This window comes from Bos indicus, chromosome X (genome assembly GCF_029378745.1).
Source record: "Bos indicus isolate NIAB-ARS_2022 breed Sahiwal x Tharparkar chromosome X, NIAB-ARS_B.indTharparkar_mat_pri_1.0, whole genome shotgun sequence".
Lineage (NCBI taxonomy): Eukaryota > Metazoa > Chordata > Mammalia > Artiodactyla > Bovidae > Bos > Bos indicus.
The window spans coordinates 1,954,599-2,242,956 of record NC_091789.1 but is presented as its reverse complement, the minus strand read 5'-3'; the positions used below and the strand labels follow the sequence as shown (position 1 = coordinate 2,242,956).

The 288,358-nt window shown below is 39.3% G+C and overlaps 2 protein-coding genes, 1 non-coding gene and 2 pseudogenes across 9 annotated transcripts; 2 read left to right on the top strand and 3 right to left on the bottom strand.

Moving 5' to 3' along the window:
- Positions 1-23,078: 23,078 nt before the first annotated feature.
- Positions 23,079-29,311, bottom strand: LOC139181211 (glycine cleavage system H protein, mitochondrial-like). Its single transcript, XM_070784116.1, has 4 exons — positions 29,298-29,311; positions 28,173-28,241; positions 27,153-27,276; positions 23,079-23,618 (listed from the first exon to the last, which is right to left on the bottom strand). Exons 1-4 carry the CDS (start codon positions 29,309-29,311, stop codon positions 23,079-23,081), a joined length of 747 nt encoding a protein of 248 aa, XP_070640217.1.
- Positions 29,312-47,344: 18,033 nt separating this feature from the next.
- On the top strand, positions 47,345-245,608 carry KLHL13 (kelch like family member 13). Of its 7 annotated transcripts, XM_070784346.1 has the most exons (9): positions 48,091-48,222; positions 129,315-129,388; positions 172,097-172,162; positions 204,870-205,011; positions 222,405-222,537; positions 223,082-223,278; positions 230,987-231,782; positions 241,428-241,541; positions 244,017-245,608. In XM_070784346.1, the coding sequence occupies exons 2-9, from the start codon at positions 129,339-129,341 to the stop codon at positions 244,502-244,504; spliced, it is 1,986 nt and encodes a 661-aa protein (XP_070640447.1). In that variant the 5' UTR covers positions 48,091-48,222; positions 129,315-129,338; the 3' UTR covers positions 244,505-245,608. The 7 variants fall into 7 exon arrangements, with proteins under 7 accessions (XP_070640452.1, XP_070640447.1, XP_070640451.1 ...); XM_070784351.1 differs by lacking the exons at positions 48,091-48,222; positions 172,097-172,162 and adding an exon at positions 47,345-47,363; XM_070784350.1 differs by lacking the exon at positions 172,097-172,162.
- Positions 108,477-109,342, bottom strand: LOC139181050 (uncharacterized protein NKAPD1 pseudogene; annotated as a pseudogene).
- Positions 245,609-262,869: 17,261 nt separating the features above from the next.
- LOC139181373 (coiled-coil domain-containing protein 86 pseudogene) lies at positions 262,870-263,887 on the top strand (annotated as a pseudogene).
- A 13,741-nt stretch (positions 263,888-277,628) lies between these two features.
- Positions 277,629-277,702, bottom strand: TRNAW-CCA (transfer RNA tryptophan (anticodon CCA)). Its single transcript has one exon. It is a non-coding gene; the product is annotated as a tRNA-Trp (tRNA).
- Positions 277,703-288,358: the final 10,656 nt, after the last annotated feature.

The window sequence follows — 288,358 nt, the reverse complement described above, 5'->3', positions numbered from 1 at the left end:
TGTGGCCAGACCACATCCAGAAATGCTGTTGTTCTCAGAGAAGATGGAATCGGAACCAAAGACTGGGCTTCATTCACATCTTTTCCATGCATGTTCTCTTGCCCTGCTGCCGAGACCCCGTGGTCTTCTTGACTTCTTGTTTAGATCCATACTAGCCACAGTAACCTTAAATCCAAACATATCCAAATCAGTAAGTGTAACTGTTCATGTTCTGTTCAGTGCTTTCCGCTTCTCTGCCTGCCAGTCTTGGGCTCGTGGGCTTAGATTTGGATTTGTTGATGGTCCCTTATTTGACTTCTGAAGTGCTGAAGAGTAATATTACTTCCGAATGGGGTGTGAGAAGGGGTGAGGCAGAGCTCTTTCTTGGACTTTGAGTTCTGGCTCCTGTCTGTTGAAAGTAAGACCGACGAGCAAGGTCCATTTGTTTAATGGGTTTCTCCCTGCCTACTCATTCACTCACTTCTAGTCCTTACATGTTGCTGGTGTTTGTTGACTATTGTAGAATATGTACATGCACTGAGTGGTTTGGCTGTGAATGTGGGTTTTATAGACTCATGAAATGTCAAAGACTAAGGAGCATTGGAGGGAATCTCATCCACCAAAGCTCTCATTTATAGGTAAGGAAACTGAGGCCCAGAGATGTGAAGTGGCACAGTGATTTCATAGCAGAGCTAGTAGAAGAGCTCAGAGCTCCTGTTATATATTTTTTCAATCTAAAGCTCTCCATCTTTATTATTTCCTAACATGTGCTGGCCACCTAGATCAGTTGTGAAGATCAACCATCTCCTCATTCATGACTCTGGTACTTTCCTTTCTAAGACTCTGATAAATATTATGAATTCAGCATGGGGACTTGCCTGGTGGTCCAGTGGTTAAGAATCAGCCTTCCAGTATAGGGGACACAGGTTCTGTCCCTGGTTGGGGAACTGAGATGCTGTGGAGCAACTAAGCCGGCAAGCCCCAGCTACTGAGCCCATGCTCTAGCACCCATGCTGTGCAACAAGAGAAGCCAGTGCACTGCACTGAGAAGCCCTTGTGCTGCAACTAGAAAAGCTCCCGAGCACCACAACTAGAGGAAAAAGCCTGTGCATTGCAATGATTGAGCTTCCCTGGTGGCTCAGCTCGTAAAGAATCTACCTGCAACACGGGAAACCTGGGTTTGATCCCTGGGTTGGGAAGATCCTCTGGAGAAGGGAGAGGCTACTCACTCCAGTATTCTAGCCTGGAGAATTCCATGGACTGTATAGTCCATGGGGTCGCAAAGAGTCGGACATGACTAAGCAACTTTCACTCACTCACTCACTGCAATGATGACCCAGTGCAACCAAAATCAATCAATCAATCAATCTAGCATGAATGATAGCTACTGTGGAAAATGTTGTGAGTGAAAATGATGCTTCCAAGTTACAAGATTATCATTATATCCAGTGGAGGCTCAGACTTACTAATAAGAGGAAACACTTAAAATGTACATATATTTTGCAACTATCACCATCTCTAATTACTATTATTACAGTTTTAGTTGCTTAGATACCTATACTCATGGTAACTGTTTTTAAAAAAAACCTCATGTTTAAAAAACTATGTTGTACTTTTTTCTTTTTAATCTCAGTATTGTGTATGGAGTAGATGCTTAATACATATGTATAGAATGAAATAAATGCTTCACCACAATTCTAGGTTTTGCTGTCCTATCCATTGGCCCAGGCCTCCCAGGGGAAGCTATTCTATCCATATGCTCTGAGCTGCAGGAAATCTGATGCTGTTTCCTAGTGCTGCAGGAAAAATAAAGGCTCTATGATGTATTTTCTAGTGGCAACTGTATATCATATAGAGACGGCTTAGAATGTTCTTCCTCATCAGCACAAAGTTCCAGGCCAATGTTAAAGTATTATTGTAAGGAGCCTACCTAGGTAAGTTTATGTTGTACTTTTTGGCCGTCTTGATGACACCTTTTATTTTCAGCTACTTCTTCCTGCCACCCGCATCTCTAGATATAGTGCTTCTCAAACAATTCTGTTTTTCTTAATGATGGAGAAAAGTAAATGTGGACCCTCTAGCAAGTCAACGAGTAGTTTAAAGTGGCTTCATGCAGATACCCAATTTTTGTTTAAGTTTGTGCTCAATTTTTTTAATTCATGAAAAGTTTTTATTCTGCTCCATCCATTGTTTCAATAGAATATCAGTATTTGCTCCCAAATTTGGGAGTAAAGTTTCTTCTCAGGAAAATGTGCCATGATTAGCTCATGTGGCATTCTTTGGGGACACTTGGGCCACATTGTCAGGGCCCAGATAGAAGATGATGGAACTAGAGAAGAACCTGATGTATCCATCCCCTGAAGCACCTCATCATTCTTAGCCTGAAGAGGTTATCTGCTTTCTTTAGATTTAGGGCAGTCATTTTCAGATAACTCTTAAAAACCCATTAAAGTAATGCTTTCTTCAAAAACAAGGCTGTTGAAAAACAAATATCATATATTGTTAATAACGCATGTATATGGAATCTAGAAAAATGGTACAGATGAACCCATTTAAAAAGCAGAAATAGACACACAGACATAGAGAACAAATTTATGGTCATTAAGAGGGGAAAGGAGAGGTGGGATGAACTGGAAGATTTAGATTGATATACATACCCTACTGTGTATAGAATAGGTAACTAACAAGAACCGACTGTATAGCTTAGGGAACTCTACTGAATGTTCTGTGGTGACCTAAATAGGAAATACAGAAAGAGGGGATATATGGACGCATTGAATATGTAAAGCTGATTCACTTTGCTGTACAGCAGGAACTAACACAACATTGTTAAGCAATTATACTCCAATTTTTAAAAAAGCAAAGCAAAACAAAACAAAAACAAGGCTGTCACAAAAGCTAATATGTAAGATTTGGGTTTGCTCTGGTTAAAGCGTGGGACTGAGGGCTCAGAGTTTTACTCTCTTGGGTCCCTTCCCTTCTCCTTGTAATGGGTCACTGGGGGCTCTGTATGTAGCTTGAAAATCATTAAACTAGGGTGAATCCATTCTTCATCCAGATCAGCTATTGTTCATTCATTAAATATCCATTCACTCAACAAGCATTTGTTGAATGACTACTATGTGCAGGCAGTGTTCTGACACTACTGATATAGTGCTGAATAAAACAGATCAAATTTCCTGCCCGCATGGAGCTAACATTCTAGTGATCAAACAACTAGCATGATAAATAATGTAGAATGCATGATTTCCTAGCTAATGACAATCCTAAGAAGAGCGTAAAACAGGGAAGGGAGACTGGAGATGTCAGGATATTTGTCTTGCAATTTTATCAAGTGTGACTGGGGAAGGTATTGAGAAAGAGATGAGAAAATGAATTTTGAGTAAAGACTTGAAGGAGATGGAGAAGGTAGTCCTGTAGAGATCTGGTGAAAAAACCTTCCAGGTGGAGGAAAGAGCAAGTGCAGAGCCCTGAGGTGAGTGTGTGCTTGGCAGCTTCAAGAAACAGTGAGGCTTTCACTGTGAGTGAAATAAGAAGTCCCTGGAGGGTTTTGCTGCTGCTAAGTCACTTCAGTCGTGTCCGACTCTGTGCGACCCCATAGACGGCAGTCCACCAGGCTCCCCCGTCCCTGGGATTCTCCAGGCAAGAACATTGGAGTGGGTTGCCATTTCCTTCTCCAATGCATGAAAGTGAAAAGTGAAAGTGAAGTTGCTCAGTCGTGTCAGACTCTTCGAGACCCCATGGACTGCAGCCTAACAGGCTCCTTCGTCCTTGGGATTTTCCAGGCAAGAGTACTGGAGTTTGGGAGGGTTTTGAGTTGATTCTAAGTTTCAACAATGTCACCTAGCTGCTGGGTGGAGACTAGACTGAACGTGGGGGAGGAGACAGTGGAGAAACCTAATAGCAGGCCATGTGATAATCCAGAAGAGAAAAGGGGGTGACCTGGGAAAGAATGGTGGCAATGGGATGGTGAACTTCTGCCCATGGGGCCAACAGGATTTACTCTGGGCCAGAGGTGGAATGTGAGAAAAAACAAAAGAGCTAAGAATGATCTGAGCAACTAGAAGATTGGGGTTCTGCAGGTTAGTGGGACTGTTAGGAGCTCATTTTGACTTGTGGAATTGAATACTTTTGTCATACACCTAGGTAAGAATGTCTGGTAGGCAGTTGGACGTGTGAATCTTGAATTTAGGACCAAGTTCAGGCTGGAGATTTCACATTTTCCCACACCACTGTAGTAAGGATGTGGTGTATCAGAAATACATTGGCAAATCATCTTTCTACAAATGGCACGCATCCAGAGACTTCATGGTTTCCAGTCCCAGTCACTTGAGGCGACATTCCAGTTGGCATGTGTACAGACAATCTTTTGCTCTCACCCTTAACCAAGTGGGTTAGATAGACATATCCACACTTTCTCTCAAGGACCCCTAGGGATGACTTGTGAAGCTCGGAACCACAGCTCCATGGAACTAGGGCTCATAATCTGCGATCCAGAGAGTTGCTTTTCAATGCCAATGGCCTCCTTAGGGGGCCACAAAAAACTTTGGAATAAAGCAAAGAAAACTTGTTTAGCTACCCAGGCTGCCTTCGTAGAACCTGGGGCAGATCACAAAGCTGGCTTTATCTCACGTCATGAATGACTTTATCAAGAGGAAATCCTCTTCAAAGTAACGTCAAGGGCAGGGTTGAGGGGAAAAGAAGTAAAACGTGCAACAGGCAGCCCTGAGAGGAGGGGTGGCAGATTGGTTCTGCCTAGATCACTGAAGGAGTGATTTTTGTGACTTGTGTGCACAGGAGCTTGCATTTCACTTAGTAACAAAGGGCCAGGCCTCCAGCCCAGTGTGGCTACATCCTGGAGGAACTGCTCAGTCCCGGGTCCAAAGCATGGGAACTGAAACAGGGCCATTGGTCACTCAGTACTGACAGAGGAAAGCCCTGCTGCCTGTGTTAGTGTGGAAGGCAGGGGAAGGCAAGGAGGTTGAGATGGGAGGAAAAGTAGATGGAGTACAGGAAAAAGTATCAGGAATTCTAGGAAGTGAGCTGAGGGTGGATCCAGGAAGCTTTGAGGAGTAGTTGGCATTTGAATGGTCAGCAGGATTTGGCCAAGTGGAAAGGGGAAAGGAACAACCTTAGCAAAGGAAATGAAACACACCGAGGAAGATGTCTTCAAGGAACAGTAAATTACGGTGGGCAGAGGGACTTCCCGGTGGTCCAGTGGTTAGCTCCCAGTGCAGATTCGATCCCTGGTCAGGGAACTAGATCCCACATGCTGCAACTAAGACCCAGCACAGCTAAATAGAGAAATAAACAAAGTGGGTAGAACTAGAGTAAGAGAAAGAGGCCATGGGAAGAGAAGTGATGCTATTGTGGTTTAGTAAGTAGTCTATGGAATCAGGCAGAGAGTGAATTGAAAGTTAGCCCTGCACTTTACTGTGTGACTTATTTGATCCTCTGTTTCCTGTGTGTTCAATGTAATGAATAACATTAATTGCCTAAGAGGGTGTTTGCGAGTATTAAATGAGATCATCTATTTAAGTGCTTGGCACAGGCCTGTATAACTATCCATCTTACTATGAAAGGTAAAAGAGCAAAAGAAATTATAATAAAACATTGTAGTAGTCAGCCTTGGATGGAGGGATGTGGGGTAATTTTTCTCCATTTTGTTCTTTCTGTATTTAGTGTGTTTTCTTCTACATGTATTCTAATACTAGTAATCTGGTGTACAGAGCATAACAAGTTTTCATTCTTCTTAAGACTGTGTGAAAAGCAGTAGGGGCCAAGTTCAGAAGAATAGAATGAAGCTAGATCACCAAGCATTTTTTTTATGGCAAGAGTTTCAACTTGTCTCATGAACTCAAAGATTCTATACACATGTTTTAAGAGTTCCATAGATATTTAATTTTCTACATTAAAATATTTGTTGAAATATATAATTTGAAACTATAATACATTACATGTTTAAATATATAATACACAAATATTAACATATCAGAAGCATTAAAATTACTTATATGTTACCACTTATTTTGGTGCAGACCTTAGAGGAAAGCTACTTTTGCATTCTTGTGCAAATAAGATCTGTTAGAAGATGAACTATTTAAGCTGTTAGCATTTGCCTCTACTTGACTGTGTATGGCTTCCCTGGTGATTCAGATGGTAAAGAATCCGCCTGCAATGCAGAAGACCCAGGTTCAGTCCCTGGGTCGGGAAGATCCCCTGAAGAAGGGAATGGCTACTCACTCCAGTATTCTTGCCAGGTGGTGTTAGTGGTAAAGAATCCGCCTGCCAATGCAGGAGGCTCAGGAGACCCAGGTTTGATCCCTGGGTCAGGAAGATCCCCTGGAGTAGGAAATGGCAACCCACTCCAGTATTCTTGCCTAGAAAATACCATGGACAGAGGAGCTCCTTAGGGTTGCAAAGAGTCAGATACGACTGAAGTGACTTAGCATGCATGCATGCATGACTGTGTATAAATTGTCTCAATACAGTAAAACCAAAATAAAAAATAAAATAAATGCAATGTTAGTATAAGAATGTAGTTACCTTACCCTTGATTTCAGACTTTTGTGTTTATCAGAAGAGCCTCATTTTTCCTCATTGGTTGATTTTGTGATACATAAATGTAATAATTTTTAACTTGGGAAATAAATTCATATTAATAAAATATCCTTTTTATTTGTTTTATGCATTGGAATCTGTATCAGATTTTTGTCTATGAAACCATTCATCTGACTTGAAAAATTGTAAAGGCTGGTTCTTAGAGAAAGATGCAGTCATTGCTGCCTCCAAGCCCTGGTTCACTAGACCAGGAAACCATGCTGCAGCCCTGGCTTTTAAAAACTCCCCTGGAACCAAAAGTGGAGACTCATCGAATTAGAATGATCTTAACCAGCCCCAACACAAAATCTTTGTAGAAGCTGTATGCTGACTTGATCAGAGGCATGAAGAAAAAGAACCTCAAAGTAAAAGGACCAGGTGGGATGCCTACTGAGACTCTAAGAACAACTACGAGGAAAAGTCTTTGTGGTGAGAGGTTCTAAGACTTGGGATCATTTTCAGATGAGGATCCACAAGTGACTTGTTGTCTTGCATAGCCATTCCGAGATTTTTAAGCTTCCGTCAGTATTGGGCCAGGAGTCAAGGTTGAAGTCACCATTGCAGATACTTAAATCAACCTTTTAAATAAATCGATAATCAGTGTTTTTTTTAAAGCCTGAAAGCAAATATTCAATAGGAATAAGGGAGCCTCTGAAAGCTTTAGGGTAGAAGAGTATAAATCGTAAATCTTTGCAGTCTATCTGGCAGCTCTGTGAGCGATGGATTGAAAGGGAAAGGCCGAAATCAGGGAGACCAGTTAGAAGATCACTTCAGGGGGACTTTCCTGGCGGTCCAGTGGTTAGGAGTCTGCCTGCCAACGCAGGGGACATGGGTTCCATCTGTGGTTTGGGAAGATACCACATGCCTCAGAGCACCTAAGCCTGTCTGCCACAACTACTGAGTCCATGTGCCCCAATTAAACACGGAAGCCCAAGCACTCTAGAGCCTGTGCTTTGCAACAAGAGAACCCAGCGCAGTGAGACGCCTGCGCACTGTAACTAGAGAGTAGCCCCTACTCGCAACAACTAGAGAAAGCACGTGCGCAACAAAGACCCAGCACGGCCTAAAATACAATCACTCAATAAAATTTTTTTTAAAAAGGTCACTTCAGAAGTATAGCTGAGAGTGAATAGGGTCTAAACTAGGGGATAAGACAGTAGACATGGGGTGGAGAAGATGGATGGGAGAAACGCTGAATGTGGGATTCACTTGATGGCTGATTAGGCCTGAGAGAGGAGAGTCAAAGATGAATGCTGAGGTTTCAAACAGAAGCCCCCAAGACAATGGTAGTCCTGTCCTCTAGATCTTAGACAAAGAGAGAGTGGCAGATTCGGGAGGTGATGAGTTCAGTTTGGGATACACTGATTTCAAGTGTGTGTGTGTACAAAAAGTGGGAGAGACATCCAATCAACAGCTGGATTATATGGGTCTAGAGCTCAGGAGATTGTTCTGGGCTGGACATGGAGCTAGAGATTTGGGATTGATCCACTGAGAATCCACAAAGCTCCAAAATTCCTACTGCAAACTGTAAATAGTAGTATAATTAGATTCTCTGCTCTCTGCTCAGTTGCTCAATCGTGTCTGATTCTGTGACTCCACAGACTATAGCCCGCCAGCTTTCTCTGTCCATGTAATTTTCCAGGCAATAATACTGGAGTGGGTTGCCATTTCCTTCTCCAGGGGATCCTCCCTACCCAGGGATTGAACCAGCATCTCATGTCTCCTGCATCGGCAGGCAGATTCTTTACCGCTAGAGCCACGTGCGAAGCCCCATAATTAAATTATGTGTCACTATTTTGGTCAATACAAGTCAAAAGGCATCAGATCAGATCAGATCAGTCACTCAGTCATGTCCAACTCTTTGCGACTCCATGAATCGCAGCATGCCAGGCCTCCCTGTCCGTCACCAACTCCCGGAGTTCACTCAGACTCACGTCCATCAAGTCAGTGATGCCATCCAGCCATCTCATCCTCTGTTGTCCCCTTCTCCTCTTGCCCCCAATCCTTCCCAGCATCAGAGTCTTTTCCAATGAGTCAACTCTTCACATGAGGTGGCCAAAGTACTGGAGTTTCAGCTTTAGCATCGTTCCTTCCAAAGAAATCTCAGGGCTGATTTTTTTTGTTTCATTTTAAATGAAAGTTTCTTGCGGTCTATTCCAAATAGTGATTTATTACTTGAAGTAGTGGTTTTCCAGCTTAAATTATAGAGTGATTATGGCAGAACCTAGGTAAGACCTTGCAAGACCCATGTCAGAGCCTTGACCTTGGAGAGCTGGGAAGCCCTAAGAGGATCATAGCTGAAGATAATACAACTATATCCCAAATCTGCCACTGACTACAAGAGGCTTATGTTTCAGTAGTAGGAATATTTATCTAGTGGCAGAATGATGTGAATTACAAGCATCAGACAAAAATCCCAGTGCTGCTAAAGAAAACTATTTTCTGAACAGAGTTGTTTCTGTGATATGCTCACAAGTTCAAATCTGATAAATAATGGAACTTTGGAACTCAAATGGCATGTTATTCCAGCTCAAGTTTCTAATTTAACAATTAGCCCAAAGTTATACTTGGTAGCAGAGCTCAGTATTCGGGTCAGTCCACTGTGCTTCCCAAGACATCGTGTTTGACCTAATTCCATTCCTTTATTTTGCAATGAAATGGCATCCCACTCCAATATTCTTGCCTGAAAAATTCCACGGACAGAGTAGCCTGGCGGGCTGCAGTCCATGGGGTCACCAAAGAGTCGGATGCGACTGAGTGAGCACCCACGCACACATGCACGGACAGTAGTCCTCTAAGTCAGTGATCCAGATAGCCGGCACTAGGGGCAATTAACCTTATCTGTAAAAGGGTGTATACATATCAAGCAGTGCTTGACCTGATGGGAGATGCAATCGTTCTATAGCCTTTTACCTTTGTGGATCAGCTTCTTTATTATTTCTTCTTGTATGCATTTGTATATAGTACAGTTGGAGAGTGTAGATTATACAAGTGATAGCTAAATCTACAAGGAAATTATCTCTGTTAAAATGTCAAAGTACTAAAAATTAAGGGGTCTATGATGGAACGGTGGTGGCCACACGAAATGTGTGGAAACTAAGCAGAGTAGCTCATCTCCCTCTTTTTTCCCCCTGACATTTACTGCTGCTGCTGCTGCTGCTAAGTTGCTTCAGTCGTATCTGACTCTGTGTGACCCCATAGATGGCAGCCCACCAGGCTCCCCTGTCCCTGGGATTCTCCAGGCAAGAACACTGGAGTGGGTTGCCATTTCCTTCTCCAATGCTTGAAAGTGAAAAGTGAAAGTGAAGTCGCTCAGTCGTGTCTGACTCTTAGCGACCCCATGGACTGCAGCCTACCAGGCTCCTCTGTCCATGGGATTTTCCAGGCAAGAGTACTGGAGTGGGGTGCCATCGCCTTCTCTGTGACATTAACTAAACCCCATTTATAACATCCTAGAAATGGTACTTACCTTAGAGGGGTGAAGGCAACTTAAGACAAACTTAAGTCAAGAGATGATCGATCTTTTTATTAAAGCAATGAGAACGCAATTTTGTCCAACTGAAAGAGATTGGCTTTTAATAAGAGTGGCACTAAGTTAGAAGCCATCAAATAATATACTTTCACAATTAAAATATTTTGAAAGATCACAGTTACTTTTTCGAATAGTGTGTCTCAATTTTTATCACGAGCCTCAACTGTGTAATACTGAGTCTTCGTAATCCAGAAGAGGTTAAAGTAACTTAAAACAGGTACTAGATTATGTAATACTTAATATTTCAAACTTTTTTTCAGATTTTAGAAAACAATATGTAATCATTGTAGAACATTTAAAAAAGGTTAGGAAAGGGACTTCCCTGGCAGTCCAATGGTTAAGACTCTGCACTTCCAATGCAGGGTGGGTGCGGGTTCCATCCCCGGTCTGGGAACCCAGATCCTACATGCTCGACCAAGGGAAAAGAAATGCAGGAAAGTGTGAGAAAGAAAACAAAACTCATTCCCTATCCCAGCCCCTTTTCTGGTGCCTGTTTTTAGTGAAATGCACATATCATTAGTTTAAAAAACATTAAACATTGAAGTTCACGAAGTAAAACTGTGGGACAGATTGATATCACTTGGCTTTTAGGAGTTCAAGTGTCATCTCTCCCAGACAGATAGGAAGGGAGCAGTGTGGCTCAGTGCTCCGCAGGAGTTGCTTATCAGCAGGGTGACCTGGAGGGCCTGCCAGCTGGTAGGACACATTGTCATTGTTGAGGTCATCATGGAAGCAGAGCAGGCTGGTTCTGGACCAGATCTCATCCTGCCTCTGTCCTCCCAGCTCACCTTTAAGTTAGTCAGTTGACATCTATTTATTAGGCTGAACTGAGCTAGGCATTCATAGAGAGGATAAGAGAAGCCATCAAAATAGGGCAGGTTCCATGGCTTAACGGAGATTAGAGACTACTGGGAGTGATAAGCATTACATAATTGTGCCAAGAAACAGAGCTGTGGCATTGGTGCACTTCCGTGGTTTCTGTTCTGAGCGTTCTCCTTTTTATGTAATTAAAATACTGAGAGATATATTTTGCCTACATAATGTCATATACAGGATATTCCTATGCACATAATACATTTATTCATATATATTGTTGTTTAGTTGCTAAGTTGTGTCTGACTCTTTGTGACCCTATGGACTATAGCCCACCAGGCTCCTCTGTCCATGGGATTCCCCAGGCAAGAAAGAATACTGGAGTGGGTTGCCATTTCCTCCTTCAGGGGATCTTCCCAACCCAGGGACAGGGTAGTATATGCAAACAACCCGTATGGCACTTTCTGGGAGATTTAAGTGGTTGATAATAGAAATTTTGATTCTACTCTTTTCACTTCATATGCTGATTTTAGACCTTCACCCCTGGGTGAGCTGATCTGTGATAAGGATCAGGAGGGAGGCCCACAAGGTGCTAAGAGATAACCCAAGAACTATTTAGATTGGGAAAGCAACAGACACTCACAGCTTCCACCCTTTCCCAGAGACCCTGTTTGGGTCAATATGAAGATCAAGAACAATTATAAAAAGAAATATAGCTCCCAGGCAGCAGTTCAACTTTGCTGAAAAAGAAGGTAGGAATGGAAAACTGAGGGGCTGTCTCAGGCAGTGGTTCTAGTTTAGAAATGCTCAAGCCCATCCTTCTCACAGAGTGGCCCTTTGTTTCATGTTTGATTTCTTCTACATGAACAATTCCCATTCTTGTGCTCAGATGCAACAATCCAGCATTCATTGTCATGATAAAAATAGAAAATGACAGGCATTGATTTTTCACAGTAATTCACCCTACGTCTGCTTTCTGATTTCTTGAGCATATACAGGCCAAACAGGCAGGACAGTAATATGGAAGAGAATGCCTCATGCATTTGACGCGAGGCAGTTTTTTTCACAGGAAGGTGTGATGAAGGACACTGTATTTGAGAGGGATTTTTTTTTTCTATTGCAAATTTAACCTTCCCTATTTAACAGGTAGTTCTTGTGTAGGAACTGCCTGCTAAGAGGATCCAATTTATATCATTAAAATAACAATGACTTTATCAGGTTTTCCTTAATATCTTCTGATACTTGCCAATGGAGGGACTGTTTCTCAACCCCATCTGTTTTGATTGTACTAAAAGGACCTGATAAGATCAATGAAGATAATGTATACAGCAGCATTTTGTGAACTGTAAACGTGTTTCAGGATGATAAGGTATTGTTAGTCTTCATTCAGTTCATAAATATTTATCGAGGGACTATCCTGTGACAGATTATACTGAAAGTGAAAGTGAAGTCGCTCAGTAATGTCTGACTCTTTGTGACTCCATGGACAGTAGCCCACCAGGCTCCTCCATCCATGGAATTTTCCAGGGAAGGATACTGGATCAGTCAGTCAGTTCAGTCACTCAGTCGTGTCCAACTCTTTGAGACCCCATGGACTGCAGGCTTCCCTGTCCATCACCAGCTCCGGGAGCTTATTCAGATTCATGTCCATCGAGTCAGTGATGCCATCCAACCATCTCATCCTCTGTGGTCCCCTTCTCCTCCCGCTTTCAATCTTTCCCAGCATTAGGGTCTTTTCTAGTGAGTCAGTTCTTTGCATCAGGTGGCCAGTTCTTCGCATCAGCTTCAGCATCAGTCCTTCCAATGAATATTCAGGACTGATTTCCTTCTCTCTTAGGAGAGACTGATTGGATCTCCTTTCAGTCCAAGGGACTCTCAAGAGTCTTCTCCAACACCACAGTCAAAAGCATCAATTCTTCAGCACTCAGCTTTCTTTATAGTCCAACTCTCACATCCATACCTGACCACTGGAAAACCTGGATAGCCTTGACTAGACGGACTTTTGTTGGCAAAGTAACGTCTCTGCTTTTTAATATGCTGTCTAGGTTGATCATAGTTTTCCTTCCAAGGAGGAAGCGTCTTTTAATTTCATGACTGTAATCACCATCTGCAGTGATTTTGGAGCCCCCCAAAATAAAAGTCTGCCACTGTTTCCACTGTTTCCCCATCTATTTGCCATAAAGTGATGGGACCAGATGCCATGATCTTAGTTTTCTGAATGTTGAGTTTTAAACCAACTTTTTTATTCTTTTACTTTCATCAAGAGGCTCTTTAGTCCTTCATCACTTTATGTCATAAGGGTGGTGTCACCTGCATATTGGAGGTTATTGATATTTCTCCCGGCAATCTTGATTCCAGCTTGTGCTTCCTCCAGCCCAGCATTTCTCATGATGTACTCTGCATAGAAGTTAAATAAGCACAGTGACAATATACAGCCTTGACGTACTCCTTTCCTGATTTGGAACCAGTCTGTTGTTCCATGTCCAGTTCTAACTGGTGCTTCTTGACCTGCATACAGATTTCTCAGGAGGCAGGTCAGGTAGTCTGGTATTCCCATCTCTTTCAGAATTTTCCACAGTTTATTGTGATCCACACAGTCAAAGGCTTTGGCATAGTCAGTAAAGCAGAAATAGATGTTTTTCTGGAACTCTCTTGCTTTTACCATGATCCAGCAGATGTTGGCAATTTGATCTCTGGTTCCTCTGCCTTTTTTAAAACCAGCTTTAGCATCTAGAAGTTCACAGTTCACATACTGTTGAAGCCTGGCTTGGAGAATTTTGAGCATTGCTTTGCTAGCATGTGAGATGAGTGCAATTGTGCAGTAGTTTGAGGATTCTTTGTCATTGCCTTTCTTAGGGATTGGAATGAAAATTGACCTTTTCCAGTCCTGTGGCCACTGCTGAGTTTCCAAATTTGCTGGCATATTGAATGCAGCACTTTCACAGCATCATCTTTCAGGATTTAAATAGCTCAACTGAAATTTCATCACCTCCACTGACTTTGTTCATAGTGATGTTTCCTAAGGCTCACTTAACTTCACATTCCAGGATGTCTGGCTCTAGGTGAGTGATCACACCATTGTGATTATCTGGGTCATGAAGATCTTTTTTGTAGAATTCTTCTGTGTATTTTTGCCACCTCTTCTTAATATCTGCTGCTTCTGTTAGGTCCATACCATTTTTGTACTTTATTGTACCCATGTTTGCATGAAATGTTCCCTTAGTATCTCTGATTTTCTTGGAGAGATTGCTAGTCTTTCCAATTCTATTGTTTTCCTCTATTTCTTTGCCTTGATCACTGAGAAAGGCTTTCTTATCTCTCCTTTCTATTCTTTGGAACTCTGTATTCAAATGGGTATTTCTTTCCTTTTCTCCTTTGCCTTTAGCTTCTCTTCTTTTCTCAGCTATTTGTAAGGCTTCCTCAGACAACCATTTTGCCTTTTTGCATTTCTTTTCCATGGGGATGATCTTGATCACTGCCTCCTGCACAATGTCACAAACGTCCATCCATAGTTCATCAGGCACTTTCTCTGTCAGATCTAATCCCTTGAATCTATTTGTCACTTCCACTTATAATTGTAGGGGATTTGATTTAGGTCATACCTGAATGGTCTAGTGGTTTTACTACTTTCTTCAATTTAAGTCTGAATTTAGCAATAAAGAGTTCATAATCTGAGCCACAGTCTGCTCCTGGTCTTGTTTTTGCTGATTGTATAGAGCTTCTCCATCTTTGACTGTAAATAATATAATCAATCTGATTTTGCTATTGACCATCTGGTGATGTCCATGGGTAGAGTCTTCTCTTGTGTTGTTGGAAGATGGTGTTTGCCATGACCAGTGCATTCTTTTGGCAAAAGTCTGTTAGCCTTTGCCCTGCTTCATTCTGTACTCCAAGGCCAAACTTGCCTGTTACTCCAGGTGTTTCTTGATTTCCTACTTTTGCATTCCAGTCCCGTATAATGAAAAGGACATCTTTTTTGAGTGTTAGTTCTAGAAGATCTTGTAGATCTTCATAGAACCGTTCAACTTCAGCTTCTTCGGCATTACTGGTCAGGGTATAGACTTCAGTATTCTTGCCTTGAGAACCCCATGAACAATATGAAAAGGCAAAAAGATAGGACACTAAAAGATGAATTCTCCAGGTCAGTAGGTGCCCAATATGCTACTGGAGATCAGTGGAGAAATAACTCCAGAAAGAATGAAGAGATGAAGCCAAAGCAAAAACAACACCCAGTTGTGGATGTGACTGGTGATGGAAGCAAATTCTGTTGCTGTAAAGAGCAATATTGCATAGGAATCTGGAATGTTACTTCCACGATTCAAGGCAAATTGGAAGTGGTCAAACAGGAGATGGCAAGAGTGAACATAGACGTTTTAGGAATCAGTGAACTAAAATGGACTCAAATGGGTGAATTTAACTCAGGTGACCATTATATCTACTACTGTGGGCAAGAGTCCCTTAGAAGCAATGGAGTAGCCATCATGGTCAACAAGAGAGTCTGAAATGCAGTACTTTTGGATGCAATCTCAAAAATGACAGAATGATCTCTGTTCGTTTCTAAGGCAAACTGTTCAATATCACAGTAAGGATACTGGAGTGGGTTGCCATTTCCTTCTGCAGGGGATCTTTCCAACCCAGGGATCAAACGCGGGTTTCCCACACTGCAGGCAGACTCTTTACCATCTGAGCCACCAAGTGCTAAGATATTAGGCAGGCACAAGTGCTGGCCCAGGCCCTCCTGCTGTGACGTGTGCACGTCTCTATCACCTCACTTGTCTCACCCTAGACTGATACATCCTGGTTTACCCATGTATCTCTTCTGTTATCTTATGAGCTCCTCAAAAACAGAGGACATTTCCTCTGGACAGAGGACATCACTGGTATCTATGATGCCTGCCTTGCACATACTATGTTACTTCATTAATGTTTATAGTCTATTATATATCTATTGAGCTCCCCTGGTGGCTCAGCTGGTAAAGACTTTGCCTGCAATGTGGGAGACCTGGGTTTATTCCCTGGGTTGGGAAGATCCCCTGGAGTACCCACTCCAGTATTCTGGCCTGGAGAATTCCATGAACTGTATAGTTCATGGAGTCTCAAAGAGTCGGACACGACTGAGTGACTTTCACTAATGGATCTATTAATAAATGGTGGTTACTGTTGGCCCTGAAACCATGGACTCTCAGTCCAGACACATAAAATATGCTGTGATATGTAAGACTGGGATAGTCTATCCCCTTTTTCCACGTGAGGAACTTGAGCCCCAATGATGTGCTATATGAATTTAGGCAAAGCAGGTTATTGTTCTGTGTCTCAGTATTTCCAACTGCAAAATGTAGATAAAAGACTTTTAGAACTGAAAGAAATTTCTCCTTGTCCAAAACTTCATTTAAGAAGTGAATAAAATGACACCCAGGAAGGTTGCCTGCATGCATGCTCAGTTGTGTGACTCTTTGCGACCCTGTAGACTAGCCCGCCAGGCTCCTCTGTTCATGGGGTTTTCCAGGTATGAATACTGGAGTGAGTTGCCATGTCCTCCTCCAGGGGATCTTTCCAACCCAAGGATCAAACCTGGGCCTCCTAAGTCTCCTGCATTGGCAGGCAGATTCTTTACTATTGTGCCACCTGGGAAGCCCTCCAAAGGTTAAGCAAATCATCTAAAAGGAAATTAGTAGAAGATTTGCTGATGTTTGTAATAATTCTCTTTTCACAATCTCCTTGCTCTTTCTTTCTGGGAGCCTTAGTAGTATCACGAAATTGCTGTGAGGTCACAGGGAAAGAATAGAGACGGATGCTGTGGTTGAAGCCCAAGTGCTACCACTTTGGAAAAACATTGCCATTGTCTACTAAAGAGGCACGTCCTCTGGGGGTTCCCTGTGGGCCAGTGGTCAGGACTCTGCTTCCACTGCAGGGACCATGCTAGACCCCCAGTCAGGGAACTAAGATCCTGCAAGCCAGGAGGTGTGGTCAAAAAAACCCCACCACATTACTTATGACCTAGCAGTTCAACTCTTAGTCATATACTCTACAATTCTTGCACATGTACATAAAGAGGCATGCACTGGACTATTCAGAGAAGCTTTGCCAATATAGTAAAAAAAAAAAGAGAGAGAGAGAGAAACAACCTCAATATCCATTGAAAAGATGGATCAAAAAAATATGGATCAATAAATTGCAACATTTGTATAAATTAGAGTATGCTACAGCAAAGAAAACAAATCCCATTAAGATAATGTTGAGCAAAAAAGCAAAAGGACTAATTAATATCATCTACTGAAAGTTTGTTTCTAAGCAAAGCTAAGCAATATATGGTTTTGTTGTTTAGTCGCTATGTCATGTCCAACTCTTTGCGACCCCATGGACTATAGCTCACCAGGCTCCTCTGTCCATGGGGTTCTCCAGGCAAGAATATGGAGTGGGTCGCCTTTTCCTTCTCCAAAGGATCTTCCCAACCCAGGGATCGACCTGCATCTCCTACATTATATTGTATTACAGGAGGTTTCTTTACCATTGAGCCAATATGTAGTGAAGCAATGAATAAAAATGAGATTGACAATTACAAAATGCTTAAGGGCTTAGTGTAATATCAATATTCAGCCCAAACCAAATATCACCATTTTAGAATGAACTTGTGAGATATAAGAACAAACCTGCAATTTCATTTTAAAAATTAATTCTTGCTATATGTCCATTAGTTATCATTTTAGAATTAAAAATATATTTTTACATCCAGAACCAGAACAATTTTTTTTAAACACTGTCATCTTCTGTGAACACTGAGCTGCACATTTGTGAAACTAAATAGATATCACTGTCCACCGAGGTCAGTGCAAAGGCAAGATATTTTTAAGGTGACTCAACTTTGTTTGGTATTTTCTTCTTTACTGTACTCTTTTCTGGCTTCCCAGGTGGCACTAGTGGTAAAGAACCCACCTGCCAATGGAGGAGATGCAAGAGATGCGAGTTCAATCCCTGGGTCAGGAAGATCACCTGGAGAAGGGCATGGCAACCCACTCCAGTATTCTTGCCTGGAAAATTCCATAGACAGAGGAACCTGGTGGGCTATATAGTCCAAGGGGTCACAAAGAGTCAGACATGACTGAGTGACTGAGCATATACTCTTCATATTCATTTTTACCTAGAGGATTGAAGATGCTTTGTCACAGATGATTTGGGAATTTTTTCTTATGAAATTTTGAGGTGATAATGTTGATATGCCATTGTTAATTCAAACTCAGAAAATGTAAAGCATTCTCAAACAGAACTTTTTCTTGAAAGGCTTATGGCCTGAATGGACTTAGAGACCTGAAAATAAAATTTAGTCCTTGAAGATTATTTTGTTTCATGTTAGAAATACAATTACACCAAACAATTCAAAAATATTAGAATGATATGATCTAACCTATACTACTTGACCTTGAATTATTTTATTTTTATAACATTCATTAGTTCAAAAAGTATATAATTTACTTCATAGACTAATTTAGTCAACATACTTTTTTAATATTCATATTCTTTATCTATCCCCCTGTTTAATTATTTGATGTTCATAATCATTGTACATAAACTTAGCAGCTCATTTGTATAACTATCATTTATAGTGCAGCATTTTGTTCTTACAATAGTAAGGGAATTTTCAGTGCATGTAACATTTAGAATGCCTACCTATATTTGAAACAATGTTTTGATACTCATAATACTTCCAAATACTGAGCCTTGGTCATGTGCAAGTACAGAAAAACAAAAATGGTGTTGATGTGAGCATTATCTATTCAGCCTTCCAAGGATCTAGATCAAAACCAAAACCTAATAACAGATTTTCCCCAAATACAGACTCCAAAACCAGACTTCCAGCATCTCTGCTAGAGAGTAGGTTCCCCAGTGTTGTGAGGATGCTTTCTAATTTACATCAACATTAAAGAGAATACTTTAAAGGTATGGAAGCAACAGTTAGAACTGGACATGGAACAACAGACTGGTTCCAAATAGGAAAAGGAGTACGTCAAGGCTGTATATTGTCACCCTGCTTATTTAACGTATATGCAGAGTACATCATGAGAAACGCTGGGCTGGAAGAAGCACAAGCTGGAATCAAGATTGCCGGGAGAAATATCAATAACCTCAGATATGCAGATGACACCACCCTTATGGCAGAAAGTGAAGAGGAACTAAAAAGCCTCTTGATGAAAGTGAAAGAGGAGAGTGAAAAAGTTGGCTTAAAGCTCAACATTCAGAAAACAAAGATCATGGCATCCAGTCCCATCACTTCATGGGAAATAGATGGGGAAACAGTGGAAACAGTGTCAGACTTTATTTTTCGGGCTCCAAAATCACTGCAGATGGTGACTGCAGCCATGAAATTAAAAGACGCTTACTCCTTGGAAGGAAAGTTATGACCAACCTAGATAGCATATTGAAAAGCAAAGACATTACTTTGCCAACAAAGGTCCGTCTAGTCAAGGCTATGATTTTTCCAGTGGTCATGTATGGATGTGAGAGTTGGACTGTGAAGAAGGCTGAGCACTGAAGAATTGATGCTTTTGAACTGTGGTATTGGAAAGACTCTTGAGAGTCCCTTGGACTGCAAGGAGATCCAACCAGTCCATTCTGAAGGAGATCAGCCCTGGGATTTCTTTGGAAGGAATGATGCTAAAGCTGAAACTCCAGTACTTTGGTCACCTCATGCAAAGAGTTGACTCATTGGAAAAAACTCTGATGCTGGGAGGGATTGGGGGCAGGAGGAGAAGGGGTTGACAGAGGATGAGATGGCTGGATGGCATCACTGACTCGATGGACGTGAGTCTGAGTGCACTCTGGGAGTTGGTGATGGACAGGGAGGCCTGGCATGCTGCGATTCATGGGGTCACAAAGAGTCGGACATGACTGAGTGACTGAACTAAAGTGAACTGATCCAATATTTAATAATTAAAAATTATAATGGATCTGAAAGCATTTTGAAAAAAAGAGTATCATATAAGGATAATTCAAGTTGTAATCCTTGCCTCCTTCTCCCTTTTCTTCATGTGTCTCAGCCAGTTTGTTTTTCAAGAGCCCCATCCACTATGACCTCTCGAATTCAGCACTTGAGTGCCCCATGACTGGATGTCTAGCCCTGGCAGCAGGTGCCCCACGTAGCAGCATTCACACTCAGGCTATGCTCCGGCAAAGGCTTCCCCAGTGTTTCTTTGGGTACCATATAAACCCTTGTCAGACATTCAAGTAGGCATGTGGATGTTAACAGACCCTCCCTCGGTACAAATTATTCCTGAGAAGATTTAATGAGCTAAGCGTGTTACCATTTAATAGCTTAAGCACCATTTACATTTACTGTGAACTCCCTGGAGGTAAAAGAATATTTATGCAGGAATTAGTTGATTGCCTTTAGGAAAAGTATTAATTTATACCTGCTCATGTTTATGGAGCCAGAGACAGTAAAAGTCAATTCTGTGAGGCAACCAAGGACATACCACATTATGATTCCCTCCTTCCTTTGTTTTTGTTTTGTAATTAGGGGGTTATGATAAGAGAAGCTCTCTTTTAGTGGGAGATCAATTATTTTGCAACTGATAAGTAGAAAGCGGACTTCGCTGTGGTCCAAAAATTTAGCTATAACCATTCAATAATAGGAAGGGGCTACCATGAATATTTTGTTGGTATTATTAGAGGTGATAGAAATAGAAATATTAATAGGTATTATTAGAACAATGGGGGAAAGGCAATTTGTTGGATTACAAAGATGCTAACATTTAGTGGCAGAAAAGCATGGGTGCTGAACTCGAGTGACACTGCTGTTCAGTCATGGTTCAGCCATGTAACCAACTGTGGGCACCAGGACAAGTTACATCGTGTCTCTGAGCCTCCATTTTTACTTCTATAACGTGAGGGTGAGAGTACGGCCTATTTCATAGTGTTGTTAAGAGGACCAAATGAGCTAAGGCCCATAAAGTGCTTAGCACATTGCCTGGCACAAATGTGCTCCATAAACATTATAAATAGCATTTTATTATTATAGACACTAAGTTATTATCGTTACCTGTAAGCTTTATTTATGGCTGCCTTATGATATTTATTACTATCTGTCTTATATCAGAGTTATTTACATTAAGGCTAAACTACTGAACAAAACTTCCTGGGGGAAAACTGCTTGTCTGATTCATACACCAAACACTATAGAGTCTAGCATGCTGAAGCAGCACTAAATCACAGTAGCTACCAAACATTTTTTATACATACAGACATGATTGAATCTAGAAAGTTTAACAAGACACACCTTACTATGTACAATGCACTCTGATATTTATTTTTCCGTTCTATTTCATCCCACTAAAAACTAGTCTCATCTTGACCTACTAAATTCACTGCTGGGTCTGTCCTATGACTTGAAAATCCCTGCGCTAGACCACGAAGCAGCCTTGAACCTTCCTCCCAAGGGTGGTGGTGTGGTTAGTGAGGAGTGAACAGAAAGGCTGGGCAAGGACCAAATGGCAGCTACTTTTAGGACACTAAATAGCAGAGATGAGGCAGATCAAGAGCACAAGGGATGGGGAGGAGAGGGCCTTGATTCAGAAATGCTGAGTTCTGAAGGTAATAGCATCAACTTCAGAGCTGGGTCATTCTAGCAGTCTTAATGAAAAACAAAGAAAGGGGAAAAATAGAAACAGGGATCAACTGCCTGGAAATGAGGCTGGCAGTACAGAAGGCCAGGTGGGCGTTGGTATCTCTCCTATTCCAGGAACTCTCCTTTTTTCCAGATTTTTCTTTTCCTATCAAAAATAACTTGGGTGTGTTTTTAAGTTTAAAGACTATGAAGTGTACACACATACACCCCCTAACTTTAAAAAATAATGTTTAATTGCCTTGTCTTGACTCAGTGGGTTCAAGAATTCTCCCCCTTCCTTCCTGCTTTTTCCATTAGCTTAAACTCCATATTTTTTTTTTTTCTGTCTTATTTTCCTTTAAACATGATTTTGGTCTAAGAACTTTTGCTTCCACAGCCTCATAACTGTTTCAAGGCCCAGACCATTTTACAATGTTATCTGCAGTCTTATGGTTTCAATTTATTTTTCCTTCCATTTGATCCTCTGCACAGCAAGTGAGATTTAGTCATTCTTTCATTCATTGAGTCTAGCAATTTGTTGAACATTTATTACGTGCCAGACACATACTACCTGCTGCTCAGGTAGCCGTGATGAAAAACAAGCTCCTTACTGTTACAGATGTCATAGTCAGGTAGGGGATGTAGACACTAATCCTGTAATCACACAAAGAAATAAAAACAGCCACTGTGATATATTCACTACAGGATAGGTACGTGACAATTTGAGAGTGTTCAGAAATGACCAGTCAAGGAAAAGTTCTTTGGGAAAGTAAGGTTTGAGCTGAGAACTGCAGAATGGGGAGCAGTTAGGAAAAAGGATCGGGAGCATCCAGGCAGGTAGAATATGGTCTTGGGGTGAGAGGGAGCAAGTTGAGTGAAGGGGACTAAGAGAAGGCCAGTGGGGTAGCAGGAAGTTTCTAGAAAGGCATAGTGGGAAACGGTTCTGGTTTCATGCTGCGGAAATTCATGCACTACTTTCTCTAGTCTGTGTTAGGGAGTTTTTTTTTTTTTTAAGAAGTTGAATATTTTATTATTAAATTGTTTATTCTTCTGCAAGTCTGTTGCTTCACTATATAAAAATAGCACCAGCAAACACAGCAAAATTAAGCAAACACAGCAAAATTAAGATAGTAATATTCTTCATTGGACACTATACAACTAACAAACTTTCCTCCACTGGCAGTTATTTCTAGTGGGAAGATAATTTTGACCCAAATCCAAGGATAGCTGTAAGCAAGTTACAATGTCATATAAGGTTTAAGATAACCATGTTATCCTTGAATTACATAATTTTTGTAATCAGTTTTACCAGAGATAATTCCAGGAATTCTGAATATTGTAACTGGAGCCTAGCCTAAAAATCACAGGATGCTGTGGAAAAGATGCACACTGTTTATCTGAAGTCAGTAGAAAGTTAAGGGGTATTTTCTTCAGGAAACATTGTTAGAAGTAGCTTCTTTTGCTAAAAGTTGCTTTTTAAATATCTATCCACCACTAATTTAAGACAACTATGATAGATTTAATTGTTTCAAAGTAGTTTATTTTGGGGTTCCATTTTCAGTCCTCAATAGACCTTATGTATTTCTCATATGCTTCTTTACTCATTAGTTCATCTAGTTCTGAAGGGTTACTGAATGTCATCTTGATCAGCCAACCATCTTCATAACAAGACTTGTTGACAAGTCCTGGATTTTCTGCTAGAGCTTTATTAATTTTAGTTACTTCTCCTGATAGAGGAGAATAGAGTGCACTAGCAGCTTTCACACTTTCCAAAGCACCGAACTCCTCTTGTTTGTTCAACTTTGTCCCAACTTCAGGCAGACTACAGTAAACAACATCTCTCAAAGCTTCCTGTGCAAAACTGCTGATTCCCACTGTTGCAACACCGTTTTCTGTTGTTACCCATTCGTGTTTTTTTGTGAATTTCCGCACCGACAGCAGAGTAGGGCCGGTGCGCAGCGCCCGGACGGCACCCACCCACAGTCCCCAGGGCGGCAGCGAGCAGGGCGCGCTAGGTGCCGAGATGGCGCGCAGGCTGCCAACCGCGCCGCGCACAGCGCCATGTTCGCACGGGTGCAGAGGGCCTCCGCGCAGCACCTAGAGCACCCCGGCCGGCCGGGGCTGTTAGGGAGTTTTGACGTTATCCTAAGGGCGATGGCAATCCATTAGACTGTTCTTTGGGTCCTTGTGTGTGGTGGTGGTGGGGAGGATGTGAGCATATTTATTTCAGAAAATGCCACTTTGGCTACAGCATGGAGAACGAATTGGTGTCTGGCTAAGTGTGACTATAGATAAAATTTAAAAGCTATCACTTTCTGTGTGTTAAGCACTGTTATAAAGGGTTTTTCTACACTTTGTCATTGAATCTTCACAACCCTATGTGAATGGAGTAGCTACAGTTATTATCCCCACTTAACCTGTGAAAAAAACTGAAGCTCAGAGAAGTGAAGAGACTTGCCCAAGATGGCATAGCTGGGATGTGGCAGAGCTGGGATTCTATCCCATAAGGCTATTAAGCTCACTCACCTGTTTCTTTCCTCCTCCCAGCCCCTCCCTTCTGGCAGCCACCACTTGTTCTCTGTATCTATGACTCTGTTTCTGTTTTGTTATGTTTGTTCACTTGTTTTTTGGATTCCACATTTAAGTGAAATCATATGGTATTTGTCTTTGTCTGACATTTCACTTAACACAATACCCTTTAGGTCCTTCCATGTTGTTGCAAATAGCAAGATTTCATTTCTATGGCTGAGTATGGCTTTTCCAGTGGTCATGTATGGATGAGACTTGGACTGTGAAGACACCTGAGCGCTGAAGAATTGCTGCTTTTGAACTGTGGTGTTGGAGAAGACTCTTGAGAGTCCCTTGGACTGCAAGGAGATCCAACCAGTCCACTCTGAAGGAGATCAGCCCTGGGATTTCTTTGGAAGGAATGATGCTAAAGCTGAAACTCCAGTACTTTGGCCACCTCACGTGAAGAGTTGACTCATTGGAAAAGACTCTGATGCTGAGAGGGATTGGGGGCAGGAGGAGAAGGGGATGACAGAGGATGAGATGGCTGGATGGCATCACCGACTCGATAGACACGAGTTTCAGTGAACTCCGGGAGTTGGTAATGGACAGGGAGGCCTGGCGTGCTGTGATTCATGGGGTCGAAAAGAGTCGGACATGACTGAGCGACTGAACTGAACTGACTATTCCATTGCATATATACCACATATTCTTTATCCATCCATCTATTGATGGGCACTTCCATATCTTGGCAATTGAAATAATGCAGCTATGAACATAGGGGTGCATGTATCTTTTCTAATTAGTGTTTTTTTGTTTTGTTTTCTTCAGGTAGAGCCGCCTGATAGTTTTGAATGAAACTGCCATCAGAAGTTTCCTATTTCATAAGCTTGTTGTTTTTCTTCCTCCACGTCAGGGGTTACTTGGCCTTCTACCTGCAGATTCAGTCCCACCTGATTCCCTGGACCAATCCTGATTTTAGACAAGAATAACCCAGGCCACTCCAGTATTCGTGCCTGGAGAATCCCATGGACAGGGGAGCCTGGTGGGCTGCAGTTCATGGGATTGCAAAGAGTCAGACAGAACTGAGCGATTGAACAAGCAGCCAGGCAGTTCCAGCCTAGCCATCAGGTTTTCAGTATTAAAATATCAATGTTGCCTTAACTTGCTTCCTATTTCTGAAATCTGGGCTTTTTGGCTTTCTGCCATGTATCTGAGTCCTTGTCTTGGCCAAGTGAAACAATGGCTATGAAAATGTTTTGGAAATGATAGTGCTTAATATACATACCTAGCATAGGGTGTGAGTACACAGTAGATTTTCAGTAAATAGTAGCTACTGCTACCTGGATCATGGCTTGGTTATTGCAAGTCAACCAAGCAAAGTCACAAGGAACAGAGTTCAACTGCAGTATCTTTTCAAGAAGTGACAAACCCTCTCCTCTAGAGAGCCTTCTTGTCCTGCTCTTGACAGGGTATTGCTCTCTCTGATTTTCCACTGACTAGTCTGTGCGTCTTCCCAACCTGGTTCATAAGGTGGAGGGTAGAATATTCAAAAAGAGCCTGGATTCTGGAATCAGTTCTGCATTTGAATTCTGACTGCATGACCTTAGGAAAGATGCTTAACCATTCTCCAATTTCATCATCTGTGAAATCATAAATACTTCATACCCCTTGGCAATCGAATTAAGCAAATTACATAAGGGCATTGGTATTCAGTAAGCATGAGCTTCTCTTTCTTTCTTTCCTTCCTTATTCCATGTACCTCTGCAAAACTGGTCCAATTTGGTCTTGGGCTGTCGGACTCTGAAGCAGCCCTTGTTTAACTGTTATTAATAAAAATGCCCCATAACCTTTGGTCTGGTTTATTCTTGTGCAAGCTAATATGACACATTCCGACCACCAGGGCTGTGTGTACCTAATTACTGCTTGACTAGCTCAGTTAATATTAACTGAGAATTTACTTTGTGAAAGGTACCATAGGAAATATTAATCCACCTCCTTCCTGACTCTTTACATTGGGCTGACTTACCTGCCCTTCTTTTCAGCACATCCCTGTGGGCCTCTCTGAAGCCACCCCCAGTAGTTAGCAGGCATTCTAATCAATTGATGTGCCTTCTCTTGACCCTAATTAGTCTTGATTTGATTTTACTTTATCTTGTTTTCCTGTTTCTTTCCTTGACTGTGTGCTTTGATTTTGATAATTCCCATCTTTGTTCCTTCCAGGACTTGATCTTTTCCCTGACTTTCTCTTTGGCATTTGGACTTTGGCAGACTGGCATCCTTTCTGGCTCAGCTCCTCATTTTGGGTCTGGGGTTTCCTGTTGCCTCTGGTGACAGAACTTCTTTCTTGATCCAGTTTTCCTGTCCAATGGGTTCCTAATGCTTGTTCAAATCTGAATTATGTCTAGATAAGTCAATCATGGTGGCCCAGGGTGAGGATAGGGTGAGAGCAGGGGAGTGCTAACCAATACAAATTACATGACTTGTCTTGCTGCCCACAGGAAACACACACACTGAGCAAGCAATGACTGGTAGGTATCTAGCATGTACTCATTATACACATAATACCAACCAACAAAGTCGATGCATCTGAAAACGAAAATCCCAACACCAGAGAATGGTGGATCTGGCAGTCTGGCCCATCGAGGCCAAGTTGGCCTGGGGCGGTAAAATTGTCTTCTGGTGTTTTTAAAAATATACATCAGTATATCTTTCAGAGGTGCCTGATTTACAGGCAAGGAAGACACTCTTAGAAGACCTGGTTTTGAAACAGGAGGAAAGGGAGCAGGGCACAACCTCTAAAAGAATGATATAGCCCTTGAGGATACAACATAGACATAAACTGTTTAGAACCAACTAGGACCAAAATGGCAGAAGATTCTACTTCCAGTTGTCCTTGAGCCTCATTAGAGCTCACTGTAATATATTAGCATCTAAATGATATACCTACAGGTGCCATGGTAGTCCTGAGGCTAACTATAGAAGGTCAAAAGTGGACAGTGGCCCAGTTCTTAGAAATTTCTGCCCCTTCCCCCAACTATTTAGAATAATCCTCCCACTCATTAGCCTATGAAATTAACCAGCCCATACAAACTAACCACCCCATATTTGGGCGCCTCTTACCTTCTGAGATGGCCCACATACTGTCTGTGGAGTGTTCCTCCCAAGGTCATTCTGTCTATGGAATGTGTATCTCTCTAAATAAATCCACTTCTTACTTGTGACTTTGTCTTTCACTGAATTCTTTCTGTAATGAGACATAAAAAACCCGAGCTTCATTAAGTCCTGAGACCAGATGTATGATCTCAATTAAAAGATAATGGGTTTGGACTTCCCTGGTGGTCCAGCGGTTAAGTCTCCATGCTCCCAATGCAAAGGGCACAGGTTTGATCCTTGGTCAGGGAACTAAGATCCCACATGCTGCATAGCACAGCCAAAAACAAAAAAAAAGATAGTGGGTTCAAGTTCCAGTTCACAGATTCAAGTCCCAGTCTGAGCTGTGTTTTCAGTTTAATATGCTTTACAGATATTTTAAAATAATTTCAAGATCAGTTTTTCTTATTTTAACCACTTAAAATATATTTCATTGCTCATTTTGCTATTAAGATCATAATTTTAGAATATGTGATTCTCATAAAAAGAAACTCTGTTTGCAGTAGGGCCAAAATAACTGAGACTTATAGCAGAAATATTGTAATTGGATTGTTGTTATAGTGTATACTTTTCATACTTTTGTTCTACAAGATGCAGCTGAAGCCACACTCAAATCTGATACATACAGTTCTATGAAAATATGATCGGAGAAGGCAATGGCACCCTACTCCAGTACTCTTGCCTGGAAAATCCCATGGATGCAGGAGCCTGGTGGGCTGCAGTCCATGGGGTCGCTAAGAGTCGGACACGACCGAGCGACTTCACGTTCACTTTTCACTTTCATGCATTGGAGAAGGAAATGGCAACCCACTCCAGTGTTCTTGCCTTGAGAATCCCAGGGACGGGGGAGCCTGGTGGGCTGCCGTCTATGCGGTCGCACAGAGTCGGACACGACTGAAGCAACTTAGCAGCAGCAGCAGCAGCAGCATGAAAATATGGTACTCAGGAATCTGATCTTGCAGAATGCATAGGAGTATCATTCACTTTTACTTTTCTTCCTTTTCATCTACTGCCATAAACTGTTCAAGCAGGCACAGGTTAGTGGGGAAGCAGTGGAACCTGAGAAGGACAAGACGAACTAGGAGAATTTAGCAGTCTGTATAATGGCTCCCAAGGATAAGGAAATTGAAACAGAATGAGTGCTAGTGGAGAAAGCATCCCAATAGTGTTGTGATACTGTGATTTCTGGGCTTCCCACATGGCTCAGTGGGTCAGGAATACACCTGCAATGCAGGAGACGCAGGCAGATGCGAGTGCAATCCCTGGGTCAGGAATATCCCCTGAAGGAGGGCATGGCAACCCACTCCAGTATTCTTGCCTGGAGAATCCCATGGATGGAGGAGCCTGGTGGGCTACAGTCCATGGGGTCGAAACGAGTCAGACACGACTGAAGGGATTTAACATGCATGCACTGTGATTTCTAAGGAGAAATATATGTTTGTTTTTCACTCTCAATTCTGGAACAGAGCTGCTAAAAACCTTGGAAGTTCCTGGGAGGAGAGCAATAAAGGTGTCTTGTTATGTCAATGAAGTGACTTTTGGACCCTGTTTGAGGATGGGGGTAGGTTGCCCGGAGAACCAACCAGGTGATTAAAGGGTTGTAACTTTCAGTCCCACCTCTTGGTGTCCAAGGAGAGGAGAGGACCTGGAGGTTGATTCAGGGGTCGTTGGCTAATGATTTGATCATTCATGCCCATGTAATGAGGAGAAGGCAATGGCACCCTACTCCAGTATTTTTGCCTGGAAAATCCCATGGACGGAGGAGCCTGGTAGGCTGCAGTCCATGGGGTCTCTAGAGTTGGACGACTGAGCGACTTCACTTTCACTTTTCACTTTCATGCATTGGAGGAGGAAATGGCAACCCACTCCAGTATTCTTGCCTGGAGAATCCCAGAGGACGGGGGAGCCTGGTGGGCTGCCGTCTATGGGGTTGCACAGAGTCAGACACGACTGAAGCGACTTAGCAGCAGCAGCAGCAGCAGCCCATGTAATGAAGCTTCCAGAGAAACCTAAAAGGCCAGAATTTAGAAAGCTGCTGGGTTGCTAAATTTGGGAAATTTGGGGACAGTGGCAGCCTGGAGAGAGCATAGGAAGCTCCTCATCCTTTCCCCATACCTTTCCATGTGCATCTCTTCCCTCTGGCTGTTTCTGAGTTCTATTCTTTTATCATAAGCTGCTAATCTAGTAAAATCTAGTAACAGTTTCCCTCAAATTCTGTGAGCCACTCTATTAAATTAACTGACCCCAAGGAGAAGCTTGTTGGAACCTACACTCTATAACTAGTTGCTCAGAAGCACTGGTGATAACCTGAAGTTGGGGGATGGGACAGTTTTGTGGGACTGAGCCCTGACCTTGTAGAATCCGATGCTATCTCTGGGTGGATAGGGTCAACATTGAGCTGAATTGTAAGGCAGCCAGCTGGTGTGTGGAGAGTTATTTGCTGCTTTGAGGGATAAGACCTGCCCCCTCCACCACACACACACACTGAAACACACATTGGAATCGGGTTCAGTACCCAGATTAAGTGTTCAAAGGGACACAGCAAGCTCCAGCACTGAAGACCATCCATGTGCTGATGTTTGGAATCAGACAAATAATTGCTCTTGGTATGTGGAAGCAGCCCCAGTTCATGGTGCACAGAGAGTGTTTGGGCTCTGGTCAAGTAAGTTGAAGTCAGGGCAGGCATTGAGGCTCATTGAGGAACTGGAGGACAAAGCAAGACTCCAAGGCAGGAGGTCACTTTTCTAGACTGAGCAACCCCACTGCGGATTAGCAGAAGAACTCATGTGAGCATGTTCAGGCTTCCCTTCAGGTCTGCCAGTTTAAGAAGATCAAGAGTTCTTTCTTTTTTTATTTTTATTTTTTAAATTTTATTTTTAAACTTTACATAATTGTATTAGTTTTGCCAAATATCAAAATGAATCCGCCACAAGAGTTCTTTCAAATATGAATCCTCTAGGTCTCAAGCCTTCATGGGCTGAACCTGACTATCTATTGGGTTATTATTTGCCTCTCTTTGCAGTGCCACAGGGACTAGCAGGACCAAACTCCAAGCTAAAAGTAGCATTAGTTTGAGAAGTCATGGGGCTTCTGTATACAAAAATCCATTTCATGTACCATTTCCCAGGATCATCTGTATTGCTCAAGAAGTATTTGTTGAGGGTTCATTGGTGTGATAGTCAGTTTTATGTCCCATCTTGGCTAGGCCTAGGTATCCAGATATTTATTCAAGTGTTATTCTAGATATTGCTCACAAGGTATTTTGAGGTGAGATTAACATTTAAATCAGTAGACTTTGAATAAAGCATGTTACTCTCAGTAACAGGCCCAGTGGGTCGGCCTCATCCAATCAGTTGAAGGCCTTAATAAGACAAATTTTGACCTCCTTCTAGGAAGAAGGACTTCTGCCAGGAGACTGGCCTGAACTTCAACATCAACTCTTCCTTGGCTCTCCAGCCTGTGGGTCTCCACAACTGTGAGAAACAATTCCTTAAATTAATCAACCAGTCTCTAGATATCTCTTATATATTAGGCTGGCAAAAAAGTTCCTTCAGGTTTTTCCATACTGGCTGATGGAAAAAGCTGAACAAACTTTTTAGCCAACCCAATATATATTAATATATAACCTTGTATATATGATACATATGGGTGCATGCTAAGTCACTTCAGCCATATCTGACTCTTTGCAACCCTGTGGAGTCTGCAGCCCAGCAGACTCCTCTGTCCATGGGATTCTCCAGGCAAGAATACAGGAGTGGGTTGCCATGCCCGCCTTCAGGGGATCTTCCTGACCCAGGGATTGAACCCAAGTTGCTTTGGCAGGCAGGTTCTTTACCACTAGTGCCACCTGGGAAGCCCATATAATATGTATATATAAACTTACATCTTGTATGTGTGTGTGTGTGTGTGTGTGTGTGTGTATATATATATATATATAATATTTATACCTTACTAGTTCTGTCTTACTAGTTGTCTTTCTGGACAATACTGACTAACATAGTTTTCATAATTTCCATTATGAAATTCCATAAATTTCACTCCATTGAAGAGCATCATTTGCTTATGTCATGTTTTCTTCCGAACTATTCTATTAATAGCATCTCTAGCCTTTTCCCTCACCTGGTTCTATGATAAGGGTAATAGAAAAAAAATTGCAGAGCTGAGAAACTTTATATATTAACACATTTTGAAACAATCTGCTTTCAAGACCTGTTCGTTTTCAACATCAAAACTGACTATCATCATAACGATGTGTGGAAAAGAAGTCACTTGAGAATAAAATGTTAAACACTGAAGGCTATTCAAGGATGTTGTGGACAGACTCGTTTGAACTGATTTCAGTTGCGCAAGTTCTTTCAAATACTGGGAGGGGGATACATAAAAATGCAAGTGGTGATCTCATGGTTGACCAAGCCTGCCTTCTGGCTTTCTATGCAGCAGAATGCTGTGTTGTTGCTTAGAGCTGTGACTTCTCACGGGATATACATTATTCAGTTTTTAGTTACTTTGTTATCTCAGTACAAGTTAATATTAAAGTTCGTGTGTGGTCTTTAAGATGCTTTTGAGTCCATCACATCACCAATATATTTATAAGCTTGAGAAAGATTAGTATGAGGTAACTTAAAATATGAGTGGTTCCCCTGTGAATTTAGGTCAGATACTTTCTTAGTAATGAAGTTGCTAAGTGTTGAAACTCCTTTTTCCCTGAAGGCATTTAAATTTTAGTTTTGGTTGGACATCTTCCTGGTGGTTGAAAGCTAGTAACTATGGACATTCCTAAAGCTGTTTTCTCAAGTTTCTTGTATTTTTCTTTTCTTTGGCTTCATGTTTGCTGTTTCCAGCTGTTTATGTTTTGATCAGTTGTTTTCTAAATATTCAATTTCCTTTAACACATTCAATAAAAAAAAAAAAACTGGATTTCTTGGTTAGAGACTACTACATTTATAAAAACTATTGTTTTATTGTGAAATTAGAGTCATCCATTAAAAGCTACTTTTGGTTTCACTAGAGTGTATTGATGATTTCTTATCTAGGCTACATACAGAGCCAGAACCTAGAATTGTGTTTGAGAGGGGACTCAACAAATACTTCCTTAATTAATTTAGTTGATAAAACCTGAGCAAAAATTGATGATAAAGAGAATGGCAACCATCCTGTGCAGAAAGAGTTCTCTTTTAACAAATACCATTATATCCTCCCCTTTTCTCCCATTCGCTACTTTAAAATACATACAAATATAGTTTTGCTATTTTAGTTCTTGAATAAAAAAATCATAAACCCTGGAAGAATATATAAGAAATGAATAACAATGGTTGTGTGGCACGGGGGTAGTATATGGATATGACAGAAATGGGAAGAACTTTTAACTGGATATCAGTTTATGACATTTTTGGTTTTGAACCTTGTGAAATTGTTATTCAAAACTTAAAGAAAGAAACTAAGAGGGAGGGGACATATGTATACCTATGGCTAATTCATGTTGATGTATGACAGAAATCAAACCAATATTGTAAAGCAATCATCAATTATTTAAAAATAAATAAATATAATTATAAAAAAGAAAACAAAGATAAATTGCATGGATAAAGTGGATAAGTCCCTTCCCCCAAAATAAAAATGTATCCTTTTGGAATGATATTTATATATAATAACTGTATTTGAATATCTGTACAGGAGTAACTGTAATATTAATAGGTTTGGGTGGTTTTTAAAATATGTATCATTGATATTTTGTGAATGTATCATTTAAACTGTTTTAAGTACCTTGAAACCAATTGAATCATTTTACAAAGTGTCACTTAAGAGTAGTTTAGATTGGGGACTTCCCTGGTGGTCCAGTGGTTAAGACTCCACACTTCCACTGCAGGAGGCCCAGGTTTGATCCCTGGTTGGGGAACTAAGATTCCACATGGAGTGCAGTGTGGCTGGGACAAAAAGAAGCACTAAAACAAAGTAGTTTAAATACAGTAATGCACAAATTTTTGGTTGCCTTGAAGCTTATGAAATGGGATTCTATTTATATAGCTGCCTCAATTACTCATTTCTGCACAACAGATTACCCCCAAATTTAGAGGCTTAAAATGTTTGATTTGCTCACTAGCCTGTGATCTGGCAGTCTTCCCCAGTGGTCTGTGGTAAAAAATTTGCCTCCAGTGCAGGAGACACAGAAGTTGAGGGTTAGATCCCTGGGTTGTGAAGATCCCTGGGAGGAGGACATGGCAACCCACTCCAGTACTCTTGCCTGAAGAATCCCATGGACAGAGGAGCCTGGTGGGCTACAGTCCATGGGACCACAAAGAGTTGGACACAAATGAGCACGCACGCATTGTGATCTGGGCTTGGTCTGGGTTGGCTTTATCTGGGTGGAGTGTTAGCAGGGTTTATGTCTGTGGTTGGGTTTATTCATTTGTCTGGTGGTGGTTGGCTGTCAGCTGGAGTGGTGGAAGAATCTAGGCCAAGTGTCACTCACACTCCAGCAGGCTACCCTGAACTTCTTCATATGGTTGATGGGTTCTACCAGTAGCAAAGGAGAGCAGGCTCCAATACGTACGTGCTTTGCAAGCCTCTGCTGGTGACATGCTTGCTTATGTCCCACTAGCCAAAGCAAGTCACAGAGACAATGTGAGAGGCCAAGCTCAGGGTTACTGTGTTAAAGGACTACAGGAAGACCATGTGTCCAGGGAGGTGTGATTCAATGGGGGACATTACTATAACAGTAATTGCTACCATTTCTAAAAAATTTCCATGATTTTATCAAAGCATTGATATTAAACAAACTCAACTCATGGTCTAGCAATTCTGTATACAACTGAGAACTAATGATAAGTTACAGCTGTTGTACTCTGATTTGGGCTTCCCTAGTAGCTCCGATGGTAAAGCATCTATCTGCAATGCAAGAGACCCAGGTTCAGTCTCTGGGTCAGGAATATCCCCTGCAGAAGGAAATGGCAACATACTCCAGTATTCTTGCCTGGAGAATTCCATGGACAGAGGAGCCTGGTGGGCTATAGTCCATGGGGTCACCAAAGAGTCAGACATGACTCATCAGCTAACACACACACATTGTACTCTGATTTAAGGCTTTAACACCACTTAATATTATTATGTAAAAAACTAAGACATCTTATCACTGCTTCTTATTACAGTTAGAATAATATTAAAATTCCTTGACACAGACCACAGGCTGTTAGCAGTTTTATTTTTATCCTCATTTTCACAGTATCATGCTCTATACCACTCAGCCCTTAACTTACCGTTCTTCAGCTATAATGGCTATTCTTCTATTACTTTAATCCATCCAATTCATCCCCACCTCAGGGCTTTTCACTTGTCATTTCCTCCCTGGAATGGCTTTCTCTCAGATCTTTGCTTGGGTGGCTTCTTCTCTTCATTCAGAGCTCAGTGCAAATTTTGCTTCTTAAGAGCATTATTTCCTGACCATTTCTTTAGAAATAGCTCCTCCCATCTCAAATCACTCGCTGTCGCATTTCTCTTGTTTTCAGGTTTTTTGTTTTGTTTTTAAAGAATTTTAAAATTTCATGTATTTATTTATTTATTTTTGGCTGCCCTGGCTTTTCATTGCTTTGCTCAGGCTTTCTCTAGTTGCAGTGAGTGGGGGCTACTCTTCGTTGTGGAGCACAAGCTCTAGGCTCATGAGCTTCAGTAGTTGCAGCACGGTACGCTCCGCTATTGTGGCTCACGGACTTAGTTGCTCTGTGGCAGGTGGAATCTTCCAAGGATCAAACTAGTGTCCCCTGCATTGGCAAGCAGATTCTTATCCAATGCGCCACCAGGGAAGTCCTCATTTCTTCAGTTTTTCTTCATGCACTTCTTATTGCCTGAAATTATCTTGCTTATTCAATTGTATTTGTTGTTGTTTAGTTGCTAAGTCTGAGCGACACCCGCGACCCCATGGATTGTATCCCACCCAGCTCCTCTGTCCATGAGATTTCTCAGGCAAGAATACTAGAGTGCGTTGCCATGCCCTCCTTCAGGGGGTCTTCACGACCTAGGGATCAAACTCGTGCCTCCTGTGTCTTCTGCATTGGCAGGCGGTTCTTTAACACTAGCGCCACCTGGGAAGCTGGTAGAACACATAGCAGATACTCAATACTCAATAAATGTTTGAAAAATTAATGAATAAATGAACTAAAGGACTAACATATTCAGTCTTGATGCAGGAATCCTTGCCTTTAAGATGAGGAGGTTGGGTCTTCTCTAAGATCCTTTCCAACTCAGAAATTTTAACTTCCCATTCATATAACTCAAGTTTTAGATGAATTTTGAGCAGAGGGGGAAAAGCTGTCTGTAACAAGGATCATGGTAATAAATATGTATTTATTAAATATATATACTATTTATTAACTGTTTCCTGTTGGAAAAAAATCTGTTGTAGTGATTTTCAAATATATAAAAAAGGTAGGTAGAATTTAGGAAGAGGAATGATAGTGTAACTTAAGTTGAAAAAAACTAATAGACATTCTTTTTACTATATCATTGCCAAAAGTATCTTAAAACATTTTTTTAGTTTTATTGAGATTTAATTGACATATGACATTATGTAAGTTTAAGGTGTATAAATGTGATGATCTGATATACACTCAAGTATCTTGAGTAAAAATTATATATAATAGCTTTTTCATTTTCCACTGAGAAGGCCAGAGCAAGGCAGAGGCACTAGAATACAAACATTTTCATCAAAATGATGTAGCCTAAATTCTGGAGCTGCTCTGCTCAGGATCAGTGTTCAGCTCTGCCTCTTAATACCTGTGAATCCTTATGGAAGTTATTTAACCTTCGGTGCTTCACATTGCACCTCTGTGAAATGAAGACACTCATGACACCTACCTCATAGGATTGCTGTGAGGATTAAATGAAATAATATTTCTAAAGGGCTTAGCACAGTACCTGGTCCACCATAGCACTCAACAAATATTAACTCTAGTCTTTGAGAGTAATAAGGGAAACAGTAGTGAGTGTCATATTGAAGAATGACAAGCAAAAATGTCCTAGAGTGAGATGGGAAACTTAGAAGAGTTTAGAACATTTGTAACATTCCTGAGGCTGCACAGCTAATTACTAGCAAAGTGTTAGAGTTGGGCAAGATGGGTGTGGCTATTTAATGGGGTAGCTCCTGGCTGTACATATTTCATGCTGTGGGGAAATAGTTGTTAAAAAATTAGTTTTTCCAGGAATGTCAGGAAAGTTAAAATTCAGGTGAAATACAGTTTCCCATATCATGAATGTTAAAGTAGAGTTTGGATATAAACACTACATATATATGGATATAAGGTGGGGTTTATATCCAAACTCTGTATTAGGTTGGAGAAGGAAAAGGCTACCCACTCCAGTATTCTGGTCTAGAGAATTCCATGGACTGTATAGTCCATGGGGTCACAAAGAGTGGGACACGACTAAGCGAGTTTCACTCACTTTGACCTGGCTTGAATTAAAGAGAGACAACCTTAAAATCATTTATGTCAGGTAGATAAATCACATTCTAAAACTTTAATCCCTGAGATGAAGTGGCTGGTGTGAAGTTCCAAGGATCATTTAATCATAATACAGGATAGCTTCATTAATATGCACTTCACTGATTGACAATATGCAGACCAAAACTGAGATTTTGCCCTCTTCATGGCAATGCAGGAGACCCCAGTTTGATTGCTGGGTTGGGAAGATCCCCTGGAGAAGGCAATGACTATCCACTCCAATATTCTTACCAGGAGAATTCCATGGACAGAGGAGCCTGGCAGGCTATAGTCTATGGAGTCACAAAGAGTCAGACATGACTGAGCGACTTTCACTTTTCATGGAAAAATAAAAACATTGCCAAGAACATCAGTATTATAAATATGACTATATTAGAAGAGTATAAAGTACTTAAAGGAATAAACACTGTTGATGCCTTCTTCTACGTGCAATTGGTATGCTAATACATTGGGTTGTCCAAAAAGTTGTCCAGGAAAATCCCGAATGAACTTTTTCGCTAACCCAACAGTTGTCCATAACAAAACATAATTATTAGGGGCTTGAGTTAATGACTTAACAATATTTGTGTGCTCCCAATGTGCCAGGCTTCATTTGAGACACTGGGGTTCACCAACAAACAAGACACACCTAGTTCATTCCTCCATGAGGCTTACATTCTAGCATGAAGGCAAATAATGGTTTACAGTAATGGGGTGATACTATTTGAGTACAAGGTGCTTTGGGAATATTACAGAACTATCCATTCTAGTCTAAGATATGAGAAAAGGTCATCTGGAGAAAAACATTAATCTGAGATCTGGAGATTAGCAGAAGTTGCTTGGGAGAAAAGGACTTGGGGCATGGCGTGCTTAGACAGAGGAAATAGCACATGGGAAGTATTAGATGCCCTTAGTTGGCTTACTGTCTTCCTGATTAATAGAGCGGGTCTATCTATCAAGGGTTTCTACCAACTCTTTGCCAGTCTAATTTACACTTCTCAATATACTTGAAAGTAATACAATTGTTTTTCTTTAAAAATATTCATGTGATTCCAAATCCTCAAAAATTCAGACAAAGCATTGCTTTTATTTTTTAAATGTCTTCTGTTCTAAACTTGATACACTCAGTGGGTAATTCCTGCTCCCTATTTCTCTTCTGACTGGTCAGAAATTTAACAGTTGGTCTTCCATATGCAATTAATCCTTTAGAATTTTCATATTTTTCTGTACTATCATGTTTGCCATTCTATCATATTACTACATAATGCCTTTGTAGTTTATTAGTAGTACTTAGGAAAACTTTTAATGTGTAGATAATAAAAGTTACATCTTCTATGTCATTTCTTACACTTGTAGGGTATTGTGCAAGGGGAGTGCTGCTGGAGACAATTCTCTGGTATATATAAGTATATAATTTTAGGTTATTTCAGGTCAGTAAACCAGATCTCTAAACTTACCATGTCCAATATGGTAGCCACTAGCCACATGTGACTATTGAGTAGTTAGTATATAGCCAGTCCAAGTTAAGATGTGTTGTAAGTATAAAATACACACTGGATTTCAAAGGCTTAGGACAAAAAAAAGAGTAATATAAAACGTCTCATTAATTCTTTTTTGTAATGATCACTTGTTGAAAATATTTTGGTTTCATTGACTTAGATAAAATGTTATTAAATTAATTTCACCTGTTTCCTTTTACTTATTAAAATATAGCTATTTGAAAATTTAAAATTGCATGTGTGGCTAATGTTTTTGGCTCACATTATATTTCTGTTGGCTGGTGCTACTTTAGACTTTTTTATTTTGTGGGTGTTAGCGGAGGCTGAAGCTAGTCTGAAGTTGTTCTGTGGCTATTAGTAGGCATGAGGCGTCATGACTGCTGGTTAGGGAAGGTTTGACTTTTGCATGGAATCAGTTACCGAAACTGATCAACAACTGCTGATGCAATGGAGACTTCGTTGGGCTGAAAGACTAGAGAAAGAAACTTGATCAGATGCTGTGCAGGTCTCACCTAATGATAAGAGGCAGAGACCCCCAACAATAGCATGTTTATGAAACTGGGACCATTGTTCCCAAGAAGCTCCTGCTACTTTGCCGTTGAAATCTTCTAATGTAATGTTACATTAGAAGAAAGCTAGGTGATGGACAGGGAGGCCTGGCGTGCTGTGATTCACGGGGTCACAAAGAGTTGGACATGACTGAGTGACTGAACTGAACTGAGCTGAACCTGAAAAAACTTGTTTATAGGCTATAAACAAGTTCCTATAGTCACATTTACTATCTTCAAGAATGAAGAAGGCTGCTGCTGCTGCTAAGTCACTTCAGTCATGTCCGACTCTGTGTGACCCCATAGACGGCAGCCCACCAGGCTCACCCATCCCTGGGATTCTCCAGGCAAGAACACTGGAGTGGGTTGCCATTTCCTTCTCCAATGAAGAAGGCAAACCCTGTTAAAAAATACTGTGCAGTTCTGTAGTGCTTTTCATCTTGAAGTACCTTGCTGCTGCTGCTGCTGCTAAGTCGCTTCAGTCGTGTCCGACTCTGTTGGACCCCATAGACGGCAGCCCACCAGGCTCCCCCGTCCCTGGGATTCTCCAGGCAAGAACACTGGAGTGGGTTGCCATTTCCTTCTCCAGTGCATGAAAGTGAAAAGTGAAAGTGAAGTCGCTCAGTTGTCTCCGACTCCTAGCGACCCCATGGACTGCAGCCTACCAGGCTCCTCCGTCCATGGGATTTTCCAGGCAAGAGTACTGGAGTGGGTTGCCATTGCTATTCATTACAGTTTGTGAAATGTTGAATAGTGTGTTACTATCCCATTTACATGCTGGAGAAGAGTTAGAAAATGTAAAAGACTTGCCCAAATGACATAGTATTTAAGGGAGCTCATTTGCTCACATGGAAGAAGTGATATGCAAGTCTTTTCAAAAGTAGTTTTGACATCATATTTCGCAGCTAATTATTTTATGTACCCCTTAACTGCTTATGGCTGTGCGTGTGTGCTAAGCAACTGCTTATAGTCTAGTAGGGGGAGGCAGGTATGTACAGAATACCCGAGAGTATTTCAGGTGCTCTGGTGAGAGGAATGGGTTTGAGATAATGACAGTATTTAAGACTTCTTTTATATTTTTTTTTAAAGATTTTTTCCTGTGGACCATTTTTAAAAAGTCTTTATTGAGTATGTTATAATATTGTTTCTGTCTTATGTATTTTTTTTTTTTTTGGCCATGAGGCATGTGGGATCCTAGCTCCTCAACCAGGGATCAAACCTGCACTCCCCATGTTGGAAGGTGAAGTCTTAACCACTGGACCACCAGGGAGGTCCCTATAGTTTCTAGGAATTCTGTAGCGCTTCCTGTGTACCAGGTATAGTTCTAAGTGCTTTCATGTATAGTAACTTATTTAACCTTCAGGAGAATCCAATAGATAAGGAATTATTAGGATCCCCGTGTTACAAAATACAGGTGGGCAAAAAGAGATTCAGGCATTTGCCCAAGGTCACAGTGAGTGGCAGAACTTGGATTCAAACCCAGACAAACTTAGCTCTTCACCACTGCACCGAGGTGTGTGCATTGTCTCCTGGGTGGACAGAAAATATTTCCTAGGGAAAGTGACATTAGCTCTGAGTCTGATAAAAGGAGAAACTGTTCGCTAGGATGTAGAGAGTGGGGCATCCTTATGATGATGATCGTAGGAGCAGAGTCCTGGCAAAATGAAGCAGTCCCCACAAAAGAGATAGGTTTAGGGAAAAGGAGAGGGGAAGGTGGAAAGAAGGGGCATAGGTTAGGCCCAAGCCGAGTTACAGGAAAAGGAAGATCGTGAAAGGAGGAACCTTAAAACTGTTGACAAAGTGAGATTAGTGCAATATCTAAGGATTCATTTACCAAGGCTCCTGCATTCCCCTTTAGCACAGACAGCTGAAAAATTGTGACTATATTTAAGTCACTGGTTGTATAACCCTGGGCAAATCAGTTTAATTCTCTGGGCCTCAATTTTCTCATCTGTGAAATTAAGGGCCAAGATGAAATGGTCTTTGCATTCCTTTCTAGCTCTGGTCTCCTGATTTCTATGAGTTCTAATGTGCAAAGAAGAAGCAATTTGACACTAAATGACATATTTAGATTTGCATTTGAGAAAGATGACACATTTTATACGGTAATATCATGGTACATTTTTTAAAAAAGGCATCTTCTGTTTAAAATTCTACACTTGCTTTGGACACTTCTACTTAAAGAGTGTCACTGTAAGTCCTACAGGCACTTACTCCTGTAAGAGTAAGTGCCTCTCACTCTCTTATGCTTAGCACACCTACATTTCTGTTCATTCTGATGTTTTCTTGTTTCTCACTTGGAAGTGACCTCTTTTTTTCCCCCATTGTTCTTTTGGTGTCTCCTCTAGTTAACTAAGGGCTTCCCAGGTGGCTCAGTGGGTTAAAAATCTGTTGCAATGCAGGAGATGCAGAGACGGTTCAATCCCTGGGTCAGGAAGATCTCCTGGAGAAGGGAATGGCTACCTACTCCAGTATTCTTGCCTGGAGAATCCCATGGACAGAGGAGCCTGGTGGGCTACAGTCTATGGGATTGCAAAGAGTCAGACACACCTGAGCACACACCAGTTGTAACTAAGTCTTAAGTGATAACTAAGTCTTTCGTGAGTCTAGGTTCCTCTGAGTTTTCTTAACTGTTTCCATTGTTTTAACTACCATCTCTCAAGAAACATATTCTAATTAAGTGCCCTAGTTGTGTATCTCTAGTAGATATAGTCTCATCTAGACATGACGTGCCTAGAGGGGTTTAGGGGGACAAAGTGGGTCAAAAGGTACAAAATTTCAGTTATAAAATAAATAAGTCACAGAGATATATGTACAGCATGGTGACTATAGTTAATAATACTGTATTGGACATTTGAAAGTTGCTAAGAGAGTAGATCTTAAAAGTCCTCATCACAAGAAAAAAATTTTTGTAACTATGTATGGTGATGGATGTTAACTAGATTTATTGTGGTCATTATTTCACAGTGTATGCAAATATCAAATCATTTGTTGCACACTCGAAACTAATGTAATATTATATGTCAAACCTCAGTAAAAAAATTCAAAAATGACTTGGCTAAAACATGACTCTGCATCAAAATTTCTCTAAAGCCTTTCCTATTTATTAGAAAAAAAAAGTCCCATTATTTCCTTCTTTTAGTCTCAATACAGAAAAATCAGAAAGTACATAAAAGTAAAAGAATATAATAACCCCCAGAAATTCCCTGGCAGTCTAGTGGTTAGGACTCTGGGCTTCCAGTGCTGAGGGCCCAGGTTAGATCCCTTGTGGGGGAACTAAGATTCCCACAAGCTGCATGGTGTGGCCAAAATAAATAAATAAATAAAAGTAAAATAAAATTGAAAAAAAGAATATAACCCACATAATCTCATGCCTGAAAGAATAATCAGTTAGTATCTTATTGTATAGTTTTCTTAACTATTTCTCTGTATGTGTATACGTGTGTGTGTGTGTGTGTATTTATTGTGGGAGGGGTATCGTAGTACCATTTTGTAATCTATCATGAATCTTTCCATTTCAATAGATAAAATCATGTATTGTTTTTGAAAGAGTGTGGAGTATTCAGTTATATATTCATATAATATATGTAACCAAATATCTGATGTTAGGATTTTATTTCCAATTTACTGATATGACAAAGTGTGATTGTATGAATTTCCATTGCTTGTGTCACACATATGACACATCACACGTGCTTGGTATAATGGTTACTTGAACTTTTACATATCTCCTCAAAATGATTTTATAAATTTTGAGACCAGATCTTATATTTCTTTGTGTCTCTCATAGAATTTAGCATTTGCCTTTCATATGGGAAATGTTCAATAAATAGTTATCGAATGAATGGACAAATGAGCTGCACATCCCCAGGCAATCATTTACCTGCTTTCTACCACTCCAGGTTTGTTTTCATTTTCTAGAGTTTTATATGAATTGAGTCGTATGGTATGCGCCCCTTTTTGTGTGGCATCTTTCACTTAGAATAATAATTTTGGGATCCATCCAGGTTGTTATGTATATCATGTTGTAGCACGCTGGGGAGACAGACAACACTTGAGCACCACTTTCTGTAGAAGCATGCCAATGAAGCCTCTCCATCACACAGAATTTATTCTGAGCCTTTGGTGCATACATCCCTGCCTGCTTGATTTCTCCTCTTGAGTATCTCAGTAACAAAGGTAACATGTCTCAAATGGACCTCCTATGCAATGCAGTCCCCTACTCCCCCCCCCAACTCCCCCCCCTCCAAAATCTGGTTGCTTCAGTCCTTCTCAGCATAGTGAATGACATCATCTTTCATCTAGTTGAATGGGTCTTCCTAGTTGCTGGGTCATCCTCTTAAATATATCTCTGCTGTCTCTGCCTTTTTTTTTTTAAGTCTCTTCTGCTACCACCCTATTCTAAGCTGCATCGTCACTTGTCTGCCTACTGCAGCTCTTCCTACCAGTCTCCCTGCATTTGCCTTTGCCCCTGTCTGACTCAGAGAAGTCATGCTGATTCTCAAACAGACATTGCTTCTTATTACTCTCACGCTTCAGAATGCTCAGTGGTATCCTTTGCACTCATCCTATAGTTCTATTTTTAGAACCCTTTGATTCCAAAGTGCCCAGAACAGTTTTTATTTCTGACCCTCCCAACTTGAGCTCTTGTAAGAATGAAATGCAAAGAAGCTGTGTTGAGAAGTCAGCTCTGAGAAGTTTTGACAGAAGAGGGCAGGGTTAGAGTCTTCCCAGAGTCCTGCATGCAAGATAGAGTTCATGTTGTTTATGGCTAATGTCATCCTTTGATGTTAGAAAATCTGTACAGCTTTAGATCCTTTCCTGGCTTTAAGCTCCATCTCGATCTCTCCTTGAAGCCCAGTTAAGAGCTCACTCCTTTAAGGGGATGAAACATATTTGTTTCACTTAGAAAGTCCATATTTATTTCTATATTTAAACACACACCCCACCCCACTAGGCTACTTGTCTACATTATTTTGTGAGCCACAGGGGAATAGAAACCTTCTTCCTTATTCTGCTTCTTATTTCACTCTTTGGAGTAAGTCAGGGGCTTAAGCAGGCCCCCTGTGGGCTCGCCTTAAATAACAGTTCCATTCAATAATGGACCAGAAGAGTGTTTTAAAGAAACGCAAATTGAGCGGAGAGGCTAAAAAAGGTGTCCTGATACTTTTCAGTTTGTTCTCTAATCAGAGTTAATGCACTCGAAAGCCCTAAGTTTCACATCTATTAGGCACACAGCAAGCTGGCAAATGCTTCCTGAGGGACTAGGCCTCAGCCGTGGCTGGGTGCTTTGTGGCGTGTGTGCGCCTGTGTATGTGTGTGTCCATGTCTGCCTGCATGGTCTCTGTCTTGTCGAATTTCTATAAATATATAATTAAATTGATCTTGTCAAACTGCTAGGGGACCTGGTGGCAGAATTCTAAGATAACTTCCAAGATTCTTCCCCCCAGGTTCATACACCCTGTATATTCCCTTCCCTGTATATGAGTGCTTGGTGACCACTCTGATAACTGTTGCTGTTTAGTTGATAAGTTGTGTCCAACTCAGTGACCCCATGGATTGTACTCCGCCAGGCTCCTCTGTCCATGGGATTCTCCAGGCAAGAATACTGGAGTGGGTTGCTGTGCCCTTCTCCAGGGGATCTTCCCAACCCAGGGATTGAATCCGTGTCTCCTGCGCCTCCTGCACTGGCAGGGCCACCAGGGAAGTCCCACTGTGATGATTAGGTTACTTTATATGAAAACAGTGAAGAGATTTTGAAGATGTAATTAAAGTCTCTTCTGGAGGAGAGAGAAGTTCTCCTGCTGAGCATGATGAAATGAACAGCCCTATTGTAAGCTGACTATGGAGAGGGGCAGTCTCTAGAGCCTGGAGATGCCCAGGGTGTCAGCCCTACCAGCCTGAGGAACTGAATCCAATCACCTGAATGAGCTGTAAAGAAGACTCTGAGCTCCACAAGTTAATGCAGCCTGGCTGACACCTTGATTTCAACTTTGTGAGACTGAGCATCACACCCAGCTCTGCTCTGCTTGGACTTCTGACCCCCAGGAACTGAGATAATACATGTGTGTAGTTTGAGACCAGTACCAGGTTTGTGGCAATTTGTTATGCAGCAATTAACAGTTAACTAATACAGAGGATATCAGTTGCCATTTCAATTTTGTACTGTTATATTGGGCTTTTATGTTATAGTAGACACAACAGAGTATCACAGACTGGATGGCTTAAACAGCAATAAGCAGAAATTTATTTTCTCACAGTTCTCATAGAGCCTGTGTGTCTGAGAATGAGGTGTCAACAGGTTTGGTTTCCTCTGAGGCTTCTTTCCTTGCCTTGCAGATGGCTGGCTTCCCACTATGTCCTTACATGGTCAGTGTGTGTGCCTGTGTGTGTCCTAATTTCCTCTCATAAGGACAACAGTCATGAGTGATTAGGGCCCACCCTAAAGATCTCATCTTAATTTGATTACCTATTTAAATAGTTTATCTCCAAGTAACATTACACTTTGAGATACTTAAGATTCAACATATGAATTTGGGGGCAGGGGTACAATTCAGCCCATAACGTGTGTGTGCATGCTCTGACTCTTTGCGACCCCAAGGACTGTAGCCTGCCAGTCTCCTCTGTCTAGAGATTCTCCAGGTAAGAATACTGGAGAGGGTTGCCATGTTCTCCTCTAGGGGATCGTCCCAACCCAGGGATCAAGCACTCGTCCCCTGCATTGCAGGCAGATTCTTTACCGCTGAGCCATAGGGGAAGCCCTCAGCACACAATAGCCATCACCATTTTCAGCATTCTTTTCACCATTATTATTTTGTTTTGACTTGTTTTCTTATTTCTTGCACTTCTGTTACATCTCCCCATTCTTCAGAGTTTGTCCTATTTCATTACAAACTCTAATTCTTGACATTTTAGGCTACAGGGTAACTTGCAATATCTTTCATAATTACATCCCTAGCTTCTAGTGGCCAATCAGTCTGATTTAAGAAAAACATTGTTTTACATTTTATATATAATTTTTACAAGTTTACAAGGTACTTTCATGACTTTTTTTTTTTTTTTAACCTGGAACAATGCTGTGAGGCAGATCAGTCCAATATCTTCATTAGTAGTGAAGTAGCTCAGTCGTGTCCGACTCTTTGCAACCCCATGGACTGTAGCCTGCCAGGCTCTTCCCTCCATGGGATTCTCCAGGCAAGAATACTGGAGTGGGTTGCCATTTCCTTCTCCAGGGAATATCTTCATTACCCCACTCTAAATTCAGGAAGACACACTCAAGAGAAATGGTCGTGTTAATGTAACATATCTCATGTCTTCTGACTCCAAGCCATGGTGCTCTGTCCACTAGATTAACTATTCAAAGCATTCTAACCCAAACAACAACTAATTCCTATCAGATAAGTCTATTTGTAATCTATCTTATTCCTATCCAATTGTTCAAATGCAGATTCTATAACTGCTCCCATCCTTGCTATGTATCTGGAGGGTTTTCTCGTAGGGTGAATTGGGGAGGCTATGGCTACACGTGATTACCCTATTTTCCCATTATTTCTGTTTGAAAACGTATTGTAAAACTACCCCACTTAAACCTTTTTATGTCCGGGATGAAGCAGTATCTTGGATGTATTTCACTCAGTTGTATTCACTTGTTTATTTTTAACTTAACGTGCCAGATTTTTCATACACACTGAAATCAATTGCTTTAAACACATCTCATCAGTGAGACTGTAAACTCTTGTAACAGGTGCTTTCTACCTAACAGGCATTTTGTGTGTAACATAGGTATACGGTGATAATTATTAAATAAGCATGGTGGAGAAGCCAATGAATGCATGCGTGCCTGTTAACAAAGATGCATTGTGTTGAATCCACTGACAGGCAGGTAAAAGATAATATAAATTCCACGTGCATTGGAGTTCTCTCTTTCTTTTTACCAGTTTGGTAAAGTCTAACAATGTGGTGATAGCTTCAGTTCTTGCCAGTTTTTGAGTAACTGATTATTTCAAAGTTACTTAAAATGCACTACTAGAATTTCAGTGGAGGGAATTTGAAATACCAAGTCAGCAATGTTGAGCTCTCAGACACCAGAGGAGTTGACTGGTAGGCAAAGAGAAATGTTACAAAGCATAAAGAACTACCGTCCCACACCCACCCCATCACTTTCCTTAAAAAACAAACTGAGTGAACTGGTTGCTAACAGCACGCTCCATTATTTTTCTGAGGAGGAGTCTGGAATTATAAGAAGAAAAGGCAAAGGAAGAAGTGTAAGAAGGTGGCCCCGGGCTATAACCGTCAAGAAGGCAAAGAATGAATAGAAGACCTGCAAGGGGGAAAAACAGGCTTGACTGGGGTTTTTGTTGGGGGCTTGGCTGGCAGAACTTGGGGGAGAGAGTCAAGATTGTGACTCAGAATAGCAGTTCCACCAGTTTGGAAAGAGCATGGCACAGCGGTTAAGAACTTGGGCGCTGGAATCACGCTGCTTGGGATCCTGGGCCCTGTTCTGCCCCTTACCAATTACGTAACCTTGGGCAAGTAATCATTTGACTTTGACACCTCAGTCTTGGCGCTTGTGAAATGGAGACAACACTGCCTGTGGACCTTGTGGAGTAGCTCTAAGAGTTCAGTGCGTTCATAATTCAGCGCTGGCTGCTTAGCAGACCCTGGGTAAAGTGTCGTATTTGTTCTTTTTTCTTAATCGTCTGTACCTCCCGCAGGGGGAAAGATGAAGCGCATCTCAAGAGTGATGAACAGCAGTTGTGTGACATCCCGGGTCAGGCTTCTTTGGAGGTGCGCGCCCCACCGAAGTGAAGCGGCTTGAGGAGACACCTTGCGCCCGGGCCCTCTGCGACCACGAGGGGCCGCGACAAGCGCGGGCAGGAGGCTCGGGGCGGGGGCGCTCCTCCTGGCGGGCGCGCCGTGTCCCCGGATATTTGACAGTTTTCACCTCTTCTGTCTTGGGCACCAGGGGCCGTGTGTGCTCTAAGCCGAATGTCCGGGTTTCGGAGGCGTGGGGGCCACCGCGCGGCCCGCCCGCCTCCCGCCCCTCCTCGCCACGCAGCGGGCGGCCGCGGAGTTGCGCTCGGACCCTACACTGGGTCCTACCCCAGCTCCCCCGCCTCCCGCGCAGGCGCCGCCGGGGCCGCCCCCGCCGCCATGTTTCCCCCGCCCGCGCGCCCTCCCCCACCCCTCCTCAACTGGGCTCCCGCCCCCCTTTCCCCCTGCCCCCCCCCCCCCATGAGGTCAGGCGGAGGCTCCGCCGCTGCGGCCGCAGGAGCGCCGCTCCTATTCCGGGGAACCCTGGGACGGAGCGTTTCAAATCAGCGGAGCGGCGTTCGGGGTAGGGTCCGTGCTCTCCGCCTACGGGAGAGCGAGGCGAAGTGACCGGGGCGAGCAAGGGGGTGCGGAGGACTGGGGCCGCTGCCTCGCCTCAGGACGGAGCCCCGGCTGCGCGCCACTCGCTCTTCGGCCCTCGGAGCGCAGCAGCGAGCGGACGGGCGGCGGGACGCCGGGACGCGCAAACAAGGTGAGGCAGGGTCCTGAAGTGGCAGCGGCTCTGTCGGCCGCCTTCGCGCCCCGGGGACCCGGCGAGGCCAGGCGGCGCGCCGGTCAGGAGTTGTGACCTGCGGGCGTACAGGGGGTTACCTCCGCTCTTCACACGCCCTCCCTCCGTCGCCACAGCCCATTTTCTCTCACTTGCGGGTGTACGCCCTCCTGCCCGCACCTCTCATCTCTCCCTCCCCGACTCGCTGGCTCCGCCCGTCGCCTGGGTTCTTGGAGGACCACTGTGCCTAGTTTTCCTTTCCTTCTTTGTTACCCCTCTAAGATCTTCTTCTCCGGGGCTGTCGCTGCCCTTGACGGTCGGGGGTCTCTCTGCCCGCCTCGGGCCCCGCTGTCTCTTGTCTTCCCACAGTTTCTGCTTTGTGCCTCCTAATCCATCCCTCCCTCCGAATCTTCTAACTTGGGAGGCTTCGCTGCTGGCTCCCGAGTCAGGAGCACCTTCCTCTCTTCCTCGAAGCTTTTAACTCTGCTTTGAGTGTCTTCATCTCTAAAAAGTCTAGGCTGCTTTGGATTAATCACAGTTCACTAATGATTTTCTTGGAAGCTTCCAGTCTACTGTACGGTGTACTGAGAGTGATGGGAACGAGCCTTTAGTAAACATCATCTAAAGAACTTCCAACTTTGTTTTTTTCCTAGTGTTCAGTAACTTAGTCCAAGAACCACAAGCACTGAGAATGGATATATGTATGTTGTTTGTATTTAATCCTAGCACATGGTCCTCCGTCTGATTCTTCCCACGCTGCCAAGCAGGCCGTAGAGAGAGACAGTGGGAGGGACCTTGATGCTTGGCTCCATTTCTCCTGCAAACTGGAGTGTTCAGCGTTTCAGTGTTGTCAGAGGACTAGTAGTTTGGGATAAAGTCACTCAAGTTAGCCTAAGCTGGTTACCAAACCCACTGAATTGGAACTGACAGACTCTGGGGTTTAAAACTGACTCTGTTGGGAGGGTCCCTGCCTTTTTTTTTTTTAAGAAGCCACAATTTCTTACTGCTGATCACATATTTGTATGTACCCTCAAGAAGCAGAATTTAAAAACCATGTCAAAGGGATGACTTTTCTGTTTGCTGAAGTCAGTTTCACACAGTACCAGCCTACTGCCTTCTCCCCGTGCTCCTATACTGAGGTTCGTTTACTCACTTCCATGCTCTAATTAGCTCGTGAAGAAAATTGAATGAAGAAGCTGGATGTGGAGGCAGATACAGTGAACTAGCATAGGCCGACCTTGGCGGCTGTGTTCCTGGAAATGGGCTATATCCAGTGTTGAAGTTTGAAAACTGAGAAAAGTGAAATAATCCATTAAGTAGTTATAGTTATGACATCATTTTACATTTAAAAATATTAGCTTCCTTGTCTGCATCTATTTTTTTTATTAATCTCCTTACATTTAACAGTGATAGAATTGTTTACTTGGTGTGTGACCAGGTGTTGTCATTGACACAGTGTGCACTAATTGGCAATCATCTCAGAAGAAACCAAGTTGTGAATGAAGGTGACAGCTAAATATCACTGTCCTGGGAGCATTTTTTTTGGCCGTGAGACGATGCATGTAGTTTCTGCTGCAACATCAAATGATGTATTTTTAAAACGGATAAATAAGGGCCTCAAATTCCCAATGCTTTTAATCTGCCATTTTTATAAGCTCCTTTTAAGAAAGGGTGGTGTGACAGTATTGGGTTTATGCTGTTGCTCTGAGGAAAGTGGTTTTCACAAGAATATTAAAGAATATTTATATTACAGTTAATATAAATATTAACTGATCATCAGTTTAGTTATATGGCTTTCAGTTGATCTGTAATTTCCCTCATTCATTTGGTAAATTTCTGACTTCTCTTTAGTTCTTTTGGAAAATGGGTGTACTTGGGAAAGGGGATTTATACAAATAGGCCTACTCTTCTAAATCTGTAATTTTCTTGGCAACCCTTTCTGGAAAGATATATAAACTTGTCAACTGTTTCAAAGAAAAGAGTTTATGTTGTTATGTCATTTTTTTTTCCTTTTGTAATTATTACTGATACTAAGCTAAGATTGCCCTAATATGAACTATTTATGTTTGCCAGAAAAAAAATAAAGGTGGATATGAGTTTGTCTTAGGCATTTTGCTCTGAATCTTTAGACTCTTACTCAAAATGTGTTTGATAATCCACCTGGTACATCCAGGAGTTATCAAATTGGGTATTTCCGATGTTAGTAAACATGATTGAACATAATTGCACTTTGCTGCTGAATTCTCTTTTTCATTTATTTACATTTTAAATTACTTTTCTTCATGTAATTTGACTTACATTAGTGAAATGAGACTAACCAATTTTTTTAATTGTTTGATTTTATTGATGTTTAAGAAACTGCTACAATCTCCTTGAAGTATTTTCTCTTTAATCCATTGGTTGAAACTGGTATATTTTTCTTGCCGTGAACTAGCACAACAACTTGTCAGGTATCCTCAGATCTCAGAAAAAAAATGTAGAAAAAATTTTGAAAAATGAACAACTCTAGAGAAAACATCTCAAAATTAGATGAAAAGATTTTCTCAAGTTACTGACATTCATAGCAGTCAGCTTTTAAATATATTCTTCAATCATTTAATAATTTATCTTACAAAATCTGTTGGGCATCTTCTATTTGCCAGGCCATGTGCTAGCCACAATGGTAAATGATAAGAGGTGTAATCCTTGATCTTCTGGAGTCTCACAGAGGCTATATTCCACCAGAGAATATGGACAGTAGGTAAGGAAACAAATGAAGAAGATCCTTATAGATGGTAGTGAGAACAATGGTGGAAATACTATGAGATGGAGAACTGGAAAGGGCCTTTTTAGCAAGGGTGGTTTGAAAAGGCCTCTCAGCGAAGGTGACCTTTGAACAGAGATGTGAAAGAAGAGAGATCACTCTTACCTTGTCAGCTTACCTCATCAAGAGCTGAGAGAAGAGTAAGAGCCAAGACGTTGAGACAGAAAAACAAACTTGAGATATTTGAAGAACAGAAAGCCAGCCAGGATGGATGGAACCTAGTGAGCTTTAAAGGAGTTAGGGAGCCTGGAAGGAGTCAGTAATAGGTAATGCAGGGCCTACAGAGTCTGATAAATAATTTGATTCTCAAAAATAGTGGGAAACCATTGGAGAGTCTTTGTTATGTACTTTTCTGTGGAAGGTCAATGACTGAAAAAAAAACTAGTGGATGTAAATAAAATTTGTTTTGCAGAGGGTAAGTAGAATATCTAGCTACTCAATTGTTTAAGAGAATGAAAATCTTTGATATGTATAAAATATGTAATTGACTTCTTTCACTCTGCTTAGATAAGGGAGTAAGGGAATGGGAACTCCAAGGTGAATAAGTTACGAAGCAGTTGAGTTTGCACTGTCACATTGTCCACCAGAGCCCTGAGGTGAGTTGTCACCAGCCTTGTTAAAGATCAGATCATCGTTCAACTTAAGAATTTGTTTGGGACTTCCCTGATGATTCAGTGGCTAAGACCCTGTGTTCCCAGTGCTGGAGGCCTGGGTTTGATCTCTGGTTAGGGAACTAGACCCCATATGCTGCAACTAAGACCCAGCATGTGTGTGTGTGTGTGTGTGTGCGCGCATGCACGTCGCACCCACACTTAGTCATGTCCTACTCTTTGTGACCCCATGGACTGTAACCTGCCAGGCTCCTCTGTCCATAGAATTTTCTGGGCAAGGATACTGGAGTGGGTTGCCATTTCCTACTCCAAGGGATCTTCCCAACCCAGGAATTGAACCCTTGCATCTCCTACATTGGCAGGCGGATTCTTTACCACTGTGCCACTTGGGACACAGCCAAATAAAGAAATATAATAAAAAAAGAAATGTAAAAAATTTTTTCTCATGGAAATATACTTTGGAAGGTTGGAAAGTTTATTTGCATGTGAAGAAATAACTTAGGTTTTAGAAATGGCCTTTGGGATTTAAGAGGAGCTTGCCACTTCCCTTTAGCTATTGCCTTCTCCAGTGTTTTCAAATTGCCATACCTTTATTCTTTGAGAGATCAGAGTTTTCTCTATTCCTTGAGGATTAAATGAATTTATACTTGGCATTTATTTTGTTGCCCTGAACTCTTGCTTGAACGCAATCCAACTTGGAGGTCTAATTGGCCCCAAATAAGAATGCAGATAGTCATTGACATTCCATAGGAATAAATCTGAATATTGTGAAGCAGAAACCTGCCAAATAAGCCTCAGTGACTCCTGCAGGGTCAAATTCCAACTCCTCAACCTAACACTCAAGGATTCGCCATGATAGGACATAGGCCTACTATCCCAATTGTCCTTATTATTCTCTTAACAAGAAATCCTCTGTTGGTTTAAATGGATTTTACCTAGTTTGGAATTTTGTGCTTAGCATTATTCTTGGCATGGAGTAGGTGCACAGTAGCGGCCTTTTGAATGGATGCCATGCCATCATCCATTTCAAAAGCCCTCTCTTTTCCTTTCTGTCCTTGCAAATCCCAATGCTAGTCAAGGAACAGTTCAAATTTTATATCCTATCACCCCTGACCCTGACCTGCTTTCCTCCTCTGGATGTGAACAGCAGTCCTACACACTTACCATCATGCATGTCATAATCATCTTTATTTGTTGCCGGGCTGTTTCCCCACTGGGCTCTGGCTGCATGAAGGCAACCTGCATGAACCTTGTCTGGTTCATGTGTCGTCATCTCCTGAGCACCTGGCATGTGGTATATCCTCTATAAATAGTTGTTGAATAAGGGATAAATGCTGCCTTGTGCCATTTTTCCTATTATTGTTTTGGATACTTTAATTGTTTATTACTGTTGAACTTATCACATGTTTGTCTGGTGCCATCAAGCAGTTTCTGAGAGAGGCCATAGAGCATAGTTGTTAAGAGCGCAATTGTGGAACTTGGCTGTCTGGGTTCCAGTGCAGGCTGGGAGTCTTACTTGCTGGGGCATACTGTGTGAGTTAACCTCTCTATACCTAATAGTTTTCATCTGTAAAATAGGAATAAGATAACTTTCTTCTTAGAGTACTTAGAAGGATTAAATGAGTTAGTTACATCTAAAATTTGTTATTTGCAATTTTTAATTAAAAAGATGTGATGAAAATTTAATTTGGTAAGTTAGGTGCCAAAACTCAGGTGGTGACAAAATTTGACTTAAACTGATATGAGGGTATTTGATAACTTTTACTCTATTTAATGTTAATATTTATTTGGTTTTGTTGTAGCACTAGTAATGTGTTTATGGGGCAGTGCCTCAGACCTTGCTGAGGTATTACATAATATATCATATATGCAGGTTGAAGTGAAGTGAAAGTGAAAGTCGCTCAGTTGTGTCCGACTCTTTGCGACCCCATGGACTATACAGTCCGTGGAATTCTGCAGGCCAGAATACTGGAGTGGGTAGGCTTTTCCTTCTCCAGGGATATGCAGGTTACTGCCTACCTAAAAGTCTGGACATTTTTTAATTTGGAAACACATCTGGCACCAAGGTTTTCAGATAAGGGATTGTATACCTTACACAAAAGTGCTTAAATTAAGGCTTGCACGAAGTAAGTCATTGCTGTTGGTTGGGATTAGGGAGGTAAATATGCTGTTTTGTCCTTCCCAATACCTCTCTCACAATGGTTACCATGTAAATATATGCTGATTTATTCATGCAACAACTCTGGATAGAGGGCCGGCTGTATGAGCCTCATTTTATCATAGGAAAACAGATATGGCTGGGTCACATGACTGAAAGGAGCCAAGACCCCAGTCTTTCAATAGTCTTTCATCTAGTACCAGTAAAAGTATTTATTTTTTGTTATTCTTTTGTTATTTAAAACAATGCATGCTTCTTTAGGGCGAGTCTTTTGAGGGGGGGTTAGTGGAGAAGATGCAGTTAAGAATCTAATATGATTAGACACTTACTCTGTGCAGTTGTTAAACACTTCTTGAACTCTTCATGTATATAGAAATCTGTATTAAAAGCCAGAGAAAGGTATGAAACAAATGAGGCATGGTTCCTGGTCTTCAGTAGTTTCAGCATCATGCATGGTTACACAGGAACATAGATGTCCATTACAATTCCTTATTTTCCTCTGTAAGTTAGAAATCATTAATATTTAAAATGTACAAAGGAAGACACAAGAGTCAGTGGAAAACTCATTTTAGTATTCACTAAATGGAACTGGTTTTTAGTCGCCCTAACTACTCCCTACCCCCTACAATATGATCTCTATATGACATCCTGGCAGCCTTTTCCTTCCACTTAAACTGAGCAAAATATGTTTTTTATTGTTCTCCTTTATCAATATTTGTAAATCATAATTTGTATATTTTCTTTGTCCTTTTTCTTTTGTGGATTTCAGGGTATAAAGTGTCTCAAAAGGTTTTTTCTGGAATATTCTTAAAGTTGAAAACTAGTCCTCAAAGCTATTCTGCCTATTCATTCAACAAATATCAATACTTATGAATTAACTTCTTCTATTCTTGGCATTACACTTGTTCACACACATAGAATCTCTGTGCAGTGCTCTTTCCGTCTATCTGGAGTACACTGGATGAGCAGAGTGGTGACATGATAGTGTGTAGTAGGAGCTACAAAATAAAGCAGCTTATGTTTTCTTGGAGTATTTATTATACACAAAGATTTAGAAGAAATTAAAATACATTGTGCTTTAGAATGCAGTATTCATGATAAAAATTTGAGGTAAAACCCAATACTTCAGAGAAAGGCTGCCTGTAAGGGTAGCTGTGGTAACCCTGGGTTGACCCTTTGGAAAACAGAGGCCACACTGTGCCCTTTGAGTCTGTACCTTCAGTCAAATACCCATACATTTTCATAGTCTTAAAATCCTGTAATAACCTACAGAAAAGGTAATTGTTGTTTAGTTGATCAGTCGTGTCTGACTCTTTTGTGACCCCATGGATTGTAACCCACCAGGCTCCTCTGTCAGTGTGATTTCCCAGGCAAGAATATTGGAGTGAGTTGCCATTGCCTTCTCCAGGGGATCTTCCCAAGCCAGGAATCGAACCCACATCTCCTGCATTGGCAGGTGGATTCTTTACCAATGAGTCACCAATGTACCAATGAGGGTACATCAGAAAAGGCAATAAACATCCATTTCTCCCCCTCCCCATCCCCCCCAGATTGTATAATTTCTTCTAGTTCAAGGAAACACTCTGGTGGTTTGAAAATGACCTAAATCTTAAAACGTGTCAAGTGCTAACTGAGGTCCTAATGTTGAGGGGTAGTAGCTATGATTGATAGTGAAGGAAGGGCCTGCCAAGGCAAGGGACTACTGTCTTCAGAAGAAAGGTGTTAGAATTGATGGGATCAAAGCTTTGCCCCATTCTATGCACGCTTTCCTGTGTCACTGACAGAAGTTCAGTTTTGCTAACTTTAAAGCTGCTTTCAGTCCTTCCCTGGTGGTGCAGTGGATAAGAATCTGCCTGCTAGTGCAGGAAACACGGGTCCAATCCCAGGTCTGGGAAGTTTCCACATGCCACAGAGCAACTAAGCACAACTACTGAGCCTGCGCTCTAGAGCTTGCACTCTGCAGCTACTGAACCCACATGCTGCAGGTACCCAGTGCAACTAAATATTTTTTTTTTAAACTTCTTTCGTTTGTAATTCATTCACTATACAAATGATTTTGCTGGTTGCTGACTACTGAAATATTTAATAGTAGAGGGAAATTATCACAGCTTATGTGCTTTTGAGGTTGATAAAAGGTTTCTGGAGTTTGAGGTGGTTTTGAAAAGGGGTGGGCTGTGCATCAGAGGTGTGCCTGTTACAAAGCAGTGATTTGCTTTCCTCCTGATGAGAAAGATGTAGAGAAAAGCAAGTGAAGAAAGGGGGTGAACATGAATGGAGTAAGTCTAAGAATATTATCTTTCAGCTCGTTTTTATTATTGCTGTCCCACCCTTCTTAGTGCTGCTGCTGCTGCTGCTGCTAAGTCGCGTCAGCTGTGTCTGACTCTGTGTGACCCCATGGACTGTAGCCTACTAGGCTCCACTGTCCATGGGATTCTCCAGGCAAGAGTACTGGAGTGGATTGCCATTGCCTTCTCCACTTCTTAGTGCTATTGCATAACAATTCCCGTGGCCTGAACTTGTTGTAATGTGTTACTGCTGGAAGATCATAAGGACCTGGGTATAGAGGGGTGATTAAGGAATGGTCTTTATATTCTCTGCATGACATGCACTTATAGTCTTTTCAGGAGAAGATGGTAAGAGAGTTGTAGTGTTTTGCTTCGTAGTCTCACTTATTTCTAAAGAATGCTTTATTTCAACCAAGTTTTCTGTTACGCTGTTGTCTGTCTCTCAGTGGGAAGGCTGTAGAATTCAGTGGTTAAGATCTTTGGTCTGGGAATCTCAGGCTGGGATTCAAATCCCAACTCTGCCTTTTGTTGACAGTGTAATCTGGGGCAGCTCTCTTTACCTGTCTGAGCCTTGTTTGTCTCCTCTGTAAGCAACTTCGTCTGTTGGTTGTAAGGATTAAATGAAAGAATGCATATAAAGTGCTGAGCCCAGTTCGAGCCACATAGTAGATACAGTTATGATTGTCTCTTTTAGTAGATTGATGGCCTAACTGGTTAAAACTCTTGGAGTTTTGCCATTTCTATATGAACCAGAAATCTGAGGGAAAAGTTGCATCTTTCTTTGATATTGCCTTCATCCCAGTGAGAATGCTATTTTCTGAACATGATGCTTTTGAACTGTGGTGTTGGAGAAGACTCTTGAGAGTTCCTTAGATTGCAAGGAGATCTAACCAGTCCATCCTAAAGGAAATCAGTCCTGAATATTCAATGGAAGGACTGATGCTGAAGCTCCAATACTTTGGCCACCTGATGTGAAGAACTAACTCTTTGGAAAAGACCCTGATGCTGGGAAAGATTGAACACAGAAGGAGAAGGGGACAAAAGAGGATGAGATGGTTGGATGGCTCACCGACTCAACGGACATAAGTTTGAGTAGGTTCCCGGAGTTGGTGATGGACAGGGAAGCCTGGCGTACTGCAGTCCATGGGGTCGTGAAGAGTCAGACACGACTTAGCAACTGAACTGAACTGAACTGAGACCATTTAGAGGTAGCACTAGTCTTCTGGCAGACAAGAGAGTTTGTGGTAAATGCTTGGCTTATTACTTATTCAAAGATGGCAACACTTTGAATGCGAGGAAAATGTCAGTTTTAAAATATGATTGACCCCATATATGCATAAATACGGGCTTTCCTCATGGCTCAGACAGTAAAGAATCTGCCTGCAGTGTGGGAGACCTGGGTTCGATTCCTGGGTTGGGAAGATCGCCTGTAGGAGGACATGGCAACCCACTCCAGTATTCTTGCCTGGAGAATCCCCGTGGATGGAGGAGCCTGGCAGGCTACAGTCCATGGGGTCACAAAGAGTCAGACATGACTGAGTGACTAAGCACAGCACATACATAAATACAATACTGTTTAACTTAATAGGATTTAAATTTTAATCTCCATTTTGAAGGGAAACAGAGATACAGGAAAATGTGCACAGCAAGCGATGTTGTCTTTTACACAGGTAAATTTTGTTTTGATAATCTGAGAGGTAATATATTTCCCTGATTTATCTCTGTTCCAGATTTCAAGCCCTCAAAGTAGAAAATATTGAAAGACTCATAGTAGTTCAACTACTGGGAAGAGGGTATTTTTGAATAATGTGTTCTATTGATTTGGAGTTGCTATGGTTATCCTAAGCTTTTATAATAGTTACTCTAGCAACAAATCAACTAATAACTTACTACCTTAAACTTTTAAAGTTTTTAAGTAAATAAGTATTACTTAAACTTTTTAAGTAATAACTTTTACCTTAAAATAATAAAAGTTCAATAGCAGTTTTGGTAAGTGAATATCTCAGTTTAAATTATTGAGAGCAGCTTCAGGTGTTGCAGAGTGGGTCTCACCTTTTGAGTTGGAAGTACCTGAAGGCAAGGTGCCTGCTCTTTCACCTTCCAGCATTCTCCTTTGGTTGCCATGTCAGACACTTGAGGAGACAAATGTCCCTTGGGTAGTGGGCTTGCTTATGGAATGCCGTAAGTGCACAGATGGGAAAGAACCAGGAAACGCATTGCTGTCTATTCACAGGGTTTTGTGTTGATAATTACAATAATGTACATTCAAGTACTGAAAAGTGTAGCTCACCACACTAATGAGATATATTATTTATTACCAGCTTTACCTGCATTTATAATCAGCAGCAGCAGCATCAGATTTGAACATGAAAATGTTCAAAAGTTCATTTCAAAAATTAGACTTAGTCTACCCTCAGGAAGTGAGCTCAGTATTAAAGATAATGCCTTTTATTTAGAGCATCTTTCTTTTGAAGCATGGTTAATTTTCCTTATTTTATTTACTCCAGTGGACATATTTACTCTGCTAAGTGACTTGGCAGAAGGTCACGTTGTCTAAGAGGGATCTAGGAGCAGAATGTAGGGCCCTTGGTTGTAACCTAGTGCTTTTCCAGTAGTGATATAGAAAACTAAAGGATCCTTTCATATCTATAGTTTTTCAGTTGACAGGGTGAACCAAAACTTCAGCAGTGGAAATGCCAACCATTATTCTAGGTCTGCACATGTACTGGCACAATCTGACTTTTATCAAAATGAGTTTTGGATTTATTATGAAATTTTCTACGTGCATTTGGTGTCATATAGGCATGATGTTTAAACATTCTGAGGAAGCAATCGTGGAGTAATTATATGTAAAGCATTCTATTAGGAGGGAGAAAATGTATCCACTACCCTAGCAAAGGCAACAGACAACATGCAGCAACCTGACACCAGCCAGTACTATTAATAATACTAATGTCAATCAATAATAATTTACAGTAGTATTATAACACTGTGGCACCCCACTCCAGTACTCTTGCCTGGAGAATCCCATGGACGGAGGAGCCTGGTGGGCTACAGTCCACGGGGTCGCTAAGAGTCGGACACGACTGAGAGACTTCACTTTCACTTTTCACTTTCATGCATTGGAGAAGGAAATGGCACCCCACTCCAGTGTTCTTGCCTGGAGAATCCCAGGGACGGGGGAGCCTGGTGGGCTGCCGTCTATGGGGTCACACAGAGTCGGACACTACTGAAGCGACCTAGCAGCAGCAGTAGCAGCAGCATAACACTGTGAATATGGCACCATTGTAAGCGCTGTATATGCACCGACACATTGAAACCACAGACCGATGCTATGAAGAAGGCGCTATTATTGTCCCCATGTTACAGTCGAGAAAACTGAGGCAGAGAGAAGTTAGATGGCAATCCCAAGGTTACATACCTAATCAGTAAAACCAGTAGCGTTAAAATCCATGCAGTCTAGTTTTAGAGTCTATGCTTTTGAACCACAGCCTTTTCTTTTATTCTCTCTCTCTGACAGGGACATTATATAAGAGTATGATAGCTAAATAAGGCATATTAGAAGACATTCTGCAGAAATCTAGAGGTATGATCAGAGTTGGGTATTAAAGTTGCCAAGGCATTTTTAAGCAAGATACTTTTGAAGAGGATCTTACTGAAAAATAAGGAAAGTGTTCTGACATTTTAATACCCAAATCTTTGTACCTGTATATCGCATGTGTGTGTGTGTATGTGTGTGCAGGTGTATGTGAGTTTATATACATGTTTATTTTGAACTGGGAAGAAATTTGAGGGTAAATCTAATTCAGAATCCTTTATATCTGCAGCCCTTTTTATGTTTTTATGTGCAACATTTTGTACCACAAACATGTTTTTAAAAATAAGGAACAACTTTATTGAGCTATAATTCAACTACCATACAGTTCACCCATTAAAAATGTACAATTCAGTGGTTTTTAGTATAGGCACAGGGTTGTGCAACCGTCACCACAGTCAATTTTAGAATACTTTCATCACCCAAAAAAGAGAAATACGTGCTTTGAAACCAATGTGGCCATGAAGGGGCTGGAGGTAGTGTGCCTGTTGGCACTACTGCTTCCCATCAAAATGTTCTGGAGCTGTGCTCAGCGTAACACAGATCTGATGCTGTTTTGTGGTGGCTAGCTCCAAATTGCTAGAGGATGCCTTATTTTAATTTCATTTTGATCAGTGACTGAACTTGCAAAGGATTCTGTATTTATCTGATTTGGCATTCTAAGCCCAAATTGATGATATAAATCTGTTCATTATGTATTTATCACAAATGTACTTGGTATTAGTACTACGTAACTAAGCCAGATTTTTATTTACAAACAAAACTGCTAAACTTGCTCATGTGAATAACTCCTTCCTTGTCTGTGTGTGCTTTTAAAAAAAATTATTTATTTATTTTAATTGGACGCTAATTACTTTACAATATTGTAGTGGTTTTTGCCATACATTGACATGAATCAACCATGGGTGCGCATGTGTCCCCCATCCTGAACCTCCCTCCCACATCCCTCCCTATCTGTGTGTGCTTTTATAATGGGCTGGAGCCAGGGATGCCTAAGAAATTTTATGTGTATACACTGGCATTTAAAAAAATATTTCCAAAGGTTACGCCTGACATAGAATGTTAGTCGATAGATAGTTGAGATAAAAGCAACAGGGTTTGTTTGTTTGTTTTTGCTGGGGTATAGTACTAGGGTGACGTGTTATAGAAAAGTTCTTATAAAATGTATTGCATGGGAATTGCCTGGTGATCCAGTGGGTAGGATTCTGTAGTTCCACTGCCTTGGGCCAGGGTTTGATCCCTGGTCAGGGAACTAAGGTCCTGCAAGCTGTGGAAAATGGCCAAAAAAATAAAAAATAATAAAATGCATTGCATATTATATATAGATATTGTGAAATAGTTAGAATATTTTGAAAAAAATCTGAAATGATTTTTCAGCCACTCAGACTTCACCAAAATATAGTCAGTTGTTATACTCAAGGACTGACTATGTTTCTGTCTAGTGTGTGCTCAGCCACTTCAGTCTTGTCCAACTCTTTGTGACCGTGTGGACTACATGTAGCCCACCAGGCTCCTTAATCCATAGGATTCTCCAGGCAAGAATATTGGAGTGGGTTGCCATTTCCTGCTCCAGGGGATCTGCCTGACCCAGGGATTGAACCCAAGTCTCCTGTGTCTCCTGTATTGCAGGTGGATTCTTTACCAGCTGAGCCATTGGGGAAGCTCCTTTCTAGTGGGAGTTATTAAACCAAATACCTGTGGGCATAGCATGGGAGGGAGGGGTTGTTCTCGGTTCTTCATTATAGTAATAGTTTAGAGTCAGTGTTACCTTTCAGGGTAAAGAATAGCTGTATACTTTTTATTATTAAAAATAATCTGTGGACATAATAAGATGTCTTGAAGAGCATAGGTGTCTTTTAAAATGAGTTAATCTTGGATCCATATTTGCTACTTTTTCTTTCAGAACAGTTTTGAAATGTCATTTAAAATTTCCTTCATATTTTTCTATGCTTATTATATATCTGAGTTGATTTTTTTTAATGTTTATTTTTTATTCAGCTGCACTGGGTCTTAGTTGTAGCATGTGAACTCTTAGTTGCTGCATGTGGGATCTAGATCCCTGACCAGGGATTGAACCCAGGCCCCCTGAATTGGAAGCATGGATTCCCAGCCACTGGACCATGAGGGAAGTCCCAAGTTGAATTTCTATTCAGGGCTCCAAGTAGCTTCACTTGAGGCCAAAGTGCCTTGGTTCACTCAAAATGGCTTACTGTGAACCTGAAATACATGGATCTCTGCTCATTGTTGTACATGGATCTCGGCTCTTTATGCATGGCAGCAGTGGGGTGATCTTATCGCTAGTGTGTAGGAGAGAATCAGACAGGATGACACGGCTGTTCTGGAAGAACACCTAAGTGCACCTTTATGATAACTAGGTAGAAGCATATCTTCATCACAGAGATTAATAGGGATCAAGGAATCAGGTACTGTGAAATTAAAATGTTCAGTTTAGGAATTTTGATTTAGGAAACTTGGTGTCTTTTTCATTACTAATTTTATTATTATGCTATTAGGATACTGAGCTATGTGGAAAGGGGTTAGAAACCTGATTATTTAAGGCAAGCCAGATTGGTCTGCTTTGAGGGTCATTTTGAATGAGAAAGTACCACACCATTTAGAAAAGAGGATCTAGAGTAATGTGCAAATTGAGTTTTCTTTAACTGGAGATATCATTTATTGATTTTAAGAAATGAACCCATTACAGTATATGCAAAAACTATTACTTGACAATAGTGTGATTTTCTGCTTAACTTAATGCCAAAAATGATTCAGACTCTTAAACAATTTGGAATGGCTCTAAGTGCAGGTTATTTCCATCTACCTGTTTTGAAGATGAATCTGCTTTATTTGCAAGTAGGGGAGACTCAATGACTGTAATTAGCCTTAGTATGTAGGGCAGCACCATGTCTGATGAGAGGAAATGAGGCATTTCATGTCAATTCATTCAAGAAAAATTAGTGAAGTACCTTCTGACCCACATTTTGGGGATGCAGTGGTGACCAAGGCCAAGTTCTGTCTTCATTCTCAGAGGCAATCACAGTATCCTATTTGTTGTCTTTGTTCTCCTCAAGAGCTGTGGAAACGCCTGGGGTGGGTGTGTGCACGCACTTAGTCATGTCTGACTCTTTGCAACCCCATGGACTTTAGCCTGCCAGGCTCCTCTGTCCATGGGATTCTCCAGGCAAGAATACTGGAGTGGGTTGCCATTTCCTTCTCCAGGGAATCTTCCTGACTCAGGGGTTGAACTTGCATCCCTTGTGCCTCCAACATTGGCAGGCAGATTCTTTACCACTGAGCCACCTGGGAATCCCTCTTGATACTCTTTGATGGGACTCAGTCATAACTACAACGAGGAAGAGGAAAACTGGCCTCCAGCTCCATCAGGCTGAAGTGTTGCCTTTAGTTATAAACCCTTGTTCTTTCTTTGTGTGCCCAAAGTGCCTCCTAGGTTGTTACCTGTATCCCTTTCCAGTGACTTAAATGAAAATTATAAAATTACAGTTGTGACCATGATCCTTTAGCATTCAATTGGAGAAATATATTTAGTGGAAATACGAGCTGCCAAAGGACTTGTGTAAGAATAGCTTCCATGACATGATTTGAAGGGCACCTAGTGGTTGTTTTTAAAATGTTCAGTCAGTTCAGTTCAGTCGCTCAGTCGTGTCCGACTCTTTGCGACCCCATGAATCGCAGCACGCCAGGCCTCCCTGTCCATCACCAACTCCCGGAGTTCACCCAGACTCACATCCATCGAGTCAGTGATGCCATCCAGCCATCTCATCCTCTGACGTCCCCTTCTCCTCCTGCCCCCAATCCCTCCCAGCATCAGAGTCTTTTCCAATGAGTCAACTCTTTGCATGAGGTGGCCAAAGTACTGGAGTTTCAGCTTTAGCATCATTCCTTCCAAAGAAATCCCAGGGCTGATCTCCTTCAGAATGGACTGGTTGGATCTCCTTGCAGTCCAAGGGACTCTCAAGAGTCTTCTCCAACACCACAGTTCAAAAGCATCAATTCTTCAGCGCTCAGCTTTCTTCACAGTCCAACTCTCACATCCATACATGACCACAGGAAAAACCATAGCCTTGACTACATGAACCTTTGTTGGCAAAGTAACGTCTCTGCTTTTGAATATGCTATCTAGGTTGGTCATAACTTTCCTTCCAAGGAGTAAACGTCTTTTAATTTCATGGCTGCAGTCACCATCTGCAGTGATTCTTTGCAAAAGTAACTGAGATTTCCACCATTTGGTGAGATCTATGGCTTCTAAGGGCTTCCCAGGTGGTGCTAGTGCTAAAGATCCTGCCTGCCAATGCAGGAGAATTAAGAGATGCGGGTTCGATCCCTGGGTTACCATGAGTCTATGGCTCCACTATTGTAACCACATTATCTAGGTGATTTATATTGATAACTCATTTTGCCTTCTACTCTTGCCTGGAAAATCCCATGGACGGAGAAGCCTGGTAGGCTGCAGTGCATGGGGTTGCTAAGAGTCGGACATGACTGAGCGACTTCACTTTCACTTTTCACTTTCAAGCATTGGAGAAGGAAATGGCAGCCCACTCTAGTGTTCTTGCCTAGAGAATCCCAGGGACGGGGGAGCCTGGTGGGCTGCCGTCTATGGGGTTGCACAGAGTCGGACACGACTGAAGTGTCTTAGCAGCAGCATGTTGATAACTCATTTTGCCTTCTATTCACATGTACTACTTTAAGTTGTTTTAGCACAGTTACATTCTGATAACCTATACACTCTCACTTAAACTTGAAAGATGTGAATTATAGAACTCCTTTTTAAATTCAGTCTGGTGTTACTGGTATGTATGTACAGTTCTTAAGTCTATTAGATCCAATTTTTAAATTTATTTTTTTTGAAGTATAGTTGACAATATAGTTGACAAAACAATATTTTGTTAGTTTCTGGTATAGAGCTAAGTGATTCAGATATATAGATATAGATATATATGGACTTCCCTGGTAGCTAGTCAGGAAAGAATCTGCTTGCAATGCAGGACACTGGGATTCAATCCCTGGGTTGGAAAGATCCCCTGAATAAGGAAATGGCAACTTGCTCCAGTATTCTTGCCTGGAAAATCCCATGGACAGAGGAGTCTGGTGGGCTTCAGTCCATGGGGTCGCAACAGTCGAATATGACTTAGTGACTAAACCACCACCACCACTATATATATATATATATATATATATATATATATATATATATATATATATGTCATTAGACCCAGTTTTGAATTCCACTGTGTATTCATGTGGATACAAGTTAAGCTGCTGTAACAGAGACCCCCCCACCCCAATCCAGTGCCTTTAACAAAATATTTCTTTCTCACATATCAGTCCAGGTAGGCAGTTCAGGGTCAGATGGTGGTTGCTCAATTACCATGTACTCAGGCTCCTTCTGTTTTCTTGCTCTGCCACCTTAGTAAGCAGCTTCCATCTTGTGATCCTAGATGGCTACTGTAACTCACTATTACATTCTCATTCTAACTGGTGGGAGCTGGGAAAAGGGGCAGGAGAAAGGAGACTCCTTACATGTAATGATATAACTTAGCAGTTTCCTACAGCACTTCCACAAATATCCCATTGGCTAGCCCTTAGTCATGTGGTGTCACCTAGCTGCAAAAGGGTCTGGAAAATGTGGTCCTTAGCTATGTGGCCATGTGCCCAGCTAAAATTATTATTACTATATAAGAAGAGAAGCATAGATATTGGGGGACAACCAACGGTCTGCTGTACACTGTTTCAAACTTGAATATTTGGTCAATTTCATGACTTATCTGGGGATATTATTTCTGTAACATTGGATATTCATTTTCTTAAGGATAAAAATCCAAACTTGTCAGTGTGACATACAAGCCCATCTTGATTTTGACTTTTGCTAGTCCCTCTAGCTACTCTTTCACCCTTCCAAACCTAAGTTGCATTTTAAATTGCGCACCCTCCAACTTGCCATGTTCTCTTATCCCCACACTTCTATACTTTCTGTTCTCCCTGAAATGCTGACTGCTTGTTTCTGTCAGGGTTCATTTTAGTTGTTGCCTGTCCTGAGAACATTTCCTTGAGCCTCCTCTACCTAATAGCCACTGCTAGCTGTTTTTGTATTTATTTCTGTAGTATTAGTTGTGTCTCCTTTTAGCAATCTTTTTGTGTCTCTGTGTCTCTCATTAGATTGGGAGTTCCTTGAGGGCAGGGGCCAGGTCTGTCCTCTCCATGTCAGGGCATGATACCTGGCCCTGATGTTTAATTAATGTTGGTTGAATGAGAAAATGACTCAAATATTTAGCTTACTAATTATGGCTACTTGATTAAGCTGGAAGCTCTTCCTAATTACCATCTGGAAATTGCAATACTTAGAATATTTTCCAGTAACTGTAACTGGGTAATTTTATAATAAGTATTGATAAAGTCAAGCACCTCAAAATATTTAGCACATGACTACGACATACACAGTATAGGAGGAGCAAGAAAAAGATGTATTACTCAGCCATTAAAAAGAATACATTTGAATCAGTTCTAACGAGGTAGATGAAACTGGAACCTATTATACAGAGTGAAGTAAGCCAGAAAGAAAAACACCAATACAGTATACTAACGCATATATATGGAATTTAGAAAGATGGTAACAATAACCCTGTATACGAGACAGCAAAAGAGACACTGATGTATAGAACAGTCTTTTGGACTCTGTGGGAGAGGGAGAGGATGGGATGATTTGGGAGAATGGCATTGAAACATGTATAATATCATATATGAAACGAGTCGCCAGTCCAGGTTCGATGCACGATACTGGATGCTTGGGGCTGGTGCACTGGGACGACCCAGAGGGATGGTACAGGGAGGGAGGAGGGAGGAGGGTTCAGGATGGGTAACATGTGTATACCTGTGGTAGATTCATGTTGATGTATGGCAAAACCAATACAATATTGTGAAGTTAAAAAATAAAATAAAATAATAAAAAAAAGAAAAAGATGTATAAAATTTTAAATGCAGAATGACCCCTGGAGATCATTTAATCCAACCCTTCTAATTTTAAAAAGATATATAATCTAATGGAGAAGTTGATGTTAAATTACTTGATCAAGAGCCTCTGTCTTCAAGGAGCTTGCAGTGTCATTGAATAGGTGATATTATAGACATGTAAAAGAATTGAGAAAAGTGTTGACAAATAAGTAGACATGGTGGGGCTAATCAAGATAGGTTCAGGGCTTCTCTGGTAGCCCAATGGTAAAGAATCTGCCTGCCAAGAATCCACCTGCCAATATAGGAGACACGGGTTCAATCCCTAGTCCAGGAAGATCCCACATACCTTAGAGCAGCTAAGCCCATGTGCCACAACAATTGAGCCTGTCCTCTAGAGTCCGGGAACCAATTACTGAAGCCCACACTCTAGAGCCCATGCTCCATGACATGAGAAGCCCACACACTGCAATTAAGAGTAGCCCCCACTCCCTGTAACTAGAGAGAAGTCCCAGCACAGACCCCCAACTAGAAAAAAAGAAAATGTAGATTCAATCAAGGACTTAAGCTTTGACATAAGCCTGAATGGTTTTGCTATAAGAAGACATTCCAGGTGAAGGGAATATATAAGTAACAGTTTAAAAAATAAGGATGTACACGTGACTGTTGGGATCTGTTCAGTTGAATGATGTTTAGTAGTAAGAGAAGGCAGAAAAATAGAGCTAGAAAAGTAGACTTGAATACCAGGCTGCAGAGGGAAACCACTAGCAGTTTTTGAGTAGGTGAATGGTATTATGAAAAAGATTTTTGTGTGTTTTATTTCACTGATAGATGGACTGGATTGAAGGCCAAAATAGGTCATGAAACTGGCATGTTGTCTAATATGCCAACTAAAAAATACAAACTTGATGGATTCTAAAGTTTTAGCTCAAAGGTGAAAACATGATACACCGTAGATTTCAGTGATAATTAACATAACAATGTCAGCATTTTTCTTAATGGAAAAAGTAAGCCCAAGCAACAAGACTGTAATACTAGTAATGTGCATGTATTAGTCATGACATACTGTAGATAATTGTATAAACTCTCACGTTACACCAATACACTGTAAAAATTCCTGAAGTAACTGAGAACGTGGTGGCAGCTGCTGCATTGGACCTTCTATTTTGCCAGTCGGGCAAAAACAAAACAAAAACATGAGGTGACATGAGCCCTCTCAATGCATTTGGGAGCCATTTTGTTCAAAAATAGTTTTTTATGAAGCTAAAATGGAGTGTAAATTAAACATTATCTAAACATAAGAAGCATTTATATCATCAGGATGAATATATTGGGTTGGCCAAAAGTTTGTTTGGGTTTTTCATACCATCTTATGGAAAAAAACAAACGAACATTTTGGCTGAGCCAATATTTCTTTAACGGCAATAAAGAATATGGAGGGATATGGAAGCCTTTAATTTAGGGTTTTGAAGTCTCTAAGTTTATAGCTTCAGAAACATATATTGAATACTTGTTTTTTAAGGACCTATGTGAAAATAGCTTATATTATTATCATTTGCCTTTCTCTTAAGAATCGCAGGGACATTTCCAGTTAAATGAAGGTTCACTTAAATTGTATTGATTGGAGACTGGTATATTTGTGAAACATTTTAGGATGCTTACCCCAAAAACATTTTTTCAGATGTTGTACAATTAAAGGTATCAATATCTTTTCTGTAATGTTTTTGTACTTCAGCGTAATTAAAAGTTAATGTTATGTTGGCTTTTGAAAATTAAAGACATTTCAACAAAAGTATAGTTTTTCTGTGATTTTTTTTTTACTGTCTTAGAAACACTGGTAATTTTTAGCCTATCATAAACTTCTTATGCCTGTGTAAAATCTATTACATAACATAGTACTTGAACATTGTGGACTTAGAGAGTTATGGTATGGTACTGGTTAAGACTGTTAAGGCTCTAAGCCTGGCTTAAAGTCAGACTCTGCCACTTGCTGTTTGTGTGTAATTGAGCAAGTTACTTAATTTCATTGAGTCATGGTTGCCTCATCTCAAATGGAGAAACAAGGGATTTTATAGCAATTAAATAAAATAACATATGTGAGTATTTAGCACTATACCTAGTATATCATAAGATTCAATGAATGCTGAGTGTTGTTATTTTGTATAGTTTCATATGATTTCAGAAAAACTTTGGCTGTTAGTTTCAACAAATTTTCCCAGCTATTTTATTTAAAGCAAACCTCTCTAGAAAAAGAAATCAAAAGAGTGAGGTAAATGACAATATCAATAATTTAAAAGGGCTTCTCTGGTGGATCAGATGGTAAAGAATCTGCCTGCAAAGCAGGAGACTCAGGTTCAATCCCTGGGATAGGAATATACCCTGGAGAAGGGAATGGCAACCCACTCCATGATTTTTGCCCAGAAAATCCCATGGACAGAGGAGCCTGGTGGTCTATAGTCCATGGGGTCACGAAGAGTCAGACGCAACAGAGCAGCTAACACATTCAATTATCTTCAAGTAATAGGGGGTGTTTTTAGCCGGTAAATTACTTGTTATTGTTGTCAATTATTTGGACAAATAATTAAACAAAATGACAAAAAAAAAAAAAAAAAACCCCAAAAAACAAAAAACCCGTCAGACTATGAATGACTTTGCCTTTGACTCTCATTGATAGAATTTGTTTTCAATTACCTCAGTTTTAGGAAATAGCTTGGTTTTGATAAGACTTTTAAAAAACTTTGAAATAACTGCATATTTGAAGGAACTTGTAAATATAGTACAGAAAGATATCATATACCCTTCACTCAGTTTTCCCCAGTGCAACTATAGAACATTATCAAAGCCTAGAAAGTGACATTGATATGACTATACCATTTATCGGCATTGATAGTTCTACACCATTTATCACATAGAGTCATGTAACCACCTCCATATCAAGATGTAGAGCTATTCCATTACCACAAACATAAATCGGACAACTCAAGTGAAGGAAGGAAAGAAAATCTATTGTATGTAATCCATATTTTTCTTACCATGTTATTTTTCCTTTCTCATGTTGCAATGGAGAAGGCAATGGCACCCCACTCCAGTACTCTTGCCTGGAAAATCCTGTGGATGGAGGAGCCTGGTAGGCTGCAGTCCATGGGTTCGCTACGAGTCAGACGTGACTGAGTGACTTCACTTTCACTTTTCACTTTTATGCATTGGAGAAGGAAATGGCAGCCCACTCCAGTGTTCTTGCCTGGAGAATCCCAGGGACGGGGGAGCCTGGTGAGTCAGACACGACTGAAGTGACTTAGCCGCAGCAGCATGTTGCAAAATTCCTTCTTTTATCATTTCCTTTCAGTTTAGAGGCCTTTCTTTTGCCATTCTTTTAAAGTAGGTCTGCTGGCAACCAATTCTTAGTTTTCCTCATCTGAGAATGTCTTGATTTCCCCTTCATTCCTGAAGGATATTTTCACTGGACATAGGAGTCTAGGTTGACAGTTCTTTCTTTCAGTACTTGAAAAATCTTGTGTGTCTCTTCCTTATGGCCGCCATTGTTTCTGATGAAAAATCTGCTGTCCTGTGAATTGTTTTTCCCTATCAGTAAGGTGTCATTTCTCTCTCTTTCTCTCTGATTTCTTCTTTTGTCAAAAGTTTGACTATCATGTATGTTAGATTAAATTTCTTCAGATTTACCCTCTTTCGTATTCACACAGTTTCTTGAAGCTATAGGTTTATTTCTTTTGCCAAATTTGGGAAGTTCTTGGCCATTATTTCTTTGAGTATGTTTTTAGTCACACCCTTTTTCTCTCTCCTTCTGGGACCCTGAGGGCATGAATGTTAGATCTTTTGTTATCATCCCTCAGGTCCCTGGTGCATTTTTTTAGTTTGTTTTTCTCTCCCTATTGTTCAGGTTGGGTATTGTTCTGTCTTTGACTTCTCTGATTGTTTCCTCTGTCCTTTCTATTCTGCTGCTGAGCCAATCTGTTGAGTATTTTTTTTTCAGTTATTTTATTTTTCAGTTTTAAAAGTTCCACTTGTTTCTTTATATCTTCTATTTCTTTACTGAGTCTGTATATTTCTTTACTGGGCTGTCTATATTTTTTCATTTGTTTCAAGCATGTTCATAATTGCTTCTTTCAGGATTTTTATCATGCCTATTTTAAAATCTTTGTCAGATAAGTTTAACATCTCTGTCATCTTGATGTTGACTTCTATTGATTCCTTTGTCATATACCTTGAGCTTTTTCTGATTGTTGGTATGACAAGTGATTTTTTTGATGGAGACCTGGACATTTTGGGCATTATGTAATGAGATTCTCCATCTTACTGAAACTTACAATTTTAGCTGTCTTCTGACTCCACTCTCTGCCTCATTACTTCCTGGTGGGTCTAGTTGGCCACGTTGCCCGGTTGATCTCTGTGGACACTTGAGCGGGTGTTTCCTCATTACTGGTAGGTAAGGGTGGGAGTACCGGTTCCCCATTAGGCCTCCAGTGATACCTTGCTGACTGAGAGGAGTAGGAGCGCCTTGGTACTGCTTCCTACATAGCCTCCACTGATACCATGAAGGGGGATGGCCACATCACCACCAGGCAGTGGTGAAAGTCCATCTCTGACACCACCCCAGCCAGGAGGGAGGGGTGTGCCTCCTTACATCCTCATGAGGGTACAAGTTTAGCCTCCCTTAAGCCTTTGGTGACATGGATATGTTTTCTGTGGTGTTTAGGTGAAATAATGTGGTTATTATCTAAAAGTGTTCTGTCCTACGGATCTGCCCTTTCCTCATCCCTTGCCTAGAGAGAGCAGGCCTTCTTTAGGATATTTTTTTTTTATTCTCTGAGCTTACTGTCGTATCTAGGTTGCTAGCCTCTTCAGCTTCACATCTCGAATAAATGAGGCTCAAAGAAAATCCAGGGAACTTACCACTGTGTTGTTACTTTGGTCCTGAGATCCCTAGCCAGTGTGCCTCTTTTTTCAACTTTTCAGAGTTTTCTTATACTTGCTTTGTATATTAATATGATTTCCATGGTTTTTAGCTGTACTTTGTAGAAATAATAGGGAAGAGCACATGTACTTTATCATAACAGCAGCAGATGTTTGACTTATTTTGGCCTTTCTAAATTCTTGTTAGTTATTAAGGTTTAATTACATCTCAAAACTTGAAACTGGAGACTTAATACAACATAGAATTTGGAGGGTTTTTTAATGCCACCTAGCTACTTTGGCAGTAATGTTATATAAAGGTATCTTTATATAGGCAACATCTCTTTAGTTTACAAGGGAAACTGTTAAGTCTAATAAATGTGTATCACACAGAGAAGAGTCTGTTTTACCTTTAAGAATTTATATTAAAACAAACAACTTGTTTGAGAGAAGGACAATAAAAGTGGAAGGATGTATAAATGACACAGATTTCACAGAGAATAAAATCTTGAGTCAGGATGTGGGACTCAGTATTACACTGAATTAAGTAATGTGATTATAATGCTTAAGTAATGATTAAACTTGCGTGTTATTACAGCATCAGTTAACTTGCAAGCACATAACTCTCGTTAAAATCCTTTGGAGACATATAATATTGGCACACATTATTGTTTTACACGCCTTGAAACAATAAATATAGATTGGATTGATTCAAAGGCTTTCTTCAACAATAAATTTTTTTCAGTTCTTTAGTGTCGTACAGTGATTGTACTTTATCTTTTCTGTGGTATTCCTCTGAAGGCAACTAGAGAGCATGCCTTCAAAATAATAGCAGGAGCAAAGCTTCCCTTCCTCCTCAGTTGAAGTCCACTGATAAGGGTATAGAAAGATCCATTGGTGGCCACATAGATAAAATTTTACTTTGGATAGTAAAATATTCAGAGCTATTGTTGTTGTTGTTTAGTCGCTAAGTTGTGTTTGACTCTTTTGAGACCCTAAAGACTGCAGCCTGCCAGGCTCCTTTGTCCATGGTATTTCCCAGGCAAGAATACTGGAGTGGGTTGCCATTTCCTTCTCCAGGGGATCTTACCAAACCAGGAGTCAAACCCCGTATTCTGCTTGGCAGGCAGATTCTTTACCACTGAGCCACCTGGGAAATCCCATTAAGTGTCATGTCTTACAGTGGAAAAAAAAAAAATGAAGTCTATCATTGTGGAGTAACATTCTCATTATGTTGGGATTATACTGTATTACACTGGGATTTCACCTAATCTGTATATCATCACAGGTACATATAGGACTAGCACATTTTAGTACATGCCTCATAGAGTGGAGGAATTGAAACAGAAGGCCAGATTTAGCCCAGATTAGGGCTGAAGATTTATCACTATCACATGAATGTGTTTTCATTTACTTTCTAGTAGTGGTCAATAGAGTATTATTCCATGTTCCTTCTCAATGTAAATGTTTTGGGTGCTTTCAACTCTTTATTATTAGAGTAATGCATATATATGGCAAAACACTTAAAAAACAAAAGATATCCTTGATAAACAACAAAGGCCTACTGTAAAGCAAAGGCTTCCCTAGTAGCGCAGACAGTAAAGAATCTGCCTGCAATGCAGGAGACCCAGGTTCAGTCCCTGGATTGGGAAGATCCCTTGGAGAAAGAAATGGCAACCCACTCCAGTATTCTTGCCTAGAGAATTCCATGGATAGACCATTGGGTCTCAAAGAGTCTGACACGATTGAGCGAATAACACACACACACTGTATAGCACAGGAAACTATATTCAATATCCTGTGATAGGCTATAATGGAAAAGAATAAGAAAAAGAATGTATATATATGTATAACTGAATTACTTGGCTAGACAGCAGAAATTAACACTGTCAATCAGCTGTACTTCAATTAGAAAAAAATCCAAAACCAAAAGATATCTTTGGGAAATGAATCTTCTTTCCTTAATGAAGTCACTGTTAGTTTTTTTTTTTTTTCTTTTGGGCTGTATGTTTATAAATGTTTTCTATGCAAATAAAAATGTGTATATCATCTTTTAAATACAAAAGGGAGCAAATGATACAAACTACTTTACCCTGCTTTTTCTTTAAACTTAATGCATATTTATAGATTTTTCTGTATCAGGACATAAATAGCTACCTCATTTAACTTAAAAAATTGAGGTAAAATTCATATACCATGAAATTCAGCCTTTTCAAGTGTACAGTACAGTGATTTTTGTTGTATACTCCCAAAGTTATGCAACTATTACCACTAATTCCATAACATTTTCATCTCCCTCTCTTCCTGACAGTCACTAATCTGCTTTCTGGCTCTGTGGGTTTGCTTATTTTGGACATTTCCTTTAAATGGTATCATAACATAGGTGGCCTGTTGTGTCTCTCACTTAGCACAAGTTTTTCAAGGTTCCTTTCTGGTATATAACGGACTTAACTTCTTTTCTGATTAATATAGTCCATTGTATGGATATATACATTCAGAAAACAATGATCATGGCATCCGGTCCCATCACTTCATGGCAAGTAGATGGAGAAACAGTGGAAACAGTGGCAGACTTTATTTTTTTGGGCTCCAAAATCACTGCAGATGGTGACTGCAGCCATGAAATTAAAAGACACTTAGTCCTTGGGAGAAAGGTTATGACCAACCTAGACAGCATATTAAAAAGCAGAGATGTTACTTTGCCAACAAAGGTCTGTCTAGTCAAAGCTATGGTTTTTCCAGTAGTCATGTATGGATGTGACAGTTGGACTATAAAGAAAGCTGAGCACCGAAGAATTGATGCTTTTGAACTATGGTGTTGGAGAATACTCTTGAGAGTCCCTTGGACTGCAGGATCCAATCAGTCCATCCTAAAGGAGATCAGTCCTGAGTGTTCATTGGAAGGACTAATGCTGAAGCTGAAACTCCAATCCTTTAACCACCTGATGCGAAGAACTGACTCACTAGAAAAGACCCTGATGCTGGGAAAGATTGAGGGCAGGAGGAGAAGGGGACGACAGAGGATGAGATGGTTGGATGGCATCACTGACTCAATGGACATCGGTTTGAGTGAACTCCAGGAGTTGGTGATGAACAGGGAGGCCTGGTGTGCTGCAGTCCGTGGGGTCGCAAAGAGTTGGACATGACTGGACTGAACTGAACTGAACTGATGGATATACCACATTTTGTTTATATAGTCATTCATTGATAGGCATTTGGGTTATTTCCATTTTTTAAGTATTATGAGGAATGCTGCCATGAACATATGTGTATAAGTTTTTATGTGGCATTTTACCTTATTATTTTTAATAACTTCATAATATTCCACCATGTGCATGTTCTATAGTTAAATAGTCTTCTACCTAGGGACATTTAGGTTAGGCCGAGACTCTGAAATTGCAAGCTGCCTTGCATATACATTTTTGTGCACATTTGTGGGATAATATTCTAAGAGGTGGAATTGCTACATCAAAAAGTATGTGTAATTTTTCATTTTGATTTATATGTTGCTTCATTGCTCTCCAAAGAGATTTCATCAGTTTATGCGTCTGAGTATCTGTCTCTTCATAACCTTTCTTATCTTTTTAATCTCTGTGACATTTGTAATGTTCACTTTTATTCCTAAAATGTTCATGTTATCCTCTCTTTGTGCCAGATGTTTGTCGCTGTTATTTAGCCCCCAAACCCCAAAACCCAACCAATCAGCTTTTGATTTTCTTGATCTTGTATTGTTTTCCATTTCATTTATTTTTGTTCTTTACGATTTCTACACTGATACTTTCTTTGATTTTATTATGTTGGATTTTTCTAGCTTATTAAACTGTGCCCAGTACATATATTTTTAGCCTTTTAAAAAAGTAATGTAAATGTTTAAGGCTATAAATTTCCTTTTAAGCTTCAACTTAGCTGCACCTCACAGGTTTTGCCATGTAGTGCTTTTTATTGTTCAATTTTAAGCATTTTCTGATTTCCATTATGATTTCTACTTTATGTGTTTAGAAGTTTTTCTTAATATTCAAACATATATTTTTAGTTATATGTTTTTAGCACAATTGCATATTGATTAGAGAATATACTCTGATTTCAGTCCTTTTGATATTTGTTGAGACTTTAGAGCCCAGTACATGGTCCATTTTTGCAAATGTTGTGTCTGTACTTGTTCTTGCCATTTGCTGAAATAATGTTCTATGAATACCCAGTAGATTAAACTTGATTTATTGTTCAGTTGCTAAGTCCTGCCTGACTCTTTGCAACCCTGTGGACTGCAGCATGCCAGGCTTCCCTTTTCTTCACTATCTCTCATAGTTTGCTCAAATTTATGTCCATTGAGTCAGTGATGCTATCTAACCACCTCATCCTCTGCTGCCCCCTTCTCCTTTTGCCTTCAATCTTTCACAGCATCAGGGTCTTTTCCACTGCTCTTCGCATCAGGTGGCCAAAGAACTGGAGCTTCAGTTTCAGCATCAGTCTTCCAATGAATATTCAGGATTGGTTTCATTTAAGATTGGCTAGTTTGATCTCCTTGCTGTCTGAGCTTTGTCTTCCTCCTTTTTCAATTTGGAACCAGTCAGTTGTTCCATGTAAGGTTCTAACTGTTGCTTCTTGACCTGCATACAGGTTTCTCAGGATACAGGTAAGGTGGTCTGGTATTCCCATCTCTTTAAGAATTTTCCACAGTTTGTTGTGATCCACACAAAGGCTTTCAAATAGTCAATGAAGCAGAAGTAGATTTTTTCTGGAATTCCCTTCCTTTCTCTATGATCCAACAAATGATGGCAATTTGATCTTTGGTTCCTTTGCCTTTTCTAAACCCACTTTGTACACCTGGAAGTTCTCTTGATAATTGTATTCAAAGTATCTATAATGTTACTAGGTTATTTTTGTCTACTTGTTTTGTCAGTTATTGAGAAAGATGGTTTAAAATATTCCATTCTTATAGGTGAATTTTTCAGTTTCCTACTCTCCTTCAGTTAGTTTTGCTTTCAGTTTTCAGGCTGTGTATTAAGGGCATAAAAGCTGAGGATTGTTTTACCTTCCTGGTGAATTGAAACTTTCATCGTGATGTGGTCTAAAGGAGAAGAAACCTCCATCTATTCTGCTTCTCCTTTCTCTTTTCTTCTCCAGTAGCATCCTCACTTCACACACCTGGCTGTGGAAATGACAGTTGATTGAGTGAAAGTTCAACCCCATCTATTGGATGTAGTAACCACAGTATTTGTAATTCCCCAAATGTGGACTTTCACCAGAAGAGTGTCTTAAAAGATTGAGGGAAGTAATTCTGAAAGTTAAGGGGAGGGACATTTGGTAAACAGTGATTAAGGCTTCCTAACTAACAGTATTAAGTTGGCTTCTCCAATTGTATCTCTACCTCCTGTGTATATCTCTACCTCACTTCTAGCAGCCATCACTACCTGTTTCATCCTTGCTGATAGTTTTTATGTTTGTCTGTTTCTGTGCCACTCCCTTGTGTATTTGTCAAGGAGGTCACTGTAGATCAATTCATATAGTTTCAAAGCTTCAAGGGACTTTTGAAGATGTTTTAAGTTGTCCCTTCCTACCCCCAGTATACTTTATAGATAAGGAAATGGAGTTCTTGATAGGTGAATTAACTTTTTCAGAGTTACAACTTTTAGCAGAGTGGAGATTAGAAACAAAGCTCCCTCTCTGTCCTCCCCATCCCATATTTCCTGATTTTTTTTTCCCATTTGAGGTTCTCATTAAAGTCACAGAGTTGGCAGTCTGCTGAATTACTGAAATCTTCTACCTATATAAACTGCTATGAGTTATTTTGTCTTTGGACTGTCCTTGACACAAAAGGACACTATGACCTCAGCTGAAATGTTGGTTCTAGCTAAGGGTTTGTTTGTGAAGTGAAACCTCAACCATAAATCTGTCAGCTTTTTCAGTTTAGCCACTCTTGTAGCTTGAGACAAAGCTGGTTCTCAAAGAATCCAGAACTTCTTCAAATGCATATTTATTAAGTCTCACCTGGCAGCAGGCATCCACATGAATTTCATCTAGTGAAATAAATCTGTTGGGCTTCATTCTGCTATAGTGATTTCACTGTATTGCTCTTAATAAATTGCTTTTTCTTCACTTATCGTGCAAACTGCCAGGATATTTTCTGTGGATGTTCCACTCCTTTGGATTATGGTAGTGCTTGGTATATGAACTCACTGGGGCTGATGGCCTTACCATTAGTAAGTCCTGTGTATCCTTCAGGCAGGCCATTGAATTTATGACCATGACAGACATTTTCCACTGGTGATTTTGTAAGAACTTATCATCAGTTTGTAAATTCCATGTGAATGCTCTGTGCCCATAATTATTATTTATGTATGAAAACTGAGTTCTAGTAAATTCATTTTTATTCACCCCCTTCCCCTGCCAACTCTCAGCATAAAAGTCTGATAGGATGTACTTTGGCTTGTGTGGATGGTTCTCTTCCTTTCTTTTCTGCTCCCCTACCCTACCATGTATACTTTTAATTCTCTCTAAATTTCCCTTTCTCCTCTGGAGAGCCTCTCTGCATACTGAGAGTTGGTGATGGAATGCACTACACATGCAGACAGTATGAAAGAAGATAATGCTTGGAGAAGTACTGGTCCCGCCCCTTGGATTAGAGAAGTGTTCAGATGGTTGAAGCAGTTTGTTTCAGTGTCTCAGATCCTTGCTCTTCTCCAAAGTGCAGTATACTCTAGTTAGTTCTTGTGTCCTTAAACCTTCTCAGATGTGATACAAACTGATCTTAGTCTTCAGTAGACAATGTGTAGGCATTAACTAGGCAAAATGGGGGAAGGTGGGGGTCATTGTGGGCTGAGGTAGCCTTATAAGGGAGATAAAGCATGAACTAGGGCCAGAAACTCAGTGTGTGCTGGCGGTGAAGAGTGGTGAGAATTAGCAAGGGACCAGGTTGTCACTGAAAGCTTTATATATAACTCTAAAGAGTTTAGATTTTATACTGAAGATACCAGAGAGCCACTGTAATGTCATTAAGGGGAGAAGTGCCTTTCAGAATGGCCTTTTAGCAATACTACTCAGGCTACCATTTGTGAAAAGCACTGAAGGAAGGAAAGTCCAGAGATAAATTAGTTAGAAAGCTGACATAGTAATCTAAGCTATATATGTGTCAAATCTAAGATCTAAGAGAGTATAGATGGAGGAAGAGGGTGGATTTTCAAAATAATTTTATTTATTTTAGACTTCATTGGGTCTTTGTTGTGTCGTGGGCTTTCTCTAGTTGCAGCGAGTGGGGTCTGCTGTCTAGTTGCAGTGCGTAGACTTCTCTTTGTGGTGGCTTCTATTATCGCGGATCATGGGCTCCAGGGCACATGGGCTTCCATTGTGGGTCCTGAGTTCTAGAGCACAGGCTCAATAGTTCTGGTGCATCAGCTTAGTTGCTCTGTGGCATGTGGGATCTAGCCAGATCAGGGATCAAACCCAGGTCTCTTGCATTGGTAAGTGGTTTCTTCACCACTGAGTCACCAGGGAAGCCCAAGGATGGATTTAAAAGCCAGTTGAAGGCTTCACAACTTGAATGCATGAAGGAGTGAGAAAGTGGGGAAGAGTAAAGATTGAAGCCCAGATTTCTGGCTTGCACTTGCTTGGAACATCTGCCATCCCTAGTGCCAGAGAATACAAGAGGAGAAGGGACGAGAAAATCAAATCATGTCAATAGTATGAAGAGTTAAATTTGAAACATGGTAAAATCAGAGCACTTTTCTGCCACCCAAGTTACCTAGTAGACAGCTAGATCTGTGGCTCTGGATCTCAGAAGAGGTCTTGGATGAAAAAAAATACAATAATTTTATGTTACATGCTTTTTACCACAAGAAAAATAGTTTAAAATCAGTGCTTTATTTTTTTATTAATAAATTTTATTAATTTATTTATTAATTTTTTAAAAAATTTTATTTTTAAACTTTACATAATTGTATTAGTTTTGCCAAATATCAAAATGAATCTGCCACAGGTATAAAACTTACTTTAGAAGTTGTCAGCAAGCAGGTACTCCTTGAAGCCAAGGGGATGAATGAGATTGCTTGCCTAGGGTATGTAAAGTGAGAAGGACAGAAATATAAGACCAGATTATTGGAACCACCAACATTGTAGATAGAACTGGGCAGAGGACATGGAGATCTAAAACAGTGGCATGAGGACAACCAGAAGACCAAGAGTGAGTGGGTTTAGAAAGCGGCAAAAGAATTGTTTAGAGTGGTCGTCGATGTCATGCTGCAGAGATGACAGGTCAAAAAGGAGTGAACGTGCTCGTTGACCTGAATGAATTTTAGCTACTAGAACTTCTTAGTGACCTTGGTTGATGAGAGCGGTTTCATGTCCTACCCTATTTTGAAAATAAATTGTGTTTTTCCAGCCTTCTCTACTGGAGACATCTTTGTATTGTCCACAGTACTTTATACTTAGTAAGCACTCAATGAATATTTGTTGACTTAATAAATTTGAATGTGATCTTACTCGCTGTTAGGAGAAATGCTAACTGAAGTCTGGGTATTCTTTGCTAACAATTCACTATTTGGTGGACAGAGTGATTGCTAGATTCTCCCTCTATGTCATAAGATATTTGTGGAAGAAGTCATAAAATTCTTAGTTGAAATAGTTGACAGTTTCTAATTTTATGTTTTATTTGAGCACTAGAGTATTTTAGCATTTGAGATTATTAATACTTACATTTTGATTTTGAAACTGTTTTTTTCTCTTCTGTTTCTTCTTGATATATTGAAATCTCAGTTTCAGTTGAGGTCACTTCTACCATATTTGGAAAGAGCAGCATAGGAAGACAATGTGTGTTCTAGGAGTAAGGTTATTTTGAAAGGAGCCCTTCTGTGATTTTTTTTTTTAATGTGCTGCAATGTAGCAAAATTGCAATATAAATTGTTATGTATGATTTGGGTTTATCTTCAACTATAAAAGAGCTTTTGGGCATTTTCATCATTGGATAATTTGGTTTATCTGATCGCCATACCTTGGGCTTCTGGAATGTTATCATTTAGTTAGAACTTAGCCTGAGCTTGTATAGCTTATCTTAGATAAAGTTTCCTTTCAAAGAACGTAGCTCACACTGTAGTAGCACTGAGGAGAAGGACTGGCAGGAGAGAGGTGTGGAGTATTGTCTAGAGAAAAGGGCATGGTATGGTTAATGTTATGTGTCAGTTTGATTGTTTGATCAAACATTATTTTAGATGTTTCCTTTGGAGTTATTTTTTTACATGAGATTAACTTATAAATCAGTAGACTCTTGAGTAAAGTAGATTATACTGCATAATGTAGGTGGGTCTTATCCAATCATTTGAATAGAAAAAGATTGATCTACCCCTTAGAATTATAGATACCAAGGGAAACTTTCATGCAAAGATGGGCTCAATAAAGGACAGAAATGGTATGGACCCAACAGAAGCAGAAGGTATTAAGAAGATGTGGCAAGAATACACACAAGAACTGTACAAAAAAAGAGCTTTATGAACAAGATAATCACGATGGTGTGATCACTCACCTAGAGGCAGACATCCTGGAATGTTAAGTGGGCCTTAGAAAGCATCACTATGAACAAAGCTAGTGGAGGTGATGGAATTCCAGTTGAGCTATTTCAAATCCTGAAAGATGATGCTGAGAAAGTTCTGCCCTCAGTATGCCAGCAAATTTGGAAAACTGAGCAGTGGCCACAGGACTGGAAAAGGTCAGTTTTCATTCCAGTCCCAAAGAAAGGCATTGCCAAAGAAGGCTCAAACTACTGCACAATTGCACACATCTCACACGCTAGCAAAGTAATGCTCAAAATTCTCCAAGCCAGGCTTTAGCAATATGTGAACCGTGAACTTGCAGATGTTCAAGCTGGTTTTAGAAAAGGCAGAGGAACCAGAGATCAAATTGCCAACATCCGCTGAATCATGGAAAAAGCAAGAGAGTTCCAGAAAAACATCTATTTCTGCTTTATCGACTATGCCAAAGCCTTTGACTGTGTGGATCACAATAAACTGTGGAACATTCTGAAAGAGAGGGGAATACCAGACCACCTGACCTGCCTCTTGAGAAACCTATATGCAGGTCAGGAAGCAACAGTTAGATCTGGATATGGACAACAGACTGGTTCCAAATAGGAAAAGGAGTACGTCAAGGCTGTATATTGTCACCCTGCTTATTTAACTTCTATTCAGAGTACATCATGAGAAACGTTGAGTTGGAAGAAACACAAGCTGGAATCAAGATTGCCAGGAGAAATATCAATAACCTCAGATATGCAGATGACACCACTCTTGTGGCAGAAAGTGAAGAGGAACTAAAAAGCCTCTTGATGAAAGTGAAAGAGGAGAGTGAAAAAGTTGGCTTAAAGCTCAACATTCAGAAAACGAAGATCATGGCATCTGGTCCCATCACTTCATTGGAAATAGATGGGGAAACAGTAGAAACAGTGTCAGACTTTATTTTTCTGGGCTCCAGAATCACTGCAGATGGTTAGTGCAGCCATGAAATTAAAAGACGCTTACTCCTTGGAAGGAAAGTTATGACCAAACTGTCTATATAGCATATTGAAAAGCAGAGACATTACTTTGCCAACAAAGGTCTGTCTAGTCAAGGCTATGGTTTTTCCAGTGGTCAGGTATGGATGTGAGAGTTGGACTGTGAAGAAAGCTGAGCACTGAAGAATTGATGCTTGTGAACTGTGGTGTTGGAGAAGACTCTTGAGAGTCCCTTGGACTGCAAGGAGATCCAACCAGTCCATTCTAAAGGAGATCAGTCCTGGGTGTTCTTTGGAAGGAATGATGCTAAAACTGAAACTCCAGTACTTTGGCCACCTCATGCGAAGAGTTGACTCACTGGAAAAGACTCTGATGCTGGGAGGGATTGGGGGCAGGAGCAGAAGGGGACGTCAGAGGATGAGATGGCTGGATGGCATCACTGACTCGATGGACGTGAGTCTGGGTGAACTCTGGGAGTTGGTGATGGACAGGGAGGCCTGGTGTGCTGCATTTCATGGGGTCACAAAGAGTCGGACATGACTGAGTGACTGAATTGAACTGAACCCCTTAGAAAGGAGAATTCTGTCCCCCAGAGGCTACCTTCCAGGCCAGGCTTCAGTATCATCTCTTCCCTGGGTCTCCAGCCTTCCAGCCTTCACAATTGTGACTCAGTTCCTTAAAATCGGTGTGTGTGTATTTAAAAATAATAAAATATATAATAAAAATATAAACTATATGTTTATATATTATATAAAATGTATAAATGTATATTTTACAATATGTAGCATATCTTTATAGATATATACTATTTTACATCTTTCTATATTATACTATGTATTATACAAATACTATATCTTATACAGATATATATGTCTATATACCTATATATATACACACATGCATACTCATTGCTTCTGTTCTCTGGAGACCCTTGACTATTACAGGGCAAAAATACTTGTGCTTTATTATTTTGAGTATTTTGTTTTTCATGTCTACTTCTGTTTCCTTTTTATCTGGTGCTTTCTGGAATCATGTGACACACTTGTATACAGATGCAGAGACCTTATTGTGTATACAGTCGTCCCTCAGTATTTGCTGGAGATTGGTTCCAGGGACCCTTACAGATACCAAAATCCTCAATGCTTTTTTCAAGCCCCTTATAGAAAATGGCCTAGCACAGAGAATACAGTCTCACCTCTGATCCATGGGGTTCACATCAGAGAATACCAAGGGCTAACTGAACAGCAAGATACGCTGCTAGCTATTGTGGTGGCTCCCAGATGAACGAGGCTCTTTGCTCTTGAGGAGTTGAAGACGAAATGCTCAGACATCTGTGATATAAAGCAGATCATGATCAATTCTGGAAGAGAGAGCTAATCAACTGTGCAGAGGAAATTCGCTGGCAATGATGACTTTTGGGCTGGTCCATAAGAATGGGTGGAGTTTAAATTTCTGCCTTGTAGAGGAAATCAAGTTGTTTAAGAGCTTATCCCAGAAAGAGGGGACACAGGACTAAAAAAGTAGGGGTGCATTGGGAATAAGAGAACATTCTGTACAGAGACATCTTCAGAATCAAATGGACCTTAGAAAAGAGACAAGCTGCTGTTTCCTCTCAGCGGCTGCGGTTTGGATTGAATGTGAGCCAATGCTGGTACACACCTCTTCGGTTTTCTTCCATTAGAGGTGCTTCTCTCTGGTGACATCACAGCCTTATTATTGAGTCTGATCTGTCACACTGTCTGGGACTGACTTCATTTTACCTTAGGGTTCAGTGTCACTCGGGATGGAAAAAAAATGCAGCTTGGGATTCAAAAGTCTACTTCATAATTGTGCTCAGGGCTTATCTCTTTGTGGTCATGAGGGTCTGCAGCTTCCTGTGAACGTGGCTACTGGAATTCTCTGAGAGTAGTTTTTCTTTGCTTGAAAGGTATTGTGTAATGACTCAAGTGGGATCGTATTTGTCAAAGTGCTTTATAAACTGAAGGACTGAACAAATAGACGCAGGCATTATCAAAAGGGTGATGATGTTTTTTCTAGAAACAGTGAATGCTCTTAGTATCATATAAGTTTTTGAGCAAGGACCTTACTGTAACTTTCTGCAGTGGAATATTGGTATAACTGGTTTTACAACAGTTTTTGTTTGCCTTTTCCAGAACCTCATATAAATGGAATCATACACTATTCAGTCTTATGATTCTGGCTCTTTTACTTAGCATAATACCTTTGAGATTCATCAAAATTGTTGCATGTATCAATAATTTGTTCCTTTATATTACTGAGTAATATTTTTTGGTGTGAGCGTATTTGTTTGCTCAATTTGTTTGCTGAAGAACACTCAAGCTGTTTTCAGTTTGAGGTGACTATAAAAAGAGCTGCCATAAACATTTGTTTACAGATTTTTATTTGAACACAAGCTTTCATTTCTTAGGGTAAATATCTTGGGGTAGGATTCATCATATGGTATATGTGTGTTTAACTTTATAAGAAAATGCAAAGTTATTCTCTGGGTTGGTACCATTTTTCTACTTCTAGCAGCAATTTATGAGAATTTCAGTTTCTCAGCATCTTTGCCAGCACTGTGGTATTGTGTTTGTTTTTGTTTTTTAATTTTAGCCATTCTAGTAGGTAGGTGTTGGTATCTCACTGTGCTTATTTCTTTTAAGCAAATGAGTCCTATTTTATGTAAATTATTCTCTGCTAGCACCTTGGTACTAGTTTTGTTGTTTTGTTTAAACTTTTAGCCTTTCTATTAGGTAGTAGTATTAGGTTGGCCAAAAAGTTCATCTGGGCTTTTTCATAGCATCTTATGGGAAAACCCAAGCAAACTTTTTGGCCAACCTGGTATTATCTCATTGTATTTTTTTAATGAGTGAATTTTTAATATGTAAATCATAACCAATAATTGATTATTTTTAAAAAGTTCCGGCAACAAAGTAGGAGAAAATGATACTCATAAAAGTGACTAAGGATGCATATCTAAAGTAGAAAAATAATTCACAAAATTGAAAAGAAAAGCACAAATCAATTAAACTTCAGTAAAATACAGTTTTTAAAAAAGAAAGCAAAACACAAACAGCGCAAGTGATTGAAATGGTAAATCCACAGAAAAAGAGGGAGGAATAGCCAATAAGTATAAAACTCAGCCTCACTAGTGAAATATCAGGAAAAATTCAGTGAGGCTTTAAAAAAAGTGTCATCAGGTAGGTCCAGGGGATGGGCAGATAATTAAGCTCACTTACTCTTCCTGAGGATATCAATTAGTATGGCCTTAGGAACAATTTCTAGTATTTGTAAAAACAATACAAACAACCTTCATTCCAGTGACTCTGCTTTGAAGAGTGGATCCAATAGAGTCTTTCACCTGTGTGTACACATGTATGTGTCAACTGAAGAAAAATGTACAACCTAAAGTTAAGGTGTTTTTTTTTTTAATGTGGACCATTTGTAAAGTCTTTATTGAATTTGATACAGTATTGTTTCTGTTTTATGTTTTGGCTTTTTGCCACAAGGCATGTGGATCTTAGCTCCCTGGCCAGGGATCAAACCTGTACCCCTGCATTGGAAGGCAAAGTCTTAACCACTGGACCACCAGGAAGTCTCTAAAGTTAAGTTTTATTGGGGGATCTTACTGAGGACTATAGTTTGGGACAGCCTCTCAGATAGCTCTGACAAACTGCTCTGAAGAGGTAGGGGAGGAGCCAGGATATATGTGAATTTTAGGGGTTGGGAAATACATATAGTTAATCTTGGTAAAAAGACCACTGCTATCACAAGAGAAACAGACATCTCAAGTTAATGATTTTAGTGCTTTTCTGTGGGAAGATGCAAGGGTCTGGGTTCACTGAAATTATTGCATAGATATGAATCTTAACTATCTAGGGCCAATATCCAAAGCATAGAATGTTTTCCTTTTTTTTTTTTTTTTCTTCTTCTGGATTCCTCTCAGGGCATACCTTCAGGGGACCAGCTGCAATGGCTGATGGTTTGAGGTAGGCAACATTCTTTGTTTATTGGACTGGCACGCAACATTCCCTTCTCACATGGTGAATCAGAATTTTATATAAAGTACAATATAATACAAGTCAGTTTAGTTCAATTGAGTCGCTCAGTCGTGTCCGACTCTTTGTGACCCCATGAATTGCAGCACGCCAGGCCTCCCTGTCCATCACCATCTCCAGGAGTTCACTCAGACTCATGTCCATCGAGTCAGTGATGCCATCCAGCCATCTCATCCTCTGACGTCCCCTTCTCCTCCTGCCCCCAATCCCTCCCAGCATCAGAGTCTTTTCCAATGAGTCAACTCTTCGCATGAGGTGGCCAAAGTACTGGAGTTTCAGCTTTAGCATCATTCCTTCCAAAGAAATCCCAGGGCTGATCTCCTTCAAAATGGACTGGTTGGATCTCCTTGCAGTCCAAGGGACTCTCAAGAGTCTTCTCCAACAACACAGTTCAAAAGCATCAATTCTTTGGCGCTCAGCCTTCTTCACAGTCCAACTCTCACATCCATACATGACCACAGGAAAAACCATAGCCTTGACTAGACAGACCTTTGTTGGCAAAGTAATGTCTCTGCTTTTGAATATGCTGTCTATGTTGGTCCTAACTTTCCTTCCAAGGAGTAAGCGTCTTTTAATTTCATGGCTGCAGTCACCATCTGCAGTGATTTTGGAGCCCCCAAAAATAAAGTCAGCCACTGTTTCCACTGTTTCCCCATCTGTTTCCCATGAAGTAATGGGACTGGATGCCATGATCTTCATTTTCTGAATGTTGAACTTTAAGCCAACTTTTTCACTCTCCTCTTTCACTTTCATCAAGAGGCTTTTGAGTTCCTCTTCACTTTCTGCCATAAGGGTGGTGTCATCTGCATATCTGAGGTTATTGATATTTCTCCCGGCAATCTTGATTCCAGCTTGTGTTTCTTCCAGTCCAGCGTTTCTCATGATGTACTCTGCATATAAGTTAAATAAACAGGGTGACAACATACAGCCTTGATGTACTCCTTTTCCTATTTGGAACCAGTCTGTTGTTCCATGTCCAGTTCTAACTGTTGCCTCCTGACCTGCATACAGATTTCTCAAGAGACAGATCAGGTGGTCTGGTATTCCCATCTCTTTAAGAATTTTCCACAGTTCATTGTGATTCACACAGTCAAAGGCTTTGGCATAGTCAATAAAGCAGAAATAGATGTTTTTCTGGAACTCTCTTGCTTTTTCGATGATCCAGCGGATGTTGGCAATTTGATCTCTGGTTCCTCTGTAACTATTGGAAACTTCCTAAGTTTGTCCCAATGGGAAAATGGGTAGAGGATTATTTTATTGCATTCACTTGCATCTACCTAGTGACTAATAATTTTGAGCATCATTTCATGTGCTTCTTGGTTATTATTACATCTTTTGGTTAAGTATATGTTCAGATTGTTTGCTCATTAAAATAAGATTGTATTATCTTTATTGTTGAATTGTAATTGTTCTTTATAGATTCTGGATGCAAATCCTTTATTAGATTTGTGGTTTGCAAATATTTTTTCCTTAGTTTATGGCTTGTTTTCATTCTTTTGATGGTATAAAGGCCAGTTTATCAATTTTTTCTCTCTTGGATTTTGCTTTTCATGGCATAGGTATAAAATCTTTGCCTAACCCAAGATCCTGAAGATTTTCTCCTATCTGTTCTTCCAGAAGTTTTATAGATTTGCATTTTGTATTTAGTTATGTGATCTATTTTGGGTTAGCTTATAATTTTATTTCCTAGAAATAATTTCATTTGTTTTAACTCAGAGAATAAATATGCTATAGGAGTACAATTGTAGGAGCTATTGTCTCTGGTTGGTATTTTGGAAGCATGGATTTGTCAATGACTTTTAAGCTCTTTGACCTTGCCAAGAAATATAGGGGACTTTGTGAGTTACTCAAAAGTGAGTATACCTAAAACAAAAGTTTCATGAAAAAATATTTACCCTAAATATCAGTGTTTACCCTTACTACTTTTCCCCCAGCAATTCTGTTTCATTAAAAACAAGTGCTCATCCTGACCCATTAAACATATTTCATTTCTCTCTAATGGGTCCAGGTCAGTTGAAAAACATTGACTTAACTACCTTAATGGGAACTCAAAACCATCACCACCTCCACTTACATAACTTATTGCCCTTTTCCTTCTGTTAAGTAATAATCCTTTTCATTGTTTCTCTAATCACAATTTAATTGTTAGTATAACTTAAACATTTTTTACCTGGTACTGCCAGCCATGTTGTCACACAATAGCAGTAAGTAGAGCAGTTTTTCCAGCTTTATTGAGACATGAGTCATACATAATATTGTGTAAGTTTAATACGTTATCTTGATACACTTACATATTGCACAATGAATATTACCATAGAGTTAGTTAACACCTCCACCATGTTACATAATTACCATTTGTTTTTGTGGTAAGAACATTTAAGATCTACTCTCTTAGCAGCTTTCAAGTATACAGTGCTGTTGTTGTTCAGTCACTCAGTCATGTCTGACTCTTTGTGACCCCATGGACTGCAGAATGCCAGGCTTCCCTGTCCTTAATCATCTCCCAGAGCTTGCTTAAACTCATGTCCATTGAGTCAGTGATGCCGTCTAACCATCTCTTCCTTTGTTGTCCCCTTCTCCTCCTGCCCTCATTCTTTCCCAACATCAGGGTCTTTACCAATAAGTTGGCTCTTCGCATCAGGTGGCCAAAGTACTGGAGCTTCAGCATCAGTCCTTCCAATGAATATTCAGGATTAATTTACTTTAGGATTGATTGATCTGATCTTGCAGTCTAAGGGACTCTCAAGAGTCTTCTCCAACACCACAGTTCAAAACCATCAATTCTTCAGCACTCAGCCTTCTTTAAGGTTCAACTCTCACATCCATACATGACTACTGGAAAAACTGTAGCTTTGACTAGACAGACCTTTGTTGGCAAAGTAATGTCTCTGCTTTTTAATATGCTGTCTAGGTTTGTCATAGCTTTTCTTCCAAGGAGCAAGCGTCTTTTAATTTCATGGCTGCAGTCACTATCTGCAGTGATATTGAAGCCCAAGAAAATAAAAGTCTGTCACTGTTTCCATTGTTTCCCCATTTATTTGCCATGAAATGATGAGACCTGATGCCATGATCTTTGTTTTTTGAATGTTGTGTTTTAAGCCAGCTTTTTCACTCTCTTCTTTCAACTTCATCCAGAGGCTCTTTAGTTCCTCTTCGCTTTCTGCCATAAGGGTGGTGTCATCTACATATCTGAGGTTATTGATATTTCTCCCAGCAATCTTGATTCCAGCTTGTGTTTCATCCAGCCTGGTAAATATACAGTGAGTATCGTTAATTATAATCACAGTGCTGTATATTCGATTCCCAGACTTTATTTATCTTTTAAACCTTTGACCAACATCTCCCCATTTCCGTGACCCCCAAAGTTTCTTTTAATTGTAAGTAACAGAAACACAGGACTGGAGAGAGATGAGTATGAGGGGAAGGGGCAAGGGCCCAGGAACCTCGGCAGCTATTCTCAGGTTCTGTTAGCATTTGCGTTTTGGGCTGCATTGGCTTTATTGTGAATTAAGCAGGGCAAAGGCTAACAGAATTTTGCCAAGAGAACGCACTGGTTATAGCAAACACCCTCTTCCAACAATACAAAGAAGACTACACATGGACATCACCAGATGGTCAGCACTGAAATCAGATTGATTATATTCTTTGTAGTCAAAGATGGAGAAACTCTATTATATTCTTTGCAGCCAAAGATGGGAAAGCTCTGTATATACAGTCAGCAAAAACAAGACCAGGGGCTGACTGTGGCTCAGATCATGAACTCCTTATTGCCAAATTCAGACTTAACAGAAGAAAGTAGGGAAAACCAATAGACCATTCAGGTATGACGTAAATCAAATCCCTTATGATTATACAGTGGAAGTGAGAAACAGATTTAAGGGACTAGATCTGATAGAGTGCTTGATGAACTATGGATGGAGGTTCATGACATTGTACAGCAGACAGGGATCAAGACCATCCCCATGGAAAAGAAATGCAAAAAAGCAAAATGGCTGTCTGAGGAGGCCTTACAAATCGCTGTGAAAAGAAGAGAAGCAAAAAGTAAAAGGAGAAAAGGAAAGATATAAGCATCTGAATGCAGAGTTCCAAAGAATAGCAAGGAGAGACAAGAAAGCCTTCCTCAGCAATCAATGCAAAGAAGTAGAGGAAAACAACAGAATGGGAAAGACTAGAGATCTCTTCAAGAAAATTAGAGATACCAAGGGAACATTTCATGCAAAGATGGGCTTGATAAAGGACAGAAATGGTACGAACCTAACAGAAGCAGAAGATATTAAGAAGAGGTGGCAAGAATACACAGAAGAACTGTACAAAAAAGATCTTCACGACCCAGATAATCACGATGAAGTGATCGATGACCTAGAGCCAGACATCCTGGAATGTGAAGTCAAGTGGGCCTTAGAAAACATCACTACGAACAAAGCTAGTGGAGGTGATGGAATTCCAGTTGAGCTATTGCAAATCCTGAAAGATGATGCTGTGAAAGTGCTGCACTCAATATGCCAGCAAATCTGGAAAACTCAGGAGCGGCCACAGGACTGGAAAAGGTCAGTTTTCATTCCAATCCCAAAGAAAGGCCATGCCAAAGAATGCTCAAACTACTGCACAATTGCACTCATCTCACACGCTAGCAAAGTAATGCTCAAAATTCTCCAAGCCAGGCTTTAGCAATATGTGAACCGTGAACTTGCAGATGTTCAAGCTGGTTGCCAACATCCGCTGGATCATGGAAAAAGCAAGAGAGTTCCAGAAAAGCATCTATTTCTGCTTTATTGACTATGCCAAAGCCTTTGACTGTGTGGATCACAGTAAACTGTGGAAAATTCTGAAAGAGGTTGAGAAATTTGTATGCAGGTCAGGAATCAACAGTTAGAACTGGACATGGAACAACAGACTGGTTCCAAATAGGAAAAGGAGTTCGTCAAGGCTGTATATTGTCACCTTGTTTATTTAACTTATATGCAGAGTACATCATGAGAAATGCTGGACTGGAAGAAACACAAGCTGGAATCAAGATTGCCGGGAGAAATATCAATAACCTCAGATATGCAGATGACACCACCCTTATGGCAGAAAGTGAAGAGAAACTAAAAAGCCTTTTGATGAAAGTGAAAGTGGAGAGTGAAAAAGATGGCTTAAAGCTCAACATTCAGAAAAGGAAGATCATGGCATCTGGTCCCATCACTTCATGGGAAACAGATGGGGAAACAGTGGAAACAGTGGCTGACTTTATTTTTCTGGGCTCCAGAATCACTGCAGATGGTGACTGCAGCCATGAAATTAAAAGATGCTTACTCCTTGGAAGGAAAGTTATGATCAGTCTAGATAGCATATTGAAAAGCAGAGACATTACTTTGTCCACAAAGGTCCGTCTAGTCAAGGCTATGGTTTTTCCAGTGGTCATGTATGGATGTGAGAGTTGGACTGTGAATAAAGCTGAGCACCGAAGAATTGATGCTTTTGAACTGTGTTGTTGGAGAAGACTCTTGAGAGTCCCTTGGACTGCAAGGAGATCCAATCAGTCCATCCTAAAGGAAATTAGTCCTGAATATTCATTGGAAGGACTGATGCTGAAGCTGAAACTCCGATAGTTTGGCCACCTGATGCGAAGAGCTGACTCATTTGAAAAGACCCTGATGCTGGGAAAGATTGAGGGCAGGAGGAGAAGGGGACGACAGAGGATGAGATGGTTGGATGGCATCACCGACTCAATGGACATGGGTTTGAATGAAGTCCGGGAGTTGGTGATGGACAGGGAGGCCTGGCGTGCTGCAGTCCATGGGGTCTCAAAGAGTTGGACAGGACTGAGCAACTGAACTGAACTGGCTTCATTGTTGTTTCTTTTTGTGTGAGTTGTTCATTTCTCTCCTTTTCTCTCTCTCTCTGAAGACTGACTTTCTCTGATTCTCTTTGCACTTGACTGCCCCAAGACCTTGAGTTTAATTTTAGCCAGACTAGGATTGCTCTGGGAGAAGGCAATGGCACCCGACTTCAGTACTCTTGTCTGGAAAATCCCATTGGGAGAGGAGCCTGGTGGATTAAAGTCCATGGGGTCGTTAAGAGTCGGACATGACTGAGCAACTTCACTTTCACTTTTTACTTTCATGCATCGGAGAAGAAAATGGCAACCCACTTCAGTGTTCTTGCCTGGAGAATCCCAGGGACGGGGGAGCCTGGTGGGCTGCCATCTATGGGGTCACACACAGTCAGACACGACTGAAGCAACTTAGCAGCAGCAGCAGCAGCAGCAGGATTGCACTGCTCCAATTCCCAGGAGAGACGGTATAATTAGTTTGACTTAGGAGGCGTTCCACCCTGGCTGCAGTCAGCTTTGCCCAAAGCGGATGGGACCAGAAAATAGAACCCTTGTCTGTTGTTGTGCATCAGAGATTCATGGTTCTGACAAACTGAGAAGGGTGTTGTGTCTCTTGCAGGTTCAGTAAGTGCTGGGTGACATACATTTATCTCTTCAAATATATTTAAAATAATTTAGTTTTCAGAATATAGAGGTTCATAAAATGTTTATAGCAGATTGGAATAAAACTTAAGTTAGGGATTGCAGAACCAGAAAAAGTCACACTGTCATACAAGAGTGACTTTTCTTTTTATTTTCATCATGTTTTATATAATTACAGTTACATAACATATAGATATTTAGTCAAATGTATCAGCCCCAAAGTGCTCCTTATTTTAAAAGGAGGCAGTTGTTTATATACAGAATATCTGTGGATCCAGCAAATGAGAGAGTCTCAGGTTAAAGAAAATAGATACTTAAAGTGTCAAACGTGTAATATAGATTTAAATTGTGGTAAATTTTTCTCATGGTTTGAATGAAAGCACTTTATTTGAAGAGTTTTTGTTTAGATATATTAAAATTCACAGTTATCCTCAAATGGCGAAGGGAATATCGGAAGGTAACATTTATTATGACTCTGCTTAGTTAGGCACTTGGAGAAGGCAATGGCAACCCACTCCAGTACTCTCGCCTGGAAAATCCCATGGATGGAGGAGCCTGGTGGGCTACAGTCCATGGGGTCGCTAAGAGTCAGATACGACTTCACTTTCACTTTCACTTTTCACTTTCATGCATTGGAGAAGGAAATGGCAACCCACTCCAGTGTTCTTGCCTGGAGAATCCCAGGGACAGGGGAGCCTGATGGGCTACCGTCTGTGGGGTTGCACAGAGTCAGACATGACTGAAGCAACTTAGCAGCAGCAGCAGTTAGGCACTTACCGTTATGTTATTACATTCAGCCCTTATAACTGCCCTTTGAGAAGTAGGTATCCTTATCCCATGGCCAGTGACAAAATGAAAACCCAGGGGAAATTTAGCTTGCTGATATGTGGCTGGCCTGGGATTTAAGCTCTGGTCTGCATAACTTGCAAGTCTTTTCTCTCCCACACCCTAGCCTTTGGGAAAATGAAAAATTTATTTACATAACCTTTCTAGAGAAAGCTATAAGTAGGACTGTATAGGAGCCACCGAGTTCATCCTCTTGTCTGTATACTTAAGTCTCAGTCTCAGCATCAAACATGTGGCAGCCATTTCTCCAATATCTGGACTGAAGACATTAGTTATGTAATGTTTAGTCATTTAAGCACCTGGATTTTTCAGAGGTCATTCAACTGATAAATCAGTGTTTAAAAATAGCAGTGGCGTCTTCAGTTTGCAAAAAATAAATATATATTTTTTAACCTTATATTCTAAAGATTAATGCATGATAAATTGAGAATTGAGGGTGAAAAAGGGAAAGCTGACCTTTCTTAGTCTGAATAAACAGGAAGAGGAAAGCAAAGACTGGCTAAGCAGCATAAGACAGCATTAAGCTTTCCCCTTTTAATGTGAAAAATCAGAAGAAATACTTATTTTAGAAATTTTTGTTGAAGACATATTTACAACATAAATGCTTCTTTACATTTTAGTTAGATGAAACAAATTTAAATTGTTTGTTCTTGGTGATGTTGACTGAAGAGGCAAATAGTCATGATTTTTACCAGTGAGTTAATGATAGTTTACCTTCTGATTTATCAGCCTAAAGTGGCTTTGGCAATAAAATGAAAAGGAATAATCATTTGGTTTATTGCAATTTCAGACTTAGTCTGAAAAAAATTTAAAACAATGACTAGGGTATGATTCCTAAAATAAGTAGGCTTTGTGTTTGGATGGTGAAGAATATTCATTAAAGTTCTAGCAAAAGATAAAAATGTGAGCTCTCTACAGGAGATGAAATGTGGTCTCCCAGGCTTACTGCTTAAGATTAGGTTGATATAAATTAAATCTAGCCTAATACTTTATTTGTTAAGAATTCACAGTGACCTTTTTAAAATAGAGGGACAAGAGATGCAGATGAGTTTGATGTTTTACAATTTATATTGTTGCTATCTTTCAGGACATGAAAAGAGGAATTCAAATCATTGTTTTATTTCTTGTTTGTTCCTTTAGAAGTTATCTTTTCTAGTTAAGGGACAAACTAATCAAGCATGACGTGCTTTAGCCATCAGGATCTTGACCAACTGATTTCAGCATTTCTCTTCTAAAAGTACCTAATTGAAAGTAACCCTGAGTTACTTACTCTGATGTTGGCCCAGCTTTAGGGAAAATGAAGCCCACTTAGTGTTAATTGATTGAACCTATTGTCCTCCACAGTTCTTTTAAATACCACTAATGTTTTTTCTCATTGCCATGCCTAGAAGCAGGGATGGGAACTTATTAGTGACAGAATTTTCTTCTTAGGAAGCTAAACCCTTGGTATTGTGGCCACTTTGACCTTTTATTCTTTCTTACTTCTTGACCCCATTTTCTTATTCTTCTGATGTCCAGACCATAAGACCACACAACAGGCCAGTTGTGGTACAGCTCAACTTTTACTCTCATGGTGAACATGTTATGTGGGCCATAGACTTTATTTAAAGAATATATCTATTTGGAGAAATTCAGCTCCTTGATGCTCTTTCAGGATTGAAATTCTAGTTTCTCTTCACATCTTCTATCTTAGCTTTCTTCTTCAACCCTGATGACTCTGTTTGCTGCTGGATTTGGTCTAAGACCTTTACCAGCAGTCAATTTTGCATATTCACACTTAATTGTTGGGTTTTTATAAAGCACTTCACTTTTTATTCAACTTTGTTGCTTCCAGTTTCTGGGCTACTGTTTCTTTGTTCTGTTTGATGAACTATGAGAGTACTAGTAATAAAGAACATTTTCCTTTTTGCCTTGACCAGATTCAGGGCCAGTTTCTGAGTTCTCCTCACTCTGTGGCTCTTAACCCTATCTTCGTCAAACTCCCCCCTTTAAATAAACTTTTGGTTGTGTAAGAAATAAAGTTCATAGGTAATATAACCTGCCTATACATGTTATAAAAAAACATGACACTGGGATAATAATATAAAGGTTAAATGAGTGTAACTCATAACACAGTCTGTGTTTGGGGATGTAATTATGAGGGCACATTGTCCTGGAGGATAGAATGAAGTCATTGATGCTTGTGCCTACTTCTGTGGAGGAAGTGTGTGTTTGTGAGAAGAAAGATAATTCTAAGAAGTTTGGGAAAGTAGAAAATCAGTGATGCACGTGGACCGTAAAAATGTTAGAATAAGTGATAACCAACCAGACTTGTTTGTTGTGTATGATAAGAGAAAGAATAAAACACTTGAACTAGAGAAAACATGTCAGGACAAATTACAGACTGTCAGCATGGAGAAAATGAGGAAGTATGGTATTCTCATAAATGACCTGGGCCATATTTATGAGTTTAGTGATGAAACAATTTCTTATGTTGTGATATGGGACAGGATACTGTTGAGCTATCACAGAAAGCATATCCTGCATTTTGAAATATATTATCACCTGTTGAGGCGTATTTTAGGTTCCTAGTACTTCAGAAGTCCTCCAAGACCATATCCTTCTCTAGGTTATGAGAAATAGAGGATGGTTTAAAAAGAGAAACAGTAAAACAAGAAGCTATGCAGAAGTTGTGCAGTAGACATCTCTAACTCAGAGAAGATTGAAAAAAACAGGCAGCCCCCAAGCAACTTTCAAATATCATCTTTCACAGCAGAGCTCTTTTAGAGTTATAAAAAAAATCTCAAAAATGCATAGTTTGACAGTCATCTAAAATATTAAAAGTAGCTTTTATCGAGATCGACATGGTTTATGTGGCTACTAATTTAATGACATTTTGCTCGAAATTTACTAAAAGGATTCTCATATCCTCCATGACATCTTTTGCAGAGGTTTCATTGCTTTTCGGAGAAGGTAATGGCACCCCACTCCAGTACTCTTGCCTGGAAAATCCCATGGATGGAGGAGCCTGGTAGGCTACAGTCCATGGGGTCGCTAAGAGTCGGACACGACTGAGCGACTTCACTTTCACTTTTCACTTTCATGCATTGGAGAAGGAAATGGCAACCCACTCCAGTGTTCTTGCCTGGAGAATCCCAGGGATGGGGGAGCCTGGTAGGCTACCGTCTATGGGGTCACACAGAGTCAGACACGACTGAAGTGACTTAGCGTAGCGTAGTGTCATTGCTTTTGCTGTAATGCCATTATTGCATTGAAATCCTTTTCAAGAAGTGGAAGGTTGAAAATGCTCTAATATATAGAGCATGGAGTGAGTACATCATTTAATTTTGAGATAATGTCTTTATTTGATTCAAACTTCTAGCTCCATAAAGTCTTTGTCCTAAATTTTTGGCATTCTTTCTTAACTTTTAATAAGCTCTACTTCATATTAGTATACACACAAGTGCTCTTGATACCTGTGTTGGGTTTAGTCTGACAGAGCATTTTTCTCCTCTGGGATATGGGATGATTCTTTGTTATGTGGAACTGCTCCACATTCCATGCCTCTGGCCTCTGCCAGAGTGGTTCCCCTCAGTAATTAAGGGTTGTAAAAGCACCCCAACACATTTGCAAACTACTCCCTAGGGAGCGGTAATCACTGACCATTTGGCTCTTTCTTGCTGTAAGTACATACCTGCATTTCTCAAAAAAACCTTCACAGATTTCATTTGTGATTTAAGAACATTTAAGGTCCTTCCCCATGTACTTTTCAAAGAAGGATCTTTTTCACTGTGTGACTGCCAGGAGATGAATTGTTTGTGATTCCTGCTAAATCCAGACGTGGAAGTCCTAATTCCCCTAGAATTTCAGAATTTGCCTACATTTGGAGATAGGAGATTTTAGGGTGGGCCCTAATCCAGCATGACTGATGTCCTCATAAGAAGAGGAGACTAAGACACAGAGAGAGGGCTGTATGAAGACACAGGTCATCTGCAGTCTCTCTCAAGGAGAGAGGCCTCAGAAGAAATCAACCTTGACAACACGTTGATGTCAGACTTCTAGCCTCCAGAATTGTGAGACGCACATTTCCGTTATTGGAGCCACCCTGTCTGTGGTACTTCGTTATGGCAGCTCCAGCAAACTAACACCGTGACCCCTTAATGTGTGTTAACCTCCAGGTCGGTATACTAGAAGAGCAGTGTAATTTAGTGATTGCAGTTCAAGTTTTCAGTATTACAGTCCCAGCTCATCCACTTAGTTGTGTGACCTTGGGCACATTAATTAACCATGTTTTTTTTTTTTTTAATCTAAAATAAGGATCAGGATACCTTCCTCACCAGGTTGTTGTGAGGATTAGGTGAAATAAATAATGTAAAGTACATGATACCTAGAGGACTTCCTAACGATTAGTTCTCTTTTCATCTGCCTCCACTTTTAGGTGTGTTTTGCATTTTCTAAAAGAATGTAAGGCATGCTTGGCAGATGAGCCTCTATTGTGAAATTTCAGGCTGTCTGATTGGTGGATGGCAGAGAGGTTTGGGGGCAGTTAGGTATTTTCAGTAGCTTTAGTCAAGAACGTGCATATAATATTTTGCAGTTTACAAACAGAAAGTACCTCACATTCATTTATACATGATGTGCAGTTATTAAACCTGACTGTGCCTCAGGAGACATTGTGGTAGCCTTTGTTTTGCTTGTCTAACTTCCTTTAAGACACAGGAGACCTGTCCTCTGGGAATCTGTTGGGTTGTCTTCCTTTTTGATGTTCCATAGCCCCATAGCCCACATACCTTTATTCACAGCACATATATGCTCTATTTTAATGGTCTGTTTTCCCCAAGAGATTGAGTTCTTTGAAGGTGTTGACTGTTCCTTTTTCATCTCAGTATCCCTAATGCCCTGTGCAGTGCCTGGTTCTTTGTAGGTGTATTCTAAATTACATATCACTAACCTTTTTTCAGGGATGTTAAGTGCCAAGTACTTTTTTTGTCCACTTTTTATAAGTTATGATCATTCCTTTTTTAAAATATTTATTTTTGGCTGCATCAGATCTTAGTTGTGGCACATGGGACCTTTGCTGTGGCATGTGGGATCTTACTGTGCACAGACTTCTCTCTGGTTGCAGTGCTTAGTTGTCCCAGGGCATGTGGCAATCTTAGTTCCCTGATCAGGGATCCAACACACATCCCCTGCATTGGAAGGCAGGTTCTTAATCACTGGGCCACCAGGGAAGTCACTGTCCATGTGACAGATGAGAATGAAGTTCCCAGATCACACAATTCAGTGGGCAGAGCTAGAATTTGAACCCAGAGTTCATATTCTTAACCAAAAGGATGGAAGGGCTATTGTATTTGGAATATTGATGCTTTTGAACTGTGGTGCTGGAGAAGACTCTTGAGAGTCCCCCTGGACTGCAAGGAGATCAAACCAGTCAACCCTCCCAAACATTCATTGGAAGGACTGATGGTACAGCTGAAGCTCCAGTACGTTGGCTACCTGATGCGAGGAGCTGACTCATTGGAAAAGACCCTGATGCTGGGAAAGATTGAAGGCAGGAGGAGAAGGGGATGACAGAGGAAGAGATGGTTGGATGGCATCACTGACTTGATGGACGTGAGTTTCAGAAAACTCTGGGAGTTGGTGATGGACAGGGAAGCCGGGCATGCTGCAGTCCATGGGGTCGCAAAGAGTGGGACACGACTGAGCAACTGAACTGATAGTATGGCAGTGTTGCTCAGATACTGTAGAGCATTGCATTGTGAGGGTCAAGAGCCTGAAGAACACCTAATACGGAGGCAAACTGGGGTGTGTATGTGTCCTGAGGCTTGGAAATGAATTTATATCCTAATGGACACTTTTCTGTATTGTTTCTACTAGTAATGAAGGTACAGATAGTAAACTACATCTCTCATATGCATTTTCTTCATTAATAAATGTATAGTGATGAGGAGTGAATTTTTCTTGCTATAATCTCCCAAGTCTCTTAATATGCATGTTATCATTACCCACTACTTCATTATACATTCTAAGATTTATTTTAATAGCAGGGTTAAAATGGTTGATGCAACTTTAGGGAAATTTGCTATATGTTTATTAAAAATAAGGTGATAAAAAGTGATACTGCTCATGACAGTTAAAACCGCAGATTTCTTGATTCCTTGGCAAATGAAACATTCTAGAATTTTTTCTTTTTAAATAACCCCTTGAACACCAATATATTTTTCATTTTAAGTACTTCATTTGAATATTGTTCTTGCTGACTTGCGGCCATCTTTACACCTATTACTAACAGTCTCTTAGACACACCCTTAGGATCTGTTGAGACTTGTAGCACTGTTTGTTTCTATAATATATGGTTCTCAAGTGTTGTGCTCTCCTTACCCTCCTTGAGCTGGTTTCTATGATTTTCCCCTTTCTGTTGCTGTCAAATATACATTGCAGTTGTCAGTGTGCCTTCATGTGGCTCCCTTCTTGCCCCCTAATGATTTGTTGCAGGCTTAAAACCAGTCTGCCAAGCTTCTTAGGAATTGTACTAGAAGGACTAAGGGGCATGTTAGTTACTAATATAAATGTGCGTTTGTTCTTGAACTTCGTGACATGTGTTTTGTCTCTGAGACCTCTTATTTACTGATTTCTTTGCTGCACTTTGAACAGATGAAGTTCCTTCCAAACTGGTTCATTCTAGGCATTATATTGTAAGATACTGTAATTTTCATTTTATGTGTTAAAAAGGATTGTTTGGCTTTATATTCAGGTAATTTTGCTATAGATTGTGACATTTGCTATAGAAACATGACATTTTATGATCAGATATTATTGGAAAATAAGATTCTTTCTGCTTTACTGAAAGAAATGGTGCTATAATTTATCCTGTGAAAAAGTGGGAGAAGTCCCCAAATATTTTCAGTGGTTGTTCTGTGACCAGCATTCATTTAGGCACCTTGCAGTTCTTGATCCAGAAGAGATTCCTGGGTTTTAAATTCCAGTTTTGACACTGGACAAGTTATTTAAGATCTCTGGGTCTCAGGGTCCTCATTGATGAATTTCAGATAATTATGTCTGCCTTCCCAGGTATTGAGAATTGCTGGAAATGTACGTACTAGAGGAGAATACTTGACAATTACTTGGTTTTTATCTAGTCACAGAGCTAGAAATTGGTTGAGTGAGGACTTTGGATTTGTCCTGGAAGCAATGAGTATAGATCACCTATTGGAAGTGTCTTCTGATAAACGAATGCCAAAAATGAACATAGTCAGCATTCAAAAACGTATATGTATATATTGGGAGTAAAAATGGATCTTATGGGAAAAGTAAAGATTATAGGAAGAAGGGGAATACCAGAACTTACTTCTTTTCCTCTTTTTCCTTATTCCCTAATTGGCCAGTGTGCATTTTCTTCTAAGGATAATTTTGAATTTCGTTGGAATTTGATAAGAGTGTTGCTTTTCCTTAGAATTGTCAATTATATTTTTGCACTGCCTTTTAGAGTCATCAATTTGGTTAATGGCACTACCATCCATCAATCACCCAAGATATAAAAACTTTACTGATAATTTGCACTCCTCTCATTCATCCAATTAGTTGATTAAATCTGTCCAGTCTTCTTCCTTATTACCACTGTTTCGTTTCCAGACCTCCTTGTCATTCTCTTTACACCGTCATGACAGTCTGCAAGCTGGTCTTGCTGTTACTCTCTCCACTTCCCCACTGGTTTTCCACATTGTGGTTGGTGCTCCACAATTCGTCTCGCCTGATGCTGACACCATCCTCACTATTTCCCAAGTGTTTGCACTTACCTCTTTTATGGTACACTTACCCTGATGTAGAAGGCACATGGAAAAGACAAGATGAGTGATTGATACTTCCCCGTTATTTTCCAGCTTCCAAAATAATTTGCTGGTTCTTTACCACCTTCCAGAAATGCTCAGTGATCATTTTTAGCATGACTATGAACTGTTGCATTTAGACATATACGATGTGCTTCAGTCCTCATTATTACCCTTATTGATCCTCAAATGATCCCATATTTGGGCAATGGAGGCTTATTTATATTGGCTTCGAAGTCCTTTTGACATGGCCCTAGGAGTCTTTGATGGCTTCCTTACTTTTCAGTGTAAGATGCTCCAGGGTCCTCTTGTACATTTCTGCTCTAGACCCCATTATCAGCCATTTAGAAAATGGAGCCCTTGTTTCTTTCTTTGGAGGGGAATGTTATTTAGATATCACAATATAATTATTAGGAGTATTATTGCTACTAGATGGATCATTGTTTTAAAGCCTTTCTTGAATATATTAATACAATTATAATTTTTCTTTAGGATAAACTATATCATGAGTTCTTATTGATAATGACCATTCAAATTTAATTAACCTCAATGATAACTACATATGTATCCCCTTTTGACAAATACAGAGGTTCAGTGATATCTACATAATTATCATTTTGTTTATCCTACCATATATACGCAATAGCCTCAGAATAACAATACCAACACGCCCATCAACAATGTGATTATTGGAAGCCATTTACAATATGTGTGTGTGTGTGTGTGTGTGTGCACGCATGTCTGCACAGTTGTGCTTTGGAGCAGGGTTTTTTTTTTTTTTTTTTTGTCTTTAAAGTATATCCCACTAGAAATCTACATTTAAGTTGTGTTTTAAAGTCACTTGAATTATAATTGCTGTTTATACAATTATACAACCAACAAGGATACACAGTTTGGGCCATTTATTTAATTTTACTTGTGATTTTAATACTGGTTTTTAAATGCAATTTTGAATTAGGTATATGATATTTACACAGTTCAAAATCTAGTCTACAAAAGAAGACATATTCAAAGAAGTCCAACTATTACCTTTCTCTCCTTCTCATATACGTAGCCATCCCAATTCCTTTCTTAGGTAAACAATAGCATACTGTATACACTGAGGATTTTTTGTTTTTGTTTTGCTTTGCTTAGAAATGTATTCTGAAGATAACTTTGCAGTAGTATATGGAGATATTCCTCATTCTGTTTTATAGCTACTTAGTACTCTATTACGTATACCTATAGTATTTTGGGCTTCCCACGTGGCTCAGTAGTAAAGAATCCACCTGCCAGTGCAGGAGACTAAGGAGACACAGGTTGGATCCTTGGGTCAGGGAGATCCCCCGGAAGAGGGCATGGCAACCCACTCCAGTACTCTTGCCTGGAGAATCCCATGGACAGAGGAGCCTGGCAGGCTACAGTCCATGGGGTAACAGAGTCAGATACAACTTAGTGACTGAACAATGACATATATATATATGTGTGTGTGTATATATATATGTGTGTGTGTATATATATATATATATATATATATATATATATATATATATATATAAATGACATACGGAGAAGGCAATGGCACCCCACTCCTGTACTCTTGCCTGGAAAATCCCATGGATGGAGGAGCCTGGTAGGCTGAAGTCCATGGGGTTTCTAAAAGTCGGACACGACTGAGTGACTTCACTTTCACTTTTCACTTTCCTGCATTGGAGAAGGAAATGGCAACCCACTCCAGTGTTCTTGCCTGGAGAATCCCAGGGACGGGGAGCCTGGTGGGCTGCCGTCTTTGGGGTCACACAGAGTCGGACACGACTGAAGTGACTTAGCATAGCATAGCATAATGACATATATATATATATATATATATATATATATATATATGCATGTATATAATAATAAGATATTAAGTTGGATCTCTAAGACAGTGTCTACCTTAATGAAACTTAAAGACAACCAGCACAGTAATGAAAATGTGAAATACCTGGTAGTTAATGTCTATATGATTGGCCTTTTCGTGATGATATAGGTTATTGTAATAGCAGATGATTTGCTCAAGGTTTTATTCAATCCCCTCACTTGTAATTGGCTATAACTTACACCTCTGTGCTTCAGTGAGATGTTGTAAATATGACACAGGCTTAACAGAGTGAGCAGCAGTCTGAGATGGACATGAACTTACTAAAAACAACATACTTATATCATCCCTTGCTGTATTTCCTCCTTAGAAGAAACATTTTTTAAAATACATTTTTCCCCTTTTTCTTTGTCCCATTTTTTTTCCCCTCTCATAATTTCTAAGCACTTTGGTTAAAGCTCTTTTAAGTGAACTGTTTTATGTCCTTGAGAAAGCAAATAAAGGTTGAAATACAAGTGCCTCTGAGCTCTTGCCCAGGTGAGGGAGGGGAGGTTGGGCCTCTGTGCTGGGGGTGCCTGTGGTCTCTCAGCTGGACTGCTGGCCATCTTTCTGTATGAAGTCCAGAGGAAAGGAGGCTTTCATGCCTGGGTCCTGAACTTTGAAGGGAGATGGAAGGTCTAAATATAAGCCTTGGCATCCTGGATACTCGCAATTGAACTTTATTCTTTTCTCTTTTTAATACTAACCCAAACCAAAAGCTTACACCTGTCTTTTATCATTAGTAATACGAAATTCAGGAAAGAAGGGAGAAATATTTTAGTTGAAAATATTAGAAAGCATTTTGGGTTTCTGTAAGCAAATATGTAAACAATTGTAAAAGTTTTGTTTTCTAGTCTATTGGGGTAGATGGAGTAGTAGATGGAAATATTAAGTAATCAAAATATTTCACAGAGTGAATTCTTGTTGTTTCCAGTGATTTTTATTCACTCTTATTAAGAAATTCACAAAATTCACAAAACTGTAGTTCATAGGTCAGATTCAAAATCCACAGCCACCCTCACTGGCTATTTTCAGTTTCATGGTTTCCTCTACTAGCAATTATTTCCTCAAATTAGGGCTGCCAAATTTAGCAAATAAAAGTACAGGATGCTCAGATAATTTGAATTTCAGTTAAACAACAACTTTTTTTTTTGGTATAAAAGGAAGTTCGATGCAGTATTGTTGACATTCATATACTAAAAATGTATCCACTGTTTGTCTAAAATTTGAGCTCAACTGGATGGTCCTATATTTTACCCAGCAACCCTCTACCAAATCAAGTATATTAGGAACCTGATTGAACAAGTCAGAAGCCTTTCAGTGATATTAATTGATGCCACTGTGCATTGACTTCTCTTGACTAGGGCTCTCTTCACTAATTGTCCTTTCAATTTTGCTTGCACTGCCCATGTCGTCACAAGTCAGTGGCTTGATATGAAACAAACCTCTATGCCATTTGTGCTAATTACTATGGTTACGTTTTTTAAATATCACAATTACTATTCAAATGTAACTATGAAAAGGAAGCTATTTCTAAGAAAAGAGAGTTGCATGTATTGGGTGATTCCTGAAATTTCAGGGGTCCGTTGAAATGCTTAAGATTTAAAAAGCTGTCAACCCTGTGTATGAGATAGCAAAAGAGACACCGATGTACAGAACAGTCTTATGGACTCTGTTGGAGAGGGAGAGGGTGGGAAGATTTGGGAGAATGGCATTGAAACATGTATAATATCATGTATGAAACGAGTTGCCAGTCCAGGTTCGATGCACGATACTGGATGCTTGGGGCTGGTGCACTGGGACAACCCAGAGGGATGGTATGGGGAGGGAGGTGGGAGGGGTGTTCAGGATTGGGAACACGTGTACACCTGTGGCAGATTCATTTTGATATTTGGCAAAACTAATACAATATTGTAAAGTTTAAAAATAAAATAAAAAACAAACAAATAAACAAAAAAAGATTTAAAAAGCTGTCATTGGGTATGCAGTGCCTTGCTGAGCCATACTGGAGCTTGAGGAAATTAAAAAAATCAGTAATACTATCAGTAATACCGAGGCTGTCTTTATTTAAAGTACTGGTGTAATGTTCATCATGGGTTTTCTGTATTAATTTAGATTTTTTTTAAAAGCAGATTTATTTAGCTTTAATTCACATACCATAGAATCCATTCACTTAAAATGTACAGTTCCAATTTATAATAGCCAAAGCATGGAGACAATGTAATTTTCCATTGATAGATGAATGGATAAAGAAGATGTGGTACATTTATACAGTGGAATATTACTCAGCCATGAAGAAGAAGAAAATAATGCCATTTACATTCCAGTGGTCATATATGGATGTGAGAGTTGGACTGTGAAGAAAGCTGAGCACTGAGGAATTGATGCTTTTGAACTGTGGTGTTGGAGAAGACTCTTGAGAGTCCCTTGGACTGTGAGGAGATCCAACCAGTCCATTCTGAAGATCAGTCCTGGGTGTTCTTTGGAAAGAATGATGCTAAAGCTGAAACTCCAGTACTTTGGCCACCTCATGCGAAGAGTTGACTCACTGGAAAAGACTCTGATGCTGGGAGGGATTGGGGGCAGGAGGAAAAGGGGACGACAGAGGATGAGATGGCTGGATGGCATCACCGACTCGATGGACATGAGTTTGAGTGAACTCCGGGAGTTGGTGATGGACAGGGAGGCCTGGTGTGCTGCAGTCCATGGGGTCTCAAAGAGGCAGTCATGACTGAGCAACTGAACTGAACTGAATGGACCTAGAGCTTATCATAGTAAGTGAAGTAAGGCAGATAAAGACAAATATTATACGTGGAACCTGAAAAAATGATACAAATGAGCTTATTTATGAAACAGGCTCACAAATGTATAAAACAAACTTATGGCTACCAAAAGGGAAAGGTGGGAGAGGTATGAATTAGTAGTTTTGGATTAGCAGATACAAACTATTATATAGGAATAGATAACCAATGAGGTCCTAGTGTTTAACACAGGGAACTATATTCAATACCTCATAATAAACTATAATGGAAAATAATCTGAAAATGAATATATGTATATATGTATAATTGAATATATGTATAATTGAATCACTTTGCTTTATACCTGAAACTAGCACATTGGGGATTTTTCTTTTTTCCAGAGTTTTCAAGCTTTTTACTCAGTGCCTGAAGTGTCAGCCAGGAAAAAACAAAGTCACTTGATCTGCCATAATGAAAAAAATTCATTTGTGTTCTGTCAGCGTTCCAGTGATATTTTGGTTTCTTAAGAATTAACATAGTAGGATCACAGTAGATAGTTAAAGGAAATAACAAGATCTCTGCTTGGTCCTTTATTGCAAAGGCAGACTAGGAAGAATTGGATATGTCCCTGAAAAACCCATTTCATTTTCAAACTGATTCAACCTAGTTTCAGGGAAATGAGCAAGTTTCAGATTAAGAAATGAGCAAGGAAGACAACATTTAAATGATTGTTGCTTGCTCTGAATCCTATTCAGCACACCACTAGACAACATGACTAGACAGCATGCTGCTGCTGCTGCTAAGTCGCTTCAGTCGTGTCCAACTCTGTGCGACCCCATAGACGGCAGCCCGCCAGGGTCCCCCGTTCCTGGGATTCTCCAGGCAAGAACACTGGAGTGGGCTGCCATTTCCTTCTCCAATGCATGAACGTGAAAGTGAAGTCTCTCAGTCGTGCCCGACTCTTAGCGACCCCATGGACTGCAGCCTACCAGGCTCCTGCGTCCATGGGATTTTCCAGGCAAGAGTACTGGAGTGGGGTGCCATTGCCTTCTCCACTAGACAGCATGACTGTCTTAATTCTTCCTCATCTGGTTTAGGACTTAACCTATGACAACTAAATAAATAATTTTGAATACAAGTACATTTAGGCAGTAAGCAATGGAACTAGAAAACCTTTTGCTATCCAATGACCATGTTTAGGTATATACAGAGTGTAACCACAGACCCCGTCCAGCAGGGAAATTTGACAAAAAACCCTGTTTCTACCTGTAACAGCTGTCTGTGGATGTATCCTGAGTGGAAGGTGTTTGTTCTTATGTTCAATTCCTCGTTAAGTAAACCGGACGACGCGTGTGGGGCCCATATCCAGAAAGATCAAAGCACCAAGGCTAAAGACAAAAAAAGTCAAGTTGTGGCACTTACTGTATAAACAGAGCAACACAGTATTCCTTTATCATACCATTCTATATAGCACGAACACCAGTCTATCTCTTGACACCAGCCCTTGCCTTCCCCACATTTGACATTGCAGTTGGTATACCCAGGTCATTACTGGATTCAGCTTTCTGGGTCCTTTGTTGTTGTTCAGTTGCTAAATTGTGTCCAATTCTTTGTTACCCCATGGACTGTGGCATGCCAGGCTCCCTTCCCCTCCACTATCTTCCTGAGTTTGTTCAAATTCCTATCCATTGAATTGGTGATGCTGTCAAACCATCTCATCCTCTGCTGCCTGCCCTTCTTTTGCCTTCAATCTTCTCCAGCATCAGGATATTTTCTAATGAATTGGCTCTTCACATCAGGTGGCCAAAGTATTGGAGCTTCAACTTCTGTATCAGTCCTTCCAGTAAATATTTAAGGTTGATTTCCTTTAGGATTGACTAATTTGATTTCCTTGCAGTCCAAGGGACTCTCGAGAGTCTTCTCCAGCATCACAATTTGAAAGCATCATTTTTTGGTGCTCAGCCTTCTTTATGGTCCAACTCTCACATCCATACATGACTACTGGAAAAACCATAGCTTTGAAAACCATACAGACCTTTGTCAGCAAATTGGTGTCTCTGCTTTTTAATACACTGTCTAGGTTTGTCATAGCTTTACTTCCAAGGAACAAGCATCTTTTAATTTCATGGCTGCAGTCACCATCTGCAGTGATTTTGGAGCCCAAGAAAATAAAATCTGTCACTATTTCCATTGTTTCCCCATTTGTTTGCCATGAAGTGATGGGACTGGATGCCATGATCTTCGTTTTTTGAATGTTGAGTTTTAAGCCAACTTTTTCACTCTCCTCTTTCACCCTCATCAAGAGGCTTTTTAGTTCCTCTTCACTTTCTGCCATGAGAGTGCTATCATCTGCATATCTGGGTCCTTTAACTTGCTGCATATGCACTCTATTCTAAATGTGATTAATCACAAAAATAATCTCTTCAAGAAACCTTCATAGCAAAATAACAGATTTCCTATTACCAGTAAGAGGATCAAGTTTAATAGGCCAAAATAGAAGATGGGAAGTCTGACAGAACTCATGTAGATGGCACAGGAGGTCTCTGACCTCAGGCCCCCTGTGCTGAGCAATAACATCACTGGCAAACTCCAAGATGTAAGAACTATAAATATCCAGTCATGCAGGAAACAAGAATGTTTCTTTCTCATTTAGTCATCCTCTGAACCCTCAGCAGACCTTTCGTTTGTAGCCACTTTCCAATTTGTGCCTTTGTCCTCTCTTGTATTTCATTGTACAATGAATAGTGTGAATTGTAGGGATGTGGGCTTTTTTCTCTTTTTTCCTTTTGGTTTTCTTAGTGTCTCTTTCCTCACTTGCCACTGAACTGCTGGATGCAGAATCATCTGACTGGGATGTGTCACTTTCTGCCTCTAGGAATAAAGCAGATTTCTTGAGAGACTTTTCCTGGATTTTTTCTTCAGCTTCTGTGGTTGTCTCCTTTTCCTAGCACTAGAAGCCCCAGTTTCTTCTGAGATCTCACTTGAGGAATCAGCTGTTCTATCTGTGGTTTCCTTTTTGCTTTTCTTCTGGTTTTTGTGTGATTTTTTTTTCTTATTTCTTTGTGGGATTTCTTTGACTTTTTATGTTTGTGGGTAGATGATTTTACCTGGGGAGATGTTTTTTCCCCGTTAGATAGCATGTACTATCTTGTTGATCACTGTCTGTTTCAGATTCCTGAGGGTATAACTCTTTATAGCCACTGTGACCCCATCTGTCTGGTGTGTTAGCTTCATAATCATATAACTACTTGTTCCAGGATTTAGCCTTAAGAAAATCATCATCCACTGCTCCATAAATTTCATTCTTTGACTTCCAATAGTCTCTTGACTTTCTTCATCGAAACCATCATTAGGTATCTGGCTTGAACTACTGGGTCATATTTTCCTTTTGGTCCCCCAGTAAGCATCTTCCATCTGTTTCTCCAGTTCTCTAATTCCTCCTGTAACTTATTGTGAGCATCTGTGTGCCAGATAACATTCCTTAAGAGAACTTGCCCCATGGAAACTTGGGACATTTTTCAATCCCTTGATCCTGAGGCAATCAGGCACTTGTTAGTGTGAGATAAGGAACCACTCCATTACAAGATTTCCTCCCACTTGGGAAGCAAAGAGTCGGAGCTCAAAGGCAGCTCTACACCATGTGCCACAGCCTCATGTGGCAGGGATGGAGGGAGGAAGTGGTCTCTAACACGACATTTTGATTCAGCTGTACTTCAGTAAAAAAAAAAAAAACATGTACGATTCCAGAATTTTTAGTAAATTCACAGATATGTGCAAATATTACCAATTTGGATATATTTTTATCACCAGAAAAATGAACACCTGCTCTTTAGATAACAGTCCTACCACCCACTATCTCCTTCAGCCCTAAGCAGTGACAAATCTACTTCCTATCTCTATGGTTAGCCTTATTCTGGACATTTTATATGAGTGGAGTCATACAATGTGTTACCTTATTTGACTGGCTTCTTTAAGTTAGTGTAATATATTCAGTGGTCATCCATGTTGTAGCATGAATCAGAGCTTCCTTCCTTTTTATGGCTAAATGATATTCCATTATATAAATATAACACATTTTGTTTATTCATTCACAAATTGATAGCCATGGGCGTTGTTTCCTACTTTCAGCTATTTTGAATAATGCTGCTATGAACATATATGTAAATGTTTTTGTTTGATAAGCTGTTTTCAAATCTTTTGGGTGGATTCCTAGGAGTGGATGTGCGAGTCATATGGTAATTCTATGTTCAACTTATTTTGGAACTACAAAACTATTCCACAGAAATTGCACCATTTTGCAAAAATTACCACTAATACTATACAAGGGTTCTAATTTCTCCATCCCCTAGCCAACATTCATTATTATCTGGTTTTGTTTTGTTTTCCATGATAGCCATCCTAATGGGTGGGAAGTAGTATCTCAATATGAATTTGATTTGCATTTTGCCTGTGATTAGTGATGTTGAGCATCTTTTCATGTACTTGTTGGTCATTTGTATATCTTCTCTGCAGAAGTCTATTCATGATCTTTGTTCAATTCCTGATTGAATTTTTTATTGTTTATTAGTTGGAATTCTGTGAATTACTCCCTTGTCAGACATATATTTGCAAGTATTCCCCCCATCCTATAGGTTGTCTTTTCACTTTTCTTGATAATGTACTTTGGTACATAAAAGTTTTTAATTTTGATGAAGTTCAAATTATATTTTGTTTTGTTGTTTATGGTTTTGGTATCGTAGTTAGGAATTGTTTGCCAAAACTGAGGACATAGGGAGTTACCTCTATGTTTTCTTCTATTTCATCATTCAGCCCTAACATTTAGCTTTTTGATCCATTTTAGTTATATTTGTATATGGTATGAAGTAAGGGTCCAATTTCATTCTTTTGCATGTGGCTATCCAATTGTGCATAGTACCATTTGTTAAAGAGACTGTCCTCTCCCTGTTGAATGATCTTAGCACTCTAATTGAAAAGCAGTTGACCAAAGATACATGGCTTTATTTCTGGACTATCAGTTCTGTTCTATTGATCCCTATGTCAGTTCTTATGCCAGTACCAAACTGTGTTGATTACCATTGCTTGTTAGAAAGTTTTGAAATTAGGAAATTTGAGTCTTTCCACTTTGTTCTTGTTTTTCAATATTGTTTTGACTATGCTAAGTCCCTTGTAATTATATATGACTTTTAGAATCAGCTCGACAGTTTCTACAAGGAAGTCAGTTGAGATTCTGATAGGCTCTATGTTAAATCTTCAGATCAGTTTGGGGAGCATTGCCATCTTAACATTATTAATTGAATCCATGAACATAGGATATTTACCCATTTATTTAGATCTTATTTTTCAGCAATGTTTTGTACTTTTCACAGTACAACTTTTGTGCTGCTTTTGTTAAATTTATTCCAAAGTGTTCTTTCCTTTTGTGTGCTATTATTAATGAATTTTTAAAATTCCATTTTATATTTTTTATTGCAACTATAGAAGTAGAACTGATCTCTACATATTGAAATTGTATCCTGTAACCTTAGTGAACTCATTTATTAATTCTAACAGTCTTTTTACCCAGTTCCTTAGGATTTCCTATGTGTAAGTTCATGTCATCTGCTAATAGAGAAAGTTTCATTGCCTCCTTTCCAATCTGATGCCTTTTATTATTTTTTTCTTGACCGTTTGCCCTGGCTACTATTTTGAGCACATTATTGAATAAAGATATTGAGAGCAGTTACCCTTGTTTTGTTCTTGATTGTGCAGGACAGGCATCCAATCTTTCATCTTTAAGTATTGTATTAAATTAGCATTTATCTTGATTACTGAGTTTTGGGGAACCCCTAAAAAATTTCAGCCTGAGATGTCACTCAATTCACTTCAGTCCTGGACCTGCACTTTAAAAAGATTTGAAGAAAATTATAAAAACTCCTAAGGATTCTACTGTACAAGTGGCTTTTTCTTCTCTTCCTGTTTTGAAGAAGACATCTATAAATCACAGTTCATGCATTCATTGTTTTGAGTGAGGTTAACTTGTGGAAAAAGATCCAGTTAACAGGCTTATATACAAAGAAAAAGCCTAGTCTCTAGATCAAATGATAAGGGAAGTCACAAATTATTCCTATTTTAACTTTTTTGATTACTCAACAAACCTCAGGCCTGTATATATCCCATAATATGACTTATACTATCTATATGAAAGATTGTGTAAAGTATAGAGTTACCTATACTTCCCTTACTGTCTTCTTTAATTCTGTTAAGTTTGCTAAACTCGTTAGGGTCTCAGGAAAACTTATTATCTTTATCCAGACCTGCATGTTCTGTGTACTCCATTGAATCCCTGGCACAGTGTAAGTTGAATGACCTAATTAATAAAGTGGAGATTTATTTTGGAAAGGTTTTTGTCTGGAATGTTGGCTTTCTATGGAGCTCTGATTAGTGAATTGTCATTTAAAGGTTTTTAACATATTTGAAAGTCACTCACTAAAAAAAGATAAAACTCTAGTAAATGGACTGTACTAATTGTGATCAGGCCAGATGTTTGTTGTTTTCATTGAATTGACTCATGCTGATTATGACTGAATGGTGTGTTAACAGTATTCTATCTTTTTAAAAGGAAATTCTTTGTATTTTTAATTTAATGTTGAAGAATATAATAAACTTTTAGAAGACAGATTACAATTAAATGTATTTTTTGCTAAGATTGATTAGATTATGGTTATTAGATTATTAGATTATAACTTACAGTGGATTTTAGTTAAAGAGTTCTTAATATAATTAATTAGCTGATCATGTGGGTAGAATTCAATACATTCTTCTTGGTCAGAATAACAAATATTATACAACATAAATATTATGTAATATATGAGTGGGCTTTTAAAAATCTGTTTACATTTTTCAAAATTTTCATGTAAATATTTTGTCCAAAATATAGTCAAAGGATAAGCATCTTCTATTCATATTGACCTAAATCATTGGGGGAATAATTGACACTTTTTAAAGAAATCAGTGGTAACAAGAAATACTTTAATTTCTTTTGCTATTGTTTAGGTTTTGCTTAGTATTTACAGCATGGACTTCAGATTTCAGCTATAAATTGATTTGAAAACTAGTATCTTTAAGCTTAAAGGCCTCCAGTGCAAAGACAATAAAATGATTTATTCTTTATTTTTATAATACTAGAAAAATGTAATAAAAACACTGCATTGCATCTGGATTTTTCAAGTCACTTGGAGCTTGATTATTCCATTATATTGGAGACAAAAGCATTTTTGTTTTAAGATAGCTTATGAATCTCATTTTGCTTGGATAAACAGCTTTCTGGTAAGGTAATTACTGTAATATAAAAGCACTTAAGAATTTTACCCTTTGGAACATGAAAGACAAATTCAATTTTGGCCAGTTAGCATGGGGATGGGAAAAAACAACCTTCACCTCCTTTCTTAAACTAACCCTAAACTGGAAGCTTTAATAATGAACCCACTTAATTGCCTTCTCCAGTAAAATGTATAATAAATTTTTGTTTATCTTTGATTTTTTTCTGTAAAGATTTCATTTAAAATGTTTTTGTAAGTTTTTTTCTTCTTCATTGTCTTGCTCCCTCTCTTTTCTTTAAAATTGAGTTATAATTGACATATAACATCATTAATTTCAGTTACACAGCATAATGAATCGATATTTATGTATAGTTTGAAATGATCACTTGAGGAAGTCTAGTTAGCATCTCGGAGAAGGCAATGGCACCCCACTCCAGTACTCTTGCCTGGAAAATCCCATGGACGGAGGAGCCTGGTAAGCTGCAGTCCATGGGGTCGCTAGGAGTCGGACACGACTGAGTGACTTCACTTTCACTTTTCACTTTCATGCATTGGAGAAGGAAATGGCAACCCACTCCAGTGTTCTTGCCTGGAGAATCCCAGGGACGGGGGAGCCTGCCATCTATGGGGTCGCACAGAGTCGGACACGACTGAAGCGACTTAGCAGCAGCAGTTAGCATCTATCACTGTACATCATTACAGCTCTTTATTCTTGTGATGGGAACTTTTAAGATTTACTCTTAACAAATTTAAAATGCAGTACAGTATCATTAAGTATAGTTACCATGTTGTACATTACTTTGTCACTTTCTTTAAATTAAAAATGTCTCTTGGAAACCAAAAAATATATTTTTATTGTACCAAGGATTTTTATAAATTTTATTGAAATATAGTTGATTTATAATGTGTTAGTTTCAGATGTACAGCAAAGTGATTCACATATAACATATATTCTTTTGAAAATTCTTTTTGTTATACATTACTACAAGATACTGAGTAGAATTCCCTATGCTATACAGTAGATCCTTGTTGATTATCTATTTTATATATAGTAATATGTATATTTTAATCCCAAACTCCTAAATTATCCCTCTCCCAACTTTTCCCCTTTGATAGCCATGTTTGTTTTCTGTGTCTGTGAGTCTCTTTCTGTTTTGTATATAAGTTCATTAGTACCATTTTTTAAGATGTATAAGCAATATCATAATTCTGCTTGGCTTTCTCTGTCATACTTAATATGATAATCTCTAAGTCCATCCATGTTGCTGCATTATTTCATTCTTTTTAATGACTAAGTGATGTTCCATTGTATATATGTACCACATCTTCTTTATCCATTCCTCTGTTGATGGACATTTTAGCTGCTTCTGTGTCTTGGCTGTTGTAAGTAGTGCTGCAGTGAACATTGGGGTGTATGTACCTTTTCAAATTATAGTTTTGTCTGGATATATGCCCATGAGTAGGGTAGCTGGGTCCTATGGTAATTCTATTTTTAGATTCTTAAGAAACTTCTATACTGTTCTCCATGGTGGTTGTACCAGTTTACATTCTCACCAACAGTATATGAGGGTCCCCTTTTTGCCACACCCTCTCCAGCATTTGTTATTTGTAGACTTTTTGATGATGGCCATTCTGACTGGTGTGTGGTGATACCTCATTATAGTTTTGACTTGCATTTCTCTAGTAAAGAGCAATGTTGAACATTTTTTCATGTACCCTTCTTTAGAGAAATATCTATTTAGATCTTCCCATTTTTTGATTGGGTTGTTTGGTTTTTTATATTGAGCTATAAATGAGCTGTTTATGTATTTTGGAAATTAATCTCTTGTCAGTCACATCATTTGCAAGTACTTTCTCCCATTCTGTATGTTGTCTTTTCATTTTGTTTATGGTTTCTGTTACTTTGTAATTTTCTTGTTTGTATAAGTGAAGATACAGGATTCTTCATGGTTTTAGTAGGATCTGAACACTGTCTTACTATCTTTTGAATGTAAAAATGTGGAAAAATATTATGGAGGTTTCTCAAAAAATAAAAATAGAGCTGCCATATGATCCAGCAGTTCCACTCCTAGGTATATATCTGAAAAAAAGAAGAAAACATTAAGTTGAAAAGATACATGCACCCCAGTGTTCATAACAGCATTATTTATAACAGCCAAGATATGGAAACAACCTAAGTGTCCATCAACAGATGAACTGATAAAAAGATGTGACACACACACACACTGGAATACTACTTAGGCATTAAAAATGAAAGTTTTGCCATTTGCAGCAGCATGAATGGACTTGGAGTATATTATGCTTAGTGAAATAAGTCAGACAGAAAGACAATTACTGTATGTTATCACTTATGTGTAGAATCTAAAAAATAAAACAAGCTAGTGAATATAACAAAAATGAGACATACTTGTAGATATAAAGAGCAAAATAGTGGTTATCAGTGAGGAGAGGGAACTAAGTAGGGGAACTGCTAAGTCGCTTCAGTCGTGTCCAACTCTGTGTGACCCCATAGACGGCAGCCACCAGGCTCCCCCGTCCCTGGGATTCTCCAGGCAAGAACACTGGAGTGGGTTGCCATTTCCTTCTCCAATGCGTGAAAGTAAAAAGTGAAAGTGAAGTCTCTCAGTTGTGTCCGACTCTTAGCGACCCCATGGACTGCAGCCCACCAGGCTCCTCCGTCCATGGGGTTTTCCAGGCAAAGTACTGGAGTGGGTGCCATTGCCTTCTCCGAAGTAGGGGAAAGATACGAGTAAAAGATTGAGAGATACAAACTACTATGTATAAAATAAAATACAAGGCTATATTATACAGTACAAGGAATATAACCAATATTTTATAATAACTGTAGATGAAGTATAACCTTTAAAAATTGTGAATCACTTTTTTTGTATACCTGAAACTTATCTAATATTGACTATAACTCAGTAAAATTTTTTTAAATGTGGTGAAGGATAATAATGTGTCTTTAACATGCTGTGAGTTTCTCTTGGTTTCTGACACACGCACACACACAAATTGAGGTTGAACCTCTCTTCTTCTGCTTCTTTGTTGTTGTTCTTCTAGGAAAGGCCTGTTCAAATACTTGCCCATTGGGTTCCTCATCTTTATAAATGATTTTGGGGGGACTACTTTATGTATGATGAGCATTAAACTGAAACTTCCTTGGTGACTCAGTGGTGAAGAATCTGCCTGCCAATGCAGGAGACACAGGTTTGATCCCTGTTCCGGGAAGATCCCACATGCTGTGGAGCAACTAAGCCCGTGTGCCACAACTTCTGAGCCTGTGCTCTAGAGTCCTGAAGCCACAACCACTGAGCCTGCACACTCTAGAGCCTGAGCTCCACAACAAGAGAGGCCACTGCAATGAGAAGCCTGCACACAGCAACTAGAGAGTAGTCCCCACTCTCTGCAGCTAGAGAAAAGCCCTAGCAGCAATGAAGACCCAGCACAGCCAAAAATAAGTACATAAATAAAAGTTAAAAAGAAAACCTTTTGCCTGTAGTAGTTATTACAGTCCCTGTCCACTTCCCCTTGCCTTTTAAGTGTGTTGCACCATGTAAACTTGTAACTTTTTTTAAAGTAACAACCATACAGACCACTTTTATTTTCTTTATGGCTTCTGTGTTTTTTGTTGGCCCTTAGATTGTTTTTATGTCCTATTAAAAAGATACTCTCTCCTGTTCAGTAGGTTGCCATTTTCTTTTCTTGATAAGTTTCCTTTGTGTGCAAAAGCTTTTAGGTTTAATTAGGTCCCATTTGTTTACTTTTGCTTTTGTTTCCCGTTTCTGTGGAGACAGATCCAAAAACATATTGCTAAGACCAAGGTCAAAGAGTCTATTGCCTTTGCTTTCTTCTAGGAGTTTTATGGTTTAATATCCAAAATGTGTAAAGCACTTATACACCTCAATATATAAAAAACATATAATGATTAAAAAATGGGCAGAAGACCCTAATAGGCATTTTTCCAGAGAAGACACACAGACGGCCAACAGACACATGAAAAGATGCTCAACATCACCAACCATCAGGAAAATGCAAATCAAAGCCACAGTGAGATAGCACCTTATACCTGTCAGGATGGCTATGGATTCATTTTGATGTTTGGCAGAACTAATACAATTATGTAAAGTTTGAGAATAGAATAAAATTAATTAAAAAAAAAACAGCAAGAAATGATAAGTGTTGACAAGAATGTGGGGGTAAGGGAACCTTCGTGTACTATCAGTGGGAATTAAATTGGTGCAGCCACAGTGGAAAATATTATGGATGTTCTTCAAAAAAATGAAAATAAAACTACCATGTGATCCAGCAACTTGATTCCTGGATATTTATCAAAAGAAAACAAAAATACTAATTAGAAAAGATATATGCACCCCAGTGTTCATAGCATTATTCATAATAGCCAAGATATGGAAACACCCTAGATATACATCAATAGATGAATTAATAAAGATTTGGTATATATAAACAATGGAATACTACTCAGTTATCCATCAACAGATGGGCTAATGAAGAAGACTTGGTATATATATACAATGGCATATTAGTCATAAAAAATGAAATTTTGCAGTTGTGTCAACATGGATAGACCTGGACGGTTTTGTACCTAGTGAAATAAGCCAGACAGAGAAAGTCCAATACAGTGTCTTCACTAACCTGTGGAATCTAAAAAATGAAACAGATGAACAATTATAACAAAATAGAAACAGACTCACAGATAGGGAGAACAAACTAGTTGTTACCCAAGGATAGGAAGTGGCAGGAGGAGCAAACTAGGTGAAGGGGATTAAGAGGTACAGACTACTAAGTATAAAATAGTTACAAGGATGTAATTTACAGTACAGGGAATGTCCTTTTTGTATGGAGTGTGTTCTGTAAAAATATTAAGTTATTTGTATACCTGAAACTAATATAATATTGTATGTTAACTGCAATTAAAAACAAGAAAATAAACTGCATTTTTTGTAATTTGAAAATGTGAACATTAAATAGGAAAAAAATCTCCTTTATATTATTCTACTACTTTTATATATTTTTTCATATGTAGAGATTTAATTCCTCTGAGGTGTATATATATGGTATAGAGAGAACTTCTATTTTTTCCCACTAATGTATCCAGTTTCCTCACAAATATTTATTGAGAATTTCATCTTTTTTTTGCTAATTGTGACTACCACATTCACCATAGTTAATAACCATATTTATTTTGATCTATTTTTAGATTCTGTTCTGTTGATCCTTTTGTCTGTTCCCACACTAGTACCACACTGTTTTAATAGTTACTGTGCCTTAATAGTTGCATCAAGTGGAAGTTGCTTCCCCCCTTACTTAAAAAAAAGATTTGGGCAATTTTTATGTGTTACATCTCCCATTGAACTATAGTTTCAACATGTAAAATATCCATCCTCCTCCACAATAAAAATCTGACCCTTTGCTAATTTGATTCAGATTGCATTGCATTTCTATATGAATTTTGTGTAAAATGTCTGTTCTTCAATATTCTGTGTGGGGGGTATCTGTGTCCATGTATTCATTTATTCGGGTCCTTTCCTGGGGGCTCAGACGGTAAAGAATTTGCCTGCAATGCGGAATATCTGGTTTGATCCCTAGGTTGGGAAGATCCCCTGGAGGAGGGCATGGCAGCCACTTCAGTATTCTTGCCTGGAGAATCCCATGGACAGAGGAGCTTGGCAGGCTACAGTCCATAGGGTCACAAAGAGTCAGACATGACTAAGTGACTCACATTTTAAAAAATTATTTTGTGAAATTTTATTTTTATAAGTCTTTCACATTATTTTTAAGCTTATTCCTAGTTATCTTACAAATCTATATCTTTGTGGAACTGATATTCTTGTAGTAGTCGATTTACTGTGTTAGTTTTCCAGTTAATTCTTCTGTTCAGTTCAGTTCAGTTGCTCAGTCATGTCTGACTCTTTGCTACCCCATGGACTGCAGCACTCCAGGCCTCACTGTCCATCACCAGCTCCTGGAGTTTATTCAAACTCATATCCCTTGAGTCGGTGATGCCGTCCAACCATCTCATCCTCTGTTGTCTCCTTCTTCTCCCACCTGCAATCGTTCCCAGCATCAGGGTCTTTTCAAATGAGTCAGCTCTTTGCATCAGGTGGCCACAGTATCGGAGTTTCAGCTTCAACATCAGTCCTTCCAATGAACGCTCAGGACTGATCTCCTTTAGGATGGACTGATTGGATCTTCTTGCAGTCCAAGGGACTCTCAAGAGTCTTCTCCAACACCACCGTTCAAAAGCATCAATTCTTCCGCACTCAGCTTTCTTTATAGTCCAACTTTCACATCCATACATGACTACTGGAAAACCATAGCCTTGACTAGACGGACTTTTGTTGGCAAAGAAATGTCTGCTTTTTAATATGCTGTCTAGGTTGGTCATAACTTTTCTTCTGAGGAGTAAGTGTCTTTTAATTTCATGGCTGCAATCACCATCTGCAGTGATTTTGGAGCCCCACAAAATAAAGTCAGCCGCTGTTTCCACTGTTTCCCCATCTTTTTGCCATGAAATAATGGGACCAGATGCCATCATCTTAGTTTTCTGAATGTTGAGCTTTAAGCCAACTTTTTCACTCTCCTCATTCATTCATCAAGAGGCTCTTTAGTTCTTCTTCACTTTCTGCCATAAGAGTGGTGTCATCTGCATATCTGAGGTTATTGATATTTCTCCTGACAATCTTGATTCCAGCTTGTGCTTCATCCAGCCCAGCGTTTCTCATGATGTACTCTGCATATAAGTTAAATAAGCAGGGTGACAATATACGGCCTTGATGTACTCCTTTCCTGATTTGGAACCAATCTGTTGCTCTATTTACAGTTCTAACTGTTGTTTCCTGACCTGCATACAGGTTTCTCAGGAGGCAGGTCAGGTGGTCTGGTATTCCCATCTCTTTCAGAGTTTTCCACAGTTTATTGTGACCCACACAGTCAAAGGCTTTGGCATAGTCAGTAAAGCAGAAATAGATGTTTTTCTGGAACTCTCTTGCTTTTTCCATGATCCAGTGGATGGATGTTGGCAATTTGATCTCTGGTTCCTCTGCCTTTTCTAAAACCAGCTTGAACATCTGGAAGTTCACAGTTCACATATTGTTGAAGCCTGGCTTGGAGAATTTTGAGCATTTACCAGCATGTGAGATGAGTGCAATTGTGCGGTAGTTTTAGCATTCTTTGGCATTGTCAAAATGTGGTCCACTGGAGAAGGGAATGACAAACCACTTCAGTATTCTTGCCTTGAGAACCCCATGAACAGTATGAAAAGGCAAAAAGATAGGACACTGAAAGATGAACTCACCACGTCGGTAGGTGCCCAATATGCTACTGGAGATCAGTGGAGAGATAACTCCAGAAAGAATGAAGAGACAGAGCCAAAGCAAAACAACACCCATTTGTGGATGTGACTGGTGATGGAAGCAAGGTCTGATGCTATAAAGAGCAATATTGCATAGGAACCTGGAATGATCATGAATGAAGGCAAATTGGAAGTGGTCAAACAGGAGATGGCAAGAGTGAATGTCAACATTTTAGGAATCATAGGAATCAATGAACTAAAAAATTCTTCTGGACTTTTTATAAAAACTTTCATGTTATCTGTAAATCTTAGACCTTAAAGTGTCATTCATGGTCTAGCAGCAGCAGCAGCATTCTTTTTCAACCTCTTAGAAAAGCAAATTCTCTGGATCCATCCCTCATCAACTGACTGAGAAAGTCAGAGGTAGAGCCCAGCTGTCTGTGTTCATCTTGCTCTCCAGAAAACTCTAATACGTAGTGAAGTTTGAGGACCACTGATGTAAATGATAGTTTTTATTTTTTCTTACCCATATTTTCACTTCTCACCTCTATTTTCTTGCAAGATGTGTATGTAACAGTTCACAGTCTGTTATATAGAATGGATTGTATAGAATGGACTTTGAAGAGCCTGAGACAAATTAGTAACTTTCCAGAGAAACACTGGAGAGGGGAATGATGGGAAATGAATACTTTTTTAACCAGGTGAATGGGTAGTGGGGTGTACTTAACCTCAGACTGAGGTTGACTGGGTCAGAGAAATTAAGTATATTAAGATGAATTTTAGCCCTTATTATATAAAAACAGTAACTATTAGAAAATCAGATAGAATTACATTAATACAAGGACAGTAACTTCCTTCAACATTGGTAAAAGACAAATGATTCCATTAACCAACAATATATCCCAAAGGCATCCATAAAGCTTTTTATAAGTGTCAGTGTGAAAAGGGACTTCCATTGGATCACACTGAAGAAGGAAGGAGTGGTATTATTGCAAAGAGCAGTGGAACTGCATGGTGTAGGTACATCAATAAAGAGCAAGATGGTAGTGACCATGTGGGGCAGGTTACCCCCGTGACTGCAGCAATAAAGGTGAAATTATTAAGAGTGTGTCAGTCTTGGCATACAGCCAGGGGAAGGAAGAAACCTATGGGTTATGGAACGTGGGGCTCCAGTATATTTGGTTGGAGGAAGCCAGGCAGGCTGATCTCTTACATAAAGGGTATATTCTGAAATCAGCTGTCACTGCAGCCATTTGTACACTGCAACTGTTATTCTTTGTAGCCTTGCACATTTTGTTAGGGGTGCTTATGTGGGAACATTCTACATGGTTCTAGTTGGTTTCAGAATTTCTCTAGGGAAAAATCATCACCCAGCTCAAATCTCGTGCTCTATTGTTTTAGGGTAGGACCTCAGTGCCATGGGTGGGAGGGGAGTGTGGTGTCTGTCATGTGTGAAAGCTGGAGGATTCAATAGTCTGTGACATGTTAAAAGTTAACCTTTAAGTAACAAACTATTTCTGTTCCTTAAATTCCAAAGTTTGGGATTTCAAAATGATTTTGAATTTTTCATGACACTGCTACATATAACTTGATTTAGAGAGAAGAGCAATTATGTACAACTTTTCTACAGGTTGCCATGTTTCAATTTTGTAATGTTTAGCACTTTTCACTGATCTTTTCTATCAGCCTTCTTTTCTCACTGTACTCAAAATTTTAGTTGAAGACATATGATTATAGAAACTCTCAGAATTTCTTTTATATAACATCAGCTTAGTTCATAAGCAGGGCTTTCCTTACATGGTGTGAAATTGGCTAGGCATATCTCAAATCTCATTATTTTTAAAGCTGTTGGTTCTTAGATAGGGTAGGAAAGTGAGACTGTGGGGTTTAATTAAATACTAAGTCATAAACTAGAATCTCTATTTGAAATATTATCTAAGTGTATGACAGGTGATTGAGAATTATTAGATTTGTGAATTACTTAAAATAAATGCTTGAGAGTAAAATTAGTTGAGCTTATGCAAGATATCTCAGCTATCAGAAACAGTCTTGTCAGTTTTATTTCTTGTGATCCAAGTAGAATATTTTAAAGGCAAAACCACAATTAGATTTTTGTCATGTGTGTGCTCTGAGTAACAACTAGTCTCCCTTTTATTTGTCAGAGTATTTATGGCCATGGAGAATTTTATCTTTTTAATTACAGTATGTGTCTAGGTATATATTTGTCCTGTCCTTTTTTTTCCTTAAATGTTGGCCTTTATATGTCATGTCTTGTCTGCTTGTCTACACAGTCCCTACTTTAGGGCAGAGATAATACATGATACTTTCTTTGTTTCTTTTATTAAAACATTTCAAGCATAGGGAAAAGTTGTTCTTTAGTTGCTAAGTCCTTTCCGACTCTTTGCAACCCGGCTGTAGTCCACCAGGCTCCTCTTGTCCGTGGGATTTCCCAGACAAGAATACTGGAATGAGTTGCCATTTTCTTCTCCAAAGGATCTTCCTAACCCAGGGATTGTACCCACATCTCCTGCATTAGCAGGTGGATTCTTTACAACTAGCCACCAAGGAAGCCCTGCAGGGAAAAGTACAGAGGCCAGTATAACAAACGATCACATAGTGAAAGTTGCTTAGTCATGTCTGATTCTTTGCAACCCCATGGACTATACAGTCCATGGAATTCTCCAGGCCAGAATACTGGAGTGGGTAGCCTTTCCCGTCTTCAGGGGATCTTCCCATCCCAGAGATCGAACCCAGGTCTCCCGCATTGCAGGCGGATTCTTTACCAGGTGAGCCACAGGGAAGCAACTGTGCAATATCTTAATGTTTTACCATTTTTGTTTCAGATGCTTAGCAAAATGTTAGATTCAGGCAGAACTCCTAGTGTATCCCTCCCCAATTGCATTCCTCACCCTTCTTCTCTTGAGGTAACAACTGTGCCAAATTTTCTTATCATTCCTATGAATACTTTTATGCTTTTTCCATGTATGTATATGTGTGTGTCTATATGTCATCTGGTATTACCTTATGTGCTTTTGAAATTTATTTCATGGTATTGTACTTCTTTTAGTTTGCATTTTTACTTAATTTTTAATTGAAGTACAGTTAATTCACAATATTGTGTTAGTTCCAAGTGTACAGTACAATGATTCAGTTATACACACAAACAAAGACATATATTCTTTTTCAGATTCTTACCCCTTATTATTATTATAAAATATCAAGTAGAGTTTCCTGTGTTATACAGTAGGACCTTATATTTTATTTTATTTATAGTAGTGTCTATATGTTAATCTAGAATTCCTAATGTATCCCTCCTCCCCCCTTTCCCCTTTGATAAGCATAGTTTGTTTTCTGTATCAGTGGGCCTATTTCTGTTTTGTAAATATGTTCATTTGTATAATTTTTTTTTAGGTTCTACACATAAGCAGTGTCATAATGTTTGTTTTTCTCTCCCTGGCTTACTTCACTTAGTATGATATCTCTAGGTCCGTTCATGTTGCTGCAAATGGCATTATTTCATTCCATTTTATGACTGAGTAGTATTCCATTATGTATATGTACCACATCTTCTTTATCTATTCATCTGTCAGTGAACATTTAAATTGTTTCCATGTCTTGGCTGTTGTAAACAGCACTGCAGTAAACATTGGGGTGCAATGTGTATCTTTTCAAAGTACAGCTTTTTGCAGATATATGGAGTGGGATTTCAGGATCATACAGTGGCTCTATTTTTAGTTTTTAAAGGAACCTCCATATTGCTCTCCATAGAGGCTACACCAGTTTATAGTCCCATCAACAGTTTACTAGGGTTCCCTTTTCTCCATACCCTCTCCAGCATTTATTATTTGTAGACTTTGATGATGGCCATTCTGACCAGTGTGAGGTGATACTTCATTTTAGTTTTGATTTGCATTCCTCTAAGTAGCAGTGTTGCGGAGAAGGCAATGGCACCCCACTCCAGTACTCTTGCCTGGAAAACCCCATGGACGGAGGAGCCTGGTAGGCTGCAGTCCATGGAGTCGGGAAGAGTCAGACACGACTGAGCGACTTCACTTTCACTTTTCACTTTCATGCATTGGAAAAGGAAATGGCAACCCACTCCAGTGTTCTTGCCTGGAGGATCCCAGGGACAGGGGAGCCTGGTGGGCTGCCGTCTATGGGGTCACACAGAGTTGGACACGACTGACGTGACTTAGCAGCAGCAGTAGCAGCAGCAGTTTTGAGCATCTTTTAGTGTGCCTTTGGCCATCCGTATATCTTCTTTAGAGAAATGTCTATTTACATCTTCTGTCAGCTTTCTTATCTCACTGTACTTAATCAAAATTTTAGTTGAAGACCTATGATTTTAGAAACTCTTAAAATTTCTTTTATATAACATTGGCTTAGTTCGTACACAGGGCTTTCCTTACATGGTGTGAAATTGGCTTTTCATCTTTTGCCCATTTTTTTATTGAATTGTTCATTTTTTTTAATATCAAGTTGTACAAGCTATTTGTATATTTTGGAGATTAATCCCTTGTTAGTCACATCATTTGCAAATATTTTCTTCCATTCTGTAGATTGTCTTTCTGTTTTGTTTATGGTTTCTTTACTGTACAAATGCTTTTGAGTTTAATTAGGTACCATTTGTTTATTTTTGTTTTTATTTCCATTACTCTAAGAGACAGATCCAAAAAGATCCATTTATGTCAAAAGTGTTCTGCTTATGTTTTCTTGTGGGAGTTTTTTTTTTTTTTTTAATGTAATGCTTTTCAGATATACCTGCTCTAGTATCTCCTGTTACTAAAACAAAGTAAAACAAAACATTGTCTACTTCCATCCTATATCTCATTCCATCTGTTGTGCTTGGTTGCTCAGTTGAGTCCGAATCTTTGCGATCCTGTGGACTGTAGCCTGCCATTCTCCTCTGTCCATGGGATTTTCCAGGCTACTACCTATTTATATCTCTTGCTAAGTAAGTGTTGTATGTGCTTATTTCCTGTCTTCATTCTCTCTTAAACTCACAATAATGAGCCTTTTTGCCACCATTCCATGTAAACAGTTCTTATCCAGGTGACCAGTGACCTCCCAGTTACCACACCAAGTTGTTGTTCTCCATTTATCACTTAACCTCTCAGCAACATTGGACACATTTGGTTACCTTCTAAATTACTTCCTATAACACTTTCATTTACCTTCTAAATTACTACACCTCTTTGGTTTTCCTCCTCCCTCATGGCCAGTCCTTCTCATGCCTTTTGCTGCATTCTTGCTAGCTTTGTTTAGAAATAAATTGAATAAAAAAGTTTAGGATGAAAAGTGACCATCTCTCTCTGCCACCCTCAAAACCCATATCCCCTTTCACTAATAAAAAATATAAACAGATTTCATTTATGTGTGTATGTTTGTGTAAATCCTATGATGGGAACAGTGCCTCATTTTAAATTACAATTATTTGCTTATTAATGATTCTTATTTTCTGTGCACCTTCTGTTTATATTATTTGCTCATTTTTTCTATAGTGTTTTACTGACTAAGTGTGTAAGTTAAAATCATTAACTGTTTGTCGGGTATTGTGAATTTTTTTCCTACTTTATCAGATTCCATTTGACTTTGTGGCATTTTTGAAGTACAGAGTTCTAATTTTTTGCTATAATCAGCTTTAACAGTTTTTTTTCCTTTATGGTTCCTGGCCTCTAGGTGCTGCTTACCTTCTCCACTAAATCATAAATAATTTCACTTTAGTTTTCTTTGGTCCTGCTTCAAAGCTTCCTTTTTTTACCTTTAAATCTTTGATCCTTCTGGAATTTATTCAGTGTATGAAATGAAGAGTTGTGCATCCTGTTTATTTTTCTAAGTGACTACTTGATTGTCCCCCAATCATTTAATCATCTCTATTTCTCTTGTTTGAGGACCACCTTCACTATAGAGTAATTCCCTGGTGTATTTGAATTACTCCCAAGTTATTAAAAATGTATTTATTTCTGTTTTATTTTTTAAACCACTTCAGTGTGACACTGATATGGAACTACCCTTGAAAAGAGATCATCATGGACTTTATAGCTGTCAAATCATTTAGCTGTGTATTTCTTTGGGCAGAAAGTGAAACAGTTGAATACTCTCCGACCACTCTTCTTCTAAACTATCCTTCTTTTCACATTTCTCTTAGTTTCCCTCCTACCAATTGTCTCATTTCTTTGCTAGCTTGTCTTCCTCTGTTTCTTGCACAAAAGTGTTCATTGGATTTGCACTTTATTCTGGCATGAGTAAATACTTCCCCATCTCATCCCTTGAGCTGTTACTTAACTGGCTAAATATTCCTGTGTTTTCATTTCTACTTCGAACCTAAATCTAGAACTATATTTCCAGTTTTCTATTAGATACTATATGATGTGCTCTGGGTTATTTCAATATGTGTATACAAACCATTGTTGTCCTTGTTTTCAATGTTTTTCTTTCTTTCTATACCCTACCTCACTTGCTGTCATCACCATTTCTTCCTGTTACTTAGATTTTATCTTTGATATGTCTCCTTTTGCCTTTAAAATCTGTCAGTAATCTGTCACAGGTCCTAGTTCTGCCTTCCTCTTCTCATAGTTTTTGTCTGTGCTTTCATTTTATGCTTTCATTTTGGAAGTAGTTTCTTAGCAGTCTCCATATTTCTGGTCGCTCTGTCTCTGGTCCAGCCCCACATTACAGGAAGTGTTAATTTTCTACTACATGTATTTGATCAGACAAACCCCATGTTTAAAAAGTTGGTTTCATTTATATCCTGTATAAGTTGATCACATGCACTTACTTCCTCTTTCTTCTTAACTCCATTAAAATGAGAGTAAAGAAATGGAAAAATGCAAAAGGACAAAGAGAACAGGAGTGGAAACACTGACAGATGTGAGGTTGGAACTATTTTATTTTATGTTTCTTTTACTTTTAGCAAAGGAAGTTATAACTCCAGTATCTTCCCCTACATGTTTTGAGAGAAACCAACTCATTCTTCCCATAGAATTCCTAGTATTTCAAGACTTGGAGGTGCCTGGTCTGCAGAAGGCAGGAATGAGTCATGAGATTGAAAACATGGGCTGTTCCTTGAAAGTCTTTAAAATAAGTGGCTAATGTCCCCTGTACCCCATCTCTGCTCCTCTGGAGACCAGAGGGTTATTATCTGGAGAATTTGATGGGAGAGCCCTAGACTCAGAGATCCACCTGCAGCAAGTGGATTGCTTAAAACAATGGGATTACATGAAAATTTGCATACCTCATTTGGGGACCTCTATGTTCTACCCTAGATATAATTGGTAAGATGTTTCATGAGTTATTTTCACATTCCCAGATTCCTAACGGTGATCTAGATATAATAGGTTTTCTCTTGGCACATCCTCTAAGAAATCAAGTAACCTAATAAGCAAAATGAAAAATTTCTCAGCATCTCAAAACCCTAACTGGTTAAACATTTTCAGAAAATGTAAGTCAAAAGTCAGTTGATTTTGAGATGCTTAAAATATTTTATTTTGTTTAGGCTACTCAGTTTCTTGATTATAAATTTACTTGATTCTTTACAGGATTATAAGCAGAAAAATGTGATTGTGCAAATAAATGTAAATGCTGTGTTTTCATTTGATTTGTTTCTTGTTTAGAGTTTTGAAGACCCAAGAAACAGAGTATAGTTGGCCCTTATACAACACAGCAGTTAGGAGCACCAGCCCCCAAGCAGTTGAAAATTCTCTTATTGCTATCTCTGTCTCAAAAAAAAGCAAAAAACAAAAGAATTGATAAATTGTACACCCATGGAGGTGAAGTTGAAACAGTTTGGGTAGAATCAGGACTCAAACCCTAGTTCTTTTGATTCCATATTATGATCTGTAATCAAACACAAACATTTCCCCACACTTAGTTAATTTAAAGATGTATACAATAAAAATGTGCATACTATATTTATTGGAAAAAGTCCACATGTAAGTGGACCTGCATATTTCAAACCTGTGTTGTTCAAGGATCAACTGTACTTTTTTCTCTTCTGCTTTTTTGCTTTTGTCCCTAAATTAAGGGACAGGAAGAAGGCAGGGAACAATTTTCCCCTCTAGCTTCATTATTTTAGGTTTTCACATAGTTTTGTAACAAGCATAATTATATGAACAAACTAAATTGGATACTTTACATTTTTACCTTCCAATGCAATAAATAGATTTTATTAATAAACATTTATGTAAAGTATACACTTTTGCTTCCCAATATAGTTGAAATTAATAGAATGCATTAAATACATTCTTTATTGCCAATGCAAAGCATCCACACTACTAAAAACATATAGTTACTACCACCCCACCTGCTCTTTCCCATAAAAGCAACATTCCTACCTCCATTACCTATTTTATATCTTTAAGTTTTAAAAGTATTTAAAAGCATATCTCTATCCTTACTTTTGAGCAATCACTTGGAAAATTATGGACCCTCCATGTGGTCCCCACAGGCCTCAAGGCCCCCTGGTAACTTGGGATTCAACGCCGTCTCTGAATCTGCTTGTCAAATGTTTGCCCCAGCTCTTTGCTTCTAGCTTCTGTGTCTCACCCAGCTTCACACAGACTCCCCCAGGTCTTCTGACTGTCGTTTAATCCAACTTCCTGTTTACATGGTGGTTTTTCCATGGTTAATTGTTGGCTAATGATTTCACACGAAATTAGCTAGTACTCTTTTAATGATTCAGTACTGAATTTTGTAGGTATTTTGACTATTGCAGATTCAGTTTCTTAATTTTCATAAGCTGTAATATGGATACTAGATACATGGATGTGCATTTTGTTTATCACAAACTATGTAGAATATTACAAAGGTAGCATAATGTGAAAATTCGAGTATTGATTTTCATAGTAAATATTGACTTCTTTTCCTCCTGCACAGGTCATTATCCAACTTCTAGAGGTGATGGATCATCTGCATAGAGGGGAATCAATTGCTGCAATACTCCGTAACCGGTATATTTATGGAAGCAGTTTACCTTATAAGTTATATAATGTGTCTTCCATTTATTTATTTACCTAATATAAGTCGGTACTCAGTAAATATTTGTTGAATACCTGTTATAAAATTACAATATTTGCTATATGAGTAAATAGAAGAATGCCTGAGTGACAAATGGAATGAAGAGAATGTTAATGACTATATTCTGATCTAATGAAAAAATAGAAAATATAACTAGAAATCAAAATTGGTGGACATTGTGAACACCTGGAATTCAGTCAGTGGAGCTATCGATGTGAGTTTTTGGTTTTAAAGCATATCAATGAATAAATAGGGCTTCCCTGGTAGCTCAGCTGGTAAAGAGTTTGCCTGCAATGCAGGAGACCCCAGTTCTATTCCTGGGTTGGGAAGATCCACTGGGGAAGGGATAGGCTACCTACTCCAGTATTCCTGGCCTTCCCTGTTGACTCAGATGGTAAAGAATCCTCCTGCAATGTGGGAGACCTGGGTTCGATCCCTGGGTTGGGAAGATACCCTGGAGGAGGGCATGGCAACCCACTCCAGTATTATGGCCTGGAGAATAGAATTCAGTCAGTGGAGCTGTTGATGTGAATTTTTGGTTTTAAAGTATATAAGTGAATAAATACTGGTATCCATTGCTTACAAATAGATGTCTCAACAAAGTATTTTTTTAAATAGTATTGTCTGTGTTTGAGTGTACATTGCTGTTATCTGAAATTCCATTTAAAACTTTTTCAGGGACTTATGAGAAATTCAGAGCTTCTTCTGTCAATTTAGGATTTTAAGTCATTTAAAGAAATATGGCCTTTGTTGGTGTGTGGAGAGCTGGAGCTTATCAAATAATTCAAAGTCTAACAGTGCTTGTATTGAAACACAAATGTAGGATTTTAACTATTTCAAAAATATAATATTTTTGTTACTCAGTTCTAAGGTACTTTAAAAATAGCTTCCCTGGTGGCTCAGAGGGTAAAGCGTCTGCCTGCAACGCGGGAGACCTAGTTTGATCCCTGGGTTGGGAACATCCCCTGGAGAAGGAAATGGCAACCCACTCCAGTGTTCTTGTCTGGAGAATCCCATGGACGGAGAAGCCTGGTAGTCTACAGTCCATGGGGTTGCAAAGAGTCGGACACGACTAAGCGACTTGACTCACTCGCTCATTCATTAAAAGACTATGGAAGGAGGGGAAAGGTTGAAGTATGAAGGGGACATATATAAAGTCATTGTTATTTGAGAGATACCGTGCTAGGAATTTTGCATAGTATTCCCATCAAAGGAAAATCATATGAAGAGTATACGCTTGTTGGAATGTGGGCAAAGGGCTGTAAGGTAGACTTATTCAGAGATACTGCACACAAGGAAGTCATTGCAGGAATACTGTATGGCTATATAGAAGAGAAGAGTAGATTGCAGGGGTAGATTTCTAGTGGGGAATTGAGACTGCAGAGTTCATGTGCTGCTGAAGTCAGGGGTCTGTATCACACATTTGGAAGAGGAACTGGTAGGAGGGCAGTATTTCCTAAGCTTAAGTTGATAACTGAGGTAGTTATAGCACAATGGAATTTGTTTCCATTATTATTATCAAGATATAATTACATATAGTAAAATACAGAAACATTTAAATATACCTCTGGATTTATTTTAATACATGCAAACATCCAGGTAACCACAACCGAGGTCAAGATATGAAACAGTTCCAGAGAACTCCCTCGTTCCCCTCTCCAGTTCGTGTCTCCTCCCGTCCTACTGACTTGTGTATCTTGGGTTCGTGTTGCTTGTTCTTGAACTTCATGTAAATGTAGTCTAACACTGTGTATTCTTTTGTGTATGGCTTCTGTTGTTCAAAATAACGCTTTTGAAATCCATTATTATTGCAGGTATCAGTAATTCCTTGTTTTTATTGCTTGTAGTAGTCCCTTGTTTAAATATACCACAATTTATCCATTTCTTGTTGAGAGTCATTTAAGTTATACTCATTATTTGGCTATTATGAATTAAGCTGTTGTTGATCTTTTTAGCAAATTTTTTTGTGGACATACATATATACTCATTTCCTTTGGCTATATACCTAGAACTAGAATTGGTGGGTCATATGTGTATATATGTTTATTTAATTTATTTGACATTATTAGAAACTGCCAAACACTTTTAAAGAAGTTATACCAGTTTCTTCTCAGACCAATAAAAAGTGAGAATCTTTACAAACTCTTGGTGTTTACTTTTAGTTATTCTCTTGGGTGTATAGTTGTTTGCCACTATGGTTTTCACTTTGCATTTTCCTCATGTGAAATGATGTGAGTTTGTTTTTGTATGTTTGTTAGGTATTTATCTGTCTTTTAGAAGTATCCAAATCTTTTGCCCATTTAAAAATTGATTTTTTTCTCTTTGAGTTTTTAATTTTTTTTCTTGATATTTAGATAGATGTATTATGACTATTTTCTTCCATTCTGTAGCTTCCATCCCCTTTCTTATTGTGTCTTTTGGTGAGCAGTTTTATTTTTGTTTTATTTTTATGAAGTTCAATTGTCACTTTTTCTTTATGCTCAGTAATTTTTGCATATTTCTAAGAAATCTTTACTGTCCCAAATTTCAGGCTTTTTTCCTAATGTTTTAACCCCTGCATTGTAAGTGCATTCTTGACCAGAAACTTAAATAAATGAACTTATGACATGTTTGTATACACAAATTGTAGAACAGTTTCATATTCTAAATAAAAAAGAAACCAGACACATTTAGGAATGTATGAGAAGTATTAACCCTTTGTGACTAGGAAAGTTTTATTCCAGACTGTGAATTCTTTAATACCATGAAAGCTACTCATATGATGCAGTCTGTCAGTAGATTTCCTAAGAAATAAAAGATACAGTAAATGCTGAAGGTGTTTGAAAAAATTCATTGCCCATTTTAAGATTTAGAGTTAGTGAGTGATAGAAAGTTGTACTCTTAACAAGAATAATAATTATCTGTCTGAAACCAACAAACAAGCATCGCACTTAATGATAAATATAAGAGTTGTTCCTTAAGCAGCAACAAAACAAAGATGCCCTCTATCACCATTTTAACGTGTATCTGTAAACTATGGTCAGTGTCGATAAAGAGGCATAGTTCACAGGAAGGAGGAAACAAAAATGATCAAGTTTTAGAAGATAGGGTCATGTACCTACAAAAGCTAAGACTTAAAAACAACTTCTTTGTTCACAGAATTTTATTTTTTTTATTTTTTTATTTTTTTTAAAATTTTATTTTATTTTTAAACTTTACAATATTGTATTGGTTTTGCCGAACATCGAAATGAATCCTCCACAGGTATACACGTGTTCCCCATCCTGAACCCTCCTCCCTCCTCCCTCCCCGTACCATCCCTCTGGGTCGTCCCAGTGCACCAGCCCCAAGCATCCAGTATCGTGCATTGAACCTGGACTGGCGACTCGTTCTATATATGATATTATACGTATTTCAATGGCATTCTCCCAAATCATCCCACCCTCTCCCTCTCCCACAGAGTCCAAAAGACTGTTCTATACATCTGTGTCTCTTTTGCTGTCTCGTATACAGGGTTATTGTTACCATCTTTCTAAATTCCATATATATGCGTTAGTATACTGTATTGGTGTTTTTCTTTCTAGCTTACTTGACTGTGTATAATAGGCTAAGTTCTAAAATGTAGTTAGATATAAGGTAAAAATTACAAAACAATACCTTTTATCTGTATCAGACATAGCCATTTAGAATATATACTGGGGACTTGACTGGTAGCGCAGTGGATAGGAATCTGCCTGACAGTGCAGGGGACACAGATTCAGTCCCTTATCTGGGAAGATCCCACATGCCATGGAGCAGTTGAGCCTGTGCACCACAACTCCTGAGCCTGCACTCTAAAGCCCACGAAGGTGCAAGTACTGAGTTTATGTGCTGCAACTTCTGAAGCCTGTGTGCCCTAGAGTACATGCTCCGCAATATGAGCTGCCACCGCAATGAGAAGCCGGCACACTGCAAGGAAGAATGGCCTCCACTCACTACGACTAGAGAAAGCCTGGGCAAAGCAATGAAGACTCAGCACAGCCAAACATAGATAGATAGATAAATAGAATATATAAGGGAAAATATTCCATTTACAAAAGCCATAAAATTTAATTGTTCAGTGTTAGTCATTTAGTCATGTCTGACTCTTTGTGACCCCATGGACTATAGCCCACCAGGCTCCTCTGTCTATGGAATTCTCCAGGTAAGACTACTGGAATCGGTTGCCATTTCCTTCTCCAGGGAGTATTCCCGACCCATGGATCAAACCCAGCTTTCCCACATTGCAGGCAGACTCTTTACCAACTGAGACACTAGGAAAGCCCTTTAGTAATAAACCCAATAAAAACTTCTAAGACCTATATGAAGAAACTTTAAAAATTCAACTGAGAGATAAGAAGGAAGTTTTGTTTTTTTTTTTTTAATGGAGAGACATTGTATGGTCCTTGACTAAAAGACTAAATTTTGGGAAGAGACAAGCTCTTCCCACATTGTTTTATAGATTTAATACAAACTTAATAGGAAATATAAAATGTTGTCAAAGTGACTTTTCATTAAGATAATAAATGTATGGAAGAAATGTATTCCCATTGTTTAATATAATGTCTGGCATGTGTAGCAGTAATTACTGGTCAAAAAATTCTAATGATTTGTTCTGCTTATAATTCAGCAAACATTTATTGTGTAATCGCTAAGTGCTAAACATTTTCATTAGTTGTTTTTGGCTGTGCTGGGTCTTCGTTGCTGCACGCGGACTTTCTCTAGTTAAAATGAGAAGTGGCTACTCTCTAGTCATGATGCTTGGGCTTCCCATTGCAGTAATTTCTCTTGTTGTAGAGCAAAGGCTCTAGGGCATGTAGGCTCAGTAGTTGCAACACACAGGCTTAGTTGCTCCACAGCATGTGGGGTCTTCCTGGACCAGGGATTGAACCCATGTACTCTGCACTGCAAGGCAGACTCTCAACCACTGGGCTACCAGGGGAGCCTCGATGATGACTATATTAAAAATGATGAATCTTTGTTCTTATTGAACTTATATTTTGATGGAGATTGGGGTGGGGTCAGACAAAACCCAAATATATATTTATATATGAGAAAGTTAATGCAGAAAATGAAACAAAGTAGATAAAGAATTAAGGGTGGAGGTTTGCAGTACCGAATAGCGTTAATCTTTTATTAGTCTTAGATGTTTTTAGTCTTGCAGTCTACCATTCATCATCTGTTTTACCATGTTAAAAGTTTTATTCCAGTGATTCATCTGGTATAGAGAGAGGTCAGCCATGTATGACTTACTGTGCTGCAAACATCATCTCAGTGTGAGCATCTTCCTCACACTGACAGTACACGTTACGCACTGTCAGGGAGGGCCCACTTTGGTAAGAGTTACCCAGCTGGTGGTGTGTGGTGGTGTGTCCTTTTGGGGTTCCTAGCTGTAGGAAGGATTTCTGCAATGATGTAGAAAGCTCTGACAGTGTTCCAATTTTCTAAAAAGTATTCTTTGGTAAATAAAACAGAGCGTATAATAGTGTCTGGTATTTGCAACACAGGAGAAAGAGTGCCAGACACTGTATAATTGGATTTTCATCCCTTTAACAAATATTATGCACCATTTACTGTGCAAGGTGTTAGGGATATGACAGTGAATGATAATACATGGTTCCCTGTCAGTTAGGTGACTACTGTAGTAGGGAAAATAAGAAATGAGGAGAGTCTGAACAGAGGTGGTGGCAGAGGAAATGATGAAGAGTGGGGAGGAAGTTGTGAAATATTTGGGGTAACTTTAACAATGCTTGATATTTAACTAGATTCTTCACACTCCAATCCATATGATCTTTTAAAATGGCTTATCTGATAATGTGGTCCAGACTCCCCTTTCCTGTCTCCAGCTATTGAAATCTACCTGTTCTCCAAGACCCTCATCAAATTGTCTGCCCTGTCTGTCAGCCCTCCCTGATCAATCCAAGCAGATAATCAAAGAAAGAAAGAAAGTGTAGTCCATAGTTGTGTCCAACTCTTTGTGATCCTACGGATTGTAGCCCGCCAGTCTCCTCTGTCCACGGGATTTTCAGATGATCAGGAGAGTCTCTCTTGTCTGTGAACCATTTTCTCATATTCATTCATCTGATGAATTTTCTCATATTTGGTTCTGCATTGAAGTAATTTGAGCATGTCTTTGCTTACAGCATCATTAAGAGAGCTCTTTCAGAGCGTGACTGCCTGCATCTAATGCATATTTACATCACATTGTATATAATGCAGGGTTTTGTACATAATAGGCATTCATCAAATATTTACAAACATTATAACATGTATCAACAATTATTTGTTGCTTGTGATTTTATTTGCTTAAATTGTTTAGGGTAGTTTTGTTTTCCACAGTCAACTCTTACTAAGAGTTAAGTAATTGGATATTAAACAGTAATCATTAAATTGTAAAATAGACTAATGAAATTTATTACAGATTTCTAAGAATAAGCTCAGACTTTTTAAACTGGCTTAATGTATAATCATTTCTTTTTTTATGTTGAAAATTTACTACAACAAAATATGGCTCATAATTAAGAAAAGTTAATTTTATGTTTTCTTCTCAAAGCTAGCGTATAAAAGTATGTGCGTTCTATAGAACCTTAATTGTTTTTAAAACTATGGAAACAGCTATAATCATTTCTTACTATATGATGTCAAGGGAATACAGGGCTTTAAATCTGGTCATTTGATAGTTTAAAATATTGAGCCTTTACCTTTTATCAAGCACTGGTCTCATCTGTAACATTTAAGGATTAGAAAATCCTGACCTTCCATTAAGTTTTAAAAGTCTGGAATTATATCTTTAAACCTAAGCACATAGTAGGTGATAAATAACACGTCTTGGATTAACCTTGAAAATGGTCAGTCATTGAAGATATCCTTTTATTACTCTTTTCACAATTCAACTTTTTAAACTTCTATGAAGATAGGATTTTCTGTGCTTTCTAAAGATTAAAAATTTATGAGAATCTAGTTTTACCTTTGCTAAATTGAGTCAATGATTATAATAAGGTTAAATCTTTGGCTGGAAGATGCCTATAAGCATTATAATATGAGGATAATGCACAGATTTCTGAGACCAGTTACATTTTATACTATGGACTTTTATTTTGGCTCAGAAATTCTGTAGATCTTGGGTTACCTATTATTATTGTTGTAATATATTGCAGTATATGTGTGTTTATCAGCATATTTGTTCCTTTCACCGAAGAGTTACATATCTTTATACAAAGGGCATGGAATTGTTAGTAATGTTTGCCTGTTTGATCTTTCTAGAGAATTTTCTAGGCCATAGGAAGTGTCTCTCTTTCTGGGGCGAGGAATTACTACCCTGATTCCTCTATGTCTTGAATATTCCTGTTCATGATTCTATGCGTAGTCTACACATTCTTTCTGGGACATCTCATCTACAGCCATTATTTCAATTCCAAACAGTGTGTGAAGACCTTAACATTTCTATTTAACATTTAAATCTTTTTCATGAGTCCCCCAACTAAAAAGTTCTTTATTCCTCTCTCTACTAGTTGTTCATTTGTTTTGACTTTACAAATAATTCATATTTATTATGGAACACTTAAAATAACAAATTATATACGTGTATGCAGAGAAAATAATCACCAGAAGTAACTCTCTTAAACCCCCTTAATGCATTTTCACTGTGGTTTTTTGGTGTATTTTAAAATGTAACTGAAGTTGTAATTATTGAACATGATATGGTATATGTGCTTAAGAGCAGAAACTTTGAAATCTTCCAAATACAAGTTCATATCAAACTCTACTACTTACTAGCTGTGTGAACTTTGGAAAGTTTCTTAACCTCTCTGAATGTGTCTGAATGTGTTTCCTCATCTATAAAATAAAAGAGTGTCATTGTTTTGGATTGTTCTAAGAATAAAATAAAATTTAGTAAGATATTCACATTTCCGGTACATGGTAAATTCTCAATAAATGGAAAAACTTACTGTTTTATTATACTTTATATCATGTCTGTATCCTACTGTTTTCCTTAGTTGTATCATGAGCATTTTCACATGTCAATAAAAACTTGTAGTAGCTATAATAGCTGCAAAGTGTAAACTCTTTCATGGTACAAATGATTTCTTAACATTAAATATTTAGGTTGGATTTACTTTGTGGATATTACTTGTTTTAGTGTCTACCATATCATATTTTCTCTCCTAACTTAAATATTTGTTATCTTTTTTCTGTTCCTTAATGAATTTATTTTAAACTGTATCAGACTCTCTCTCTACTTTCTCTGATACACATTTTAGTTGTTATTCTGGTTTAGTTTCCTGGTAGTTGGCCAGTATAATTTATTGCTTTCCTCATCTGATCATGTTATCTTATTTGGCTTCCTCTTCCTGCTTTATTGATTCTTGTTCTCCTGAATGTTTTCTTGTTCTCCTAAAAGTGCCAAAAGCTTTCAGCATTGTTTTCTGACTCCTGTATGAAAACATTTCCAGAGTTCTGCTCTTTCTCTGAGCATTTATGATGACATATCTCCTTTTCCTTGTTTTTCAATAAATTTTCACTACCCCCATGCTAATTGTTTTTCTATTTGTTTATTCTCAGAGGAAGAAAGATTCCTTGAATGGCCTTTGTAATGGCTGTTCCCTTTGTCTGGAACGTTCTTCCTCATGGTCTTTGTGTGGCTGTCTCTTCTTCTTTTCAGATCTCCACGGAAATATCCACTTAAAGATTTTCTTTGACCACCCACGCTGAAGAGGCCACTTGTTTAGTGTCACACTCACCTAGTTCCATTCTCTGCATGACTCATCACTATCACTATTAGATATTTTCCTTCTTTGTTTATTATCTGTTCCCTTTTGCTAAAATAGTAGCTGTAGGAGGGCAGGGATATTGTCTGTCTTGTTGATTAATTTTATCACCTACCACTGTGTCTTGTACATTTTAGTTGTACAGTAGGTATTAATATTTGCCTAATGAATGAATTAACCATCGCCCCACTATGTGCTCTTGAACCCCTTCCTCAGAGTTTTACCCATGATAGAAATAAATGAAATAAATAGATGCGGGAGGAAAGACAGTTCTTCCTTGAAGGACAATTCCAAATTATATATATGTTATGAGTATGTGTGTTTGTATATTGAGTTGGTCAGAAAGTTCGTTTGGTGTCCATAAGATGTTACAGAAAAACCCAAACAGACTTTTTGGCCAACTCAGTATATATTTCCCCCTCCAGCAGATAGAATTTCATCTGTCTCCCTTCTTGAGTGTAGACTTAATGATTTACTTTCCAAAGAGAGTGGAAAGGAAAACATAGTACCTTTATGGTGAAGAAATCTGGCAAATACTCCCTGTGGTAGACTTAATAGTGGCCCTCCAAAGATGTCTACATGTTAATCCACAGAACCTGGGACTGATTGTATGTGGCAAAAATGGACTTTGCATATATGGTTTAGCTAAGGATCTTGAGATGGGGAAGTTATCCTGGATTATCTAGGAGAGCCCACTGTGATCACAAGGGTCCTCATAAAAGGGATGCAAGTGGATTCAGAGTCAGAAAAAGGAGATGTGATCAAGGAAGGAGAGTTTGGAGCCATGTCTTTTGAAGATGGAGGAAGGTATCATGAGCCATAGAATGCAGGTGCCCTCTAGAAGCTAGAAAAGACAGACAAATTCTCCTCCCTAGCCTCACCAATACCTTGATTTTAGACTTCTGACCTCCGAAACTATAAGAGAGTCAATTTGTGTTGTTTAAAGTTGATGCTATGAAAGTGCTGCACTCAATATGCCAGCAAATTTGGAAAACTCAGCAGTGGCCACAGGACTGGAAAAGTTCAGTTTTCATTCCAATCCCAAAGAAAGGCAATGCCAAAGAATTCTCAAACTACCGCACAATTGCACTCATCTCACATGCTAGTAAAGTAATGCTCAACATTCTCCAAGCCAGGCTTCAGCAATACGTGAACCATGAACTTCCTGATGTTCAAGCTGGTTTTAGAAAAGGAAGAGGAACCAGAGATCAAATTGCCAACATCCGCTGGATCATGAAAAAATGTAGAGAGTTCCAGAAAAACATCTATTTCTGCTTTATTAACTATGCCAAAGCCTTTGACTGTGTGGATCACAATAAATGGTGGAAAATTCTGAAAGAGATGGGAATACCAGACCACCTGACCTGCCTCTTGAGAAACCTATATGCAGGTCAGGAAGCAACAGTTAGAACTGGACATGGAACAACAGACTGGTTCCAAATAGGAAAAGGAGTTCGTTAAGGCTGTATATTGTCACCCTGCTTATTTAACTTATATGCAGAGTACATCATGAGAAACACTAGGCTGGAAGAAGCACAAGCTGGAATCAAGATTCCCAGAAGAAATATCAGTAACCTCAGATATGCAGATAATACCACCCTGATGGCAGAAAGTGAAGAGGAACTAAAAAGACTCTTGATGGAAGTGAAAGAGGAGAGTGAAAACGTTGGCTTAAAGCTCAACATACAGAAAACTAAGATCATGGCATCTTGTCCCATCACTTCATGGCAAATGTATGGGGAAACAGTAGAAACAGTGGCTGACTTTATTTTTTTGGGCTCCAAAATCACTGCAGATGGTTAGTGCAGCCATAAAATTAAAAGATGCTTACTCCTTGGAAGGAAAGTTATGACCAACCTAGATAGCATATTCAAAAGCAGAGATATTACTTTGCCAACAAAGGTCCGTCTAGTCAAGGCTATGGTTTTTCCAGTGGTCATATATGGATGTGAGAGTTGGACTGTGAAGAAAGCTGAGCACTGAAGAATTGATGCTTTTGAACTGTGGTGTTGGAGAAGACTCTTGAGGGTCCCTTGGACTGCAAGGATCCAACCGGTCCATTCTAAAGGAGATCAGTCCTGGGTGTTCGTTGGAAGGACTGATGCTAAAGCTGAAACTCCAGTACTTTGGCCACCTCATGTGAAGAGTTGACTCATTGGAAAAGACTCTGATGCTGGGAGGGATTGGGGGCAGGAGGAGAAGGGGACAACAGAGAATGACATGCCTAGATGGCATCACCGACTCGATGGATGTGAGTTTGAGTGAACTCCGGGACTTGGTGATGGGCAGGGAGGCCTGGCATGCTGCAATTCATGGGGTCGCAAAGAATCGGACACGACTGAGTGACTGAACTGAACTGAAAGCTGTTAAGATTGTAGTCATTTGTCACAGCAGTAATAAGAAATGAATGTATCCAGAGTCTGGCACAAAGGCTTCCCAGTATATTCCAACAGTTGTAATTTCTGACTTGGCATGGGCACAAGAGAGGTATCAGGGGCAGCTGTAATGATCCTTCTGTAATGTGAATATGTGTGTTCATATCATCTCCTTGTTTAGATTTCTTTACTGGTTCACAGTGTGGCAAGGCCTGTCATGCAGCTCCCCTGCCTCCCCAGCCTCATCTCCTGCCTACAGCACATATTGCAGCCTCCCTCAACATTGGGAGGTAACACGTTCCCTCGTGTTTTCATCCTTCTTTCTGGTATGCCTTCTCCCTGGTTGTTGGCCTAACCAACTCCTGTTTATCCTTCAAGACCCAGCAAAGGTCTTAACTCCTCTGTAATACCTTCACTAACATGAACTCCATTCCTCTTCCAAAAAGAATGAGGTTTTCTTCTATTATGACTCCCATAGTAGTAACAACTCATTCCAATGGTGGTGGTAGGGTGGGATCTTTAATTGCAGCATGTGAGATCTAGTTCCCTGATTGAGAATCGAACCTGGGCCCCCTGCATTGGGAGTGTGGAGTCTTAGCCCCTGGACCACCAGGGAAGTCCCCAGGTCAAGGCATTTCTGCTGTATTTTGAAAGTGCATATGTATTAACTAATAGGTTAAGTGCTATAAATGAATTGGAAACCTGGAAGTTGACAAAAGTAAGCTTTTCTTTAAAAAGTATTCACTTCTCTCCATTTCCCGTCTTTCAGTTTTCCCCCCTTTTCATCTTCCCAACAAATGCAGTTGTGTGGAGAATGTTGAAAGATTATATAAAATTTCCAAAGCCTCCTGAATCACAATTGGGTCATGGGTTATGCGGGACCCATGAAACAGTTCAGAGCCTTACATGATGTGGATGCTTTTTAAAAATATACAGTCAGACAACAAAGTTTTCCTTTATCTTCTGGTCATCGTTGTGTGACATGTTGACTTCCTATCTCCTAATGCTTTTCTATCATTGCTTTAATTTTTAAAATAATTTTATTTATTTCTTTATTTTGGCTGTGCTGGGTCTTCATCGCTGCACTGGCTTTTCTCTAGCTGTGGTGAGTGGGGACTACTCTCTAGTTGCAGTCAGTGTACAGGCTTCTCATTGCAGTGGCTTCTCTAGTTGCAGAGAAGTTGCAGGAGCTCTAGCATGCGTCAGAGAAAGCAATGGCACCCCACTCCAGTACTCTTGCCTGGAAAATCCCATGGACGGAGGAGCCTGGTGGGCTGCAGTCCATGGGGTCATTAAGAGTCTGACATGACTGAGCGACTTCATTTTCACTTTTCACTTTCATGCATTGGAGGAGGAAATGGCAACCCACTCCAGTGTTCTTGCCTGGAGAATCCCAGGGACGGTGGAGCCTGATGGGCTGCCGTCTATGGGGCCGCACAGAGTCGGACACGACTGAAGCGGCTTAGAAGCAGTAGCAGCAGCAGCAGCAGCAGCAGCATGCATGGGCCCAGTAGTTGTGGCTCCCAGGCTCTAGAGCACAGGCTCGGTGCTTGTGGAGCATGGGCTTAGTTGCTCCTTGGCATGTGGGATCTTCCAAATAAAGGGTCAAACCATGTCTCCTGCATTGGCAGACGGAGTCTTTACCACTGAGCCACCAGGGAAGATCCCCCCCGCCCATCCATTGCTTTATTTTAAATTAAAATGAACAGAAAAAGAGTCATACCTTTTCTTTTTCCTGGAAGGAAGCTCTACTCTTGGACTGTGGATTATAGTTTCTGTGCCTGCTTTTGGGTTTTAGCTATAGCAGTTTCAAGCTTTGTGACCCTCAGGCAGCCCTATTTTGGGTCTCCTCTTAGAGTCCAAGGCCTTAATCTGCCATTGAGGGAAAAGGAAATGTGTCCTTCTCCCTTCCTAGATATATTATGAAGTAAATTCTCCTGAATGTGGAGACATTTTCCTTTATCAGCACAGCATGGCATAGATGACACAGATATGAGCTCCTGAAAGCTAGAAAAAAACATTCTCTGATTTTAGCAATCTGTTTTCCGGGAAACAAAATAACAGAGACAGCAGAGTTAATTTGAATTAAACTTGTTGTTTTTGACAGGAGCTGTGCCTAGATATAGACAGTGTCATTTATTTTTCCTGGCACATTATTGAAAATAGTATTATGTAACTTCGTCTGAACTTGTCTGAGATCAGCCATTGTCCAGAGTTGGCAGGTCCCTCGGGTTTGGCTTAGCTCCCAATTTTGTCTTCTCAAGTTTGGGTGGCTGTCTGAGTCAGTGGGAGGCTACTTAGAACATACTTTTCTCTCTAGGTTCCCTGAGGCAGGGCTAAAACCAATAAGGCCTCTAGGGAGAGAAGAGCTGTTTGATCTCTGGACCCTAGAGTCTGCCTCTTTCTGTTATATTTATCCTTTGACCATGTGACATGTAGGGCAAAGTACATAAATATTAGCTCTTAATCCCATACTCCTATCCTTTCCCTTTAAGGACAGTTCATTTACCTGAGAGACCCTTCTGCTGAAAACGCAGAATGCAATCTTGAGTTTGAAAAACCCTGTCTTCTAGTCCTGCCTCTACCAACAGTGGCAATTTATTTAGCATGCTACCCATTTCTTTCTTTGTCTTTCTCTCTCTCTCTCTCTCTTTTTTTTTCCCAAACAGAAATACTTTCTTTCTCCTGTCTTGAAAATTAATGAGATGATATGCTTGAATTACTTTCTTCTCCCTGGAAGGCTGACCCTACAGCAATTCAAGTTGATTTTTGAAAGGAGTTGAGAACAGAGTTAAGACTACTTGTTTTTCTAAGAATAGTTGTGGCTCCACAAAAAAGAGACTGCATTTCTTTAAAGACAGAAAAAGATTGTAGAGATGTTGTTCAACCCTCTTAAATGTAAAAAGGCAAGGAATATGATATGCAAAGATGAGAGACCTTTTCCAAGTTCACACAGCAAGGGAAAGATCCAGGATATCAATACCCAGGTTTTCTGATGTAAAGTATCATTTTTACCTCAGATACCTACATTTTGCATATTTAAAGCAAAAAAAAAAAAAAGTAGTTTCTATAATAAAATGTTTTCTGTAAGATTTTCAGTATTGTTTGGTACATAAATTTTATATTTATAGTTAATTTGGTATGTAGTCTATATGTATAAAATACTTTTGGCTAAATAGTTCAAGTAGTTTCTTTTCTGTGGGATGGATAACTATTAATAAGGGAATTAATACATCAATTATAATAAGGGAATAAGCCTTCATCTAATAATCAGTGGCAAGCAGGGAGGTAGATAAAAATATTACTAGATGGAATCTTAACCCTGTCTGTGTCCTGAACATCACTGAGTGCTATTCTAGCGTATTAGTTGGACATAAGCATATACTTAATGACATATCCACATCCAGGCACAACTCCTGCTGTTAAAAACATTGTTAGTTCAAATTCAGCTCATTCTCCCCCCTCAGTGATTTTGTTTTCTCTAAAACAGATTGCTAAAATCATCAATTTCTTTACAGTTGTCCATAGCCCCACGTGGGCTTTCCTGGTGGCTCAGTGGTAAAGAATCTGCAGGAGACATGGGTTCGACCCCTGGGTCAGGAAGATCCCCTGGGGAAGAAAATGGCAACCCCCCTCCAGTATTCTTGCCTGGGAAATCCCATGGACAGAGGAGCCTGGTGGAGTCACAAAAAGTCAGACACGACTTAGTCACTAAACAACTATATAGCCCTAAATATTAGTTTCCTCTTGCTGTATTGAATAACCACAATCTCAGTGCTTAAAACAACACAGATTTATTATCTTGCAGTTCTGGAGGTCATGGGACTAAAGTCAAGGTATAGGCAGGACGGCGTTCCTTTTGGAGTCTTTAAGGGAAATTCTGTTTCCTTGCCTTTCTAATCTTCCAGAGGCTGCCTACACTACTTTACTCTCTTCCTCCATCTTCAAAGCCAGCAACAGTGGGTTGAGTTTGTCTCATATCTCATCACTTGGACCTCTTCTGCTTCTTTCTTCTGTTATAAGAATGCTTATGATTACATTGAGCCTACTTGAATAATCCAGTGTAACACCTCCCTCCGCGTTTCCTAGCCCTTAATTTAATCACATCTGCAGTCCATTTTACCATGTCAAGTAACATATTCACAAACTGGGGATTAGGCTGTGTTCTAAGGATTAGGCCATTGTCTTGTTCACTACACTCAGTATCCATGTCTACTGTCAATACCATGCTGTGTTTTGAGAGTGTTAAGATAATGGATCTTTTTCAGTTTTAATAATTATTTTCTAAAACATTTATCACTAATTCTTATTCTAGTACCCTTCATGTACTTTCCTTTCCTTATAAAGATGATTTTTACACATAATAGGTGAAATACATGTATATATATATATGTATATGAAAATTACAGAAATTTTGAAAAATGCAGAAAAGAAAATAAATCTTACATTATCCCACCTTATCTAAGGTAAACCAGTTATTGTGTTGGCATATATCCTTTCAACTGTTTTTCTGTGCATATATTTTACATGATCTTCATGTATGTACAGTTTTCAGTTATACAAAGTGATACCATTAACACTTTTCATATCATTAACCATCTACTTAATAATCACCTAATGAAAAAAAATAGCATTTTAAAATAAAATTGATCTATGTATAGTATAAAATTGAGAAAACGCAGAAAAGAATAAATAGAAAATAATTTCATTATTTAAATTCAACTACTCTTTTAACATTTAGATATATTTCACTCATTTTTTTCCCTTTCTTTCTTAAAATAAAAGAAATTAGACTCCTACCTTACACATATTTTTATGTCATGTATTTCTCTGATAATGCAGTGTTAATGTTTCCCCATATGGGCTTCCCTGTGCCCTGTGGTAAAGAATCTGCCTGCAATGTAGGAGACCCAGGTTTGATCCTGGGTTTGGAAAGATCCCCTGGAGAAGGAAATGGCAACCCACTCCAGTGTTCTTGCCAGGAGAATTTCGTGGACAGAGGAGCCTGGCGGGCTACAGTTCATGGGATCACAAAGAGTCAGACACGACTGAGCAACTAACACTTTCACTTTCATATTACTATTAAATATTTTAAATGGTTCATTTCGAAATACGTCACAATGAAAAATTAATATATCTCATTATTTTTAGAACTTAGTACTTTCATGAAAAGAAAATTTATATCATTAAGTTGTTTCACTACTTGGTTAATATTTTGGTATATATTTATATAAAATGTGTATATCATTGTTTTTATAAAATATAATAGATATTATTTTGTATTTGCATTTTTCATGTAAAATATCAGTATATCTTTCTATGTCCATATTCCTCTTCAGGATTTCTCAATGCTTATAAAATGCTATCTGGAACATGATAAACACTCAAATATTCCCTCTTAAAATTGTTCACATCAGCCTCCTTCTAAGTATTCAGTTCAGTTCAGTCGCTCAGTTGTGTCCAACTCTGCGACCCCATGAATCACCTCCCTGTCTGTTACCAACTCCCGGAATCTACTCAAACTCAAATCGTGAATCAAGTTCACGATTCATGTATTGCTGAAGCCTGGCTTGGAGAATTTTGAGCATTACTTTATTAGCCTGTGAGATGAGTGCAATTGTGCGGTAGTTTGACCATTTTTTGGCATTGCCTTTCTTTGGTATTGGAATGAAATCTGACCTTTTCCAATCCTGTGGCCACTGCTGAGTTTTTCAAATTTGCTGGCATATTGAGTGTAGCACTTTCACAGCATCACCTCACAGGATTCGAAATAGCTCAACTGGAATTCCATCACCTCCACTAGCTTTGTTCGTAGTGATGCTTCCTAAGGCCTACTTGACTTCACATTCCAGGATGTCTGGTGCTAGGTCAGTGATCACACCATCATGATTATCTGGGTCGTGAAGATCTTTTTTGTACAGTTCTTCTTTGTATTCTTGCCATCTCTTCTTAATATCTTCTGTTTCTGTTAGGTCCATACCATTTCTGTCCTTTATCGAGCCCATCTTTGCATGAAATGTTCCTTTGGTATCTCTAATTTTCTTGAAGTGATCTCTAGTCTTTCCCATTGTATTGTTTTCCTCTATTTCTTTTCATTGATTGCTGAGGAAGGCTTTCTTATCTCTCCTTGCTATTCTTTGAAAGTCTGCATTCAGATGCTTAAATCTTTCCTTTTCTCCTTTGGTTTTTGCTTCTCTTCTTTTCACAGCTATTTGTAAGGCCTCCTCAGACAGCCATTTTGCTTTTTTGCATTTCTTTTCCATGGGGATGGTCTTGATCCCTGTCTGCTGTACAATGTCATGAACCTCCATCCATAGTTCATCAGGCACTCTGTCTATCAGATCTAGTCCCTTAAATCTATTTCTCACTTCCACTGTATAATCATTAGGGATTTGATTTAGGTTGTACCTGAGTGGTCTAGTGGTTTTCCCTACTTTCTTCAATTTAAGTCTGAATTTGGCAACAAGGAGTTTATAATCTGAGCCACAGTCAGCTCCCAGTCTTGTTTTTGCTGACTGTATAGAGCTTCTCTATCTTTGGCTGCAAAGAATATAATCAATCTGATTTTGGTGTTGACCACCTGGTGATGTCCATGTATAGAGTCTTCTCTTGTGTTTTTGGAAGAGAGTGTTTGTTATGACCAGTGCATTCTCTTGGCAGAACTCTATTATTAGCCTTTGCCCTGCTTCATTCCATATTCCAAGGCCAAATTTGCCTGTTACTCCAGATGTTTCTTGACTTCTTACTTTTGCATTCCAGTCCCCTATAATGAAAAGGACATCTTTTGGGATGTTAGTTCTAAAAGGTATTGTAGGTCTTTATAGAACCGTTCAACTTCAGCTTCTTCAGCGTTACTGGTTGGAGCATAGGCTTGGGTTACTGTGATATTGAATGGCTTGCCTTGGAAATGAACAGAGATCATTCTGTCGTTTTTGAGATTGCATCCAAGTACTGCATTTTGGACTCTCTTGTTGACCATGATGGCTACTCCATTTCTTCTAAGGGATTCATGCACACAGTAGTGTATATAACGGTCATCTGAGTTAAATTCATCCACTCCAGTCCATTTCAGTTCACTGATTCCTAGAATGTCGACATTCACTCTTGCCATGTCCCGTTTGACCACTTCCAATTTGCCTTGATTCATGGACCTAACATTCCAGGTTCCTATGGAATATTGCTTTTACAGCATCAGACCTTGCCTCTATCACCAGTCCCATCCACAACTGGGTATTGTTTTTGCTTTGGCTCCATCCCTTCATTCTTTCTGGAGTTATTTCTCCACTGATCTCCAGTAGCATATTGGGCACCTACCAACCCGGGGAGTTCCCCTTTCAGTACCCTATCATTTTGCCTTTTCATACTGTTCATGGGGTTCTCAAGGCAAGAATACTGAAGTGGTTTGCCATTCCCTCTTCCAGTGGACCACATTCTGTCAGACCTCTCCACCATGATCCGTTTGATCTTGGGTGGCCCCACACGGCATGGCTTAGTTTCATTGAGTTAGACAAGGCTGTGGTCCGTGTGATCAGATTGGCTAGTTTTCTGTGATTATGTGATTATTTTCTGTGATTATTGGCTAGTTTTCTGTGATTATGGATGCAGTGTGTCTGCCCTCTGGTGCCCTCTCACAACACCTACCAACTTCCTTGGGTTTCTCTTACCTTGTATGAGGGGTATCTCCTCACAGCCGCCCCTCCTGAGCTTGGACATGGGGTAGCTCATCTCGGCTGCCGCCCCTGTCCTTGGACGTGGGGTAGCTCGTCACAGCCTCAGCCCCTGACCTCAGATGTGGGGTAGCTCATCTCGGCCGCTCCTGTGCCGATGCAGCGTTGCACTCTCAGTCACCGCCCTGACCTTGTGTGAGGGGTAACTTCTCTGGGCCACGCTTCTGTGCCATCCTTCGCAGCCGGTGCGCTTCTGTGCGGTCTGTCAGTTTTCTTCATATGCAACACTTCCTCAGTCTTTCCTTGACTTTCATGTCTTTGGCACTTTTGAAGACTGAAGACCAGTTATTTTGTAGAATGTCCTTCAGTTTGAGTTAGTCCTAATGGTTTGTCATGCTTATATTCAGATCTTCCTTCATCAGCAGAAATTGCACAGAAATGATACTGTATTCTCATTGTATCCTGTTAGGTAAAACGTGATTTTTTTTGTCCCGTACTGGTGATGTTAACTTGATTAAGCTGCTGTCTGTTAGGTTTAAATTGTAAAGAGTTAAACTTTACATGGTAAAATTGCTTTTTCTCTTCTTTCTAATTAATAGTATTTCTGGGCAGATAGTAGGAATACTTTAAGGGTCTAAAAATATCTTGTTCCTCATTAACCTTTTTTTTTTTCCAACTTGAAGTATAGTACTATTTTAATTTGCAGTATTGTGTTAGTTTCAGGTGTGCAGTAATGTTATTTAGTTATAAATATATTTTTTCAAATTATTTGCCATTATAGGTTATTTTAAGATATTGAAGGTAGTTTCCGGTACTGTGAAGTAAATCCTTGTTGCTTATCTATCTTAGGTGGTTTGTATCTGTTAATCCCATATTCCTAATTTATCCCTCCTCCCCTTTATTTCCTCTTTGGTAATCATAAATTTGCTTTCTGTGTCTGTTAATCTAATTCTGTATTATTTTTAAATTCCACATATAAGTGGTATAATCTGTGTCTTTCTCTGTTTGACTCCCTTTGCTTAGTGTGATCATCTCTAGGTCCATCCATGTTGCTGCAAATGTCAATATTGTATTCTTTTTTATGGCAAAGTAAGATTCCATTGTATGTATATGCCACATCTTCTTTAAGCTAATCATCTGTTAATGGGCATTTGGATTGTTCCTATGTCTTGGCTATTGTAGATAGAGATGCTATGGACAGTGGGTTGCGTGTATCTTTTCAAATTACAGTTTTCATCTTTTCTGGTTATATGCCCTGGAGTGGGATTGCTGGATCATTTTTGTTCAGTCGCTAAGTCATGTCCGACTCTTTGCAGCCTTGTGGACTACAGCATGCCAGGCTTCCCTGTCCTTCACTGTCTCCCAGAGTTTGCTCGAACTCATGTCCATCGAGTCAGTGATGCCATCCAACCATCTCATCCTCTGTCATCCCCTTCTCTTCCTGCATTGAATCTTTCCAAGCATCAGGGTCTTTTCTAATGAGTCGGCTCTTTGCATCAGGTGGTTTAAGTATTGGAACTTCAGCTTCAGCATCAGTCCTTCCAGTGACTATTCATATCGTTGCTCTATTTTTAGTTTTTTAAGGAAGCGATTTAGCAGCAGTAGCATATTGTTCTCCAAAGTCGCTGTACCAATTTATATTCCCACCAACAGTGTAGGAGTGTTCCCTTCTCTCCACATAGTCTGCAGCATTTATTATTTGTAGATTTTTATTTTTTTTAGGCTAGCCATTCTGACCAGTGTGAAATGATGCTTTTTTGTGATTTTCATTTGCATTTCTTATAATTAGGACTCATCACATTTTGTAATAATGTATTTATTTGTGTTGGTATGGAGTCACAGGTTCCAGTGTTGTCCAAAGAGTTATAATAGGTTATATATTTTGATGCCAAATGTTCCCAGATTTGGTCAGTAGGAGCCCATCCATGTTGGTTTCTAAGTGTTTTGACATGTCTCCATCATTCTTCCTTACATTTTGAAATCATCTAGAATTGTTTCTAGAACCAAAATATTATACTTTCTCTGCCAGTCATCCTGATTCCTTTTAGTGGAGAATTGTTTCTAGAAGCAAAATCTGTGTACTGTGTGTGTTCATTGCTATCAGAGTACTGCTGTTCCTGGGCCCTGTCAGTGAGCAGAGCTAGAAAATATGTGTGTGTGTAGAACACACATGTAAAACTTTACATCTTTATTTCATTATGTTGAAAACCATGAGTTCCTTTCAATACCTCAAATTCTGATACAACACTATAGAGTTCATTCTAGCTTCCTCCCTTTCCATGTTTTCACCCCTGAATCTCCAATAGTAGGAAACGTGTCTCCTTGGGGAATTCAGTCCAGCTGTTAAGACTTGGTTCTTTCACTGCTGTGGACCTCAGTTTGGTCCTTTGTTGGGGAACTGAGATCCCACAAGCTGTGTGGCAAGGCCAAAAAGAAATGTGCCTTCTGTTATTTGGCCAGTGCCATATGCAGCCCGTGTCCTATTGATGCACCCTGCCCTCTCCCTCCCCTGAAGTTGCCCTCCTGCTATACAGTCTGATTGAGGCTGCTCTTCCCCTGCATGAATACTGTCCTCACTTTGTTTGGAATTCAACTTGCCATGTCAGGCCACCCTGCAGTAACACCTTCTTTATCCTCTGAAGCCCCATAAAGGGCCTTCTTCATACCCTGCCCCCCTGCCCTCACCAGAGGACACCTACTTTGCTTGGCCCTACTTAGAGCTTTCTGACCAGACTGTTTAGGAGGTGGAAGGACGTGACCTTTATTTTGACTGTTCAGTTGTCACTTTTTTTTTCTCACAAACTACATTGTTAATTATTACTCCCTTTCTATTGGATGTTTAGTTATCTCACACACCTTTTGTTGTTGTTTTTGTTGTTTTGCACAAATTTTAAATGCTTTTTAAAAATTATTTATTTTTGGCTGTGTTGAGTCTTCGTTGCTGCATGGGCTGTTCTCTAGTTGTAGTGAGCAGGGGCTACTCTGTAGTTGCAGTGTGTGGGCTTCTCATTGTAGTGGCTTCTCTCTTTGTGGAGAATGGGCTCTAGGGTGCTCGGGCTTCAGTAGTTGTGGCACACGGGTTTAGTTGCTCCACAGCATGTGGGATCTTCCTGGGTCGGGGATTGAACCCATGTCTCCTGCAATGGGCAGGTGGATTCTTTACCGCTGAGCCACCAGGGAAGCCCCTGTTGTTTTTATTATAAATAGTGTTTTTATGCAATCAACATCCACATTTTCTTCATTATATTTTATGGTATTTTTGCTTGTCAACTTGAGTTTTTTTCTTTTTTTCTGAGTTTTTTTCTTGAGATTAATATTCATTAGCTTACTAGTTAGTGATTATTTCTGATTGGGTTATTATTTGACGATACTGTAGAAATACAATGTCAGAAAATGATGCAGTTGGAAATACGATGATTTTTCAGATAACATAGAATCATGACTTCTTCATCATAATAACCATTTTGAATGGGGGTAATTTTATTTATTTATTCTTTTTTTAATATAAATTTATTTATTTTAATTGGAGGTTAATTACAATATTGTATTGGTTTTGCCATACATCAACATGAATCCACCACAGGTATACACATGTTCCCCATCCTGAACCCCCCCTCCCTCCTCCCTCCCCATACCATCCCTCTGGGTCATCCCAGTGCACCAACCCCAAGCATCCTGTATCATGCATCAAACCTGGGCTGGCAATTCATTTTATATATGACATTATACGTGTTTCAATGCCATTCTCCGAAATCATCCCACCCTCTCTGTCTCCCACAGAGTCCAAAAGACTGTTCTATACATCTGTGTCTCTTTTGCTGTCTCGCATGCAGGTTTATCATTACCATCTTTCTAAATTCCATATATATGCGTTAGTATACTGTATTGGTGTTTTTCTTTCTGGCTTACTTCACTCTGTATAATGGGCTCCAGTTTCATCTACCTCATTAGAACTGATTCAAATGTATTCTTTTTAATGGCTGAGTAATACTCCATTGTGTATATGTACCACAGCTTTCTTATCCATTCATCTGCTGATGGACATCTAGGTTGCTTCATGTCCTGGCTATTATAAACAGTGCTGTGATGAACATTGGGGGACACGTGTCTCTTTCAATTCTGGTTTCCTCAGTGTGTATGCCCAGCAGTGGGATTGCTGGATCATAAGGCAGTTATATTTCCAGTTTTTTAAGCAATCTCCAGAATGGGGGTAATTTTAAAACATATTACATAGTAACCTCTTCTTGGTTATTGAAGGTTAAAGACATGAGTTCAAAAATTCGGATTTCCTTAGCATGGCATAGAAAGCCCTTCATATTGGGCTCCCAAGCTGTCTTTCTAGCCCTGTTTTCTGCCACTTCTCATTCTTATAACCTATACTATTGCTGTACCGTCTACTTTTCCTTTGCCAAACGTGCCACATTCTTTCATATTGCTATGATGATATTGAGTACCTAATAGGTAATAAAGCATGTGCTCAGAGCACCAGGTAGGCACAGGTACCAAATGATGGGGGGCAAAAAGAGTATCTGATATTTCATGAGCATCAGATTTTTTCTCATCAAGAGTCTATTCTTATCTTTATCTTTGATTTCCTTTCCTCTGATTTACAGTATGGGGTTATTTATATTTTGAAATACATATAAGGATGAATGTAAAGAGGCAATACGGTACACAAGAGGAAAGGCCATAGTCTTTTGTGATTAAGGCCTCCCTCCGTTTATTCAGATCCTCTGTGCCTTTGTTTTTGATGGATCTATGAACTCGACTCCCTGCCTCCAGCTGAACTGCATGATATTCGATCGCACTGTGTTTGATTGTGCATCAATCAGATCACTTAGCACGTGGCATAATAATTACTTTCTTAATAGTCTGTCTGGACTAGACTGTGGAGTCCATGATGAAAATGACATGCTCCTCTCTAGCCTTCCATTGCCTGCATTTAAACCAGTGACTTATGCAAAGTAGAGGCTCATTAAATGTTGTTGAAGTGAACAATTTATTGTCTTGTTTATAGATGCAGATGGTGGCCCTTGTAGGAGAGAGTAAATGATCTCTCTTAAACTGTAGGACACTTGATTCAGTAGCATCTACAGGGATTGAATTTGACATGTCTGAGTACTCTAGTTTTTTTTTTTTTTTTTAATACATCAAACTGTTCCAGGAAGAGGTGGTACTCAGAAAGAAGCAATCTACAAAAGCTGTAAGATTCATACGTAACAAGATGATTTGCTAGTGGGTTTTCTTCCCAGCTTGTCCAGTGTTCTCACAATCAGGATGTATGTTTAGATTTTTTTAGATTTATTTTTGTATATACATGTTCATTCAGTTACATTAATTCTTTAAAAATCAAAGAACCTTTTCAGTTCGATTTAGTCCAGAGATGCCAGAACCTTCTAATCTGTTCCCTAAAGGCAGTTTAAGGGGGGAAAACATTTTAAAATTCCATTAAATTTAAATTTTAAAAATATTTAAAATTCCACATGACCACTGGTTATTTTGCTGTGGCCAACAGCTATCATAGAATGGCTTAACGTGGTCCCATCCTGGAATGACTGTCCTGTCCCAGACTACAAAAAGATTCCAAAGACCATCTCTTTTTAATAGTTTGGTTTATTTTTGGCGGTGCTGGGTCTTCACAGCTGTGCGGGCTTTTTTCTCTACTTGCAGCCAGCATGGAGCCACCCGAGCAGAGTCTTCACTGGTGGTAGGTCCCAGATGCTTGTTAGCACATGAAAGCTGGTTTGTTATGGGTATTGTCACAGGTCTGAAGTGAAATAAAAAGACAACCATTTCATGATTTTTTTTTTCTCCCAGAAAGCTGAATTTATTGTTTGTAAAGAACCATCCTTTATTCTGAGATTATCTTTTTTCTTTTGAGTTGTTAAAATATCTGTTTGCCTTTTCTTTAATGAAATGATGGTGATGAGAGCTTGTGTACCCTTATTATCTGAAAACCTTAAGGCAAGGTGTGTTTCAGAATTTAGGTTCTTTTTTCAGACAGGTAATAGAGTACATGTCTCCTGTATTACATAACAGCCCTGGTAAGAGCTGAGTTGACACCCATAATCAGAGTAATATTTCTGCAGTGAAATGCAAGAATATTTATACTAAGTGAGATAGAAAAACCTGTGGATAGCCTCCGGTTTGTTCATGTCAGGTTTTACTGCCAGATGAGTTCAGGTCAGTTCAGATTTTGCTGCCAAATGAGTTGAGTTAAAGGCAAGAACAAAAAAAGAACCATTTGATTTCCAATTGTTTGGATTTTGAAACTGTGGATAAGTGGTCATGGATTAATAGTTGCCTTTGAAAGTATCCCTGCTTTGCAAAATACAGTTGGCTACCGTTTGTAGGACCCCAAGATGGTTTTGCCATTTTGCTGGTCCACAAAACCCAAAAAGCATGGGAAACACTCCCCTGAACACTACTGAGTAAGTGAACATAGCTTTACTTTTATACTCATCTCTAGTCAACGATAATGTAATTTCTGCAGGTTGCAAGGTTCCTCAAATATACTTTTTTTTTTATAAAGTCTATTGACTTTGTTACAGTATTGCTTCTGTTTTATGTTTTGGTCTTTTGGCCGGCCGTAAGGCATGTGGGATCTTAGTTCTTTGACCAGGGCTCAAACCCGCACCCCCTGCGTTGGAAGGTGAAGTCTTAACTACTGGACTACCAGGGAAGTCCCCCTCAAATATACTTTTGATCAAAGTAAATTGAAATTAAGTTTATTCTATAGCATTTTTAGGAGATTAGAAGAAGAGAGAAAGTTGCAGTAGAAAACACCCTGTAATTACCAGTGATAGGCTGAGATTCTCTGATAGGGATTGGTTTTAGCCTTAAAGAGCCTCTTGGATGCATTTGTTTGGTCAAAAAGCTAAGTGGACTTTAGACCCTGTAAGGAGATCTCTTGAGGAAGGGCAATGACACATTATTATGTGAGCTTAGGTTAACTGATTAATTTTTAGTATTTGTGGTTTATGTTCCTGTCCATCAAATGTGCTCACAGTTTTCCATCTTACAAGTTTAAAATGAGTTAGCAGCTATGAAAGCACTTTGACAGTAAAGACCACTCTAAACAGGTAAAATCATCATTTTAGAAACAATTCCATAGTTACAGTATATTGTCTTTCATACCACACATTCATTGTGTATCATTGTCCATTCTGGTTTCTGGATGGAGAGGTGATTTTACCTTTTTATTCTACATAGTCTTCTAAGGTTCTCTTCTTCCGCATCCTGGCCAGTTAGATTACATAGGTAAAAGTCTAATACTGTGAAGGCGTTTTTACCTAATTATAATCTCATAAGTGGATATGAGTTGGTATACATCAGCTTGTCTTTTATATAGCATGAAGTAATACAGCTACATAATTCTCATTCTAGCAAATTTGTTCAGAATGCAGACTTCGTAAAGCAATTATTGTAGCTAGCTGTGCTGTAATTTGACTCTTACTTACTTACAAACAGTATTTCTCAGTTAACCAGTGTGCTAGTTATTGATTAATTGACCCTCAGGTTCAAATTCACCCTTTTTGCCTGCTCTGTGGACAAAGAACTGAGGCTTTTAACTGTTTGCTTTCTTTCCTGCTTGACACTGAAGTTTTGTTAGTATAGGGTTCTGGAAAGACATAGCAGGAGGAGAGGGTTTTGCTTCCTGGTTCCTGTGGGCTTGCTCAGTACTGTTCAGGCAACTTGGGTATCTTTAGTGCTCAATTTCTTCGCTCAATTGGCAGTACTTTTTCCCAGTGTCCCCTTAGACAGTGTTGTGTCAGAGTGCTTCTGGTCAGACAGTTTCTAGAGGGTGCATCTTGGGTATGTTCCAAGTAATAGGCTCATGTTTGAAATTTCTGAAAATGTCCAAAGCTGCCTCATTTTTCCAGAAATTCCAAAGATGAGCACCATAGCAACTTCTCTGCCCTTCCGCAAGCTGTGTCCTGTCCTCATAAGGTCTGGATCTTGGCTCTGGGTTGCGTACTTCCTTGGACACTTAGCCTTGAGGGAGAGATCTCTTACTTGCATGCTTTATCTCAGCCTTAGGGGTAATAGTTGTTCCTGACATACAACATTCCTGTATTTTTTAGAATTGGCTTTACTTAGCACTAGTCAATTGCTCATCACTCCAGTTCCCTGTTATTTAAATCCCCTGTCACAGCTAATAATTCTTTTTGTGAAACTCTCAGTTCAAATTATTGTTTGGTTTCTCTCCTGATTAGGCCTAGGCAGATGCAACCAGTTCAAGGTCCCTCTGAACCACCATGTATCAATTGCAAGGTGGTTCTTAAGAGATGATCTATTGTGTCTGTAGTTGAAAAAAATCAAGACCACACATTCCACATATCCTTTTGGGAAATGTCTTAGTCACTCTTCTCCCTTTCTCTCCCTATTTGCTTTTGTAAACTCTATTTCTAAGCCAAGCGTTGCTTTTAATAAGCTATCACTTGACCTCCCTGGGTTTCAGTTTCCTTCTTGGTGAGGCAGAGATAATAAAAGATGATTAATTAATGAAATCAAGGACATGAAAGTGCTTTGTAATTAGTAGGGTATCATACAAAAATAAGGTAGTATTATTCACATTTATTAAGTGGTTTTAGTTGCATTTTCTTTTAAGATTTAAGGAGCCTTCAGAGGTGCTTGCAACCTAATAAAATAGATATACAAATACATATAATTATTAGATGAGGTAGAATATGGTGGGTGCTAAAATAGGGGAACAAATAAAATTATGGGAGCCCTGACAGTTGTAATTTAATTGTGGCCAGAGGATTTGTAGTTTAGTTCCAAGGAGCAGGGAGAGCCACTTGATCTTGGATGATCTAAGCTGCCAATTGTTAAATTGCTGTGACACAAAGGAGCCATGTACTAGGCACTTTACATATATTATCCTATTTAATCTTTATATTTATTCTTATATTCTTAAGTTATTTTATTATGTCTTAGACCAATTTTCAAAATATTTGACCTAAAGATAGATTTTTGTTTGTTGGTTTTGTTTTTCATCAACCCTTCACCCACAGTTATATGTGAATAGACTTTCGGCAGTGAAAGTCTTCAAACTGGAAAATTCTACTTTTTATGCAGCTTTTAAGGTATATTCTGTTTTTGTATATAGCCATGGATACCTTCTTTTGAAAAGTTGGTTAAATGCTTTCACTTTAGAATAAGAATAAAGATTTTTTATGATAATCTTTATATTAAAAAAAGGAAATGATTTGTTTAAAAATTCTTCTCTGTTTTTGGACAGTAGATAGTGTGTCAGTGGGGCTTCCACAGTGGCTCAGTGGTAAAGAATCTATCTGCAATGCAGAAGATGCAGGAAATGTGGGTTCGATCCCTGGGTCAGGAAGATCCCCCGAGGAGGGCGTGGCAACCCACTCCAGTACTCTTGCCTGAGAAATCCCATGGACAGAGGAATACAGTCCATAAAGTCACAAAGAGTAGGGCATGACTGAGCACTATGGGACTTGGGTGACACAGTTGACTACAGGAAGAAAGGTAGCATGCTATTTAAATGAGAGGTGGGTGCTCTTTGAATACAAAGGATTCTTTCAAATCACAGAATGAGTGCATCTCCCAGTGGAAGATGTTGCGAAGTGCAAGTGACTGTGAGTCCTGGAAGCATGTGTCCTCACAGCTTGGATTCTAGGAGATGCTCGCCTAACGTCCTTCACCTTTCTCTTAGGAACTCAAGAGGTCTAAGTCTTCAGATTTCTTAAGAACTCCTTTGTTGAGTTGTGTTTGTTGAGAACTCTTTGTGTTGAGTTGGACATTTGTTCTTCATCAGTTTGCAGACAAGAGAGTAACTTCCTGTTTGCTTCGCAAACAAAAAATGTGAGTAGAGCACATGCAGTTTTAAACAATAGCTCCTGTCAGAGCAGTATTTTCTGAAGTATGGTGTGTGTGCTACTGGCCGTATAAAGACTCCAGGCAGTACATAGGCTTACACTTTCAATTTTAATAGTTTTGTTGTTCATTTTAATGTTTATTAGGGTAAAAAAAAGCCTGGTGTGTTACACTTGTGATTTCATGGATATTATTGCTGAAGTCAAGATCAGAGCAGGTAACAACATCTCTTCCACACAACCTGCATCTTTAGTGCTATGCTCAGGCATGCCTGACAATGCGTGGCTGCAATTACTTCAAGGAGAGAGCAAAACTTTATATCCAGGAAATGGTGATTTTTAAATCTACAGAGTATTTGTCAGAAATGTAATTGTGAATTGGAATTAAGCCTGTGCTCTAGATTTGGTTGCTTTTTTCCCCCCGCTATTTTGTTGTTGAACTAGCACTGATCAGGGGATAAAATGGAATTTCTAAAATGTAAAGGTGCTAGACTGAAGGAAATGCTCGTACTAGAGCATGATTTTGATGAAATCAGTCATGTATTTTCAGATATGAAGACCTAATTTAGGAATTGCCTGAACCATCTGCTACTGATGAAAACGGACTAACTGCTAAGAAAACAACTAGCGTATAAATATGATGAAAAGTATCTAACATTTGTATTTTCATAAGCTTGATAAGAATGTGCCTCTTTGCTTACATGTCATTTGTTTGGACACACACATCCTGGTGTGAAATCTTCTAATTCCACATGTTATTTTGAAACACAAGAAGAGTATGCTATACAAAATCTACCCCAAAGTTTCCTCAAAACATTAAACATATGACCCAGAAATCCCACTCCTAGGTATATACCCAGGAGAAAGGAAAACAGGTAGGCAAACAAATGCATGTACATGCATGTTCACAGCTAGTCACAAGAGCCAAAGACGAAAACAGCTCAAATGTCCATTGACGGATGAATGGCTAAATGAGTTGTGGTATATACGTACAATGTAATATTTCACCAGAAACAGAAATGAAGTACTGATACTCTGTACATTGTGGATGAGCCTCCAAAACATTATGCTCAGTGAAAGAAGCTTGGCACAAAGGATCACATAATTTATGACTCCATTTCTGTGAAATATCAAAATAGATAAATCCATTGAGACAGAATGCATATTGGTAGTTGCCAGTGGCTGCAGGCATGGGAGGATAAGGAGCAGCTGCTTAATGCATATGGGTTTTTATTTGGGGGTGATGAAAATATTTGAGGACAAGATAGAAGTCATAGTTGCCCCCCATTCAGAATGTGCTATTTGACATTGAGTTGTTCAATATAAAATTGTTAATTATGGTATGTGAATTTCACTTCAATAGGAAAAAACCTCACTCTACTCCATAGCATGTGTGAGGCACTACGTGGGGAATAGGATGGTGTTGATTTGTGTACAAGCAAGCATTTCTTGTTTTAGGAGTTGTGTCTATTTTTACAGTTGCCTTTTCATTGTGGTACATTATAGCAGTTTTCCATTTGCAGTAATAAGTATAGCATTTTCCCTTTAAGATAAATGTAAATTTTTAAAGAGTTGATTTAAAGAAGAAAAAACTAATAAAGGTAGGAATGAGATGACAAAGTCCATACAGATGACTGAGGAATAGGGAACTTCAAGAATCATTGCTATTCTATGTTCAAGCCAATTAATATTTACTGAATACATATTAGGTACTGGATGCTGTTCATCAAAGATGAGTAAGATGTGTTTTTGGATGCTGTCAGCCTAATAAGGGAGATATGCCAGAAAGGTAAATCATTTTAGGAAGAGGCTAAATATGCCAAGTGCAAAAAAAAAAAAAAAAAAAAAAATGAGAATAGGCAGAGGTCAAGACTAGGTACCTTTGGATTACCAGTCTATCTAAGAAAATACGAGAACATATAGAAAGAAAAAAGAACAGAGAAATTTGCTTTTGACATTAGGAACAAGGAGCAGAAATAATAAATGCAACGGATAATGTATTCAAGTTCCATAGATTGTCGCCCTTTCTGGCTTGACCATTCTCTCTCTCTGTTCTGGGCTCCCCTCTCCTTCACAAGCTCACATTCAAAGATAGTGTATGGTTTAAGTGGTGGTCTTTGGAGCTCTACTGCCTGAAGTCGAATTTCAGGTCAGGTGCTCACTCATTGTCTACCTCATGTCACTTGATTTTCCTATTCCTTACTTTTCTGTAAAATGGGGATATTAACAGTACCTACATTATAACATCATAGTAAAGATAAGTGAAATTGTTTAGTGAGTAAGGCATTTATAACACTGTTTAGTACATGGTAATTGAGCCACAGTTAGCCACTGTCATCATCTCCAATCAGTAAGTCCTGTCTATTTATCTCCTAACATTTTTTTGAATGTCCCCCACTACTAGTTTAGTTTAAGACTTTATGCTGTCATAATTGCAGTTGAGTCTTAACGGATTTGCCTCTCTCCTCACCAGTCCCTCTGTGTCTCTTGACTGCCTGACCTATCCCTGCTTATTCTTAAAAACTCAGTTCAGGTGTCACCTCCAGGAAACTTGCCTGATTCCCTGCTTAGTTAGGGCTTTCCATGCGTGTCCATGTTACCTCCACTGTAGTGTATCTCATGCTGTATTGTGACTGTACTTGATGTTCCCTGTGCTCTGGCCACCTTTAGGGTTGTAGGAAGCTGGACTTACTCTGGTTTGAACTTCCAGTCTAAACACGACAGAAGTAGATGCTTATTAATTGTTTGGGAGGATGAATGTAGAAAGTTAGCTTTCAGTCTTTATTTCAGAGGCTGAGGTGAGTGCTGCAAGAGTTTAAAAAAGAGGGCATCTGGTGAGTGTTGGAGAATCAAAATTAGGTAGAACTTGATTTGGAACTTAAGAGCAGAGGAAGAGCCACAGTCCAGGCAAGGGCAGTGTTCACTTGAGTTCAGTCAAGTTTCTTGAATGGATGGTGACAGGAAAAAACAGCATCTTTAAAATAGAAGAGACCACCTGCCAAGAGTGTGTGTATTGGAGGAGAGGAGATATATGTTAAAAAGTATGGGTACTTCCCTGGTGGTTCAGTAGTTAAGACTGGACTTCCACTGCAGGGGCCACGGGTTTGATCCCTGGCCAGGGAACTTAGGTTCCACATGCTTGCAGTGCAGCCAAAAAAAAGTGTGTATTTCCCAACCTACCAATGACGTGAATTCTAAAGGTTTATTTACAGATCATTTGTCTGCACAGGATACATCATATACATGATGGTGAGGTTTCTGGCCCTGCCGCAGACACTGTGTTTAACTTGCTTGAGTACTAGTTCATGGGCAGTACTAGTTCGGGCTCCAGGGTCTGGCAGCAGGGGGTCTGGAAGGGTGTGGTAGATTCTGGACTTGAAGACATCGTGGTGCTGGAAGTTGAGCTGTGTTGTTCTCCTGTGACCCCTTTTGCAGCTTTCTCTATCTCAGTTTCTCTTTCTCTATCTCTAGTCAAGTTTCTCTATCCAGCAAGGCCCCTTGCCAACTTCCCTCAAATAGCACCCCGTCCAAGGTTGCCTTGATTCCAGAAGGCTCCCTCTCACTTACCAGCCTTCCCCATTCCCTGAGGTCAGCAGCTCTATGCTATTTGAAGAAATTTGGCTGAACACATTCACACCAAGGTGTGAGAAACTGATAGCTACCTCATCCCAGCAGTTGTACTTGGTACAATTTCAACAAACTTCTATTTAGCTAAAATGAACTTGTAATTGCTGGAATTTCTGGCAGTGGTACAGAGCAAACAATGAGGAGAGGTGAGGTAGGCAGAAGAGTTGGAAGAAAGTTTATTGGAGGGAGAGTTGGCCCTGTAGGAGAAGATATCTGGGGACAAGGAAAACCTCTGCTAATTTCCCTTTGCCTTGGACCTCCGTTCCCTGAATTGTTTCTGTGTAACATGTCTGTGTGACTTCTCTTGAATCCACAGAAATTATAAGTTGTAATTTTTAAAAAAAAATTTGTAACTCCCATGGCAGTTCTGGGTAAAGGGTTCTGTGTTTCACACTTGTGTGAAACTCTGGGATGGTTTATAGTGGGCAATAGGGTTGAATAAATAAGGTGGGGCTGAAACAGGAGGGAAGGGAGCAGGGCACAGCATTTAAAAGAATGATATGGCCATAGGACATGACAGAGACTGGTTAGAACCAGCTGGGTCCAAGATGGTGGAAGATTCAATTTCCAGTAGACCTTGAGCCTCATTATGTGCTCATTGTAATATATCAGCATGCTAAATGATACACCCACCAGTGCCATGACAGTTCTGAGGCCAACCATAAAAGGTCAAAAAGTGGGTCATGGCCCAATTCCTGGAAATCCCTGCCCTTTCCCCCAAATAATTGAAATACTCCTCCCACTCATTAACCTGTGAAATTAGCCAGCCCATAAAAACTAGCCATGCCATATTTTGAGGCTCTCTCTCACCTTCTGAGATGGCCTACACTCTGCCTGTGGAGTGTGTTTCTCTCTGAATAAATCCAGTTCTTACCTATCACTTCATCTCCAAATTCTTTTGCAACAGAGCAAGAACCTTAAATTTACCGATAAAAGGGCTGGGGTTGAAGAGACCTTGAAAGTGGAGTCTACATCGACACAAGGAGTCATGGAAGGTTGAGATGATAAAAGCAATAGAGAAGGCAAAATTAAGTATAAATTTCAGATTAGAAAAGATGGCAGGTCAGATTTATTCTTGGCTGTTGTGTGATTAGTTAATACACAGTTCTGTTTTTTGCTACCAATTTTTCATTGTTCTGGGACTTATTCCTTTAATTGTTAGTGTCTGTTTCCCTGGCTGCTGACTGTTCTCTGTGGCTTCTGAGCCAGTCTTTCCTTTAGGATTCAGGATCCTAGAAGTTTTTATGACTCTTGTATTTCCAACTAGTCCATAGGGAGTTATACATTGTATTTCTGTGTCCCAGTGGCAAAATTCAACTCCAGTGTTAGCAAAACACTAACTCCCTTTTTAAAGACCATATTACTTTTGTTTAAAAAGAAACCTCCAGCCTTTCTAACAATGGCCCAGAACACACGGAAGATAGTGGTTAATGATCCTCTGTCAGGGAGCCCTCACAGCTGCAGAAGCCATCACCCCCTCTCCCTAACCCTATGCATGTGTTAAACTATTGTGAATCAGCTCTTTCCTATGGGGAACTGCTTTGTCTTTTATTCTTTATGTTGTTCATTATGTTAATATCTTTGCCATTTCTACCCTGCCCATTGCATAAGGGGCCAGGCAATGGGGTGAGAGAGGGATTTGAGACATTTTCTTAAGCCGAAATTATCATTTTCATATTGAAACAGAAGCTTCATGGGTCTTTAATCAAATATGTATATTTTTCTCTATTTCTAAAGTTGGAGGGGCTTGTTAGCGTTGGGCCCTCTTGTGCTTCACTTGTGTATTTTACTCATGACTTCTCAGCATAACTTTTGTGTTACTAGGTATTGGTGATGTGCCATGGCTTGCTTGGTTGAATACACTGTTTTGTTTTTTACTGTTGTTCAATCAAGTGGAGCAGTTATTGTCAACATAGGATTTTGTGATTTACTATTTCATCATCACTGGTTACAATAATTTACTAGGATGTAACTATCCAAAGACTATACTTTTATCCTTTGCAGTTAGCAGTCTGTACAAATGACTGGTTTTAGAGACACTCGTTCATTTTTTAGTGTTCACTGGTCTAAACTGTCACCAGTGTTCACTGGTGAATAACCAGTGAAATGCGTTTCCTCAGTTTGTAGCTTTACCCATACTATCCTGACTTAGATGATAATTGGTGTTTCCCTTCCTTGTAGTAGCTATTTCCTTTGCTCAGTTCAGTTATTCAGTCACTCATTCCTCCAAGCATCTGTTGACTGAAGAAAAACACAACCTAAAAATTGTGATTTATGTTTTATTGGGGGATCTTACTGAGGACTGTAGCCCAGGGGACAGCCTCTCAGAGAGCTCTGAGGAACTGTTCCATTGAGGTAAGGGAGGAGTCACGATATACAGGAATTTTTGCTGAAAAAAATGAGCTTGTAACCGAAGGTCAAAAGATTACTACTACTAAAAACAACCAGACATCTCAAGTTAATGATTTTAGTGCTTTTCTGTGCAAAAGACGATGTAGGAGTCTGGGCTCATTGACTTATTCCTTAGATAAGTATCCTGTTTTTCTTCATCCTGAATTCCCCTCAGGGTGTACTGTCAGGGCAGCGTAGCAGCTGATGGCCTGATGGAGGGCAGCATTCTGTGCTTACTGAAATGGAAAGCAACATTTTTTGTCCTCACTTCCATCACAGAGAGTACCTACCATTCTAGGCACCCTGGTAGGCACATACAGTGCTGTCACACAGATACCAAAAGACCTCATTTAGGTATGTGTGTGACCTATAGTCCACCAGGCTCCTCTGTCTGTGGGTTTCTCCAGGCAAGAATACTGGAGTGGGTTGCCATGCCCTCCTCCAGGGATCTTCCCAACCCAGGGATCGAACCTGCATCTCTTATGTCTCCTGCGTTGGCAGGTGGGTTGTTTCCTACTAACACCACCTGGGAAGTCCAGATTTTGAGTAATTAGGTGTTTACCCTGACATACAGTGGGCCACTCAGATAACATTTATCTCTGGTAATCACTTATTCTGGAAAAGACCCCCAATTTTAATTCCTCTAGATACATAAGGGAGTGGTAGAAGTTTCTTTTGAGCCTGCAGAATCTTGATTGCCTTTTGCTCAAAATAATCCTTATACAAAAGTGGTACATTTTGGGGAGGCTTGTTCTGAACCCCTTTATAAGGATAAAGCCTCTTTCATAATGTCTTGCTTAATCATCTGAAAACAATGCATAGTTTTAGAGAAGAGAAGAACTTATCTCTGCTGACTTGATTTCATTAAAACGGCCTCCTCTAATTGGGTTACTATGTGACAGGCATTGAGTTAGGTGTAATAAAAACATAAGAAAGACCCAACTACCACTGTCAGGGATTTGTAGTCCAGTGCATAGTTAGTAGAAAGTTATAATCCAAGGTGACAAGGAGCTATCATATTCGAAGTGCCATGGGAGTTTAGAAAACCTAACATCAGAGTCTGCTAAGGGATGTGAGGGAAGGTTTCATGGAAAGAGGTGTGTTTGGACACTTACGTATGAATAGAGATTGGCTTTGGTAGATGAGGAGGGCAGGGAGTTCCAAGTGAAGAGAATACCATACACAAGACCACTGGAGCATGAGAGAGTATGACGCACTTGAGGTCTGTGCCGAGAAACTGCTAATTGAGGTATATAAGGGTGCTCTGCAAATTAGCCTTGGGAAGGGATTTCTGGCACAGGTGTACGTGGACCATCCTGCCACCTTAATCATTATAGCATCCTCTGTCTTCATGACATATTCTGTCTTCTAGCCATTTATTTCCACATGATCAGGGTGAAAAGACTGCTCTTTCCCCTTTTTGGTGATGTTTAGGAGTCATGTTTGTCTCTTTTCCCGCTACGATAAGCATTAATATCATACAGAGGTGACTAATGAACACTGAATTAGATGTCAGGGGACATTCGTGTTTTCAATTCGTGTTTTCCAGTTCTCTCAGCAGCTATGTGACTTGAGCCAAGTCATTTAATAACTGCCTCTCACTAGCAAAATGGAGATGTTAATATGTTTACATTGCCTACTTCAAGGTTGGGGTGAAAATGAAAATGAGACTCTTAAAAATTAAGAGGTATTGGGAATTCTCTGGTGGTCCAGTGGTTAGGACTTTCACACCAGATGAAATGGATTCCTACATGCTGTGTGGCATCTCCAAAAAAATAAAAATAAATATAAAGTTTAAATTTAAGAGGTATAATAAACTTTTTTACTTGGAATGCTGTTGGATGAAGCTATAACTTAACGTTTAGTTCAGTTCAGTTCAGTTCAGTCGCTCAATCGTGTCCAACTCTTTGCGAATCCATGAATCGCAGCATGCCAGGCCTCCCTGTCCATCACCAACTCCCGGAGTTCACTCAAACTCACATCCATCAAATCGGTGATGCCATCCAACCATCTCATCCTCTGTTGTCCCCTTCCCCTCCTGCCCCCAATCCCTCCCAGCATCAGGGTCTTTTCCAATGAGTCAACTCTTCACATGAGGTGGCCAAAGTATTGGAGTTTCAGCCTCAGCATCAGTCCTTCCAAAGAAATCCCAGGGCTGATCTCCTTTAGGATGGACTGATTGGACCTCCTTGCAGTCCAAGGGACTCTCAAGAGTCTTCTCCAACACCACAGTTCAAAAGCATCAATTCTTCAGCGCTCAGCTTTCTTCACAGTCCAACTCTCACATCCATACATGACCACTGGAAAAACCATAGCCTTGACTAGACTGACTTTTGTTGGCAAATTTAAAACAAGTAAAATACTTCGTGGGGCATCTAGATGGCAAAGTTAGCTTGAAAAGTAATTGACAGGTAGAAATATTCTTACTTCCTTATTAACTCCATATGTCTGCCCTTCTGACTGTGGAATGTCATTTACCTTATGTCTGTGTTTCTGAACTTAACATGGTCTTTCTTCTCAATGGTCTATCATATGTAACTTAGCTTCTTGACAATTTTCATTATAGTTATTACATAGTAATGGATTTAAGACTTAGGTTGGTGAGATATGATTTGTTCTATTTAATAGCCTTGAATAACTGACATCTCTTAGGTAGTTTGAATTACTCATGACTTAGCCTCAATCATTAATGCTACTGTATAGTGGTATGACCTGAGAGTTGTTACATTTTAGGGATATGTAAGAGAGTTATGACTCATTCAGCTAGAAATGGGAGGTTATGAAACTGTGACCTTCTACTTCCTTTGCTGTTTTTCCTAAGCCAGTGACAGTACAGAGTTATTAGTAACAGGAAAAGACACTTCCATTCATTTTTTTCCTTTTGAGACTCTGCCTTTCCCATTAGATTGAGTGGTGATACTACTGTAATCTGATAAATCACCTGAAATAAGCACTTCTGGGCTCTACAAATACAAGCAATTGCACTCAATACATTGGGTTGGCCAAAAAGTTCATTTGGGTTTAATGTACCACTGTATCAAAAACCCAAACGAACTTTTTGGCCTACCCAATAAATATCCCTGACCATCCCTTGAGTGTTTCTCAAAATATAGCATCTAAGAATATTTCCACATGACAGAAAACTTTATAAACCACCCAACTTGTCCTGCTCTGAGCCACTTTACATAAGCCAGAAGAAAGGAGAAGAGTACTGCTAATGCAAGAGATGACATGATGATGCTATTTTAACTGGAAAGTTAAGTGAATTATTTATATTTGATTAATAAAGACTCTATCATCAAAAATAATATGAGACCTACTGTATACTACCAGAAGGTAGTTATTACCCTCTTTTTTTTTTCCTTTACAACTTCTAGATGAACTAGTTCATGTGAATTTGGATAAAACACATATTCTAGTTCAAAGCATGATTATTGCTTTTAAAATGATTATTGCTTTTTTCTGCCAGGCCTGAGGAAAATTCTTTAGCAATATTGTTTTCCACAAAATTAAATGACTAAGTGGTCTGGCTTATTTTCTCTCTGTTTTAAAATCCATGGTACCATTGATACATGGTTTAAAAACATTCTTCCAAAGACCTAGTAGATTAAATCATTTTTATATCCCCTAAATATTGTCCTTTTTTGAAGATTTCTTGAGAAAAGTGTGGCATATATCCAAAATCACATTCTTTTTTCCCGTATTTAAATTTTTTCCTTACAAGTTAGTGGAAAGGAAAAGTGGTCCGTTTTCACACTCAATAAATAAGAAAGAAAGTGTAGACAGCTTTTATCTAGGGCATTTTTAAGTCATTGAGAGAATATTTTCAAGTATTAGCTGCTTTTTGAAATTATTGGCAGAATTCTCTTAACCCACTTTAACATAAAGTGGTTGAGATGAGAAGATTTTTTATTGGCTACATAAAAGAAAGCACCATGGTTTTTGCATTATTGCGTAAATCTAAGAGATTATGCATATGTAAAAAGGACAAGACAAAGCTGAATGCTAAATGCCAACTTCACTGAGAGGTTGTGTAGTTGACAGCATAATGGGGTTTGGTTCCACATGGAGAAAACACTAAATATTTACATCCCAGGACACGTTTCTCTGGTGAAGTTTCTTGTCCTAGATGACTCTCCCAGCTACACACCAATAGCCCTTTTTAAACACACCCCCTTCTTATACTTGGATTTTCTCCCTCAATACTTCATGAGATTCTAAATCTTCTGGATCCAGTTCCCTTGTCCTCACTCTCCCATCTATTTCTGTGGTCTTCATGAATTCTTTTTGTTATGGTATGGACCCTCAGGTGAATTTTCTTTTTTTACTGCCAGTATCAATAGTAAAACACAGTCACGGTGCCCCGCCCCCACCCATTCTTTTTTCCAGAGATCACAGCTCTCTTTTCCAGAGATTCAGCTCTTCTGTTGGTATCTATTTCTTATTAAACCAGAGCTATGATGCATACAGCCAAAAATGTTGCACAGTACTGCAGAATTGCTGCCCAGTCCAGATCTAGCTCTCTTAAATCCACGTTCTTTTCTTTTAGGCTTGAGAGTGGTGAAGAAAGTTACTGAGATTAGTGTGTACTGTGAAGTCTGGGGAGGTTTACTTTCTTAGGCCACTTACCTTCATGCTTTAACTTTTGCCTTACTGTCATCTCCTTGCCATCTTGCTTCACTTTAGAGGTAAAGGGTCAAAAAAACTTCTTGAACATTGTATGCATTGTGTGTTTTAGGAAGAATGCATGGCATGGTCCGTGTGATGGAGGAACATTTATAAACTGTAGACTCAGATTACCATGGAAAGCGTCACAGAAAAGAATGCAGTTTGAGTTCAGTCTAGAAGGATGAATTGAGTTTAGAAAAGCAGAGTGGGGAAAGAATTTCTTGCAGGAGGACCTCTGGAGTAAAGGAGAAAAAGAACAAAGCAAGCTTGTGAGGTACAGAATGAGAAGTTGGTGTCAGGAGATACTAGACAGTGAACTGGAAGAGTAGTGACCAGCTTGAGTTCTCTGTGCTGGGCATAGTGGTTTGATTAATTCCTTGAGTGATCCATTCATTCAAGAAATGGCTTGTCATAGCTCATGGGATAAAATCCAGACTTATTTCCTGGCATATAAGGTCTTCTGTGATGTGGTTGTGTATATCTTAAAATCCACTCCCTCAACACTATGTACTTGAAGCTCCTTCCATTTGTACTGAAGACTTTCCCGATTCTCCCAGAATGTTGTAATCCTTGGAACTCTGTTTGTCTGCACAGGCTATTTCTTCTCGAGTCCACCTGGTGAATGCCTCATTCTTCAGCCTTATTTGCAGCATTAATTTCATGGTTCCTCTGCTGCTATAGAATCCTGGGCGAATCCTGCTTAAAGCAGGTATAGAAACACCATTATTTTATGCTATCAGAGTACATGTTTGCTTTCTTTACTCAACTAGAAGCTTCCTGAAAGCATGGATTTGTGTCTTACTCCCCATGTCACCCATATCACCTATCTGAATCCCTACCTAACATGCAGCAAATTCTTGACAAACATTTGTTGAGTAAAATATTTACTGAACATTTAATTTACACCATATGCAGTTTTTTAAGAGAATCGTCCAGAAGCAGTGTGATTGCTAGATTAAATATGGGAATCGCAGAGAGACCAGTTATATGCATTTTTTGAAATAGCTCATTTGTTAAAAAAAAAAACAGTGGGGGGTAGATTCCTAGAAAATTTATAAAAAATAAATATAGGAGTTAATGAGTGGCTACTAGGGACTGGGAGAGGGAAGAGTTAAAGATAATAAATATTTGAGGTAATACAACAAATATCAGGACAGTAACCCTTGGAAAAATGAGATAAACATTTTTTTCCCCCTCAATCAGATCTCCTGGTGTTAGTATTTGCCTCAGCCCACCTCTGCTCTGAAGAAGAACACACCATTCCTGTTCAGTTTTCTATAACTAAGCTCAAGATTCATGTGGTTCTGATCTTCATATCTGATCAGGAGTTAAGATAAGAAATAGAAACAGTTCAACCACCCTGACTACAGTTTCCTATCAAGGGAAGGTGTGTGGTGCATAGGTTTTGAATATAGAAAGCTTGTTTCTGCTCTTGGGAGCTACAACTGTGAAGTGTTATACCAGGCAGATGCACTGGGGTGCGCTCCGATGTAGCCGAGCCTAGCTGTGCATCACAGCTCTCAACTTTAAAACTCCAGAGAATTTGATGAGAGAGGGATCCACAAGAACATGACAAATGATGAGAGTTCAAACCTTAAGAGAAAAATGGGCTTATTGGTAAGAGACCTTTTTTTCTTTATTTACTGCTGTTCCTTATTCATTAAAATAGCAAGCCTGTTGTTTTCATATGTGGCTGGGAAACGGTGTACAGAAATCAATTTTATATGTATTGTAGAATTCAGGAGACATATTGGTAACCATGGAAAAATCATAGGAAGCATGTATAAACCTTGATTTGGGGGAAAAAATCACTAGGGAAATTTTACTTTATTGCAGACTGTGGTATAGATTTATTTGTATAGCTTACATGTAATACAGGTTAAGAAATATCTATATTTTTTAAAAGTTAAAATAAAGAATAGTGACTTATGTGAAGATACATAATTTCACTCAGTTACCAGAAGGTGGCACACCAGATTCTTCTTAAATACACAAAGGAAAGGAATAATATTAATAGGAATATAAAATAAGCTGTATTTAAAGATCCTTTAATGTATTTTTTAAGCAAAAAATTATATAATTGTTATTTGCTTAGTGAGGTTTGTTGCTGAAATATGACAAATATGAATTTAACCCATTGTAGCTTTTTATGATCCAAAATAATTTTTATGTGTATAGTAAAAGTAGACTTTGAAATAGTATTGCCATTAGGAAATACTGTTTTGAATTTATCATTTAAAAAAATAAAATACTTTCTACCTATCTTTTGCATAACAAGTGATTAGATGTAGAATAACATTCTGGATAAGATTTCTGCCAAGCTCTTTTTAAAGATACTATGAGACTATGACTTTGGTTTAGTTGTGACTTTAATAATGCAATAGTGCTTGTGAGATGACCCAGAAAAATACCAAATCTGTTCATTTTGAATAAAAAGTTAAAACAAAGGTGATGCTTAGTATGTTTACTTTCTATAAGGTAATAGCAATATAAATGAGATAAAGGTAAATAAATGGAATTTTGTGTTAGAGCTCCTTAAACACCTGCCAGCGTACTTTAATTTTTTAAGCGAATTGACTGTTGACAGCATATACTGCAGTGCTTCTGTAGTAGTCTCTATTTTTAAAACTGCATTCCTGAGGCAGTACCAGAAGTATGTCTGTTCATCGTTGCCTTTGTATTAACCCAAAGGAGTTAGGTATACGACAGAACTTCACAAAACAGAATCGCCCAGTTAGGAGGCAATACATCTATTTATATGATTTTATTAATTACAAGCAGTATGAAAATAAGAAAATGTAGTAAATGAACCTAGAAGAACATTAGCCATCTGTTCTCTGAAAGCTTGTAATGTTTGTCATTTGCTTTTGGGTTTTAATGGCAAAACAGTATATCAGCAAAGAATTGAACTTTAGGCTTAAAAAGCTAGAAAATGACAAAGCATTCCAAGGCTGAGTATATATTTACTGGAAAAGTGTTTCCTTGTGTCCAAATTTGTCTAGTTTAGTCTTTTAGATCAGCTGCCAATAAATGTTGTATTTAATGTCAGTCTCTATTCCAGACTTTCTGAAACATTAAGAGAGCTTCTAAAAACAAATAGAATCCTATGGTTTCCTAGTTAAGGGTTTTTTTTTTTTTTTTTTTTCTTTTTGGAAGATAATTTACATATTTTAAAATTGTTCAGAATTTATATATGATTTATTAATTTACAGCTAAAATATTTGCAGAGTATGCTTTGAAAAATTTAAAATACATGCAATAAAGCCACAATTAACCAAAGATTTTTTTTTTGCACTCCACTTTTAGGAGACGGAGGCAATTATCTTTAAAACAAGCCGATTTCAAGGATATATTCAAAAAGTCAACTTCAGGGTATGTGTAAGGGTCTGCATTTTCTTCTGTGTTTTTTGTCGATGAGAATTTATCTTCATAAAAAAAGACCCTGAGGTACTAGAAGCCATTCAGTCATCCAGGAAACTTTCAGTAACATCTAGGGTACTGTGTTTATTAAGACAAAAAATAAATTATTTTGTTAAAGAAATACCACGCATCATTGTATTGTGCTTTATATTGTCCAGTGTGCTTTCATCAACACAAGTACAGTTGGTTTTCCTAACATTGCTGTGAGTCTGGCAAGGAAAATTGGCATCTTCCCTATTTTACAGATGAGGAAGATAACACGAGAGGTTCCAAGTTTGTGGCAACAACCAGATCACAGGTGCCCAGCTCTGTCCTCTTCTGCACCCTTCCTCATCGAAAAAGTTTAACACAAGCTCTTAACTCCTACTCTGTATTGCGCAATCAGTATCAATTATACCACGCCTGTTTCCTAATTGCTGTACAGTTTCCCACTTTGCATGTGTCTGTTTGTCTGCCTCCATATCTGTCAGCCAGCTGGAGACCTTGCTTTTCAGACTCTCCCAGACCTGGAAGTATCTGGAGTGTGGGAGGGCAAGATAATGGCCATGGACAGTAGGGATGGACAAGTTAGTGGTGAGCAACCAAGGCTGATATGCTGAGGATGGCCCGGCACTGAGGCAAAAAAGAGAATCTCACTCTGGGATCATCTTGCCTGGGGGTGGGCTACCTTGACCTTAAAAGCAGGATTTTTCCAAGTTTAATAGACGAGGCCTGAAAATCAGCTGGAGTGGGGTTCTGTGGTGTAATGGTTAGCCCTCTAGACTCTGAAGATCAGCTAGAGTACTTGTTTAAAATGCAAGAATACTGCTTCTCACTTCTAGACTTGTACATTTTCTTTTTTTTTTTTTAAGTCTTTATTGAATTTGTTACAATATTGCTTCCATGTCTTGATTGTTTTGGCCATAAGGCATGTGGGATCTTAGTTCCCCAACCAGGGATCGAACCTGCACACCTTGCATTGGGAGGCGAAGTCTTAACCACTGGACCACCAGGAAAGTCCCTAGACTTGTACATTTTCAATATTCAGTCTGCAAAGGTATAGGGCTTTTCTCTTGGTATGTGTATTTGAAGGTAAAGAAAAGAGCCCCCTTTTTCTTGGAAGCATCCAAATTCTGTGTCAAGGCCTATGGAGGTGGGAGTCAGGCAGGGGTGAAGAATGGCAGCGGTTTCTTGCACACCTTGCTGTATCGTTATTAGAAGCATATAACAGTAGTTATTGTGCATCATGTTGACTGAGGCATTTTAAATAGTTCATTTTAGACTCAAAGACGGTAAAGCAGAAAAATAGAAGGTAAGGCAGAAACATTGCCCTCAAAAGGTGAAAAATTAGTGACTTTTGATATTTTTAAGAGTTAACCTATCCCAGTTGTTGTAAAGTTAATTATTAAAAACTGGCTAGAACACTAGGCTGTCTAGGATTCTGGATAGTTAAGGCTTAATGGATGCAATATATTTATGCTAACTCATGTTTCATATGTGAATATGCAGTCAGTGCGATTAGATTTTGTGGGGTTTATGGCTGGGGAACGTGTGTTCTTTTGCATACTTGTAACACCTAGCAAAGTCATAACTTTTCAGTACTCACTGATGATTGAGTGAATTCAGCGTGTACCTCTTCTGTACAGATTTTGGGCTTGGCATAGTGAGTTGATTGATTTTCGTGTTTGTGAAGTTCAAAGGGTCTATCTGACACTGGCAAGAATGGCTAATATACTATAGGGGCCTCCATCCAAACAAATGCATTTTAGTTGAAAAATGCAAAAACGTGATCCTAATTAATCGATTGGTTTAATTCTTGTTCCCTGTTTAGAGGATCAGTTTAAGCCCGATCTTGCTGCCTCTTCACCCTTTTTGGAATACAGTTATGTTCTATGCTTTAAAAGTCTGAATCTCAAAAAACTGGCGATTCTGGAAATCTCTAAACATAAATATTTTTGTTTACTGGCTAGACAGTATCATACGAATTTAAACAAAATGACCAGATCCTGTAGTGAAAGATTCATAAAAATGCTCCACAGTGTCTCTGACTTAGATCAAGCTGAATAAGGAAAGAATGAATAAATATATGCTAGCTAAAGGGAAGATGTCGTTTATTCAAGTGTTATGTAGCTTCAGAATTCCATGAAAAGTAACTGATTATTTAAAACATATATTTGATTTTGAAGACATGAAGTTGTTCTCAACTACTAGATGAAGTAGACAGACTTAGAAAGGCAGTCACGAACCCCCAGTTTAAATTGCCTCTAGTCAAAACCTAGGGTCAGCCTAGAAGAGGAATTCTTTTTCATTTCCTCATAGCAGAATTGCATTTACTTTAGTTAGTCATAGAATGTGAGATGAAAGAAAAAATTTTCCCCCAGTGGACAACCATTGTATCCAAGTAATGAAGCTAGACATAATTCTAAAATAATGCTGTCATTAGTTCGTAACACATGAACACTTTATATAACATGAGTTAATGATGTATTCTATCATAGGATTTTCATTGAATTGCTAAATATGTTTTTGAGGCATAGCAAATTTTAGTTGCAGACTAGCTTCTGTAATTTAGACTTACTACCATGTATTTGAAATCTTGCAGTATAAATGTTTCTCTGCCTCCCCTCCCTTCCTTTTTTTTTTTTTTTAAGGAAAATATCTATAGGGAGTTTCCTGATGACTAGTGGTTAGGACTCTGTGCTTTCACCGCTGGGCCCCGATTCAGTCCCTGAACAGGAAACTGAGATCCCACACGCCACGTGACATGGCCAAACTATCTTTAGAATTCAAGATTATCTATGAGAAGAATTCTAAGTTAGAAAATGAGAAGGATCTCAAAATTGTCATGAAAATAGAGATATTGAACTTATTGTTAAGTCTCTTTGATACCACCATAGTAGGCAGATACCATAACTCTGCTGCTGCTGCTGCTGCTAAGTCACTTCAGTCGTGTCCGACTCTGTGCGACCCCATAGACGGAAGCCCACCAGGCTCCCCTGTCCCTGGGATTCTCCAGGCAAGAACACTGGAATGGGTTGCCATTTCCTTCTCCAATGCATGAAAGTGAAAAGTGAAAGTGAAGTCGCTCAGTCGTGTCTGACTCTTAGCGACCCCATGGATTACAACCTACCAGGCTCCTCCGTCCATGTGATTTTCCAGGCAAGGGTACTGGAGTGGGGTGCCATTGCCTTCTCCGACCATAACTCTACATTATACCTTTAAGAAAACTGTTGGGCCCCATGTTATGGCAGTGGGTCACAAGGTTCAAGTTGAAAGTTGAGCCTTTTTTGGAGTTTAAGATATTCTCATTCATTATATAGCTAATACCTTTTATTTTTAAATAATAATAGTTTATATAGATATATGTATAGGAAATTGAAAGTTTTAATGATTAGGCCTGGGAAGTGGTAAAAACAAAATTAAGTCATTTGCATTTAAAGGGCCCTTTATCATGGAAAATTTAAGTAGTGTTGTATAATCTTAATGAGTCATTAGGATTAGCTTTTCATGAAAGTGTTTGCTTCTGGCTAGCAAAATATTATTGTGATTACTCAAGTATTTGTAACCAAGATTTACAAATACTCAGAAGAAGAGATGGAACAACTAAGTAATCATCTAGATCTCTGCACAGGTGAATATTATAACTTTTTGGATAAAAATATAGAAATATAATTTTTTCAAGATAAAAATATTATTTCATTAATTCTAATTGGGATATTGAAGAAAATGTTTTACTGTTTTATTCTAATGGTCTTTCAGCAACTTAGATTTTTGTAAAAATATAGGTTTTACTGAAAGCATGCATAACATAGCAAATATTGACTTTCTTTAACTGGCATGCCTTTTGAGACTGGGTATGTAATGTGCTTATTTTAAAAAGTTTTTCAACCATTGTAAATAAACATTATTAGAAATTATTTACTCTTATCAACATAGTTCAGGATTTATAAACTTTAAGATTTTAATATTGCTTATTATATTGTTTTCATGGAAACCTTGTAGTTTTGCTTCTATTGTCGATATCACAAAGGAGTGAAACTATTTGAAAAGCTTTCTGTGCATAGAATTTTCAGTCAGTAAAACCATATTCTTAACTTTTCTTTCAGTAACACTACATTTTAAATGGCTTTTTATTTTGATAAGTTTGTATGCTTAATGTACAAACACATCAGAAATTCTAACTATAGTTTGGCTATTTTATTTACCAAATGTAATTTAAGTAGATACTTAGGAAGTTGTTAAGAGACAACTAAACACTTAATTATTACTTGAGGTGGGAGCAGAGATTTTTCCTTAGAGCAGTCTATCATCACTATAAGTGACACCTTTATTTTATCTAAGAAAGTATGTGTTTTGGGTGATTTTCTTCAATGTATGCTTATTTTAAACAAGTTAATGTGTATATTTAATTTTTTTCATTTTAAGGACTTCATAGCCTAAAATTATCAAATTAACAGATGAATATTCCTGTTACTTGAACTCTGCTTTTAGTAATAGTAGAATCAATAACACCATTTTAAAAACCTTTCAGGATATATCCTGGCTTTGGTACACAATTCTTATTTAATCACTCATCTGCTTATGAAAACTGCTCTTTCAATTTAGTCAACAAACACTTATTGAGTGCTTTCCCACGTGCCAGGAATAGTGACCAATTGGGATTCCTTCTTGAAGGAGGAGCAGGAATTTGGGGAGGGCATCACAGGCAGGCAAAGTGGCAAGGCTGGAGTACAGGGTATGGTAACAGCGTGGCCTCTTATTGGAGCACTGGATAGATTATCCCTATTTGATGATTATAAACCATCTTTCTAAATGACATTTTTCAAACAATTTAAAAATGGTAATGCAAAATCAGGTATATAAATAGTATGTATGTAAAAATCGTTGATTTCCACCATTACCCTTCATAATACCCCAAAGCACTTTGATTTGGGTTTTAAGGCATTTTTTACATAGATGGGAATACTTAAGAATTACTTTGGTGTATGCGTGTCAATCCACTCCAGTATTCTTGCCTGGAGAATTCCATGGACAGAGAAATCTGGCGGGCTACATTCCGTGGGGTCTCAAAGAGTCGGACTGGACAGAGTGACTAACATACACACATGCATGTCAAAGATAGATAAAGACTTACTTAAGCATATGGATTTGGGAATCATATGAATGAAGAATTCAGGGGTAGCCCCCCCAAAAAAGCCATAAAAATAGAGATACTGCAGAAAACAAAAGGAAAAAAGAAGGGCAAGAACTTACAAATTTCCCTTTCAGTGTTAATCCTTTTCTCAGCTATAGTGAGATTAAGGGTAGTCAGAATCTGTGGGTTAATGGGTCCCCAACAACTGGATCTTTCTTGTCTGCTCAGTCCCTTCTACTCCAGCTCCCATGTTAGCCTCATAACCCCTCTCATCTGACTCCCCAGTTATAAAAGGTGCTGCATAAACATGAGGAACCACTACCATTCTGGCTTTCCATTCTCCTTCCAGCGAGTCCACTACCTTCCTTGCTCTACTTTTTTCTCCTTTGTTTGCTTATCTATTGTTTCCTGTCTTATCAGCTTACCATATCGTCTTATTGCTGACTCACCCAAAACAAACAAAGGAACAAACAAGCATTTAGTACCCTTGTTTTACTTTGAAAATGTTCAAGATTGTAAGAGTACCATCTTCACATTATTTATGCCATCATGGCCTGAGGAATTCTCTGTGCGTATATTCACACCTGTGTGTGAGTGTGTACCTGCACGCCAAGTGTGTTTGTTTTTCTACTTGTTCGTATTGTGAAGGAGAGAGGTATTATAGTAATCCAAGGCATAGTCATAGTTACAATAATCCATGTAAATTCTTTGTGGGAATTAAGGTCCACACAGTTCTATTAAGGAAATTGATTTGTGAGAAGGTGCTTATAAAAGATGAAACAATGATTTTCAAAAGTATCTTTGAGAAATGTCTGGGGTTTTCCATATTGATCTTAGCAAGGTTACATATGTGAGTATCTCATAAGAAATGTTTAACATATTTGATATTCAATTTCCTGAAACAAATAAAGAGGAAACATACACATAAGTATGTATAGCCATTCATGTGAACAGCTCTATTTCCTGTAATGAGAAGCCCTGAATGTATCAAGAATTTTGTTGTTGTCCAGAACAACACAAAACTTTTTGTGTATTTGAAGGGTTTAACAGTCCTACTTGGTTGCCATCCAAGTACCTTTACTGATTGGTAGAACATAAGCAGAGCACACAATTGGGCATTTTCTACAGTCTTGTCTGTGCAACAGGGATAACATGGATCTCCCAGAGTAGTCTGAAGGGACATTGTCAAGATTACACAGTGCCTGCTCACACAAACGATGGTTAGTGCTATTATTCTTTCATTGTAACTACCACAGGATTAACCAAAACTTGCAAGAAAAAGGTAGGTTAATTCTTAGGGAATATTGGGAGAACATGGAGAAAGAGGTCAGATACGTGACATATTAGTCAATTCATTTCACAAAGTGGTGGTACTGGAGACAAACTGTTGCAGTCAATAAGCAAATTAAACTTTCATATAAAGTTATTTAGAAGCATTTACAGTGAGAAAAAATTAGACTCTTGGCTGTATATTTCACTTTTCTCTCACACTATGACTGGCTTAATTTTTACTTACCTTTTTCTCCCTGATCATTCTTTTTTTTTTTTTTTTGGACCACATGGCATGTGGGATCTTACTTCCCTGACCAGAAATCAAACCTGCATCCCCCTGCTTTGAAAGTGCAGAGTCTTCACTGGACCACCAGGGAAATGCCTCTCTCATCATTCTTAAATCATGTCTGGAATTAAGATTTTGAAAGTGGTCTTTCTGCACACTTTTGTATTTTTGGTGTTTCTTTCCCATGTCTGTCATTTGAGTATACATGTAATTGGAGGAATGAATGATTATTTTGTAGTTCTTATTTCTTTTGAATACATTGAGACATTTGTAGAATGTGATTCACTTCATATGGAAGCAAACATCTTCTGGAACAGTCTCATTGAGAAGTAAAGACAGTAGGGATTCTAGAGCAGGAGTCCTAGACTAGGAGTTGGGATTTGGTTTCTGGTTCCAGTTCTGCCATTAGCCAATAGTGTGACAAGTTAACTTATCTGAGTTTCAGTTTTTTCATCTATACAATGAGTGTCCTGAGCAAGATGATTTGTAAAAGTTCTACAAATCTCTTTCTACTTTGGGAACCAGGGAATTCCGTGTTGTGAGATTTGGCCAGAATGACTCGTTTTGTGGCCTTGGCCAAGTCCCAGCATTGTCCTTTGTTTATTACATCTCTGAAATGTGCATTTCACAGGTATTTTTAAATGATTAATGTTCATACAATGCTTTGAAGAGCCTTTGTGCATGCTGTCTTTCTATTCCGTTTATGCAGTTGTCCATAATAGAAACCAAGTGTTCTATAAATGAAAGCAGTGTTTCCTGTGATGTGAACGAGGGCTTTTGACATTTCCCAGTCTAAATATTAAAGTAATGGTACTACTACTGCATAAAATTATATTTCAAATATATGTTTAATCATTTTCTTTCTTTCATTCTGTAGGAAAAAGCATTTTTAGTTCCAGAATGTAATGGTAATTACACTCCATAGCTGCTACTAGACTCGTTGTCAGGGTAGTAAAATCTGATTAATTTGGACTCTGCTAATTTGTAGTTGAGGTGATTTTACCTGGCTAAAGTTTATTTCTAAATGACATATGACAAATGGTGTTGTTAAGCATTTTAATAGGGTTAAGTATATTTCAGGGACTATATTTCTACTTAAAGGAATTATTTTTAAGCCTTTGGCTTATTAGTTGTTTGTTCATGAGAGATAATTATAAATTACTTCTAGCGATTTATTAAAGCAAAAAAAACTGAGTATAAATAAATTCTCATAATCAGATACAATGCTTTTAGGGTTTAGGATCTTTAAGAATGCTGAGGGTAGGTGGAGGAAAGCAGTCTTACTTACTTTTCACTTTGAACAAGTATTACAAGTGTTGGAGTGCTATAAAAACAGGTTTTAAACATTAAGTATAAGAGAAATCTAGACTGAAAATTGACGTAGATGATTTGGTGGTATTGGTTGATTTCTTTGGAGCTGAATGAGATTAGACCAATATGTTGGTTTTTTAATCAGCTGATTGTTCATAGTACAATAATAACTTGAGAACCTTTGCAATAAAGTGATCTTCACCTGTGTGGGGAGGTTACCCTCTTGGAAATTTCGAAAACTCTATATTCACTCTGTTTTCCCCTTATAAATATTTAAGTAGTCTTTACAGATAAAGACTCAAAACCTATCTTGGTTTTACAGACATTTGGGGGTCTGTGTTCTCAGAAGGAGAAGTTACATTTGCAATTACAACTTTGTAATATTTTCATAAGCTAGAAAGTGATTGTATTTCCTCTCTAAAATCTAAATCGCCTCCATACAGCTATTTTGTAATTGTTTTATGTTTTATATTTTTTAATGTTTGAAAATGCTCCAGGATTTTGGAATGAGACATTCCAAACTTGCTTGATTAGTACGTGTATGTGTGTGCGTGTGTGTGCGCGCACGCGCACGCGTGTGTGCATGTGCGCACATGTGTTGTGTGATTTTCTTCTGGGTGTTTCCAACAAATTACCACTGCCAGTTGTACCTAGAATCTTTTTGCTTCTTAACTGTTAAGAATTATTACACAAATCCTAATACAATATATTGACTGTAGTTTTTGGTAATAGTGACACTTTTAAAAAACTATATTTTGGTCACTAAGATATTGATAAATACTCCTTTCTCTGATTTTCTTGAAGATTTCTGTGAGACAGTTTTGTGTGGGGGTACTAGAGAACTGGAAATATCATTTAACCCTTTAAGTTGCTTGACTGAGTTTTTGCTCAATGTTTGTGTTTGGTAGATTGAATAAAAATTATTTGCGAGCTAGTGATAGCTGAAACCTATTTCGTATTTAATAAAGTGTATGCAGTACTGGTCAATTCTTCAAAATAAGCTTTCTCGCCATAGCTGTGTATCTGTGAATGTATATACTGCATATGCATATATGTTGGATTTCATCGGAAAATAACACTTTTGAATATTAATGTGTATCTTAAAGGTACTTGTGATTACCTTAGGTGATTTCATGCTCTATTTCTGGTATATTAAATTACATTTTTTGAAATTTTTGAAAGTAGTGTCTTTCTTGTATAAATCTGTGCTTTTTGAATACAAATGAGAAAGAGTCTTAGGGGACTGAATCCCAATCTTTCCAAAACTAGGAATAATTTGGAAAGACTGTATAAAAGCCAGCTACTTAAATTGGAAGTACAAGCTTATTGTTTGAATGTTAACTTGAAAGTAAATATGAGCTTCTTGTCACTGCAGTGAGTTTTTTAAAAAGGTGGCTTTCATGTCAATGGCAGTCTGCCTTTATTAAGGTTGCATTGATGAAGACGGATAATTTGGTTTTTAGGTAGAAATGGGAGGGTGCTCTGAGAGTAGATATTTAGTGATGGTGACTTGCCTACATCAGAAGTAAAAATCTTCATTCTGAAAATAAAGAGTTCAGCATAATACCTCTTTATCCTATTTTCACTTCTTTGAACTCTGTAGAGAATGTGTGAGTTTGGTGCTTTAAACAGAAACTTAAAACACCCAGTCGCTCTCTGGGCATTTAGAATGCTATTTTCTGGCAGTATTTTAAAACAATATAGATGAAGCCTCTGCTGTTACTTTCCTGAAATACGTCAAGCTGCCTTTGACAGCAGCTTTAATTTTTTAACCTCCTTGTCAATCACTAACCCCTCGAGGTTACCGGACCCCACCGCTGAGCTTTGGAATAGTCCCTGCTGGACACCTGCTTGGTGTCTCTCCTCTAGGCAATTTGTGAGCTGTTTGGGGGCGGGGGAGTCGTGAAGGGGGGTGAAGGGGAGGGAAAGGGGGAGAGAAGAAGGGGAGGGCAGCACTGAATTAGATTGTTGATAGCGTCCCTCCGAGGACTGCTATTAAGAGCATGCTATTCTGTACTTCTCTGCTGCAGAAGACAGAGTGGTATTCGTGTTAGCACACAGCATGTTGTAAATGTATGAGATTTTTGTTCATCCCGGCTTGGAATTCAGAATAGGGAAAAGAGAGCAACTTGCATGAGAAGCTACTGGAAGAGCGTGCAGAGTTTTGCAGCAGTTGATATTTGTTCTTACATTTTTTCCTTCTTCAAACTGGAAAACTGAGAGACTGGCATTTTTTAAACGGGCTCTTCCCATAATGGCATTCTTGTATTGTGTGGCCAGAGCTTGCAGAGGAGGAAAGCAGGCTGCCGAATTTAGTCACTGATCTCTGTTAGCTGTGGCCTAAGGCTATGCTGAGGTTTATATCCCATTTGTATTGTTGCAGCTCAAAAGAAGAATGTTCAGAGGATGACAAGTGTATTCTGAGTAGGTATGTTGTTTCATTTTCGTATGAAACCCGTCTATTTTCTTTTTCCTGCTACTATTGGTCAGAAATCAGGTTAATAGGTGCAGAATATAGTGCCGTGCTGCAGTATCCCTGTTAAGGTGGAACAATGGTCATGCAAGCTGAAAATAATACCAAAAAAAAAAAAAGCCAAACCCTAGCTGCTTTTATTAAATAAAGCTGCATTGTGTGGTATGCACAGTGCAGTCTTTTCAAAAAAAAAAAAAAAATATATATATATATATATATATATATACTGCAGTCAACGCTTTCCTAACGAGGTGGCACTATTGTGGAGTTTGAACGGTAGAATCATCATATGGCTTTAGGGGACAGGAGGATTTAAAGGAGGTGCCTTGCAGCCCTATTTTACAGATTGGAAGCATCGGTTTCAGGGCACTGGCAGGATCGTTGGCTTGTTCTCCGCGGCAGCCACTGCTGTGTCAGTACAGTGTGGAATGGAAGTCCTAGTTGGTAGTCTGTTATGGAAACGCTGTTTACTGTTATTGTAGTACCGTGGTGACAACATGCCATTGAAATGGAAAACGAGCTCTCCTGCTATCTGGAAATTCCCAGTTCCTGTGCTTAAAACATCCAGGTCAACTCCACTTTCTCCAGCATACATGTAAGTGAGAGAAAATAGGATATTAAAGCGGGATTTCATTCATGAATCAACCTTGTGGCAAAAGGGGCTAAACATCCCAAACAGCAACATCCAAAACCCCACAAGATGAAAAGTCTCGACCTTGCTGACATTTAACTATATTGGCATGTCCACATTTTACCATTGTTTTGTTTTTCTGGGAGTTTATGTTTATTTTCATTTAAAGTGCTTCATGGTAATATAATTACTAAGATGAGAGTCTAAAGGTATAGCTAAGAAAATGCATAAGGATAAACTTTTACATTGGTTGGATTTTTTGAATTTTGGTTTATCTGTAATACTTAAGATGACTTCTTTTGTGTAATGGCACAAAAACTGCTGATGATTGATGGTATTGTATTAAATATGGAAATGCTTTCTATAATTTTTTGATGAATTTGAAACTTTCAGAATTAACACATTGATCAGAAAAATGAGACTTTTAATCAGGACTTTTATACTTGAGTTGTGTATGAATATTAATAAGTTTGATATTTTATCTTTCTCAGTTTTATAATTTGAGTTCTGAAGTATAAGTTTTGAATTTGTGCAAATTTATAGTTCTGTGAGTAGCTATTTATATACATGGAGTTGAAAAGTATACAAATGTCTGTTTTAGAAATTTAAGTAAATATATACTGAAATATTTAGGTGAAGTCTTTCTAGAATTTTTGAAAATCTTTCTAAATTCGCACAGGGTTGCTTTAAAAAAAAATCTAGGAGATACAGTAAATTAAAATATTGCCTGTGATCTTTTTTTTATAGAGAAGGAGTGAGGGAAAGCTGGACTTTTTAAAAAAAAAATTAATTGTGTGAGAAAAGCTTTCGAATGAAAGTCTGTCTTACTGTTAAGTGTTCCCTTTAAAATATTTTTCAGTAGGACAGATGTGGAAAATTCTTCCCGCTTTTAGGTTTATTGTGTGTTTAGAAATCTGGTGAGTTGCCATTTTATTACTTAGTTTTTGCTTTATATGAGGAACGGATGCACAGGGGTATCTGTCTGGTTCTTTGAAAGGCTTTCAACTGCTGAAGAGGTGTGCTTGTGCTCTCAGTCCAAAAGAAGCAATTCCCAGGAACACGAGGGAAAATGACATTTCAGTTAAATCCCATTCTCATTTCATTTTCAGATTATTTTGTATATTCCTTCTTAGAGATGCTTCAGGTTATTCTATCTGGGTGTTAAATTCTGTTTCCTATAAAGTTAAAAATTTAAGTTATGTTTCTAAAAGAAAAAAGGAAAAAATCAGCTCTATTTGTCTCTCTAAAGCTGTATTTGTTAAAAGTGCAAATTAATGAAGGTGACAGGTTAATGGCGCTCCTTCAAATAATTTGAGAAAATGAGATGTGCCTATTGACTTTATGTATCTTAGCTGGTAAGAAATGACCAAAGATTTACCAAAAGCAACTTTATCATCAAAATAAAACACAACAAAACATACACACCTGAGGAAAGTAAAGTCAGTAGGTTATGGTTACTAATGGTTACTAGTTACTAATGGATTCTAGTATTCTTACTGCATTTTACTGTCCAAAAGATCCAATATGCAGCCCCTATTGCAGCTGACTTGTGAGTTTTTAGAGATGGTTAAAATATACTTATATTTTATCAATCCATACTAGCCACAAGCTCAGATACAGCTTAATACAGCATCTTTAATGAATCACTTTCTTTCTTTTAAGTCCTCACCTCTTTGACCTGATGATATGAGTGAGTTGATTTAGATGATAGAAGCCAGAAAATATAGATCTTGCATGTTGGCTCTGATTATTGATAGTACACATATGTAGAATGGAAAAGTGTATTTGAGGAGCTAGTGCTAGCCTGGACTGTTTTGGTATTGTGACAGTCTGTATTATTAAATTGGCCTTAACTTATTTTTATAAATAAATTAATAGGTTACAATATTATATAAATATACACAGAGAAAATACATTAAATATAGGAAAAGAAGACTAGCTTGGGGAGTTTAAATCAATGTTTTAAATAACTTGTTCATTTGCTTGCTGGACCAGAAATAAAGATGCCATGTTTAACATGTTGTTCTCATCAGGGTTTCCTTATATTCCATAACACTTCTACACATAAATGATATTTAAATTGCACAGAGTTTTCACTCAGAAATTATAAAGACTACTTTAGAATACTAGGTCAAGTAACATTGTGTCTGCTTCCAGAATTGGTTGGGCTGGCAAACACAGATTATAGATTAGATGGTTAGTTGTGTCTTTTAGGTCTAAAGTCTTTGCATTGATTTGAAGTATCTAAATTCTGACTCTTTAATAGACTGTGATGTTTAGAATTTACCTGTAAAATTATGTATAAACATTAAAACTACTATCTTGAATATAGAATTCTTCACAGTTAGTATAACCATCTTTTGGTATATTTGCTTGTGTAGCATCAGTATTGGTTTTTAAACCTTTATCACTATTTACTGTGATTTGTCAAATACATACTACATGATTTTCATTGACGACTTGGGTACTTTTTCAAAGACTGAAATTTCAATATAAAATAGTTTTGCTTGTAGTAAAAGTGTGTTGTAGTAATGGAGCAAATATGGAGAAAATATAAAGGCTCCTCCTGGTCTCTTTCTCAACTCAGCTTAGGTGCTGCTGACTTGAACTCTTGCATTGGCATTATTGAGAGGCCAATGCTGTTAGCCACTAGTAAAAGCTACCGTAGAGAATGTTTTACTTACTGCAAACGTTGAACAGAAAAGCTCCCTTCTTCCCCTTGTGGTTTTAAAGTCCAAGCTGGCTTGCTTTCTGCTTGTTTAGAACCTGAATGAGAATTAAAACCTTTCCATATTTTCAAGACTTATTGACGATAAATACTATGTTTCTGATAATATGAAGGAAATAGTTTTTTATATAGTATAAAGTGCTTTTCAAATTGTGTTACAATATGACTCCGGTAAAGTGGAGTACCTTAAAGATGAAAGATTTGGGGAAATTATCTGGAAAATAATCCTTTGGCTTCCAGATAGCTTGATTTCCAAATATTACTTAGTCTTTATTGGATAGATAGTCTTCTTTCAGCTTCAGTTTTGAACACTTGCAAGGGCGGTGTGCCATCCAGGTGGAATTCTGAAGGGACTGTCTTGCTTGAAATCTGAGTGATGTGTTTGTGTTCCACTCTGTTCAACAGAAGGTTGAAGTTCAACCTTAGCCTGAGGGAGGATCTCCTGGTCAGTGTAAACTGAATTAGTAGACTCTGCTCCTGACAGGTGTGAACCATATAAATTAACCTGTCATTTTGCCTAAATTAATAAAGCTGAAAGGGCAGTCACTTCTAAGTGGTTTTCTGGTATTTGGTATTCATTGTTTTCAAACAACAATGGTTCCTTCAGGCTGATGTTATAGGGTTAATGTATTATTAGATTCCAAGGACACAAGGAAATAGAACAGAATTAGCATTAGCGATCTTTTTATCTTTTCTTTAGAAGCACTAAGTCTTGCTAATAATGGTGTGGCAGTAAGGAGGAAGACAATGGGTAAGAATTAACCAGCACAGTGTAACAGTGAATCCTAGCCAGCCAAACAATGGGTGTAGAATGAGTGTTAGCGAATAAGACTTTTCCTCTCTTAGCCAATGCACTTGTGTTCAGTTAGTGTCTTGTTTACAATTATTTTGTTTACTATATAAAATATATTTTAGAGTAAAATAACCAGTAACACTGACTTTCATAGCAATCATTTTCTATCATTTTATCATTAAAATTCAGTATCCAGATTTCCCTAGAAAAGATGGTACTTTACTTGACAATAATTTTTCTAGATTCTTTCATACTATATAAATATTCTTTGTTTGTGGATGACTCACAGGACAGAGAAAATTAAAATATGCATTTTCTAAATTTGACATGTTTTCTATCCCCTAAGATTGTCTTTTTTAATAAAATACAACCTCTAAAATAAAACAACCATAGAAATCTTTTTTATCTAGCCACATACTTCCCAAATTGATATTCTCAAATTAGAAAAGAAAATAATTAAGTATTTTCACAATTACCATATACAGAAACTTTTGTTTGTGTCTGTTTGTTTTTTTACTGCATATGCTCCATCTAATAAAATTATGTGGAGAAATAACAAACAACACCTCAGAGCAATGTAATGTTCATGTGTAACTTTTGTATTAGTAGCATGTTTCTTGAGAATTTCCATTGTCTGAGCTTGCAGGAGGATTAGCTTAAGACTTACTAATGGCAAATCATTGAGATAAAAGTGACCTCAGATGTCATTTAGAGAATCTAAACCCCCTTTAAAGCAAGAATCCTTCCTGTGACACCTCTGAAAGATGCTGATACACATTCTCCTTGATTGCTGTCAGTGACGGAGAGCCCACTACCTCACCAAGGTAGCACCTTTCATTCATGAACAGCTCTTCCTTGCACTGAGCAAAATCAATTCCTCCTATCTTTTATCTCCTCTTCCTAGTGTGGCCTTCTAGAGCTATGGAGAAAAATATTATTTTTTCCATAACATTTAAGCCTGGAAATGTTCTTTCTTTAACCATTACTCATGTGACAGGTTTTCCAGACTTTTCACTCTGCTGGTTGTCCCTCAGCCAACAGTTTTTTATGTTAGTCTTTATACAAGATATTGATTACTTCATCTGAATGAGATGCTCCCCATGTGGTCTGACTAAAGGAAGACACCTCTCTCCTTTCATACAGGCATGATGCTTATCTCAAAGAGCCTGGGATTATATTATTTTTTAATCATAGCATTCACCCTGAACCATAGTTAATCAGAGTTTGCAAACTTCTTTTCAGAGTTTACAATGGGTCAGCAATTATTCTCTTGGCTACTTTGAGAAAGTCTGGCATGCGCAAATGAAATTAAAATTTAGTTTTAAAGCCCACTGTTTGTATCTTAAAATATTTTTTTTAATTTTGTTTTTAGGCCCATTGTATGTGTCTTTTGGGGGCTTCCCCAGTTGCTCAGTGGTAAAAAAAAAATCTGCCTCAAATGCAGGAGATGTGAGGGACTCAGGTTTGATCCTTGGGTTGGGAAGATCCCTTGGAGCAGAGAATGGCAGCCCACTCCAGTAATCTTGCCTGTAAACTCCCATGGACAGAAGAGCCTAGTGGGCTACACTCCATGGGGTCCTAAAGGGTCTGACATGACTGAGCACTGAGCATGTATGTGTCTTTAAAAAGATCTCTTAAAAATTATTTAATGTAACTGAAGATTATTAGACACAAGAAATTTGCAAGACAGAAAGCTAGTATTTCTGATGCTTTCAGAAATTTCCAAGAATGTTACTTGTCAATAATTTATCTAGATTCCTTGTATTTTATGTCTAAATAAATGAGCGTTACCTCCAAGTACTGCTCAAAACATTTCCCCAGAGGGAAGAGAGGTGGAAATGCAGATCTTTTATCATCATGGGAAGTCTGAAGTTAATAAGAATTCTAGACATTCTGCTTGAAATTTAGAATATTTAGATGAGACCTAAATAGGGCCAAGTTAGGGGGAAGGAAAAAAAAAAGAACTAAGAGATAGGCAAGTATTTTATTTGTATTAATGGCTTTATTACTTCTGGTGAAAAGTCAGGAATTACAAGCACTGTACATGCTGATATTTTAAATTGAAATAGCAACCACAGTGTACTGCTTTTATTTCCTCAAGGCTGAGAATGAGGTGGTATAAATGTGAGATTCTTGGGCAATCAGTACATAAAGAAGTTACTGAGCAATCTACTTTTGAAAGAGCTCAGTTCTTTTTCAATCACCTGTATATTGAGTTTATGATATTCAGAAGTTATTCACTGCCTGGTATGTGTTAGGAATAACTCTGCTGGGTATTATGGATATAGTCCTTGCAGTTATTCAAAATGACTGTTCTTTATCTTCCATCCTATATTTATAAACAGTTAAATTGCTTAATTTATTTTACTGCTGTGAAAATTCTAAACCAAAACAAGTTTAAATAACATTTTTGTTTACTATACTTTCAGTAATGATAATAATTTAATGATGGTAAAAATACTACAGAGGAGAAATGTGTCTGGGCTAACAGAGGAGATATGAATTGGATATAGATAACATTTTAAAGTGCATATTCCTATTGTGATCATTTCACAATATATACAAATATTGAATCATTATGTGGTATACCTGGAACTAATATAATGTATGTCAGTTATACCCCAGTTTGTAAACAAAAAAGGAAATGCATATTCCATAAGGTGGAAAATGATGTAATTTACGTTTAAACTTGAGAGTCACCTTTTTAAAGAAGAAGAACAAAGTACCATCCTTTAAGTTGGACAGGGCTTAGGTGCTTTATAGCATACAAGTGTATCTATTTTTACCTTTACAAAGCATCAGCAATTTGATCCCAGACTATGTGATGTAATCTTAGTGAAAAATAAAATTATATTATGTTTCCTACTATAGTAAAATATTTTCACTGGCATGACTTACTATGATTAGGGTATATGTTGTTTTTACCCAATTTTATCACATTTATGGTATGGTAAGACAGGAGATAGCCAACTTGTTGTACAATACTTTTTATATGGTTCAGTGGAGAAATGAAATATCTTTCCATAAGAACAATGTAAATAAAAACAACTTTCAGAACTCTTGATCTACCTATATAACAGATGTTATAAATTTCATATGAAATGTATTTATTTCCAGTATTTAAAATGTGCTGGTTTAACATAGTTAAATGTAATACAGTTTATTGAGTTCTAATATTAGAGTACAAGCATTTTGTTAAAACTTCCCAAAGTTTGCTGTCCGGGAAGACACTCCTTTGGGAAAGGTTCCAGGTGTTCTCCTTACTTGTTGCAAGAAGTAAGGCCTTCCTTTTCCAGTAAAAAAAAAAAAAACAAAAAAACAAAAAAAGCCAAGCACTTTGTCAGCTGCCTCCCAAATACTCCAGAAAGGTAAGTCTTCTCCCTGTTTTACACGATGGGCATGGTGGTTCCAAGAAGTTAATTAACTTGGTCAATGTCACACTTCAAGTAAGAGGTGAAGTGAGAATTCAAATGCAGGTCTTGATTTCAATGATCTTGGCTTCTCTAATGCCTTTTTGTTTTCATAGAGTTTTGCTACTTTCATGCCATCTCCTAATTAGGAAATATCTCACTAGGATTCGAAGAACAAAGAAGTGTGACAGATGAGATAAACTTGCTTGAATTGGATGGTGGTATAGGAACAAGATAGCTCTACTTTGTGGTACAGTCAAGGGGTGAAATTACAGGAAAGTAGTGGGGCAATAATCTTTACTTAACTGATATGATACCAGCATTAGCCTCTTATTTCCTATTTCTTTTGAAGTATTGTTCTACTTTCATTGGCCACCCACCTTTTCCCGCCTGGTAATTAGCTGCCATTGACAGTGCTGTAGCTGTTGCACACTGGGCTAAAATCAAGGTGATGGCAGGGCCGTGTTTGCTTCTGATTCTCTAGGGGAGCATGCATTTCCTGCTCATTTGGATCACTGACAGAGTTCAGTTCTTTGCAGCTGTACGACCACCAAGGTCCCCATCTTCTTGCTGGCTGTAATCCAATAGTTGATCTCAGCTTCTAGGGGCCGCCAGCATTCCTTGGCTACTGGCTCCCTTCCTCCATCTTCATTGCCAGCAATGGCAAGAGTCTTTTTCACATCTATCTCTCTCTGACCCTACCTCTTCTGCCTTTCTCTTCCACTTTTAAGGACACATGTGATTAGATTGGAAGATGCAGGGACTCGATTGAGATTTTGGTTTAAAAGCTTTAAATACCGCAGGGGATTTTTTTGTTTGTTTGTTTTGGCCAGGCAGCTCTCTCGGTATGTGAGCTCTTAGTTTCCCAACCAGGGAATCAAACCCACGCCCCCCTGCCCTAGAAGAATGGAATCTTAACCACCAGACTGCCAAGTCCCATGAATACGGTATTTTAGAACAATAAAATTTTGAAAATGAAACATTACAAGAATGACGTATTAGAGTGGCGAGCTCATCTGTTGTTGGCAACTGGGCTAAACTAGTGCCTTGGCCATCACTGTGTCCTTCTTTGCTCCCTCCCCCTCCTTCTTCCCCACTTGAAAGTCTATCACTAAGGATATTTCTACAAATTCTAAATGACCTTTGCTCATTTACAACTTGCCCTGTAACATCTTCTATTTTCACTCTTTGGTTTTGTTTGTTTGGTTGGTTTTAAAAACATAGTGCTTTTCACTGACCCATGAGATCAGAACATGGCATCTTAAAAAGAGCCTAAGTATCTTATTCAGGATTCTTTGAATCTAAGAGCTGGGAGGAACCTTAGAAATCATTCTTTGTCATACCATTGTACCTAGAAAGAGAATGTGATATTTAAGTCTGGTCAGTTTTCCACCATCTGTATACATTTGTATTTGATGATTTAACCCAGTCTTAGTTTATATTTCCTTTTTATTACTTCATCCTGTTTCATCAATTGTATTACAAATTAATGTTAAAAAACAGTTTACTACAAAAACCTCAACTAGATTTCTCTTTATAGATGTGATTATACTAGAGATTTTTCTCTTGTATTGCATTGAGCCGTTTTCCTAATTAACTCACAGTTTGACCTAGCTTTAGTTTCGGTGGACCTGCAGAATATTTGAGGGACTCCCCTGGTGGTCCAGTGGCTAAAACTCGATGCCTCCAGTGCCGGGGGGCCAGGTTTGATCCTTGTTCAGGGAACTAGATCCCACATGCTGCAATTAAAGATCCCACATGCTACAACAAAGATCAGAGATCCTGTATGCTGCAACTAAGTCCTCACACAGGCATGTAAATAAATATTAAAAGAATAATAACATTCTTTAAAAAATCTGAAATACAGTTTTGAAGAGTATATGGATATTTTAGGTTGTAAGTAGATTATCCAATAGACAATTCCTTAGCATCACCAAATTGAAGTCATTTTATTCATTATGAGTATTTTCCCTCAAAGGATGTGTGTGTGCAGTCATTTCTGAATGATTCACAGCTAAACAAAGGTTCATGGAACTGGAACCAAAATTTTCATCTTAAGTAGACCAGTGACCTGGCTCATTAGCATATCTTTTGTAGGCATATTGCTGAAGTATATAGATATAATTAGAGACTTTTTTTCAAATCATGTGATGTACCATCAATCATCATACGTTTGGCTTTCTTTCCTGTAATTATAATTACAGATTATATTTTTGCATAGTGGATATTATTTGACTGCTGATCCAGCCTTGCAGACAGCCTGATCTGGGATGGATAATCCTTTCAAATAAAATAACTAAGGAAATTCGATATTATTTACTTTTTTTAAATTTGGTGCTTATATGCTAAATATGAACTGATACACTTCTGTACCAGGGAGCAAGTATGTAATTAGTTTTGTTACTGTAGCTTATATAAATTATGAAATGTAGAATTTGTTAGTAGATAATGTTGATAATTTATTATTATTTTTATAACATTTAGTCCTTTGCAAAGTAATTCTCTCTTTTACTGTAATCTCTGCAAGCAAGTATCCCACCTGCTCTTTTATACCTGTCTCCCAGTGCAGGGCCTGGCCTGTGTTCAAATGTTGAGTTGGTGAAAGAATTCAGAGAGAGTAATTTTTAGGTCTGTAGCCTTGTGCAAATTATTTCACTTAAAAGTGTGTTGCATATCTTCATTTCATATATAGAGGAATCTAATATATTACAGTCTTATTAGAGAGTAAGTTACAGCTATCTTTCCTATGAAAAGAGCTAATCCAAAATCCTGATTCTGCTCCTTGCTTACTGATGAATACCATGATGCTGGCACAGACTGAAAGTAATTTTAGCAGAAGCAATTTACCAGTGACTAGAATATTTTAGTCATGGTTCATCAAATTGTAATCTGATAAAGAAAGTAAGATTATGATATCTTCCAAGGCAGCAAAGTTGAGATTTATTTGGCTTATTTTCACACGTCCTTTACCATGGTGGGGAAAAGTATTTTAGACAAATTCATGTTTTAAAACTAGTATGGTTGCACCTAAATGATAATGTGTTTTCTGTGTATAGTTTGAAAACAGAAAGGGCTGACTAAGATAAAAAGAAATCTGACTAGGTTTTAGGAGAAATAAACTTAAGATCAATACTCAGAAAATCATGCACATTTACTTATGTTCTGAATTGTTTTATACTTAAAGAGGCTAGACCAAATGTAAAGGTTTAACAGATGATATATATATATATATTTTGGCTGTGTTCCGTGGCTCGTGGGGTTGTAGTTCCTCCACTGGAGATTCAACCTGGGGCCATGGCACTGAGTCCTAACCACTGGGAAATCTGGGAACTCCCAGCAGATATTGAATTTAAATTAACTAACTTTCCCTTCTATCAGAAATATTTTAAATAAATGCTTTTATACATTACTTGGTTAACAATAGAAAAAAACAGCATAGCAGTTACTGACATATGAAAACAACATATTCTAAAGCAAAACAATTGATAGTTTGTGAATAAATTTAATTTTTATTTTCAGTCATTAAATATATATTTGCTTTGAGTTATTTGCCAGAATGTACAACTAGTTAAAGAGGGCTAGTCCAAAAAGCCTGGAATCCAAGAGTGTAAGATTTGACTTTTGTTCAGCAAGCAGAGCGAAGTCATTGAATACTTTTGAGCAAGGAAGTGACTTTCAGAGCTATAAATACAGCCGCAGTATGTGAAGAAGTTGTACTGTAACAAATACGTTAATAACCAAATCCAAGGAAGAAGTAATAGATACCCAAAGTGTGGCAGGGACAGTGAGGGTGGAGAGGTGGTGAAAGATAGATGCATACTAGAGAGACACTTAGTAGTACTTTGTCAGTTGCCTGGATATAGGAGATGGGAGAGAACCAGGAGTCAAAGATGACTGAAATATTTTGATGATAACACTTTTAGAATCCAGAATATCCTATCTATGTCTCTCTTGAATGCATGACATCTAGATACATTTGAGATTCCTAAACTTTCTTCTGACTGACTAAGCTTCCAGGAATGATCATTAAGAACTATGTAGTCAAATTTTTCCATTGAGAGTATCTTTAAATAAGCCAATTTTCTCCTTAAAGCATGATCTATAAAAATACTAGCTTTTGAACATTTAAAAATGAATTATTGCTTCAAGAAATAGCTTGTTATAGACGGGGTGATTTGAGGGGGAATAGCATTTAGGCTAGCATTTTCCAACTAGCTGAGCAAACTTGACACCTTGACCCTGTTCTCTTCATCTACTTGGTGATTCTTCTTCACCTCCTTCTCACCTGTAATTTGAGAGTCAGAAATTATAAATTGGGGTATGAAACATTAGTTTAAAGGACAGTATGGAAGGAAGGAAAGGAAGGGAATGCTTCTTTCTTGCTTAATATCCTTCAGTTATATATGTCACAAACAGTTTGAGGCAGTACTTCATTACAGCTTCACAATTCATAGATTGCTTCAGCAAGACACATACACACATGGTCTGAAAATGCTCCAGTTGGCTTCTATTTCAGAATTCCCACTTAGTTGACTGGGAAATGTGAGTGTTGGATGCCTACGGTCATACTGCTTAAAGGATATGGTCTGCCTTGACCCTTTTTGAGTTCCACCCAAGAACACAAACTCTTTAAGCCAGAGACCATTATGTTCCTAAAAAGAAACACCTTACCCCCGAAGTGGCAAACTCCTCAATGAATTATAATTTGCTTCTACTCTCTTAAAAAAATAACCAGTCTGCCTTCCAGGAAGTCGTTACCAGTTTTATTAAGAATACTTAATATTTGGGGTAAACAAATATAGTCATGGTACATAAATACTTCATTCAAAAGACTCCTTCCTGCACAGTGGACAAAATCTTATGAAAGTATTTTTATAGAGCAATTTTTGTTACTCACATTAATAGAGCTGTCTGTAGTTAGATCATGAAATTGCATTGTGATGTTGAATGCAGATGACCAATACAGTGATCTTAGTTAAAATAGTTTTCTAGGACTGTAGTCAAGTGGAGGTTCTGGATGGCATTTCAGGAGAAAAATCAAGCCATTTCCGCATTTCTTCTCTTAGAATATGCTTGAATGTGTAGATAGGTGAGTGGGCTGTGACAATAAGGTTTTTTTCATCTTCTAACAACCTAAGAACTTAAGGTCAGGAATAACTGGTTATGTTTCTTTATGGTAAGCATTGTACAAGATGGATAACAAAGTCTTATAGCAAAGTTTAATTTAAAAAGCCTTAATGATGAGACTTCCCTGGTAGTCCAGTAGTTAAGACTTTGCTTCCAATACAAAGGGGATGGATTCCATCCCTGTTTGAGGAACTATGATTCCACATGCTGCAGGGCTCGACCAAAAAACAAACAAACAAAAACGGGGACTCCCCTGGTGGTCCAGTGGCTAGGACTGCACTCCCAATGCAGAGTACCCGGGTCCGATGCCTGGTCAGGGAACTAGGTCCCTCCCACGTGCCACAACTAGGACCTGGGGCAGCCAAATAAATATTCTAAAAACAAACAACAAAACGAAAGAAAAACTTTAATGGTGAAGCAAATATGTACAAAATGGAAAATAATTCCAATATGAAAACTTGTACTAATATTACTTTTTGCTTCTCTAAGCTTCATATCTGAGACAGGCTTGGGAGAACTATTCTTAGTGTGATTCCCAGACTCTTGGGGTTAAGACTTTATCTTCTGATTTCTCTTTTTGTATTACCTTTTCTCTTAAAAATATTGGCTGTCATAATAAAACATCGATTTGATGAAATCATATTAAACATTTAAATGATTGATTTGATATATTCATTGAAATAATTAGGGGTGCCTCTAGGTCATTGCAAAATCAAGAATGAGATTCGTTACGTTTATTATAGTCTTTGAAGATAGAATCAGTGGGACTCATAGAGCTGCCAATTGTAATTCTTAAAACATGAAGTGCAGTTGGCTATTACTTTTAGGTTGGAAAGTCTTACTCCTTGTTGTTATTATCATGTTTCCTTTTAAAAGAGCAATAAACATTCCCTTAAGACATGGTCATGAATTATTGACTTCATGAAGTTGAATATAACTAGGAAATTCAGAAAAGACAGAAATGGATTGGATTTTTACCACTTGATTAATGATTCCTCCTGTTCCCAGAGAGATTTGTCTCAGTGATTTCTAATTGGTTTTGAGCTTGTGGAATCTGCCTTTATAATAAACTCTAAAATTGCATAACTTGGATATTTGAATATTTCATAAACTGAAATTTTAGGCAGGTAAAAGCCCAAGTCTTTAATAATACGGTTTTCCCTTGAAACGCACCGTAGCACCATAGTCAAATTTCAAAGTTAGTGAGTTACAGATAATAGGAGTAAAATGACACCTTGGTTAATAAATCCTCTGGGAGCAAAACGCTCCTTTATAGAAAGGTGGCCGGGGTGTCAGAGTTCTCGTTCCAGTTTCTTTTTTGGGGGATTGAAGAAGGAGAAGGCATGCTCCTGGCCTCAGGTATAGCTCAACTTCTTCATAGCTGGGCTGGTGCTGGCTGTAGTGGGGTAGGGAGCATCCTTTTAGAGGGTTGTAACTCTCTCTTCTGAGTGCTGGGAAGGAAACTGTTGACTGTGATGGGAGTCTGTGCTGTTCACCTGAACTGTGTGTCCATGTTGCTGTCTGCCTCCCACCAGCACCACTTGTGTACTCTCTCACCTTATATGGCTTCTTAAGGCAGGGCAGTTTTGACTGAGACTTCACTTTTTTAGGTAGTAGATACAGAATCGGCATTTAGAATTCATTTATTAAAAAGTAGTGTGGTTGATTTACAATGTTATATTAGTTTCAAGTAGAACTCATTCTTTTGCTTATTCTTTTTGTTTCTACTTCTGTCTGTCTATCCATCTATCTGCTGCTGCTGCTGCTGCTAAGTCGCTTCAGTCGTGTCCGACTCTGTGCGACCGCATAGACGGCAGCCCACCAGGCTCCCCCGTCCCTGGGATTCTCCAGGCAAGAACACTGGAGTGGGTTGCCATTTCCTTCTCCAATGCACGAAAGTGAAAAGTGAAAGTCAAGTTGCTCAGTCATGTCCGACTCTTAGCGACCCCATGGACTGCAGCCTACCAGGCTCCTCCACCCAGGGGATTTTCCAGGCAAGAGGACTAGAATTGGGTGCCATTGCCTTCTCCATCCATCTATCTACCATCTATTTATTTAACTACCCATTGGGGCTTCCCTGATGGCTCAACTGGTAAAGAATCCGCCTGCAGTGTGGGAGACCTGGGTTCGATCCCTGGGTTGGGAGGACCCCCTGGAGGAGGGAATGGCTACCCACTCCACTATTCTGGCCAGGGGAGTTCCATGGACTGTATAGTCCATGGGGTTGCAAAGAGTCGGACACGGCTTAGCGACTTTCACTTTCTATCTATATCTTTCATCCGAATATGATGAGAAATTTATATAAACCAAGCTTCCAAACAGTAGAATTTTCTAGTCTAGGTGCATGAGACTTGATGTAGTTTAATTGATATATGGATTTTAAAAGATGAAGGAAGACTTAAGTTTTGAAATATAGAGGGAGCAAACATTAAATTGACAGTGCCCTGGTGGCTCAGATGGTAAAGCATCTGCCTCCAATGCGGAGACCCAGTTTCGATCCCTGGGTCGGGAAGATCCCCTGGAGAAGGAAATGGCAACCTACTCCAGTATTCATGCCTGGAAAATCCCATGGACTGAGGAGCCTGGTGGGCTACAGCCCATGGGGTCGCAAAAAGTAGGACACGACTGCACAACTTCACTTCAAGAACAGGACTGAGATATTCAATGCCAATGCTTTATGGTTTGGATAATTTACTTTCATCAAGTTAGAGTAGAATATCATTTGTCATCCCATTTGTTTAGCCCAATTCCCTCATCTGTGTCATAGTGCTATTTCTGTGATGGCTATTGGATGGCTTTGGAATTCAGAATCTGTTCTTTTAGATATTCGTATCAGTAATGTTGAGTTCTTCTTAAATTTGATCTGAGTTATATCCTAGGATATGCTCCCTCCCAACCCCAGATGTGTTGGGAGAATGGCATGTAGAGGTTTTTAACTATTGGTATGGTTGTTACGGAGGTAGTGGTAAAAGTGAGTAATTTTAGCCTGAACTAATTCAGCCAACAAATTGGTTCCCTGTAACAGAACGATCCTCATGTCTATAAATTAAACATTGGAATGTCCATCTTGAGGCTTCATGGCCTATACTCTCTGCTCTTTGTTTTTTAGGCTTGGTGTGGTGAGAACAATGTGGGCTGTGGAATCAGATTCAAGTTCAAATCAGTTACCAGATTCATCATGAGGCCTTAAACTCACTGAGCTTCAGTTTCCTGTCTTTAAAATGGGATTGTTACGAGGATTAAGCAGCACAGAGAACATGTTTGGCACACTGCCTAGTACACAGCAGGTGCTGGGTAGACGATCTTATTCGTATGTTAAAACTGACATCAGTTATTTATTAGTGTGATTTTATTTTAAATGTGACATACATTTGCATATAAAGAAACTTCTTTACTTTGGAAAATCACTTTAGAGTCTGACGCTATCACCTTGAACTTTTTCTCCTCTTTTGTGGGCTCTGGTATTGCTACAGCAGAAAAGAAAGCCTTGGAAAGTTTAGCAGCTATTTTATATCATCTATGCTAAAGATTTCCATTAGCAGATTTATTGAAACCTGACAATAATGTATTTATGTCATTAAAAAATACAAATAACGAAAGCTTTATCTTTCTTGGCTTCTTTGAGGCAGGCATCTTCTTAAGAAGATACATTCTCCATAGTTTCTGAAATAGTGATTAGTTTATACTTTCTTAAGAGGAATTGCTATGATGTTTATAACTTCCTTGTGCAGTGGTACCATAAATAATAATTTTAGTTGGGACATATCTTTAAATATTTTAGGTTTTAAAGGTTTTTCTTTTAAAGAGAATACCAGGTTTATTATATATACATTAGCTTACTTCATGAATTGGAAAATTTCTGATTTTTAAAAATACTTTCTTTTTCTTCTTAATGTCATTGAGTGTGTGTGTGCATGCATGTGATTCAGGTTTTGATGGGGTGCTGAAGGAGAGTTCTAAATTTTTGTGGTAGGAAGCTTATTAATATCTTTAGAATTCAATGCAGAATGCATATTTTGAATCTATAGAAAAATCAATGGGAAATGACTAATACCGTCTTAAGTTTTTAATTTATTTCTTATGGGGGAAGGAAATACCTTGACGGATTTAGCACTCAAATTCAAATGAGTGTGAGAACAGGTGGCTGAATTTTTCCCCCACCTGCCAATGCAACTTTATCACAAGAAATGTTTCATTTAGCAAATGCTGCTGCTAGCAGACACTTCTCTGTTTCAGAGCAGAAACACAAATGGCGGGGGAGTTCTTCTTTGAAGAAAGCCTTTTTCTTGATTTTCTTTTTAAATTGTGAGTGTGAGAAATATGTATTTTATTTTTCTGGGGGACGGGTGGTGGAAAGCATGAGTCAGTGTCTTGATTAACCAACCTGACTTGTTGTGTTGTTATACCATTCATGACTTTTATTTTTGTTTTCTTATTGTTGCTGTACTTGCACACCAACCCAATGGCACTGACTTTCAATTATAATGATATTATTACTCTGGGAAATTGCAGTATTTGAATAATACTTTTGACACCAATTCAGAAACCCCTGTTCTTTTGTTATAGTGCTATTACATTATTAGAATTACATACATTGTTAGGCTTAATCACTTTGTAATGTAATAGTCAGAAGCAATAAGAAGTGCTGTGAAACTTGGAACTAAAGAAAGAAAAGCATTGATATACTTCTACCTTTCTAGTTTTTCTCTGATTGACTTATTTTTTTCCCTCAGAAATAAAAACAAGGAACAACTTGACACCTGTTCTGATGGTCTTACATATATCCTATCAGCATGTTTTATTGAAATTGATGAGTGTTCTAAGACTATTTGAGGCTTTGGAGCCAAATGATGCAAATATGAGATACTCTTCCTGTTCCCATATGACATACCAACAAACCTGACTGCTATTGTGAATTCTAAGTACGTGGTTCTTCACAGAACATCTACCAGACTGTTAGCTCTACTAACAGTTAACTCTACTGTTAGAGTTTTTCATTGTTGAAAACATATTTGAACCAGATTGACAGACCACTCTTGCTCTAGCCCACCTACCAGTAATACACAGTCCTTCACTGACATGGTGTTCAGTGTGAAAAAAAAAAGAATTTGTACATTTGATGAGTTTTAAATTTTCATTAAAAAATCCATTGAATAAACAGTGCCAAGCAGATGACAAGGGCTTAATACGTGTTTGCACTAGCAATTTTGAGAATATATCTTCTCTACTCTTTAAGTGTACAGGTTTGCTTTAATTTGCATATTCTGGAATACTAATGAGGTTGGAGTTGAGCATTTTCTATCTGTTAATTATTTGTACCTATATATTTATGAATTGTGTCCTTATATCATTTACACCTGTTTCCCTTGGAGTAATTTTTTAAAATATGGACGGCTTTGAGACAGCATTGCAGTATTAGTGTCACCCTGCCAACATGTGACAATTGCTTAGATTGTCTATTTCCTTTGTCTTCAAATAAGAGTGCAGAAAATGCCATAGTCTGTGTATGTTTGGTTTCTTTGTAATGCTTTTAATAAGATGATCAAACAGTACTTCTTTACCTAATGCTCTTCAAAAAAGTAATTGTTCCCTTTGAGCAAGTACCGTTGACTGATTCAAGCACACTTTGTGGAAGATTGCTTTTGTGCTCTGTGGTTGGTCATTGTTTAGGAAATAAGATGTGTCCAGTGGTGGTGGGGTGGATGGGAAAGATGTGGTAGTAATGTATAGACGTTATAAGAAAAAGATTGAATTCTTCAAAAGAAAATTGATGAACACAATCTTACCCATGAATAATTGAACAGTTTTGATGAAGTGGGACTATTTGGACTGAGTTAGCTTAATTCTAAATTGGCATGTAAAAGTGAATCCAAATACCAATTGTTTTCTTTCTCTCGAAATAACAGTTGTTTTAAGCAGAGTTAGGAATGATTCTTATATGAGTTTGCAAAGAACAAAAGCCTGTGTGCATGCTAAGTCGCTTCAGTTGTGTCCGACTCTTTGCGACTCTATGGACTATAGCCCTCTAGGCTCCTCTATCCATGGGAAGAGGCAAGAAAACTGGAATGGGTTGCTACACCCTCCTCCAGGGGATCTTCTGGACCCAGGGATCAAACCAGCGTCTCATGTCTCCTTATGTCTCTTATGTCTCCTGCATTGGCAGGAAGGTTCTTTACCACTAGCGCCACCGAGGAAGCATAATTGTCTTATTAACTTCAAAGCTGTTATCTACTTATCTCCCATAAACAGTTGATTTTTCAGATTGATAGACTGGAGGAGAGCAGAGATATTCTATTATTAGGTAGCCTTAGAAGAGATAGTGGTAATTAATAATTCTACTGTGTTTCTGACTGGTAGCATTACCTCATGGAGTTAACTCTCAGACTGAGAAGTTATTTAGAACATGAAATTTCTTCAGAAAAATTGTCCTGAGGAGGTTATGTCTCTCTATCAGGGTTTCTCAACCTTGGCATTCTTGAAATTTTTGCCTGAGTACAACTTTGATGTGGAGACCTTTCTTGTGTGATGTAGGATGTTTCATAGTGTCCAACTAGATGAGAGGAGCAACCCCCGCCTCCACCTAGCGACCATGTAAAATGTGCCCAGACACGGCCAAGCATGGGCGTGGGGTGATGGGAGGCAAAAATCCCCTTGATTCCCCTCCCTCCACTGAGGGCCACTAGTCCCTGTATTGCTTCTAACCAATATAACTTGAAAAAAATAAGATTAAAAAATGTTATTTGTTCTTAGAATTACTCAGATAATCATTCCTTTAAGGATAGTTTGATGTAATTGTGGCTTGGGATTTGCAGAGAGGTTTCACCTCCTTGCAATGCTGAAGAACAATGCGCTTCACATCCAGTCAATAAACTTAATGAAAAGGAGATGGAGTATTGAATCTGCTGAGGTTGACATGACATGTGGTGTTACTGATGCAGAAATAATAGGGAGTGTTGTGAATGTTAAAAAGTCAAAAGATGTTGATAAAAAGTCATGAAGAAGATGATTTTAGTAAAGGCTTCTTGAGCTTTTGAAGTAATTAGTTAGAAAGCCAGACGTATTATCTAGCCAAGAAAGGACTGTGTTTTCATACTCTGCCTTTCAGTTTTAGGAGCAAGAGACCACTGACGTGAAGCAAGTGGTTGTTTGCAGTTTATTCAGAAAAAGCAATTTCCAGGATGTGTCATAGGGGCAGTGCAGTTTCAGCTTTACTCCTGTACTCTTTACATCTGTGGTTCTATAAAATGATAATTGATGGTCCTTTAAAGCATTGCATGATAAATAAGTGTCTCTGGATTGACCCATAGAAATGATGATATATTAAACCTCTCATGTGCCAGGTTCTATGTCGGGAATACAGAAACTAATGAAACATTCTGCTTGAATGTCCCATTAAAATAATCCTGGATGAATGGAATTTTTCTGGTTAGGGATATCAGTTACCATCATTCTATTTGCCACTTTTCCATTTGATTCTGTAATTATAAATGTCTGTGTGCAGAAACTGGTTAAAATATCTGTGAGTATGTGTAGGCTATATATCATGTATATAATTTAATTCTTTTAAAAAGCTATTTCCGAAACTAGTGGAAAGCTATATTCATTTTTTATGCTTATTAAAATACTGTTCAAATTTTCCTCTTCTTTATTAAATACCCATGAGAGTTGAATAAAACATAGTTATATATTATTAATTCATTTTTTGGTTATACTATGGCTCTAATATTGTTAAGAAGAAATGACATCACCCTGAAGGCCAAGATTTTTGCTAATTATTGCAGGATTTAAAGCCATTTGGTTGGTGTTGGAATTCAGAAAGCACAAACTTTATTAAAAGTATAGTCTTAAAACTTTTTTTTCCTGTTAAAACTGATCAACGTAGACTATAGGTATCATAGGGAGAAAGGTGAAATCTTTATGGTATTGGATAGACCTGAGTTAGAGAAACCAATACTTCAACCTTCAGAAAGTTACAAAGAAATAGGAAAAAGACAGAGTTCTGGCACTTGAAAATCCATTCTTCCTTCTTCCCTTCCTAATATCCATTTTAGCAGTCTATATCATGAATGCACAAACCCGTTCAGAGCCACAGGCTTCCCACTCTTAGGCAGGTGATTCAGAAACAAAGCAATACATACCTAAGGAAACAGAAGTTGCCGAGTCTGAGGAATAATGAAAGGTTGTACATGGTGGTCAATTTTTAGTGTAACCTGAAGCCTTATAACTATTGTTTTGCCATTTTCTCTGTGAAACTAACTGATCTGTTGACTACAGGTTCTCTAATGCTTTTTATGGCCCCTGAAAAATTGCCAATGTGATATATACACTTATTATTTTTATTATTTGTTTGTTTGGAAAGATGGAAAACCACAAAGCTGAAGGAAAGTGAAAGTGAAAGTTGCTCAGTCAGGTCCCACTCTTTGCAACCCCATGGACTATACAGTCCATGGAATTCTCCAGGCCAGAATATTGGAGCGGGTACCCTGTCCCTTCTCCAGGGGATCTTCCAAACCCAGGGATCAAACTCAGGTCTCTTGCATTGCAGATGTATTCTTTACCAACTGAGCTATCAGGGAAGCCCACGCTGAAGATATTTAGCTAAATAATCCCAAGTGATTATTTGGTGAGAGATACTCTCAAGAAAAAGAAATTATTTCATGTGTAAAAATTTGGCTGTGCTCTGCAGCTTGTGGGATCTTAGTTCCCAATCAGGGATCGAACATGGGCTCTCAGCAGTGAAAGCACAGAGTCTTAACCACTGGGCCACCAGGGAATTCCCTCATGTGTAAAACTGTTTGTTCAGTTGGGGTTAATTAGAACTACAGTAACACGAGAGGAAGTAATGTATAGTATATCACAGTTAATCTTTGTTTTTTTTATTTATGGGATCTTTGAAATTTGGAAACAGACTATATTTAGATTCAGATCCTGGCCCAGTCACTTTACTAATTTTGTGACCTTAGGTAAATAATTTTTAACCCTTCTGTGGCTCATTTTCCCTCCCCTTAATAAAAAGGAGATGATAGTAATATTATTGCAGTGGATTGCTTTGAGGATTATATGAGATCATGTGTGTAAATTTCTTGACAAGTATATACAGTGATTGTCCAATAAATGACAAGTATTATTTTTATTTCTAAAAGTAGATATTCCAAAAATTTTAACTGCAAATAATACAATTTGATGGTATTGCTACCTAAACAATCCCAGAGCAATAACTCTGGCACTGAAAAAACAAACCCTTTGTAATTATAGTTTTGAGTCAGCTGTTAGGTTGATTTCTTAGTTCTCATCTATCTCTTCTGATCTCAGAAGGCTTTTTACAAATATATATCTATTTCTTTTGTGATATAGAATGATATGAGCCTAAAATACAATGCAACAGCATTCATGTGTGTTCCATAGTCAGATGATTGGCACATAATCCGATGAGTGTTTCTTTAAATCATCTCATTATTGTGAATTATATGACATGTTTTCATTTGGTTTTCCTTCTGATTTAAAAACCTTTTCAGATCTCTAGTGGAAGAGGAAGACCAGCACATGAAATTGTCCCTTGGAAGCAGCGAAATGGGCCTCTCTTCCCATTTGCAGTCTTCCAAGGCCGGAACCACACGCATCTTTACCAGCAATACCCATAGTTCTGTGGTGTTACAGGTAAGTTCACTGTCCCTTTTACATTATTTACATAGCTTCAAAAACCACCCAGGGTTTTTATAGTGTGGGATGTCACTAGTGGGAGATGTTGTGCCTGTGTGTAGACAGGAACCCTGTATACTTTTGCTGTGATCTTAAAACTGCTCTTATATTTTTTAATTTGTAAAAGTTATTTTATTTTATTTATTGGCTGTGCTGGGATATGGCATGTGGGATCTTAGTTCCTTGACCAGGGATCAAACCCGCACCACTCTCACATTGTAAGCACAGAATTTTGACTGCTGGACCACCAGGGAAGTCTAAAACTGCTCTTAAAAAATAAAGTTTACTAATTAAAAAAAAAATGTAAACAGAGGAGAAACCTTGAGGGGGAAATTATATGCCTTCCTGATGTTAAAAGATATTCTGAATCCATTGTTTATTTCATTTGTGTAAGGGAGATTTTGCTCTCATGCTACTTTCTTACAGAATGTTGTATCTGGCAACGTTGGCTTTTCATTTTGTCTTCAGTTCAGTTCAGTCGCTCAGTCGTGTCCGACTCTCTGCGACCCCATGAATTGCAGCACGCCAGGCCTCCCTGTCCATCACCAACTCCCGGAGTTCACCCAGACTCACGTCCATCGAGTCAGTGATGCCATCCAGCCATCTCATCCTCTGTCGTCCCCTTCTCCTCCTGCCCCCAATCCCTCCCAGCATCAGAGTCTTTTCCAGTGAGTCAACTCTTTGCATGAGGTGGCCAAAGTACTGGAGTTTCAGCTTTAGCATCATTCCTTCCAAAGAGATCCCAGGGCTGATCTCCTTCAGAATGGACTGGTTGGATCTCCTTGCAGTCCAAGGGACTCTCAAGAGTCTTCTCCAACACCACAGTTCAAAAGCATCAATTCTTCAGCGCTCAGCCTTCTTCACAGTCCAACTCTCACATCCATACATGACCACAGGGAAAACCATAGCCTTGACTAGACGGACCTTTGTTGGCAAAGTAATGTCTCTGCTTTTGAATATGCTATCTAGGTTGGTCATAACTTTTCTTCCAAGGAGTAAGCATCTTTTAATTTCATGTTGTCTTAGGAGGGTAAATATCACAAAGCCCCCACATTAAATTTTCTAGTTCCTCACTCACAACCTATTTTCCTATCACCTTTTATCATAGTTCTCGAGATTGTATTTATTTGGTGTCTCAGCTCACATTGACAGTTGTGGATATAGGAGAAGGGTTGAGGGCTTCTGGAGGCAAACACACCGATACATGCAAGAAGTAATAACTGACATCAAAGGCAAGAACAGAAAAACAATAGAAAGCCAAAAGAACACCAACAAGTGTGATATGGAGCTGTTTAACATAGGGATAGGCAGTCCAAGTACTTCTGAGTACTGTGGACACTCCTTGACCTCTGTGGGTGTTGCTGACTTAGAGAATATAGTATAATGCTCGATGTCCATAAATTTCTTTTAGATATAGTTAAATTATATCAATCTTCTCAGATTACTAAGGTAAGGAGAATAAATCCTTCTAAATATATTTGTAAAAGAAATCTCCCCAGATGAATTTCATGCATATCATTGGCCAAGAACCATCATGGTCAAGCAGTATATAGTATAGTATATAGCTTAATGAGAGAAGGAGGCTTGTACTTGCTATGTGGCTAATTAATGTCTCTGGGATTCATTTTTCTTATCTCTAAAATATGACTCGTAAAATATCATGTAGGAAACGAGTTGCCAGTCCAGGTTCGATGCATGATGCTGGATGCTTGGGGCTGGTGCACTGGGACGGCCCAGAGGGATGGTATGGGGAGGGAGGAGGGAGGAGGGAGGAGGGTTCGGGATGGGGAACACATGTATACCTGTGGCGGATTCATTTTGATATTTGGCAAAACTAATACAATTATGTAAAGTTTAAAAATAAAATAAAATTGGAAGAATAAAAAAAAAAAAATATGACTCGGGAAGCAGATTTCTAAATTTTCTTCAAGTTCCCATCTGTGATTCATTGAAATCTCATTTTCCCCATGTTTCAGTTTCTGATGGGAGCTGGATTTTATGGTTCCTCATTCATCAATAGAAATGAGAGGGCCAGAAAGGAAAAAAGCTTCCCATCTCCCAGAATCTTAGGTTCTACGTAAGTGGTTTAACTGTTGGTTTTACAAGAGTATGGGAGGAGGAGAATGAGAGGTCAAACAGGAAAAACATGAAAGGAAGAGGTTTTTTGGTTACATTAAAGTACTTTCTCTAAAGAAAAAGAGACTCACCCCCTCCACTATACTTCTGCCCTATCCATGACCATAGTCATGGATTAAAGCCCATTTTTTGTGGTCCTGCTAATTTTAAAAATTTACTTTATATCAAATAGTGAAAGCCACTCTAGTATAGTCAAAAAGATTTAGAACAGTAGTCCTCAGATCTTATTCCATATCAGAATCACAAGGAGGAGGGCTTGTTAAACTGAGTATTGTGGCCCACCCCAGAGTTTTTGAATCAAAAACACTCGAGGTGGGAGCCAGCTCGGCCTTTGTTGGTCTAGGCTAGTGATGGGAATGGAAACGTGAGAGTAACCCGAGAGTTTGTTCTTTCTTCAACTGATTTTTTCATGTGGTAATGTAGTGGTACTATTCCATATTGCTATTGAAAAACATTGTACGGTGTCTTTAAAAGTCTATTAAAAATTGTGTTCTCACTAACTGAGATTTTTAAGTCCAAGTACTAGCAGACTGGTTTTTTTTTTTTTTTTTTTGTATCTAATCTTAGGTGTGTGGTTGTCAAGGGAACAAGCTAGAGAAGTGTTTAATGGGTAAATGTTATCATTGTTTTAAAATTAGTAATCGCACAAGCTCCAGCTTCAAAAGGCATTGAAAGTAGCTGTCAGGGGAATAGATCCATGGGGAGAAACTATTTAAAGAAGTCTCACTCTGAAGGATACCCCAGTGCACAACTGTAGTGGCAAGGACATGAGTTTAGGCAAAAAGTAGAATCTGAGTTTTACCACTTACAGCTAGTTATGTGACTTTGGGAAAGTCTTTGTACTCTCTGGGCCAGTTTCCTTATCTGTAATCTGGGTAGTAGATGTGAAGATTAAATGCAGCAAGTCCTGGAACAGTAAGGTGCATAATAAATATCCATTTATTTCCCTTCCGTTTGAACCAAACAGTGAAGGTGTCAGAGGAAATGTCATTGATCAGAAGTGATGGGTGTGCCAAATAAGGTGCCCATCTGGTTGGCTTGATCTGCTCTAGCAGATTATTTGTCTCCAGTAAATAGGCTCTAAGAAACAAGGCTGTTGAAGAAAGTGCCTGGAAATAATTTTGATACCTAATACACTTGGATTCCTAGAATCTTGAATAAATCCCAGGAGAATTCATGATTCTCATTTGTGTTAGCAGTGCAAAATACTTATACTGAAGTAAGAACCAGGGTTTGCTTAAGTAATAATTGATGAAATCAAGGATTTTTCACTTCCCTCACTCCTTTACTACTGCTACAACTCTGGTGATTTTTCATGGAAAATTTGCATCCTTTGGCTTCATGCTATTATCTCAGGTTGTTAACATCTTTTAAACCCCATCCTATGGTGAGGGAACGACATAGGATGAGATGGCTGGATGGCATCACTGACTCGATGGACGTGAGTCTGAGTGAACTCCGGGAGTTGGTGATGGACAGGGAGGCCTGGTGTGCTGCGATTCATGGGGTTGCAAAGAGTCGGATACGACTGAGCGACTGAACTGGACTGAACTGATGGTGATTCATCAAATCATACCCTTCCTAACACCTTCACTTTTAAAAATAACAGCTTTAGGGAGATGTCATTCACCTATCATAAAATTCATCCCTTTCAAAAAGTGTACGATTCAGTTGGGTTTAGCATATTTGCAAGGTTTGGCAAATATCACCACAGTCCATTGTAGAACATTATTATCTGTATTATCACCTCTATCCATTAGCTGTCATTCCCCATTTACTCATAATCTCTTTCTTAACCTGTAACAATCATTAGTCTACTACATATCTCTATAGTTTTGCCTATTCAGAATATTTCACGTAAATGGAATTATATACCATGTAGTCTTTTGTGACTGGTTTCTTTTACTTAGAATGGTGTTTTCAAGGTTCCCCCACACTGTAGCATGCATCAGTACTTCTTTTTTTTACAACTAAATAATATTCCATTCTATGAATATACCACTTTTATAAAAATTCACTCATCCATTTATGGACATTTGGTTTGTTTCCACTTTGGGGCTATTGTGAATAATTATGCTATGAACATTCATGTACAAGTGTCTGCATGAACATGTTTTCATTTATCTTTTGTGTATACCTAAGAGCCCGGTTGGCTGCTGTCTATGGGCTCGCACAGTCAGACACGACTGAAGCGACTTAGCAGCAGCAGCAGCAAGAGTGGAATTGCTGGGTGATATATCATTGTATGATTAATCTGTTGAACAACTGCCAGAGTGTTTTCTCAAGTGGCTGTGTTTTAAATTCCTTTTGGCATAGTATAAGGATCCCAATTTCCTCATGTTTTTCCCAACATGTGTTAGCTGTCTTTTTTATTATAGCCATACTAGAAGGTGTGAAGTGATATCTTATGGTTTTGATTTGTATTTTCCTGAGTGCTAATGATATTGAGCATCTTTTCACTTTTGCACTGGCCATTTGTATATCACCTGTGGAGAACTGTCTCTTCAGGTCAGTTCTCCATTTGTTAGTTGAGTTATTAATCTTTTCATTATTCAGTGGTAGGAGTTCTTTATATATTCTAGATACAAATCTCCTAGCAGCAGATATATGATTTCCAAGTATTTTCTCCCAGCATCTTCGGTTTTGTGGTTCCTTGTTGGTCTTCCATAACTACTCTGCCAATCTTCAGTTCTTTATCCATTCGACTGTGTAATCTTTGCTACTGCTTTACCTTAGTAGAGTTAATGGGACAGATAGACAAGGCAAATTTCTGGAAGACTTCTGATTTTTTATTATTCTCTAAACATACGTTATTCTTTCACACTTAAGTATCTTTGCACTCATCCCTTCTCCCTGGAATACCTTAAGTACTTAACATTTTTTGGTCTGGTAAACCCTTATTTATTCATAATAATCCATCTTAAATGGTAAATTGTAAAACTGGAATTCCAGTTTTGGGCTGAACTCACATTCTGCCCACTACAGTTATACAGTGGGTAATCCTGCAGAGTGAACCATCTGAAAACAGTTTCTCCCCATGGATCTGTTCTTTTGAAAGCTAATTTCAATGCTGTTTAAAGCTGGAATTTGTGTAACCTAGGCAGAGTTCGTAGCTCCTTCTTTTACTCTCTGAGCCCATCAGTATCACCTACCAGTGAGATCCGCAAGATCTAGAATCTAGTTTGTTTTCTCTGTCTGCCTATGATCTAGTATAGGGCACAGGGTAAATGCTTAATAAATGTAAATAAATTATAAGTATTGTTATGTATTATTAATATTATTATCATCATTGGAAGAAAATACATATAAAGGCCCTAGCCCAGTACCTGACACAGAGGAAGTATTCAATGCTTTTTATTGCTCTTATTGATATTGCTATGGAATAAATGAATTTGGATAACACTTATAAATCACTTTCATATATACTTGCCTCATTAATACTTGAAGCAATTCTGTCAGTTAGAAAAGGCAAGAATTATTATCCCTATTTTATAGATTGGGAAACTGAAGCTCAGGGAGGTTAGAAAGCTTGCCCAAATTCACTTACCCACTAAGAGACAAAAACTAAGACTTGGATTTTTTTCTAATCTTACTCTAAGCTCTGTTCTGTTTTTAAATATAATGTCTTTAAATATTGTTTTCACTCAATATAAGTATAAAAACATGTATTAAAGGTTTAAAGATAATTTGGCATGAATGGTACTGTAAAGATTTTGCTCTTAGTAGAATCACAGAATTTACACAGAGTATCTTCATGCCTGCCTGCCCTTCTTCCTCTCTGTCAAACTAGGGATGGGGGGTGGGACCAGAGAGAGAAAAGTCAATATCATTTTGGAAACACTCCTGTTAGGACAAGGAGGCCATAACTAAAGTATCATGTTTCATCTAGTGGAGTGTCAGTGTATACTAATTGTAGAATAGTTATCTAGGTGGAAACATATCATTTCTTGATTGTTGAATATGCTTACTCAAGCCTATTAAGCTTGAAAATGCCTCTATCCTCCAGATGTCTAGGCTGCTAATTAATATTTTTTCATAATAAGATCGGTGCCTATCAGATTGCTCTCCTCCATTTTATCTATTTATTTTCTCATCCAACTTTAGTTGCAAAGTCACTGAAAGATTTGATTGTATCAGCTCAAGTTATTATCTATGTAATAGAATGCTGAAGAAATGGGTTTTCTCAAGAACTTAAATTAACTTGCACTGTTTTCCAGTGGGCTAACTTCATGAAATACTTCAGTTCACTTCAGTTCAGTTCAGTCACTCAGTCGTGTCCGACTCTTTGTGACCCCATGAATCGCAGCACGATAGGCCTCCCTGTCCATCACCAACTCCCAGAGTTCACCCAAACCCACATCCATCGAGTCGGTGATGCCATCCAGCCATCTCATCCTCTGTCGTCCCCTTCTCCTCCTGCCCCCAATCCCTCCCAGCATCAGAGTCTTTTCCAGTGAGTCAACTCTTCGCATGAGGTGGCCAAAGTACTGGAGTTTCAGCTTTAGCATCATTCCTTCCAAAGAACACCCAGGACTGATCTTCAGAATGGACTGGTTGGATCTCCTTGCAGTCCAAGGGACTCTCAAGAGTCTTCTCCAGCACCACAGTTCAAAAGCATCAATTCTTCGGCACTCAGCTTTCTTCACAGTCCAACTCTCACATCCATACATGACTACTGGAAAAACCATAGCCCTGACTAGATGGACCCTTGTTGGCAAAGTAATGTCTCTGCTTTTGAATGTGCTATCTAGGCTGGTCATAACTTTCCTTCCAAGGAGTAAGCGTCTTTTAATTTCATGACTGCAGTCACCATCTGCAGTGATTTTGGAGCCCAAGAAAATAAAGTCTGCCACTGTTTCCACTGTTTCCCCATCTACTTCCCATGAAGTGATGGGACCAGATGCCATGATCTTCGTTTTCTGAATGTTGAGCTTTAAGCCAACTTTTTCACTCTCCTCTTTCACTCTCATCAAGAGGCTTTTTGGTTCCTCTTCACTTTCTGCCATAAGGGTGGTGTCATCTGCATATCTGAGGTTATTGATATTTCTCCCTGCAATCTTGATGAAATACATACCCTAAAGTAAAAGTTTGGGTTGCTGGTTGTCATGTTAATGAACTATACCTTATTTAAAAGTTTTATGATCGTAAGATAATCTATAAAATATATTATTAACATAAGATAGTGATTTTAGAACGTTATATTTTATAAAAGAAGCACTTAAATAATTCAGATTGTTGAAGTTTTTATTAAAATGATGCTTTTATTTCTTTATTTAAGTTTCCTGAATGTCAACTAGAATATAGAAAACTGAGTATGTAGTTTTTCTTAGGGATAGTTTTTCAGGTACTCAGGTTAGGGTACAATAGGTTATCTTGATACTTCCAATTAAGTGTATATCTGTAGTACATAAGTTGGATGAGAGTCTACCACCTTTCTTTTCAGACCACTTTAGTGTATTATTACCTTGAGTTTTCAAATGAGTTTCTTTGTTGTTTGTTATTTAGCATGTTTCAAGTGATAGAGAGGACTAGCACATACCAACTGAGAGTTAAATATGCTCAAGTACATTATTTCAATTTCTGATTGTTTGCTGCTACGATATAAAAATACTGTTACTGATTATTCATCTTCTGTTTTGAGACCTTGAAAAACTGACTTAATAGTTCTAGAAGTTTTTTTGTGGATTTTGTAGGATTTTCTACATAGATAACCATTTTGCCTGTAAATATAGTTTTTTTCTTCCTTTCCAGTCTAATGCCTCTTATTTCTTTTACTTGCCTTATTGTACTGGGTAGAAACTCCAGAAAAATGTTAAATAGAAGTGGTTAGAGTGTATGTTCTTGCTTTGTCCTAATAGTAGGGAGGCATGCAGTCATTCTTTCACCATTAAGTGTTACGTTAGGTATGCTGCTGCTGCTGCTAAGTCGCTTCAGTCGTGTCCGACTCTGTGCGACCCCAGAGACGGCAGCCCACCAGGCTCTGCCATCCCTGGGATTCTCCAGGCAAAACACTGGAGTGGGTTGCCATTTCCTTCTCCAGTGCATGAAAGTGAAAAGTGAAAGTGAAGTCGCTCAGTCGTGTCCGACTCCTAGCAACCCCATGGACTGTGTATAGGTTTGAGGAAATTTCTTTCTGTTCCTAGTCTGCTGAGAGTTTTGTTTTTTTATTTCAAATCATAAATCGATATTGGATTTTGTCAAATGCTTTTTTTGTACCTACTGAGATGATCTTATCATTTTTCTTTTTTAGTCTACTAATAATATGAATTAAATTAATTGACTTTTGCATGCTAAAGCAGCCATGCCTTATAGGAATAAACCCCACTTGGTCATAATGTATTAACCTTTTTATATATTTTTAAATTTGACTTGCCAGAATTTTAGGAATTTTTTCATCTATGGTCATGAGAAATTTTGATTGTGGTTTTCTTTGATTATCTTTGGTTTTGGTAGGATAATGCTGGCCTTGTAGAATGATTTAGGACATGTTCCTTCTTAATTTTCTGGATCTGGTTTTGTAAAATTGGTGTTATTTCTTCCCTAAATGTAGAGTATTATTTACCAGTGAAAATTCAGTTTTATGGTGTGTGTATATATAACACATATACATATATATATATATATATATATAGCTATTTAGTTTATCTGAGTACTTAGAGAAATAATGAAAAATAAGGCTAAACAGTTGAGTTAGGGCCAGATTAATCTTTAAAGTCTTATATAATGATATAAAGCAGTGATAGAAAGCCATTAGCAGTTTTTAAACTCCAAGCAGTGTTATATTATGAGAACAAAGTTTAATTAATCTGTTCCTTTTCTGTCCTCTGAATGAAATGAATGATGTCTCAGAGCAACATGACTGTGGTGTTGCTTTGATCAAATATATTGCATTTACTTAAAGAGTGGAGTAAACGTATTCCTCAGCCTTCTCTTCTTTTAGTTCCTTAATCTTTGTTCATAAAACATATTTAATGTTAATTTTTATTGCTCTTCTCAGGATGCATTTCCTTTTTATTCCCCTTCCTTTTCCAAATTATACTGATCAAAGCTAGATAGACTATGCTAGTAAGTTATTTCCAATGCAGAATTTAGTGTAGAGATTTGGTTATCAGATTATTTTTTTTAATACCTGAGAGTATCAATCTAGCTATTTTCCCATAGTAGTATTATATTTAATTTGAAAGCTGTTGACATTCAAGCAACTTTTAGTATACATTATTTGTAACTTATCAGGTTTCTATAGTATAGATGTATAATATCAGCACATACCCTCCTCTGTTTTAATGTGACCATTTAAAAGTTTATCAAACTCATTTAAAAATGTCAGTCCTTTAGGGTATGTACCTCCCTCTGTTTAATAGTATTTGAAGTTTTGATATGTTAGGTAAATTTACTACAGAGAAGAAAAAATATATATACATATATATTCATTGTATTTATATATTTATATTCTGATTTTTTTAATTTCTTTTTTACTTGGACTATAGTTGCTTTACAATGTTGTGTTAGTTTCTACTGTACAACGAAGTGAATCAGTTATATGTATACAGATATCCTCCCACCTTGAGCCTCCCTCCGATCATCCCACCCCTCTGAGTCATCACAGAGACTGGAGTTGAGCTTCCCGTGCTATATAGTAGCTTCCCACTAGCTATCTATTTTACACATGGTAGTGCATATACGTCAGTGCAACTATTTCAGTTCATCCCACCCTTTCTTCTCCACCCACAGCATGTCCACAAGTCCAGGAAAATCCTTTTTTTTAAAAGAACATTTTTTTTAATGCTTATTTTTTCCCCAAAAGAATGTGAAGAAGAGATTTTAAAAAAGAAGATATGAGGATGTTTATAAAAGAGGGAAAGGGGAATAGAGAACAGGCCACAATGCCCTCATAAATAGAACCCAAGGCCCAGAAGAAATAGGAAAAGAGAGAACTAAAGGATTAAGCTAGAAAGAAGTTGAGTTTAAAGCACTAGAAATAGTTTAAAGACACTCTGAAAGACTAATTGGAAATTTTGAGCAATTTTGTATAAAACAGACCTGTATCTGTATATCATGGACTACTAGCATGTGGAAATAGGCAAAAATGTTTATAGAATTCTGGCTAGAGGAATAAGTTCAGATTTGGTGGGAGACAATGATTTTATAATAAAAGGACAGATTTTAAGTATGCAAGGTATTTTCATGAATCTGTATAACCTCAGATATGCAGATGACACCACCCTTATGGCAGAAAGTAAAGAGGAACTAAAAAGCCTCTTGATAAAAGTGAAAGTAGAGAGTGAAAAAGTTGGCTTAAAGCTCAACATTCAGAAAACGAAGATCATGGCATCTGGTCCCATCACTTCATGGGAAATAGATGGGGAAACAGTGTCAGATTTTATTTTTTGGGGCTCCAAAATCACTGCAGATGGTAACTGCAGCCATGAAATTAAAAGACACTTACTCCTTGGAAGGAAAGTTATGTCGAAACTAGATAGCGTATTGAAAAGCAGAGACATTACTTTGCCAACAAAGGTCCGTCTAGTCAAGGCTATGGTTTTTCCTGTGGTCATGTGTTGATGTGAGATTTGGACTGTGAAGAAAGCTGAGCGCTGAAGAATTGATGCTTTTGAACTGTGATGTTGGAGAAGACTCTTGAGAGTCCCCTGGACTGCAAGGAGATTCAACCAGTCCATTCTGAAGGAGATCAGCCATGGGATTTCTTTGGAAGGAATGATGCTAAAGCTGAAACTCCAGTACTTTGGCCACCTCATGCGAAGAGTTGACTCATTGGAAAAGACTCTGATGCTGGGAGGGATTGGGGGCAGGAGAAGGGGACGACAGAGGATGAGATGGCTGGATGGCATCACTGACTCCATGGACGTGAGTCTGAGTGAACTCCGGGAGTTGGTGATGGACAGGGAGGCCTGGTGTGCTGTGGTTCATGGGGTTGCAAAGAGTCGGACATGACTGAGCGACTGAACTGAATTGATATGAGTGAAAGTAAAAGTAGATATATAGAAGTCAGATGAGAATTGTGAAAGAAAATGATCCCAGCTTCTTTTAAGTGTACATTCTTCACAAGATTAGAGTATAAAAGTTGTTTAGAGAAATGACTGTCTACTTCTGTACGACAAAGTATGTTGTAGAGGAACTTTAGCCTTTTTCCCTTTAGACGAAGCTGGGATAATACAGATAACAACATGCAAACAAGATATTTAGATCTGTATGAAAACAATCCGAATTGATAGATCTTATTTGGATGAGGATAGCAATAATCAGGAATAAAGTTAGCAAATATGGAATTGGATAGGGGGACTATTTGTGCATCTGAAAATAAAGGTTATGAGATATATTACACTAGGAAACTACATGCAGTGAAAACAAATGCAAAAACCTCTCAAAAGCAATTTGCCAAAGGTAGATAACTTAAACTTAGAATAGAAAATACTCAGAATGTGATAAAAGTGGTCTAGGAGCCTCAGCTTCCTTTCTTTGGTGCTGCCAGATTATACTAAGAATAGTTAGAGGATCATTTTTAAGAGTGCAAAAGGAAGCAAAATGATCACATTTGTGAAGAGGGTAAACAGCTCCTGGGGTCTTAGCTGAACTGTCCAGATTTTGAGGATTGACTGCAAATCTCAGCAAGCAGTTTTGATGGAATATGGACCAAATGAGAAATGATGCAGGTAATGGTAAAGGAAACATTAGCCATGCCTTTTTTCAAAGGGGAAAAAAAAGAACAATAAATAGCAGGAAAGGGACTTTCCTGGTGTTCCAGTGGCAAAGACTCTGAGCTCCCAATGCAGGGGACCTGGGTTCAGTCCTAGATTGGGGAACTAAGATCCTACATGGCACAACGAAGAGTCCCCATGCCTCAACAGACTGAAGATCCTGTATGCTGCAACGAAGACTTGGCACAGTCAAATAAATAAATTTGTTTTTTACAGTAGTAGGAAAAAAACCTACTGACGTAACTCAATTCCCAGTATAAAATATTTGTAGAAATATTTTAAAGGCAGGAGGGCCAGCAAATGAGCCAAGAAGGATTTTGGATTTTGAGGTGGGGAAGAAAATAACTGATTAGATACAATCATTGCTTTTGACTGAATAAGCCATGATTACCTTTCAAAGATATTATCTACATACATCTTAGAGAAGAAAATTCAAAAGTTATTTCCTGAATAAAAATAAAGGTGACATACTGTACGTAGTCTCATCTAATGGACATCTTGACATCTCTTTTTTTTGACATTACCCAAGGTATGGTAAATCTTCCAAGATAAAACCATATGCTTTAACTTGCCAGTAGTTATTAAAACTTTCAAAGTATATATTCTTCAAACCAGCAATTCCATTTCTAAAAATATCTCCCACAGATCTACTTATAAGTAAGTATAGGTACAAGGCAGTTTATTGCAATATTGCTTGTAATAGCAAAAGTTGAGAGATATTTGAGTCTCTCAAGTGAGGAATGGATGAGTAATTGTGGTTGGCCCCACACCCCACACCCCAAGAAACACCTGGGGTAACAGGCAAATTTGGCCTTGGAATACAGAATGAAGCAGGGCAATGGCTAATAGAGTTTTGCCAAGAGAACGCACTAGTCATAGCAAACACCCTCTTCCAACAACACAAGAGAAGACTCTACACATGGACATCACCAGATGGTCAACACCGAAATCAGATTGATTATATCTTTGCAGCCAAAGATGGAGAAGCTCTATACAGTCAGCAAAAAGAAGACCGGGAGGTGACTGTGGCTCAGATCATGAACTCTTTATTGCCAAATTCAGACTTAAATTGAAGAAAGTAGGGGAAAGCACTAGACCATTCAGGTATGACCTAAATCAAATCCCTTATGATTATACAGTGGAAGTGAGAAACAGATTTAAGGGACTAGATCTGATAGACACTCTGTCTATGCCTGATGAACTATGGACAGAGGTTCGTGACATTGTACAGGAGACAGGGATCAAGACCATCCCCATAGAAAAGAAATGCAAAAAAGCAAAACGGCTATCTGAGGAGGCCTTACAAATAGCTGTGAAAAGAAGAGAAGCAAAAAGCAAAGGAGAAAAGGAAAGATAGAAGCATCTGAATGCAGAGTTCCAAAGAATAGCACGGAGAGATAAAAAAGCCTTCCTCAGCGATCAATGCAAAGAAATAGACGAAAACAACAGAATGGGAAAGACTAGAGATCTCTTCAAGAAAATTGGATACCAAGGGAACATTTCATGCAAAGATGGGCTCGATGAAGGACAGAAATGGTATGGACCTAACAGAAGCAGAAGATATTAAGAAGAGGTGGCAAGAATACACAGGAGAACTGTACAAAAAAGAGCTTCACGACCCAGATAATCATGATGGTGTGAGCACTCACTTAGAGCCAGACATCCAGGAATGTGGGTCTTAGAAAGCATCACTACGAACAAAGCTAGTGGAAGTGATGGAATTCCAGTTGAGCTATTTCAAATCCTGAAAGATGATGCTGTGAAAGTGTTGCACTCAATATGCCAGAAAATTTGGAAAACTCAGCAGTGGCCACAGGACTGGAAAAGGTCAGTTTTCATTCCAATCCCAAAGAAAGGCAATGCCAAAGAATGCTTAAACTATGGCACAATTGCACTCATCTCACACGCTAGTAAAGTAATGCTCAAAATTCTCCAAGCCAGGCTTCAGCAATACGTGAACCGTGAATTTTCAGATGTTCCAGTTGGTTTTAGAAAAGGCAGAGGAACCAGAGATCAAATTGCCAACATCTGTTAGATCATGGAAAAAGCAAGAGAGTTCCAAAAAAACATCTGTTTCTGCTTTATTGACTATGCCAAAGCCTTTGACTGTGTGGATCACAATAAACTGTGGAAAATTCTGAAGAGGTGGGAATACCAGACCACCTGACCTGCCTCTTGAGAAACCTATATGCAGGTCAGGGAGCAACAGTTAGAACTGGACATGGAACAACAGACGGGTTCCAAATAGGAAAAGGAGTACGTCAAGGCTGTATATTGTCACCCTGCTTATTTAACTTATATGCAGAGTACACCATGAGAAATGCTGGGCTAGAAGAAGCACAAGCTGGAATCAAGATTGCCAGGAGAAATATCAATAACCTCAGATATGCAGATGACACCACCCTTATGGCAGAAAGTGAAGAAGAACTAAAAAGCCTCTTGATGAAAGTGAAAGAGGAGAGTGAAAAAGTTGGCTTAAAGCTCAACATTCAGAAAACTGAGATCATGGCATCTGGTCCCATCACTTCATGGCAAATCGACTGGGAAACAGTGGAAACAGTGGCAGGCTTTATTTTCATGGGCTCCAACATCACTGCAGATAGTGATTGCAGCCATGAAATTAAACGACATTTACTCCTTGGAAGGAAAGTTATGACCAATCTAGATGGCATATTGAAAAGCAGAGACATTACTTTGCCAACAAAGGTCCGTCTAGTCAAGGCTATGGTTTTTCAAGTGGTCATGTATGGATATGAGAGTTGGACTGTGAAGAAAGCTGAGCACCAAAGAATTGATGCTTTTGAACTGTGGTGTTGGAGAAGACTCTTGAGAGTCCCTTGGACTGCAAGGAGATCCAACCAGTCCATTCTAAAGGAGATCAGTCCTGGGTGTTCATTGGAAGGACTGATGCTAAAGCTGAAACTCCAATACTTTGGCCACCTCATCCAAAGAGTTGACTCATTGGAAAAGACTCTGATGCTGGGAGGGATTGAGGGCACGAGGAGAAGGGGACAACAGAGGATGAGATGGCTGGATGGCATCACTGACTCGATAGACATGAGTTTGAGTGAACTCCAGGAGTTGGTGATGGACAGGGAGGCCTGGCGTGCTGCAGTTCATGGGGTAGTAAAGATTCGGACATGACTGAGTGACTGAACTGAACTGAACCACACTCTTGAAATTCTGTGCATCCACTAAAAAGAATAGATTTGTGTGTATTGAGACACAGAGGTGTCTGTGTTATGTGCTCAGGTGAACTTTTAAAATGCATAACAGTACATATAGTATCCTACTCTTAAAAATCCTGTATGTATACAAGCAAAAGGTAGATTATGTATATGAATAGAAAGAGACCTGGAAGTACATATACTAAACTGTTAGCAGTAGTTAGTCTTAGTAAGTAGAAGAGGTGGACTTTTGGTTTTCAGTTTATGTCCTTCTGTATTTTTATCACAAGGATATATTTAAATTTTTGAAATCTGAAATTTATCTGAAGGAGAAAAAAGCCAAGCCCTTGGAAGCCAAACTTTTCAGCCTAAACCCTGATTCAGTTCCTCTTCTCTCATCTTAACCTTTATAGTTTACCACAAGTGAGAACTATAGGTCCAATTCATTTTATTATTGAGAGTAGGTTCACAAATAATGTTCTTTGTTTCTAGTTAGCTTGTTACAAAATTCAGGTTCTACATGTTGATTTTTTTTTTTTAATACCAAGTTATGGCATCTGGGTAAAGTCTGGCTTGTTTGTTCAAGCATTTGCTGAACATTTGTGAAGTCCCCATGGTGTGCCAAGCACTGGGGAATTCAGACATCCTAGTCTTCTACCTGATGGTTCCCTCCTCTTCTGTTTCAGCCCCAGTGGTTGCATTTAGGACTTTCCAGTGCTCATATGCTCATTTATGTTTAAAAGGTGATCCACTTAAACTTAATTGCAATTAAGTTGCAATAGTTCACACACTATATGTGAATTTTCACCACTTTTTACCTTCTGCATGTAGATATTTCCCTAAAATGGACATCTCTTTTTAACCTCTACTTTTCTAAATAACAGGGATGGGAGATGATTTAGCAATGGAAAATATTGAGGGGGCATTGGGGGAGAATGTTTGCATTTACAATGGAAAGGGGATATTTGTGAAAGAGTTGATATTTGTGAGCAAAAACATATGTCAATCACTGTTGGAGAGCAAAAAATATGATACATAATCCTGTTCCAAAGTGTATGTATAATGTATAAATATTTTTAGAATTAAAATATTTATATCTCTCTCCAGAGAGAAAGTGGCTGGATCATATTATCTCTTTGAAGTTCTAGTTCTGTAGATTCAAGCATTTTCTTTAGAAAGCCATTTAAAAATTGTGATGAGAAGATGTTTAGACTAAGATTTATCTTATACATATGTGCAGGATCGATATTTCTGAAACTGCATTCTTCAGTATGTTGTGCCTTCTGCTTCTTAAATCTGTGAATCACAACTTTAAATAAAAGTTTTATGTGGGGTCATTAAAATATGAAGGGGATAGAATAATTCTGCTGGTAGTTTTTGTTATATTATTTGAAAGTAATTTGTATGAGTATCTTCATGATTTTTTATAAGAGTACATTTCCATTTTTGAAACTACAGACTCCATCTTGAAAAATCTTCATTTTGAGCTTCATTGTTAAATTGTATATTATCATCTTTTTATGCATTTCACCAGCCTATTATAATCTTACAGTGTTTCATTCTTCCCAGAGTAGACCAAGGGAACAGCTGCCTGCTTATCATTGGTTGGGCTCTTCAAGGAGTGGGTGGTGGAGCTAATCAACAGGCATTCTTATCAGCAGAGCCCTGTCTCTCCTCTGAACTGTGGGTGTCAGCCTATTAATTCTCCACTAAACTTTAAGCATTTGGGGACAATTATGTCTCACGTTGGAGCTCCCTGGGCACTTTTTTCCAGAGATAATTAAATTTAAAACTTGAAAGATAATTGATCAAGCAGGAGCAAGTATATCAAATACTAGTATCAAATACTGAATATAAGGATGTCTAACACAGTTCCTTGTTTTGTAAGAGGTGGAATAATCTGGTTGGCAGAAAGTAACTCCTATTTTGCAGTTAGCACAGATGTTCTGGACCTTTCTTTTTTCAAACAACAAAAATAAGCAAGTGAAAACCAAGAATAAAAGAACTATATATTATAAAATATATTATTATGGAAAGGAATGGTAGTGTAACACCCTAATTCTGCACATGGGAAAATGAAAGTGTACATGGTAGTTTTTTTCAGAATAATAAAAGCCAATGGTTGTATAAATAAGTGAACATATATGCTCTTTTCCTTATTTGTTCTTTATTGTCACATATCAAGTAAGCTGTTCAGTTTTTTGTCTTCTGAGTCATTATTCTACTGGCTTTATGTTCCACAGACATTAATATGTCAAGAGAATTTTAGCACACAGAAATTTGTGTTCCCATTTTACCTTGATGAGTGGCTTATCTCATGTTCTTCTTGTAGGGATTTGACCAGCTCCGACTTGAAGGATTGCTCTGTGACGTGACCCTGATGCCAGGGGACACAGATGATGCCTTCCCTGTGCACAGAGTCATGATGGCCTCTGCTAGTGATTACTTCAAGGCTATGTTCACAGGTAGCTTGCCTTCTAAACTCTACTTTCATATTAAAACAATAAGAAAAATAAGTGTTTAAATCTTTTCATTGCTAGAGGAAGATTCAGTGCTTTTGTTCCGTGTCTTTACAAGAAGAGTTTAAAAAGAATAGATACCCAGTATGTGTGTGGGTGGGTGGTGCTTTTCTGACTTGGAAAATGGATATACCTTTTTTATACCTCTGTCTACCTTTATTTCATAGCTTTGCTTTTCCAGACACATATCTGAATGGGCCATCAGAGACTAATACAATGTCACTAGTACAATCTCTAATCCATCAAAAGATCTGAAGTGCCAGGAGAACATTTTGGAGGCACTTGCATCATATACCACCTCCATTAGTATAGAGATATTCCTTTTTAAGTACTCTCTTTTAACTGTAAAATATGCAGAAGCTTGACTCAGATACTAATGCTTACACAGAATAAAATTTTCCCTGATTTTATTGCATCTAATTAGCAACAGAAGTGAGTTTGACCTTAATTAAATTATCCACCTTCATTTAATTGAGTGTCTTTATTTAAGGTGGGATGAAAGAACAAGATTTAATGTGCATTAAGCTTCATGGCGTGAGCAAAGTCGGTTTAAGGAAAATTATTGACTTCATTTACACTGCAAAGCTTTCTCTTAATATGGACAACCTTCAAGACACACTGGAAGCTGCCAGTTTTCTACAGATTCTGCCGGTTTTGGACTTCTGCAAAGTTTTTCTCATATCTGGGGTAAGACATTTTCAAATCAAATCTTTTCCTGTGATGAATAGTATTGTGGCCTGAAACTAACTGGCCTTTAGAGAGAGATGTCATCTACTGTATGGTTTGGAAGCAGGTTCAGGAGAAAACAGTGCAAGTGCATTTTTACAAAATAGAACCATTTAAAAAAGCCTTCTGTGTCATCCAGTGACATTAGACAGTAATAAGGGTTTGATAGCAATAAAATCCTTAGCATGTTTGATAATGTTATATATTGTAATCCAGTTTTATTCTGCTTAATGATTTTATACAAGCAGGTTTTTTAAATGGAGTTCTATGGGAAAGTCATCTGAGGTTCTAGAAGTCTTTTAAGATATACTCAAGTCATTTTTTTTTTCTTCCTTTAAATATGGGACCTAGATCTTGAGAAGAACTAACACCTATGTGTAAATCTTTTTGATTCCATGGCAACACATCACCTACTAAGTCGTTTACAGCATATTTTAATAGATAATAGAGGACACATACAACCACCAGTCACTGAACTTCCTTATAGTCACCCACTTGCTTTGGATAGTGCCTCATTTTGGTTGAGACCCTTAAATTAATAGTACTTAATACTTACATTTATAAACTCTTAACCTTTATTTACACTGATCTTAGCAACATGTGGCTGTCCTGAGGCAAACTAGGTACAGTGTCATGATTTCCTTGAAACTAATCAGTAGCTACAGACACTGTTGACCTAGTACCCATTGTCTGTTATTCAAGTTCAGTACCTATCACTTGAGATGCTGGTTGTGATCAGTTCCTTAGTCTGAATGAAAAGAACCAAACTGGGTAAAGCTGATTTCTTAAGTTATAAAAATATGCATTTCTCAAAATAACAATATTAGAAAATAAGTTTGTTCTGGATAAGTCTATTTAAAGCACATTTATTTCAAGATGACATCATAGCAAATTTCCTGTAATTAGAATGTTGGTTCCTTAACTTCCTTGAAGCATTTATTATAACTGTATGTTTTTACCCTTTGGAAAATGTCTTTATTTTTATAAACACTTAATATTGTCTTAAAGATTATAATCTTCATTTCGAGTATCTCTGCAGAGATACTAAAGCCCATTTCTAAAGGAGAAGAGACATGTCCCTGACAAAGCTTACTTTTAGTGTAGCTTACTCCCATTTTAAAAATTCTTGCCTATGAGCTTTTTCTTAGTACCATACTATTTTCTTATCTTTCATCTTGTTTGCTTAGGATATGTCTATGTGATTTTACATGGAAATCTTCCTTCTCAGAATCCATGGTAATTTTTGAGAAAAGTTGGTGGGTTATTAGTTTACGGATTATATAAAATCTAACTTTTCCTTTATCCTTCTTTCATGCTTTCCATATCTTAGTTAAATATTTAGGCTTTACTCTATTATCCCTTTCTCAGCAATCAAGTAAATCAGGAAAAACAGTAGCCCTGGGTGCCTTTCCTATTTATAAGAACTGAAAGTGTCAAGATAATATAAATATTTTTCAAAGGTAAATATGTTTTCCGTTTTCCCACAGGCTCAGTTATTATAGATAATTTAAAAATATAACAATTTTGCAACCATGTACTTAACCCAACTGTATTGAGGAAATAGATTTGTGTTCTTATTGATATAGTGTGATTATAGTTCGTATAACCAAAACACTTCCTGGGTTTGAATTTCTGGAAAGAAAAGTTAGCTTTGAACACAATTCTTTTCTATCTGTTCTTAACCACTTGTGTGGATGAAGAGGAGCAGTGGTATATAGAAGATGAATCAGCATATCATCCACAAAACCTTTATATGTTAATTTTGAATGATAATGTTGAATGATAATGATAATGATAATACGATAATAATTGGCATATACATACTACTACACATAAATAAATAATAAGAACCTACTGTCTAGCACAGGGAACTCTACTCGATACTTTGTAATAACCGATATGGGAATAGAATCTAAAACAGTGGATATATGTACATGTATAACTGATTCACTTTGCTGTACAACAGAAAGTAACACAACATTGTAAATCAACTATACTCCAATAAAATTAAAAAAATAAAATGAACAACTCTGTATTGCTAAAAATACCGCCAAACCCCAAATACAGTGATAAAGCCACATTTGCCTTTGGTCGGTTAGGCATCCATTCTCTGTAAGGGAGCATCACGCTCAGTAGAACAAGAACCCTGCGCCCTGACCTTTGCCTTCTTTGCAGCAATACTTTTCTTTTAGGGTTGTAACTAGTATTAGGGGCTATAAGACCTATAGACCCTAATTTTGTTCTTGCTATGCTATTTTCTTGGTAGTTATAGAAAAAGAGGACTATGAAAAGAAAACAAAAGGATGACAGTGAAGGATATAATGCAGAGTTGGTAAAATTTTCTGTAAAACTAAAAATATTATCATTTATCATGGACATAATAAAAAATTACCTTTGTTTTGTTACATACCTACAAAAATTACATTAGCTTTTGTCCTTATGACATTGCATAACTACAGCATGCTAAATTCCATGTGGCAGTCCCCTGATTTAAAAACAAGTTGTAGTCAAATTTTTTATCATTTGTTTGCTGTTTGGAAATTGTACCATCTAGCATTTTCCCCACAGTATTACTATTATGGAGGATTACAGGCTAGCCTGTAAAACCCAATTTAATGTCAGGTTACTGAAATAGAACAATTTGCAATTGAACTGGAAAAAATTGAAATTTAAGTTTACAGTTATACAGAGTAAACAGCAGGATGAAGGTGAGCAAGAAATCATTTTCTTTTTACATAAAAGCATATCTAATCAGAGAATGAAACTTCTCTGTGCTTTAGACTCAGTGTACTTTCTTTAAACTCATTTTTTTAAGTGTTTATTTTTTTTCTTGATACAGGTCTATCATTGGTTCCACCTGTACATTTATTGTCACTGATCGGGTTGGGGAGCTCACAGTGCAATGTACAGAAATTATTGAGGTGACTGGGGTCATGAAGAGTGTGAGACAGTAGAAAACAAGAGAGGCACATTTGTTGGAGAACAAAGGACTTCTCTAAGGGAACAATGAAGGGAATCGGAGGAAGTTATTGGAAAAGATAGCTTCTTTTGCTATTATGTGACCATAGCAGCAGCAAGGATGTGTTTTTGAGGAATGTTCTTTTTGGGAAAGAATGTTCTTTTTGATGTAAGGATTTCCTGTATAGTACATGCATTTGACATTCTTTCTTTCATAAAGACTGGATTTACCCATTAAGCTTGATTAACATGTCTTTCCAGGTAATGTTTTTGCTTTGGGGGAAGCTCAATGCAAATTAGAGAAAAAAATTCATGGGTAATTTTAAAATGAATCAAAACTGTTTCCCTCCCCATTAAACCAGTCTTGTTTTTCTTCTTGTCAAGGCTGATACTCAGCAAGTAGTACCCAGATACCAGTTGTTTATGGTTGAGTATGTGTTCTGATTAGTTGGTACTCGAATATTCTAAATATCATCCCTGCATATAACTTTAATCAGCCCATTCTTGCCTGTCCGGGATTCTGTAAGGAAAGAAGAGTCTCAGCCTGGGCCTAAACCAACTCATCCCCCCAAAGACCATTATGATAACTATTGCATCCACCAGGGCAAGTGCATTCAAAGTGCAAAGGAATAAGAAAATAGGATTCGCCAAGCTGGACACACCCTCAAAATTCACCTCAAATGGTGTCAATCATCTGAAGAGAAATAAGACCCGGAGAGAAAGGTTTTAGTTTTCTTATCATCCCTTTGTTCTTCTTACCCAAAGGCCCCTTTCTTGTATCCTGTGATATTCTCATCTGTGGAAGGAAGCTTGGGAGAAGATACCTGTTATGTCCTGTATCCCTCAAAGTAGCTTGTTTGACTGCTTCCCAGTCGTTTTCTGTGAACGTGCTTTCTCTCTTTGCATTGGTTGTACTTGAGGTCAGGGTGTTATTTTAATAAACTAGATAGCACCAAGGAGAATTTGGTACACTGAATGTCTGAAGAGCACCACCCCACTGCCCAGATTTACCAGTGAATTTCTTAGTGTTTGCTCTTCCCTTGAGAGGACGAAAAGCAGATAGTCATTTGCTTTTTTTTTTCTAAATGGAAATTTATTTGTATAAGACACTGAACTTCAACAACGTAACATCACAGATTACTGATGAAACCTGTCATTAAAATATCAAATTATGTTAATCACAGCATTAGGTACATCAGGTGTGATTTGGACAACTTAATATTGCAGCAATGAGTACCAGTATGCTAATGAAAATTGAAAATCATGATGCTTAGAACTGCCTTTAGGATGACCATGAAGGTTCTACTGTAATCAGTAGAATAATTTATAAATTATATCAAGGAAACTTAAATGTGTACTTGATTGTTTTTTAAAATAACGCTGTTGGTTCTCATAAGAAGTTGGGAAATTTTGTCCTTTTTTGCTTCTCTATCCTTTAAAACTCTAATATAATTACCTGGCTTAACTTCTTTAATGACTCTTCTTTGGAATTTTGGCCAGGGTATATATTCAGATGAAATTAGAGTTCTTTCTGCTTATGATGTATTTTTTAATAAGCTTTAAATTCATATTTTACATTTTTTAAAATGTATTATGTACCTGAATTGCAGTATATATTATGTTACTGTACATATTCATTATTTTGTAATGTCTAAGGTTAAATGTTTGGGACTATGCTAGCTGAAACACTTTTAAAAATCATGACTGAGAATGGATTACAATGAGCTATAATTGAATAATCTTGTATTTTTCCAAAACTTGTTTACTGTTATTCCATCATTTTTGATCTGCTTATATTAACTGTTATTCTACACTGTGCTGCTACCGTCCCTATGGTCTACAATTAATTTTTTTAAATTTTATTTTATTTTTTAACTTTACAATATTGTATTGGTTTTGCCATACATCAACATGAATCTGCCACAGGTATACACGTGTTCCCCAAATTTTTTAGCTTTGATTGCATGTACTTCATAAAAATTAATTTCCTGTTACATATTTTCTTATCTGAATCTCATTTTAAAATTAATAAGACTCTAGTAATCTGCTGTGTTAATTCAGCAGATATTCTGTTTTTAGTTGTATCTATCATCACATCTTTAATTTTTAAATTGCTGATAATCATGGCATTTAACCTTTGTTATATACCCACAGTGTGGTAGCTGTGGTACATGAGCTATAGAAAATACTTAGTCCTTGTATCAAGAAGATGACTATTCAGAAGGTTATGAAATACCATTCTCTGGTGGTCATTTTTTAAAGGAAAGAGTAGGCAGCTAGCTATATTAGCTAGGCAATCTGTCAAGGTTTTCCCATTCCTGAGAATCTGTATATCTGATATATAGAAGGGATTTTCAAAATGCCCTTAAATACAAGGTAGTTTTTTTTTTATCCTCTTGTTTTAAAAACTGTTTCCTTATTGAATGATACTAAAGAAGGAAAAGAGGAAGGAACTGAATATCTTGATCCCAGTTCTGAATTATACAGATTGGTTTCTAATCTTTAATCTCGGTTTATATTCCAGTTCCAGTTCAGTCGCTCAGTCGTGTCTGACTCTTTGTGACCCCATGAATCACAGCACGCCAGGCCTCCCTGTCCGTCACCAACTCCTGGAGTTCACTCAAACTCATGTCCACCGAGTCAGTGATGCCATCCAGCCATCTCATCCTCTGTCGTCCCCTTCTCCTCCTGCCCCCAATCCCTCCCAGCATCAAGGTCTTTTCCAATGAGTCAGCTCTTCACATGAGGTGGCCAAAGTATTGGAGTTTCAGCTTTAGCATCAGTCCTTCCATTATATATGCTATAAATTTAGAATTAATTTTGGTGACTAACAGCCAATGCTATTATTTTGCCCATTTAAAATATAGTCTTTGTTGTTTTAATTTTTTTATTTGTAATCAATCATATCAGTGATGATAAGAATCTGCGTACTCAGGAAATATATTTGTGCTTTCATCAATGTTTGCTTATCCATATTAGCAAACATCTTCAAAAATGAAAATTACTTTTGCTTTTGGGGAAGGACTATGTCTTACCCCATAAAGTAGGTCTATTACCCCAAACAGGAATTCCTTCCACCTGGGGTGATTTGGGCAATGAGGTATTAATTGTAATTTTATTTACACAACTTTAAAATTGTGTCAGACACCAACCTGCCACCCCTAAAAGTGGATTAAAGTGTACTTTTTATTAACCAAGTTATCGAATAGTATTAAACTGTGTGTTTGAAAAGGCCCATAAGTTGTTCATTTATTTTTCCTAGTCCTCCTGTGTTACAATTTATTTTCGGTATTTTAAAATACATAGGTATTAAGTATAATAACAATTTTAAATTGTTGATTTTTGTGCAGCAAATCAGTGCCTAAAAGAGTTCAAATTCTTCTTGAGTAATAATCTATGAAAATAGCAACATGTGTGTGTATGTGTTGGCCTTCAAACTTTCAGTGGTATTATGTCATAACTCGGCTGTGACTTTATGCAGAGGAGTCATGATTTTCATCTCATTTCAGCTTTTCAATAACAAGATGATAGAAGGATTAGCCAATTTTCTCTTATCCATCTGCCAGTCGGTTAACAATACAGGGGCATCAGTGAGCTTTATGTGACATTTGTGAACACACACCCTGACAAAATTAAGCAAAAAAATCCAGTGAGTCCTTTGCCTGTGACTTGTCTCTGTGTTTGTACATACACACACACACACACATACAATTACAAAGAGATTTGTATGGCAGGCTTGTTTTTGTGATTTATGCTTTACATATTTGCTGATTTGATTTTCCTAATTTTCACTTTTGACTAATTAGCCCTTAGAACATTGAAAAGACTTCCTGCCAAAGATGGGCCTCTCCATAGCTTCTCTGCTTTTCATGACTTCTGGTTTTGCTTTATTTTACTCTGTGCTGGGGAGATTTGAGGGGCTAACGGGGACTCCAGGCAGAGCTGGAGTATGCTGAGAGTAAGAGAGTAGCTAAGGAAAACTGTGGTGCCAGCCATCAGCATACTTACTGGAAACTAAACTACATGAATAATTTGATGCAAAAACACCCATTCCATTCCTCAAGAAAGTGATTTCCTTGATTCTATTTCTACATAAATAATATGGAAAATAAATTCACCCTAGGAATAATGGCCCTATTAAATTATCTTCACTATAAGCAATAACTTTTGAAGGAATCAAAATGAATGATAGTGATGAATGATGATGCCTGTTGACATGAAAGAAATATAGGGATCAGGTACTAGAGCTTTTCTGTTTGTGGATCTGCTAGCTGAGTTGCTTTTAAGAATCATGACTGAAAAGTGAATTGAGATGATTCATTATAGAATTGCTTTCTATTTTTGCAGAACTTCCATCTGGCCAGAACTTTCTTAGTATTTGCAGGGTAGTGGTGAGGACACATTTTTGAGGAAAGAAAATAATTATGTTGGCATAGTCAAGTTATACCATTGTTTCTTAGAGTAACTTTCAATCTACTGACTCTGAACAAGCATTTTCTTTTAGTCTCCTTTCTATTGGATTAGGTAAGGGTGGTTTGTGAATTCTCTTTAAATAGTTAATATACGGAGAAAAGAATCTTAATTTTCATCTATATGGACAGTAAAAAGCACATTTACTCTTATTCTAGAGCAGGTATTTATATATCCAGGTATGAGTGCCATGAAAGTAGTTGGGTTTTAATTATTATTCTTTTTTGGATTGGCTTAATAGGTCACTTTAGACAATTGTGTTGAAGTTGGGCGGATTGCCAATACCTACAATCTGACAGAAGTGGATAAATATGTTAACAGTTTCGTCTTGAAGAATTTTCCTGCGTTGCTGAGCACTGGGGAGTTCTTGAAACTCCCTTTTGAACGTCTTGCCTTCGTGCTTTCCAGTAATAGCCTTAAGCATTGCACTGAACTTGAGCTCTTTAAGGCTACCTGTCGCTGGCTACGCCTGGAAGAGCCTCGGATGGACTTTGCTGCAAAGTTAATGAAGAACATACGATTTCCACTGATGACACCGCAGGAGCTCATTAATTACGTGCAAACCGTGGATTTCATGAGAACTGACAATACGTGTGTGAATCTCCTTTTGGAAGCCAGCAATTATCAAATGATGCCATATATGCAGCCAGTGATGCAGTCAGACAGGACTGCCATTCGGTCTGACACCACTCATTTGGTTACACTAGGAGGAGTGCTGAGGCAGCAGCTGGTTGTCAGCAAGGAATTGCGCATGTATGATGAAAAGGCCCATGAGTGGAAGTCCTTAGCCCCCATGGATGCCCCAAGGTACCAGCATGGCATTGCCGTCATTGGAAATTTCCTCTACGTCGTTGGAGGACAGAGCAATTATGACACAAAAGGAAAAACGGCAGTTGATACAGTCTTCAGATTTGATCCACGATACAATAAGTGGATGCAAGTTGCATCTCTAAATGAAAAGCGCACCTTCTTCCACCTCAGTGCCCTCAAAGGATACCTGTATGCAGTTGGTGGACGAAATGCAGCTGGTGAACTGCGTAAGTGTGTGTATGTCTATTAAGCACAAAGACTAATTTCTTTACCCCCAGATTCTAGTCAGATCATAAAATAAGCAGTTTTATAACATCAAAGACCAACAAATGTTGCCAGAATTTTATTTTAAACTGTTTTTCTTAGAAAATGTCAGAGACTATCTGAGCCTATATTGTTGGCCACACTACAAATATATCAATATGTGGCAGAATATTTTACTGGTGCAATATCCATGGTTTTCATTGTAAAGGTTTAACTGAAAAGCATATTCTGCTAATTTAAATTCTAATGGAATCTTGGACAGAACTTTGACATGTTTCCTCATTTTACATTTGTAAAAGCCCACAGAATATTTCAGTGAACAGGTTAAAATCCTTCCTTACAGAGCACTGACTTCTATAGTTGGTCCTTTTATGTAATCTGTTACCTATCCTAGGCCACACAGTAAGATGATTTTCTTTATCTACTAAATGTTTAAAGTTCAATATTATCCAGATTTTATTTACCATGAGTATTATATATAACTATTAGTCTCAAAACTCATTCTCATGTAAACTGAGCTGGTAAACTTGATTATTTGACGGTCCCTTCTTGGTCTTCCTAATCTAAAATCAGTCACTGATCTTAGATCAATAACAGAGACCAATACTTTGGCTATGTAAATTAACACTAATTTTGTTATTTTAGATAAAATTGGAATAAGGTAGCTGTCCAAAAAGAAGTCAGGAAGATCTCATTTTATATCAGGTTTTACATATCTGTCATTACCATCGTTTGGTCTTTTCTTCACCCATCTTCCTTTATTCTCTATTCTAAATAGAGTCCTTGGAGTTGACCAGTATTCTAGGCTCCATAAACCTGGGGAAGTTTGAGATATTGGCATTGGCTCTGGATAAATTCAGAGTAATTATCATAATCTTTTTCTTCAGTATTCTAAAAAGTAGAAGGTGATCTCAGTTCAGTTCAGTCACTCAGTTGTGTCCGACTCTTTGTGACCCCATGAAGCACAGCACTCCAGGCCTCCCTGTCCATCACCAACTCCCAGAGTTTACCCAAACTCATGTCCATTGAGGTGGTGATGCCATCCAAACATCTCATCCTCTGTGGTCTAGTGGATTTGAAAATAAGCTATTTGTTGGAGATAAAAAGATCTGCTCTCAGTTCTTATCCTTTTCAGCTTATCAAGCTCTTGCTTGTTAGTGACATGGTCTTAATGTTACTGATGTTTTCTACCCATGTTTTTTTTTTTTCCCTTGTTGTCACAATGATATTTCTTCTAAGGCCAGACTTCCCAGATTGTTGGACTAGCTTTCAGAATCATGAAGCAGACAGGTTTTCCAGTGTATTTTAATAATCAGACTTCTAAAAGCACTTGACACATGAATACCCTTCATGTAGAGCTGTCCTTTCCTCAGTTAACCCACACACATTATTTACATGTTATTATACTCTTTTAAATTTATGGTATCTTAAAATAAGCAGAAGAGGCAAGTGGTGACTTGGCACTTTCTTAGAAAAACCACTTATATAAAATAATCTTTACAAGTTTACAGTTTATAGGTCATCAAACCCCTCAATCAGTGGCCATTTTGAAACTTCTTTTCTCTAAGGAAATTGCTCCAGTTTTCAGTCACTGCTTGCTTGGTGATTTTTAACACCCCTGTTAATATGCAGCTATTAAGTCTTCAATATATTTTTCCTAATATTAATTAGAGGCCTTACTCTTCTGAGAATTTATCGTCTTCAGGCCAAGGAAAGTCATTACATAAGACTAAGGTGAGAGGCTTCTTTCTTCTGACTTAATCCTCACCCTGTTTGAGTTCTTCCCACATTATACTCAATTGGGAACAACAAGTAGACTACCTTGTTGGGCAAGTGACTGGCTTCCTTGCCCTTCAGAAATCACCCCCTTCATCTCTTATTAAAAACAGTATTCTGTGTTTCAGTTTGAAAGTTACAGGATACAAGAGAATCATGCTTTTCACGTGTGAGTCCTAAATTTATTACTCTTGGATTATAGTTAGACTTGAAACACAATCACCCAGAGCTTAAACTTAAGGATAATGATTTACATGTTCTAAAAAGAATACTCTCCACTCTAAATGATAAGTATAGGTCCACTTTTATCTTAATTCATCAACTGCATTTTCATAAAGGGATGTATGATTATACTATGGATACAAACCCTCATTATCAAAAGAGAACTATAATTCCATTGAGGCCAACTACTTAGTATTTCTTTTCCTTTGAAGAAATTATCTCCTAGAATCTAGAAGTGACTAAACTTTTGTAGAAAAGGATTGCTTCCCTTAAAATTAGCATACCCAGCAAATCCATTCTGTGTTACATATTGTTTTAATTGTTTTTGGCTGTGCCACACAGTATATAAAATCTTGGTTCCCTGACCAGGGATTAAATCCATGACTCCTGCATTGGGAATGCAGAGGCTTATCCTCTGGATGACCAGGGAAGTCCCTATGGTACATATTTTAAGTTAAAATATATGGGAAGTTTTTTTTAAAAAATCATGTGATTGACTTATTAAGTACACTTCAGTTGAGGGTCTTGATTCCAGGAGAATCTTCAGGCCCAAAAGAGCCATTACATAAAACCAAGGAGCAAGAAGCTTCATATTTTTTTTTCTGACTCACCCCACACCTTTGAGTTCCCCCTATTTTATACCCACGTAGAAGTAAGAAGTAGACAGACACATCTCGTCACATTCTGTATTGTTGAGGTGAGCAAACCCAGTGTAACCCGTCCAGAGAAACATTATCAGTGTGCTCTCCTGCTCCGTTGTTGTTGTTCAGTCGTGTTCGACTCTCTGCAACCCCATGGACTGCAGCATGTCAGGCTTCCCTGTCCTTCATCATCTCCCAGAGCTTGCTCATGTCCATTGAGTCAGTGATGCCATCCAACTATCTCATCCTCTGCTGCCCCCTTCTCCTTTTGCCTTCAATCCTGCTCTGTAAATGGTTTTTAATGGAAACCCCCTCCCTCCACTCCACTCTAACATCTGTTGTAATAACTTAATATTCCCACCTTAACTGATTATGTTGACATATTCATATGTCAGTATAAATAGAGAAGGGGATAGGAATGGGTGTCAGGAAAAACGGATTGATAGGTAAATCATTTCACAGTTTAACCGGTTCATTAGTATCAGTACATCATTTATTCTTTATATACACAATAATCACTGCCTCTGTATAATGATGAAAAGAAGACAGTGGCAGCATCTACAAGACATTTTAGATCATTTAAGTGGATTTGCCCTTTTAAAATCTTTCCATGGAGTGTATGGACCCAAGCCCATAGTCCATCAAACAATAATAATAGTGTTTGTGTGTTAGAGCCTGATTTATTGCTAAAATATAATTCCTTAGAAATGCTACTTTCTTTTGACATTGGGAACAATGGGAAACTGGGGAAAGCTTAGAGTAGCTGTCACTTAAGAGAAAAAGGAGTCAGTTATTTCTGGTATCTTTCAAAATTGCATCATATAAGAAATCAATCTTTCATTGAAGTTTTCTGTATTGAGAAGAAATATGACAGCTCAGGTATCTTTCACTGCAGTTTAATATTAATAAGTCAAAGTTCCAAATAATGAAGTAACCCTTTGTTAAATTTTTCCAAATAAATATACAATAAAAGTACTGAAATTTATCAGATACCTCCATATCCCTTAATAGATTTGCAGTTTCTTTATTAAGTGACATATTACTAACTGGCACTCTAGGATTCTAGAGACCATCCCCACTTTCTGAGAGCCCTCATTATGCAAATAATTTTCTTCAGGACTAATCTCTTTCCTAATCTCAAAGAACAGGTAAATTCTGAACTCCAGGGTAATCACCTGAGAATATCAGAGTCCCTGAGATACGTGAAACAGCCAACCTAACTGAATTTCTTAAATTAGAGAGGATCTCTAATTTACATACCAGGCCACCAGACTACTGAAGATGATTCTCTAGAATACACAGTACAGTGCCAGGAAGGAAATCTTGATTTTCCAGGCTATAGGATCTCTGTCACAACTAATCGGCTCTGCCATTGTGTTGTGAAAGCAACTTTAGACAGTTTGTTTATAAACAAATGAGTGAGGTTGTGTTCCAATAAAGCTTTATATATGAACACAGAAATTTGAATCCCATATAATTTTCATATTACACAAAATATTTTTTTTTGATTTTTTTTTCCAGCTATTTAAAAATGTGAAAGCAATTTGTGTTTCTATCTTGTGGGACATACAAAAGCAGATGACATACTGGATTTGGCTTAAGGTTGTAGTTTGCCTGACCTTCCCTGTTCTAGATTTTCCCAATTACCTCATTACCATTCCCACCTGTCATAGACTGTGATGGACTCACTGCTCTGTGGCTCCAGCTCCTTGCTTGCTCATCTCTTGTTGCCTCCCCCGTCAATGTGGTTGATACTAACATCTTGTTGCTTTGTAAATATGGAAAATAGAAATAAGGATATGAATATATACTTGTTAATTACATGTATTCTATTTTAAAACAATATATTGATTTTACTAATGACAAGAACAATCCTACCTGGAGAAAGCCAAAGGTTGACAATAAGGATTAAAAGATGGGAAAAGCTAAAGGAGATGGGTTATCTAGCTGGAAGAAGACAAATTTAGGGATCAGTTCAGTTTAGTCACTCAGTCGTGTCCGACTCTTTGTGATCCCATGGACTGTAGCACGCCAGGCCTCCCTGTCCATCACCAACTCCTGGAGTTTACTCAAGCTCATGTTTACTCAAACTCATGTTTACTTAAACTCAAGCCAGTAATGCCATCCAACCATTTCATCCTCTGTCGTCCCCTTCTCCTCCCGCCCAATCTTTCCCAGCATCAGGGTCTTTTCCAGTGAGTCAACTCTTCACATGAGGTGGCCAAAGTATTGGAGTTTCAGCTTCAGCATCAGTCCTTCCAATGAATATTCAGGACTGATTTCCTTTAGAATGGACTGGTTGGATTTCCTTGTTGTCCAAGGGATGCTCAAGAGTCTTCTCCAAAACCTCAGTTCAAAAGCATCAGTTCTTCAGGGCTCAGCTTTCTTTATAGTCCAACTCTCACATCCATACATGACGACTGGAAAAACCATAACCTTGAGTAGACAGACCTTTGTTGGCAAAGTAATGTCTCTGCTTTTTAATATGCTGTCTAGGTTGGTCATAACTTTCCTTCCAAGGAGTAAGCGTCTTTTAATTTCATAGCTGCAGTCACCATCTGCAGTGATTTTGGAGCCCATAAAAATAAAGCCAGCCACTGTTTCCACTGTCTCCCAATCTATTTCCCATGAAGTGATGGGATTGGATGCTGTGATCTTAGTTTTCTGAATGTTGAGCTTTAAGCCAACTTTTTCACTCTCCTCTTTCGCTTTCATCAAGAGGCTCTTTAGTTCTTCACTTCTGCAATAAAGGTGGTGTCATCTGCATATCCGAGGTTATTGATATTTCTCCCAGCAATCTTGATTCCAGTTTGTGTTTCATCCAGCCCAGCATTTCTCATGATGTACTCTGCATATAAGTTAAATAAGCAGGGTGACAATATACAGCCTTGACGTACTCCTTTCCCAATTTGGAACCAGTCTGTTGTTCCATGTCCAGTTCTAACTGGTGCTTCTTGACCTGCATACAGATTTCTCAAGAGGCAGGTCAGGTGGTCTGGTATTCCCATCTCTTTCAGAATTTTCCACAGTTTGTTCTGGTCCACACAATCAAAGGCTTTGGAATAGTTAATAAAGCAGAAGTAGATGTTTTTCTGGAACTGTCTTGCTTTTTTGATCCAACGGATGTTGGCAATTTGATCTCTGTTTCCTCTGCCTTTTCTAAATCCAGCTTGGACATCTGAAAGTTCTCGCTTAACGTACTGTTGAAGCCTGGCTTGGAGAATTTTGAGCATTACTTAGCTAGCGTGTGAGATGAGTGCAATTGTGCAGTAGTTTGAGCATTCTTTGGCATTGCCTTTCTTAGGGGTTCCAATGAAAACTGACCTTTTCCAGTCCTGTGGCCACTGCTGAGTTTTCCAGATTTGCTGGCATAAAGTCCAGATTGCTGGACTTTCACAGCATCATCTTTTAGGACTTGAAATAGCTCAACTGGAATTTCATCACCTCCATTAGCTTTGTTCTTAGTGATGCTTCCTAAGGCCCACTTGACTTCACATTCCAGGATGTCTGGCTCTAGGTGAGTGATCACACCATTGTGATTATCTGAGTCATGAAGACCTTTTTTGTACAGTTCTTCTGTGTATTCTTGCCACCTCTTCCTAATATCTTCTGCTTCTGTTGCTGCTGCTGCTAAGTTGCTTCAGTTGTGTCTGACTCTGTGCGACCCCAGAGATGGCAGCCCACCAGGCTTCCCCATCCCTGGGATTCTCCAGGCAAGAACACTGGAGTGGGTTGCCATTTCCTTCTCCAATGCATGAAAGTGAAAAGTGAAAGTGAAGTCGTTCAGTCATGTCTGACTCTAACGCCCCCATGGATTGCAGCCTACCAGGCTCCTCCATCCATGGGATTTTATAGGCAAAAGTACTGGAGTGGGGTGCCATTGCCTTCTCCACTGCTTCTGTTAGGTCTATACTATTTCTGTCCTTTATTGTGCCTATCTTTGCATGAAAAGTTCCCTTGGTAACTCTAATTTTCTTGAGGAGATCTCTTGTCTTTCCCATTCTATTGTTTCGCTCTATTTCTTTGCACTGATCACTGAGGAAGGCTTTCTTATCTCTCTGTTGTTTGAAACTCTGCATTCAGATGGGTATATCTTTCCTTTTCTCCTTTAAGTTTTGCTTCTCTTCTTTTCATAGCTATTTATAAGGCCTCCTTAGACAACCATTTTGCCTTTGCATTTATTTTTCTTGGGGATGGTCTTGATCACCGCCTCCTGTACAATGTCACGAACCTCCATCCATAGTTCTTCAGGCATTCTGTTTATCAGATCTAATCCCTTGAATCTGTTTGTCACTTCCACTGTATAATCGTAACGGATTTGATTTAGGTCATACCTGAATGCTCTAGTGGTTTTCCCTACTGTCTTCAATTTAAGTCTGAACAAAGAAGCCCCAGCAAGACAGTAGGAGGGGCAAAATTGCATTTCGAATCAAACCCCATACCTGCCAGAGGTGCTCAGAGGGCTCAAACATACCTTGTACGCATCAGGGCCCAGAGACCCCACAGAGACTAAGGCAATTTAGGGATGATGAACTATTATATACTTGTGTTATTGGTGCTTAATAACCATCTTACCCTTAAAGGGCTCCTATATGAGAAAGTATAGATGGATTCTTATAACCCCCATTACCCAAAAAAAAAAATGCAGTTAACTCACTGATAGAAGAATAGCATTATCTTTCTACGTAGGAAGATTTTAATAATCATGAAGAGTGAATAGCTATTCAACTTCTAGCTCTCCTTTAAAAAATAAGAGCAAACTAATGGAAACTACTTCAAAATAGATTGAATTAGACATTAGAAAAGACTGTAACAGTCTAGAAATTTCAAAGTTCAAGAGAGAATTCATTAAGAAAAGCATGAAACTATAATAAAACCTATCCTTTGACATCAAATAGATGGAAAAGATGATGTCCAGAAGTCATTAAAACCCTTTTACTGAAAGGATGTGTGATTGGACTATATTCCTTTATCAAATAAAACCCTACTATTAACTACTTTGCTGATGCCAGTCAATGTATTAGATCCACTATAAGTGTAAAGAGGGTGCTACTGATATACATTCAGTAGGATTTTGTTTGTCAGTTAGGTGAAAGCCATGCTGACGGCAAATGGAACTGAACACTCAAGAAGACATCCAGTGATTGAAAATAATCACAAACAGTATTAGAGCAGTTTTAGCTTGTCATTCATTGTGGCAGTAGTCCTTATTTTGGGGAAAGATTTTGTAGAATGTTGCTACCTGATGAAAAGATTTAGAAAAAATAGAGTTGGTAAGGTTCCAAGCCCAAAGCAATGAACAAAACTAACAAGAGATTAAAAAAAAAATAGTAAAAACCTTTGAAATAAGACTGAAAATTCAAAACTAAAGTAGAAAAGGAAATCAGTAATGGGATATAAGAAGTGGTATAATATAGGTTTTGTTAGAGGAGAAGTAAATAGTTTGTTTAGTGAATTTGATGAAATTATTGAAAAGAGAAAATCTCTTCAATCTGTCTCTAGTTTTGCCTGGTCTCACAGTAGTATTATTTTTTAAATAGGAAAACTTGTTCAAAAGATGACTTATCAATTAGGGTTGCATTTTGCTGCATGGCATCCCACTCCAGTACTCCTTCCTGGAAAATCCATGGATGGAGAAGCCTGGTAGGCTGCAGTCCATGGGGTCGCTAAGAGTCGGACACGACTGAGCGACTTCATTTTCACTTTTCACTTTCATACATTGGAGAAGGAAATGGCAACCCACTCCAGTGTTCTTGCCTGGAGAATCCCAGGGATGGGGGAGCCTGGTGGACTGCCGTCTGTGGGGTCGCACAGAGTCGGACACAACTGAAGTGACTTAGCAGCAGCAGCAGCAGCAGCAGCCAAGTTTTATTCCAGTGACTTGATCAAATAGCCCCACTCTGTATCCTCCTACTTGCATTCCATTGCCTACAAATATGTCATGCCATCAATTCCAGCTTCACAGGGCCTGCAGGAACCTGCAGATTTGAATTTTATTTTGAGTTTGGCACAGTGCTTTCCTGAGCAGTGTTGTGATTCTCTTAGTAAGAAAAAAGCAGGGTTAGTGGAGACAAGCAGTTGGATTAACAAGTGGCAGCATCTGCAATAAAAAGTATAAACTTTTCAAGTTAATCCTAATTTTGTGCTGTTGATCAGAGACCTCCTAACATCCCTATTCTGCCTTTTAAAAAAGATTACATTTTTTATCTGTCTAGACTGTCATTGGTTCTAGTCTTGATGTTATAACAGATTGATAGTTAAATAAGTTGAGGTCACTTCTCAAATACTCTGTGTTAAGGATGAAAATTTATTGCTGAGAGGAAGTACCCCTAATAAAAATTTTATTATGCTGCCAGTCATCTTCAAGTTAGAGCAGTACTGGCTGCAGTGGTAAACTATTGGCTTTAATGTATAAATACTGAAAAATTATTGTCTGTGTCAATTTTGTAGTCTTGGTATGAAATAAACAATAGGCATCAAAACATACACCAGGCAGTGTGCATAATTTCATTATCAACTTAAACTTTTGCTTCGTATCTGTTAACCTTTGTTTCCTATATGGTGTATCATATAGAATCAAAGTGTTTTTCTTCCTTGTAATTTTTTTCATCTTTTCTTCCCACATATTTAGAGCAAAGAAATGGGAGAAGTATCAAATTATAAAGATGTAACAAGATCCTAGAAGAAAAGAAAGTCTAGTGATTTCTGCAGTGACAGAAGTGTGTTATATTATTACATTAAATAGTCTGATATAACATGTCTCAATATATTAACAATTCATATTAATTGCAAAATCTCAATAATTAATATCTGACCCCCAAGAATATCTCATACCTAAATAGAAATATTTCAGTTATGAGGATATTATTATTGTTCCACCTAAGGGAAAAATAATTTATTGCTAAATTTGAAATTATAAATCATATTTTAAAATCCATTCATTCTTCTTTTTTATTTTTTAAACAACAGCTACAGTAGAATGTTACAATCCGAGAACAAACGAATGGACCTATGTTGCCAAAATGAGTGAGCCCCACTATGGCCATGCTGGAACTGTGTATGGAGGCGTAATGTATATATCAGGTAAATAATTGCAAATGCAATTCATATAATACATAGATTTTTACTATGTTGCCATCTTTCCATATAGTGTTAATAATCCAGGAAATGGATAATCAAAATATAATTGTAGGTTTTAGAATGTATTTTTGTGTACATTTGTATGTAATGGAAAATCCCATGGGCGGAGGAGCCTGGTAGGCTGCAGTCCATGGCATTGCTAAGAGTCAGACACGACTGAGCGACTTCACTTTCACTTTTCACTTTCATGCATTGGAGAAGGAAATGGCAACCCACTCCAGTGTTCTTGCCTGAAGAATCCCAGGGATGGGGGAGCCTGGTGGGCTGCCGTCTATGGGGTCGCACAGAGTCGGACACGACTGAAGTGACTTAGCAGCAGCAGCCTTTGGTATTATAAAATTTTATAAGACTAGCAGCCAGCCAATCCTACTGTAATACTTAGAAGAAATTGGTAAGTTTTCAGCTTCTCCAACGTGCCTTTCAGCCCCCTTAGTCCATAGTCTAATACTCTAATAACCACCATTCATAGTCTCTATAACAAGCATTAATTCATTTCTGTTTAGAATTCGGCTAAACTCCATGAGGAAATATATCATTATATAACATGTGAGCTCTACTGTGCACAAAACTTGCTTCCAATATACATATAATGCATAATAATATTCATTTTCTCATTTGTGCTAGTCACTCAGTCGTCTGATTCTTTGTGACCCCATGGACTGTAGCCCACCAGGCTTCTCTGTCCATGGAATTCTCCAGGCAAAAATACTGGAGTGGGTTGCCATTTCCTTCTCCAGGGGATCTTCCCGACCCAGGAATTGAACCCAGGTCTCCCGCATTGCAGGCAAACTCTTTACTGACCTAGCCACGAGGGAAGACCTAATTTAGTGCAACCCATAACATGTTTCTCTTGTCCTGAGTATTATATTGGGTTCTACTGTGGTGTCATTGCATAAATAATTCTGTGTTGATTACCTGTGTTTTGGCCACATTCACATATATTTTTCTAATAAAAAATTCTGAAAAGACTACAGTTGGCTCAGTGTTACAGTAACACAAACTGTTAGTGTTCAAATCATCCTTATGTAGAATGTAGAAATGAGTCCTATTTTAATGTTATGTTCACTTCCAGTATTTGGATTTGACTCTGATAGGTTCTTGCCATTTGGCCCTGACAGAGTCTACCTCTGACAATTTTCCCTCTTTTGAAGGTCGGCCAGTGCCAAGCCTGCAGCTACATTATTAGAGAACAAAGGCATTAAGGTGATGTTTGTGGTCTGAGTCTCTGAACGCTGCCTTAATGAAATCTGTAATCAAGAAGGATCAGTGAAAGGCCTTTAGTGTGTGATTGGCAGGTTTCTGGTGTGAAATTTATGAGCAAACTATGGGACGTCTTATATTGAAAGAGCTTTCCAGGAAATGATATGTTCCACTAATCAATGATTTACACCATCTACCTATTTTATGTGTGTGGCTGCTATGCTATTATAATGAGAGCTGCAATTTCTCTGGTGGGAAAAAATGACATTCGAATTGTTCTAGTGGTGATTTGGCATAACTAGCATATATTACACAAATGACCTTCCCAGTCAAGAGTAGGCTGGAAACCACAGCTGATTTTCAAACCAAACAGCACTGTTTTGTTTGCTGGGAACTCAGTGAAGTACAGAAGAAAATATAGAAAAGAAGAAAAAAACCAACAACCTAGTGATGGCCATCTGGCCCCCAGATAGTAGAGCTTTGAATGATGTGGCTGAAGCTTAGTTTAGTTTTCTCCCTAATCTGCAAACACATAGTTTGATATTTTCATTGTACAAACTGATTGAAATATGATCTAAAAATATGTTTTATAGATGTTATGGACTCAATAGATCAGCAACAAATCACTGTACATACAAAATTCCAGGTATATTCAGCATTCTAATTCTTTAAATTTTTAAGAGAGGACAGGTCTACAAAAACAGTTCTGAATATTCATGTAAGCCTGTATAGTTGCATAACACTTTTGACTTTTCCAAAGCATTGTTATTTATTTCAATTCATAGTCAAAATCCTAACTCGAGAACTAGAGTGGCCATTCTTAATTGACAAATGAGGAAGGGAACACCTAGCATTTAAAGAGCAGCAGGAGTGAATGATGCTTTGTAGATGGGATTTACTGTAAACTCAACTTGAAAAGTAGCCAAAATATATTTTCGTTCTGTAAAGCCTCTTAAATCCCTTGGGTCTCTGAGAAAGTCATTACAATAATATAAGCTACACTTTTGTTCTTTAATGAGAGGAAAATATTATTTTCTTTATTTTTAATCCAAAGAAAGTTGTTATAGCGGGCAGACATGTATAAGAACACACTTGATAAACTCTAAAATGTCATAATATGTGGCTAGAAGTTAATTATCTGTGACAGAGAGCCTTCTATTAACTTTTGCATTTTCATATTAATCTGTTTACCTCCCACCAATAATTTTCATTCTTTAGGAGGAATTACTCATGACACTTTCCAAAAGGAGCTCATGTGCTTTGACCCTGATACTGACAAATGGATCCAGAAGGCGCCAATGACCACTGTCAGAGGTCTGCATTGCATGTGCACTGTGGGAGAAAGGCTCTACGTCATCGGCGGCAATCACTTCAGAGGAACCAGTGATTATGACGACGTCCTAAGCTGTGAATACTACTCACCGATCCTTGACCAGTGGACCCCAATTGCTGCTATGTTAAGAGGGCAGAGTGATGTTGGGGTTGCTGTCTTTGAAAATAAAATCTACGTGGTTGGTGGGTATTCGTGGAATAATCGTTGTATGGTAGAGATCGTGCAGAAATATGATCCAGATAAAGATGAATGGCATAAGGTATTTGATCTCCCAGAATCCCTGGGTGGCATCCGAGCTTGCACACTCACGGTTTTTCCACCTGAAGAAACCACACCATCACCTTCTAGAGAGTCCCCTCTTTCTGCACCATAAGATCGTCCCTGCAACTAAGATGCTGTAGTCCTATCTTTGCAGTGTGTCATGAATCCTCTTCTTTTGCCCCCTCCCCTTAAGTAGTGTATGTTAGGATTATCCTCCAGTAATTGATACAAATATTGGAAAAAAAGACATTGATGTTCTTTGTGCTGTTTGTTTGGCTTCGAGTGTTTATAAAGTGGTAACAAACCATTCTGGAAATATATCCCATAGAAGCTGATATTTAACATACAAGAAAAAAAAAGTATTGTCTATAAGATGTTTCTTCAGTACTTTTTGATGCTGTGTACTGGGTGTAAGGTGTTTGTCATCTTACATTAGAAAAGCCCAAAAAACCAAGTTAAAAGGTGGATTATAGTAAGTGTGCAACTGTGCTAACTAAGCTTCAAAGTAAAAAGTTTTCCTTTCATCTTTGACTGTGAGATGTTAAAGGGAGACAGCTAGTTCCAACAGGAGACACCAGACAAAAGGTTGCCAACTCGCATGAGCTACCTGCCTCTTTCCATAAAGTATTTTTGACATATCTGTCAGCCCTCCTGTCTGTGGGGGTGCATTGAAAACACATCCAATTTCTTAGATGCACAGGAGAAATAATCATTGAAATTCACCAATCTTAATTTTAAAAAAACAGCATGACCCCTCAACTTGTAAACAAGGGTTTGGGGGTTTTTAAGTGTGTAAAAATACATGCACACATATATGTCAAAAAGGAAATTTAAAAAAATTGACTAGAATGTCAAATTAATGCAAAAAAATAAATACTTTTAAATTTCTTCCAAAAAGCAGCTTCAGTTAAAATGGGAATTCAGTATGCACATACTGAATGCACATATGTAGAATCATACTGAATTTAGGTGGACAAGGGCTAGAAATTTTGAGCAACTAAATTTGTCATTTGACCAGATTTTTCCCTCCAAAACTGTATTCTACACCTTCTCCTTTGCTGTTGCGATAACTTACATATTATATGTATTCTGTATACTCAGTTCATAAGATTATTTAGCACACAATATAGCAGCTTCATCTGGTGAGCTGCTTTTGCTCAGTGAATTCAATTTCCATGTTCTATCTTTTTTGTTCAATAAAAAACATTTGATGTCATTTTGGTGTGAGATATTCTATTATTGTCTGATTTGACTTCCTTTTATTAAATATCTTTTTTTTTTTAGTGTGCCAAGATCTAAATGATCAGAACTTAAGAGTACTGAACAGCTTGGATTACTGAATACTATTATCTTTCATTCAAGGAAGAAAGAATTTGACCAGGTCCAGCTTCATTGGTGAAAACTCCTTGTTGGTTGTTTTTGAGGAGTCATTGGGTTAACCAAAAAGTTCATTCGGTTTTTTCATATCCATCTTACAGAAGTCTTTGGCCAACGCAAAATAGTCTGCAATGCGGGAGACCTGGGTTCGATTCCTGGGTTGAGAAGATCCCCTGGAGAAGGGCAAAGCTATTCACTCCAGTATTCTGGCCTGGAGAATTCCATGGACTGTGTAGTCCATGGGGTCGCAAAGAGTCAGACATGACTGAGCAACTTTCACTTAAAATAGTTTGTAGAAGATGCTCATTGGCCTCTCTCCATCCCCACAGGGTAATATGTCTAAACCACAAGAGCAATGGAATTTCTGAAGTCAGTTTCCCTGCTCTTCGAGAAGATCCATCTTGTCTAACAAGAAGAGATCATGTAAAATAACCTAAGAGATTTGTTCTCAACCAAGGATTATAAAGAAAAAGATTTTGTAGGTTATTGTCTGATCATTATGTTAGGGCCGTGTGTATGATTTTTCCTACTTCATCTGCAAATGACCAGGTTAAATGACCAGGTTAAAATTTTGAGCTATTTCAGACCAACGAGTATCACCAAAGTTCTTAACCAGTGGGTAATTGGCAGTACCCTGTCACTACCTTTGTCTTGAGTTAATCATAACAAAGAAAACCATTTTCCCATCAGTGGTACTTTTGAATGTTAGGAGAGGCCTAGTTTGAATTTGAAAGACCTTCTTTGGCAGGATTATTCTTTTTTCTAATTAGTTTTCATTAGGGTATAGTTGCTTCATAATGTGTTAGTTTTTACTGTATAGCAAAGTGAATCAGCTATATGTATACATATATCTCCTGTTTCTTGGACTGCCTTTGCATTCAGGCCACCACAGTGCATTAAGTAGAATTCCCTGTGCTATACAATAGGTCTCGTCAGTTATCTATTTTATACATAGTATCAATAGTGTATGTGTTAATCTCAATCTCCAAATTCCTCCAACCCTACCCCTTTCCCCCGTTGTGTCCATACATTTGTTCTCTACCTCTGTGTCTCTCTTTCTTAAGTCACAGTAACTGGTCACATATTTTCAGTTCTCTGTTTATAGGCAGAATGGATTCAACCATTTGCACAGAGTTAACAACTGCCCAAATGTGGGAGCATGTACAAGACAGACTGAGGTCCCACCAGAGTCCAGTGTGAGTATTCCTGGTCAGGCAACTCTCCTCTAAGGGTCCTCGGAATCCTCTCCATTCAGTCAGCAGAAGAAAAATGGAGCATTGAAGGCAAGAGGGGTGTTGGGTTGAAAGAGGCTTACATCACGTTTACCCAAATTCTGCTGGTCAGAAATCAGTCCTGTGTCCACACAGAAGCCCAAAGGGGACTGGAAAATATCAGACAGCCACATGCCCAGAAAGAAGAGGAAATAGGGTCTGTGATTTGTTCCCAGTTTGCCATGGGGAATAACAAAGCACACAGATTCTGTTTGACAGCTTACCTTTTCTGCATCCATGCCATATGTTATTTAGAACAACAATGCACGTCACAGAAGTGCTGTTATTAAACAATTCCAACAGCTAGTAAACTACTACACATTTTCCTTTATTGCAAATTAACCATTTTTCTGTATAAAAAATATATGCCAGTCATTGGTTGACTTTACAAACATTTCTCACATTTGCCTTTCTTAGGTTCTTGTTTTACTTGAAAAAGGAGTTATTGAGTTATAATGTAGTAAATGTTTAATGTTATGTTAATATAATGTAGTAAATGTTTAATGTATTAAATCTCAAAAGGGTTGTCATTTCCCTTCCTGGTCAAGGCTGGTAGAGTGCGGAAGATGAATGAAAAAAGGTACTTTGCTTATTTCAAGAATTTTTTTTAATTTTTATCTCATAATCAAGTTTTGTCCTGAAAAGAAAGATGATGACCCGAACCTGTTTCCTCTCTCATGTTACTTTAGGGACTTAAAAATATATACGTATGTATTGTCTCTTCAGAAGTTGCTAAAATAACTCCCTTTCATGAGCCCCTGAGCCAGTGGCCCACAAGGCAATTAAGTGGTATTTTATTAGTCTGTGACCTTTTTTTCCATTTCAAGCGCCTTTGTGTATTCCCCTGCTCCCCACCACCCCACACCCCCGCCCAAGAATGGTAAGCAGACTTCCTTTACCTTACTATGGAAAAGTGGGCTCTGCCTCTAATTTTATTCTTGGCTATTGTGTGTTTTATTTTCAAGGCACCAGACCTCAGGTTTAGTCCTTTCCACATCAGAGAACTCTTGGAATATGTGGGCAGCAAAGTAAATGTGAAATAAGTTCACAAGGATTCCAGGAATTTTATTTTAAATGGATCAAATCATGCAGTATTTTAAAACTCTTGGTAGTTATAAACAGGCAAAATAGAGAAAAATTGGTAAATACAAGGAAGAAAAAAGTCATTCATCTCCCCCCATATCGGTAACTATAGCTAAATGTATTTTGCTTTTACACAATTATCATTTCAAATCAGTATATATAATTTTGTATGACAATATATTTTTTGATATATTAATATATAATTTCCTGATATGAAATACATTCCAGAACATCTGTGCATTTTAATTACTGATACAAAATATGTCAATACAGTATTCAGAGTAAGACTTCTAACCCCTGTATTAAGTGAGGTTTAACTACTCAACAATATATTGGGTTTATATCAGTGTAAAAATATTTAAATATTAATGTGATCAAATCATATGTCCATTGATTTAAGTAATAGTGTTTCAGGAATGGGGACCCCTTCCAGGGCCCAAAACTGGACTCTTGTCTAACACTCAGAAATAAAATGTCCAAGGAGACACATATGCTGACAAAGCAAGAGATTTTATTGGGAAGGGGCAGCTGGATGGAGAGCAGTAGGATAAGGGAACCCAGGAGAACTGCTCTGCCATGGCTCGGGTTTTACGGTGATCAGATTAGTTTCCAGGTTGTCTTTAGCCAATCACTCTGAGTCAGAGTCCTTCCTGGTGGTGCACGCCTTGTTCAGCCAAGATGGATGCCAGAGAGAAGGATTCTGGGAGGTGGTCGGACATGTGTCTCCTTTTGACCTTTCCTGAACTCTTCCGGTTGGTGGAGGCTTATTAGTTCTGTTTTCCTTACCAGGACCTCCTGTCATAAAACAACTCATGCAAATGGTTACTGTGGTGCTGGGCCAGGGTGGGCAGTTTCAGTCAGTGTGCTTCCCCTAACAAGGTGATACTAGGTAATTAAAATATTTATTTCATCAATGAAGTTATTTGTATAATTAAAATCTCACAGTAGATATTTCATTCTCTATTTTTTATTAGTATTTTAAAAGTGATTACAGGTTTTTGTATTAAGTGGTGGTTTTAGGGATGTATTCATTCTCTATTTAAATTTAGTATTCCTTGCTGTCTCCATTAATCAGCCCAATGCTTCTTCACCTTGCATGTTATTTGGCAATGGGACTATGATAAATGAAGATTGACCTTTAGAAAATGAGAATAAAGGTCACAGCTCTGTCAAAAGCAAACAAAGCAGGAATCATTACAATATTCAGTTCAGTTCAGTCGCTCAGTTGTGTCCGACTCTTTGTGACCCCATTAATCACAGCACACCAGGCCTCCCTGTCCACCACCAACTCCTGAAGTTCACTGAAACTCATGTCCATTGAGTCAGTGATGCCATCCAGCCATCTCATCCTCTGTCGTCCCCTTCTCCTCCTTGCCCCCAATCCCTCCCAGCATCAGGGTCTTTTCCAAGGAGTCAACTCTTTGCACGAGGTGGCCAAAGTATTGGAGTTTCAGCTTTAGCATCAGTCCTTCCAATGAACACCCAGGACTAATATCCTTTAGAATGGACTGGTTGGATCTCCTTGCAGTCCAAGGGACTCTCAAGAGTCTTCTCCAACACCACAGTTCAAAAGCATCAATTCTTCGGCGCTCAGCTTCACAGTCCGACTCTCACATCCATACATGACCACTGGAAAAATCATAGCCTGGACTAGACGGACCTTTGTTGGCAAAGTAATGGTCTCTGCTTTTCAATATGCTATCTAGGTTGGTCATAACTTTCCTTCCAAGGAGTAAATGTCGTTTAATTTCATGGCTGCAATCACTATTTGCAGTGATTTTGGAGCCCATGAAAATAAAAGTCTGCCACTGTTTCCACTGTTTCCCAGTCTATTTGCCATGAAGTGATGGGACCAGATGCCATGATCTCAGTTTTCTGAATGTTGAGCTTTAAGCCAACTTTTTCACTCTCCTCTTTCACTTTCATCGAGAGGCTTTTTTGTTCCTTTTCACTTTCTGCCATAAGGGTGGTGTCATTTGCATATTTGAGGTTATTGATATTTCTCCCAGCAATCTTGATTCCAGCTTGTGCTTCTTCTAGCCCAGCATTTCTCATGATGTACTCTGCATAGAAGTTAAATAACCAGGGTGACAATATACAGCCTTGACGTACTCCTTTTCCTATTTGGAACCAGTCTGTTGTTCCACGTCCAGTTCAAACTGTTGCTCCCTGACCTGCATATAGGTTTCTCAAGAGGCAGGTCAGGTGGTCTGGTATTCCCATCTCTTGAAGAATTTTCCACAGTTGATTGTGATCCACACAGTCAAAGGCTTTGGCATAGTCAATAAAACAGAAATAGATGTTTTTCTGGAACTCTCTTGCTTTTTCCATGATCCAACAGATGTTGGAAATTTGACCTCTGATTCCTCTGCCTTTTCTAAAACCAGCTTGAACTTCTGGAAGTTCATGGTTCATGTATTGCTGAAGCCTGGCTTGGAGAATTTTGAGCATTACTTTACTAGCGTGTGAGATGAGTGCAATTGTGCGATAGTTTGAGCATTCTTTGGCATTGCCTTTCTTTGGGATTGGAATGAAAACTGACCTTTTCCAGTCCTGTGGCCACTGCTGAGTTTTCCAAATTTTCTGGCATATTGAGTGCAGCACTTTGACAGCATCATCGTTCAGGATTTGAAATAGCTCAACTGGGATTCCATCACCTCCACTAGCTTTGTTCGTAGTGATGCTTTCTAAGGCCCACTTGACTTGACATTCCAGGATGTCTGGCTCTAGGGGAGTGGTCACACCATCGTGATTATCTGGGTCATGAAGATCTCTTTTGTACAGTTCTTCTGTGTATTCTTGCCACCTCAACAGGTTGGCAAACTTTTTCTATAAATATTTTAATCTCTGTTGGACCATTGGTCTTTGTCATGATGACTCATCTCTGCTGTTGTAAAGAATGTGTAAATGAATGACCATCAATATGTTCCAATAAAACTTTAGGCCAGTGAAAAATTGAATATCATGTAATAAATTACAAATATTGCTCTCGTTTTGAATTTTTAGCCATTTAAAAAATAAAGAATATCCTTAGCTATTGGACCATAGAATAGTAGGCCACATTGCAGACTTGGTCCATGGTCAGGAGTTTGCTGACCTCTGTTTTAAAAGAGCACGTTTCATTATCATTGATTTATTCTTTCAACAGACATAAATTGTGAACCTATTTCCTGTCAGTCAATGAAGAGTCCTAGGGTCTATAAAAATGAGTAAAACTGAATCCCTGCCCTCAAAGAGCTCAGTCTAGTTGGATAGATTGATGCTTACAATGTGGTGTGCTGGAGGCTAGGATGGGTGTGTGAAGAAGCCACATCTGAGCAAATCACATAAATAGATATTTATAAAATGAGTGACGAAATCAACAAAGAGAAGAGTGTCTGCATTAATGCAACTTTTCTTGCCACAAAGCTATAAATAAAAGAATATGTATAAGAAGGGGGCAGTCAGTCCTTGAAACCCTAGCTCCTGTCCCCTGATCAACTGCATCTAATTATCCAAACTACTAACTTGCTGGTTCTGTGCTAGGTAGAGTCACACACAACATGCCCTTTAAAATACTCTGTAACCAGCAAAGTGCAGGATGGGATATTTAAGAAGACGTCCTGAAAATCTCAGTGTGTCAATATCTTTTCTGCTCCAAGTAACTGAAATCCCCAACTCTAACAATAAGGAAATGTGTTTTCTCAGAGCTGCAAAGCCCACTGGAGGTAAAGGAGGCCCCAGGCACAATGTAATTAGCTCAGTGTTGTCAAACTCCCTGGTTGGTTTTTTTTTTTTTTTTTTCCTCATATCCCCACTCTATTTGCAATAACATTTGTAAGCACTGTATTTTGCCAGTAGCATTCCTTGTTCACATCCAAAGAGAGAGAAAACCTCTCTCTCAATCGTGGAATTTAAATTCTCTTTAGTCTGTTGGAGCCAACTTAGGACATACGATTTGTCCGTGGACCTGTTGCTAGGGGAGTTCTGTGCATGGATCGGCTTAGATTAACTATCTGATGCAAAATCATTGTTGAGGAATTAACCGTAATACTTTCCTCACTTGAGAAGAACAAGAGGGAAACATGGAGAAGGAAATGTAGCTAATTTGATTTTTTTTTGGTTCCATTTGTCCATAATCAGCCTGGGCTTTTTCTAGATTCATGTTTTTCAAGTCTGAGTACAGAAATTTTCAAAGTGTGGTCCAGGCAACCTGGTGTTCCTGAGAATCCTTCAGGGAATTCTAGAAGTCAAAACCATTCTCATCATACTATGATCTCATTTGCAAGTGTATGGTGGCATTTTCCAGAGATTGAAGGCCAAACAGTTATGCCATTGCTCTGTCAGGTAATTGGATATGAGCTTGGATATTCTTGTATTTAAAAACCTCTCATCCTTCGTTTCTAATACAATAAACATCAATAGCTGTAATGCACATAAACACAGTCTCTGGTGTCCTCAAAATGTAAGAATATAAAGAAGCCCCGAGACCCAAAAGTTTGAGAACTGCTGAGTTCTAAGATCAATTTTAGAAACATTTTGTACAGAAATGGAATAAAAAATAGAGTATGCCCTAGATCACACATTTAAGTATTGTTTTGTGAATTTTTCTTTTGACTATGTATATGCATGAATTTACATATATTAAATATACACATATGCATGTATTTAATCAAAAGAAAAAATTCACCAAACAATACTTGTGTGTGTGTGTGTGTGTGTGTTTACAATATAAACAAAATGTTCTAATGTGGACTCCTGGGTTATTTGAAGTCCTGACAGCAAAAAGCGAAGTTCCAAAAGATACATCACTTTAAGGTCTGATTTCTCAGTTCTCATGTCTTATCTGAAAACCTACCTACTCCCTCAGTGATTAAACCCAGGCAGCCACAACGAAGTATAAGTTATCTCCTAGCCTTGTAGGTTCAGTTCAGTCGCTCAGTTGTGTCCAACTCTTTGCGACCCCATGAACCACAGCACGCCAGGCCTCTCTGTCCATCACCAACTCCAGGAGTTCACCCAAACCCACGTCCATTGAGTTGGTGATGCCATCCAACCATCTCATCCTCTGTCATCCCCTTCTCCTCCTGCCCTCAATCTTTCCCAGCATCAGGGTCTTTTCAAATGAGTCAGCTCTTCGCATCAGGTGGCCAAAGTATTGGAGTTTCAGCTTCAAAATCAGTCCTATCAATGAACACCCAGGACTGATCTCCTTTAGGATGGACTGATTGGATCTCCTTGCAGTCCAAGGGACTCTTAAGAGTCTTCTCCAACACCACAGTTCAAAAGCATCAATTCTTTGCTGCTCAGCTTTCTTTATAGTCCAACTCTCACATCCATACGTGACCCCTGGAAAAACAATAGCCTTGACTAGATGGACCTTTGTTGACAAAGTAATGTCTCTGATTTTTAATATGCTGTCTAGGTTGGTCATAACTTTCCTTCCAAGGAGTAAGCGTCTTTTAATTTCATGGCTGCAGTCACCATCTGCAGTGACTTTGGAGCCCAGAAAAATAAAGTCAGCCACTGTTTCCCCATCTATTTGCCATGAAGTGATGGGACTGGATGCCATGATCTTAGTTTTCTGAATGTTGAGCTTTAAGCCAACGTTTTCACTCTCCTCTTTCACTTTCTTCGGAATTCACAGCAAAATTACATTAGAATAGAACACATACTCTGAATGGATTGGGTTGGCCAAAAAGTTCTTCTGGGTTTTTCCATATGAAAACTGGAAGGAAGTTTGTGGCCAACCCTATATCTTAAGTGGTACACAATCATGGCAGCAGCCCATGATTTTGATTCATCATATAAATATTTTCCTGAAGCCCTCTCTATAATAAACATTAATAAATAGGGAAAGCAAAAAGGTTCTGACTGCAAGCCATAGAAACCAAACTCCAACCAGCTCATGCTCAAATAAAAATATTAGACCAGTTATTGGGGCATCCTCTACAACCATAGGAAGACCCTAGCTGCCCCTGGAACATGGAGAAAACCAGAAGGACTCAAAGACTGTCAGCACTCTGACTCTGCTTTTCTCTGAGGGCTGGATTCATTGCTTCCTCCCATGGAGTAGCCTCTCTGACATGGCAGTGGCCTGAGAATGCCTGCCTTTCCCTCACAATGGAGAAAATACTCCCCTCTTGCCATCATCAGTTGAAAACTCCTTGGGAAGCACAGAGATAGGACGGGTTTAGATCACTTACCTTTGGATGAATACACGAGAGCCTCAGGGCACCAATGTGAGGGGCAGGGACTTGATCCCTAGAAAGGGGAACATTCCCAGTGAATGGGGAAATTAATCTGAGATGAGACGTCCCCCAAATTGATGTCAACAAAAACAAGTTCAGAGACTTCCCTAGTTCAGTAACTAAGATTCTGTGCTCCCAGTGCAGGGGATGCAGGTTCGATCCTTGATCAGGGAACTAGATCTCACATGCTGCAACTAAGACCCAGTGCAGGTAAATAAATAAATATTTAAAAAATAACAATAAAGTTCAAGCTACACAAAGTAACCCCATTCAGGTCCAAAGAAAAATGAGTGTGTGTGTTTGCCAGTCAAGAGTTCAAATATTTCTCAAAAGCTAACAGAGTTTGTCAGAAGGACTGAGCCCTCCTGAGGGCTCAGGAAGTACCTCTCCATCTGCTATCTTCCACCTCACTGAGGCTCCAGCAGCCCTGCCTGCTTCAGAAGGACCTCACGGGAGGTGGTAAGGGAGGCAGAACTCAGGCTGCTGCCTCTCATTGCCCATCACCTTCACTGTACAGCATCTTGGTGCAGGTAGAGACACAAATGCACAATGACAAAACCTGGCAGGATCTGAGCAAGGATCTCTGAGTGAGTGTTTTGGGCTCTTTTTTTTTTTTTTTTTTTAAAGCAGCTTCCAAGCTGTTGTTAAACACCAACAATGTGTGATGAAGTTGCTGTAGCAGATTTTTGGAACTAAGACTGGGAACGTAGCAGCAGGGCACCCAAAAGTGGTCAGCACGTCTGAGCCAGGGACAGGTCCTGCTCTCAGGCAAGAAAGAAGAAGCTGAGAAACAGCATGCAAAAGTCAAGAGGCCTAGAGTTGTGTCCTTGGGACCAATTAGAGTGACTGGTGGTCAGCACACTTGGGACAAGAATAGGCTCCATAGTGGCCGCAAGAGCTGGCAAAGGTTTGGATATCCTTGACCTCATATCTGGTGTCCCCTTTCTGTCCTTGTGCTCGAAGCTCTCCCACATTTTTCCCATTCGGTCTTTGATACCTTTGGTAAAAGAGATGATAAGACTCTATCCTGCTAGAGGAATTGTGAAGCTTACAGGGATGGTGTGCATGCATTTGGGAGGCTTCTAGGAAGTGTGTGCTTAGGCCATACAACTCTACCAGTTCGGGCTTCCCTGGTGGCTCAGATGGTAAAGATATCTGCTTGCATTGCAAGAGATCTGAGTTCAATCCCTGGGTCAGGAATATCCCCTGGAGAAGGGAATGGCTACCCACTCCAGTATTCTTACCTGGAAAACTGAATGGACAGAGGAGCCTAGTGGGCCCCAGTCCATGGGGTCACAAAGAGTTGGACACGACTGAGCCACTAACACTCTGCACTCTGCATCTCTCCACCAGTTCAGGATCCAGAATAAAATGTGTGGGACAGCTGATTTAGGAGTGAGAGGTTTCCAAAGTCATGGCAATGTCAGGTGGTATGGGGGTGGGTGGCCAGTCCAACTGATCCAGTGCCGAGGGCAGGGGTGATCACCGCCAGGAATGTGTGCTTCCAAAGTCAGGTATCTGAAGTCAGGGAGTTGGCAGGAAGAGCTGAGTCAGGTGCACAGGCTTTGAGGGGGACCCACGTGCTGCCTTTTACCTAGTGTGAACTTTTTTTTTCTTAATATATATATTTTTTATTAAAGTATAGTTGACTCGCAATGTTTCAGGTGCACAGCAAGGTGATTCAGTTATACATATAAACATACATTATTTTTGAAATTATTTTTCATTATAAGTTATTAGAAGATATTGACTATAGTTCCCTGTGCTTGAATGAGCTTGGGAAGGGCAAAGTCAGCATCATCAGGGGGAGGAGGGAGAGGGACACAGTAGTTTGCTGTGTCCTTAATTGTGCCAGGAAGTCTTCAATTTGAGGACTGTTTCCCAGAAATGAAAACTTTTGATTTTACATTTCATTTTTATTAGTAGAATTTTCAAACATACTGACATGTAGGGAAAATTGTATGATGAACACCTGCACATCCATTCCTTACGTGTAACAGTTACATTCTGTCACATTTGTCTCATCTGATTTTCTGTTAAAGTATTTTAAAGGAAATTCTGGACATTAGGATGTTTATTCCCTAAGTACCTTGGTGTGGTGCTGAGTGCTCAGTAGTGTCTGACTCAGTGACCCCAGGTACTGTAGCCCGCCAGGCTCCTCTGTCCATGGGATTCTCCAGTATTCTACTGGAATGGGGTGCCATTCCCTTTTCCAGGGGAATCTTCCCAACCCAGGTCCATCTCCTGCATTGGCAGGTGGATTCTTTACCACTGAGCCACCTGGGAAGCCCCAAATACTTCATTACATATATTTAAACCTAAGAGATTTTTTTCCTTCTTAACACCAATCCTATTATCCTGGCTAACAAAATTCATAATTTCTTACTCCAGTATCCATGGAAATATCCACTAAATATTTAAATGTTTCCTTGTTCCCCAGCTCTCTCTTAGTCCTTTGTTGAAGCCTGGATAGAAGAGAACAATGCTAGAACACATGCCAGTGAGACAGGAAGGAAGGGGGCCACCAGCCCAGTCCCTGAGTATTCTAGACCTCTAGCAAAGGAAGCAGTTGCCATAGACTAATGACCCAAGAGGGCTAATGATCGTCATCAGTGAATATATCTCCAACAATCGGATTTTTCATCAGAGGTTCAGAAGGCTGCCATTTTTTTCAGAGCTCTCAGGAGTGAGGCCAGAAGCCTGAGAAGTGGGCCTGGGCCATCTCTAGGTACAAAACTAAGAAAAAGAGATTTTTAAAAAATTTCCTTAAGGTAAGCTAAACTGCTGTAACAAGCAGACCGCCAGATGAGAATGGCTCAGAGTCAAGATGCTTACTTTGTACCCATTTACCAGGCAAGTCGCGTCTGGCCCAAGGGCGGCTCTGCTCTATGCGATCACTCGGGAGCTGCTCTCCCATCTATGATTCGGCAAATAGCCACGATCATCTCCAGCTCAGTGAGGGTGAATCGGGGGAGGGAACAACTGAGGACCAAATGAGAGGGTTTGGGGGCCAGATCTGATTGTGGTATAGAACTTCCCATACGACTTTCAAAGAGGTTAGGAAACAAAATCTAAGGTTGGACTCAGAAGAAAGAGACAACTGTGGTGAAGCACTAGCAGATGCTGCCACAGCACAAGAGTCCCATCTCCTTGATTTAAGAGGCAGCTTGTTGCCAGAGAACTGGCAGGATCTTATGCAGGGTCTGTCAGTCATAAAGATCTCATGGGGCTTGAGATTGTGAAGTCAGGGAGGGGATGAGAATAGATTGCTTTTTCAGGTATCAATGCTACAACCATCTGCTACAATCTCAGACTGCAAGATCAGGGTAGCAGGTGCAAGAAAAGCTCATGAATTTCACTCCTACTGCTCAGTCCTGGGGGAGTTCCTAAAGCCCAGTGCCAGAGTCAGAACCTCTGTCTATTCAGTGTGAAACTCTCTTGTCAAGTGGATAATAATTTCCTCTTGTCCAAATACAGGAGGAAACTGAGTCACGAGCTCTGATGTGTGAGAGAACAACTTCGAACCCAAAGTTATGCACAAGGGTTGGTAGTGCTTACAAATGATTGAAACAGGGCCCAGACCCTGTGGGTCAGGGTTTCCAACAGGAGGCTGTGGATGGCTCCCAAAGAGGAAACCCCAGTCTCCACCATAGGGGAACACAGGAACAGGCTCGAGAGCAGGGTCCAGTGAGCTACTTCTGTGAGACTCTTAGGGTTCTGTCATAGGATCATATTTTCTGACTGCTCTCTGTCCCTCTGCTGTCTAAGGTTCCTGGTGTCTAAGCTCACATTCATTTCCACTTAGCACTGGGCTGAGAAATATCGTAATGAACTGGGGAAACTTGAGTGATGATACTGACGGTTGTGTGGGGCAGGAGCTGGTAGTGCCTGGGAAGGCAAAGTCCTTGGTGCAGTATGTGTGTGCTCAATTGTGTCTGACTCTTGTGATCCCATGGACTGCAGCCCACCAGGCTCCTGCCCATAGGATTTTCAAGGCAAGAATATTGGGGTGGGTTGCCGTTTCCTCCTCCAGCAGATCTTCCCAACCCAGGGATTAAACCCATATCTCTGGTATCTCCTACACTGGCAAGCAGATTCTTTATCAGGAAGTCTAGGGAATTAGACACATGGCCCTTCAGTGTACAGATGGCAAGGGGCAGAGATGGCCATTGTGGTCTGGTCAGGTCACGTATGGAAGTTTCACAGGGCTTCACAGATATTTATTTAGTATTGAATGAAAGAGTCTTTAAATTCTATAGTAGGAATCCAACCACTTTGAGTCCTGAGCCTGGAGGCTGAAGGAGATTCTGAGACCATTGAGGCCAGTGACTCAAAGAATGCCCATTACTATCATCTGAGAAGAAATGTCATGAATGGAGCTCCGTCCTGAGAGACCACACAAGGAATATTGTGTTGGGGGCACCTGGGACATGGCTGGCATCCATAGCACTGCCCATTGTCACATCTGGTGGCTGCTTTTTCTCCCCTTCAATAGATTTCCTACTTGACCCTCCCTCTATGTGACTTCATAGAAGTGGGCAGATCTGGTTCTTTTCCAGGAGCATATCTGAGTGAGAGAGATCTGAGAGGGGGTCCACGGAAAGGGTGGGGGGTCTTTGGAAGGTGAATGGACATCCAATCATCCATCCGAGAGGCATTCCTAACTTTGCATCCTAGGGAAACACTTGTGTGGTCATTGGTTAAGGAGTTAGAGTTTTTTTGCTTTTTATTTTTAAAGATTTTTTGATGTGGACCATTTGTAAAGTCTTTATTGAATTTGTTACTTCTATGTTGCTTCTGTTTCATGTTTTAGTTTTCTGCCCAAGAGGTATGTGGGATCTTAGCTCCCTGACCAGGGATCAAACCCTCACCCACTGCATTGGAAGGCAAAGTCTTAACCACTGGACCACCAGGGAACTCCCAAGGAGTCAGAGTTTTAAACAAGCTGAAAGTTAAAGCATTAATCACTCAGTCATTTCTGGCTCTGTGAGACCCAATGGACTGTAGCCCACCAGGCTCCTCTCTCCATGAAATTCTCCAGGCAAGAATACTGGAGTGGGTTGCCATTTCCTCCTCTAAGGGAATCTTCCCAACCCAGGGATCAAACCTGAGTCTCCTGCATTGCAGGCAGATTCTTTACCACTGAGCCACCAGGGAAGTGAGATGGCAGGGTGTCTTTGTGCATATGGGAGAGCTGTGCCCATTGTGGAGGTTGGGCTTAGGACTCTGAAGGCTGTGAGGGAGGAGAGAGAATTGAATGGTGAACACGTTAGGCAGGGTGCCCCCACATCAGCCAGTTACCTCTTCTTGGAATGAAGAAGAGAGCACCTCACAGACCAGGTCCCACATATCCCATGTTCTTGGATATTTTCGAGGGTGGCCATGATAAGATTTAGGCACCCATTTGTCATGGATATCCTAGCCACACCACTGCGTGGACAGCCAGGGATTCTCTTGTGGTCGTCAAAAGTCCAGGAAGGCACCATACAAAATTAAAATGTCCCAACAGATTCTAAAGGAGGGGGCAATGGGTGTCTTCCAGTGAAGCTACACACTGAGCATTTCACTCACCTGGCACGAAGTTTTCGATCTGCTTTTTTCCTTTATGTAGCAAGCATCCAGGCTCACAGAGACCCAAGAGCCCAGAGAGCCACCTATCTAAAGTGCTCAGACTCTAAGTATATGTAGGAAACCAAGAGTTGTTTAGCCTGGGGAACTGGGGGGTGTTGTGGGGTCAGGGTGGACTGACCCCACAGACAGAAGACCACAGTTGGTTGTAGAACAATGAGCCCTTCCACTCTCTGAATGTCTCTGAAAAATGGCTCTTTGGTTAAGAGTAGACCCAAGTTTATTCCAGATTTGTTGTTTTTTTTTTTCTTTTTCAAAGATTACAGAGTCTTTACTTAACTTCTTTTTATTTATTTTTGGTTGCACTGGGTCTTTGTTGCTGTACGCAGGCTTTCTTTAGTTGCAGCAAGCAGGGGCTACTCTCTAGTTTCGGTGCTCAGGCTTCTCACTGCGGTGGCTTCTCTTGTTGCAGCACACGGGCTCTAGGGTGCCTGGACTTCAGTGGTTGTCACGTGGGCTGTCACATGGCACACGGGCTCAGTAGTTGAGGTTTCTGGGCTCTAGAGGGTGGACTCAGTAGTTGTGACGCACTGGCTGAGTTGCTCTGAGGCATGTGGGATCTTCCCAGACAAGGGATCAACCCATGTCCGCTACACTGGCAGGCAGATTCTTATCCACTGTACCACCAGGGAAGTCCTTATTCCTGGTTCTTGAGAGCAGAAGGGGAAAGGAAAGTCAGCCCCATATTGGCAGAGGTTTTGGCCACGGACACACAGTCATTCACGAGGGTTGAGAAGAGCCCGAGTCAGAGTTCTTTGGGAGGCAGCCATAACACAAGGGGGAAACCATCCCTTGAGGAATTTTTTACCCAACACTTGCCCTCTGGGTGATAGTGACCATGACCGGGACTAGGGAGGCCCATGTGAAAGTGGTTGGGCCTTGGCGGGATCCAGCTCAGTAATAAGAGCCCTAGGAAAGGCCAGCCACTGGAGGGATGAGAGGTGACACTATTGTCACAGGCAGTTGTTGCTGTTGTTCAGTTGCTCAGTTGTGTTCAGCTCTTTGCCACCCCATGGACTGCAGCATGCCAGGCTTCCCTGTCCTTCACCATCTCCTGGAGCTTGCTCAAACTCATGTGCATTAAGTCAGTGATGCCATCCAACCATCTCATCTTCTGTCGTCCCCTTCTCCTCCTGCCTTCAATCTTTCCCAGCATCAAGGTCTTCTCTAACAAGTCAGCTCTTCGCATCAGGTGGCCAAAGTATTGGAGCTTCATCTTCAGCATCAGTCCTTTCAATGACTATTCAGGGTTGATTTCCTTTAGGATTGGCTGGTTTGATCTTCTTGCAGTCCAAGGGACTCTCAAGAGTCTTCTCACAGGTAGAAAATCTCTCAATTGCTGACATAGCACAGAGGATAGAGTCTCTGTTGGGAATGACAACTCAGTGAAAACTGGGCTCCCCTCCACTTTTTTTCAATTTCTTCTATTTTTTAATTTATTGGCAAAAAAGGTGGTCATAGATGTCTTATCACTTTCATTTTATAAATCACTTGTTTCTATTTCCAACATTATTTATATGTGTGATATTTTTAGTCTATTTTGTTTGATGTCCTCAATTTTATTCTTTATTTCATTTTAACTGATATTTTTAATTGAAGTATAGTTTATTTTCGTACTTGCTAAGTCACTTCCATCATGTCTGATTCTTTGTGACCCTATGGACTGTAGCCTGCCTGGCTCTTCTGTCCATGGGATTCTCCATGCAAGAATACTGGAGTGGATTGCCATTCCCTTCTCCAGGGATATCTTCCCAAACCAGGGATCAAACCTGCATCTCTTATGTCTGTTGCATTGGCAGGTGGGCTCTTTACCACTAGAGCCACCTGGGAAGATATAGTTGATTTACAATGTTGTGTTAATTTCTGCTGTGCAGTAAAGTGATTCAGTTATATGAATACATACATATTCTTTTTTTTATATTCTTTTCCATGATGGTTTATCACAGGATATTGCATATAGTTCCCTGTGCTACACAGGAGGACCTTGTTGTTGATCTGTCCTCCACTTTCAAAGAGAGGCAAAGGGACAGTGAAAAATGTATTTCTGTTATTACTGTTTTCAGGCTTGTCCAAGGTAAAATACACATGGTCCCATCAATCTGTACAGAGGCAGAAAAACAGTCAAATTCATCTGAGTCTACTGTTGCTTTCTGTGAATCTAAGATGAAAGGTGTGTAGTCTCTGATCAAAGGCAAAAGACTTGAGTGAGTTGCCTGAAACCTGTCAAGGTGCCAACACATACCAGGGGGAGCTGTCTGACCCTCAGTGTTTAAGAAAGATCAAGGATGCGGTGGATGTGGGCCATGGCAGAGCTGAAGTGGAAGATGTACCCAGAGGGAGATAGGCAGCTTGGAGCTGGACTGGCTTGAGTGCGGGAGGCCAGAAACTTGCAGAAAGGCTTAGCAGGGATGCCTGAAAGCACTGAGGAGGATCCTGGTCCTAGTCCTTCTGGAATGCAGGGAACACATAGGCATACATAGGAATTCGTGTCCAGTCCACCCTCAGCAGCTGCTGCTTCTTGGCCTGAGAAACAGACCTCAGGGAGGCTGGGGCCACGCCCTGGCACAAGAATGAGGGAACTTCGAGTCTCCTGGCCAAGGTCTCAGAATGCCTGTGTCCTTCAGGATTGTCACCCAGGTTTTCCACCTCATTTAATGTTAAAGTTATACACGAAGGCTCTCCTTCTACACTGGGCTGTTCTGGGGACAACATCAGCTCTTTGATTCACTGGAAGCCAGTTGCTATGGTTCCAAATAGATATGTCCCCACAAAGTTCATATGTTGAAATCCTAATCTCCAAGGTGATGATGGTATTTGGAGGTAGAACCTTTGGGAGGTGATCTGGCCATAAGAACCTTCACATGCAGGTGGGCTCGGATTTGAAAATAATGGCTATGCTGCTTAGGCGCAGCCTAAGGCTGGAAGATGTAAAGACTGAATCTCCCGAGAACCCCACCTCAGTTCTGTGGGCCAGACAGGCCCTTGTGGCGTTCTAGTTGAATGCAGAAGAAATGAGTGAGCCCAATCATCAGTCAGAGACAAGCCTGGGATCACCCAGTCTACAGGAGGGGCCAAGCTTGGGGTCCCCTTGAAAGCAGCTGGAACCAGACTCAGGTTCCCCCCAGGGTCAGGGAGATCCAGGCCTGGAGTTGCCCCAAAGCCAGCAGAAGTCAAGTCCTGAATTCCACCAACTTCAGTCAAAGCCAAGTGAGGACTCACCCAAGTTCTCCCAGGACCAAGATGAAGCAGACTCGGAATTGCACAAGAATAAGGAGGAGCCTATCCTGGGGTCCCCCGATATCAGTTGCAGCCAGGCTCAGGATCACTAGAGCCTTACCTAGGTCAGCATCTCTGGGTCCTGAGCCCTCGAAGCCACTACAGGAGCTGACACCCCAGTTGCCCGTCTACCAACGGGATCAGTAGGAGCAGAGCAAGCTAGCTCCAGCCGGGCAGCCGGCAAGAGAAGGCCTCACACCAAAGAAGTGAAAAAGTTCTTCTGCCCAGGCCCCTGCGTCCAAGAAGCCGAAGGAGGAGGAGGTTCCTATAATCCCAAAGGGGAAGTGCAAGTCTGGGGCGGGTGTGGAAGGACCGCTCAAAGAAGAGGTTCTCCCAGATGGTTCAGGACAAGCCCCTGCGCACATGCCGGCAGCAAAAGATGAAAGACCGGCAGGAGAGGAAGCTGGCCAAGGACCTTCCCAGCACCTGGAGGAGGAGAAGGAGCGTCGCTGCAGGGAGAACTTGAAACGCCGCCTGGAGGAGGAGCGGGAGGCAAAGATCGTCCAAGTGATTCGAAACCCTGCCAAGCTCAAGCGGGCGAAGAAGCAACAGCTGGAATCCATTGAGAAGCCAGACACGCTGACCCAGCTGCAGAAGCCACCACCTCAGTGGCCGGCAGCCGAGATCTGAGCTCAGGACAGCCGAGGCCTTCTGTGGCCAACCACCGTGTCCACATGGCAGCTCTCGGGGCACTGGCCACATGCCTCTGCTGACCCGGCAGTCCGGCTCCATGGCTCCCAGACAGGGGCACCACCCGAGTCGGGGCTCTGAGCCTTCAAAGGACTGGCGGGCAGGTCTCCGTGGAGCAGGGGGAGCCTGGAACCTCGCAGACTGGAGGTGGGAAGAGGGTCAGTCTCCTCCTCCCCACTCACATGCCCCTTCCTTTCCAAGTGACTTCAAACCAAGAAGAGTAATTTCTGGTTCCTCAGGGAACTGATGACTGGAGGGGTGACTCCCCAGAATGTGTATGCTCTGTCTCAGGGTCCTGGGTCCAACCCAGACCAGGAGGCCAGAGTCAAGTGTCAAGCTCCCCCCACCCCCACCTTCCCAAAGGCTGCTTTTGGGTCTCTCTGCACCCCACTGACCCTGTCACCCAGCAGACTGAATCCGGCTCCACCACACTTCTTAAAACTTAAGGTTAAAATGGGGAGGTCGCAAGGCACAGGGTCCCTCCAGCTCCCCTTTTCCTGCCCCAGACTCTGCAGAAGCCACTCCCCCCCCACCACCTGAGTTCTGATTAACTCATTACATCCAGTCTCCAGCAGAAATCTGTATGGAACACCAGCTGTGTACAGGCACAATTCTAGGTATCAGGGAATACAGACAAAAGTTACTGCCTTCAAGGAGCTTTCATTCTGCTGGAGAAAACATAATAAACAATAAAGTATATAAAAAAAAGAGCCCTCACGAATGGGATTCAGTTCAGTTCAGTTCAGTCGCTAAGTCGTGTCCGACTCTTTGCGACCCCATGAATTCCAGAATGTGAATCGCAGCACGCCATGCCTCCCTGTCCATCACCAACTCCCGGAGTTCACTCAGACTCACGTCCATCGAGTCAGTGATGCCATCCAGCCATCTCATCCTGTGTCGTCCCCTTCTCCTCCTGCCCCCAATCCCTCCCAGCATCTGAGTTTTTTCCAATGAGTCAACTCCGCATGAGGTGGCCAAAGTACTGGAGTTTCAGCTTTAGCATCATCCCTTCCAAAGAAATCCCAGGACTGATCTCCTTTAGAATGGACTGGTTGGGATTAGTATCCTTATAAAAAGAAGTCCCAGAGACCTAGCTTGTTCTTTCTGTTATGTGAAGACACAGAGAAACACAGCAAAGAAGGAAGACAGGAACCAGCACCTTGGACTTGGACCTCCCAGCCCCCAGAACTGTGAGTAATTAATTTCTGTTGTTTGTTTGGTTTATTTCATTGTATTGAAGTATAATTGATTTACAGTGTTGTGGTAGTTTCTGGTGTACAACGAAGTGGTTTAGTTTTATACATATTTACTGTTTTTAAGATTCTTTTCCATTATAGTTTATTGCAAGATACTGAATAGTTTCCTGTGTTATACAGTAGGTCCTTGTTGTTTATTTATTTTTGTTTATTTTATATATAGGGAAAATGTTAGTCACTCAGTCGTGTCTGACTGTTTGTGACCTCATGGACTATAGCCTCCATGGAGTTCTCCAGGCAAGAATACTGTAGTGGGTTGCCATTCGTTTCTCCAGGGACTCTTCCTGACCTGGGGATTAAACTAGATCTCCCATATTGCAGGCAGATTCTTTACCGTCTGAGCCATCAGATAAGCCCTTTTTATATAGTAGCTTGTATCTGTTAATCCTAAACTCCTGATTTATCCCTCCCCCCAAATTTCTGTTGTTTATAAGCCACCCAGCCAGTGATATTTTTTACTAAGACATCAGCCATCTCCACTGACCCCTTCTTCACCACCATCACTTCCTCATCACTTAAGCCAGAAAAATCTGTTCAGTATTTTGATGCCACAAAACGGAATGGTGGGTTTCTTGTGGAATCACCCCTCCAAAATAATATATAGCAGACCTCAGATAATGTCATGAGAATCTAAGTGTTTCCTGTGGTTTTCTAGTGCTTTTACAGAACTTTGATAAGTACATTTTCAAATGGTTTTCTTTCTGTTTTTAAAATATTTCTGTTCGAGTTTTTCTTTACAAGGAAAACTGTCCCTGTATGTAGATCATCTGATTGTTTATGTTGAAAATTCCAGGGACTCTACAGTGCAATACTAGAACTAATAAATGATCTTAGCAATGTCATAGGATCCAAGGTTAATATAGAAAAATCTCATGTATTATATATACTAGCAGGAAACAATTGGAAAATGAAATTTTTACAAATCTCATTTATGGCAATACCAAGAAACATAAAATAACTAGTAATTACTTTAACAAAAGACTATCAACACCACTCTGATGAAAACTATAAAACATTGCTGAGAGAAATTAAATTAGATGAAACCGAAATAATTGGAAAGGCATGCCATGTTCACAGATTGAAGGCTCAGAATTGTTAAGATAGCCGTTCTCTCCAAATTGAATTCTAGATTCAAAGCTATCACAGTCAACATCCATGCAGGTCAAGTGAGCTGTGGGAGAAATCCTAAGGAGCCAGGGCCCCAGCCCCCCAGTGGAGAAGCAGAGGGGAGTGGTGCCTGCAGCCTGGGCTGCACCTGGATCCTGGTAGAGGAGGCGTTCAAATGCACTGCTGTCCGATAGAAACACAATGTGAGCCACAAATGCCAGCCATCATACGCGTCGTTTTTAATTTTCCAGCAATCACATTTAAAAGGTCAAATTATTTTTAAAAATATACTTGTTTAAACCATGTCCAAAATAATATCATTTCCACACATGATCAACATTTCACGTTACTAATGAGATAGTTGTACATTATTTGAGATCTGTGATGCATTCTACATCTTCCCAGGTGACGCTAGTGGTAAAGAACCCTGCCGATGCAGGACACTCAAGAAATGCGGGTTCAATCCCTGGGTCAGGAAGACTCCCTGAAGGAAGGAAATGACAACCCACTCCAGTATTCTTGCCTGAGGAATCCCATGGACAGAGGAGCCTGGCGGGCTACAGTCCCTGGGGTCGCAAAGAGTTGGACACTATGCAGCAACTGAGTACATACCTTCTACACTTACAGCAGACGGCAGATGCTCAATAGCCATGTGTCCCCCACATCTGTCACACTGGCCAGCCCACTTTTAAGCCATATCTTCTGCTGTTCCCTAGTTTTTCCTTTTTTTTTTTTTTAATTTACTCTCTTTTTTTTAAATTTTATTTTATTTTTAAACTGTACATAATTGTATTAGTTTTGCCAAATATCAAAATGAATCACAAAAACATTTATTTGTTTGGCTGCATCCAACCTAGTGGTGGCATGTGGGATCTCCCTCGCACTGTACAGGCTTCTCTAGTTGTGGCACGCAGGCTCAGTAGTTGCGGTGCGCAGACTTAGTTGCTCCATGGCATGTGGGATCTTAGTTCCCCCACCACGGATTGAACCTGCATTGGAAGGTGGATTCTTAACCACTGGACCACCTGGGAGGCCCCTGTTTCCTAGTTTTTACAGTTATATTTAAAATCTACTTTGTTGAGGTCTCACTAAGCATACAAAAGCTGTACATATTTAATGGATAAAACCTGATGAGTTTGGAGATAACTATATACCCATGAGGAGAAGGTGGGAGAAGGCAATGGCACCCCACTCCAGTACTCTTGCCCGGAAAATCCCATGGATGGAGGAGCCTGGTAGGCTGCCGTCCATGGGGTCGCACAGAGTTGGACATGACTGAAGTGACTTGGCAGCAGCATATACCCATGAAATGACCACCACAGCCTTTGCCATAAACATATCTGTCAAACTCTGCAAATTTTCTCCCACCCTCCGTATTTATTTTTACCATCATCATTATTATTTGTATTTTATTGGTTTGTTTCTTCAGTTAGGACAATAGCACATGGGTCCTGAAAGGTCAGAGATTTCTTCTGTCACCTTCTGTGAACCCCTTAAAATGTGAGGTCTTGCACTATATGTCCTGAATCCACACATAGGAACATATGCCATCTTATGTTACCATCCCCTCAAAGGAATTTTTAAAATAATCTCCCCCTTTTGTATGTGGTTTTGAGGAGGATGTTTTATCTACATCTTCAATTTCAACCACAGTTCATATGATGCCCTGTGGGTCCCTTGAGCAGAACGATTCCCTCAGCAATATCTAGTCATTTGCCAATCTTTAAATAACTGGCCACGACTGGCCCCTAGATCAGGCCAACTGACCTGCTTCTGGGCAGGCTTCATACTTGTGGGCTACCTAGTTATGTGGATCTGACCACATGATAGAAACGATTCCTCTGCAAAGTAAATATAAATTCTTTGACATGAGAGTATAAAGGCTTATGTGGTAGCCTGCCCCCTGCCCCTACATGATGTATTTTTTTGGTGAGAGAAAATAATTTGAAATTTATAATGCTGCATAATTCTTTGTCGTTAGCACCTGGCTTGCATTACACAATTTTAGATCTTTCCCCACTGACGTCTGCCCGTTCAGTAGCCTCAGCTTTTGTAATAAGGGCCTGCTCCCTTGACCTTGAGTCTAGCCTACCACTCTCTGTGCAGGGAGCTGCCTTCCAAGAGTCCTTCTGCTTGTCAGCTTTCCCTTTATTAGAAATCAACATCTTGACTGACTCCTTTCCTCAAACCTTGTCCAACCAAAATCCTTCTACTTAAATGTGTGCCTCATTTCTCTGTCCACCGATGGGTCCCCCAGACCTGCACTGACCTCCTTCTGTGAATCTGCCTTTAGGACTAAATGACAACCATAAAGGCCCAGGAAACGAAGCCTATCATGATTATAAATGACTGGAGGCTGCCTGTGCCTGTGTCCTCAAAACATTTACAAATTAATTAACTTGATTTATTTTTCTTGGCAGATCTTCCCTTTCGCTAGCTCCACCTGGAGTCATGTGGTCACCCGGGGTGGAGACTCTCAGACCGATGTCTCCCTCTGGTTCAATCTTTTCATGACCATGGCCCACCCCCCTCCCCCAATCCCCGCCCCAGCTCTGGGACCCAGCTGACACCATCTGGATAACTTCCTCAGCTTTTACTTTAAACATTTTTTTAATTAATTTTTCTTTTTAGTTTTTGGCTGAACCACACAGCATGCAGAATCTTAGTTCCCCAACTGGGGATAGAACTGGCACTCCCTATAGTGGAAGCACAATCTTAACCATTGATTCACTAGGGAATTCCCACTTCCTCAGCTTTTAAACCAGGACTTGCAGGGACTTCTCTGGTCATCCAGTGGTTAAGACTTCACACTCTCAATGCAGGGGCATGGGTTCGATCCCTGGTCAGGGAACTAGATCCCGCGTGTTGCAACCAAGATCAGTGCAGTCAAATAAATAAAAATTAAAAATAAATAAATAAAGCAAGGCCTGCAGAAAATTCCAGGGGTTCAAGGGAAACTTTTGGCACCATTTGATTTGGAAGACCCACACCAAGACCTGTCTCCAGGTGCCACCCATGCCCTAATGGTCAAGGCCAAGGCTCCCCTGTCCTAATGGTCAAGAGCAAGGCTTCAGGTGCCTTTGTGAACTGAGACAGAACTGGAGCCTCTCTGAATCCTTCCCATTGCCTGCCTGTTCTGCCTCCCATGGCCCAAATCTGTAGTAACTCACTGAAGATGAGCAGATCAGACTCTTCCTAGGACCAGATCTGACATGAATGCCTAGGCGGGAAGAAGTTATCATTCAGGAGGCGGCAAGATTTCCATACCATCTTTTTTGTTAAAAAAAAAGCAAACTCATCTTATTGGGAGAGCAACATAGAAGGTGAGCCACCACTAACTACTAGTTCACACGATCCCAAGAGTGCAACAAAGTCTGGTACAAGCATGCATTTGTTAACAGGACTGATTTCCACAGAATGGGCAGCCAAGGGCACCCAGGTGCAGCGCTGGAGGTGTCCCTTAAGCACCTGGGAGCCCTACCTCTTCGACCAACGAGGCCCACCTGTCCCAGGACTTGGCCGAGTCTGGTGGAGGAATAAGAAAGGAACTGATCTGCAAGAGCTCTAGAAAAGGATGATCCTCAGGGGGAAAGCACATCTGAGATGGGACAAATAATCAGACACCAGGCTAGGGGACCCTGCGTGCTCCATGCCTGTGAAGGGGACAGTGATGTTGGACGTGAAGAAAAGCCACAAACACATCGAGAATGGGCTGTCTTATCAGGCCAGTGTCCTATATTTCTCCTTTTATTTATTTTAAAAACTTTTACTTTTTAATTTTATTTTATTTGGCTGTACCAGGTCTTAGTTGCAGCATGTGGGATCTAGTTCCCTGACCAGAAATCGAACTCAGGGTCCCTGCATTGGGAGTGTGTAGTCTTAGCCACTGGGCCACCAGGGAAGTTCCTATATTTCTCCTTTTAAAGGCCTGCCTCTCTTGCTAGAATTCTCAGCCCTGGTGCTGGATCTGAACGAACTCAGTCTCACTGTTTGGTTTCCCAATGGCATCACGATCTATATGCCACACCCTACCTACTGGAGCCAGATTGTGTTTGCCGGGCTTCCCAGGTGGAGTGTGGGTGTCCACAAATGCTGCTCTGCAGAGGGAAGGATTTCACAAAATCCCATCTGCCCTTTGAGTGTCTCCTGGTGGGTCCAATTCCCACTTTGGGCTTTGTAATTACAAGTACTCTGCTTCAAGGGGGGAAAAAAATCATTGTCTCAGTGCGTGTGTGCTAAGTCACTTAAGTCATGTCCGACTCTTGGTGATGCTATGGACCATAGCCTGTGGCGCCTCTGGAGTGGGTTGCTGTGCCATCCTCCAGGGGATCTTCCCAACCCAGGGATCGAACCCATGATTCTTACATCTCCTGCATTGGCAAGTGGGTTCTTCACCACTAGCATCACCTGGAAAGCCCCTCATTGTCTTAGAGGACTAAATACAATGTCAGTCACGTGAAGGTATACATGAAAGGAAAACCTCAATGTGGTAACCCACTTTTTCTGTTTCTTCCTTTTATGGTGGGGAGATAGGGAGAATTCTGTCTTTAACTAAGACTAATGTCGTGTATTTAGCCAAAGCACACACTTGGCATGAATTAAAGACTTTTCAATTTCCTCACTGATGGTTGCATATTTGAAACCATAAATTGTGACTCTTGCCATTGGAGCTTCTAAACCTCCGCTTCTGTTTCTATCCATTTGCCTATTTTAGATCTAAAATCAAACAACATGTGGCCCTTTGTGTCGATAACGCTTTCATAGTTTATCCACGTATTGGTATTCATTCCTTTTCACTGCAGAAGAATATTTCATTTTGTGGGCATAAACCAGATTTTTGTTTATCCATTCATTAGTTAATGAACATTTGGGTTATTTCTACCTCTTGACTACTGTGAATAATGTTGCTATGAACATTCATGCATGAGTTTTTGTGTGGATATTTGTTTTCATTTCTCTTGGGCATACCCCTAGGGGTGGAATGACTGAGTCATATGGTACTTCTATGTTTACCTTTTTGAGATACTGTCAAATGCTTTACTGAAATTAGTTTTGATGGTAGCAGTTTTCTTTTCTTTTTTTTGTAGTTGTTTCAGATAAGCATTTACTTATATAGATTAGACATACAATAATTATTTGAGAAATAACTATTCTGGATATAATTAGGGAATGAATTTCCCCTCTTCCTTGAGATCAGCATTTATTTATATTGATCAGACCCCATCAATACTTCTTCAAGGATTGAATATCATTGGAATTCATTTTCATGGTGACTGAGAGCCTTTGATTTCCCCTGAGCTCTCTCTTGTCAGTTTCTTGCTGAATCCCAATCTTCAGCCTTGCCCTTTTTCTAGTCTCTGTCTCTTCTTCCCCTTTATGCCTCCATTTTCCCATCCCCCTTCCCACAAGACTAGGTTCTTTTTTATTTGGTGTCCATGAATCACATAACTATCTGGTTTAGGGAATGTCTGAGCCTTGAAAACTATTCTCTGTGGGCTGGACATACAGAGTTCATATTTTTAAAATTATGGAAAGGGAGAAAGGAGAGGCAGAAAGGGAACACAATAACACAATGGATTTGGTCTCAAAATGTGGCTTAAAAATTAGAACGAGCTGAAAGTATCTCAGCTTTGAAAGAAGAGAGAAAGAAAATTAACATATAAAAGCAGTTGGTCCACCATATATTTAGAACCTTGAGGCTCATGATCATACATGTTAATCAGTCTCTTTCCTTCCAGCGACAGCCTCTGCTAGGCTTTGCCTTCTGTGAAATGGCTCTTTTCCAAAAAGTTCTGTCCTCATTCTTCTGCCTTCAGAGAAGCACCTAAGGGAGGTAATGCTTAGCTGAGTTCTCCTTTAACCAGTCACATTCTGACCCTGTCTTCTCTCTACCTACTCCATTTTGCTTCTTCCAGAATGTTCTGCCCCTGCTTTTGCAGAAATTTCCAGAGAGAGGCGTTCTACTCAGTTCTCTTTCAGTCATATTCTTAGCCCCTGGTATTTTCCTCAGACCACCCCACACAGCCACTCCTGCTTGGACTTCTTCCACAGATCAAGTGATCTGGGTGCTCCTTCAAAGCTCTGAAGGAAGGGCATCCTCACACATGCCCCCGAAGGAAGCCCACTTAGGGGCTACAGCAACACAATGTACTCTCACATCAGACCTTCCACCATCTCTGTACTCAGGAGAGTGACAGAGATCATTCTGGCTCCAAAATGTTATAAGAGAAACAGAATTCTCTTTAAATTCAAGTATGTCCAACAGCTGGACATGCAGGGACTTTGACTCTTAGGAAAAACACTGACTGAAACTGCCCACCATGGCCGGGCACCATAGTAACCATTTTGTGTGAGTTTACTAGGAGATCCTGATAAGAAACACAGAAATAACAAGCCACCACCAAACCAGAAGAATTTGGGAAAGGTCAAAAGGAGACATAAGACACCAGTCCATATGTCCTCCCAGAATCCTTCTCTCTGGCATCCATCTTGGGTGAGCAATGCATGCACCACTAGGAAGGACCCAGAGTTAGAATGATTAGAATGATTGGCCAGAGACAATCTGGAAACTAATCCCATCACCATAAAACCTGAGACTGTGAGCCACGTGGCAGAGCAGTCCTCCTGGGTTCCTTTACCCTCCTGCTCTCTGACCCAGGCACCGTTCCCAATAAAGTGTCTTGCTTTGTCAGCACGTGTGTCTCCTGGACAACTCGTTTCCGAGTGTTAAACAAGACCCCTCTTCCTGCAACATGATGACTCAACAGCATGTATACGAAGTAAACCCCCTCAGAGTGACTGTTTTTAAGACGTAAGTTTATTCACGCACCACTGGCTGACAGTGGGTTGTTGTTGTTTAGTTGCTCAGTTGTCTGACACGTTATCGACCCCATGGACTGTAACCTACCAGGCTTGTTTGTCCATGGGATTTCTCAGGTAAGAATACTGTACCTATTGCCAGAATTTTCAAACAATGTCTTTGCGCAGGCACTGTGATGAGGGAACTTAGCCATGAACTGGGCATTGGGAGATCTGGGCTGTAGTCCTGGCCCTGCCATTAACTTTCCCATTGTCTCCTATCCATGGAGTGAAGGGCTTGGATTGGAGAAATGAATTTCCAAAGTGAGTATTAAAAATTTTTCTTTCAGTTAATTTTTTTGACTGTGTATAACCAGTTTCCTAAAATAATACTCACCACTAATCATGAGTGACGGATTCTGATATTTTTCTGTCTTATCATTTTTTAATTGTGATTTCAGAAACTGATTTTCTGACCCTGTAAGGAGAGAAGACTGGTGGTTTGAAGAACACTGGGCTAGAGGGTCTTTAAGATCTTTTTCTGCTTAATATTCTAAAAATCAAAAGGGCTAAGTTGGAAACGTGGAAAAATCAAATATGTAATATTCATCCACAGCCTCAGTCTGGCTGAATCGCTCTCTTTGACCTTCCTCAGATTGTCAGCAACTATAAAAGTCAGATATTCTGTAGCTCCAAGAGACAATGGCCCCTAGATCATGGCCCAGGCTTGATGGCCTTTCCCATGCACACAATAGGGGGTAACCCAGGCACTTAGCCTCTCTAAACCCCAGCATCCTCAGCTGTAAAGGGGGGATGATAATGCAGACCTTACAGGTTGTGATGAAGGTCAAATGAGGTCCTGGGTGTAAAGGTGCCCACAGGGGTCATGACCTGCAGGTCCCTTAGGTTGAACGTGACCTGAAGGTGTGATCTGTTTGTCATACACTGGGCACACCCTCCACTTTGCCACTGTCCCTACCACTTGTAGGGTCTGACACCCTCTGAAAGTGAAAAGTGAAAGTGAAAGTCGCTCAGTTGTTTCTGATTCTTTGCGACCCCAGGGGTTGTAGCCCACCAGGCTCCTCTGTTCATGGGATTCTCAGGCAAGAATACTGGAGTGGGTTGTCATGCCTTTGTCCCATGTCCACGGATCTTCCCAACCCAGGGATCAAACCCAGGTCTCCTGGATTGTAGGCAGATTCCTTACCATCTGAGCCACCAAAGACACCCTCTATACACATTAAATGACTTGCTGAACTTCTAAAGCCATTTGAGTTTGCTGTTCTTGACTTAGCAGAGGGCATGGGACAAATTTGGCATTTAATTCAGGTCCTTTATCTTCTCTGGTCCTGGCACTGTGGAGATCACAGTGCAACTTCGTTGCAGGTGGTTTAAACTCTTTAAGTCTCATGTTCCTCCCTAAAATGAAAATAGTATCTGCCCTGTTTGCTTTTTGGAGGATCAATATTTTAATTAAATTAAATTTAATTTGAAGACTGAGGTTGTGAATGAATATTACATATTTGGTTTTGCCATGTTTTCAACTTAACCCATTTGATTTTCAAAACATTAAGCAGAAAAAGATTTTAAAGAATCCTCCAGTCCAGTGTTCTTCAAACCACCAGTCATCTCTCCTTACTGGGTCAGAAAATCAGTTTCTGAGGTCACAACAGATAATTAAAATAATAACAGAAAATCATAAGACAGAAAAATATTGAGAATCAAACGAGATACAGTTCTCCATTGCTTCATTGGTCACCATATGTCCAACAGCAGCCTTGCCCACTACTTCTGAGAAGCCTCCAGTGTTGTTGCAGGAAGGGGGAGCCCTTCCAGGGCCCGAAACTGGGCTCTTGTCTAACACTTGGAAATGAATTGTCCAAGGAGACACATGTGCTGACAAAGCAAGAGATTTTATTGGGAAGGGGCCCCCTGGGCAGAGAGCAGAAGGGTAAGGGAACCCAGGAGGACTGCTGCCACATGGCTTGCAGTCTTGGGTTTCATGATCATGGGATTAGTTTCCAGGTCATCTTTAGCCAATCATTCTGAGTCAGAGTCCTTCCTGGTGGTGCACACCTTGTTCAGCCAAGATGGATGCCAGAGAGAAGGATTCTGGGAGGTGGTTGGACATGTGGTGTCTCCTTTTGACCTTTCCTGAACTCTTCTGGTTGGTGGTAGCTTATTAGTTCTGTGTTCCTTACCAGGACGTCCTGTCATAAAACAACTCATGCAAATGGTTACTATGGTGCTTGGCCAGGGTGGGCAGTTTCAGTCATTGTGCTTCCCCTAACAGTGTCAGGAGGAAAACAGACCTGAAAAAAAGGTGCTGTAGTAAAAATCGTGCCCAGAGCTGGAGACCCAGTAGAGGAAGAGCGAGTGGCTTGGGGTCAAGGGTAGGAAGTGACTGTCAGCAAGATGATTGAGCCTTGGAGTTGTGCTGGGGTGGGGGCTGTATCTGAAGAGCATCATTTTTTTTGGCTGTGCTGTGTGGCTTGTGGGAGAAGGCAATGGCACCCCACTCCAGTACTCTTGCCTGGAAAATCCATGGACGGAGGAGCCTGGTAGGCTGCAGTCCATGGGGTCACCAAGAGTTGGACACGACTGAGCGACTTCACTTTCACTTTCACTTTCATGCACTGGAGAAGGAAATGGCAACCCACTCCAGTGTTCTTGCCTGGAGAATCCCAGGGACGGGGGAGCCTGGTGGGCTGCCGTCTATGGGGTCGCACAGAGTCGGACATGACTGAAGTGACTTAGCGGCAGCCGCAGTGTGGCTTGTGGGATCTTAGTTCTCTGACAAGGGAATGAATCTGTGCCCTCTGTGAAACGTTGCTGCTACTGGCCATGAACGATGCTGGGATTCTTGGCCTTTGGAGGAGAAGAATTCAATCAGGGCCAGTGACAAAGCTTGACCACTCAGAGCTTTTGTGAAATCAAGTTTTATTAAAGTATAAAAGAGATAGAGAAAGCTTCTGACATAGACATCAGAAGTGGGCAGAAAGGGTGCCCCCCTGCTAGTCTTTAGCAGATACCGACTAGCAGGCTGCTAATTAGAGAAAGGAAATGTCTTAACCCTCAGAGAGTGGCACCAGGCCCCTCACCCACAACATGCATCTTGAGATAACATTGGCACAAGGTGAGTCATCCTGGGCCATAAAATGACTGACATGAATCTCGAAGAAAGGCAGGTTTCCAAGCATATACATAGTTTCATTACCATAGTGTAAGAAAAACATTTCCATAAGAAAAACGCATTGGTGAGGTCAAGGTTTGAGAAAAGTCAAGTTCAGGTGGAACCAGGTATTGTCACAGCAACACAAAATTGTAAAATAAACCTCCTTTTAATTTTGTATAGAAAAGGGGGAAAAAAATCTGACACTTGTGGGTTGTTTTTTCCTGCTGATTAAGAGAGAAAAGAAAAAAAACATCTGACACTTGGGGACCCCTAGCCTTCCTGGCTGTTACCCTCTTACCTGCATTGGGAACACAGAGTCTTAACCACTGGACTACCAGGGAAGTCCCCAGAAGAGCATAATTTTGATGCCAGAGATGATTATTTGGTAGTGAATGGTACCAATTCATGCTTTATGTGACTCTGTCACTGTAGCTTTTTATGGAGTCCAGTGCCTTTTCCTTTATAGTCTCATTTTCCCTCCATCCTCTGCCCCAACTGCTGATATTTCAGAGACACTAGGAATTGGTCCAAGATCACTTTCCAGGCAGGCCTCTTCCCAGCTGCTTTCCATAGGCATGCATGCTCTGTTTTACGATGGGCACTGTATTTTATTAATATGATGGGAATATGATGTACCAAAGGGTGGGGTGGCATATAGAGTGTTTATTGTCATTCATCATGCCCAACATTCCCCAGCTTGAAGGTTCTAACTGGCTCGAATGAACACTGCCTGGCCCTCTTAGGGTTAGTACTTCCAGAGCTGTCCATGTAACACCCATATCTCTTCATGGCTTCTCACTGTACCCCTGTGTCCATGTGTTTAGCTTCACCGCAGTACTCTGTCATAATTAAACCATGCAAGGTAACAACAAAGACTCATGATTAACAAATTAATCAGCCTCACGTTGTATGTACTGACAGTGTTTCTCATTACTCATGATGCATCACAAAGTAATTCTCCAAAGACACCTGAAGAGCAGTGAGTCTAATTTTGGCCAATGAATGATGACAAATTTGTCTTCATTTCATCTAGGGAATGGTCATAAATGAAGAGAACCCTGGTACTAACTGAGCAGTAAACATATGAGCCTGCTGCTGCTGCTGTTGATAAATTGCTTCCGTCGTGTCCAACTCTGTGCAACCCCATAGATGGCAGCCCACCAGGATGCAAAAGAGGACCCACTTCATTAAGCTTTGAGATTGGAAAGTGAAAGTGAAAGTGAAGTTGCTCAGTCATGTTCGACTCTTTGGGACCCCGTGGACTGTAGCCCACCAGGCTCCTCTGTCCATGGGATTCTCGAGGCAAGAATACTGGAGTGGGTTACCATTTCCTTCTCCAGGGGATCTTCCCGACCCAGGGATCGAACCTGGGTCTCCTGCATTGGAGGCAGACGCTTTAACCTCTGAGCCACCAGTGAAGTACTTCTCTCAAATTGTTAGGGGAAGCACACTGATTCAAACTGCCCACCCTGGCCAGGCACCATAGTAACCATTTGCATGAGTTGTTTTATGACAGGACGTCCTGGTAAGGAACACAGAACTAATAAGCCACCACCAACCAGAAGAGTTCAGGAAAGGTCAAAAAGTGACACCACACGTCCAACTATCTCCCAGAATCCTTCTCTCTGGCATCCATTTGGCTGAACAAAGCATGCACCACCAGGAAGGACTCTGATTCAGAATGATTGGCTAAAGACAACTGGGAAACTAATCCCATCACCATGAAACCCTGAGGCTGTAAGCCACATGGCAACAGTCCTCCTGGGTTCCCTTACCCTACTGCTCTCTGCCCGGGTGCCCCTTCCCAATAAAATCTCTTGCTATGTCAGCACATGTGTCTCCTTGGACAATTCATTTCCGAGTGCTAGACAAGAGCCCAGTTTTAGGCCCTGGAAGGGGTCCCCCTTCCTGCAACAAAATGACCTGAAATAACAGAGACATTTAATAAAACAAATGATTATGGACTTCCCTGATGGTCCAGTGGTTAAGACTCTGCACTTCCAATGCAGGGGGTGTGGGTTTGATCCTTGATTGGGGAACTAAGATCCTATAAGCCATGTGGCACAGCCAGAAAATAAAAACAAAAAAACTTACAAAAAAATACAGCTGACTAGTACTCATCCCAAGTGACAAGATGTTGAAAGACAGTGAAAGACTAAAGGTCTGTCACAGACTGGGAGGGACCAAAAAGAAACAATAGCAAGTATAATCTGGGACAGAGGAGCCTGCTGGGCTGCCGTCTATGGGGTCGCACAGAGTCGGACACGACTGAAGCGACTTAGCAGCAGCAGCAGCAGATGGGATCTTAGAACAGAAAAGGGACACCAGTGCAAGAAGCCTGGTGAAATGTCAATAAGTTCAGTCTGTAGTTTAGTTAATAGCATTGTACTGATGTGATTTTTTTTTTTTTTGGTTTTGATAGTTTTACTAAAGTTATACAAGGTGCTAACATTAGGGGAAGCTGGGTAAAGGGTATGTAGGAACTCTGAGGACTATTTTTGCAACTTTTATGTAAATCAAAAATTATTTTAAAGGAAGTAAAAAAGTAATCTGAAATGTATAGGCATAATCTTTCTTTTTTTTCCACACTGCAAGTTATACAAGATTGGTTCCCTGACCAGGATGGATCCCAGGCCCCACTGGACTGCCAGGAAAGTCTCTATAGGCATAATCTTACTAGACAACATGAAATGGATGAACTGGCCATCCAGGAGCTGAACTCATTATTTGCTTCAGGGCATTAGCCTGACCCTTGTTTCTTCCTTGGCCTTATGAATTAGTCAGCTTTGTGTAGGCTTTTACACATACAAGTAGTGAGAAACTCCGTCCAGGCTGAAAGATGATTCTGAATAGATGAGTGTTACCATCGGACTGAGTTCTATGACCCTGACATCTTTGTACCTCAGTTTTCTCATTTAGAAAAGGTGGGATTGGACTCAATTTTTAAGAACCCTTGAAAGTGTTGCGATTCTATGGCATTATTTGTAACACAACAGTCAGTGTTGAAAATAATGGACCTTGGGAGAAGCTGAAACAGGGATGTCAAAGAAAGGACGGCTTCTTTGGCAGAACTTGGCAGACATTGTGGAGATACTGGTATCTGGTGAAAGCCCTTTGCAAAAGAGCCACAGCTAGTCCTAAAGTATTACCACTAAATAGGAGTGGCATCTTGTTGGATGTTGGAGTCAGCTTATACAATTGGGAATGGTAATTGAGGATCTCTTCTCTCTATGGGTGTCATCTGCTCACAGAGTGCTTATGGACTTCTTTCACTCAAAGCATCATTGTTGTCCAGGAAAGTTAAAAAAAAAAGTTAATTATAAGTTATAGTTTATTCTGCAATTATTTTTCCATATATTGTTTTCAGTTTCAAGATGAGGAAATTACAGAGCAATATGTCCCTGTGGGGCTTCCCAGGTGGCACTAGTGGTAAAGAACCCGCCTGTCAATGCAGGAGACGTAAGAGATACAGGTTCTGTTCCTGGGTCAGGAAGACCCCCTGGAGGAGGGCATGGCAACCCACTCCAGCATTCTTGCCTGGAGAATCCCATGGACAGAGGAGCCTGGTGGGCTCTAGTCCACGGGGTCACAAAGAGTCCCACATGACTGAAGCAGCGGCACGCATGCGCACGCATGTTCCTGTGACTTTGCCAGAAACTGGAGAAATTCAGTCAAGTAGCTTCCTCCTCTGTTCCATGAGCTGAAAATTGTAGTCAACGTTTCCGTTACACATGATGAGTAAGTTCCGGGGATCTACTGTACAGCAATGTGATACCAGTGAACAATACTGTATTGTATGCTTGAAATTCTGTGTTCTCACCACCAAGAAAGGAAGAAACTGACCTGTGAGATAATGGATATGTTAAGTAGTTTAACTGTGATGATCATTTCCAGAGGTATATGATATGTAGATCAAAACATCAAATTGTACACTTTAAATATATGTATTTCTATTTGTCAATCATACCTCAATAAGGCTGGAGAAATAAAAAAGCACATTCAAATCATTGTTGTTTTGTTCCTTCTTGTCTACCCTGTACCCATGAGGTGCAAAAGGTAGATGAGACCACTGTACTGCATTTTACAAAGGAGGACAATGTGCTAGAAAACTTTGATCCATGGAGCATACATGAACCTATGTGCACAGGATCTCCATGAATTCTCCAAGGGAGGAAGCCTGGTGGCAATAGATAGGTTTTGTATATTTCCCCTAATTGTTACTTTTGGCTGGGAGAAGGTTGTCTTTCAGTTCTGTTCAGTCGCTCAGTTGTGTCTGACTCTGCGACCCCATGAACTGCAGCACACCAAGCCTCCCTGTCCATCACCAACTCCTGGAATCCACCCAAACCCATGACCATTGAGTCAGTGATGCCATCCAACCATCTCATCCTCTGTCGTCCCCTTCTCCTCCTGCCCTCAATCATTCCCAGCATCAGGGTCTTTTCAAATGAGTCAGCTCTTCGCATCAGGTGGCCAAAGTATTGGAGATTCAGCTTCAACATCAGTCCTCCCAATGTACACCCAGGACTGATCTCCTTTAGGATGGACTGGTTGGATCTCCTTGCAGTCCAAGGGACTCTCAAGAGTCTTCTCCAACACCACAGTTCAAAAGCATCAATTCTTCGATGCTCAGCTTTCACATCCATACATGACCACTGGAAAAAGCATAGGCTTGAGTAGTCGGACCTTTGTTGACAAAGTAATGTCTCTGCTTTCAAATATGCTGTCTAGGTTGGTCATAACTTTCCTTCCAAGGAGTAAGTCTTTTAATTTCATGGCTGCAATCACCATCCACAGTGATTTTGGAGCCAATAAAAATAAAGTCAGCCACTGTTTCCACTATTTCCCTATCTATTTGCCATGAAGTGATGGGACCACACGCCATGATCTTCGTTTTCTGAATGTTGAGCTTTAAGCCAACTTTTTCACTCTCCTCTTTCACTTTCATCAAGAGGCTTTTGAGTTCCTCTTCACTTTCTGCCATAAGGGTGGTATCATCTGCATATCTGGGGTTATTGATACTTCTCCCGGCAATCTTGATTCTAGCTTGTGCTTCTTCCAGCCCAGCATTTCTCATGATGTACTCAGGATATAATTTAATTAAGCAGGGTCATAATATACTCCTTTTCCTATTTGGAACCAGTCTGTTGGTCCATGTCCAGTGCTAACTGTTGCTTCCTGACCTGCGTACAAATTTCTCAAGAGGCAGGTCAGGTGGTCTGGTATTCCCATCTCTTTCAGAATTTTCCACAGTTTATTGTGATCCACACAGTCAAAGGCTTTGGCAAAGTCAAAAAAGCAGAAATAAAATTTTTTTGAACTCTCTTGCTTTTTTGATGATCCAATGGATGTTGGCAATTTGATCTCTGGTTCCTCTGCCTTTTCTAAAACCAGCTTGAACATCTGGAAGTTCACGGTTCATGTATTGCTGAAGCCTGGCTTGGAGAATTTTAAGCATTACTTTACTAGGGTGTGAGATGAGTGCAATCGTGTGGTAGTTTGAGCATTCTTTGGCATTGTCTTTCTTTGGGATCGGAATGAAAACTGACATTTTCCAGTCCTGTGGCCACTGCTGAGTTTTCCAAATTTGCTGGCATATTGAGTGTAGCACTTTCACAGCATCATCTTTCAGGATTTGAAATAGCTCAACTGGAATTCTATCACCTCCACTAGCTTTGTTCGTAGTAATGCTTCCTAAGGTCCACTTGACATCACATTCCAGGATGTCTGGCTCTAGGTCAGTGATCACACCATTGTGATTATCTGGGTCGTGAAGCTCTTTTTTGTACAGTTCTTGTGTGTATTCTTGCCACCTCTTCTTAATATCTTCTCCTTCTGTTAGGTCCATACCATTTCTGTCCTTTGTCGAGCCCATCTTTGCATGAAATATTCCCTTGGTATCTCTAATTTCCTTGAAGAGATCTCTAGTCTTTCCCATTGTATTGTTTTCCTCTGTTTCTTTGCATTGATCACTGAGGAAGGCTTTCTTATCTCTTCTTGCTATTCTGTGGAACTCTGCATTCAAATGGGTATATATTTCCTTTTCTCCTTTGCTTTTTGCTTCCCTTCTTTTCACAGCTATTTGTAAGGCCTCCTCAGACAACCATTTTGCTTTTTTGCATTTCTTTTCCATGGGGATGGTCTTGATCCCTGTCTCCTATACAATGTCACGAACCTCCGGCCATAGTTCATCAGGCACTCTGTCTATCAGATCTAGTCCCTTAAATCTATTTCTCACTTCCACTGTATAGTCATAAGGGATTTGATTTAGGTTATACCTGAATGGTCTAGTGGTTTTCTCCACATTCTTCAATGTCAGTCTAAATTTGGCAATAAGGAGTTCATGGTCTGAGCCATAGTCAGCTCCTGGTCTTGTTTTTTTCTGACTGTATAGAGCTTCTCCATCTTTGGCTGCAAAGAATATAATCAATCTGATTTTGGTGTTGACCATCTGGTGATGTCCATGTGTATAGTCTTCTCTTGTGTTGTTGGAAGAGGGTGTTTGCTATGACCAGTGTGTTTTTTAGCTCACCATTTGAACATTTTCTTGCCTTGGACGATTTAAACTTTAAAAGATGTTACCCCACTGCTTCTAAGGTGTTCCAAGTCCTGTTGCTGCTGCTGGTAAGTCACATCAGTCATGTCCGACTCTGTGTGACCCCATAGATGGCAGCCCACCAGACTCCCCCATCCCTGGGATTCTCCAGGCAAGACCACTGGAGTGGGTTGCCATTTCCTCATCTGATGCATGAAAGTGAAAAGTGAAAGTGAAGTCCCTCAGTTGTGTCTGACTCTTAGTGACCCCATGGACTGTAGCCCACCAAGCTCCTCCATCCATGGGATTTTCCAGGTAAGAGCACTGGAGTGGGGTGCCATTGCCTTCTCCATCTCAAATCCTAGTAGCTGTCTTTTCCATGAAGCCACAAAGAAGGTAAATATTTTTGTGAAATGACATTTTGAAAGGATTAGCAAGTGTAATCAGGTGAGAGTAATGGAAAAGGCTATTATTTTACATTACCACTAAATGTAGTGTTTTGCTAACCTTTCTTTAAGGGTACTGTGGGTACTAATTTTGCTTTATTTTGTGCTCAATTTTTAATTATTAAAATCTGCTGTATTTTCTTTATAATAATATAAAACACAAAATAAGCTTTGTGTTTTAGGCATACAAAGCCAATCCCATTAAACTCTCTGAATTCAGATATTTTCAATTGAACACGAGTTCAGCACATGTTAATATCATTAAATAACTGATTTACTGTTGTTCAGTCTCTAAGTCGTGTCTGACTCTTGGTGACCCCATGAACTGAAGCATGCCAGGCTTCCCTTTCCTTCACTATCTTCCAGAGTTTGCTCAAACTCTTGTCCATTGAGTGGGTGATACTATCCAGCCATTTTATCCTCTTTCAACTATTTGAATAGTGAATTGGTGTGAAAAGATCTTTACTTCTGAGTTTTGATTGCATTCCTGTGGCTAATTAGTCATCTCCAGGATGCGTCAAACTGCACATATGCAAGTTAAAGTTCTGGTTGGAATTGCATTTTAGAAATGTTTCCTGATAAGGTAGCACCTCTTTTTTTTGTAAAACACAAAGGAAGAAATGACCTGGACCCAAAAGCTATTTTAAAAAACATTTTTTTAAAACTGGAATATAATTGACATAGAACATTGTGTAAGTTTAACGTGTACAATAATGATTTGATGCATTTATATACTGCAATATGATTACCACCATAGTGTTAACTAACATCTCTGTCATGTCACATAATTATTTCTTTCCTGTGATGAGAATAATTAAGATCTAGTGTCTTAACAACTTTGAAGTTTATAATGTAGTATTATTGTCTATAATCACTATGCCAATAGCTTGTTAGAAAATTCAAGTGTCATAGCCATGATTAGAGAGTTACAGGAGATCACTGTGGTAGGTTGAATTGTAAGATGGCATCCCAAGATTTCCTCCTCCAATCCCTAGACTGGGGCTATCACAACATATCTGCAAACAAGATTTTGGAGGTTTCCTTATAAGTTGACCTTATGATAGGGACATCATCCAGATGGGACCATTCTAATCACAGGAGTCCTTTACAAGCAGAGTTTTCTCTGCTTGGTAGCCTAATAGGAATTTCACAGGGGTTTGAAGCATCAGAAAGATTTGATGCACTTTTGCTGGCTTTGATGATGGATGGGAAGGAGAAGCCCGCGCACAAGGAGTGGAATGCAGCCTCTAGAAACTGAAAGCAGCTCCGGCTGACAGCAAGCAAACATCAAGTGACTCTGAGAGTTGTACAGAACTGGGATTTTGCCAACAACCTGATTAGGCCTGGAAGCCGAGTCTCCCCTAGAGCCTCCAGCTAGGAGCCTGATCTGGTGACAATTTGACTTTGCCTTGAGAGGAGTGCTGGAGCATGGAACCCAGGTGAGCTTGTTGATGTCTGACCTCTAGAACCATGAGATAATACATGAATGCTGTTTAAGCCACCATGTTTGGGGTAATTGTTAGGCAGCCATAGAAAACCAATGCACTATTCCTGGAAGTTGAAGGAATGAGGGCAATTTATTCTGGATAAGAATTGATCATAAATACATGCTACTATGGCTTCCCCAGTTGCTCAGCAGTAAAGAATCCACTTGCAGTGCAGGAGATGCAGGTTCGATCCCTAGGTCAGGAAGATTCTCCTGGAGGAGGAAATGGCAACCTGCTACAGGATTCTTGTCTGGGAAATCAGATGGAAGCTACAGTCCACGGGATCACAAAAGAGCTGGACACGACTGAGCACACAGTATACAGTAAAGACCTAATGTGTAACACAGGCAACTCTACTCAATATTCTGTAATGACCTATATGGGAAAAGAATCTAAAAAAGAGTGGATAGATGTATATGTATAACTGGTTCACTTTACTGTACACCTGAAACTAACATAACATTGTTGATCAACTATATTCCAATAACAATGGATTTAAAGAATGACCGAGGGGGAACATTTGGATAGCTTTTCATGTGGAAAAGGTACTAGATATTTTCTTTTGCTATAGAGCAGTACCATCCAATAAAAGTTTTCGATATGATGGAAATCTTATATAACTTGATTGTTCAATACAGCAGCCACAAGCCGCATGTGGCTATTGAGCACCTGGTATATGGCTACTGCATCTGAGGCGCTATTTAAATTTGTATTTAATAGTATTGACTTTTGATTCAAATAGCCATATACAGTTAGTGACTGGTGAATTGAACAGAACAGATTAAAAGATTAAAGCAGGAACATGCACAGAAGCACCAGGACAGCAGATTTAATTCAACATAAAGGATGACCTTTCCCTAATTGGTTCTATTTACAAATAGAACAGCTGGCTTTTAAGCAGTAAGTTGCTAGTTACTGGAAATATTAAACAGAAGCTGGATGACCATGTATCAAGGAGTGTGATCTGGATGATTAAGTACAGGAAGGATTATTGCTTTGGAAAGGACGTTGCTTAGATGACCTCTATGGTCCTTTCTAATTCTGAGATTCTGGGTTCTACAAAGTGGAAATCACGTTATTGAACTTCTCTATGTGTTTGGAAATTGACTCCAAGTAGAACCTCTCCCTGCCCCGCCCCATATTTATTTTTTCAAAATGCATGGAAAAACTTTCATCTTTTTGAGGCAGAGGAAGTTTCTCATACATGAAAATGACACATTCATTTTCTTATTCCACTATGCAAGATAAATTCTAGAGAACCAGTGTGCAGTGATATGAGTGTAGTTAGCAATATTGTAGTGTGTATTTGAAATTTGCTGAAAGGTTAGTTCTCTCCATAAAAAAGTAAAATGGTAACTGTGTGGGGTGATTTGTGGTGAATATTGGGTCACCAGGTTACATATGTTAAATTCAGTTGACGCTTGAACAACTTGGGGGTTAGGGGCACTGGCCCTTCACAAAATCCCAGTATAACCTTAGAATTGGGCCCTCCATATCCAACCAACTGTGGATTGTGTAGTGCTATAATACATACTTATCTAAAGAAAGCCATGTATAGGTGGACATGTAGAGTTCAAACATGTTGTTCAAGGGTTAACTGTATATATGGATTTTTTTGGTCTCGCCATTGGTCATGTGGGATTCTAGTTCCCTGACCAGGGGTCAAATCTGAGCCCAACGCAGTGGAAGCTCAGAGTCCTAACCACTGAACCACCAGGGAAGTCCCTGTATATATAGTTTTTGATTGTCCTTTGTACCTCCATAAAGCTGGAAAAAATACTACCAAAAAATCTTTCTCAAATACAGGTGTTATTTTTACTGAGGTGAAATCCACATCACATGAAATTAACCACTTAAAAGAGTATGTAATGTCATGGCATTTAGTACATGCACAATGTTGTGAATAGATATACCTACATGTCTATACATTTTAGGGTGATAACCTGTGGAGAGGAGTATATTATTTGTAAGAACCATCAGGGGGGAGGTATTCTGGAGACAGTGTGAAATTTCTTCTTAGCAATCTTTGTCTTCTGTCTTTGTCCCTAAGCTTGAGTTACTACTTAGCTTTCGATTATATAGAATTTGACCTCTATTACCAGGCATAAATATTAATAGCTAAAAATGTAGGTCCTGCAGACATATTAGTTAGCACTAATTCCTACTCATCACTCACTGGTTCTGTAACATCAGGCAAGTTGCTTCATCTCTTTGAGCCTGTTTCTTTATTTGTAAAAATAAGATGTCAAAGGCGGGGCTTCCTGGTGGCTCAGAAGGTAAAGAATTTGCCTACAATGCAGGAGATGCAGGTTCTGTCCCTGGGTCGGGAAGATCCCTGAGGAAAGAACTAGAGAAGGAAATGGCAACCTGCTCTAGTATTCTTGCCTGGAGAATGCCATGGACAGAGAAGCCTAGCAGGCTATAGTCCATGGGATTGCAGAAGAGTCTGACACTACTTAGCAACTAAACAACAACAAAGATGTCATAGTATCTACCTCAGAGAGTTCTGTACGCATTAAGTGAGCTTGTAGGAGCCCTTTGCACAGAGTGAAGTTCAATAAACACGATCTATTGTCACTGTGATCAGCAATATTATAACCCTCAGCATCAGCATCTGAAATGACATGTGATCTTTTTGCCTCTGAGGAGGAGAGCATTGTCTTTGGATGGGCATACATGGCCTATTGACCAGGGAAGTGGAGCAGGAAGGAAGCACTGTATTGGCTACAGTCTTTTTTTTTTTTTTTTTGGTTTTACTCAAAGAGATGCTGCCTCAACAGGAAACAGTTCTAAAATTTAACTTAGTTAGAAGGTTGGAGAGTGTCAGTCTCTTGAATGATGGACCTGGTCCTGAATCCCAGGGAAAGAAAATAAATTGTTTCTGTGAGAGTTTCTGTTAGTGTCATGCTGTAGAACATTCTCACACTCCACTGACCTCTTCACCTTGACCAAGCCTTTCAGATGCTGTCAATGGAACTTCCCTGGAGGTGAAATCTGGGCTTTATAGGACCATCTCCATTGAGCTTGTTATGCTGTGGGTTCCTTAGAGACCATTCGAGAAGCCTTGGTTCATTATTCCCCCCAGCATGGTGTCATTAGGGAAAACCAGATCTGCCACTTAAGTGCTTCCAGGCCTTTGGAAGAAAGTGTCAAGTGAGATGACAAGTCTTGTCTGTCTGTACGGTGCTTCCGACTCTCCTCCACAGGAATCCTCACATTTGGCCAGATCTGGGCTTTGTTGTTTCTGGGCATGCTAGAAGTTTTCTGGCAATTGAACCCATTTGTGGGTTTTAATGGTCTTCGGTTGACAAAGCCACTTGTTCCTTTCTTTTTTTTCTTCAAATACGATTTTTTCTAAGGGTAAGAGGAGTTTTATTGTAGTCTGTTTAAATAGCCCCAGAGTAATGACTGTGTAACTGAATCCAGTCCAACTGTTGATAGCGTTTCAACTAACAACGTGAACTATTAGGAGAGATTGGCAATATGAGAACTTTCATGTGTGCATGTGGCTACAATTGGATGAGGAAACATAGATCTCTTATTTAAGAAAAATACCCAAGGAGTGCTTTTGTAAGCAAAGACTCCTTTTTAAATGCAATGAAATAGG

Coding starts and splice junctions, on each gene's coding strand:
- KLHL13 (XM_070784346.1), top strand. CDS start 129,339: ATGGATCATCTGCATAGAGGGGAATCAATTGCTGCAATACTCCGTAAC. Junction 205,012..222,404: donor ATAGTTCTGTGGTGTTACAG/GTAAGTTCACTG, acceptor TTCTTCTTGTAG/GGATTTGACCAGCTCCGACT. Junction 231,783..241,427: donor AAATGCAGCTGGTGAACTGC/GTAAGTGTGTGT, acceptor TTTAAACAACAG/CTACAGTAGAATGTTACAAT.
- LOC139181211 (XM_070784116.1), bottom strand. Junction 27,277..28,172: donor GTAGATGAAAAGGAAGAAAA/GTAAAAGTGAAT, acceptor GTCTCATTACAG/AAAGAATTCAGTGAAAGACA. Junction 23,619..27,152: donor TATGTGGGCCATCTCAGAAG/GTAAGAGGCGCC, acceptor GGGGTGCTCTAG/GTGCTGCGCGGAGGCCCTCT.